At 46.1% G+C, this 232,269-nt stretch overlaps 9 protein-coding genes and 2 long non-coding RNA genes across 26 annotated transcripts; 6 read left to right on the top strand and 5 right to left on the bottom strand.

The window, feature by feature from the left end:
* Window positions 1–8,196: 8,196 nt before the first annotated feature.
* Window positions 8,197–16,829, bottom strand: HAUS8 (HAUS augmin like complex subunit 8). Of its 4 annotated transcripts, XM_074808781.1 has the most exons (12): window positions 15,994–16,031; window positions 15,842–15,912; window positions 15,699–15,754; window positions 15,302–15,398; window positions 14,504–14,617; window positions 13,910–13,992; window positions 13,193–13,270; window positions 11,969–12,127; window positions 10,880–11,021; window positions 9,684–9,825; window positions 8,931–9,038; window positions 8,197–8,573 (listed from the first exon to the last, which is right to left on the bottom strand). In XM_074808781.1, the coding sequence occupies exons 1-12, from the start codon at window positions 16,008–16,010 to the stop codon at window positions 8,561–8,563; spliced, it is 1,080 nt and encodes a 359-aa protein (XP_074664882.1). In that variant the 5' UTR covers window positions 16,011–16,031; the 3' UTR covers window positions 8,197–8,560. The 4 variants fall into 4 exon arrangements, with proteins under 4 accessions (XP_074664882.1, XP_074664886.1, XP_074664885.1 ...); XM_074808785.1 differs by lacking the exon at window positions 15,994–16,031 and adding an exon at window positions 16,813–16,829 and having other exon boundaries at window positions 8,197–9,038; XM_074808784.1 differs by lacking the exon at window positions 15,994–16,031 and adding an exon at window positions 16,528–16,648 and having other exon boundaries at window positions 8,197–9,038.
* Window positions 16,739–61,844, top strand: MYO9B (myosin IXB). Of its 6 annotated transcripts, none has more exons than XM_074808767.1 (41): window positions 16,739–16,820; window positions 26,487–27,380; window positions 35,333–35,427; window positions 37,124–37,186; window positions 37,311–37,410; window positions 37,556–37,656; window positions 37,877–38,006; window positions 38,490–38,579; window positions 38,807–38,923; window positions 39,207–39,341; window positions 41,309–41,430; window positions 42,025–42,166; window positions 42,444–42,639; window positions 43,222–43,297; window positions 44,890–45,000; window positions 46,088–46,127; window positions 46,663–46,785; window positions 47,271–47,351; window positions 47,552–47,662; window positions 48,163–48,285; window positions 48,794–48,943; window positions 49,046–49,212; window positions 50,109–51,056; window positions 51,592–51,658; window positions 52,020–52,150; window positions 52,792–52,949; window positions 53,074–53,264; window positions 53,712–53,810; window positions 54,318–54,494; window positions 54,973–55,014; window positions 55,569–55,680; window positions 55,864–55,934; window positions 56,396–56,588; window positions 56,905–57,033; window positions 57,213–57,318; window positions 58,033–58,164; window positions 59,104–59,227; window positions 59,689–59,736; window positions 60,228–60,367; window positions 60,636–60,763; window positions 60,915–61,844. In XM_074808767.1, the coding sequence occupies exons 2-41, from the start codon at window positions 26,544–26,546 to the stop codon at window positions 61,352–61,354; spliced, it is 6,546 nt and encodes a 2,181-aa protein (XP_074664868.1). In that variant the 5' UTR covers window positions 16,739–16,820; window positions 26,487–26,543; the 3' UTR covers window positions 61,355–61,844. The 6 variants fall into 6 exon arrangements, with proteins under 6 accessions (XP_074664868.1, XP_074664870.1, XP_074664874.1 ...); XM_074808769.1 differs by lacking the exon at window positions 44,890–45,000 and adding an exon at window positions 43,754–43,843; XM_074808773.1 differs by having other exon boundaries at window positions 60,636–60,775; window positions 60,915–61,052.
* A 570-nt stretch (window positions 61,845–62,414) lies between these two features.
* USE1 (unconventional SNARE in the ER 1) lies at window positions 62,415–68,318 on the top strand. The gene is made up of 8 exons (XM_074808463.1): window positions 62,415–62,571; window positions 62,812–62,861; window positions 63,282–63,360; window positions 63,855–64,007; window positions 64,239–64,257; window positions 64,961–64,991; window positions 65,239–65,401; window positions 65,619–68,318. Exons 1-8 carry the CDS (start codon window positions 62,470–62,472, stop codon window positions 65,799–65,801), a joined length of 780 nt encoding a protein of 259 aa, XP_074664564.1. The 5' UTR covers window positions 62,415–62,469; the 3' UTR covers window positions 65,802–68,318.
* A 4,863-nt stretch (window positions 68,319–73,181) lies between these two features.
* On the bottom strand, window positions 73,182–74,946 carry LOC141916207 (uncharacterized). The gene is made up of 2 exons (XR_012621082.1): window positions 74,640–74,946; window positions 73,182–73,639 (listed from the first exon to the last, which is right to left on the bottom strand). It is a non-coding gene; the product is annotated as an uncharacterized LOC141916207 (long non-coding RNA).
* Window positions 74,947–131,439, top strand: INSR (insulin receptor). The gene is made up of 21 exons (XM_074808462.1): window positions 74,947–75,161; window positions 82,624–83,175; window positions 106,797–107,112; window positions 108,663–108,808; window positions 109,105–109,249; window positions 109,494–109,708; window positions 112,060–112,186; window positions 112,819–113,069; window positions 113,592–113,759; window positions 114,453–114,654; window positions 119,307–119,578; window positions 119,791–119,933; window positions 120,579–120,738; window positions 121,060–121,159; window positions 121,422–121,489; window positions 121,707–121,936; window positions 122,274–122,384; window positions 122,467–122,626; window positions 123,482–123,611; window positions 123,853–123,987; window positions 125,628–131,439. Exons 1-21 carry the CDS (start codon window positions 75,083–75,085, stop codon window positions 125,980–125,982), a joined length of 4,065 nt encoding a protein of 1,354 aa, XP_074664563.1. The 5' UTR covers window positions 74,947–75,082; the 3' UTR covers window positions 125,983–131,439.
* Window positions 131,440–135,040: 3,601 nt separating this feature from the next.
* ARHGEF18 (Rho/Rac guanine nucleotide exchange factor 18) lies at window positions 135,041–187,698 on the top strand. 3 transcript variants are annotated; one of them, XM_074808460.1, is made up of 31 exons: window positions 135,041–135,120; window positions 141,899–142,035; window positions 142,705–143,204; window positions 144,843–145,053; window positions 146,777–146,891; window positions 147,840–147,897; window positions 148,112–148,156; window positions 148,441–148,521; window positions 148,891–148,996; window positions 150,056–150,230; window positions 161,525–161,592; window positions 163,063–163,126; window positions 166,192–166,336; window positions 167,160–167,272; window positions 167,432–167,572; window positions 168,039–168,289; window positions 169,011–169,136; window positions 170,403–170,520; window positions 170,934–171,182; window positions 171,973–172,049; window positions 174,261–174,439; window positions 174,845–174,936; window positions 175,240–175,428; window positions 176,076–176,213; window positions 177,240–177,361; window positions 177,804–177,860; window positions 178,523–178,570; window positions 179,172–179,639; window positions 180,334–180,661; window positions 182,382–182,504; window positions 182,595–187,698. In XM_074808460.1, the coding sequence occupies exons 2-31, from the start codon at window positions 142,021–142,023 to the stop codon at window positions 182,753–182,755; spliced, it is 4,563 nt and encodes a 1,520-aa protein (XP_074664561.1). In that variant the 5' UTR covers window positions 135,041–135,120; window positions 141,899–142,020; the 3' UTR covers window positions 182,756–187,698. The 3 variants fall into 3 exon arrangements, with proteins under 3 accessions (XP_074664561.1, XP_074664560.1, XP_074664562.1); XM_074808459.1 differs by lacking the exon at window positions 135,041–135,120 and adding an exon at window positions 136,328–136,677; XM_074808461.1 differs by lacking the exons at window positions 135,041–135,120; window positions 141,899–142,035; window positions 142,705–143,204; ... (5 more) ...; window positions 148,891–148,996; window positions 150,056–150,230 and adding an exon at window positions 160,249–160,448.
* A 5,337-nt stretch (window positions 187,699–193,035) lies between these two features.
* Window positions 193,036–200,451, bottom strand: LOC141916331 (ectoderm-neural cortex protein 1-like). 2 transcript variants are annotated; one of them, XM_074808706.1, is made up of 7 exons: window positions 200,376–200,451; window positions 200,111–200,299; window positions 199,850–200,028; window positions 199,604–199,654; window positions 199,241–199,384; window positions 194,586–196,392; window positions 193,036–193,634 (listed from the first exon to the last, which is right to left on the bottom strand). In XM_074808706.1, the coding sequence occupies exons 1-6, from the start codon at window positions 200,439–200,441 to the stop codon at window positions 194,613–194,615; spliced, it is 2,409 nt and encodes an 802-aa protein (XP_074664807.1). In that variant the 5' UTR covers window positions 200,442–200,451; the 3' UTR covers window positions 193,036–193,634; window positions 194,586–194,612. The 2 variants fall into 2 exon arrangements, with proteins under 2 accessions (XP_074664807.1, XP_074664808.1); XM_074808707.1 differs by lacking the exons at window positions 193,036–193,634; window positions 194,586–196,392; window positions 199,850–200,028 and having other exon boundaries at window positions 199,196–199,384.
* A 59-nt stretch (window positions 200,452–200,510) lies between these two features.
* On the top strand, window positions 200,511–206,775 carry SAXO5 (stabilizer of axonemal microtubules 5; the record flags this gene model as incomplete). Its single annotated transcript, XM_074808978.1, is given in 11 exon segments — window positions 200,511–200,573; window positions 200,575–200,680; window positions 200,683–200,764; window positions 200,766–201,112; window positions 202,223–202,326; window positions 202,512–202,598; window positions 202,649–202,805; window positions 203,154–203,272; window positions 203,492–203,693; window positions 204,643–204,731; window positions 205,254–206,775. Coding segments are annotated over 11 exon segments (1,560 nt in total), but the record flags the coding sequence as incomplete, so codon positions are not given.
* Window positions 206,776–207,004: 229 nt separating this feature from the next.
* ARRDC2 (arrestin domain containing 2) lies at window positions 207,005–216,966 on the top strand. Of its 5 annotated transcripts, none has more exons than XM_074808974.1 (10): window positions 207,309–207,445; window positions 207,606–207,630; window positions 208,311–212,123; window positions 213,182–213,248; window positions 213,397–213,544; window positions 213,892–213,994; window positions 214,280–214,536; window positions 214,845–215,004; window positions 215,300–215,451; window positions 215,542–216,966. In XM_074808974.1, the coding sequence occupies exons 3-10, from the start codon at window positions 211,595–211,597 to the stop codon at window positions 215,593–215,595; spliced, it is 1,470 nt and encodes a 489-aa protein (XP_074665075.1). In that variant the 5' UTR covers window positions 207,309–207,445; window positions 207,606–207,630; window positions 208,311–211,594; the 3' UTR covers window positions 215,596–216,966. The 5 variants fall into 5 exon arrangements, with proteins under 5 accessions (XP_074665077.1, XP_074665075.1, XP_074665076.1 ...); XM_074808975.1 differs by having other exon boundaries at window positions 207,606–208,487; window positions 208,807–212,123; XM_074808973.1 differs by lacking the exon at window positions 207,606–207,630.
* A 5,200-nt stretch (window positions 216,967–222,166) lies between these two features.
* On the bottom strand, window positions 222,167–225,176 carry LOC141916184 (uncharacterized). Its single transcript, XR_012621078.1, has 2 exons — window positions 224,243–225,176; window positions 222,167–224,022 (listed from the first exon to the last, which is right to left on the bottom strand). It is a non-coding gene; the product is annotated as an uncharacterized LOC141916184 (long non-coding RNA).
* A 708-nt stretch (window positions 225,177–225,884) lies between these two features.
* IL12RB1 (interleukin 12 receptor subunit beta 1) lies at window positions 225,885–230,972 on the bottom strand. The gene is made up of 16 exons (XM_074808410.1): window positions 230,711–230,972; window positions 230,255–230,366; window positions 229,961–230,130; window positions 229,737–229,888; window positions 229,195–229,231; window positions 228,911–229,021; window positions 228,745–228,827; window positions 228,447–228,672; window positions 228,187–228,357; window positions 228,006–228,107; window positions 227,754–227,900; window positions 227,528–227,671; window positions 227,291–227,387; window positions 227,139–227,220; window positions 226,638–227,035; window positions 225,885–226,487 (listed from the first exon to the last, which is right to left on the bottom strand). Exons 1-16 carry the CDS (start codon window positions 230,970–230,972, stop codon window positions 226,394–226,396), a joined length of 2,388 nt encoding a protein of 795 aa, XP_074664511.1. The 3' UTR covers window positions 225,885–226,393.
* Between the last annotated feature and the right edge of the window lie 1,297 nt (window positions 230,973–232,269).

Raw genomic sequence — 232,269 nt, 5'->3', positions numbered from 1 at the left:
AAGCTACTGAACTTTTAAAATTTTTTTCACCCTCTTAAAATTATTTCGATCACCACATATTTTAGCAGTATCAGCACTAGCTATCGATTTCCTGCAAGTCAGGCCATTCCCTAAAAACAGTCATCAAAAAGGAGTGAAGTTTCCCTGACTGCTTCAGCAATAGGACTTCAGAGGCTGATCAGTCAGTCCATAGCCTGTTAAATGGTGCCTAAATTTTTACCTTGTTTGAAACTTATACTAATTTTAATATGACTTCTCTTAAAAAAAAAAAATCAAACCATTAACTCAGCAGCTTTTTGGTAAATTCAGATTATCTTCAACAATCACTAACACTGCTAGAGGTGGCTCTTTTCCTACTTAAATCTATCTCAAAACAGCATTGTCTTATTTTTGTGTGGAGGCATAACAAGTCTAGAAGAGGAGGGAACAGATTTTGTCAAATTTTAAAAAAAAGCTAGAACTTTAAAAAGTATATCTCACCTGAAAAATTATATTGGACAACTTAAACAACAGTCTCAAATCAAAAGGACTATTTGCAAAGCTCATTATGGTTTTTAGGACTGGACATGACAGTTAAAGTCATAGCCAAGAGTTGGGAAGGTTTTAAAGAAATCACCTATTTAAACCACTCTTATTACATCAGCAATCCTTGACTAATGTTTGTCTACAGATCCTGTCTTAAGACCTGCCCTAATTGTCAAGACCAGGGCGGAGAATTTAAGGGGTTTTATTCAATACAATCAGAACATCAGAATTATGCTCTCACTACTGAACAAGAAATTTTTAAAGATTGTTCACCACCTTGAAAAAGGTTATTTTTATTTATTTTTAATGGGATTTTTCTGGCTATAGCTCATCTGTGGGAGGAGTTGCAGAATGTTCTGGAGCAGTTTTCAGCTTTTAATATTATGTACGCTGAATCCATTTTGCTTGCTGCTGTGCTATTTAAGCACAACTGCTCCTCTCTTGCTCACTTCATTGCTCATGTATCTTCACATGACAAAACAATGCTATGAGAGCTACCAAGGGACTCTTTTGTTTGCCCAAAATTGAAGACACGTGCAAGAAAGCATGAAGTCAAAAAGAGGCCCTCCTAACACATCTTTTCTCTCCATCTTTAAAGTACATGGAGTTTTTCCTCTGATCTCCCATTCCTCAGAAATGTATAATTGTACTCAAATGGTACTAATCTTGTACTAGGAGTTGACATTAGCACTCTCCACAAACCTTGCACTAGCATTCTTTGGGGTGATGTCAGTTCAATTGACATTACACTGGTTGTACATGGAATTAAATCTAATGCCCACCATTCAGATTTTTTAAGAGCAGTATTTTTCTGCAGATGTTTCGCTAGAACATTAGTTTTATCTTTCTTCATGCTAAATGCAACTATGGCACAGCTGAGGTCAATATTTACTTGCACCAACTCTGCCAAACCTAGGTCATGCTTCAGTTTACAAAACTCTTAATAAAATAACTGTTTATAAAGCAACTTAACTAGAAATGGAAATAGCTGGATTGTCTAAATTTAAGAGAGTGGATTCTTCCTTACTGCTGCATTCTCCTCCATTTATTCAAAGTCATTCAAACTCTAGAACCTTGGAGATTGTTTCCTAAGCAAACCAGGTAGGCTTTACGAGAAGCAACTCATCACAAAGTACATTAAAGTGGGAATGTTTTGGTTTTGTTTGCTTGTTTTGAGACAAACCAAAACCATGCAAAGATAAAGCAAAATCTGGTAATTCCAAATTCTTTTTCAACTTCATCATATTCTCAGATACATCCACAGAACCCTGTATGCCTCAATATTTTCCTGTCCGCAAAGTAGCCATCCTAATGTCAGCCTCCTCCTAAGGGTAACACCTAAGAGCATGTTGGAATCCTTTGATTAAAGACAGTAAGGAGGCAAAATGAAAATGAAGCACCTCTGCTGTTCTCACGGTAGAGCAGCCTATAACTGATGTACAATACCTCACCAATCAAACCCATGGTTTTGATAACAGTCCTGCAGAGATCAGGTATGTTTTGGCTGAAACAGCATCATGCTTTCAAAAAAAATAATTACCTCTACACTTAATCCATACCTGTTTCTTGAGCAGACCCACAAATAGTTCCTCACAGACTCATGCCTGAGATCTATGGGGTACGTCCAAAAAAAAAAAAATCACAAAGTGCCACTAAACAACCATTCTGTAGTCATCCACATTTTATCTTTGAAAAAGCTCTGGGTAAGGACTTTGAAGAAGCAACAGGACTCAGCAATGAACTGCTGAGTGCAGTAGAGTAGACTTCTAAAATGGAGCTCCATCATCTTCAGCATAATGCTATAATATTTTTGAACACAAAACTGGGTATTTCTACATTTCAGCAATCACAGCTAGAAATTATCATTATGTGGAGTATAACCCTTTTAAATCATTGTCAACTTTTTTAAAATGAGAGATTTCTTCCAAAAGGAAGATTTTTCTATTTGATATTTACTGACTACAAGAAATATCAGGCAATTACAGTCTCTGAAGACTGCAAACCATCTTCTAATTACGAAAGTATGTGCAATCCTGTAAATAAAGCTAGAATCAGCTTCGTCTGAAAAAAAAGGCGGCTTTAGATATCATTACAAACTATTTAGTTACTGAAATGGAATTTTCTGTGCCTGCCAAAATGAATCCTATTCAGTGTGATGCAACAGGTGTTGGAATTCCAGCAGCCGCCTGCAACCCACATCTGGTAATGGTTAGGAGTTTAAAGGAAGTTCTGTAAGAACTGCTTATGTATAAAAACTATTCATCAGTCAAATCTATGGGCCATATTCACCCACCCGCTTGCACTGTGCATAGTTCAGATTTTTATTTCGTTTACAAAAAACGTAATTCTGCTCCTCGTGAAATTTTAGGAATCTCAGGCACTTGTCCAGGTTGAAAGCGTGCAGGGGATTGGTATGGCTACACTGGTGTGTCAGAAAGGTGAGGGAGGGGCTGCAGTCTATAGAAGGTGTGAGTACACCTATATTGGTTCTGACTAGTTCTAATTTATATCCTGACCACTTGTACATTCTGATCACTGCAGAAGAAAGAATTCCACCCCCACCCCATGTCCCATCTACTTAGTAAATAAACTATATGCAACGTTAAAATTATCAGACAGGTATTTGTCAAAGAAAACAGAGTTAACACTAAGCTCTAAATACTACTAATTCTTAAGAACTGCTACTCACAGCTGTGCCTCCTTTTGCCTTTTTTTTTCCCCTCAATTGCAAATTCAAATCAGTAAGACTACTCACAAAAATCAAGTGGTAGGATCACACCATTAATAATTAGCCCTTGTTAACTGCCTCAGCCTGAGTGTTATCACTAACTTGTCACAGAGATGGCCGGACCTAAAGGCACAGAAGATAACACTTATTTAAAGATTTTGAGAATACATGTGTAAATTGTGTACATAAGAAAAGATGCTGCAGTAAAAACAAGGCTGTTAATTATTTAGTTTTGCATTAAGACCTGTATGCACTAGATTTCAGTAGAAGGTGGGTGAAAAATAGAAGAAACAAGTGAGAAGTCTGGCTTTAGAGAAGCCAGAATCATTTGTCCCCCCCCTTACCAATGGGAAAACATTCATGTTGGTCATTACGTACTGCCAGACAAGAATAAGGTCTTAGTTAATTTTTACAGCATTGTATTCATGGTAAAAAACCCACACCCATTTCTTTAACTCCCAGTTTTGTTCTCCCTTTGTGTTTCTGTGACAGCCTCCTTTCTGTAACCAAACAGAGATATCTAATGCAGCAACTGATAACTGCAAAGCACGTGTCCTATTGGCTTTGCCATAGTACTGCAGGCTTACCAGCAACGAGGATCATGTCTTTTAACAGAAACTACATCAGTGCAGATACAGAGTGGTAGAAACAAGACTGATCCTGCCTCCTGGGAATACAGGCATCTCTAGAACTAAATTACAAGGAAAGGATAATTAAAGAGCACATTCAAAATAAGAATATAATCTGAGTAGCATATAACAGGATAATGATATTGAGGATATAATTATTAAATAGCTCTGTCAAAAATGTTTATTAATCATCTACAAAACAGGAGAAGCTGATCTTTCAGAGTAGTATAACATTTTAATTGCTGACAGACATTACTGAAATAGTACTAAGAAATCACTGATATGGGCAGATGTTGATTTAGAACAGGAATAGAGCACTGTGCTTAATCAGAAGTGGCTATCATTACGACATTTAGTAAGAAATTATTTCCCAGTTTTCTACTCAGCCTCTACATATGCCTGGTGGAATAGAAGTCTGTGCATAATCTAGTGTTTGGTGGAAGTTTTATACATAAATAAGGGATCTAGAAAGGTTGTGAAGTCTCCACACATTTAAGTTATTAAAAATTCAGCTGGACACCTTCCTAGCTAGAAATGGGTGGAGGTGTCCTTTTATCATAAAAATCATATTAATTTGAGAAATTTGATTTTGCTCAGTTAGGTGAAGACAAATTTCTCATGACAAAAAGATAGCAAGACAGGGTTAAGGGCTCTCAACATCTTTGGGGACTGCCTGTACAGATACTATACTTACCCTGTCCGTAACATGCTAAAGTTTATAAGTGTACCTACACTGCTCTAGAGTCAAGCTCATAAGCTTCATCCTGGTTTAGCTGGGGATCAGTGCTGCACTCCTATAGTTACTTGTTTACCATTTCACTTACTGAAATACTGTCTAAAAAGTTCTGAACAAATACACAACAAAGCCTGACTGCTGAAAGGACAAAGTGTCACAGACAGAGTATCTTTTTGGGTAATAGTCCTGAAAACTCTACTGTTCAATCAGCTGTTTAATTTCCCACCCCCACATGCAGTAGATACTAAACCAAGGAATTAAGTTTTGATATCTTACAGGCCATCTCCAAACACGTATTATCTATATAAACAGAAAATTAGTTATGTCTTGAGGCAAATTGTTTGCTTCTCTGAGAAATTTAAGATCTTGAAATAGCAGGAAACTCAGTAAGTCTTGCATATACATTATCACAGAAATATTTTTAAAGAAACTGATCAGAGGCCTTTGAGACTGCTCCGCAAACCTCGTCCTCCATCCTTGTGCTTGCTTTTCAGACCACACACAAATGCAGCGGAAGAAACAACCTAAAATCATTTCTGTGAGTTGAACAGGAATGCTCACATAATCACTGGAAATGCTCTTAATTGGTGTGGCTCAGTGGTGCATTTCAGAGCTGTTAGATCTTCTGCCGCTGTGGAACTCTTTTCATGTCCTGGCAATCACAGTCCAGCCAGCAGTTTGTTTATCATATTCAGTATGAGTTTCCGGATCTCCAACAAAGTGGTATTTACTCCGAGGCAGGGAAGACTGCAGTAATCCAATAAGTTCTCATTAGCCTAAAATGCAGAAACATCTGCTGGGGTCATGAGCTGCTTACTTGCTGCTGATGAGCAAAGAATCAGTTCCGTTTGAAGCTAGTGTGAACAAAGAATTGCAAGGTTGGGGGGGTGGTGAAGAGATAAACGGGCCTCGATCATCTCTCCTGGGCGCAGCTCCACCATAGTGCACCCCAGGCAAAGGGGGATGCTGCTCCCTCACCTGGAGCCCCGGTGACCCTAGTGCAGAAAACACAGGAATTACAGCAAAAAATGCTTTGACTCAGCCCTCCTGAGCTGGTGGGCAAAACGGTCAGGCAACACCAGCGTACCTGAAGAGAATGTGCTCAGAGCTCCCCAAGAAACACCAGAACCCAGACAGTACAAACCTAGCTTAAAATTATCTTTGCCAATTGCTTTTTAGACAATTAAGATAATTTTGCAAGGGACAGATACTCACATTTCTGTGCTCTCCCCCGCCTTCCCACCCAGGCTCTCAGACCTAGCTTGATCATTTCACAATTCCTTTCAGTTTTTGGCAGGGGAAAAAAAGCCTCCCCCCGCAAAAGAAAAAAGCACCTTAGGACACATGAATGTTACAATTGGTCAATAAGAACTGGCCCAAAAGAGGAATATATAGGTCATAAATACTGCATAAGTTCAGAGAGAACAAAATCTACATTGATACAAGTTCTAGAAGTGAGATTATTAATGTTAGGTAAAATAAAAAGAAGATTGATAACCTGAATAAAAAGACCCCTTAAGTTGTTTAGGGTTCCAACTGATTAAGAGCACGTGACATTGTCAGAAAATAAGTGGAAAATACAAAATAAGTGGTGTCACATCTGTTTAGCTCCTGCTTCAGTGATTCTGCAGTTCTTTGTTGTTGTTGTTTTGTTTGTACAGCGTTAAAATGGCAGCATCTAATTCTGCTGTTATTTCAAGGTGGAAGAGCCTAAAACACTTCTGCAAAGAGCCAGAACAGAACCACTTAGAAAGAATGTTCAGGAAAATCAAGATAGAAAAGTCTCTGTTCACAATAGTTTAAAACCCTTTCCTGGAGAGGCTGAGCTGCTTTTTCTAACACTTGTTCTATCGTTTGTACAAAGAATTACACAAGTGTTCAGTTTAAGGAACAGATCGGCTAGAATGCTCAAATGAATGCCTGTGATTCTTCTGAAACAATGGGCGCACATCCCCAAGCGCTTCATTGTTTTGTACACGCAGTTGGCCTTTAGCTCCAGGACTCCCACTTTGCTTTCGGCTTGTTGTACAGATGACGACTGCCACCTGCAGCAGCAAGGATGAACTGCTTTGCCAGAAGACTGAGCGCCTTTAATTGTGGATCACAGCAAGTGGAACCTTTCTCTGCCACCCTTCTTCAGAGAAGAAAACTAAGAGCATTCCACTTCACTTTACAGTGAAAATTTGTATTGCTGTCTGTTGCTTAAGTAACATTTGGTGTATATATGTAGTGTGTGTGTATATATATACACACACACCCCCCCCCCCACACAACAGTATTTCAATGGTAGGAAGTCACTTGGCAGAAGAGGATGGGTTTAATTTAAAAGCAGTTCTTTAAAAAAAAAAATTTTTTTAGACCAGCAATGAGGTCTACCATCAAGAAATCCTAGGAAAGCCATTCTGACTTATGTCTGTGCAGAGACAGAATTATCAAGACTATAAACTTGACTTTCATTTCATCCCTCCCCATATTAAAGAAAACCCCTCTCCTTTTTCCAAGTTCCAGAATGACACATTTATCATAAACGGGTTAAAGGCATGAGGGCACACATCCTAGCAACTACCCAAACCTTGGAAAAACAGTTCTATGACCACCAGTTTCATCACACAGAAGCCTTTCTACCAAAATCTCTATCCACCAAAAATAAACGACTAGCAATTTGCAGCTAGGCCATGACTTAACTGCTTAGCAAAGTTCTCCATCCAGTGGCCAGCCTCGGAGGTGCAGCTCCTGTTCCTGGCCCAGAGCATGATCCTGCTGCATGCAGCACCTCTGACTCGTGGACCGAACGGCAGCACATGGCACAACTATTAGGTGCAGTTCACCTAACATATTTCAGTAAGAAGAAATAACAGATAAATAACCTAAAATAACTCAGTGCCCTCCTACTGGTTCATGGATAAGTTTCTGTGAAAAAAATGACACTGATATTACATACAAGGAGTCTTATTAGTTCATTATGTATTGATTTCTCATCCAGTGCGCTGCACGTCTTACTGATCCAGTTACTACAGCTTAATTTATTCCTAACTTTTAATAAGAGGAGACAAGAATCTAGTTATACCCTTAGTAATACCAGGAGGAAAGCCTAAATAGCACTTCAAGGAGCGCAAGGAGAATGCTCCAAGTATTTTTTGAGCAGGCCCAAAAGCTTTATAGACACAGCTTAAGCCAGAAATGTAACACTAAACAGACAATACAAAGCAAAGCTTTTGAAAAACCATCACAGAAGGAGGCTCCACAGGTAAAAAAAAATACAGGATAGAACATGTCTTTCATGCATTCCATGTACAAAAATGGGAAGTACATTGAAAAAACCTGTGGCACACATGTTCATAACAGCACACTCACTCTCAGGCACTTACTCAGTAAGTAGGTTTGAGGTTTTTCTCCACATCACAATCTTCTGGCCTCAGCACGTTGGTGCCAGTAGGTCACGGCTTGCCATTGGGACTGGTTAGTGCCTGTAAGTCCATCACTGCGCATACTGTGTAGTATGAGCCCTAAGTAAGCCCAGATGGAAACAAAATCTTCTGTAGATCAGTGAAGATATTCAAACATGAAGGCTATTGATATAGCAGTGGAAAATAGTCTTTATTATTAAAAATAAATAAAGTCCTTAAAGAGAAGGTGTCAGGTTAATACAAAAGCATTTATGATTTTAATAATTTGTTTCCAAGACAATTAGGCAACAAGTTACCAAAACTTTTCACTTGTTACCAGCGACCAGGCTCCTTCCAAGCATCAGCCTCATTATTTGCTATCCACGTAGCTTTTCCTCTCAGCCAATCCAGAAGGGACAATTAAGAGTTCCTCCAGAAGCTGTTCACTGAGTGACCAATGATCACGCTGCACATTCCTACAGATCCTCCCGATGCGACCAGGAAATGCGCAGGACCACATACACAATTCCTCACCTCTGTTAAGATACGCTGCCCTCTAAGGTACACTACTTTGGAAAGAGATTCAAATCAGTGTACTCGAAGCCAGTTTCAAGAGAAAACCAAGAAGTTTAAGAACATAGGTCATATTTGCTAAGAATAACATTTCTTGTTAGTTACCTTTCAGTATTGTCAAGGCAGAAGGTGATGAGAAAGGTATCAAATTCATGTTAAAAAAAGATGACTCCTTATAGGACAACATGCAGAAGAAAACTTCATTTCTTACATTAGTTAGCATACATGCTGCTGGTTTCATATTCTGATATAACTGAAAATTCGGACAAGTTATATGTTCATACAAGAAGTCTGCTGGCACTGATTTAGTATCCACTCTTTAGTAAAACAATACACAAAGTTAGTTGAAGTACCAGTGTTTCACAACATCTAGTCCATGATTCTCTTCACATATTTTTTGGTTATGCAGAGAAACTTCTTTACTAACTTGAAACGACAGGTTCTGCACTTCTGCGAAGCTCCTGGAACAAATGAAACAAGCTAAATCAGTTACTCTGGAGGATAATAACTTCTGCTTAACCCCAAAGGCTATGCGCCTGGACATTTGTGTCATTCTCCCACCATGGAGCCATCAGAAGAAAAAAATGTAAAAAGTCAATTTTCTTCCCAAAGGCTAGTATTTGGAGGAGAGGAAGGGCAGTTTGCAGGACAGGGAGATAATGTGGCTTTATGGTCTATTAATCTTCAAGGATTTTAGCTGTAATCTCTTCTAGGGAAATGAAGAGGGGAAAGGAAATTTATCATGCTTTATCTCTTCCTCACACTCTCAGTGATACTTCATATTTGTTGACACAATACTTGAGGAAAAACAGGGCTGCTATTGCTCCCTGTGATTCTCAGCTAAAGTGTCAGAAAATGGCACACTAAAGCCGTTCACTTTGCATACACAAACTAAAAACTCCAAACATCTTTACTTTGACTGTAGGTAGGGTAGGGACAGAAATACAGAAGTCTGCTATGAATAGGATTAAACTTAGCGCTATAGTGCTACTACCCCCCTCAATTAATCCTCCTCCAATATACATTCTGGATATATTCTGGTGAGACTATAGATTTTCCCCTGAACATACAGCCAATGAGTCTTTTCATCTGGTTGCTGTAAATACCTTTGAAGCTCTTTATCCAGTTTCTGAGAAACTTCTTTAAGGTCTTTCAGTACATTAAATGTTTTTTCACTTTCTTCTAAGTGGCCTGGCATAATTTCTGTCAGAAGTTCCTGTGTGATAGTTAACTGCTTTTGTAGTTCACCTACAGTATGAGATGTTGAAGAAAGTATTCAAAATGCATGCAATGGCACTAGTGAAAACAAGATTACTTAATAGTTGCAGTGACCACAGAAACAGGTGAACTAGATGATGGAAAACTACTGCTTGTTCACCTTTCACACACTATGAGAAAACAGTGAAAGCCAAATTATTTTTAGCTATGAAGACTAACACCAGCAACAGGCTATGAAAATTGCTAATCAAGCTCTCATTTAGAGTATGTCAAAGATTTTTACAAGACAAATTCAAGAGAAAAAACAGGTTTTAAACATCAAAAATTCTTTGGCCAGTTACATATATTGCTATTGACATGCCATCTCAGCACAAAGTTTATCCAGTCCTCTTGCTTTAGCATTCACAAACCAAAAATATGTATTTATTTCCTTGCAAGCCTTCTTACAAGAATTCTAAGCTCTTCAATAAACCTTTTCCATTTGAATTGCAAGCAAGACTATTGTAAATGGTCTAAGAATCTCATTTCTTGCAGACCAGCAGTTTAAAAATGTAACTTTTTGTCCAGACTTCAATACAAAACACAAGTGATAATTTATTAAACAAACATTCTCCGATTCAAGACACAATACAGTACATTTAAGCTCTAGTTCTACAGGAAATGTGAGCATGTCTACCCACGTGACTTTATCCCTCAACACAGAAACAAGAGATCACAGTATTTCTACAACTTGCTCACACATTAGGAACAAGAAAGGAGGAGGAATGCCACGAATGCAGTTAAAAAATATTGAAACTTGCTAAAGAAAGTGTATGTGAATACTGCTCTAGCTTAGAAAGTTGATTTTTTTCCTGCTGCAAGACAAAAAACTTGTTCAAGTGCAGTTTAGTGGTTAAACAGAGACAAGAATTATTCATAGCAAAACATGTGACTAACACTGCAGCCCAGCGTCCATACAAGCTCTAAGAGCACACAAAATTCCTCCAGTGGCCACAGACAGATCCAGCAATAACAATGTAAGAATTTTAGCATACCAAAAAAACACTATTTCTGAAAGTAAATTTGATGAAGCAAATTTTCATACCAAGGTATGTTAGCGTATCTCCTTCTATGTGAATATTCTTTATGGGCAATTCATGTCTAGTGGCATCCAGGGAAGCTGCAAAGCTTTTATATTGATCTTTAAACCGTTCACAAACAGGAACAAGGGGAGAAAGTACTTCCATCTGAAAAAGACACATGATGAACCAACACTTCTTCAAAAGCAGCCATTTTGTTAGTACAGACCTGGCTCAATATAAAAAAAAAAAATTGTCAATAAAAAAACAAGTAGCATCTGAAATGCTCATTGACAGAAGAATTCAAGAAGTTTGTGGTGTGATACTGCTATCACGCTGTTCAATAAGTTTTCCTCTACCCCCCCAAAATACCTAGGTCAACACCAGTTTCCTTGTTACTGTAGCTCAGAGATATTAGTAACATAGCAGGGAAAGTGTTTTATATTTGATACTTTGACTGTAGCTAACAGTGTATTCACCAGAGGACAAAAGTCCCATTTAATTTTTGCAATGCGTATTTGTTAAAAGCAAACATAGGTTCAGTTTTGAAAATTAATTATTCAAAGAGTGCTACCTTTTAATTTGACACAACGGAACTAACAAAATACTGAAAAAGAGGGGAGGGTTTAGCTTCTATGATAACCTGTTAGCAAGAATTTCATACAACCAGGGCAGATCTATTGCTGTCTAACATGTAAGTCAAATAAAGAACAGAAGATGTTCACTTCTTATCTAAGGGTTAGCATCTTGGCTCTAGCCGTAACTGATTGTGTAACTGCAGGATGTTCACGTGGTTTTAAGATACTTGCATCTCCCTTGCATCGACTATAAACTGCTCTGGCAAGCGGTGCACTGCTGCTGCCCCTTGCCCAAGAGCTCCAACTTCTCCTTCCTGCCGATCCACAAGGGACAATGCAAAAGTGACAAAGGCATTTGCTTCAGTTACTAGGGAGCATTACGTGCCACAACAGGAAGTAGATATTTATTTTGTTTAAGATGCATAAAATTGTACCCCAGCAGGCCAGAGCAGCAGAGGAATCTTCTCTGGATAAAGGACTACTTCATAACTGAGCTTCCTTACAATTTATGCTTCTGCTGTATTTAATGAAGCCTACCTGTTTGTCTAAGGCTTCATCAAGTTTCTGCTCTCTCTCTCTGAGTAGAATTTCACGCTTCAACTCACAGAGCTTCTTGTGTTGTCTCTCCTTTTCTTCACACAACATTAACAAGTTCTTTTCTGTTTTTTTCTCCAGCTCAGCAAGATTTTTTCCTGCCTATTACACACAAAAATATTCACAACCAAAGTAATGCTACATCTAAGTAATTAACATTCTGAATAAACAAATGTAAGCCTCAGACCAGGTCAGAGAGCTTCAATTAACCAAATCTGAGAGCTCACACAATAAGCACAGTACATTATAGCTAAAGCCCCCCCCTCCATCTTCTTCCCCTACTCCCCCTAATATTTTTCATAAAGGAAAAATATGCATATACGCTACTGAGTGAACAAAGAACAAAGTCACTGCTACAACCTTGAACTCCAAACACACTCACTCAGGGTTTTCCCAAAATGTCTACACACTCCTGTGCAGTGGGCTGACCTTGGCTGGATGCCAGGTGCCTACCAAAGCTGATCTATCAATCCACTCCTCTGCAGGTCAGGGGAATTAGAATATAACAAAGGACTCAGGGGTCAAGATAAGGACAGTTTAATAAAGCAAAAGAAAACAGAAAATGTTATTCTCTCCTTCCTATCAGCAGGCGATGTCCAGCCACCTCCTGGGAAGCAGGGCTTCGGTACAGGTTGCTCAAAAGACAAATGTAAATAAGTGATGTCCCCCCTTCCTCCTCCTTTTCCCCCACTCTCGCTGCTGAGCAGACACCACACTGTGCGGAAGCTCCCTCTGGTCAGTGAGGTCAGCTGTTCTGGCTGTGGCCCCTCCCAAGATCTTGCCCACCTCCAGGGACTGGGGCAGGGAAGCTGGAGAAGCAGCCCTGATGCTGGGTGAGTGCTGCTCAGCAGCAGCCAAAACACTGGTGTGTTATCAGCCCCTTTCTGGCTACTAATACACAGTGCAGCACTAGGAGGCTGCACAGGGAAAATTAACTCCATCTCAGCCAGACCTGACACACCCTACTTCATGAAGAACCAGCACCAGCTGAATAAACTAGCACAGAATTCTAAGAATTTTCAAAGCAAGTCATACAGTTTTACAACCATAAACATATAAAGTCACAAAAATCTAACTTCTATGGATCAGAAAGCACAGACAAGAAAAGAAACAATTCCTCAATGTCATATTCTTCCACCTGAAACACCAAATACTTGACTGACTCACCTTTATTCTTAGGTAAGTTAAAAGCAGTGTCTGAGATTCCAGCTCTGCTATCAGAGATCTGCCATCAGAACTATTTCCCTTCAGAAAGAAAGAGAACATATGAGATCAATTTTGGTATTTAAACAATTATTTTTTCAATGTTCAAATAAATTGGACTGAGAGTCCAATTTGTGTCCAGAATCATCATCTACAGTCAGCTCAATGAAAAAAGTTTGGGTTTTTAAACAACACCTGTTAAATATACCTCTTTGTTCTTTGTTCCACCATTTTTAATAACATTTTTAGCAGATTTTCTTAATACTGGTAGAGAACACGAAGTTTCAGCACTACATTGAATGAGATCCCTAAATAAGGTACTTCAAATTAGGTTGAATCAATGTTAGTTTTCTGAGCAAAAACATCAGAAAATATTTAAAGATAATGTGATATAATTAAAAAGTATGGACAGGAATACAAAAACAATCCACTTGAGGAGCTGCTACAATTGGGGCCGATTCTTCACCACAGGAAACAGAAGCAAAGCTTTGGTCAGTATTGAGACACCTGATGAACAAACCAAACATTGCTAGCAGTAGAACAGACTTATCCTCTGACTTCTTCCAGGAGGCTTTAGATCATCCCAGGACCTCAAAGTTGTTATCAAGATTAAACAGAAAAATCTTCATTTCATGCATTTCAAAATAAATATATGTAACAAAGGAAAGCAGTGACACCTACTGCTTTTTTTGGTTGTGGACGTGTCCCTGTAGATCCTTTGCCATCAGATTTTGAAGCAGGAGTCTTTTTGTGGACAGTTTTATCTGTATCACAACAGAAAAGTTATTACTCTTTTCTACCAAAGTATATAGGGTGGGACAACATACCATCAGGTTTTCCTGAGGCAAAGATAATTTCAAAATTATTATGTAAACCCATAAAGAAGACTTGTGCTCTGTTTCTGGCTTTGGTGATACTCATGAGATGTGGATCATGAGCATTAAGTGACAGTTACAGATAGATGTGATACATTTTTTCAAAAGGGCTGATAATCTAATATCCATCGTTATAGGAACAAAGACTTGAGAGTACTTTGTTCTTCAATATTTGATCTTAAACAAAAAGAACACAGCACCCAAAGGATACTAAAAATCGAGAGGTTATTTTAAACCCTAAAGGTCTTATTACCTCTGCTTAAAGACACTTGAAATAACATTCACCTTATTTGACAAAAATCCTTTTGTGAGTATAGAAGAATACAAAGGTTACTTATCAAGTTACAGCACATACGTTAAAAACAATAAAACAAAAAACTGAGTAGGAGTGGAATCTTACCACCAATTGCTGAAAAATCAAGCTGTGGTCGTTCAAGTTTATCTTCATCTAGTAAAGTGGACTGCAAGTCACCTTTCTCAAAACTACTCTGACTTAACGACCTAGAGACAACACCTGTAGAAAGAAGCGGTTATCAAACTAAAATTAGAACAGATTCTGTGCAAATTCACAAATATACGCTTTCACTAATATGTGGCAACCTTAAGCAAACTTTTACACGTTTACTTTACATACATTGTTTGTATACTCCCTAATTTACCTAGAGAAAGGTAGTTCGGAATGTTATCCTCTTAAACATTGTTCAACAAGAACACTCGGATGTGAAAAGAGAATGTTATTTCCTCAGGATTTTCAAATCAAGTTAAGGTCTAACCTGAAAATTCTTTTGCAATTCTTGCAAAAGAAACAAAAGTGAACTGTTTTTCAGAGAGGGATTTTCAGTCATTTACACTGGGTTTATTAAAAAGATTAAAATTAAAAAAGCAGGGCAATGGTGAGGGCATAGTAAAAACATTAGCTCAAAGCCTGTGCAGAAGGCAAGAAATAGGCTTATTTTAGACAACCCAATTACTCAATTCCAGATTAGTTTTCTATCAGACCATCCAGACAAGAACTTAATGCATTTACGTTTACACCTTTTAATCCCAAAGTTTCTTAATTCCCTTTGAATGCAAATAACTGGTAGTGATGCAAGTAATACAGAGTATTTTTTAACAGCATTTTAGAGTTGTTAAGAGTTTCACAGACTGGCACTACAAATTCACAAAAGAAAAGCTTTTAAATTCTGGTAAAACCTACCAGCAGAAGTTGTACATTTCTGAGTAAGAACTGATCTTGATTTAGTTGAAGAAGATGGTTTACCAGTAGATGTGGAAAAGGAATTTGATGGAGTATCCTGACAATCAAGAAACAGATTAAGACTGAGCATAAACAGTAACTGTGATCAGCAACACATTTTACCTCCAGCCCGAATGCTGACAATAAACAACGACAACAATCCCAGGGCGTCTTGGTGCTTTTGCAAGTCACCCGAGTTCAGTCCCTAGTTCCCATCCCAGTAAGCATCTAGTAATACACCACGAGTCCCTCATAACCTCAGCAAACTCATTTTCTGCTTTAAGTCTCAGCTGCCCCTCACGCCATTTCTATCCTTTGCTGAGCGACGCCCGAGCTCGGCAGCGAGGCGTCCAAATACCTTCTTGGCGTCTTTCTTATCGTACTGCAGATAGCGAGACTTCACGATTCTTCCTCCTGAAGAAGAAGCAGAGGAGCTCAGCCGGGCCCGCCGCTCGCTTCCCGCCTCAGTCAGAGCGGGCTCCCCCCTCACCCCACGGCTACCTTTCCGCTTAGGCTTCGGCACTTCTCCGCCCGCCACCACAGCGCTGGAGTCGCTCGCAGACGCGGACATCCTGCAAAGAGAGAGCGAGAGATGACAACGGCACCGAGAAAGGACTGAGGAGACGGGCGGCGAGACGCGCCCGCTCCCTCACCCTCCCGCCGCCGCCATCCCGTTCGAACCGCCGCGCAGGCGCAGCACCGCCCCCGCGCTCCAGGGGACGAGGGGGCCGCGCGCCCCCTGGCGGCGTGGAGGTCTGAAACAAGCCGCCCCCGCCGGCCCACCCGGGGCAGGGCCCTTCCCTCCCTCCGGGGGAGGCCTCCCACCCGGGCTACGCTCCCCTCAGCACCGGGGTAAAGCGAGAAGTGAGGGCCTGACAACGCCGCAGCATGACTGACCGCGAGCACTGCTCTTTCCTTGGGCCTTTGGCGAGAGGCGGCTACACTCTAAGGCTTCAGCTGGCGAACCCCAAAAACACTGCGCGGGGGCTCTTCTGCGCTGCCCCTGTGCTCTAACAAACCGCTGGAAAAGGGCGGTGAGCGCCAGCAACGCCGCCGCCTCCGCAGCGGGAGCCCTCACGGCGCCGGGAGGCGACGCTCCCAGCCGAACACAGCGCTGAGGTTCTTTGGTTTTGAGAGGAATCCACCCACTCCCACTTCTCGCCGCAGGGCCCTGCCTCAGAAAGCACCTGGCTGCCAGTGAGCACCCGTTCCCGAGCTGCGCTGGGAGCCGCCGGCGAGGGCGAGGCGGCCGGGCCGAGCCGAGTCGAACCGAGCACCGGCCGCCACAACCCCAGGGCGACACTTCGCGCCTCCCGCCCCGCCGCGGGGTGGAGAAGGGGGGAGCGCGCATGCGCAGTGCGCGCGCGGCGCTGAATGGGCGCCGCCCTGCCTCCCCCTACCCGGAAGTGGCGAGCGGCGCCTCGGCGGGGCCTGTGGCGGGCGGCGGTGCTGGTCGCCAGCGCTTCACCCACCGGCTGAGGTAAGCGGCGGCGAAGCGCGGCCTGGGGCTCCCGATGGGCGCCCGCTCTCCTTCCTTTCTTCTTTTCCTTCTCTTCCTCCTTTACGGGTGGCCGAGCTCTGTGGTGGTGGCGCCTCAGTGACCGGGTCTCACACAGCCCCGGGACGGCGCTGCCCGCCGAGCCCCGGGGCGCTGTGGGGCGGGCAGGGAGCTCTGCGTGTGAGGAAAGGGGTCTGGCGGACGGGAGCCGTGGGGCTCCGCCGCTTCCCTCAGGAGCCTGGGGCCGGCAGCCGTTCCTCGGGGGCGCCCCTTGGGGCGGGGGGTGCCGGAGGGGTGCGCTGCTCGGGGCCGGGGCGAGGCGCAGGCTGAAGCCGCGCTGTGCCTGGCTTCTGGGCGGCTGCGTGGGCTTGTAGCGGCCGGGGGGGCAGATGTGTTGCCGCTGATTCGTTTTACATCTGATGTGCCCCAAGAGCTGGACATGCCCTAAGGGAAGGAACGTGCCTCGCCGCCAGTCCGCACCTCCCGTCTCTCAGGCGATGCGCAGGGGGAAGATCTTGCCGTTGATCAGGGTTAACTTCCATCTCCTGCTTACTGATCTTTCAACCATGCAGCGTTCGGCTTTTTCACATGATGTCTCTAACTCTCGGTATGAACAGCCTGTAAACTTTCGTACAAATATCTCCATATCTTTCAAAAAAAAGCGTTAAAACTCTCTGGGTTCTTTTGTTTCTTTGTTTTATTTTTGGGCAACTCCTGACGGTATCACTGCTGCTGCTGTGTTGAGGTCGTGCTTTATCGTGGTGACCATCATTGCCTAATTGATGCACGCCTCTAGCTGTTTCTATCTTGGTAGTGCTGTGTCTTTTTAGTAAGTTGGGTTTTGCAATCTGGAAAGTAAAACTTTTGCAAGCTGGGAACATCTTTTTGTTACATGTTTGTAGACTAAAAGTAGCAGAGTACTATCCTGATTCATGACTCTTGTGACCGTGCTGTTGGTACAGGTATGTGTGATCCTAACGCAAGATGACTTCCCAGTATAATGTCTAGCCTTGTTGGCTATTACTCCATAAGTATTTTGGCAAAATTCTTCCCCAGCTTTAATTGTAAGTCCTGTTTGTGAAAAGTGAGAAGTACTTTGAATGCAAATTAGTTCAGTATTCTTTGATTTCACCTTCTGGAAATGCGTGGCAATGTAGTAAAGGGCTGGAGATGATCTCAGGCTTCTGGCAAATGCAATTAGCCTTCCAAAGATGTCATCAGCATCCTCCCACATTACTCCTAGAGGTGGATCGGTATCGGTTTGTCTACCTAGCTGTTTGCAAATAAGAGTTTGTCATGGGTAATTAGAAGCTCTCTGATTTCGGGTCTGTTAGCTGGAATACATGACTGAAGTACTTGCCCTAAAGTTACAGTGTGAGGTAACCCTGCATTCCGGTTTAGTATATTGGTGTCACACCCATCAAGTTTTACTAAGCCTTTGGTGTCTTTAACATGGAATTTTGTCAGAAACAAACTCATTTAATGTAGGGGAGGAGGTATGGGAAACTTCTAATGCATATGTAAATTCATGCTAGCTTCAGGATTCGTTGGGGCTCTTTTTAGAAAAGACTTACTCTTGATTATTTTTGTCTTTGAACTAACAATGAGATTTTTTACCTATCTACGTGTAAAGTCCAGTAACATTGTTTCTGCTTTTCAGGATGATGCATCAAAGGCTGTTGTCTTAATCATTAGTGTTTACTTATTAGCATAAAACTTAGGAGTTACTTCACTAATGTGATGGAACTGGTTTTGTAGAACAACATGGGTTGTTTGGGGGTTTGGTTTAGGTTTTTTCTGTCTCTGTGCTTGAACGTTTGTCTCAACAAAAAGCTTTTTAGCAATTGAATGTTGTAGTTTGTGCAGTGACAGGGTAGCTGTCTGTGCAAATGGATAGTCTAATCAGAGTGGGAAGACTCAGGTTTGTGTTTTTCTGTGGAATCTAAAACGTTTATAGAACTGAATAATTTAGGAAGAGTAAATGCAGCTGATAAAAGTTTAAATGAGGTTCGTGCTTTGTACAGACTGAGTTTTCTGACAAATAATGATTCAAACGTTATACCACTTGAATAATCCTGTGTATGAATAACTGTTTGACTCATGAACGTAGTTCAGTATTACTTCGGCTAAATATGGCCTTTCCTTCGCTGGATTGTCAAATACCACATTTTGTGTCTCTTAGGCACTTAAAAAGGAAAAATTCTTAAAAGATGCAACAATATTAGGTATTTCAACAGTCAAGGAAAAGAGTGAAAAAAGTCATGATTCAACAGAAAGTCTGTGGTTCAGTACTTTTTTGTGAATGTGAAGTCTGAAGGTGTTTATTAATCACCTTTCTAAGAAACAAGATCTACTTATTCTAATATCAAGGAGTTATAAAGCCTGAGATGCTGATAAGGATTTGTTTTTTTCAGTAGGTGGCTATTTTAATAGATGATCTGCCTTCTGAAAGGGCTGGGAGTGTCTTTATTTCAGTAAATGAAAATTCAGAGGTTTTTGTTTCTGGTATATCATGTTTTCTTGATGTATCGACTAACTTAAGCATGGCTCACAGAGTTGCTTTTATCTAGGCTTTATTGTGTTGTTTATATCTGGTTACCAAATGAAACTCAATGCAGATCCTAGAAAAACTTGCTCTTCCTTCGAACACCAACAGCGTTTAATAGTAAAAGTGTTTTTAAAGGCATTTTTGACGTGTACAGGTTCTTCTGATGAACCCCCTTTTTTTTCTTATTCACACAAAAGTTCAACCTGAAGTTTCTTAAGAGAATTTCTGATCAGTGTAATTGCAGTGAGATTTTTTTTTTTTTTTTTTTTTACTTCCTTTGTTGACAGCTATAGTGCTATTAAGGATAAAATTAAGAAAACTACAAAAGCTGGTGAGAATAGTCTCCAAGATTCTTTTGACTTACACTCTTTGCCTTCATTCCTTGTTTTCTCAACAAGGCAACATTTTCATTTCCTCTGAATCATACTCAAGTGTCCATCTGTAACTCTGACATCACACTTTTTTGTGAGGTAATAACATGCTGTAGACCTTTAATGTCACTATAGACCTGATAAGATATCCTTGTCTTGAGGTTAAATTGTGCATCTGAGTCATTAAGAGGAAGTAGAGGTCTGCATCTTGGGTGCTTTGAGGGTGTAGATTGGGATCAGGATCTCAAGGGCCATAGGGAGTAGTGAGGAGGTAACTGAGAAGGAACTGCCTGTAATGAAGGTAATTTCTTTGACATTTTCCTGTATTACATTGCATTACTTGCATTGCAGCCCAGCTTCTCCTTTGTTAGGCAGTCTGTGGCAGTAACTTTTCTGGCAGGGTTGATTACAAAGAGTAGTAACAAATGTGTTGTAAATTTGCATGCTCCATTCAGAACTGCTCCTTCTGGAGTAGAAAAAGCCAGGAGCTTTCAGTTAAAGAAAGCCAAGGATCTAAAGTTTAGTCCAACAGAATTTTTGATGACCAAAAAAATATTGAAGTGTTACTAGAATGCTAAGCAATTTTCAGGTAATCTACAAATGTCTGGAAGACTAGGAAAAAAATTAAAATTAATTATGTTCAGCTAACAAGAACTGTATGTGCCTGTGATGTGAGGTAAGACAAGGGTTGAGGCCTTTGCCTTACTTGTAATGCACAGTTAATTCTGGAAACTTAAGGGTGTCTCTGTAGCCTATTTTGCTGGAAATTCCTTGCTTTGGAAATCAAGGGTAAGTAGTACCTGAATGTTTTTGAAATTGCTGAATGTTTTCAATTTGATCAGAGGGGTCTCTTTTGGGGATGGTCATTGGCAATTTTAGTATTCAAGAATATTAGAGGTCAAGTACTCATGATGTGTTTCTGCTTTTGTGTTGAAAATTACTTGATGAACAATGGGAGAAGCTTGAACTTTTCAGTTTGAGGAATGCAGCACTGGAAACGTACATGAAAATGTGAAGAACTGGAATATTATAAAGTTCATCCTCAACAATTTTGCTGTAATGGTAGCTTTCCCCTTTTAGCTTCACTGTGATTCATTGACTAAATATGTGACTTCAAATTATGGCCTTATTTAAACTAAACGGATACCCTGCGCTGATTGGGATGAAGTTCTCTTCTAGAATTTTACTACATTATTAAGTAGACAAAGTTGGCTTTAATACATATTAAAAAATTAATTGGCTTAATGGAGACTTGAAAACACTTAGAAAATACTGTCAAAATTACCATAGAGAATTGGAATTTTTGGTTTTCTATTTCTATTGTTATCTGATCAAAAAGTACAATTACAGATTGATGATAAATTAAGTAGCCTACTACATTTCTTCTACAAAGTATTGAAGAAGTTACCTGAAATGTTGTCCTACTCAGTGATTTAAGTGGGAAGTATAATCAATCCTCCAGTGACGGACTAAATAGTACAGCCCCGTGTTCACTTAGATTATTTTTTGGTAAGCCTAGTGGGTTTTAATTTTTTTATAAGCAAATGAAAGTACTAATTGATAGGTAATATAAAAATAAGTACAGCATTAGACTGTTACCTTATAAGCTTGCTAATGTTAGTGCTATTAACAAATACGTTGTAGAACTTGCAAAGGTGGGGAGTAAGGGAAGTTACAAAATCCTGAAAAGATTGGCTAGACTTGCTTCCATTTTCCTAGACCTGTTGGAATTATCCTTCTAGGATAGTTGAGTGAAGGTGGCCTGTAACTGGTGCCTTATATTTAAATTTGTGTAACACTATTCCAGATTTACTTCTCTTCAATCTCACGTGAAATAAGTAACATTAAATTATATATGCTACACAATGAAACCACTGTTACAAGGGTGCAAATTGTATCTCTATATCCTTTAAAACACTAATCCTGTGCAGCTGTAGCCCCACTCATGCCCACAGAATTAATAGTCTAATGTTTTGAATAAAAGGGTAGAATCAAAAGCTTTGACTTTTTTGTCTTGCCCAGCTTGCCTAACTCTGTTTGCAGCTGTAAAAGAGGAGTATGGTGAAAAATAAGTGCTGTGAAGATGTATACTTGTGCTACAAAGGGCTTGTGAAAAGTAAAACATTTTAAGGAAAACAGGAAGGAGTCTGAATGTGAAGTCTAAAATTAGTTGATGTGCACCTAGTGCCAGCTTCTGCCTCCCACTTACTAAATTCTCTAACACACAGCTTTGTTTTTTCCCGTGCATTGGAAAGGGGCTTCTTATAAGAAGAGGTATTGAAAGAAATTGAGGTAACTTTGCAGTATTTCCACCTACAGGAAGAGCTCAACGGTGGTAGTTAGGCTGCTGTTTTCCCAAGTTTGCTGTTTTGCATGCTGACCAATATGGTTTCATTATTACCTTCTACTCTTGTATTTCCCCTTTTTCTTCCAGTATTCTCTGCACCTGAATTCAGGCTTGTGCTTCCTTGATGAGCCAAATTACATTGAATAAGTATTTCAGTTGCTTAAAAATTTTCTAAATAATTAGAGATCATAAAAGTAGGAGGAGTCATCTGTGCAGACCACTCTTGATGTAAATGAGAGGGTGGTACCTAATTAACTTTTCTAGTTAAGATGCGCACCTGTAACTGGGGACTGGCTGATTTTCGAAAAAGAGCTTTAGCAATCAGACCTCATGGTTAGTGTCAGTTAAGTTTTTGCAGTGCAGGGTAGCCTTCTGGTGACATTTATGTCTTGCGTTAGCCTGACTTTGTCTAGCTTTGAATTCCAGCCACTGGCTTGTGTTACAGCTTTGTCCTCCGAACTGGTGATTGTTACCAAACTCTGTTTCCCTGTGCAAGGACTTAAACTGATATCAGTCTCCTCCCTGTGTTTCTCTTAGACAAAGCTTCTAGAGTGTTTTGCTGTAAGGGGGTATTTTCTAACAGGTTGGGTTTTGTTTTTGGTTGCTGTTCTTATCTCAGCTTCTTAATTGAATTTCGAATATATTCTAGATGCAGTATTGGTCACGTACCTTCCGAGTGCAAGGGCAATATGGCTGCTGAACTAAATATTCATATGATGTTTATCTGGGAATTACATTCACTACCATGCTTGTAGTGTTATATTAGAATACCATGTTTAAATGATTAGTCGCTATGGTTTTCAAGCCTATTTCAGGATAGCTCCCATTCCATCCCTCTGGTATGGATTATTTCTTGGATAAATTTGAAGTTATATATCTGTAAACTGAGCTGAAATTTGTTTCATATTTGTTTTCTTGTTCCTGTACTACTGGACTATATAACTGATCTAGCTTTTTGATTACTTACTGCCTTCTCAATCTTTCTGTGATACATTCTTTATCAGTAACTCTTTTCTTTCTTTTAGACCCATCATGAAAATGTTTAATTTGGTGCCAGGAATCCCAACTTCACTAGAATCTAATTCTCCAGTTGCTTGATGATACCCTGTCCTTAGTTGAATACTGGGAGCCATTAGGTAACCAACCTAGACTCTGTTCAGTGTATGCTCATTTGTTTTTATGTTCTAATTTGTGGCTTGAAATATTGTTTAGTATGAAGTCAGAGGTCTGTCTCTTTTAGAGCAGAATTATCAGCAAATAAATTTTACATCCTTTCTAAGAAAATCATATGTAGTTGGAGACCAGAAAGTTTTCCTTAAACCTCTTTTTGTGATGACTGGATACTCTCACTCCGATTCTTGGATAGAAGAATTTAAGCATCATGTTATTTCTTCTGGGACTCATGTAGTGCATTTTTGGGTGAATAAACTGTAGGTAACAAAAGCAGACTTGGTTAAAAGGAATTACAGTAATTGGATGTTATTCTTCCTTAAGTGACTTTTAGAATTTAATTTTTTTTTTTTTCTTCTTAAAGCCTCATAACCAGTATTAAATGATTCAAAGTAGCATATCTGGTTTGAGTTGTTGAGTGAAAGAGCAGTCTTAAAGCTCAACGCTGTTGAAAACAAGCAAGTAGTGTCTGGATTTCATATCTGGTTAAAAAGGGGTGGTGTTATGCTGACAGTCTTTACTGCTGATGTGACTGTTCACTGAAATCATGTTTCAGCAAGTTCTTTCTACTGTAGATTATCTTCCAAATCATTCCTATAGAGTGATGGATGTCTACTTGAACTTCCATCAAGCTGTATGATGACTGCATAATTTAGAAATCTGTATGTACCATAAATATATTAAGGTTGATGTCTACATGTTGCTTTGTGAGAAATCTGTCATCTTCAGGATGAGAGGTCTTTCTCGTTTTTCAGTCGCACACACCTGAGCAGACACTACCAGCCATCGTGTTGCTGCTTACTGTAATTGGCCTGGGTTTTTCACCGGTAGAGAAGAGGCCATCTGTGTTCCAGTTTCCTCTTTGGAAAGTGTGGTATGGGAGCCTTGAGCAATGTGCCAGATATATCCTGGTAGCTGAGATGAGGTTGGGAAACATATAGGAGTAAAGTCAGAGGTCAGCACTTAGGTTCAGCTCTTCTGTGTGGGCAAAAAGGTGGTACCACATTTCTTAGGGTGCTGTTTTGGTGAAAACACTTACTGAGGGGACTTCCTCTATCATACCAGACTGTGTGTCTGAAACTAATTGCTGGGGGAAAAAAAAGGAAGTCTGCACAAGACTGTGTCCCTTGAACTGCCTGGCTAACTTGAGAGGAAAATGGTGACTGTTGTTCTTTTTTTCTGTCTGTGCTCCAGATTCATGTTCCTCATGAGCAGCAGTCTACTGTTGATTCTACTGTATGTTAAGGTGTTTGAACTTCTATAGATTAAGAATGCTTTACACTTGCATAATTCAAAGTTATTTCAGACCTTATTAGCTACTGGTCAGTGATAATTATAGGAAATGGAGAGGGGACTTTGAGCTCACTGGTCCATCCTTCTGTATGACAAAGTTCTTTCTTGCAATAAGCTCTCCTTAATGAACGAAGAATGAAATTTAACGGGGGGAAAACACCCTTCTCAGAGGGATCATACAGCTTGATCAGAGATGTGCTGTGGTTTGTCTTGCTGTCTGGTTTGTTCAGCCTTCCTTTTGATGAGTAGCCACTAAAATGATCCAGCTTGCATAACAATGTCTTCTGTAAGCTTGCTGTTCAGAGTTCCCTTAAAGCACAGCTCTCTACTCTGAGGCTGTTCATGAGGCAGAACTATGTCATATGTTTCTGTGAAGTGATTCATTACTTGCAGTGGAAGTGGCAGCTAAATGCTTCCAACTCTACTGATCTTAATTTGAAATGATTGCTCTTTGTGGCCTTATGCAAGTTCCTGTGAAGTTGTTTAGTGGCAAAAAGCAACTTCATTGACGTTTCTCTGCTTTTTTTTTTTTTCCTATTTTTTATATATTCAACATGTAAGTGTATAACTAGAACACTGTTCTTAAAACTGGAACTGATATTCTAGGTATGAAGTTTTACAGACTGCTAAAACAAAGGGATACTTTATTATCTGTCTCCTTTTACTACCCATTGATAAGCTAATAAGCTGTTGAACAAAAGCAATGTAAGTAAACCTAGTCCTGGTGATCTGGGTCTACAGAATTGTGGTTGACAGAAAAAATCGGTGGCAAAGGCACAGAATGTTACTAAATCTAGAGGCTTTTAGACTTGGCGGTAAGGAGGAGGTTGGCTTCTGTGAGTTTGATGTTAGGTTGAAGTTAGACTGCTGGCTTGCATCAGGAGTGAAAGGAGGAGAAAGCAATCAGAATGATTGATTTTTGGAGACTCATGCACGTGGTTCCGGAAACCCAGTGAGGAAAGAGTTGATGCGGTAGGTATAAAAGCTTGTGAATGAAGTGGATTATTTGGGATCTTGTTAGCTGAACTGAAAAGTAGTTGCAATAAGACTAATTTTACTTTGTTGCCTAAAATGGAAGATAAAAAGAATGCTCAAACCTTTTTGTAGCAAGGATGTGGTTCAATGAAGTGAAATTAGCAGTCTCTTGCTGGGTAAATTATGCACGTTCAAGAAGTCACTATGGTGTGCAGGGTTAGGAGGAGTTGACAGCAGTATTTGCACTGGTCAGCTATAGGCAGTTTCCTTAAAGTTGAGTGGGGGTGAATACTGTACCAATCTTGTACCTTTCATGAAAAGAGGTCAGTTGGGGGAAACGAGAAAAAAGTGTGGATCTCTGCGTCAGAACCATCTTCTTCCTTGCAGCTATGCACTGCTGCTTCTGCCATGTTCATGGCTGCTCTAAACTGTCGCTGCTGATTTAAGAAGTGATCAAACCCTGTTTCTACCTCAAGCTGCTTGTGCAGCTTTAAGGGAGGTTTCTGTGGGAGGATGAATGAATGTTTGCGTAGCCGTACAGTGAAGCAGATCGGGGAAATTATCTGGGTTAAAACTAACCTGGGGAAACAAGGCAGTTTTAACTTGGATGTTTATCCCAGTTCAGTTTGCTTTGTGGCTGTATGAGTGCTTGTGCTGCCATAACACGGAGGAAGGGATGGCACAGGAATAGAAGGAAAAATGAAAAGAGGATAGATGTTGTGGCAGCTCTCCACTCCAGGCTGGAGACAGGCTAGGCAGGCTTTTTAAAATAGTATCACTGATGTGCATAAATAGTGCGCTTGTTCTTTAATAATTTGAACTTTGTTCTAAATAAGTTTATTCTAGAATAACTTTATTCTAATCCTCCAGAAAATAACATCTTGCCCTAATACCTCTTGTACATGCTTTTTTAACACCTGACTTTTTTCTTTTTTCCTTTTCAGACGATGGGCACTGCGTATTAAGCAGGGGTGGAAGACTGAAGCCCATTTGGGGACAGAATGAGTGTAAAAGATGCTGACAGTGCAGTTTGCCAGGCAAAGGCAGCCTACAGTCTTCATATTTACCCCCAACTCTCAACAGAAAGTGCTCCCTGCTGCAAAGTGACAGCAACCAAGGACAGCACATCTTCAGACGTTATCAAGGATGTGATTAATATCTTAAACTTGGATGTCTCAAAACATTATGTGCTTGTGGAAGTGAAAGAATCGGGTGGTGAAGAATGGGTACTTGATACAAATGATTCTCCTGTTCATAGGGTTTTACTTTGGCCTCGTCGTGCTCAGGATGAGCATCCGCAAAAGGATGGGTACTACTTTCTTTTGCAAGAACGGAACACTGATGGGACCATCAAATATGTCCAGATGCAATTGCTTTCCAAGGAGACAGATGCTCGGCGATTGGTTGAAAGGGGCTTTCTTCCATGGCATCAGGAGGACTTTGATGACTTGTGCAATCTTCCCAACTTAACGGAGACAACGCTCCTAGAGAATCTGAAATGCCGCTTTCTGAAACACAAAATCTATACTTACGCAGGAAGTATTCTGATTGCAATTAACCCCTTCAAGTTCCTGCCCATTTATAATCCTAAATATGTTAAGATGTATGAGAATCATCAGCTTGGGAAGTTGGAGCCTCATATTTTTGCCATTGCTGATGTGGCTTATCACACAATGCTTAAAAAACATGTTAATCAGTGCATAGTTATATCAGGTGAAAGTGGGTCTGGGAAAACTCAAAGCACAAACTTCTTAATTCACTGTCTCACGGCACTGAGCCAGAAAGGGTACGCAAGTGGTGTGGAGAGAACTATTCTAGGAGCTGGACCAGTTCTGGAGGTAAATTTACGCTAAAATTGCCTTCTGTGAAAATTGTTTCTTGAAAACTTCAAATAACTGCAGTTGAATACTACTTTTGAGTCACCTACTTGGTTTAGGCGTTAGATACCACTAATGGTATCAATGGGCTGCATTGGTGTTTGGCTGTGTTGCTCGACTGCTTCTAATTGATTTTCCTTAATTCATCCTTCCGTTCTGCCGACTTCCTGTTGCTTTTAATTTACATCTGACTTAACTTTCCACCACCAAACACTAATATTCTGGGACAGAGGTTACCTGTGTTTTCCATCTTAAAGTTTTGATGGGGTTTGAATCAGATTGTAAGTAAATGTTTTCATAAAAAGGTTGTTCCACTGAAACATTAACTGCTTACTGTAATCATGCCTTTGTGTGTAAGCATGTCCTGCAGCATTTTTATGAACTCACTTTTTGAGGGAGTTATTTCCTTTCGACAATTGTTTGTTTTGAAGAGAGCAACATTGTTAGTTGGGGAGAAAGTGTGAGTTGGCTTTGATTTTTAATTACTGCAGTATTTCCAACAGAAAGCAAAACTAAACACATGAGAAGGAGGGGATACAGCTTGCCTTGCGTTAGGTGACGGCAGGACAGACTTAAACTGATCTTTTAGACTTCAGGCTCTCCCCTTTACTCTCTCATCTGAAAGGAAAACTCTGAAAGCTTGAATGGATGTAATGGTCGCCCATAACAAAATCTTCAGCAGCAAGGACATTCAATGCATCCATTGCAAATTTTAGGTTTAAATATTCTCAAATGTAACAACACTTCTATTTTTTAAAAAAATTAAGGTTTTTTTTTTAAAGCTTTTAAATAAAATGTGGAAAAGCAATGAAGTTAAATGTAACACATTTTAAAGTTCATAAATGTGATTTGAAAGCTTTTCTGTAAAGAATGAGGAATACATGCAAGTTCTTTTTTGCCTTGCTTTCTGCTACTTGAAAGAAGAAGTAAAATTGTTTGAGGTTTGTTGGTTGCTGGAGTTCAAGTTTGCAGTTCTAAACAGAAAACAGGAAGGGGTCACTGTGGAAAGCACTGTTTGATCAGCTGATCTTTCTGCCTTTGATAAAATTAACTGTTTCAGATCCTAGTCTACCGGATGTGATACAGCTGCGTCAAACCAGATAGAGATGTAAAATCTTGTGTTGACGTTTGTCCACTGAATGAGAAATGCACATATCCCTAGATTGAAAATGAAAATTATTAGCTTTGCTGGAGCCACAGGTAGATGTTGTATATGTCTGGGAACGTTCATGAACAGACACTTGTGATTTTCTACTGTAAGACTGGTTGTCATAAGTACTACAACATATTCAGACTTCCACTGAGCACTTAGTAATGCATTTCATGAGAAAATAGCTAGCTTGCTAGCTAGAAATCTGATGACTGATTGAAAGCTTAACTTGCAAACTTGCCATATGGATTCTAAGGTGGCTGTTAGAGTACATCTTGTCTAAAATGTGAGGCTCTTTTCTGCAATTCTCAGAGAAACTTCTTGCCCTGCTTCTTTGAGGTGTCCGTCAAATTAATTCAGTGTAAACTTGTCCTCCCAAATATTGCAAAAGATAAAGGAGTTTGACAACTCAATATAAAAAATGTAGGAATATCTGAATTGTGAAACATCTTTCAGGATTGAATATACATTTTTGTATTAAAAGTATTATTCATTGACTTGAAATTATGGAGAAAGAAACCTTTTTGAAACTTGCAGAGGCTAAGATTTGTCCCGGCCGAAATAATCACTGGGGTACCTGTGATTTCAGCACAACTCTATTTAAGTTGCTGGGAATATACTTCTCTATTCATGTAACTCCAGTGCAGAGCAGAAAGTGATGCTGTGGTAGGTTTAGAACAAAGAGAAGTAAAATGAAGCAGAGTGGATTCAGCTGACGGTGAAGCTTCCATGTTTCTCAATATGGGTGCTCTTGTGCAATTCCGTAACTTTAAAAAACCAAGTCAAACTTTGGTCTCGGAGAGGAATGCACAGAAAGCTTACTTCACTTTGTGGAAGTTAAACTGACGACAAACTCTTCTGTTAGAGTTGGTCACTTCTAAATCCAACTATGGTGACTCATTTGGGTTTTTACTTAAGGGAACTGAAGTGGTAAAAGGGAATTTTTCTCAAATGGATGTTTCAGGGGGTTTTTTGCATGAACAGTTTTGTAGTGTGCCTAAACTATTTGAGAATGTTCTGTTTAATTTTGAAGTTTTATTCTGAGTCCTCATGAAAGATGAAAATATACTCTTTACTGAAGTCTGTTTCCCTGACTTCTGTATCATAAAAGTTGGTTGCATTTTGGCTCAGAACTTCCTCTTTTTAGTGACCTCTTATTTTCATGACACCGAAGTAAAATGTGTCTGTTTATAGGCTGACCTTTTGTAAAAGTTCAAGGAGTTAAAGCAAACATTTCTAGCACAGAGAGGTGAGCGCTATTAGTGTGTTATGGAGGTGGATTTGTAATTTTATCATCACATACTTGGTGAGCTTGAAAACATTTTTCTTACCGAATCCTGTTTCTGTGTTGCCTAACCAATCTGTATTCAAATCTGTGAGGAATTTGCAGATAGACTATTGTTAATGTCTTAGCTTCTTGTTCACAATTTCTAGACTCTGAAGAATGGAGTTAGGGCCGTACCATGAAAGGTGATTTGACCTTAAACATTGCTTGGTATTACCTTCTCAAACATGCAAGAAATTAAATGCATGATACCGAGACAGTGTGGTTAAAAATTAAACATGGTACTCGCACAACTGCTGTCACATGCGCTAGTGAAAGGAAAGCTGGTCATGGGTTCGTCTCTGATCCTCAGATGCTTCTTGCTCAATCTCGGCACCAGTCTGTGCTGTTTATAAGGATCTAATAAGCAGAAGAAACTCACACTGCTTCTGATGTTTGGCACTGCTTGCAGCTTTCTAGAGAAAGAGAAGCTGAAAGACGGGCTGCTTCCATGGGACAGCGATGCTTCAGCACAGCCTAATGCTGGGTGTTGTGCTCCTAAGACATACAGTTGCCCTAGTGGTATAGGAATTGCTCTCCGATTACATTGTTTCTCCAGGCTAACATAGATAGTCTCTAGTGAAGAGCCGTTTCTTTAAAACTGGTGGGAAGATAGGGATAGGCTCTGTTTTAAAATACTCCCTTCTTTTTCATACTCTTCTAAATTTAGTGATTAAAGTATAGTTCTCTGACTTGGAGTTTTGCCTTCTTGTATTGACTGTCAAGGTCAGTTTACTTACGGTTGAAGTCCCAAGAAGGAATTTACATTTGGGAACTATTATTTGTGTCAAAGTGGGAATAGTGAATCAAACCTTTGTTTGTTTTATAGAGTCTCAAACAACAGAATTAAACCTTTCCATACACACTCAAGAAGTTTCCAAGAAATCTGTATTTTCCTTTCATCAGGGAAAAATGTCTTAAAACGCATGTTTCAGATATAAAATGCACAGTGTGCAATCTAAGACTTTGAACTTGTTTTGGAGACCCGTAGTTAACTTATCAGATTCTCCAAGCCAATTAATTTAGTAAAGTGGCAGAAAATTGAGTGAGAGGATGGGAGCATGTGGCAAGGGACATAGAAAGAGAGAATTGGAGCTTCCTCTTCTGGCAGCAAAGCTCCTGTTGGCTTGCTGTCTGCTGTTAAATTGTAACCCTTAGTATCCTGAGTTTATTACAGAAGTTACTTTCTTAGTGTGCTGAAAGTTCATTTCCCTCTGAAAGGGAAGCTGAGGAGATGTGGGACAGATGGAAATACTGGGGTTGTCATAACTTTTTCATGTATTATTTTGAAAAGCATTGCTTATTTCCATTTGGGTATGTTGAAGACTTCTTAATGGCACTGAACTGTTTTTATAAAGAATTAAGACCCAAATAAAATGGAAAGTCCAACAGGAAGCGTTCAGTAAGGGGTCTTCTAAAGAAGGCAGTTGTAAATATGAATTAATTAAGACTGACAGCACAATCGGGGGGGGGGGGGGGATGAGATGAGATTTTCTAGAACTCAGCATATTAAAAGGCTTGTTAAATTTCATTGTAGAAAGTAAACTTTTATGCTTTGCCATTCTATGGAAAACAGAGTAAAGCAATTTGCTGTCAGCTCTGTTTTCTTTATTACAGTCCCATTGTGCTTGTGGTTTTGGTATAAGATGGACTTAAGCCGAGTGGTGCTTCAACTCTGGTTTTCATTTGTATTTGCCATAAAAGTCTGCATATATATTTAGTGGGTGTAGTCTGTTCTATTTAAGGGAAAGTAGTTGTTTTGAGGCTATTATCTGCATGTGTTTGTTTTAAGAATCATAATCAGAGGAGTAATGGAACTTCCTTTTTCCATTTGGTTGGATGTTAGTAGGGGTTTTTTTTTGGTAGAAATGTGTTGCATACTTTTCCCTGCTGCACACATCTCTTGGGGAAAAATCCCCTTGTCCTTTATACAGTCTGATCATGTGGATTGCTTAGGGTTCCCCAGCACATCAGACAGCATGCAGAGTTGCAGAATTACCCTGGACACTGCAACTTCTGTGTTGATGAGTGGATATTTTGCAGCATGTTTCTGAAGACCACTACTAAACTGAGTTCAACTCTGAAGTAGTCATTTCCTCTTCCAGGGTGTGTAACTTGAGTCTTTGATGTCATTTGGCACATTAAAAGATTGGTCTGTGCGGTGGTGATTCTGCCATGGATTAGAGTGGTTTATGTAGAAACTCAAATAGTTTTTTTTCAGATTTTGGCAATTCTTATGAAAGAATTTTGAGTTGTGTTCCTGAGGTAGGTGATAGGAGCATGTTTGGGGTTTTCTTTTTACAGCAAATAAAAGAATTTGGCATGTTTTCCGAATACTTTTAAAGCTGTTACTGTTGCAGGAGTTTTGAGTAGCAGACTCCAGTTTATGCCTCTTGCATTCCAAGGTAAGAGGATGGGTTGAATGACTTCCTGCCTCCCAGAATAGGCTATCCCAGCTCTGATTCCTCTGGCCTTGGTCTGCTATTTTTGACTCGCCCTCTTTTTATATAGCTAGTGTTCTGCATTGGAGAGATTTAGTTTTAGGTTTTAATTTTTATCTGTCTCCTCATGGACTCACAGGGGAAAACAGTAAATGGGTTTGGTTATATGAATGATTATTTCTCTTTAGCCGAAATGGTCTCTGTCTTCTCACATCTTCTGAATTTGTTATGTAAAGGCATAGGTGGTTTGCTGTAAAGGCAAAACAGGGAGATATTTCAGTTGAATTTGACATATGTATAGAGTACCTGGGTAGAATTATCTGTGAAAGATGCTTTTCATGTGGAGCAATGGCTAGGTAATATAGGAGCTTCATTCTTATCTGTAACCCTTCTTTTTGTAGGATAAAGCTACAGTAGGTTAAAGATATCTAACTGCTAAATACTGAAACATTTAACATTTCAGATTTCTGCACCTTTCTGATTTTAGGCAGGAATGTAATTTCTTACCTAGATAACTCATCAAAGTATAGTGCAAAATATGGTAGCAGCGATTAGAGTTTAAAGTTAAATGTTACCAAAAAAAATTCCCCACCCAAAATGTTAAGTGACTTGGAATGTTCTTTAAAAAGTTGTAGATGTTAAAGGCTCTTGTGAGAAAACCATTCAGTACATGAAAACTTTCCTAAAAACTGATAATATTAGATCAGCTTTTAAGAATTTGCTGTATGCTTTGACTAAATACCAGACACATGAGATCATAAGAGCCTTTAGTTTTAAACTGTATTCATTGCTTACATGAGTAATCACTAAGGAAAGTTTTTCAGGAAGCCTGGGTTATGGGATTTCTTAACTCTGTAATGCCAAAATATTTATTATTAAAAAATAACGTAGCAAATTTAGCTATGTGGTGTTTTGTTTCTTGAATATAAGTTAACTGGTGGCTTAAGTTAGAAAACTTTCTTAAAAGAAGTGTTTCAGAATCAATTTGCGAGTCTACTGTTCTGCAGCCTGGCAAAGCTTCGCTACAGCAGATTTCTTAATGCACTGAATGGGAAGTTGGATGATGTTCTTCAGAGAGCCACAGTTGAGCCACTGTCAGTGGGAGAGGAATAGGTTTTTTGATTTGTGAAGCAATTTGCTGTGCTGATGTTACTGGTCTTTCACTTTTGGTTTGGTGTTGTTTGGTAACTGTAAGGAGTTGACCTGGATTATATGCATGTGTATGCAAAATGGGCTCTAAAAAAAAAATCTGGGTGATAACTTGCTCAATGGTAGCTACAAAAAGGTATCAATGACTGTTGTCAATGCTTGCTTTGAAAAATCCAAGTATAGCTGCGGTTTGAATTATAACACATGTAGCATAGGCTCTAGAAATTAGAAGGCTGAGCTTGGCCTCAGTCATCAATAAGCACTGATGGATGCAAACCCTCTCTCCTTGGAAACACACTGAGTTTTCGGGAGTTACAGCAAAATCGCCCTGTGGGTTTTCACCATGCACAGGAAGAGCTCCTTTAGCTTATTCCCTTAGGTCAGAAATAATGGTTGTCTGAAGAATTATGGGCATTCTCCCAGTTCATAAGAAGTTCCTTGCATTCTCTGAACGCTGGGGAGCTGGCAGTAGAATTCTACTTGTAAGAGAGCTTTGAGAACCTGTTTTGGAAATAGTGACGATCCAGGTGTCACACTGCAGTGCAACTGCAACCCTTAAGGTAGCTTGGTAAAAAAAATCAAACACACACACACACACCCCCTGCCACCCAAAAAAAACCCCAAAACCAAAAAAGCCAACAAAAAAAGAGTTGCAATGTACAGACAACATGACTGTCATGAAAACAGTACTCCCCTAGGATTCACCATAATTGAGCAATTTTATGTATAAGCAGTTTAGTGCATAATGTACACAGCATAGAACATGTCCATCATTCTCCGGATGTGTGTGTGTGGAGGAAGAGGGTGGCATTTTCGTGAAATCATTCCACGAATGTTCTATATTAGGGGAGGCGGATTTCCTAATGGAGCCCTTAATTGCTTTGAGCTTTAAGAGGAAATATTTGTGTCAGGAATTGCTGGTGATAGTCTCCACCGAGCAGCGTATATTTCCAAACAATTGCATTTTACACAGGTTTTCTTCTCAATGTGCTGGATTGCCTCCTGCATGTTAGAAGGATAAGTTTCTCTTAACCTAAGAACACACAGTTAAGAGTTGATAAAGTTAAGGACATTCCCAATAACTAATTCTACTGGACTTTTAGATGTAATAAGTTGTCTTTAGAGTTCTTAAGTGTGGCTCATGCAGGGGATATTTTGTGTTATGTATGTACTAGCAACTACCAGAATGCTCATGATACAGGCAGAAGTATTAAAGATGCACAATTAGGATTTATGCCGTACCTGGGTTTTTGCCTTTCCTAACACCTCATAATGAAACTACGTTTTTCAGTGTTGCGTAGCAGAGTTAGTTGGCCAATGAGTGTGACGTGGTTCTGTAAACCAAAGTTTTTCTGTTTGTTTTTTGAATTTACAACTTTGAAAATTCATGGGCTAACTTTATAAATGAGATCTTAATGTTCTGTTCTCGCTTCCAAAAAAAAATTGTGCTTATTGGGAAATTTTTGAGTGGGAGCAATACGTTAGGGAATAGGATGTAGTTTGTGGCTTTTCTATGGGAGAGGCAATTTCATGGTAATTGTTCTGTCATCTTCCTACTGAATATCCTCTTTGAGGTCAATAATTGTTAGTGATGGAGGCTGATTTGCGCTCTCTAGCTGTCATTACCTTTCCTGTACTCTCCCCTCCCTCACTCCCTCAAATATTATTGTATGGTGCAAATAATAAATGTATATAGATCTGTGAGGAACAGTGGAGGCTTCTTGGTTTCTGTATGCTGCCATTTCCATAGTGTTTCAAGTTTATACTGCAATCTGACAGAAGAGCTTGAAAAGCTATGTGTTGGCATATTTAATTTAATTGAAAATTATCTCATTCTACTCTTTTACAGGCATTTGGAAATGCAAAAACAGCACATAACAATAACTCCAGTCGTTTTGGAAAGTTTATTCAAGTCAACTATTTAGAGAATGGTATTGTCCGAGGGTAAGTTCAGTATGAGGTTCTGCTGGGGTTAATCTCTGTGCTTTTAGGAATTGGTGAAGACCAATATATGTATATAAAATGCTGCTTTGTCGAGACTCTTTTCATGTGAGAGTAGCTTGCTGCTGTGGAGTTTTCAAGACTCTCTAACTGAGCTTTGTGGAATAATCAGGTGATGCATAATATTCTTACTTTGCTGTACAACCATGCCAGGTTAAGAATTTGCAGCTGAATCTTTACCTTCATGCTAAATGAAGGCTTTTTTCATAACACCCATTGTCCTCTCCATTTTGCAATTAAATCCAGAACATCTGAATTTATAAAAAGAGTTAGAGAGAAGTGAAATACATTTGAGGAAGCCATTTTAAAGAAACAATTTAAACACCAGTTATAGAGATAAAGAAGACTATAAAATTATTATTTTACTTGTCTGTCTTGAAATTGTGTGCTTCTATCTGAAGGTCAGACATAGAATATTCTATACCTACATTTACTTTTTTAATATGATAGTCACAGCTGAGTCTTAGAATTCTATTTATATTTTTCATGCTGTAGTAGGTGCTATAATGTCATATTACTGTAGTCCCTCAATATTAATCCAAGATTATGCTTTGCTCTTCTTTAGCAGTGAGCACTTTCACTTCAAGTGAAGAATTTTGTCCAAAAAAGTTCAGTGATATGTGTGCAAATATTTGTGTAGTTAGTTGTCTAACATCATGCCATAAAATCATTTCTTTCAGATCTTGCTTTGTAAAACGCATCTTAAATTTTTAACACTTGTATCTGCAAAACTCGCAGCATGTCCACGTGTTGTCAAGACGTACCTGTCCCAGTTTAGGTGCAGTGCCATAATACATAATATTGGTGTGGAATTCTGCCTGAAGCTGAAGCTTGCTGCCCTATGGAGTGTCACTAGCTATCCCTGACTTTTGTGCTCCAGCGTGTCTTTCCTTTGGGTCATCTTTGTGTTTGCGGTTTACAAAATGACAATAACATAAGTGACTGTGAACTCTGTACCAATTTGCTTCAAGTGTTATTCTGAACAAAATTGGCATCTTTTCAGCTGAAGTCGCACTAGCTCAGGAGATTGGTACAATTTGAATACATTTGTTTTGTCTTCAGCCTAAGAAAAAACTGCTCAGCCTTTGGCCTAATTCATTGTATCCCACGTCAAGGAGTTCAGATTATCATTTAGGAGGTTACTTTGTCAAACTGTAAGGGGCTTTTTGTCTGTCTGGCTTCCATTTTAGGCTGACATATACTGTCACAAAAATCTAGCTAATTTGGTAGATTGAGAAGCAGACAGTTATCCAGTATATTTTTGGGTCTTGTAGTCCTTGCATTCCTTGTCAGATAACTGTTAATCTCAGAGTAGATAACATATTGTTAGCATTCTGCATGTCTTGTTTCTGCTTACAGTTCTTCGTCAGCACTTTTCTAGCTTCATCTGCCTCTTTCCAGTTATGTCTACTAAAACCAAGCACTGAAGATAGGTGTTTCTTAGGTATTTCTCTTTGTTCCAATTACAATATAGTGCATACTGAAATTTTTATTTTAGATTTAAGATAGTGACTAAGCTATTCTCTTGTATATTTTAGTGCAGATTTCATTATTTGAACTCTCTTGGCAGTTGCTGTTGGATGTTTTGTGAGGTCTTTTCTTTGCCCTCATGCTTTTTTCATTCTTTGTGGCTCTTTAGGGCTGTTGTTGAAAAATACCTGCTTGAAAAATCTCGTCTGGTTTCTCAAGAAAAAGATGAAAGGTAAGAGATTAATACCGTTTACTAACACTGTTATAATCAGTGGAAGAGTTTGAGCATCTAAAGTATATAGAATAAAAGAAAAATCATTATGTTTTCATGAAAGAGAAATTTATTGACTTTGTAGGAACTACCATGTCTTTTATTATTTGCTACTTGGAGTCAATGAGGAAGAGCGTAAAGAATTTCACCTCAAGCAACCTGAAGATTATTTCTACCTCAATCAGGTAATCTGTGACAGGAATTTACCAGTGCATTGAGAAGTGTTTTTCTATTGTGTTAAAGATGAAAGAAAGCACAACAGATTATCCTTGTTTTCTTGTGATGTCTAGGCTTCATTCGTTGCCTTTAATCATGGATCTCTCTTCACAGCATAACTTGAAAATTGAAGATGGGGAAGATCTCCGACATGACTTTGAAAGATTAAAACAAGCCATGGAGATGGTTGGCTTCCTTTCGGCAACAAAAAAACAGTAAGTGGAATCTTTTAAGCTTTTGTTACTGATAGCTACTTAATGTTCATGAATTGCACTAAACTCTATTTGTGTTGGGATCACATTTAGTCCTGTAGGAAGCAAGGAGAGCTGAGTATTTGAGGCCTTATAGACAGTCTTGAAGTAGAAGTAGGCCTGCTAACCTGTTATAAAGAACTCATGAGAAAAATTCTTATAAAATTCAATTTTTCTTCCTTAGGATTTTTTCAGTACTTTCAGCTATTCTTTATCTGGGCAATGTTACGTACAAGAAGAAAGCTACAGGTCGTGATGAAGGGTTGGAAGTAGGACCTCCTGAAGTGCTGGACATTCTTTCTCAGCTTTTGAAAGTAGAGTATTTCTCTTCAGCTCTAATGTTTCATACACCTTTTTGTCATGCTCTACCTCAGCATTTTACTTGAATGTCTTGTTGCCCAGCTTGCTATATCTAGATCTGATTTATGGTACTTTGACAACATTTATCTTATGGGAGGGGAAGTGGATAAAATTAGTGAAATTATTGGGGTTAGGGATGGAATATATCCCATAGCATGGAAATAGAATTTGTTTACTCACTAATAATATTGCTGAGCAGGAAGAAATTTAGTGGAGATGTGTTCTTTGCCATCATAGGGAAACATCTGAATGAATCTAAGCTGAGAATAATTTAAAGAAGTTGAAGAACCTGTAAAGCTATTGATGAATGCTAGATGTAGCTGTTGTCAAAGAGCTTGGGCTTCTCTGAGGAAATTGTATGTCCACTGTTGCTTTCAAATTATGCTCGTTGGGCAGTTTGAGGGTGACAGTAACTCTTGTTCTTGTTTGCTTTGAAGGTTAAACGAGAAATTCTAGTAGAAGTGCTAACAAAAAGAAAAACTGTGACTGCTAATGATAAGCTTATTTTGCCATATAGTCTCAATGAGGTGAGTAAAAGAACACTAGTAGAATGATTTTAAATAACTGAAACTTATTTTTTGGGCTAATATGGTACACTTTCACATTTAGTGAGGGATGTTTGGAAAGTTAGAAGTTAACAGCAAAGGAAAATTTTGTTTTTATTTTGTCTCTGCTGAGACTAACTTTTGAGTGACACTGGTCTGAAACAGAAAAGCTTTTTTTAATAAAGTTGTGAACATTGTTTCATCTGCAGGCAATAACAGCTCGTGATTCAATGGCAAAGTCCTTATACAGTGCTCTGTTTGATTGGATTGTTCTGCGAATTAATCATGCACTCCTTAATAAGAAGGACATGGAGGAATCTGTTACAGTAAGTTTCTCACAAAACCAAGTCTTTGTGGGCAGTTGTGTAGTTAGAGCTAACAGACAATGCTATGGATGACATGTTCAGATAGCTGGGCTAAATTTTGATTATTCTGAAGTCCATGGTAAATTTCTTTGGTAATATTTAATCATCTGTTTTCACAATAGACATAACTTAAATATTCAAAATCTAGTAACATACACTACTGTGCTTTTTGTACTGGTTAGCTGTTGTGGGTTAAGTCACTGTGTGACAGATTGTTTATCTGGTTTTCCACATCTTCTTTTAGTGTTTGTCCATTGGTGTACTTGATATTTTTGGATTTGAAGACTTTGAAACCAACAGTTTTGAACAGTTCTGTATAAATTATGCAAATGAGCAGCTTCAGTATTATTTCAATCAGCATATATTCAAATTGGAACAGGTAAGAAATTAGAGTTGCTGAAACAAAACCTTTTTTTTATCAAGTGCTCATATACTATGCCAACTTTGCCACTATTCTGCAAAACCCCATGGCATAATTTTAATAATTGCTTAAATATATTTCTGAAAGTCTTTATTTTTTAATTTCATGTTTTACTATTGCTTGTTATTGTTTGAAGGTTGTAGCCTTGTTGTATTTAGTGCTCTACATATACTAATGATAGCGGGGTCTTTCTTCAAGAGCTAGCATTGCATTTCTGCTTGACTGCAAGAAACTAAGACGACATTCAGGCAATCCCAGGCAGAAGTCAGATGAAACTGTAAACTTTGAGATTGGAAGTCTGTAAGTGAGGTGTTTGTTTCAGCGGTGCTTTTTGTTATTTGGGTTTCTTTTTTTAATGGTAGGTGAGGTGTTTGTTTCAGGTTTTTATTTTGTTTTAATGGTTGGGAAACAGTTTCTCTTATTTTTGTCAGTTTGTAAATATTTAATAACCAGTCTTTGTTGCTTCTTCCACCTGACTACATTTAGGGCATACAACTATATGTTGATATTGGCAGTGGTTCTGAAATCCTGATATTGCTGGCATATGTTGATTTACTTGTTTGCAGATGATATCATCTTCTTGCAGAGCGCTTTGAGTGCTGCAGGAGCTAACAGATCCTGTTTCTAGACTGAGGTTTGGGGGGTTTTTTGCTCTAGACTTGGATTTTTTTTTTCTGGTTTGTGCTGAAGTGTTGTTTGCGGGTCACGCTGCTGAAAGAAAGAAGTCATTCTGTATTATGTGGTATTTTGTCAGCAACACATAGATAACTTTAAACAAGCATTTTAAAGAGAAGAAAATTAGCAAACATCCAAACTTCATATGTAAATATGTCGAGGTCCCAGTTTTGTAATTTATGACAGAAGTGGCTATCCAGGCTAACTAGAGTAAATAGTTACATTGTTTCCTTTTTTTAATGCCATTTTTCCAAATAAGCTTAATCCTTGAATGACCCATTTCCTGTATCTCTTGCAGCATGAAGGCCCTCAGGGGGATCTCTATATCTTTTTAAAGAAAGACGTTTTTGTCTGTAGAAAATGGCATTTCAGTTCTGTAATGTGGCGTGCACACTGAGCAGTGTGTCATTAGTCAGACTGAATTCTACCTACTTAAAAATAATCCATTTCTTATCATCATCATATAGAACAGTGAGAGGTGCTCTTTGTCTTTTGTTAAACATAAAACTTAGCTCATTTTCTATACAATATCTTTTATAACATTAGTACCTTATTAGGGTTTTTTTCCTGTGGGCGTTTACAGCATTAAGAAAAACTGATATTTTGGTTCCATGTCTTAATAGGAAGCTTGTCCTGTCAAGCATTGGATGCACTGTCATTTCAGCAGAAGAGCTTTGTATTCTCTTGTCAGAGCGCTCCAAATTTTCTGAACCTAAGCAATATACCTTCCTCGGGGAAGTTCTGGTGCTGATGCTGTGTAGAGCTGAACTGCCTGTTTTGAAACTTCTGTTATCTGGTCTGACAGTGCAATTTGGAAATTCTGGAACTTGATATTAAATATTTGTCATTTCCCGTAATACAAGAACTATGGAAGAGAAAAATGGGCTTAAATTCCTCCAATCTAGGGTTTTAATGTAGTGATGTAGATGTAATGTCTAACTCCAAGTTGGTAGACTGCTGATTGCTGGAAAGGCACAGCAAAACATTCTTTTCACTGTTTTGGTTTTTAAATAGTTTTACCCCAAGCATCTGCTCTTGAGTGACTTGCCTAGGTGGACCTTTGATCTGACCCAGTATGCCTGCTGTTCTGTTCTTATTTATAAATTTTTTTCCTTATTTTTGTTTCTGCTGCCTGAACTAACAAACTCGACTTGCCATAGCTGTTCAAGGATGTCTTTTAAGCACTTAGACCACAGGACATTGAAGGTCAGGGCACTGTACTGATGAGGGAATTTTCTTGAGCTACACAGGAGGAATATAAGAGTGAAGGGATCACTTGGCACAATATTGACTATACTGATAATGTGGCCTGCATTCACTTAATCAGCAAGAAGCCCACTGGCCTCTTCTATCTTCTGGATGAAGAAAGCAAGTAAGCAACAAACATCTTCTGAAAAAAATGTGTGGCAGGGAGGAGGGAAGGACTGTGAAAGGGAACAGAAATACAGCACTTTAAAAAGGAGAGAAATTTTGTGGGAAACAAAGGGTCATCTTACGAGTATGATCTCCACTCTAGTTTGCTTCTGACTCCAATATGGTGGTGATATAAATTGATGCTAAAATTGAACTTTGGCTTAAGCAAATTACAAACTTTCAATTTTGCATTTTACCATGGAATTACAATTGAAGTAAAATGCATGTATGTAAGTCTTTGGAACATTAAGTAGCAAATGTGGTAAATAGTTAATGTGGTGCTAACTAAACTTGCCTGGTGCAGTGGGAGGAAGCACTGATGTACACTTGAAACCTCAGAATACTCTGCTGTGTGTGGAGCTGTTTGGTTTTGGTCCAGAAATTAAGCCCACCTCTAAGAATCAAAGCAGGTGTGTAAGTCTCAATTAAAGTGTAGAAATCTTAGACAATACAATACTTTACACAAGTGCTCTTCGCTCTGGGACCTTGTACCTCAATAAACATACCTGTATTTGAAAAATAGTTGACCTCTTTTTTTATTTTGTATTCCTAGTTTTCCACATGCCACCAACCAAACTCTACTTGCAAAATTCAAACAGCAGCATGAGGAGAACAAGTTTTTTGTTGGAACCCCAGTGATGGAGCCTGCTTTTATTATTCGACACTTTGCCGGGAAAGTTAAATACCAGATAAAAGTAGGTGAAAGATCTGATGGCCACACAAAAAAATTCCTTACCTTTCTGGTAGTTTTTGTCATGGTGTGGAAAATTTCCTGGGAATGAGCTGGATCAGATGCATCCTCAGATGTACTTTAGATTTATTTTTTTTTTTTTGGTGATGATGTAGACTGGAGGATTATGCTTACTATAGTGAGAACTCCTTAGAATAATTAATTATTCTGTACAGTGGTTAATACTGGGGTCAAAACAGAGCTTCCCAGTGAGCTTGTGATTCAATGTGCCTGTTTTGCAGGATTTCAGAGAGAAAAATATGGATTACATGAGACCAGATATTGTTGCTTTACTACGAAGCAGTGACAGTGCTTACGTTCGGGAGCTGATAGGAATGGACCCTGTAGCTGTGTTCCGCTGGGCAGTTCTGCGAGCAGCTATTCGAGCAATGGCTGTCTTTGCAGAAGCTGGACGCCAGAGAGCTCAGAAAACTGCAGGTATGGTATGACAGAATGCTCTGGAAACACCTCCAAATACCGTACACTTGGTTAGTGCTTGCTGACAGAACTAGTTTACAGCAAAACCTTATCACCCAGATGCAGCCTTGATTTGCTACTAAGGTCAAAACTGTCTTGTGAAAATGGCTTAACATTCACACACCAAAGAGATGGTCACTCTTTTATCTGAGATCATTCAGACTTCCTCCTCCAATAAGTGCACCGTTCCCAGCAGGCTGTGCCAAATTTGAAGTCCTATTTGTAAAAGTTGTGGAAGACATTACTGGTTCTAGTGTGCATGCTCGTCTTATCCCTGGTTTTAATCTTCTCAGATCTCCCTGAAGTTTAAAATGAGTATTCAGGGTTAAATACTGATTTTGTAAAGCTTTTCTGAGCAGCTGCAACTTACTTTCTAGTAGTAGAGAGTTTGAGAACCCAAGTGGTCTAGCTTGATAGCTAATGTACTAGCCAGAAACCCTTAGATAGATGTTTTGCTTGTTACAGTTGGTGGGGGTTGGTTTATTTTTGTCTGTTATGCTCATATCTTTGTCAAAATTCAACTTGTTGATTCTTTCATAACAGGAGTGGTACGTCAAGGACCCAGAGTTCCTCTTGGAGAACTCCAGAGATCAAATACACCAGTAGAAAAAGTTTATCGGTGAGAAACACATACTTAACCCGTATCAGGGAAAAGACCCAAATTGCTGAGTTGTATTTTCATATATGAAATGTCAACTAGATCTTTCCACAAGGATAGCAAGTTTTATTTCTTCTGTCTTGTTTTGTTTGGCCTTTTTAATACTATCAAAACAATACTCTAGCTCATTTTACGTAAGACCCAGTGCTACCAAATGTTGGTGACGTGGCCTCTGCTCCATTTACCACTGGGTTTTTGACTTCTTACTCTGTGCTTTGTGTATGTTGCTTTTAGCATTGTGAGGTCCCCTGCAGCCAGTCTGTGTCACTGAAGGATTCCTAGGAGCACTCAATTTTTTTGCAGCCTTATGACATGATTAGGAGGCAGGACAAGTCCTACAGAACTCACACATTGCTCTATATAGGCATATTTGCCTTTCTATGGAGTATTTAGGTTTTATACATGTTCCTTTTGCAGCTGCTCAATGCTTGATTTCTCATTTGATTGTTCTGAGGATTTCGATATAAATGCTTTTGAAGACATCATTTCTTTTTATGAAAATAAGAAGTAAGTAGAAATAGGTCTGCACTTAGAGGCCAGGGAGGCACATTCCTGGACAGACTGACCTTCTGAGCATGCTCTGTGTAAAAGTGAAGCCATGAAGTACACAAAGTAGTGACTTGATGCTGCTTCATAATTACTTCATCCTGGACAGTCTCTCTCACTTGTGGCAACTAAGAACTAAAGATACAATTTGGCTGAAAAGGTTGGTCATAGCATAACATATCTGTTTCCTTGTGATACCTTAAAGCAAAATCTTGGTATTCAAAAATGTTCAGAGGTACGAAGGGAAGCAAGCAGCTGTCTGTAATAATGTTGCTGCCTCAGTGAGCAGCTCAGAATGGTGATAGTGTCTAACAGTCAGAAGTGATTCTTACGCTTCTGTTATTTTTGGTTTGTGCCTCTCTGGAGAGTAAAGAAGGTAAGTTCTCTTCCAAGACACAACACTTCACAAGCACGGTGCATGCTTAAAATAATGGAATCTGCCACGAATTAGGGACCATCCCAGGCTTACTTTGAAAAGCTAAATGTGTGAATAAGTTTGACATGGAAATGAAAAACAAAATTTCATCAAGTATTCCTGTAAGAGCTAGTTTTTAACCTTTCTGATGTAAGTCTGCTTAAGCAGCCTCATTTTAATAGTCAAATCTATATCTAAAAATATTTATTGCTTGATTATAAAGGAGCTTATATCTATCTGAAAAGGCTACTTAGCTTAACAAAAAGGTTCCTTGCCCATTAAGTACATTTTGCTAAATTTCCCTCTGTTCTCTGAATTGGTGGCTCAAGAATTTACATTAAAAGGTAGAATTAGAGAGTAAGTTTAGTATGAGACCCCGGTAATTAAATTTTAGGGCACTGACAGAGTAGAAAGTGCTGACTTGACATCAGAATCATTCATGCTTAGGAAAAAGTAGTCTGGGATTGACCTGCTACTGTTTGGAGCACACTTGGTGATGGGATCTCTTGGGGTTTTAACTCCTTTTTTTTTCCCCTCTCTCATGGCTGTGTATCTTTGTTTGCCATCTTTGTTTTGCTGTGAATCATTTTAGAGACATGCATGAGCAAATCATCGCAAGTATAAAAGGACTTCCATGGCAGGGTGATGATCCCTGTAAGCTGCTTCGGTCACTCAGTCGACTTCAACACCGCTCCCACTTCATGTGAGTTCTGGTGCTCTAGGTATTGCTTTGAAAGTGCAACAGTAACGAAGCAGTTATTCTAGTCCATAAAAAAAGATACTTGTCCCAAGTTTGTCTTCTGCAAAGAAGTAAACAAGACAATTAAGAATAAAATAATTCCTTCTAAAAAATACAAAGGCTATAGAGAATGCTGTGTTGCTTCATTGCATTAGCTGAAAGTTAAACCTACTTTTCACGTGAACTTGCTTTAAAACCCACGTATGTACTACAAGTTTGTTGTTGCAAAACATTCAACAATGAAATCTCTCACAAGTTATAACTAATGGTTTCCTGAAGTTCAGGATGCTAACGCTGTGTATGTTCCTGGGCTAAGATTCTTTACATGTGCACACCTACGCGTGTGTAAGAAAATCAATCTGTGGTCCATTGTATAATAAATAAACGTAAACTGGGTGGCATGGAGTTGGAACATGCCTTACATCACAGAGTTAACATGCTTAGAATTAGGAAGATGTGAACTACAGCCTTGTTTGAGAGCTTTCCCTTCCAGCTCACTGTCTCTGTGTGGAGGAGAGCTATGCCTGAGGTTTGTGTAGTGCCCCAGGAGGTTCGGGGGATGATCTCAGACGAACCAGAATTCCTAAGTGGAGTGCTGGGGCATTTGCTATCCTTCTGTGAGCGGTTGGGTACTTTCACAGGGGTTCTGGTGCAAGCAGCAATAGCTTCTCAATAAAGTATTTTTGTTTTATAGTGCCTTAGTATCATGATGAGAGTTCAATGACTGCACAGTTAGCTAAATAGAAAAACTTGCACAAAAATAGCTATGCAACAGTGGAGTTTTTAATGGCTTTAACTTCAGAGAGAATGTTTCACTTTTGAAAGCTTCCAATACCTACAGAGTTTAAAAAAAAATAATTCTTTTTGCGAAGCAGTTTGCATTTCTTGCATTGATCACTTGTAAGAGACGTGCATGAACACACTCTGATGCTGTTGTGCTAATTTTCTTCTATCTTTCATCTTGCCACAAATTGCACCAACTTATGGCTTGCTGAAATAACCAAAAAATCATGTGTATTTTTTTCTTAAATGATTTTTAATATTTTAACAGGAAAAGTAGAGGTATCAAACAAAAGCAGATCATTCCCAAGGTAAAGTTATTCAGTAAATTTAGATTTCTCTTGTTTTTTGCTGTTTTGGTTTTTTTTTTTCACTGTGAACATTCATTTTGATTAACAGAACTCACTTCAGAAAATCCTGGTTTATAGTGTAGGGAAGTTGTATCATTTATCCTCTAAAACTTCCTTTTTGACAATCTAAAGGATAGGTAAAAGTTCACCTTTATAAGAATTGCTGAACAGGAACAAATTGTGAATTGGCATCTGTTTAATTAGACTAGAGATGGCATAAATACATAAAGCCATTTCTAATCAAGTCATGGAGGCAAACACAGTGATTCTGTAATTCCCCTTGTTCACCTTACACTCTTGGGATGGGGCAATGGAAAAGTTTCACTCTTAAGAAGATGCTTTGGTCCAAAATAGAAATAAGCATGAAGTGTAACATGTCATGTTGAATGTGGAGCTCTAGGTAGTTGGTTTCATTCTTACTCATTTTGATGCAGACAGACTTATTTCCCCTTCAGTTAAGATTTGCACTTTGTTGATTATGAAAACTTTCTTCTAGAACTTGCTGGATTCCAAATCTCTGAAGCTCATAGTAAGCATGACTCTGCATGATCGAACTACAAAATCCCTCTTGCACTTGCACAAAAAGAAGAAACCCCCAAGCATAAGCGCACAGTTCCAGGTAGGTGGCTGATGTGGTGGTACACACCTCTGGGTGCACCCTGACCTCAGGGGAACAGACCTTCCTGGGCTGATCTTGAAAAACAAAGTGGATTTTATTCTTGGCATTTGTCTGAAGTAGGGTTGACTAAACTTGATTAGTCAAGTTAGATTATGTTTAAAGTTAGATTACATTTAAAGACTACCCTTCTGCTGTGAAATGTGTTAGTTCTCTGTACCAATCGGCCTCATACTTGTGTGCAGCTCTAGTGCTACTGTTACACCATATGCAAACTCCATTTTTAATTAGCTTGAGAAAAAGTAAAAACAAATACAGGGATCTGCTGTACAGTATGGGAGAGCCTCCGTATGGGATGAAATAAGATTTTGTATAGCTGTCAGATCTGAAACAACCTTATTTCTGAGGAAGAAACTGTATTGCTGTCAAATGCAACTCAAAATGCTGATATCTGAAGAAGAAAAATGTTTCCGAATATGTCATTTCAGACTTCACTTAATAAATTATTGGAGACACTGGGTAAAGCTGAGCCGTTCTTCATCCGCTGCATCCGCTCCAATGCTGAGAAGGTAGGACTGCCTTGAGAGCTGAGCTGAGCTGACTGAGTGAAGTCTTCTAGCCCTGTAATGTAGCTCTTTCGATTTGTTCAGTGTCATTCTGTATGAAGGTGAAAGGTAACTAAGGTGTAAAAACGGAATGTGCTTTCTCTGCTGGACAGAAATAGGAGTCTTCAGGCATTTACTAGCTGTTGACTGCTGATCTTTTTCAGGAAGAGATGCTTTTTGATGAAAGCTTGGTGCTTCAGCAGTTAAGATACACTGGCATGCTGGAAACTGTGCGAATCAGAAGATCTGGGTACAGTGCTAAATATACATTCCAGGTAGGTGAGGAACTGAAAGTGGATTATTTTTTCAGAAATATCTGCTCTTTTTGGAAAAACAGGCATTGCCTCAGAGTCTTTTGTGTCTTTTTCCATATGAAACTTCTAACCACTTGGGATGACTGTAAAAATTCATTGTAGTTTTGACAGAGCCTGCATGGTAACAAGTTGTAGTCTAAACTAATATGTGAGTCACGTACCAGGAAGTTGTTCTACTTGTTGTATGAACAGTGTCTCCGTATGTGAATTAGTTTTCTGTAAAATACTCTGCGTGTGTAGCTTTATAGATCATGTGTACGTGATCTTCACCATTAACTGGAGGCTGAAGGAAGCCTGCATTTTAGAGAGTGGAAAAAAACAGCTCAATTTGGAGTGAGAAATAAGTACTTTCAAACCTCTATAGCTTAGGCTTCTTAACTAGATTTCTAAAATGAAGCTAAAACTCTAAACTTGTGAATTGCCTTCTAACTTTGATCTCTTGCTGTCTCTGCTTTTTACAGGAATTCATAGACCAGTTTCAGGTGTTATTGCCCAAAAATGCCAAAGCCTCTAAGGAGGACATTTGTGTTTATTTGAATAAACTAAAACTGGATGAAAACTACTATCAAATAGGGAAGACCAAGGTCTGTGAAACTTTCCATAAGCCAATAAGAAATACTGATGTATGCTGCAAAACTTAATGCACTTCATTTACAGGTGTTATTCTTTTCTGCATTTTGTATTTAAATTAGTTATTTTAACTCTTGCAAATATTGACACAGATGCTAGTAGTTGCTTCCTTTTTTTTGATGCCAACCTGTCTTCTTGCAATAGAGTACGATTCTGTATTTTATATGGATAGTACTTTTGGGAGATTGTTGCTATTGGCATTTGTCAAACAGGTCAGTGTTTTCGTTTTAGAAAGGTTCTGTGATTTGAAGGCTGTAAGTACACTTGTATGTTTTTAGAATCCAAACACTGAGATTTGGTAAAACAAAAGGACTCTACTTTTTGGGTGTGCTGTCAGCTGATAAGGTTTGGTTCAGTAATAAGTATTACCATTGTCATTTTTTAGCTTGTGGAGATACCTCCTGTGGGGACTGAAAGGCTCCTATTAATTGTTTATTGATGAACTTTTCTTTAACTGAGCAGGTTTTCATGAAAGAGGCTGAACGGCAGATACTACAGGATACACTACACAAAGAAGTGATCAGGAAAATCATTCTCCTTCAGAGCTGGCTCAGGATGGTTTTAGAAAGGAGACGTTTTCTCAGAACACGGCAGGCAGCCATTGTTTTACAGGTACCTGAGAATTACCAATCTTCTTTTCCTAACAAATAAACCTCTCAAATAACACTCCACCTTCAAGTACCCCTCTCTTACTTTAGAAATCTTTCTCCGTAGGCTTGCTGGCGTTCCCGCTCTGTTAGGATGGCACTGCAGAGGAACAATGCTGCCATTTATATTCAGTCAGCATGGCGAAGATACAGGGAGCGAAAATGCTACCTTCAGCAGAAGAGGAGAATTTGTCTTCTGCAAGCCATGGTCAGAGGGCATCTACAGCGTAAGAGGTAAAGGAAGAGGAGCAATATGATATGAAAACGTGCATTTTAACCTCTTAGCTACTTGGCTTCACCTGCCAAGCTCAGTTTCTGTGTGATATGTTGCTTTAGTAAACAACTTAAAGATAGTTATTACCACAGAATTGCAGAATCATCAAGGTTGGAAAAGACGTTGAAGATCCTCCAGTCCAACCATGAACCTCACACTGACCGTTCCCAACTCCCTCAGCGCTGGGTCAACCCGACTCTTCAACCCCTCCAGGGATGGGGACTCCCCCCCTGCCCTGGGCAGCCCATTCCAACGCCCAACAGCCCCTTCTGCAAAGAAATCCTTCCTAAGAGCCAGTCTGACCCTGCCCTGGCGCAGCTTGAGGCCATTCCCTCTTGTCCTGGCGCTGGGTCCTTGGCTCAAGAGACTCCTCCCCCCTCTCTGCACCCTCCTTTCAGGGAGTTGGAGAGGGCCATGAGGTCTCCCCTCAGCCTCCTCTTCTCCAGACTAAACCCCCCCAGTTCCCTCAGCCGCTCCCCATCAGACCTGTGCCCCAGACCCTGCACCAGCTCCGTTGCCCCTCTCTGGACACGCTCGAGTCATTCAATGGCCTTTTTGGAGTGAGGGACCCAAAACTGAACCCAGTCATTGAGGGGTGGCCATGCAGTCAGTATCAAATGGCTGGTGGTGTGTGGAAACTGGTTAAGCTCTTAGTACTTGAGCATTATTCAGCTGAGCTGCACCAACCCACACCAGTCCTAATAAGCAGACCTCCGTGCAGTCACACTGGGACTGTTGTAAGTGTATTTGTACTTTGTGTCTGTATTGCTCTTTAGGCTGCATTTAAGCAGTTGGGTACTTTTCTTGACCGCTGGGCATTAAATATTTGTGTTTTCATCTTACAAATTCTTAACAGATTTCAGAAAATGGTTATAGAAAAGCAGAAAGCTGAAGAAAAGCTGAGAGAACTGCAGGAAGATCATATCAAGAATGATATAAGCAAGGACGAGCACAGTGAAGCAGCAACGGATCAGTTGCCTGTGAAACCTGAGTCAGAGCTGGATCAAGCTGTTGGGGCTGGAGATCAAACTCCAAACGAGCAAGCTGAAAACCTGAGCTCCTCTGAAAAAGCCACGTTACCCCAGAAGAACTTGACAGAGAGCGCTGAGAAAGTAACAAACAGCCGGGAGAAACGTGAATCTCGCCGGCAGAGGGGGCTGGAACATAACGAGTTACAGAATAAGCATGTCCTGCTTTCCTTCGAAGGACCGTCTTTACCGGGCCATGAGGAACAAACCTCTTCTGAAGAGGCCCTGGAAACTGTTCCAGTGCCAGAGAAATCCACAGCACAAGATACTGTCCTTCAAGGAAGCAGCGAGGGAGAGAAAAGTCCAAGTGAAGAAAAAGCTCTTTCAGATACGCCACCATCAAGTGATTTGAAAGAAAGTAGTTCTATTCCTGAGCAACCACTTGTATCACAAGTAGATGATAAGGCAGTTGATAGAATGAAAACACAAGGGAATCAAAATAGCCAGATAAAAGGCAGCCAAAGCTTTAACTGCCCTGAAAGACCGACAAATCTTGCACTGAATCTTCATAATACGCTCTCTGCTACTGGGAGCTTTCAAACTCCAGCTGAATGCTGGGCGGATAAAAGCAAACGTCTTGTTCAGAAGGCACCCAAAGATCTGGATAGTCCTACTTCTTCCCCAATCCAGAGATATGTGGATGACCCAGGGAAGCTAAAGTACAAGAGAGAGAAGTGGAAAGGAAAGAGAAAATCTGATGCTGGTCAGAATGATATGCTGAGTCAGTCCCTGGATGAAAGAACGCGTGCTGATAAGTCTCCTCAGGATCAGCTAGAGTAAGGACAGCTTCCTAATAATTTTGACTTTTTCAGAAAACAGATATCTTTAAAAATAGATGGAGAACTCCTGAGAGCCTGTACATCTGGCCATGTTATGGGAGAAAATAGAGCTATGAACAACAGCTACTTGTTCTTGGCTCTCAGTCCTGCAGTTGAATGTGTATAGGTAGAATGTTTTCAGAAGCTAACTAAAGATACAAAGCCTGCCTTGCTGTATTAAAATGGAGAGTCAGGGCTTTAGTTGAAGTAGTGTCTGGAGTTTATTTTCATGTGTCTACTGTCCATTGAAAACTAGGTTTTGGTGACCAGCAGTTTGCAAGCATCGTACCTCTGATATGGCAGGAAATCCAACATACCTATTTCTTTTTACTTCTCCAGTACATTTCGCATTTAAAAATGAGTTGCAAGAGTTGATCAGGATTCTCTCTCAGATGTAACATTGATATGTGGGTTATTTAAAAGGTGGTAAATATTAAGAGACTACAGACTTCTATAAAATACATATTCTGAAACTAATCTTGTAACGTTGCAGAAAGAAGGGGAGTTCATCTTCATTAAGTGATCTCTCAACACTGGCCCAGTCTGTTGCCATGAATCAGGTACTGATGCTATTTTACATATTTATACCTAATTATCCTTGTTTATAAATATTAAAGATTTGTGAATAACTGGCTATAGTGTGTTCCGTATGCTTGTGTTCCTTTCAGGTTGATTTTTTGGCTTGATATCAATGTAAAAAAATTTCATTAGCAAATATTATACAACAGTTTGAAAACTTGATTTTTAATAAATTAAAAAGCATTAAATATACTTTGATCTTATATTAGTAAGCTGATATCTATTGGGTAAAGTGTCTTGTCTTGAAGTAAACCTTTTTTCACCGTTCTAGTTTTTTAAAAACCATTTAAATAATCTGTTTCACTCAATATGTAGTTTTTTGACTCATTCTCTCTACTGTAGCAATCACCAGATACAATAGAAGAAGAAAAAGGCAACAAGAAATATCCTGTGCAAAAGAAGCCCAGTGACCTCTTACCTACCTCGGATGCAGTTGTTTCCATGCAGCCAGCAAGTCAGCAAATAGATGCCAAGTATGTATTCTGTGTGTGATGGCCCTGCCTTTAAGAAAATGAAAAAAGGAGATTTTCCCCCGGTACTTGAATTGGGCATCTTGAGACATGTGTTAATGTCAGCTTCATGAGTGGCTGTGTTGCTGCTTCGTGTTGATGTAAAGCATGATATCTGACCCTGTCGAGGAACAGATTCTCTGCTTCTTGCATAACACTTGTCTTTGAACTGGTTCTTTTTAACTCAAGAACCACCATACAGGCTCAGATCAAAGGTTCATCTGGACTGAAAATAAGACACCAAGAGAAAAGTTCAAGAACCTGGCAAGCATGTAATGCTGTTTCCCTGGCCTGCTCCTCCAGCTTCTGGTGTTCTGCAACTCAGGAGCTTCCTCAGCCAGAAATGATGTTTTGATATGTGATGTGTTGTCTCTCTGTATTGAAGGTAGTGCTCTAATCTAGTAAATAGCAGAATGTTTAGATATACTTTGTCTTTCCTTTTTTCTGCTACTCAGCTTTTCTGCAGGTTGGACTTTAGAGGAAATAAGCACAATAGAGGTTAATCCTATTGTGGGTGTTAGCTGTACTGTTAAAAGAGCCTTTTCTTGTAGGAGAGCCAGCTTCCATTACTAATGTGACAAACTTGTTTCTGCTTTTATGTTCAGGTCTGCTTTTAAAAGTCCTTTGCGTAGACTTTTGGGGAAAAAGCCAGACAAGAAAATTTCAAAGGAGAGTCCTGATGTTATTGAGGAAGGAGATGGCCTCTCCCTTGTATCTTGTGTGCTCTTTCCAGAAACAGGGGGAACCCAGAAAGTTTCAGAGGGTGAGTTTCTGTGACTTAATCCTCAGCTTGGTAACATCCATCTTTTCTGTAATGTTTTGCATGGAAACACATACTGCAGAATTCAGTCATCCTGCTTTAATATACAAATTAATTTCTTTCCCAGCTTCTTCTGGACAGCCAAGTCGCCTTCAGGCAGGGGAGCGCCATGTGAAAGAGAGCAGTAAAACAAAGAAGAACCGTACTATAAAGATCAGCAAGATCTCAAGTGTGTCTCAGAATTGGCGAGCTTCCATGGTTCGTGAGATTGCAAATGCCAATGAACTGAAACATCTTGATGAGTTCCTCCTAAACAAGGTAAAAGGCACTCAACTGATAAAATTCAGGTCTGTGTTCACTCTTTGTGTGGTTTTAAAGATTACTTTTCTAGGTCCGAGTTTATATTGTGATTTAAAGCAAAGGGGAATTGATTCGATAGCTTGACCAACTTAGGTCTGTATTAAGGCCCTTCCTATTCCCTTCTTTAAGTCTCTGAATGCTTCGTGTTGCATTAAATACTCGTGGCGTTCATGTTAGTTCTTCGTTTGTTTACAAACAAGTGGGCAGCAAGAGTTGTAAGGAAATGGAGTTCTCTAGAGCCTACCTACCTGACTCTCCTATTTGGTATCATCATCACAGTGCATTAAGAATGTTGCTTTAAACAATTGGAATGGTTGTAGATGACTAAGCCCAGTGACTGAAGCTTAACACTGGTTGAATGTTCTTGTTTTAATGAGACTTGATGTGGATGTATTCGCCTTCTAGATCAATGACTTGCGCTCCCAGAAGTCTGGTGTTGAATGTTTGTTTTTTGAAGCCACAGAGAAGTTTAGAGGAAATATCAAGACCATGTACTCTGCTCCTGTAAGTAGTAAGTCTCAATAAAATGAAAAGTTGGTAGGTAATAAATGAATTGAGTGTGCAGTTTAAATGCTTGACCTACAGCTCTTTAACAAAGCAATTCTTAGCATAGAATTCAAAGCTGAATGTTAGACTTGAAAGAGAACATTTTACAGTTCTGCTGCAATCTTAAGCAGACTGGTTTGTTTTCCTTTTCTCATTCACTCAGACATAACTTATTTTTAGGAATGGATGGATTTTGCTGTCTTCAGCCTCTTAATGTTGCTGTGTTTAAACACTGGAGAGAGATGCCAACAGCTTTTCCAATATTCTTCTGACACGGCCTTGTCTCAGCCAAGTGCCCTTCTACAGTGTAGTGGGGAAGTGAGCTAACTTGTTTCTGTCGTGGGCTGTTATCTTTTACTCTAACCATGAGCATGCTTTCTCACCTCTGAACTTAAACACATAAAAATATGAAACTGTCTCAACAGTATCCAAAAAGACTTGTCTTCTGAATATTTTTTTCTCTAGAATGGGCAAATCCATGTTGGCTACAAAGATCTGGTGGAAAATTACCAGCTTCTAGTTACAAATCTGGCCAAAAAAAGGGAAGAGAAAGAAGTCAAACTGGTTTTAAATCTCTTCCAATCCCTTCTGGATGAATTCATCAGAGGATATACAAAAAAAGAGGAATCTGAGCAGCCCAAGGTATAAAACTTACTCTGTTACTGGCTTACGGGATGATTAAACAATTTCACTCTCCTAGGATAAAACCTGTGTTACCTCAGAAACCTTTTCCATATCATTCTTAATTATTTGGGAAACACCTTCCATACACAAATCATGTGTATAACAGACTCCGAATGCTGATACACCTTTTTGGAGTTGTTCATTATTTAAGTTAATATTTTTCCGAATCTTACAAGTGTTTGCACATTTTCTTCAGTGAAAACTTAGGAGTTCTCTGAAGGTTTTAGAGATGGAATTGCTTTGTCATCAGGCAGTGAGCTCAGTTGATTTTTAGGAAGTTGACAGCATGAGCTCAGACAACTCATACCAAGCTGAAGCTGCAGAATAGTGTCTCAAATGTCTGGAGGTGAAGTAGTCTGGGAAACTGAATAGGAAAAAAAGGGGAATGGAATGTCTGAATTTCAAAGGCTAATGCCAGTTCTGTATTCCACTGCAGCAAACCAAAGCCCAGAAGAAGAAACGAAAACAAGATCGTGCAGTAAGTTTTTTTTTTTGGGTTTGGGTTTTTTTTTTTTTTTCAGTAATCTAAGTCCTCAGCTGCACTCACAGAACACAGAGAAAAACACTCTTGGAAGAGCTGGAGTTTGTACTGAAGTTCTGTTTTGTTTTGCATGCTAAATCACTTCTTTTCTGAAGACTTGACACAATATAAAACTCTTTTCCATAAATGAAAGATCTTGCTTATGCAGTGATAGGTGGTACTCTAGCATTTTCTTGCTTGTCCATAGCATCTTTTAGAACCTAATGGCTTTCTCAATCATGGGACTGTTTCAAGGAAAACTACTACTAAATACTAATAACAAACTGTAGCTAATGTATTGCACTGATGAACTTTAACCAAGGCAGCAAGTCAATTATGAAATGATCCCAGAAACCCAACTGCCTTAACATAGGGTGAAATTAGGTTTCAAGGTCAAAGCTGTCAGCTGTAATTGTAAAATAAAAGTGGAAAATATAAGATATTTTAGTAAAAATAATAATAATATAAAAAAGACAAAAAAATTCCATTAGTTTCTTCCTGTCTCCCACCAGATTGAAGAACACAATGGCCACGTATTCACAAACTACCAAGTGAGCATACGGCAATCGTGCGAGCACTGCTCATCCTACATCTGGCCCATGGAAAAGGCCTGTCTCTGCAGTGGTAAGTGAAAACATCTCACTCTTGCCACTTAGTTTACAATATGTGCAGATTGCTTGTGACTTTGGCTGGTACAGATGGTGCTTAGTGAACACTACACGCAGGTTATATAGTAAGTGAATAGGACAAGATGCTTAGCATTTTCATGTGATTTGGAATGTTTGTAACAATTGCTTTTCTCTCTAGTTTGCAAGTTGACTTGTCACAAGAAGTGCATGTCAAAAATCCAGAGCAGCTGTACATCCTGTGGAAAAAAGGTAAGAACTGTAGATCGGGGATGTGGTACTGTGATACCATAAGTGATGCATGCAAAATGTTGCTGCTTTTTCTCAGCAAATGAACAGTGGATGTCCAGGCGCTGAATAAAAATTGCTTAAACAGTTTGCTTCTCTGTCTGCATATAGTCAGAGTCAGGCCCTGCAGTTGCGGAAACAGAACATTCTTCTAAAAGGTGATACTTGAGCTAATTTGGGAACTCTTCCTTTAGAGCATGTGTGCTGTGTTGGACAAACTGTTAAAGAAATCCTTCAGTGTGTACCATAAAGTTTCTTTATTGCTGCAGCTCAGGAAATCTGTCTTATGATCAAAGGCTTGTAGCAAGCTGGAATAAAACACTCTGCTTTTGTTTCTGGAAGCATAAGCTAACTGTAGCATGAAACAGTGGAATTTTCTAGCTTGGGAACAAGTATTCACAGTGCTTGACCTGTATCAATTCCAGAATGAGCAGGATGCAGAACCACGTCATTTTGGAGTGTGTGTGAGTTCCCTGACCAGTGAGAGAAATTCAGTCCCCATTGTCATGGAGAAGTTGCTAGAGTATGTGGAGATGCACGGCCTCTACACAGAAGGCATTTACAGGAAATCAGGATCAGCAAATCGTATGAAGGAGCTGAAACAGTTGCTGCAAGCAGGTCAGGCAATGTTGTCCACCCTTTTGACTTCCTTGCATAATATCAGTTTTCCCTACAATTCTCTTCTATCTGAAAGTATCTGCTACTTTTAGTGTTTTTAAAAAAAGCTATTTGGTGGACATGCAGGCTATATTATTTTTGTTGGCTGGAAAAAGCTGCTTAGTACTTATAAGTGACTATCAGCAGACTTTTTTTCCTTCTGAATTGCCACCGCTTCTGTGAGCAGGAGATCTGAGTGTTTCTAATCTTACGTCTTTGGGGTCCCATCATGTACATCAAAGGAATGAACTGCTCAAAATAAAACACTTCTTTTCAGATCCAAACTCAGTGAAACTGGAGAATTACCCTATTCACACTATTACGGGCATCCTTAAGCAATGGCTACGGGAATTACCAGATCCACTAATGACATCTGCGCAGTACAATGATTTTCTCCGAGCTGTAGGTAGGTTTTAGAAATGTTCAAACTACGACAAACAGTTGGTAAATGAAATGACGGTTTGCCTTCTAGAAATTTAATCTCTATCTGTTGCAGACAGTTTGAGATAACATCAGTAAGTGCTTGGTGGCTTTCCACAAGCGTTGCACAGAAATTACGATCTTGTGCTTTCTCCCCTTGTGCAGAACTACCAGAAAAACAGGAGCAACTCTGTGCCATTTACAGTGTTCTTGAACAGCTTCCTCAAGCAAATCATAATACCTTGGAGCGACTTATCTTCCATCTGGTCAAGTAATGAGTTTAATTACTTCATTTGGAGACAAACTCCGTGTGACTTTTCTTGAGTCCCTCTTGGAAGTTTTCTGAAATCCTAAACCCCTTGAGTGTCAGTGTAGGGATTGCTGCTGGTTTAGAAATGAAAGAATTGAAGGTGATAGTTGTGCTTAAAGACAGACGCATGCTTACTTCTACCATCTGGTGTGTTTGTATCAAATCAGTAAGAACAGGTAGATGTGAAAGGCTTGGTGAGTCATCTGAACTCCAGGATTTGTACGGCTGGGCACACAGTGAACTGAGCATGGTAGCGCACTCAGTAGGGACTGCATAAGGATTATAAAAGCTTGCACATGTGCTAGTCTTGGGAGCAGGGATAAATGGGGCTGGTAAAGGGGCTGCTCTTATCCAAGGAACTTGTTCAGACGGCCACTTGGAAGATTCTCACAGGGAAAAGGGATTTTTAAAGAGGAAGCACTGAATCACCAGACGTGCTTCGAGAGGCTACCAAACTAGCTTAACCTGGGTGGCTTCCTGTTCCTTTTTCTGATGCATGAAACTTTGTCTACTTAGCACATGTGAAACAATTTTAAAACTTCTTTGAACTGTTGTACATACCTAGTACCCTAGAGGCCTCCTTACATGTTATTTGGAAACTCTGACAAAGTTTAATCAGATTGTAGAAAGGTGAGCTTAAAAAAATCTTTTTTTGTTTTGAACATTGAATTTCAGAGTGGCTTTGATAGAAGATGTCAACCGTATGTCACCCAATGCCTTGGCCATTGTTTTTGCTCCGTGCCTCTTGCGTTGTCCTGATACCTCTGACCCTTTAACCAGCATGAAGGATGTTTCAAAAACAACCATGTAAGTCTTAGTAGTCTGCTGCAATGTAGTACTTTGAAATATGATGGAAGGCCAGTACTACTACCTGCATTTGTTACAACCTTATTCATATCAAGCTGAGAAACTGAGGGTTAAGAGTTGCTCAATTCTGGCTCTGCCAATGCTGCCAGTTTACATGCCCTTCTCTGAGACCTTCCACCTGTCTCAAGTTTACAAAGCATGAAGTAGGATGACTTAAATCTTAAATACCACGTTTGTATTTTACATCAAGATACTATTTTGGTGGGATTGTACACTAATATATATTTTGCTGAGATACAGGCCAAACTAAACAGTAGGATATGGAATTAAACTGTCTCCTGCATACTTGGAAACCCCTGATAATTTCTTCTACATTCTTTCTTGAATTAAAGAAGGTTCTGTCCTTGATCCTCTGTGTTCTCCTGACCCTCCACAGCAGCTCTGACTCTCTGAACGTCCCTCACCATCCTTGCTGCATGGCTGGCCTTGCATCTGCCTCCAATGAAAACAGAGTTTGAAAAATGACAGCTTTTTGTAACTTTTTACTGACCCATGGGGCCGTAGAGGTGAAAAGGGCAGTTGCAGGCTCATTACGTATCTGCCAGCCTGTGCCAGCACAGGGAAGACAGGTAGAAGAAGCCGTTAGTAGTCATGGTAATGTCTGTTTGCTCACTATTGTGTACAGTCAGCGGCTCTGGTGCCGCTAGGAAGATGATGTGCCTCTCACAGCCTGTCCTGTTTGGCTCGCTGTGTTGGACTCTTCACCCCATTACCGTGCAGCATTACCCATTCTGGGGTGTGCACTGGGACACCGCAGCTGCGTGTCAGCCACGTGTGCACGTGGCAAACATCCCCGAGCCAGGGTCTCAGCCCACCATGGTGGTCCCCAGAGCTTTGATAGTATGAGGCTGCTCAATAAACTCTTGCACTTTTGTCCAGGTGTGTAGAGATGCTCATAAAAGAACAGATAAGGAAGTACAAGATAAAAATGGATGAAATAAATCAGCTGGAAGCTGCTGAGAGCATTGCTTTTCGACGACTCTCCTTGCTTCGGCAGAATACGGTAAGTGTTGAGATAAACCACAGAACCACACCATCCAGCACAAAGCATCCACCAATTTCTTGGGAAGGGATGTGCTACTTATTTATCCCATCCAGTAAGTCAAAGATCAATTGCAAGATAAGAAGAAAAGGGATTTGGGCTTGCCCAAAGCTGTAGATAGGAACTAAATATACAGCTGCACTGGAGTCTGTTTGATAAATGAAAGGTGCAGGGGTGGGAATCTGCTCTTGTAGTGGTCAAAATCTATTCCCATATAATTCAATCAGTGGAACTAAGATTGCTGAGTCTCTTACCTGGCAAAGCATTCCTTCACTCCAGAAATGGATGTTGGACAAAAATATACTGCGTTCTATAAGGGCGGATACACTTTTTCTTTTGTTTTTGTTGTACTGATTAAAACAAACCAAACTCTGTCTGATCAGAAGCTGCATATAGTGAATTTGGTCTTCATTTGTCTCTAGCTCTGGCCTGTAAAACTTGGGTTTTCTTCCCCTTATGAGGGGATGCTGGTACGTACACTGCCCGTGTTAAAGAATGCATGTGGTTTTTTTTCTTATGGTACTATTGCATGACTAAAATACTAAATGTATTGTAACTTGGTTTTAAATACTCTTTTGAACAATCAAGACTGCATGTATTGGTGCAACTTTCTCCCCAGACTGCATGCAGGGCTGCTGACCTGTTCTGTCATGACTCTGTTTTATACACATTCTGAATGTAGCTTGTATTGGATGTAGTAATACTTATAAATGACTACTAAAACTAAGGCTGGCAAATCAAATTACTATGCTTCAAAAAAGGTAACAAAACCCCAGAAATCAGGTGAATAGAAACATTTCTATTTTTGAAACATTTGTGTGGATAACTAACAGCTCTTCATCAGTTCCATCAGCTTTTCATTTGGCCTACTCATTTGTCTTCCACCTTGCAACTAGTAGACAGTCAAGACTTGTATAACTGCTTATGACTGAGAAGTGTTACACACAAATTTATCTTGCAGAGTAAAAGCTCACAGGTGAGAGGAAATGACAGTGGCAACTCAGAACTGGACTCACTGCATGAAGAAGAGGAAGTTTCTGAAGCCGACAACCGAGAAAAGGAGATTCTCATTGATCGCATACAGTCAATAAAAGAAGAAAAGTAAGTCACCCTTTATCTCTGTAGGTCATGCCCTTAGCTGTTGGAGGTAATACAGATAGTAGAGCAGTATACCTGTTGTCCACAATGTCTAGTTGATTTTGTTCTGTAGGCCTTTATGAAGGTGAAAAGGAAAATACAAAGGACTAGCTGAGAGAAAATACCATGAGACTACATGCAGGAAGGATTTTATCTGAATATGAGCTGCATAAAGTTGCTCATATTGGAGACATTGTCCTTCTAGAGTGCTACAATCTCTGTTTTGATGTAGGGAAGATATAACTTACCGGTTACCTGAGCTTGATCAGCGAGGCTCTGATGAGGAAAATGTAGACTCTGAGACCTCAGCAAGCACAGAGAGCCTGCTTGAAGATAGAACAGGACGGATGGATACCGAAGGTCAGTATTAAGGTAGTGTGTATTTTTTTTTATTCTACATCTTCCACTGCATACAGCCAGGTGACCAGATGTTATCTCGTCACCAGTTGCTTGTATCAAGTTACATTTTTATGCATGCTTTCAGTATCTAAGTTATCTTGTTTCTTTAAAGCAATTATTGGATTACACTGCCGTGCTCAGAGCTCCAGTATGCCTGCCAAAGACATTTGCAAAGTGCCTTCTCTTTTGCAAACCTCTTCACATTCTTCCTTTGCATCCCTGGCTTCAAGACACAGATCATCTTTAACGCTGCCCAAGATTAAAATGCCCCGTCGAACTCCAGTGATGCCAACAGCAAATATAAAACTTCCTCCTGGGATTTTCAAATGTACAGAATCCCAGGGCAGGATTTCAGCTAACGAAGAGTCACAAATAACGGTGAGACGAAGGGAGCAGCCAGCAAGGCGAACTGATAAAATCCACTCTGTATACGTTGCACAAGGGTCTGCAACGGCCCACGCTCAGGAACTCTTGGATGAATACGAACCAACAGCAAAAGTAAAACGGAGGTTTTCAGACCCTTACTCTCACATTCCCTGTATAGAGAAGTGAAATACTTAAGCTGTCTGGACTTTTTTTGAAGTTGACTGCAGCTTTGGCTTTAACCCTTTAACGTCTGTGAACTCGTTCACGTTCTTTTAAGTGGCTGCTGGGAAGGCAGCCTGCAAATGACAGTACTGTAAGGGTTAAGCAAGGTTGCTTAAAACAAATATTCTTCACTTTAAATTAAAACCCTGCAAAGAAAGTAGAACACAAAACTTACGTTGAGTAAAAGACATGGGTTGAGTGTACAGGATTAAAAAACGTCCCCTGATTCTGCTGCCATGCCTTTTGCCATTTGCCTTAGAATGGACTCTGATGGGACCAACAGTGAGTCTGGGTCAATGTGTGTTGCCTTAAGTTTTTTTATGTTTTTATGACAACTTTGTGTGGTTTACAGAACTGTTAATGTTGTAATAGCCTTAACTGAGACCAAAATATATAAAAACGTTTATTAATACATTGCACTTTTTAAAAATACATGTGTTGGTTTATCAATGTCTGTCTTGTCTAATGAAGAATTTATTCTGAAGAAAGCCTTTAATCGGAATCACCTGTCTTTAGAAGTACTTTATAAAGCTCGGGGAAAGCTCTCTGCACAGAGGAAGCGCTAACCACAAGCCCTGGGCTGTCACCTCGGAGCATTTTTGGTGCTCTTGGGGCAAATGTACAATGCAACACGGAGCCATAGGGCTGGATGCTTGTGCTGTGTGGAGCTGCCTCATCCTCCCCAGGCTTCACATCCGTGCAGAGAAACCCCTGAGGGCGAGGTGCGATCACACGTAAAACATTTTGAGCAGAATTGGTCTGAAACCCCTGGTCTGTCAGCCCTGCTCTATGTTGAAGTGAGGGAAGAGCACAGCTCAGGCGTTCTCAGTCCGCACCCTCCGGGGCTCTGGCGATGCCGCCACAGTCGCCCCCACCAGCAGCCATCTCTGTGGACATGCGTGGGGTTTGTTGGTTTGGGTTTGGGGCGTTGTTTTTACATAAAACGGCGCCCAGAGCGCAGCGCTGTAAAAGCCGCCCGGCCCGCCCAGCGCCTCCCGCCCCTCCCTGCTCCCCGCCCCAAGATGGCGCCCGCCGCCCGGAAGCGGCCCTGAGGCAGCTTCCGCTCTCGACCGTCCGCCATGGCCGCGACGCGCCTGGAGCTGAACCTGATGCGGCTCCTGAGCCGGTGCGAGGCGCTGGCGGCGGAGCGGCGGGACCCCGAGGAGTGGCGGCTGGAGAAGGTGAGGCGCGGCGCGGCCTTGGGGGGACGAGTTCCGCGGGGGGAGGCCGGCCGGGAAAAGCGTGGGAGCCTCCTGCCCCTCAGTCCCCGCAGCAGCGCGGTTCGGCTCCTCGAAATAAACTGAGGCAGTGAGTGCTGTGGAGTGTTAAAACTCCAACCTCCCTCTTAGCCATGCAGCAGCCTCCGCGAGACATAATATTTCTCCTTATATGCTGTAGCTTAAAGGCTTTTTTTCCCTCAGTATGTGGCCGCTCTTGAAGACATGCTCCGAGAGCTGAAGAAGCAGTCCAGGTGAGTGCTCTGAAATCCTGGGGCGGGCAGGTGCCTTCTGTGGTTTCGTTAGCGTCTTACCTGTAAGACAGACAAAACCTCCAAACACCACAGTAATGTTTATACTTCTCTCTGGAAATACCTGTCGGTGAGGCAGAAACTGCCCGCCAAGCAGCTACGACACAGTCCTGCGAGGAGCTGGGCAGCTGTCATGTTCTCGGCCACATTTCCCTGCGTGTCAGCCTTGGCCCTGGGCAGTGCCACTGCCCCAAGCTGTCAGTGCCTTGGAAAAGGCGATTACAGGGGGTGGCAAGCATGAGGCTACTTCTGCTAGATGCTTCTTTGAAGAACCATGTGTTAGGTTTTTTATTCTATTTTATCTGCACACAGAAAATACTGATGACTTCTGGTTTTCATGTTACTGTTTTTCAATTCCAATAGCAAGCCAGCCCCAGAACTGCTGAATGAATACTCTCGGAAAGTGGACTTCCTAAAGGGACTTTTAGAAGCTGAAAAATTGGTAAGATCTACCAGTTCAGCTTGAAAAGACTTAGGAGTTTTCTGCTTATATTCGCCTTATTGCCTGGTTCCTATGTTTGCCTTTATCTGATGTCTCAAAATAACACTTGTTAAATCTTATCAGGTAGTCCTTGTAAAAACATGAATAAATATGTTGGATTTCCACGTTTTGTTGAAAGGGGGTATTTCGTGAGATCTGAAACTTGTTTCCTCCTTTTCAAAAGCAAAGTACATCTTGTCTACATCCTTCTCACTTCTTTGATGTGAGATACAGGGGCGGGTACTGTCCTTTAGGACCATGTGCATCTGGAGAGCTATGAAATGGCAATAAGCTGTACTGCACTACAGTCAGTGTCATTGTTCAGACTGACTTCGCTGTTCGGTGGGAAGCAGCTGGGGAAGTGCTCCCTGCCTTCTTGCTGGTCACACACCCAGGTGGCCTCTCACTGCAGAATGGGACATTCATGACTTTTCATTGCTTCTTCCCACTCACAGTCTTCATCAACTGAAAAGGCTCTGGCAAATCAGTTCTTGGCCCCTGGACGTACCCCTACAACAACCAAAGAGAGAACCCCAGCTACTAAAACAGTTCATCTGCAGACAAAGGCTCGTTGCACAGGCAAGATGAGGAGTGAGCTGCTTGGTACAGTATGTTTTGGTGCTGCTGCTTCTTTACTGCTACTTTATGGGTTGTCTCTTGTTGCATTCAGCTGCCTTATGCAGCTGTGCCTCAGATGTGTCCCAAGCTGGGTGGGAGTCATCTTTTTCTAGTTTGGATAGTCTAAATACTGGGCACAGGCACTCTGCTAGGCCTGGAGGACTGTCTTTTGTCACTGGCCCTTTGTAATCTTCTGTTTTGTTTCTCTTTCCACCTCCCAGGACCCCTTGGCTATCGATGGTAAGTTTAATCTGTTGTTTTCTCTAACTCTAGTTAACCTGAGTCTTGCAGGGAGAGAAAGAGGAAGGTCAGGTGTTTGAGATTGGCCAAAATATACTTTTAATTTAACAGCTCACTTCTTTTCAAGATAGCAGACTTTAGAAACAAACAAAACCAAAAACCCTAACAGATGAAAGCCTAAGTGTGGTTAGCAGTATGGTAGCAGGGACTTGCAGGAACCTCTTTTTCTAGAATTTATACAGAGACATTCTAATTATAGAATTAACAGGGACAATTTACCTTTATTGTTGCTCCTGTTCTCTTCTGCTCTGAGCAAATAATGTGATTTGAGGTGCTTAGAGTAGGCGTTGTTCAATTCCTCTTAAATATACAACTATGTTAGTCATGTAGGGAACTGGTAGGAATTAATCTGTGGTTTCCATAGCTACTGTTGCAGTGGCTGGAGCTAGGCCAATCTAACGTGTCCTGAAAGAGAACACCAAGACACATGGGCTTAAACCATGCCCTCGGGGATATGATTCATCTGTTTTTTTTCTTTCAACCATACTTTGGATGTTGAGTGTTGTCTTTTCCCTGTGGAAAGTGGGTAGGCATTTGAAATCCGTAGTCCTTGGGTAGAGGGCCGAGTAACATTTGGACATCTGAAAAATGATTGTGTGGGACTTTATAACATGCTAAAAGACAAATTTGACTCTTTTTCCAGATTCTGAGGAGTTAAACATAAGGAAGCGGAAGTAAGTAAAAATTTCTTATTGGGATGAATTGGGAACACTTGGGAACTGCTTTCCTAACCACCTTTAAATCACAGATGTGCTTCCATTTGGGTCAAGTGCCTGCTGGTCAAAATCAAAATGTAATGATTTCAGCTGACTGAACTGTTCTTGTTGTCTTGTCAGAGTTGCAGAATATGGGGAAACCTTCGCAGATTGACCCACCAGGAAGTACAAATCCCAATTTTTTTTTTCCCTTATGCTCTTGCAGAGGCCTTGCATCTGATGAGAAGCAGTCAGCAGTCGAGCTGGATGCTGTGTTACAGCACCACCAGGATATGCAGGAGAAGTTAGCTGAAGAAATGCTAAGTTTGGCTCGCAGTCTCAAAAACAACACTCTGGCTGCGCAGAATGTGATAAAACAAGATAACCAGGTAGCGCATGTTAAAGTGCTAACCCCTCAATTTTGCAACCCAGAAGGTCAAAGTGCTAATATGTTAAATACTATGCCTATAACTTGATTCCAGGTCAGATTAGAGTAGGGAGACTTGTCTGCTTCTGTAGTGCAATTGAACCTTTTCTCTGTTGGAGGAAATAGCGGTCAGAACCTTCACATCTGAGTTTGAACCCGTTTGTTCTCTTTGTTCCCAGACGCTCTCGCATTCTCTCAGGATGGCAGACCAGAACTTTGAGAAGCTCAAGGATGAATCTGACCGCCTTGAACAGCATGCAAAGAAATCAGTCAACTGGCTATTATGGATAATGTTAATTGTAGTTTGTTTTATATTCATCAGCATGATTCTCTTTATCAGGATTTTCCCCAAACTAAAATGATTTATTTTATTTAAAACTGCCAGAAGTGCAGCTGGAAAGCTCAGCTGGTATGGTAACTGTCAGCAACCCGTTTCTTTGCCACCTTTCATGTCCTTAAAGAGGCTGTCCAAGGCCTACCCTTGCATCTCTTTCTTGTGCAGTCACTGGATTCAGTGAAGGGTTTCACGGGGAAGGCTTTCTACGCTTGGTTGCTTTTTTTACCTAGTGAATATTGTTGCCTGTTGAGGGAAGAACTGGGATAAAGATGGCAATTTAGGCTGAGCTGCTAACAAGTTCTTTAGTGGACAGATACAGCCCGCTGTGGCAAATGTTATGACTCTTAAAAGGTGTTTACTCAATAGGAATATAAGTAACAGTTGAAGTCTTAAAATTTTTCCTGTCTTTATAGCTTTACTATACTGAACAAGGACCTTGCTGCCAACAGGATATTTAATTACAAAGTTCTCCCCATACAAAGCTGTAGGGTGTAGGAAGAGAACGCTGCCATTGAGTTGCTTGCCTGGCTCAGATTCAGAGTATCAACAGGTAAAACTATTCTCAGACTCAACTTTTTCCCAGATGGGTATTTGGAACTCTGGACTTTGCAGTCGTCTTCAGTTTATAGACTTTCTATAGAACAGCTGAAGTTGTTTGCTGTTGCAATATTTGCTTCCCTTTTTGTATGCGCAAATGTTCTCACTTACTCATTGTCTGTTATGTTGGTGCTGTGGCATCAAGAAAACACTGTGACCCTGGCATGGCAGAACTGTACACACAGTACTCCGCATGGTATAGACCTCACCTGTACAAACATTTTTTTGCTATAAGATGAGGGCAAAGGAAGCTGGTGTCTTCAAGACAGAAATAATAAAAAAAAATCAGCCTTTACCTTTTGAGAGAAGTTATTCTGGTCAAGAGTGTGTCAAAATTGTATTCTTAAGAGGTCACTTAATACAGCAGAGGTGAAAAACTAGAATGAATTCTTTTAAAAGCACTGCTACTGCTAGAAAGAATTAGAGCCTGCAGTAAAGCAAGGTTTGTTGTGACAGTGTAAGAACCGTTTTTAAGTGCTTCTGATAAGCTAAAAGCAAATCATTCCACATCTGTGCTGTTGTTTCTGGAGTCTTACTATGGAAAGGGTTGCTGTTCAGGTGTGTACAGTTTCCCATTGAGGACGGGAGGAGCAGCAGATGACTCCCAAGTGTTCTTTTGCCATTTCTATTCCTGTTCTGAAACACTAGATGGGGTGTTTCAGGCCGGTCTGTCGGGTGATCTCCGCAGCAGCCCCGGGGGAGAGGAAGGTGGGGGGAAGAGCTGTTTGTCACAATTGAGCTCTTATGAATATCCGACTGCTTCTTTGAACGTATCCCAAAGTAGCAGGCTCTGTTTCAGAATTGTTCTTTGTTCTTTACAAAAATAGCTGTGTTAATGAGGACAGTTCACATTTTTACACAAGGTATTTTTGTTCGTTTAACAGGATGTTTGCAATTTAGTACGCCGTTCACTTATGGATTATCAAACGAGTGATTATACTCTAAGTACAGCTTTTTCTTCTCATCTCTATGATAGTGCTTATTCTGTTCTAGCAAACTTGTTACTTACCTTGAACTTTACAGAAATGTAGAGTTGTAGCAATCCATTTATGGACATTTCTACTTTTCCCAGAAGTTTTTCTTCAACTGTAATGTTTGACATTTCTCTGTGCTTCATTAGTGAATGCTGCGTCACCAAATTATTTTTTAATTCTAATTGTTTACTACTTTTCCTGCAGGCATTTCAGTGCTGAGCTCTTCTCTTAGAGCAGAGGTTGAATGTAGTGCTGGAATGGTTTTTTGTGTGTGAGATACTGGAATGATACAACATTAATGCTTCATTGTTTATAACATTTTTCCCCTTTATTACTTGAAATAAATTTTTTTTTTTCTAGCTTGCAAAAGACTTGGTGCATCACTGCAGACAAGTTTAAAGCTGAATTTTGCTATCAGCCATGTGTTGGCTATAACTTTTAGGCACTTATAAGTTAGAAGTTCAACTGGAAAAACCTCAGAGGGAACTATTGATAGCTTGCCTCCAAGAACATATCTACTCCTCCAAGTCAACAGCAATTCCTTTACAAAAGAGCCTGCTAGGAAATCAGTTCAGAAACACGTGCTATTTAACTTTTGACCGTTGACATTTCATGGGTGTTTGTTATTTTGAAGGATGAACTGCCAGAACGGAGATTGAGTCCTGTAACTACCAACACCTTTCGTGCTATCTCTCCTGACCGTTGAGCACAGTGCCTCCAGCGCTGCACTGAGCTGCTGGTTGCCTCTGACCCGGTGGAAGAATGTTACCTTCTGCCCTGGCAAACCGAACAGATTAATTGCCTCAGTGGCCAGCAATCTCTCTGCACACAATGGCTGGTTTGTCAATTGGCAGTTGGAGTCTTAACTTTTCTTGAGTTCATTTAGTAATTACAGTCATTCAAAAACACTTTGAAGATCGGTGCCAGTAGTATTTGGAATAAACAATCACTCACGGCTTCGTGACATTTCATAGATGGAGTGACAGTTTTTATTTCTGACTGAGGTATGGGTGGTGGAGGTTGCACGATCTCCTACTTTAGCCCTCAGCTCCATTTTGTAGCGTGGGGCTCTGATGTGCTTCTCTCTGCAGAATAACGATATATAGAAATAGCTTTCTGTGAGAGTTGCAAACATTGTGAAGTGAGAATTGCTTAACTTTCCCAAAAGCTTGAGAAATCCGGATGGAGAGATGTTTATCAGGCATAGGGCTGGGCCTTGGTTGGCTTCTTGGCAGACTACCTACTTTCAGACAAGGAAAAAAAAAAAAAAACCTCTTGGAGACTTCGGTCATGTCAGGCCGGTGAATGCACCGTTTCTGAGCCTGGCAGCAACAGTAGCTATGGATCAGTCTAAGCTTTTCTGGCAAATATTCTTGGTGACAGAGACTCCTTATATTATAATACTGAATGTTTAAGTGGTGTCCTTAGTCACAGCAAGATTTGTATTTTGGAAGGATTGTTTAGGATGCACGAATGGCAGAGCAGAACGCGGTGTATGATGGCTGGGTAATCTCAGCTTGGGTTGGGTGTATGTTCCCCAGGCTTTACTTTGCAAAGCCTCCGTGGATCAAACTTCTACAGGCTGTGAGCAGCTTTCCAAAACTGTCAGCTATTCTGCCAAAAGCGGGTATCTTGTAAAAGGGTGAAAGCGATGGAGCGGACAGACCAGGGTTCTGCTCCTGTGACTGTTCACAGTGTGATACCAGGCGAGTCACCACTGTTCTGTCTCTGCTGTAAACCTGACATGAAATCTCAGAATCAGTCTTATGATTAATAGTTACAAGCATGAAAAATATTTTAACTATGATGATATAGCAGATAGGAGCAGAAAATAATAATCAAATCTCTTGCTGTACAGCAGAGTGCTGATGCCATTCTGGAGTCGTGCAGCCCAGGGCAGGGCTGGCTGGTAGCTCTTGTCCTGCTCTGCCACATTGCTGAGGCTTGGTGTGCACTCACCGTGTGTTCCCACTGCACAAGAGTGACATTAAACCCGACTTAGCTAAATCAATACCACCTGTCACATGACACTGCTGTGACATTTCTGGCATGAGCGCTACCTCCTAATAGGAGATGGAAGTGGGAAGCGGCAGCGGTTCGTGAATAATGGATCAGATATGCCTGATTTGTAGCATTTACAAGGAAAGGGCGTGTCTCCTAGCTACAGAACAAACTGGTTATCAAAACGGGAACGAGAAGTTCTGTGTCTCCAAAATGTAAAATGTGAGATAAAGCAGCCTGGAGCTTACAGTTTGCTGATGTCCCCTATGCTGCCCAGAGGGCCGTCCCTCCAAATTTGACTCCGGATCAGCAAAACCATGCATTAGTGTACAGAAATAAAAAAGAGCCAGAGAAGAGGGGGGGTTAGGGGTGGTGAGCTGTCGATCAGAACTGGTGCAGCCAGTCGGTTGCCTGCAGCACGACGTGCCCGTCCTATGTGTTAGTGACGCTGCTGCGGCCGCTCGCTCGCACGTGGCTGCTGATAGAGAACAGCATGCCTGGCAGCGGAGGTTGTGCAAACCAGGCGTGGGCTTGGCTTAGGTGTACTGTGAGAAGCTGTAGGAAAAATTGGTGGATGAGGAGGCTGGAGGGAACTGAAGGCCAGATATAGATCTGGCTGTTTCACAGCTGGGCCCCGCTTGCTAGACCCAGGTTGGGAACACTGACTGTTGTGTGGGTTTTGTAGCAATCGAGAAGAATCTAGGTTCTTTCGAGTTGAAAGTTTTGATGTTGAATTAGAACAAAAATGTTCTGACAAGGAGTGGAAAGCAAGTCCAATATTGCCTCTGCCTCCGTGACATCCAAAAACCAAACCAGAAACTGGACAAAAAAAGATAAAACAAGGCAGCGCTGCGGTAGGCCATGGAGAGCTGGGATTTCCTTTGCATCCTTCATCTCCAGTTTCTTTGAACTGCATGTGGCAGAGAGATGCCCTCTGCCATTTTCACCTTGGGCAAAGGTTGCATTTGCTAATGTAACAATAGAATTCGCCAGAAGGATCTGACAGTGTTTCCTGTTTCAACAGTAAAAAAACTGGGATTTCTGTCCTTAGCACGTAAAGTGGCCGGATCTTCATCCTCTGAGCTTTCTCCCATCGAGAAGAGAGCGGTCACTTATCGGATTTGGTGTGGACGGAAGGAAGGGTAAGAAAGGAACTTTGTCAATCCATGACGTGAAATATTTTATATTAAGAGATTTGGCAAATGGTTCTGTGTGACTCCAAACAGGATGAGATAAATTTTCCAAGGTCAGCTCTCCTGTGCTCTCAGCTTTAGGTTTAGTCACCGAGAAGTCAATTCTGTAACCTTTACAGCAACATCCTGCCAGAGATGCAGAGACTTCGCTATTGTTGGCTTCAACAGCAGCTCTTGTGCATCTTCAAAGGACAGGAGGCTGAATAATGTGCGTACCGCCTGGTGAGAAACTTGTGACCAGGAAAGTATGTTGGACAAATCAATAAAAATAGAGTGACCTGAGCAACGGGGTAACTATTCACAGAGGCAGTTACAACCTGTTGTTAGGAAAAGGCCATACTGAATGGTGGATGAAGCAGAAAGTGAGAATTCTGAGTCTCAGCTCGGTCTTCTGGCTTGCTGTGTGGCTTTGGCTCACTGAACTGGTTTTCAGCTGTTTTGTTCTTAAAACAGAATTACTACCAATGTACCTCCTCGGTGAGTCAACTGCTCTAAAGCTGCTTTTGGACACAAAGCTTTGTGTTCCTTCAGTATTTCTGGACTGATTAATTATCATAGAACTTTTATATGGCTAAAAAAAAAAAAACAACCAACAAACCAACAAATCCCACCCATGTGTGTTTGGTTCCGGTGTATATTTCATGAGAAATGTATTTCATTTTCAAGACACGAAGCTTTCAGCAGATGCAGCATCTCGCTGGCCGGGAAGCCGAGCCGTGTCCTCTCCACACGCAGTCGTGTCAACACAAGGCTGTGACTGTGCTCCGAGGAGCGCAGCAAACACGGATGCAGATCACGCGCCCGCACGGCTGCAGGCGACAGGCCCTGGAGATGAGGCTTTGAGGATCCGTATCCTTGGTGCCTAAACACCTCAGTCTGTGTCTTCGTTTGTTAATTTGAGCAGGGGAAAGCTAAATGACAATGATAACCACCTCTGGGGATGGGCTGCCAGGGATGGGCTGCCAGGGACTTCAGTTCCGAGCAGCGTTGATCTGGAGGAGCTGGGAGCTGATCAGGACATCGGGACGCTTAGGTTGGTTTCATGTGGAGGCCTTTGCAGGGCAGAGCACTATGACTCTGTGTTTCCACTCTCAAAAAAAAGGAAGTTTGGGACACAGCCCCTGAAATAATTTTTATTTCTTTTTTTTTTTTCCTCCCTCACCCCTTGTGGGCTACAGCAGATCAGTGCACAGAGTGCAAAAAAAAAACAGTACGAGGTTTGGGCCCCCCAATGGTTTTTTTGACAATATATGTCAAAGTGCTTCTTCAGGACTCGAAGCTGTGCCAGATGTGCCATGGAAAAGGAACATAATCTGAAACAGCGTTGGGCATGATAACAACATGCCCATAGCCCTAGACTCTTTTAACCTTTATGTTTCTGTATATTTACATTAATGAGCAAAGAATAAGGGCCTGCATTTATTTCTGTTTTTTTAAAATGTTTGCTTGATGATGATGAATGCTGCTGTTTGGAGGGCACTGACCCTACAGACAACATGCACCTTTTATAAGGAGACGCTACACGTACAACTTTAAATTGCTATTTCTGTGGCTTTTTTGAACCCTTTTAGTCAGTCCTGTAATTCTTGGCAGCTGTGGTGTGACTGTAAAGCAAAGAGGAATCCATGGGACAGCTCTTTCTTGGGTTTTCAAAAGGAACGAGGCTTTTACGGGGCCTGTAAATTTACTGCGTTATCTTGTGCTGTACTGCTTCCATACTGTATAGTATATAGCACTTCTACTCTGTATTACCTCAGCTGCAATGCAAAAAATGACAAAAAATGAAGTGTGTTTTCACCAAAACCAGAGTGGGGGACCACCGTTTGGGTTCCGGCTCTGAAAGTACAATAAAAATTTTGTCATGCTAATTTTCTAAATAGTTTTAAAAGGAAAAGCTCCCTGTCTTGTAAATGCACTGAGGATTCTCTAGACACAAACAGTAACCTGGCTGATACTTTTTGTACATTTTTATAAATTTGGTCTATGAAGAATATCCTTCAGCAAGTGTATGCTGTTCAGGTATGTAATTATAGATAATTTTATGCATCAAAGAGAAAAAACGCTGGTTAGAAACAACTAGAGTATTATTTCAAAGTTCCATACCCATTTTCCTTGCCTTCCCTTGCAGTTGATACTTCTGAGATTTATTTAAGTCAGGAACGGACCAAAACAAAAAAAAGTATCTGTGGGGTCAAATAGGTAGATACCCTCACTTCAACTCTCTCTGTATTTATTTTCTTAGGAGGATTCAGAAATGAACCCCAGTAGTTTGTGTCACAGTTCACAGCAGACACCACTGCTTAGTTATTTTAACTAAACCATCTGTGGAGGGGAGAAAGAAATGTGAAAGTTGTCAAAGAAAGGAGTCATATTTAATATATCAAACTAGTGATTTTAGTAGTTTCTTGAATCAGAAATTAGAGAAGAGCCTGCAGTGCAGATATTAGGAAAAAAAAAAAAAAAAAGAGGAAGCAGGTGCTGGCTTAGTTTCTTAGCACCCACATTGCTGCTGTTGGTTTATCTGATGGCAAACTTAGTGTACTGTAGCGTGATGACTATGTCGAAGTGAGTGTATGGGAAAGATGCTGGAAAGATTGCACCCTGATGTTCTTAATCAGTAATTAGAAACTAAAAATAGTATTTTAGGGAAAGATAATAAATCTGTAGCCTTTAATCCTCCTGTGCCAATCTGTAAGCTGATACCATTATTACATGAAAGGCAATGAGAACATAAGTGAGTAAGCAAAAGTAGGTTGCTATTACAGTCACATTATAAATTCCACATAGCCCAAGCTGTTTAGATGATGTTTGGCTCTGTTTTATGCAAAGTTTATAGTCATAAAGCAGGTTAATTTGCAAGCAGAGAACACATAGTTTTGTTTATTTCCGTTCCTTGACTGCCCTTAATTCCTGAAGTATTCTGAAAGGAGTTAGGTTCCGAGTCTCTTCTGCACTTGTGAGTTCTCAGTAGTCGTGTACATTTGAGAAAAGGGCAGCAAGAACAGAAACTTGGGGGAACCTTGTTCTGGTGATGACAGTTCTGATGCACCGAGCTCAATGTCCAGCTGCTGTGCTGTGCAGACACGGATCTCCTCGTGCTATAATGACAGAGACAGCATTCCCCCCTAAGCAGGGCCTTTCATCTAAGCATTTAAATAGTTTGCAAAGGCTAAGATGTAGTTATTGTAACCCAGGTACCATCACAACTCCTACTGCTACACTCAGGTGCTTTAGTCGAATCAGGCCCTCAACCCTACCCCATCCAAGTGGGAAACCTCAAAGAGTGAACCACACCAAAACAGATGTGACTTCACAGAGGTCCTTCTCCCCTTCACAACTCTGTACTATCCCTATTACAACTGCAGCAATTCTTTAAATGGAAAAGTAACACAAAGCATTTAAAATGGTGCAAACTCTCTTATTGCAATTCGGGGTCTAGAAAAAGACCCTGCATTGGTCTCTGAGCCGCTGCTCCTGGCCCATTGAGCAAGAAATGTAAGACAAAAGTGAGATCTGTTGTAAGCTGAAAATAGGAAAGAAGAATGTCTATTTACCAAGTACTTTTGAATTAAAAAAGCTTTATTCCAGCAGTTTATAACTCAGTATCTTGCAGAAATGGGTGAAAGCAAGCAGATAAAATGACGGGAAGTTGCCAGGAAACGTACTGTCGTGGCTTAGCATGACTGCAAGGCAGAGATGATTACAAAAGGAGAAAAAGAAAAAAAAAAAAAAAAAGGCACCAAATGCCCAATCCCACGGGAAAAAGACAACCAGAAATTCGAAATGGCTACTTGGCCTGGGCTCTTCGATGCTGAAAAGGGCACCGCTCCCTAGGCAGGACCCTCGCCCCAAGCTCTCTTTAGCGAGTCGCTGGTTCATCCTCCCTGCTTCCCTGGCAGGAGGAGGAGGAGGAGGGATGAGGCGGGAAGAAGCCCCCGCACTCCCGCTGGGCCTCAGGCCCCGGGGGAGGTCGAGCTGCTCCTTCCCCCCCACCTCCGGGAGCAGCTGCCCCACAACTCCCCGTCTCCCTTTTACTCGCCCAAAGCCATTAAGGCCAAAAAAAGCTCCCTGGGGCACCTCTCCCTCCCCGCTCTTTACCTTCAGCGGGTTCTCCATCAGGCCGGAGCTCGCAGGAACCGCCCCGGCCGCCTTCCCACCGCGGCGGGCGGCCGCGCCCGGGCCCGGGGCCGTCCCCGGCAGGTGGATGCTGCCGCCCCTCCCCCGGCCCGGCCCGTCCCGTCCCCGGCTCCGCGCCGCCTCTTGCCGCCGCCCCGCTCCCAGCTGACGGGGGCAGCCCCTTGTTTACTGGCCAGGGAGGCAGCCGCCAGCCCGGCCTGCGCTGGAAGGGGCCGCCGGAGCCGGGGCCGCCGCCGTGGGGCAGGGAGGGGCCGGGCGCTATAAAGGGGGGCCGCCGCGGCCGCCTTTCCTCCGGGTCTCTCACCGACGATGCGAAGCCGGGCCCGGCCCCCGCGCCCGCCCCGCGGCCTCTGATTCGCCCCCGCCGGGACGCGCCGAGCCGCGGCGGCTCCAGCGACGCGGGCATGGGACCGAGAGCGGCGGCGGCGGCGCTGGCCGTGGCCGTGGTGCTGGCGGCCTGGTGCGGCCGGAGCCGCGGGGAGAGTGAGTCGGGGCCGGGGGCGCGGCCTAGGCGGGCGGCGGGGCGCTGGCGCAGGTGGCGGGGCCCGGGCGGCGGCGGCCCCGCGGCGGGAGGGGGCGAGGCGGGCGGCGCGGGGCGGCCTCGCCGCGCTTTTACCCTTTGTACCTGTGAGGGGTGAGGGGGGGGCGGCCGCCGCGCCAGGCCGCACCGCGGGGCCGGCGGCTGGGGCTGCTCGGCCGGGGCCTGCGGCGCCGGGAGCGGGGCCCGCAGCCCTCCCGCGGGGAGCGGCTCGGGTCACCTTCGGCCCCGGGGCCGGCGTGTTCGGCCCCAGGCGGGGCAGAGCGGGCCGGGACGGACGGGCTCGGCGGCGGCCGGGGGGAGCTGGGGCGGGACCGGGCCGGGCTGCAGCTCCCCCCGGCTCGCCTGAGGATTGACCCTGCGGCGCGTCCCGACCCGGCGGGACCGGGGAGGGTCCGGCCGTGCCGCCCGGGGCCGGGGATCAGCGGCGGGGAAGGGCACGGCCCCCCCCCCGGCCCTGCTGCTGGGAAGGGGCTGAGCCGCGGCGCCCGGCCCCGCTCTCCTGGGCCGCTTTCAGACCCGGCTCCAGTTACAGGCGGGTTTAGCGAGGCGTGGGGCTGCGGGTTTGTCTTTATCCGCGGGAACACTTCGCTCAAATCCACGCGTGTTACAGGGGGGTGAAGCTCGGAGGTCGGGATCGGTGTTTGAACGGGGTCTGGTAAGACACAAGACGGGTGTAAAGGTGTTGTACTGGAGGTGCGAGCTTGTGAAATCCAGGCTGACACGAGTTTAAGCCTTACAAGCTGTTTTGATGGGTCACGTCAAAAACACTTGCTTAGGAAACGATTCTAGTTAGAGGTTTTAATTTTGGATGATGTTTACAGATGTTTTTTAATAAAAGGAAAGTATTTAAAGCGAGCTGACTGGATACGTAAATCCCCTGTGCCCCAGACAGCCCCATACCCCCGTCAGCTTTCCCTCCGCAGAGGCAATAGCAGTTCCAGTGCAGACAGTGCAGCGATGGCTGGTTTGAGCAGAGAATAAAGCAGGATGTACCCTTAAGACAGCCCCTTTTTCCCAGCAATCGGACAAGTTACATATTTCAAAAATAGCCCAGTTTCTTCCTCATGTGTGTTTTTACGTTAGAAGCCTTGAGAGAGACCCGTGGTACGGTTTTAACTTGGGCGGGTAAGTTCCAGCTGGCAAAGCGTGTCCAAACCTGCCCCTCGCCAGCAGAGACGTGGAAAAGGTAGTTGACATACAGCACTAATAATAAATACGTATACGACTTCGGTCCTAATTTGAAAACATTATTATTACTACTACAGTGAAGCTTCTTATTTATTTATTTTTCGGCTTTTTGGGTTGCAAGTGTGTTTTCGATCTTAACTCCCCAATCTGTGCTGTATTGCTACGCGGTAGGAAATACGCTCGAGAATTCATGGATGGAGAAACAGCAGCGATGCACAAGATGTCAAAACACAGCCTGGGGTGGAATATTTTTATATCAATCACGCAGTGCAAATACTTTGTAAAGTATTTTGGGGACAATTTGTCCGATAAAGGTCCCTAATTCAGAAGGTTTTCAGCCACTTTGATGTTTGATTTCGTTTTTTGAGCGTGATGAGCTCACACAGCACTATGGTGCAGATGGAGAACATCACGCTAATGCGAAGGCCGGCATCAGCGGGGCTCGAAATGCACATACAATAGTTGCATAAGCAAACAAGTTGTTCCCAGAGCAACGGAACTAATGAAGTCTGCTTTCTTGGAGATTTGTGTCCTGCATTCTCTACAGACATGCCCCACGATAACGCTGCTCTCCAGGGACAATATTCCCGCCATCTCTGAGCCAAACTGTATGTAGTTTTTCTTGTGCCCCGTATCTTTCTCTTCCCTTTAGTTCTTTTAGACAGTATCTGGTAAGAGGCTGGGCAGCATGTAGTGTGTGTGGCTCAGCAGGCAAACTGGGTGCATGGTTTGAGTTCACATTTAAAGCATCCTTTGGCTGGAGACGCTGAGTTTTTCCTCCTTAACCCATCCCCAGTTTTCATACATCTTTGAAGAATACGATGTGTGAGAACTCTTTTCCTCTTTTACATGTGACTGAAGTTAGTTGTGAGTTCAGAAGTTACAGAGAGGAGTAGAAGCAAGGGTTAAGGAAAGGAGACCTGACCTGCACATAAAATGAAGATACATATATCTTGTTTTGTGAAGAAAAACAGGTCTGTGTTTGTTTTCTTTTTTTTTATCACTGTGTAAACATCATGCAACTTCTTGAAATAAATCTCACACATGACTCATGCACGTCAGTTCATCAGCTGTGGTATTTAGGGTGGGATTTACCTCACCTAGTTTTAGGCATCTACCAACTGAGCAACTCTGGGCTCCTTTTGTGATTAGTAGAAAGCTAATGGATACAGTCACTAGAGTTTAGAGTAGGCTTCCCCCCCTTCTAAACTCTTCACCTAAATTTGGGCGCTGCACATGTACTTCACTGCCTGCTGCTGATAGAATTAGAAATCTAGCCGAGATCTCTCTACCGAAATCATCAGGTGGGACAAATTTCACTTTGTATTTCTGCAGTAATGGCCTTTCAAAATAATTTGCTGCTTATATATTAATTCTGCCTCATACAGGGGTTTTTTTTTGTGCTCATAAACTCATTAAGAAACTGGTCCCTTGTTCCACCTCAACCCTGTGTTAATTTTTGGTGTTGAGAGACTCGATCTAGAATGAAATTTTCCTCCCAAAAGTATCAAGTAGAGTAAGTGCAGCAGGGCAGGGCTGTATCAAAACTAGGCAACAACTGCATCTGTCAGCTCTCCGTGTGCCCTCTTGCTATTTTAAAGAGAGGTAGTGCGCTAACTGTCTCTGAACAAGTCTGTGAAACCCATAAGCTTTCTGGAGGTCAATATTGGGGTGACTGTCTTGTGGAATATAAGTTATGTTGATATTGGCAACGTGTAAAACCTGTTCCTGCTCCCTTTGAAGTATCGAGGTCTGTTCGTATCAGCCTCTGTCCGTTACCCCGAGTGACCTCCCGTGGTCCTGGGATGCTGTCGCTTCACTGCCTTTTATCTGCACACAGGAGGCATGGCAGTATGCGTCGTGTTTTCTGTTTATGTTTTGAGCTAATGAGGAGAGCGTGATGATACAGCAAACCAGGGTTTATAGGCCGACTGTGAGGTTAGAGATGCCTTTGGCACTAAGGAAAGCGACCTCTGGGAGAGGTTTGCCCTCGGTTCAGCGGCGCTGTCTGGGGCAGTGAGAGAGAACAGGCAGCGGAGGTGTTCTCAGAGGGGGCTGGAGGTTTATGGGCAGGCTCACTTTTGAATCCATATCTCAGTTTGCTTCATTGCTCAGCTCTATATGGCTGAGGTGGGAGACTGAAGTTTAAAAATTAATATTTCACAATTAGATTTTTTTCAGTGTATATTAAAGTATTGCTCCAGTAGGCTAGAAGCTGTCTTACAGCTTCTACTAACCTGTCACTTAACAGGATGTTTTCCTCTCTCAGCAGTTATCCCAAGAAACACCCCAAAGCCCTTTTTCCAGTTTCCTAATAACACTTCTGAAAGTGAGACTTACATAGAATCGCAAAGCTTTTGACTTGACCAAAGTGAGTGTAATTTTTCTTAAATAATTTGCTTATTCAAGTACACGGCGAACACTATAAAAATGCAGGATTAACTAATATCTTAAATGGTTTGTGAGCTTTCTGTGCAGTGCTGCGTTATTCTGGCCTTTCTTGATGGTTAAAGGGCCAGAGCTCTGACGCAGTGAATCATTAAGGTTTGGTATCCACATAGTTTACTATAAACAAGGCTTAAGTTCCAGCTATTCCCCTGGTTAGACTCAGTCTTGAAAACCAACCTCTGACATCAGATCTAGTTTCTTCATTCAGTACTTCAAGGTTGTTACCAAACTAGTTCGTTCAAGAGGCTTTGGCATCTTGGGATTTGTTTGTTTGTTTGTTTTTAAAAAGCAAGCCTTGCAACTTTTTTTCTTGGGGGTCTGATGAAACGTGTATAATGATGTTTTGGGTTTTTTTAAGTTACTCTGAATCGCTTGGTAACTAGGGCTGGAGGAGTGTTTCCTCTCTGGCAGCGTAATGCTGTGCTGCTGGACATGGAGCCTGTGTCTGCTGAAATTTGGGAATTTATGTTTAGTAGAGATTTTGCCAGTAGTTTGACCAGCAATAGCTTTGGGCCTACTCCTGGAGAATCAATTTGAGATTTTTATTTTTGTGAAAGCTGATTTATGTGTGTTTTTGAGACCAGGTTGTCTGCATTATAATTGACTGCTCAACTTTGCTCTCCTTCTGGGATCAAACCTGCGCAGCCTTCATACTGAATTGCTGATTAATTCCCCTGCCCCTGCAGAAGAAATACTACCAAGAGAAGTTGTGGAAAACCACTTATTGCTTTGCTTAAAACTGCTTCTTGTTGTCTTGGTAACAATAAATTTATGGGGTGACTTAAGCAGCTTCTGCATGAACAGAAGATACAAACTGCTGAACAGAACTCAAAAGCATGAAAAGATTGAGACCCCTCCAACAAAAAAAGCATATTTTCTTTCAGATATTCTTAACTCCTTATTCTTCTCCTTGATCCTTGAGGTGGTTAAAAAAAGAAGCTCAGATACTGTGGTGGTATTCATCACTTAAAAACTAAAAAGTAGAACATGAAAAATAATCTTAAGTGTAATTTTCTCTAACTGTGGAAAAAATCTGTGTAAACCCTTTTAATCTTTGTACATTTACAATTATATTAGCCTTTTATTCAGTTGTTTATTTCAGAAAAAAAAAACCTAATTTGCTTTAAATTTCTCCTGAGTCTCTGTACCAGGCTGACGTTGGCATCTGCCGTTGCCTTCTGTGAAGAGGCCTCGTGCAGGAGCCCCCAGGACTGGGACCCCTTGAGCCCAGCAGACAATGTGCCAGTTTATTACGTTGCTGTTGCTGAGCTTTGAAAGCAGCAGAGTTTGAATAACTCGGGTCACATCCTGGTTTGCCAGGATGTGTAGAACCTCCTGTTTGGTCTGTGCTGGCAGCACTAATGACAAATAATGCATTCTGTATGAGAGCTGGTGAAAAACACAAAAATATTTCTAAAATGCAAACAACTGGTGGACTGTGGATGTGTACTTCCAGCTCTGGTAGATTTATATGATTATTTAATACTTCAAGATGCTTTGCTGTTTACTCCCAAGCTTCACCTGCCTCTTTTTAGCTGTGGTCTTGGAGCAGGGGTAGCTCTGTGGATTAAGGGGTTGTCTGGGGGCCAGCTTGTGGCCAATTTCCAGTGATTTACCTAATTCTAGTCCAAATGATGAAAGACTCAGATAATTATGCTGAGTGTATAGATGCATTTTGTGGCCTTAAGCCACAATAAAAGCCTAGAGCTTTTACTCTCGAAAGTAATTCTTAGTCTGTAGAGTTGAGCTGTATTTTTTGACCTTTCCTTGAGGTCAGCTGTGCCCGTTCAGGTTACTCGAGGTAGTACTTTATCCTGTGATCTGGCCGTTGGCCGTGGGTACCACCTTAGCCTGCTGCGTTTGGCCCGTGTGCTCAGCAAGCAGTAAATAAGCAGGATGTTGGATTTTGCATTTATCAGCTAGCTTTAGCTGCACTGATGTCTTGTACATTGAATTTCAGTGTTTGAGTTTTGCCCTTCTGTTGTTTCTCCTTTCATGAAGAAACCACTAGCCTGCCCTGTCACACACTTGCTTCCTTGGAAATACCTATCTTAATTATTTAAAATTAAATATTTAGAGTACTTAATCTGTTGCTCTCCCAGTTCTTTTAGCACACGGTTGGGATGTGCAGCAGGACAGCTTTCTGCCTTACTTCCAGTTTGGCTGCAGTTTTTCGTGGGGCAAAGAGGTTGCTGCTAGTTGGTCATCAGATTTCCTTTCCCACTTTTTAAAAGTACATCCTTGATCTTTGAGGCACTGTGTGCATTAGCTTTTTCTTCCAGAAAGCAATTTATGAAACGACTTGGATATAGTGCCAAAAAATCCCATTGGGCAATAACATTGCTTCAAATGCTATATTAGCGTTGCCAGATTTATTTTTTTTTATTGCAGTGAAGCAAATTTTTGAATAATCATTAAGACGTTTGCATAGAATTTATTTTTAACCCACACAGCAGTGGTCTGTGTAAAACCATGAGGAGTCAGACAATTGTAACTATTAAACATCTGTCTCTACATCAATTTTGTAAGGCCTGATTATTGCTGGGTGATTTCTTGAAGCTCTGGCGTGGTATTTTTATAGTTGGTGAGCTTTACATACAGTGACAAAAAGAGTAAAGATCCTGTGCTTTTAATTCTTGGGGGGGAGGGGGCTGTCTCAGCTGTAGGCAAAAGAGAGACTCCCTAAAGTGGATGCGGTCTTAAAAAAAATAATCGTTAAAAAAGAATCCCCCTGAACAGGACAGAGGAACGGTTGTTTTGCAGCGTTGTATTGCCAAGCAGGTTTGCCTGTCCACAGGCTTCCCCCCTGAACATCAAGGTCCAGCTGTGTATTTCTATGAAGTTTAGTTTGAAAAGGGTTATCACCGGGGCTTCTGTCGTGCTGTACAGGCATGGTGCGCTGAATTTCCTTCTTGACTTCTTACCTTGCTTAGAGTTAAGAAACCCACCTCCCTATTCAAACGTTTTGCTTTCCATATTTTCCTTTTGCTGGTGCCTGGATTCATATTATTCTGTTTACCTTCTAATTTATGCTTCATGTAATTGTTCACTTTGCCAGGTCTTTGGGTTACTGGTTCTACTAAATAAACTGTCCAGGTAGTCAAGGCAGGGAGATTCGCAACCTTGAGCAAATAATAACAAAAAAGCCCAAACACCTAATCTGAAAAGAATGCTTAGGGCAAAAATTACTGGTGTAGTGAATTACTCCTGTCAGCAAAGTCTGGGCAAGAGTGTGGGCTGTACTCGTGCTTGTGTGTATGTCCAGGTTTTTCTGCTCTCTTCTGAAGCACTACCATTTCCTAGCCATTATTCTTTTCCAATCTTTCCCTCCCCACAACCATTCTAAATTACTTCCTCTAATCCCCTGGCATTAATTGCACAACCTGAGATGAGGTAGGTGTGCCGCTGGCAACTATCTAAAGAAAACAGACTCTGTTGCATGGACATCTCTTACTTTTGTAAACGCCAAATGACGTCTAAGAACTGGTGTTACAACTGCCGTCGTGATAGAGGTAACATCCAGAAACTCAAGATGGCAGAAAAAAATTATGAAATACCCCTTCAGTCGTATTTTGTAATCCTATACCAGGGAATGTTCCCCACAGTATATTTCTTAACACTTGAAGCAGGCTTTGCTGAAAAGGACCTGGTCGTGAATTCTGAGTGTAGCTCTACATTACAGTGCAGTTGGACAAAACTGTGTATTTAGAAAACTAAAACAATTACCTTTTCTTAAATAAACAAATAACATTGTTCTTTGCCTTCCAGTTTGCAGAAGCATGGACATTCGCAACAATCTGACCCGGCTGAACATGCTTGAGAACTGCACTGTGATTGAGGGCCACTTGCAAATATTGCTGATGTTTAAAACCAAGCCTGAAGATTTCCGTGAGCTCAGCTTTCCTAAACTGACGATGATTACAGACTACTTGCTTCTTTTTCGTGTGTATGGCCTGGAGAGTTTAAAGGGACTTTTCCCCAACCTCACTGTGATTCGAGGCACTCACCTGTTTTTTAACTACGCGCTGGTCATTTTTGAGATGGTTCACCTGAAGGAGATCGGCCTCTATAACCTGATGAACATTACTCGAGGCGCTGTGCGGATTGAGAAGAACAATGAATTATGTTACTTGTCCACGATTGACTGGTCAAGGATTTTAGATTCTGTAGAAGATAATTACATCGTGGCCAACAAGGATGACAAAGAAGAGTGTGGAGATGTGTGTCCAGGAACTGTGAAAGGGAAGAGCAACTGCCCACCTACTGTGATAAATGGCATTTTCATTGAACGCTGCTGGACCCACGACCGCTGTCAGAGAGGTGAGTCTGGGGAGTGATACACGTCAACTGTGGTTTTGCTGTCAGTTTTTAACCTGTCAGATCTATTGGAGGGCTAATAGGTGCCAATTAACCTGCTACCTTTAAGCACAGCTTCCTAAAAGCAAGGCTCAAAATTAACGTCAGGTGAAGAGCGGACCTATGGGATGGGGCTGTTTTAGCAGCTCTTTCACCTGTGTGAATAACTTATCCGAGAATGTTGTGTTTTGGTTTCTTTGGAAAGTTGGGGACTGCCTAGAGCTCACAAGTTTAATGGGCTGTGAGTGTATCTGGTATCTTTTATAATATTTAAAGTGGTATTAGTATCTCTTGGTGGGGTTTGGGTAGGGGATTAAAAGTCCAGATTGACTGAAAGGCTGCAGCAGGCAAGAAACAGAACAGGGGAGAAAAGTCTTACGGAATAAATTCAACTCTGTAAAGGTGCAATTACATTTTTACTGAAACATTACTGCTGTAAGAAAGTGTGAGGTCTGTGGATGAGTGAGCAACGTTTGCACAGAGCAAGAAGCTGGAAGCCAAGTCAGACCTGAAGGGAAAAGGAGGAGGAGAAGAGAGGACCTGGGTGGGGGTTGCCCGTAGCAGGAGTCCTGGGGAGGGTGAAATAACTGGGCTTTGAGCCTGGGGTTTGGTTCAGGGGTGATGCTCTGTTCAGAAATTCAGCTGCTGTTGCAACCCCTGAACTCCAGTTGTTAAACTGTATTAGCGTTGCTTTTAATTTTGTACAGATTTGTTTTTTCCAAACTTGGAACTGACCTTTAGTTTTAATTATGTATTTACTTTGATTGATGTTAAATCTGACTGACAGGGAGCAAAGTGAATTGAGGTAAAACTGACACATTTAGAGTCGTCTGTCTTTCTGGAGGTCGTGCATCCAAATGAAGCAGTGTGTCCTAAGATGAAATTAGGAAACTTGCGGGCTGGAGAGAATTTCTTGCCAAGCTTTAAAGGGCAACTCAGAGTGCTAAGTGCCAAATTTGAGGAGGAATTCCTACCAGTATGCATAAACTAATGAAATTAATGTGGTTTCCCCTCTGCTACTCCTCACCCCAAAATCGTCTAGCTTCCTTTTAAAGAAGGTGGTTGTTTTTGTCGCCAGAATAACAGGGTATGAGCAAGAAGATGCAAACGTCTATGTGTGTTCCTTTTTTAAAATGAAAAATAAGGTTATAAGGCATTTTAGTTTGTAAACTCTTCTGATATATGGTTCAGCAGCACTGAAACCTGGCTCCTTATACATTTGAGTTTCATGTTTTCCACTATTTCATCAGGTTAAAGATCTAACTGAAACTTTTTCTGTGGCTAGACCACTCATAATGTCCCTCGTTCCTGTGAATTTTCTGGGGCTGTGCTGCAGCAGGCTGGAATGCATGGTTTCTCTCCTTTATATGACTGCCTATTTCCATGAAACCTGTAGGAATGTAATATTTTTACCACTGGGGAAGAAATCTCAGCTCCTGAGCCTCTCATATAAATTCAGGTAAATTCACTGGAGGGTACCCGTGCAGTATCACACGCTCTCTTAGCTACCTAAGGAAGCCAAGCTTGCAAGTCCATTTGACTTGAAACTGAAATTTGAATTTGAAAATGATTTCTAGAGTAATTATAGATGCTCCCATCTGGTTTTCTGTGTTCCTTGTAGAAGATGTAGAGAAGCAATGCTCCTACATATTTTGGCTGTAATTGGTATGCATTTCCAAAACACTTAACAAGCCACGCTTATCTTTGTTTTGAATGTTAAGATTTGTACTTTTATTTATTGGTAGCTGGTGTTCTCAGCAAGCTGCTATCTGTATTATATTGTGCCTTGTGACACCTGCCTGTATGCCTCTTGAGTTATTGTAACAGCTTGAGAGGTCTTTTAGACCTTTTTGAGTAGTCTTTAGACTTTCAACACAGATGCACACTAGTAACTCTGGTAGAGATTAAGTGACATTTATTTAGTGAACCTGTTCATCTCTTGTTTGCTCTGTTCTCTGTTCTTGCGCCAGCCATAACGTATCCTTAGCATGTGTAATTGTTTTGTCAAGATTATTAAGCGCTTGTGCGAATTGTACTTGGGCTTTCCTCAGCCTGAAGAGCCTCATAGTAACTCCCAGAACCGAGGGTATGAATGTCATGAAACCTTTCCCTCTGCATTTTTGCAGCTTATCTGGGAATCTTCAGCAGCTAATTCTGTGCTGAAGTTTCCCATCTCTCTGGTTTTAAGTGTATTCTCTTTTACATTTGCTCTTTGGCTTTTAAGCAGTGCTGGAATGAAATGTAGCAATTTCAGTATAATTTTTCTGGGGGAGGTTTGGTTTTGTGTGTTGTTCGTTTTAACGCAGGTTAGTTGTACCCCTGGTTTGTTTTACAGAACTTGGTGTAGAATCTCCTGTTTGCTATTTTCTGTTTTGAGTCTCTGGATGGGAAGTTGTTGCTGTCTGATCTGATAGCGCTGCTGCCCTGGGACTGTGGGCCAGGATATATTGTTTGCTGTTTTGTCTACCAAAAAAAAATCCTTAAAGAATATGTAAATAATGATTGTTTTGATGTTACAGAGTGTGTGTCAATTGACAGAGACAAGTCCCAAGCTGTCGGGCTTTTCCAGCCTGCTAAGCTTTGAGTCTCACTGGAGAAAACAGGAGATGGGCAAGAATTTTGAGAAAGCACATGTGGGAAGGCTGAAAGATGTCACAGAAAGGTCTCGTGTGAGTGGGAAGGGAGATGGTAACGGTTGGGGTTGGTGTGGGGTCCCTGGGTGTCCCCCATCTCTTAAACACCAGTCCTTGAGCTTCCCCTGCCTGCTTCCTGCAGTGGCTTCCTTCACGTTATCCCTGCCACGTCTCATATTGATCGTGTGTCTTTGATATTTCTTTATTTTAATCAGCACAGATATCCCAGTTAACTCCAAAACTAACTTTCAGTTACAGCATATAATTATCTCTGAGGCACACATCCAAGTCTCTGAATCATCTTTGCAGCTATAACTCCAGCCCAGAAATTTTTTCAGTTGGTGATAACATGTTCAAGACAACAAAGTAAAGGATCTTTTTACAGACGTTAGAGCTAAGGTTGTGGACGAAACCAGTTGGGAGGAACTGAAATGATTTGTGGGCAGCTGCACGCTTTGAAAAAACAGTTGCAGTATTGAGGAATCTGTGTCTGAGTGCAAAGATGTGTAGGTGGATATAGCATAGATTGAGATGGGTCGGGATGTGTTTCCTGAAAGTTTTCTTGTCTTTTTTCTAAATGACTTGTGTTGGTGTGAAAAGCAAGTCGGTTCAATTAAGGCCAACTCATGTTATATTTTGGGTAGGAAGGGAGGGAAATATGTAGTCTGTTTGGAATTTGGGTCTAGCCTTATGCTGTTTATGGCAGCCAACTGCTGTTCCTGTTCTGGAGGTTTTGTACCTTTTCAGCCCACATTTTTATAAGGCTTTATTTTTTTTACATACATACATAGTTTTATTGCCGTAAAAACGTAGTTCTTGGTTCGGTGCAGCGAGTTCATGCAGAGAGTGTCTTTGCTGAAGAATGCAGACAACAGAAATGCTGGAAATGCCACGTCCTAGACCTCAGTCTAGATCTGCCAAACATGATTTTCATATTTTGCATTTTTTTCCACATGTTTTTTTTTTAATGTAATAAAAATGCTATATGTCTGTCACTCCGCTTGCGGAAGGAACAATTCCCTCTGAAATAGGATTTCCTGCCAATTCTCTTTGCAGTCTTCTCTGTCCATACATAATTTGAAGCAGTCTGATGTTTTTGACAGTCTAATTATAAAGGAGGGTTCAGCCTTTTACTTGCATATTGGGTCATCTGGAGGTGGAGTAAGGTAATAGGAAGGAAAAGTGGAATGGCCAAATAAAAACGACCAGGAAAATGATCTGCAATATCAGACAGTCCCTTGGTGAATACTGAAGGGCTGCATTCCTGGAATATAAAGATGGATATCTGAAATATAGGCTTTGTTCCTTAGAGGATATGATGAAATTCAAGTTCTCCTATTCACCCTGAATGAAACCTTTGTAGGAGTCTGTTATCTTCTTGATCTTGGGACTTGACGCTACCAGGAAATTTGAGTTATTAAGAGTGTGGGCCATTTCAGGTTGGTAGATAGACTCTTAATTCAATCTATTATCTTGCTTTATGTGATAAAAACAAAAGTTGCATCTCTCAATTAGTGCAATCTAGAATTTGTTGCACAATATTAACCTCATGAAAAGTGGAAAGTATATGAAACCACTCGGGCCAATTGAAGAGGAGGTAAAACAGCTGTTAGAAGGGATGACAGTCTGGAGTAACTGATGTGCAAAGGAGCTGCTAAAGAAAGGTCCTTTATGAAAATAATCATGTTTGTCCAGATTTTTTAATTATGTTGGGGAAACAGGTCTGGAGACAAGGGATACAACAGAATCTCTCTTTAATTTTCCCGTGATTTATCCAGGGAAGATTCTGGGACAGGTGAGGAACTCAAGAGTAGCTTTAATAGCTTGCTTTGTTTCCTAGTACCAGCAACACAACAAAGCACTGAGAAAAACATTGCTCAGCCTGAAATGTCTTTCAACTGCTGTGAAATAGCACCGAGGGCTTCTGAAGAGATGGTGCCAAAAGAAATTCTGCAACTATGAACATCTTCAAGGCAGGTTTGAATAACAAAGTTCAGAGGTGTGTGTGGGAAACGTTTTGTGATGTTTACTTAGGTGGAAATATTACTTAGCAACAACTTCCTGTAATTTTTATGTGCTGGGAATTTCTGTAACCATAAGCTTAGTTTTATTACCTTTCTATGGGAAAGGGGTCTCGAAGCACTGAACAGACTTCAAGGGCAAGATATTTTTAAAGCTTCAAACACAAAAGAAATTTTTCCAGTTGCTACCACATGAAGTGGAAGTGCTCCTTTTATTTGGAGATCTGATAAGAACTGCCTTTTTTTTTTTTTCCCCTGGCTCTGACAAATGCCAGATGGAAGTTGACACCCGATAATCTCACTGGGGTGTCTGTTCTGAACCTTGCCAAGCGACAGCTTTATTGAGTGCGTGTAGTGCTTGTGGTTGGGGCTATTGTGATGCTTGCAAACGGCTAGACATCCTAAACTAATTCACTTCAGCTTATTAAGAGTAGTTAAGAGATTTATGGTGCTTGGTGGTGTGATACAGCCCAGAATTGGGGGAAAAGGGGTGGAAACAATCACTCCTTACAAATGGCTATTTAAGAGTCTACTACTTACTTTAAAAACACCAAACAAAACTTGAGGCTGTGAAGAAGCATCTACTTAGGCATTTCTCCACCAACCTGGGGTGACACAAATCTAGGATTTCAATACTTACAGTGTCAACTTGCTGAGCAATCCCCGTGCACACAGCTCCTGTGGTCTCACCACATTTATGTTTACTGCTGCACCTTTACTTAAATGTAGGGGGGTTGAAGATTTTCTTCCCCCGCCCCAGTTCCCGACCAGCACTTCAGGCAGAAGCCACTGTCTGATCTGGAGCATTTGAATAAGAACTAATTCCTGGCTCATCCAACAGTTAATAAGCAGTAAATACAGAGAATTCTCCCCAAAGTTAAGATATCTTAATGGCTAAGATATCTTATCATGGTCTTGTCTAGACCGTGCTTTTGCCAAGAAGGGTTGGACCAGATGATTCTTGAGGCCTCTTCCAACCTGGGATTCTGTGATTCTGTGATATCTATACATACATACAGATAATTTCTGTACAGATGTCAAGGCAAAGTTTTTTGATTAGTTAAAAAGGAGAATGGGGCATTTTGCTGCTGATATGGTGAAAATTGGAAAAGTTTTCATCTTGTTTGGTCTGAGTTTAATTCTTTCAACCTTAGCCCCTTCCCCTAAACACTTGTTATTTAAGTCAGTGTCTGGGCTGTTGAGGAGGCTGAGTGGAGTTTAACACTTCACATGCAGTGGTTCAGCACTAAAGTTACTGGAAGATGTTTTAAAATCTCTTCTTGATTTTCAGTAGTGACGTTGACTGCTTGTGATTTCCAAGGGTGGTGTGCCAAGGGTACTTCAGGTACAATACTTATTTTTCCCACTTCAAGAACAGTTCCAAGTTACCTTATTTGCTTAAACAAGGGAACCTGCACTACCCCTTGTTAGATAAAATATAGAAGACTGACCACACTTGGCAGACACATTTGTTGGAAAATGCTCTTGTCGGGGCATGGATGTAGAAATGGGAAGTCACAGAATGTAAAAAAAAAAAAAAAAAAATGTAAAAAAAAAATATTGAGCAACCTGTGTTAGTAATGCATGAATGGGAGAGCTGCAGATGGTGCACCTGGTGTGATGTGTTTGCTCGGGGAGGAGGAGACTTGTTTCATTCAGAGCGAATCCTGCTGAATGGTGGGGGTGCTTTGATGCCGTAAGTGAAGATAAAGGAACTGGCCAGCTTATATATCCTGTATGTTTTCCTCCCTTCACCCCTCCTTAATGAACGCAGAACAGTGATTCTGTATTTTAAATCTTAAAAATTTCAATTCATTTTAAAAGTATTCTAAATCAAACGCAATTCTGATGTCCCTTCCCAGATCTAGGCAAACAGAGCAAAATAAATGTAAGCTGTGTATGATAGTATAGCATTCTTCCATTTTATGATGAAGGAACTGGAAATCTTTGTTGTGGAAGGCTTTGAAGGGATTGTGAACCATCGAGTCCGTACAAAGACGTGTATTCAGTGTGTGCGAGAAGACCAACTGAAATATGTCACTTGGCAAAACTCTCCGAAACATCTTTCTCTATCAGGAATTGGATTTGACAGGGATTGCCTCGGTAAATAAATTCTGTGGTTAAAAAAAAAAAAAAAAAAAAAAGCACCAGAAAACAAAACACAAAAAAGGTCAAAAAACCCCAGGTGTGACCAGTGCAGAGATTGTTTCTAACTGAAAGGTTGAGGATTTCAGGAGCTTTTGATTAATTACAGAGCTGGTGAATAACCAACTGTGTCCTGGAGGAAGCAACACTAACCCTTCTCTCAGTCTGTAACAATAGCTGGTTAAAAGTTCAATGATCATGCTTCCCAATTATATCCTATAATTGTGTGCTAGTTCCTATTGGAGGGATGTGAATGAACTTGCTGGGATGTTTATGCTGCTTAATTAGGGCTGTTGGTTAGCTGAAAAAAAAAAAAAAATAGGTTGGGTAGGGGGAGGTTGTGGGGGTAGTGACTGGGATGGTCTGGCAGGGGCTGAGCTGCTTGGGACGTGCCTGTAGTGATTTCAGTTGCTGCTTTGATCCAAAGTTTGCGGCTGGCATTGCGTGAGTGTGCGGCTCGCTCACGGAAATACTGGAGATTACAGCTGTGTGCGTTCATCGCCTTCAGCTAGATTTTTTTAGATGAGGGTACCGGGGCAGCACTGTGCTGGCTGGGCTGACATTGTTTGAGGGTCGTCAGCGTTGCTTTTATTTGGGCTCATGACATTTAAAACAAACAGAGAATTCACTTTGGCTCTGTGTAGTGCTTAAAGGTTGGCTATATATAAAAGGTTTATATAGGGTTTATGTATAAGGTTTTCATTTGAGTCTGGCGTCCTTGTGAATCTGTATTTAAATGAACTGAAAAAGCAGGGCAGGACGCTCGGCACCTGTTCATGTCCCAAAAGTTTTCTAATGTGAAATTTCCTTCTCCCTTCTTCAAAATAGGGTCAGAATTGTTATCGAGGAGAAGGACAGAGGCAGGGTGAGAGGATGCTCTGTACTAACAAGGAGCTTCTAGCTCAGTACCCTCAGTGTGAGTTCCTTAATTTGAGAATGCACTTTTTTATTTACCTGACCAGAGGCTGCCCCCTGGACACCTTGAGAGGTTGGAGGCTCTGAGGAAGATGTTTTGAAGGAAATCCCACAAAAGAGTTGGAAAGAAAGTCCAGTTAGAATAGCATTCAGCAGAATACTGGGATTAATTTTCTTCTACATAACTTTAAAGAACTTGGGGTGTATGTGGTTTTGCTGGCATCACTTCGATGCACTCCAGAAAAATAAATGTGATTTTAATCTTGTGTATCAGGTTAGAGGTGCCCTCTTTCAAGGATGTCAAGAAATACTGCTCTGTTGTAATTGTAATCAGGCAGTTTCAGCTTTTGCAGACAGCAGCTCCCGCACTGTAGTCACTGAAGCACTGGCAGGTGCCGGACAGTTGAGCTGTTAAGTGTTGTGACCCTTGTTCATATGCAAGTTTAATGAGGGTGATGGGTATTTAGCAAGATTGGTCTGATGAAGATTGTAAAATTTGCAAGGTCTTTTTAGTTGGGGAAGGGGAATTTCATTAATCTGTTTGTAGAACTACTCCAGTCTTTTGTTTTCTGCGGAATTTGAAGGCTTCTGGAGATGTACAGATCTTATTGCTGGTCGCTTAGAACCATAGACTCCCAGGTGGGAGGGGACCTCAAGGATCATCTGGCTCAACCTTTCTTGGCAAAAGCACGGTCTGGACAAGATGGCCCAGCACCCTGTCCAGCTGAATCTTTAAAGTGTCCAATGTTGGAGAATCCAGCACTTCCCTGGCGAGATTATTCCAGTGGCTGACTGTTCTCATTGTGAAAAATTCTCCTCTTCCGCCCAACTGGAATCTCCCCAGGAGTAACTTGCACCCATTACCCCTCGTTTTTCCCACGTGACTCCTTGTAGAAAGGGAGTCTCCATCTGCTCTGTAGCCACCCTTTAAATATTGGAACTTGGGGCTCCTACAGAACTGCTGCCACTGGTATGTGGCCACGCTGGAATTTCAGGGCCCTGACATGATGAGCTGAGCCTGAGCTCAAGTTACAGGGAAAGACCGATGTTTTTTAAGTCAATGCACAGAGTTGAGGCAACTTAGGTAGCAAGCTTGTCAGAGATCAGAGAAAATACCTGCAGACTGAGCAGCAGGTTGCTGGCTTTCTGGTTCTTTGTGCTTCTCAGTCCACTTTAGCCTGACCCCTAAGCATGATTCCTCACCTAGTGGTTTTTAAAAAAGGAATTGTCTGGGGCAGGGAGGGAGGCAGTTGGTCTCAATTTGTTCATTAAAATAAAGGCTGCTGGATTGTAAGGAAGGGAAGATTTATAGGGCGAGGGAGCAGGCACGGCTCGGAGTTGTGTAGCCATAATTTCCAACTCTTTTTTTTTTTTTTTTTTTTTCTGTTTTCTCTGGTTTTGTGGCTGTGGGGGCTTAATTATATTAACAGCACACGGCATTATTGCAATGTAAGGCTTTAATACCTGTGGGCAGGGGCAGCAGTCACAGCGAAGGAGCCGTGCGTACGGTGAGGGAGAGGTTGGACTCTACGCAGTGTTGCAGAGACGCAGGAACAGATGCACCTTCCCTGCCAAGTGCTGAGATGTAACGTTCTCATGTGGCAAAACTGCAAGGCAGTTTGCATGACACAATCCAGGGTTGGCGGTATGCTGGCTGATTTTTTCCCCTGTTGATGTGAAGAGGACCAAGTCTGATACTGTGTGTTCAAGAGGAGGATGATGTGGTGTCTGTGGGAGAGCTGCTGAACTTGACAGCTTCGCTTTTGATAATGTGAGTAAGGTGCTGTTAGCTTCCGAGCTGTTTGTTCTGAAATATCTGAAAATAGTAGCTGAGATTTTACTAAGCAACCTGCGGCAAAAAAAAAAAAAAATCAAGTTCCAGCTATTGCACTGAGCTGAGCATCTGGAAATCTCTCACACAGAAACTTCAGACATCACACTAAAACTCTGTCATATCGGCAGCTTTTTATGGTTGAGAAAGTACATAAAGAATGCACTTGATGATGGGCTTGAACCCTGCTGCGCTGTTAAAGACACGATTAGAAAATCTTAGGAATGATGCAGGAAAGCTTTACTGGTGTATTGGGTTTCCTCAGCATAAGGCACGTGCAATTCAGCGACATCATGGGATAACTGAGCATTTTTCTGTTACCATTTTAAACTTCATTAGGCATCTATGTTGCATTACAACACTGCAAGGTTTTTAATACTTCATGAGCAATGAAAATATTCATTAAACTTTGAGTAGCGGGCAAATGTTTTTATTTGCTGCAAAGACAAACCAATTAGATTTTATGGGTGGTGAAAACGTAGCAGCGATGATTTAATAAAATGAATAGGACTTGTTTTTTCTGGTCTTCGGTCTTTTCTGAATGTCATCTTTCTGAAGTAAGGCTGATTGCACTGGATGTGTTTACACAGCTTCAGTTCGGCATGAATGAGTCCAAGACTTCCCTTGTAAGTACCCCTCAAAAGCTCCCAAAAGCCAGAGAGGAAATGGAGCTCCTCAGTGTGATGTCTGACTGTCTGAAAGTCTCGCCCAGTGGAGCCTTAACACGGCTTAAAGGAATAAGGCTTTTGTTTTAAAACTGTATTTGAAGCGAAGCCTTTAAAGCTCAATAAACTGTTTCTCTGTTCATTCAATTCTGTGGATTTTAGGCTCGGGAAATCTGTACGCTCTGTGTTTCTGGCAGAAGGGAAAGCATAACGTGCAGTAGCACTCTTACCTGGAGACTTAGTGAAAAAAGCATTTATGTGGAAACTGGTGCTTTATCTGAAACAACTTCTCACCTCATCGGCAGGTTTATACAATTATTAAACGAGCAAAAGAAATGTGGTGTGTAGATTACCTTTTCCATAGGCTTCTCTTCCACACTCCCAATAACCTTATCTCCAGCCCTGCTTAAATAATTTGTGTGGTGTTTGGCTGCTCTTTCAGTGCTTAGGTATCAAGTTTCTAGTCCACAAAACTAGTCTGCAAGTCTGTTAGAACTAGGTATCTGCATCAAGCATCAGTTTTTGTTCCAGGGAATATAAAATATTCTCTTTTTGAGCCTGTATAGTGGGTGAATTTGGTGGGTGTGATAAGAAAAACGTCCTCGTGTTTTGCATGGCTCTGTTGGCGAGAGGAGGAGTTGCTGCATGACGGTTCTTGTTGATCAGCACCGGGGAAGAGCGTGTTGTTTTTCCACATGCTCTAATCTGTGATAACAAAAAGAACTCCAGATTGTGTTTTTCAAACACACTTTAGGTCTCTCGGTGCTCAGATTTGCCAGTGACTAACCACAGCGGTGATACATCCATCCACCCAAGGCCTAATTGGAAGTGGCACGGTTTCAGATACGAGCCTTGCTTTGATACTGAAGGAGGCTGAGCAGGACTCAGCAACAAACGGTCAAGTCTTTCGCTTCCTACTCAGTATTTTGCAGAGGATCGCGTGCTGGGTGTGGGCTTGGATGCCACTGATCTCAGCCCTGCCACTGGCCTCGTGGGTGGTTCTGTGCCCCTCTCTGTGCCTTGGTGGTTGTCTGTAACGTGGAGCTGATCAGAGCGACCTGCTGACGAGCTGGACTTCGATAAACTTCAGATGGTGAACGCAGGAAGCGCCTCGAGGCAGAATTTAACTTTAAGATGGGTTTAGGCAAACAACTGTCAGAAATGTCTCAGGTAAAATATTTGACCTGGCCTTGGACAGGTGAATGGATTGGGCGGCGTCTTGAAAACTTCATCTCCCTTCCAGATGAAGATTGCTTTCAGTAATGGCAGCTCTGTGCTGAGATCCAAAACCTCCATAATTTCCTTAAGAAAAAGACTCTTTGTCTCTGGAGAAACTGATACGGCTTCAGGTTTCACATAGAAGAGAGTCTCATCTCTTTTTCTTTCCGGATAACGCTAGTTTGTGTAAATTCTTTTTTTTGCCAGAGGACTCTTCTCCATTGTAAGGGTATTTCCATAAGTTTCCCCCCCACACAGAATAATCACCCCATTTAGGGATCAGCAGGTGTTGCGGCTCACGCCACGGTATCAGTTAGACCAGCTCTGAATAGTCTTAATTGCTCTGAAATGGACAATGCTGATGGCGACTGGTGATTAGACCGTATCTTGACTCCTGTGCTGATAAACATCCAAGAAGCTGAAGCTTTTTAGCAACCGTGGCGCACGCCTGCACAGTTTGTGTTGTGTAAGCAAATCCTGTTTCTCTCGATGGCCGAGTGTAGTTTAACGGGTGGATAATGAGACTTTTGCTACTACTGTACTTCCTTATTATTGACCAAAGTGACTTCAGTGACGGTCAGTTTTATTTGAAGAGCTTACCACAGCAGAGGCATGAAATAAAACAGAATTTTCACAATTCTGACAATTGACAGTTAAAGCCATTAACTGTTGTGGAAGAAAGATTGAGAATCGAGAGCTCCCCTGAGTTTAATGGAACTTCAGAAGATTCAGTTCCCTTGTTGGCCTGTCCTTGTTGGGATGGCACAACTAGTTTGGGATTAAATTCCTTCAGATTACAACTTTCTCTTGCATAATTTACAGGGAGAAATAGATTAATAGCCTCTAAGGGTGGCTTGTGCAATGTAGTTAATGGGGTTTGTACTAATCTATAGCCATTTGTTTTTCCTTAGGGTTGTATTTGTGTGGCTTTTTGGTCATTTTTATCATTTCCCATTTGGCACTTTGATTAGAGAGGCAGAGTGATGTGGCATGGCACACATCCTATAGTTCAAAAACAATAGGGATCAGTATGTTTGTAATGAGAAGCCATTAAGCAAATATATATCTGACTGGAGCCGAGTTGGATAGTTTATGTGGGGTCACGTGTTATTATACATTGAAGTAGTTGAAAATGGGCGTTGCTGGTATGATGAAGACGACGAGGGCAAGTAGTAAATAAAAATACATTTCATAGAGAGGTCTCAACTGCTTGGCTGTGGGACTGCAAGCAAACAGTATCTATTTCAGTACTGCTAAGTAAATTCTTATACCTGGAAATAAACTGTGGAGGGCATACTTACAGCTTTGGGCAAAGAGAGAAGGGTATATAAATTAGTGGTCGTGAGCTGATGAGGCCAAAATTACTAGAGGAGTTGAGACAATGTGTGTGTGTATATAATCTATACATTTGATACCAGTATGCCTAGTAATGAGATACTGCATGCATTTCTCCTTTCCACAGTTCAAATATGATTTGGAAAAAAATTATTATAGGTTCAGGGAAAACCATGACACGTGTTAAATTACTGGAAGACATGCTTCACGATATTTAGTTTTGGATGTATCTACGTGGGAAATAAATCTGGTAACAGAGGGAGGCATGCGTTAGCCCTTTGGTGAATCCTTTCGTGCGCGGGCTGCTGGCATGGGCTGTAGCTGCTCGGGTGTGATTCCTGCCAGGTTTCCTGCTGCCAGCCTCGGGTTTTGTTGGGGAGCCGGCAGCTGACCAGCAGCACTTCTTCCAAGGGTGCTGCCTGCTTGGAGAAGCTGCTCGAGACCTGGAGTCGCCTTCCCTCTGCTGCTGTCTCCGGCAGTCAGCCTCTCTTGGCACGGAGCGAAACCCTTTACCCTTGGAGTGGCTGCAGTGGGACAGAGACCGGCATTGTGATCAGGTTCCCACCGCAGCCGTTCCGTGTCTGGCGTGGATTTGGGCAGCATGCTAAATGCCCATGCGCTATAAAACAGTTTATGCATCCTGGTAACTTAAGGAAAAAAAAAAAAAATCTGGTTGGTAGAGCCAGTTAGCTCTGCTTCACAGGAAAATTAATCCTCCAGGTATTTCTTTGCGCAGCTGGCCTTCAGGTGATACTTTACCTTTCTCTCCTCATCCTCTCCGGGAGGTGAGGCAGAGGGGAGAATCTGGAAGAAACTATGTTCCTTCTTTCTCTGCTTCTTTTCAGTATCGTCATCCACAAACACAAATTCAATTTCAGTATCTGTGTTTACAATTCATGACTGTGCCGTGAAATCTGTCCAGATTAAAATCTTAACCTCTGTCTGACATTTCTGTGTAGATCGTTAGTTATCAGCTTAATCTCCTTGTGGTTAATCTTATACTTCCGCCCATTTCATTACCTTCCTCAGTTATGGACAGCTCCGCTTTCCTATTTGCTGTAAGCTGCATGTCCTTTTTGGTGTAGATTTGCACTTATTTTGTGTGTCCGGGTTACATTTTACGCTTCTTTCCACATAGCTAAAATGGAATCTTCCTTACCCCCATGTAGCTGAATGTGTCAACTTAGCTTTCATTCTTTTGTGCCTTGTTTACTACAACATCCTTCTCTGTGGCCTTGAGGAAAGCAATCTTACCCCTCTCTTATCTTTGCAGAAAGCAAAGGTTATACGTTTCGCCTCATGCTTTGATCGTGTCGCTCCTCATTTTCAGCACAAGGTTTGTAGGTAAAAGTAATTGCTTGTCTTAGACCTGTGTTTGGAAAAAATTAGATAGACCTTGTTCTTAAACCATCACCATACACTGAAGCGCTTCCCCGTGTGCCCCGGATGGAGCGTATCTCCATTTGTTTCTCAGTAGGGCAGATACCAATTCCTGTCCTTCTCTTCTGGCTTGTCCTGATGCAGCATCTTCTCTCGTTCAGCACTAAGCTGCTGACTTCATGTTTTGGTCAGTCCATGCTGCTGATGAAGAAATAAATTGGTCTGATGAGAAGCCCCCAGCACTGTGCTGATCCGGTCACCTGGCTGAGAGGGAGGTGGGTCACATCCTGCTGGTTCAGAGAGCAGAGACCTGTATTCAAAATACAGTACGGACAGAGACTTCACATGCAATTACACTTGTTTTTAGGACATCTGCAGCTGCCTGGACCACTTCACTGTGATTCTCTTGGGTCTTCTGCGATGTGAGTGGGCAGGTTTGACGGGAGTAGGTTAAAGTGAACAGGGATGTTTGCGAGATGCTGTACATCGGAAAGAGTAATATATAGTTAAATATTAACGTGAAGCTTTCATGAGGCTCCCAGGTGGTGTGTCAACTGTTGAATGATAAAAACAAATCCTTAGGTTGTAATAAGGATTGAAATTTAACAAACCATAACAACAAAAAGGCACCCTCGTAGCTGTGGGTAAAATTATGTGCAAAGCTTTACAGAAAAATTCCCCAAATTAACTTTAAAAATTCTGGTCTTGGCCTAAATGACAAATTCTCTGTTCCAATGTACAGAATCAAGTACAATGTGAGGTGGCTGATGTCCAAATGGCTTTAACTACTCCTTACAAATCTCCATGTTCCCTGGAGGTTAGGTACCCTGAACATTTCTGCTCCTTTTTACAGGGAGACAGATTTCACTGAGTGGCTCTTCAGCAAATTACTGTCAGAAGGGCTGAAGCTCCAAAGCTTCTGGCCTCACAATCCACAGGTACCTGAGGGGTAGGAGTAGGTGTGGTGGCTTCTTAATCTTCTTCAATTACAAGCCGTCCAAGGCCCTGACAGTAGCAAAGCCTGGAGTTAGTATCAATTTGCACGGGGCATTACACTTAGTGATAACTGGCTGAGGACTCCAGGTTTTGCCTGAGGATGTAGTGTCAATTTTGGAGCTTGCATACTAAAGAAAAACAAGCAAGCAAGCAGAGGTTGGTGGTTATTTCTGATCCCTTATGCAGCGCTGAGCTCCCATGTAATTTTGAACACAAAGTACAAGGATGCTCTGCTTGCCAGAGAACGGCACAACAGCGGTGTTGTAGACACTAGGTAAGTATTTACAGCTTCTCGTCGCTCTCCTTGTGTGCACTTTGTGACACTTGTTCCGCCTTGAACAGTGCTGCTGTGTTTTCAAATCAAACTCCATGTTTTGGTATTTGGAGCTTGATTGCCAACAGTTTAGCCAGATTTCTGCAAGTTGTTTTTACCTGCTTGGGGAATCAGCTTGACTGAAAGGAACTAGGACAATGAAAACAGACATAGTTTTGAGGTTTGTTTTTTGTTTGGGTTTTGTTTTTTTTTTTCCCAGCTTTACCCCCTAGCTCTCATCAGAGAGAGATGCTTTGTTCTGTAAGTTCAGTTCATAAGGGACTTGCTGCCGTCGTGTAAACACCATGTGCACTGCTTAAAATGCATGAAAGGAAAATGTTTCTTTGATCTTTATTCTATCTGGACAATATTAGCCATACTCCAGTGGGAAACATCCACTTCTCCGTGTAAGTAGTTGGGGTGACAGAGGAGAGCAGGAGTGCAAACCTTCAAGGGAGAGAAACAGAAAGGTGTTGTTATGTGATTTGTGAATTGAGAGCCTGTCCTGGAGGCTCAATGGTAGAAGGTGAGGGACTTTCAGAGCTGAGGTTTGTAGTCCAAGAAGTCCTATCCCTGAAAATAAGGGGCAATAGTTGGGCTGTCTGGCTAACTCCAGCCACGGAGGTGAGCCACCGAATCTGAAGTTATCCGGCGCTTTGTACACCCAGGCACAGGTAGTGCGCTGTGTCCTTGGTGTGGTGGCTGGAGAACCTCATTTGCAAAGGTTGTAACTTCTTAAGAAGATAAAGAGCGAGTGACCAAAGGCATTGGGGATCCATTGCAGTTGATGACTTCGTCCAGGCTTCATCATATTAAGATGACTTATATAAATATTATATCAATAAAAGTATGTGTGTGTATACATATGTATGCCTGTATGTATGAGTTCCTCTTAGTAAGTTTTCTGTATTCCTCGGCATAATTCACATATGAGTAAATTTCTCTTCTTTCCAGAGAAATCCTTCACCATCAGTTGTAGTGCAGAAGATAATAGATTACTCCACATTCTAAAGAGCAGAAGGTTGGCATGGAAGAGACAGCATTTCTAGAGAGGTCTCCCTTTATCAGCTCTTTTCCTCTATTAGCAACAGAGCTCAACCTTTTCCCTCTATCTCCATTCAACAACTTCTTTCACAGACCTCCATATCCTCCATTATCGTGACTGGACAAGGTGGCACACAGCTCCAAACCCTTTTATCTTTTCTCAACTCGTTTGCTGATCCTAGCAGGTCCGTGCAACACTACCAGCATCTCCGTTGGTTTTAGCTGTGGCGGCTGTTCTTGGCTGGGAGGACGCCTTACGGGAAGCTGCTGAACACACGGGGTCTGCAAATGGCACCAGTCCTGGTCTGGAATATTTGAGACGTTCCCCGTAGCTCCAGATGAGCACGTAACTTATGAAAGGGTTGGGAGGCAAAACAAGTTTTTTCTTATCCTTGCTGATAGGTGAGATAAGATTTGTAATGTTGTCCTGTGAAATGTCAATAGGAAGTTTCCTTTACATTTTAGTAACATTGTGTTGTGTTTGGAAGTCACTGTCTATGGTAAGGGAGGCACGTGCAGTTAATTTTATCTGTTCCTGTGTAAATATGGACCTCCTAATGTTCCCAGCTCACAGTTCAGTGGGGTCATGGCATTATGTACTGTAGTATCTTATTTTATAAATAACACTTTAATTTTAGTGCTGATTGTAAAACCTTGAGTTTATTTGGCATTTGCTCCTTCCCGAGTTGGTGCTAAGAACTGAAATCCTGTGTGTGGATAACAGCATTTGAGCTGATGCGTTCTGGGAGGGTTGTTCCTTGGTGTTGGGGAAGAGAGAGGGATAAATGCTGTTAGACCAGTTGAGCGCTGTGAGTAAGTGACATAAAGTTTGCTTGAACGTCTTGTGATAGTTCCTGAATTTTGCTTGATAACTACAGCCGGTGTCAGGCATTGCTGGCAGTCTTTTTGTAGAAGCATGTTAACCTCTTATTTTCTGTTCTGTTCTAGTTTCTCCATTTATTTTGTAGATTGAAGGTGTGGGAGAGCTACTGTTGTTAGTCACCGAGGCGATCAAAAGTCATCGTGCTCTTAGAGGCCAGTGGACCTCTATAACCTTGTTCTTCCCAGGCACGTTACTGCCGTCACAGTGCCCTGGGAGCAGTTTGCCCTGTGCAGACCAAGAGCTGCCGCTGGTGGGGTTTAGGGTTTATGTTTCTGTCTCTCTGGTCTTGGTGACATGAGGAAATAATTGAAGGACGTAAGCCACAGTGCAGAGGGATTGGCAACACACTGTTTTTCTTGCAGCAACCCTCTGTCAACCCACTCTGCTATGGAGCTTTAGATTTATACCTAGTCTTCACTGGAAACTTTTATGTAATTTTTAATAGCTCTTTTCAACCTTGTGATACATTAATGCACTCTGATTAGTTGTCATCTTGATGTATTCAGATCAAATAAATGCTCAAAATAAAATAGATGATCATGCGTAAAAAAAAAAAAAGAAAATTGTTTTAGGGATAAAAAGTTTGTTACAGAGCTCTGTAACGGCTTACTGAATTTGGAGTCTTCTTGAAAGGAAAAGAATGAGTTAATCTTGAGGAAAAGTGATCAAGTACAAAATGCTGTGTACATATAACATGATTTAATACATAATTTTATAAGGAGGTGAGATTCATACGGATTTCAAAGAGCAGTGATGCCGCTCAGCACTTGCAGAAATTCAGGAAACAAGCACAGACTCTGTAGTGCTAAATTAAGATCACATGCTTGCAACACACACTCAGAGGAGTTACTGCCGTGGGCGATTAGTCCTTGGGTTTCCTTTTTTTTTCCTTGTTGGTTTTGTTTTTGTTTAGAACCGCAAGAACCCATTTCTACGGAGGTCATTATCGCGACTATACAGTGAGGAAATTAAATTACAGTTCCCACTGCAACTGTAACTCGAGTATGATTGTGTGTGTGTGCGCAAGACTATTCAGGGATAAATTTCTATGACAGATATTGCAGCCATTTACAGTAGGAGGAAAAAAAAAAAACACAGGGCAATGCAGAGCTCTCTGATAGTGTTTCTGTGGCACCCTGACTTTGAATTATACGCGTGTGCACGTCATATAACATTACACGAACCTAAGCTCTGGCATTGAGCGATACGGATCGTGGCCAAAACAAGCCATTTGAAGCTGTGTCAATGCCGGGTTCGTACTGGCTTCCTCCTACTTTTTTCTCCTGGATATAAATACGCCTCATGAGTTAAACACTCGCCGTGAGAAAAACCCCGCAATAGCCGGTTAAATTGCGTTAGCCTAATGAGTTTTGCAACTCGTGGGCAGAGAGTGGCGTGGCCGCCCGTGCGAGCGGTGGGAGGCGAGGGCTTGTTTGGGGAGCCCCGTTTCGGGTGGCTGGCAAGGGGTTAAGGCGTGTTTGCCTTGTGCAGATAGCGGAGCGGTTGGATGCCTCCCTGTGCAGGCAGCAAATGCATTGGCTGAGGTTGAGGGCGGTTCTCCTGCCGCAGTTGTTTTCTGTCCTGGACTTCGTTGGATCTGGAGCCTCCTAATTGCCTTGTCTGTAATCAAAATACAGCTTGTGTAATTCATGAAAAAGGACCTGACGGTGCAAAGAGAGTTTGCTCCTTGTCGCTGGCTCGTCTGGTGGCCGGGAGGAGCGGCTTGTATGGGACACGGCTGATGGCCCCGGCTGGCCCAGAGGACCCGTGGTGGCCTGGGCTGCCTCTGCTGACCCACATGGTCACATGGATGGGGCTTGTTATTGCACGGTAGAAAGATCATGTTGATTCATGACAAATTGGTCCCAAAACCATGTGGGAACATCTGTCCCTGTACAGTATATACACAGCATCTTGACGTTCATACAGTGGTTTAGAATTTCCTCCTAATGAGCTGTGTACCTCTTATCATACCCACACGTTTGAATCCTCAATTCAGCTCACCCAGGACATTGCTTTTTAAACCCATCCAGTGGCAGAGGATCCCAAAGGAACAGCAAAACTTACTCTGAGTGATTTTTATCTTTTTTTTTTCCTTTTTTTCTGACAATTCACTGCTATTGTTGTGTTAGCAGAAAGCAAGAAACAAGACCTAACACAAATGTTTTTAATCATACTTCAATATTCAGACAAACTGTGTTTATTAGCTGAACAGCTTAATGTTTAATTGGCTTCCCTGTTAAATATGTATCTCCTGGTTACCTGTTGTTGGCTCAGGAGTGTGTTTACAGTATCAGTGTGTTTTGTTTCCACCTGAAGCACAGGGAAGTGGTGAAACGACGGGAGCGATCCACAGAGGTAGAAATTCCTTTGCGCTGACTCTGCTGCCTTTTGTCCCCCCCAGCTGGGCCTCAGCAGCATGAAGAAATGTCAGTTTGAATCTATAATCAGAAAGGTTTGTAAAATGCATTGTTTCCTAAGTCTTTGGAGCCTCTCTAGCTAGCTAGTTAAATATTTATTCACCCCTGGAACAACAGGTTTGAACCTCTGTGTCGGCTCTGTTTCTCCCCCATCCAGGGCAGATTAGTTAAGCGTTATGCTGTTTGTCATCTCTGGGACAGGGAATTTAAAAGTCCTGTTCTTAAAGATGTGATGAAGAGGTTTCATGGCTGTGATTAGCAGCTTTGCTTTGGTGCTGGTGCTGAAGCACTTTTTCCCGCAGCACCTTTTGTGGTACGATGGGGTGGCTTCTCCCCCTACCCCAAAATAGCTGTTCCCTTGTCTCTAACTAGGATTTTGGAAGTTCCCTTTTGACTTTCTCCTCTTCTCCGAGGAATGAAGAGAATTGAGTTTTTTCCCTGTGCTGAGAGGGAGGCACCACGTTGTCCAGCAGTCCCGCAGCATTACCCAGAGGCTGGGGCTGCGCAGGTGCCGTGTCTAACCATACCCTGTGCCTCCTCGGTTTGTACCTGACCGTGCCACAGCTCCCAAAAGTGCCATCTCATTGCGAAGAGGCAGATCTACATGGGCCAGTGACAATATTGGAGTCTGCAAACCTCGATGACGAAGGGGTAATGAGGTGCACTTGGTCAGCACAAACCTATTCAGTGTTGTCCTGCAGTGAAAGCGTAACGTGGCAGCAAAAAAAACCCAAACAAAAAAACCATCTGACCCATCCGGAGTCACATAACCTGGATACTGTGGTAATAGTTATAAGAAGTGGAAGTGAAGGTATGCTGGAGAGGTTTCTACGTGATTTTTGGGTGCTTTCTAGCATGCATGCTTTGATAATGTCAGGACAGCATCTATTCAGGATCTTGTGTAATGAGGATTTGCACAAAATAGTGATTGACAATTTCTGGTCTTGAATGCTTAATGGAAAAAAAGATGTTGCCTTGGCTGCTTTGCTTCTTCAAGCTGTCTTTTAGACATCAAAAGCTCATAGAACAGGAAAAAGAGAAACGTTAAGAACAGTTTAAAAATAGTTTAATTGTATCTTCTAGAAACCGTTAGAGTTGAGAATTTAAACTGTTTCTGCCCTGTGAATATTTGCAGCTGAGTTCAAAATATGTGAATAAGCTTAGGGCTTTGAAGATTAGTTTCCATAACAAATTAAAAAAAATATATTGTGTGGTATAATGTTAAATAGGTGCCATGTGTCACTGGGTGTTTTGCATGAGGGCAAACTCTTCCAGATTACCTGTCTGCTCCACTTGCTCCTTGAGAAACAAATGTTGTCTTGTGAATATTTTAAACTGAGTAGTTCCTAAGCACGAAACAGCCTCCGGAAAATACCCTTTTGCAGGAAGCACCAGTGATGAACGCTGTGACTTGTGCCGCCAGCACGCACCCTCCAGCTTGCACAAATCCTTCCTGCACGCGTTCGCCGTAGCAGTTACATCCCAGCTGGATGCTCCCCCCGCTTCAGGGAGGTGCGTGCTGCAGCGGGCGCTGGTACTAGCCAGTGTAAAGTCCTTGCAAGACATTGGTGTGGCAGTGCTCACTTAGGAATGTGGGGAGGTGTGTGAGAAATAGCCCACGCTTCCCCGCCCCTCCCTCCCCCCCATAAACCTTGATATTTTAGACTGGAATTAGCTTGGTAGTGTTTTGGACTAAATTCTGGAATTTTCTGTCTTGTGTTTTTCTGTTGCCAGTATTTCTAATAAACTGCACCCATGACATCTGTTGCTAGACTGTGCTCCATCTGTGGCCTCGTAAAGAACGTATGACCACGCTTTGCAAACAAGCTTCTCATTTTATATTTAGTCTAATACAAGGTGTCATCTGCAAGTTGCTTCTATTTGGCTGCTGCGTTTCCATCAGTTACTGTTTGTGACAGGTTCACAAAATAAGACCTGTTGCTGGAAAAGGGCTAAAAGTTGATCAGCATAAAAGAAAATGAATTTGAAATACACTGCTGTGTTTCTTGTTACTGGATGAATCTTGAGGGATGCACAAAAAAAATACCTGCAGTGAATGACTGACGCAGAAGCAGTAAGGTATTTGAGATTAAATTGACCTTGTGATAGAATTATCCATTTAATATTTCTTCAAAGGATTTATCAGGCTGGAACAAACCCGAGGTTGCTCTTCTTTACCATCCTGTCTACTGCAGCTACTGCTGCTTATTCTGAGAGTGGCATTAACTGCTTTAACACACTTAATTCTGCAATCCTTCAACACGGGGCGGAGCGCAGCAGAGGGGGATTTTCTTCCTAGCCACAGCTGGGGATTTGATCATCAAAACATCGGTAGCACGCTGTACTATGGATCCTACATGCTGCTCATTTAGTTGAATAAAACTAGACAACTTTCTGCTGTTGGTCAGCTCATGCACGTTAGCCAGAAATTAAAACTAACATTTTAGCCTCTCAACATCGGTGTGTTTGGGACCTCCCCAAATAAAGCCCCTCCTGCTTCAACACTGAACGTTGGATAGAAAGCTTGGGAGATCTGGAGGCAGATGGGGTTAATTCGGTGTGAAGTTACTTGGCCTGGCCAGCACAGATCACAGGAGGACTTATTTCTGTCTTCCTTCACCCAGGGCGCGTGGGCAGGACAGCAGAAGCTGTTCAGATGTGCCCTCAGAGTTTGGTGAGAAGAAGGTGATGTCTTGAGCCGCATCTTGGCAATTCACAGCTGTCACCCAAAGGTTGTATGTCACCGTGTGGATAAATCCAGGCCCATTTCCCCCATCCCTCATCTAAGTTCTTCCTCCTGCTGTTTAATGGCTGCATCAAGGCTGTACTTGGCTTTGGTGCTTGCTCTTGTAGTGGTGATTTCAGCTTTTTATATCTTTTCTGACTTGAAGTTCTGTGGCATGTTCTGGATTAAGCAGTTGGATTTAATTGGTTCAGCCTCGTTTGGACCGTTAAGACTGAGCGTGGAGGTGCTGAGGGGCAGGACTCTTCTTCCCTTCAGACCTTCTCTGGGTTTGCTCAGCCTCCTCTCCAGCTCCTTGCTCAGCATTAGTCACGGCGTTTGCTCTGAGCTATGCTGCCGCTTGGTTTCTATTTCAAAGCCCAAACCGCTCATTAAAAGTATTGTGAGGCGCTAAGTAATGGGTAATTAAAAAGTAAACCATAAAAACCTCAAGAATAACACTTGTGGGTGCCCTTCTTTTTGGACTTGCTGGGAGAGTCACCGAAGAGCTTGTGTTGGGTGCCAGGGCAGCAGCTTCCTCCAGGGAAGCTTCTGAGAAGTTGATAGACAGATAGGAAGCAAATCCTGATAAAGCTGAAGGGTTTTGTAAAAGTGTTGCTGGACGCAGCATTATTGTGGGAGACTTAGTTTCTTAAGCTAAGAAACTAGAATCTTCTGGCTGAAACCGTCTACCCCAGACTGCGAAGCTCTCGCTGAAGTCTCAATACTTCTGGGCTTCAGAAATAATGTTGGAGACTCCAAAGCTCCCCCGGGAGCCTTGTAGTACTGGACCGAGAGAAGAGGAAAACTCGTTTTTCTCTTTTTGAAGATGAGCATTAATGAATCGTGAGGGTGAATGCTAACCTTCAAAAATGTGGTTAAAATTTGGAATTCACACAGAAAAGCGGAGATGAGACAGATGTCGGCGCTTCATGGGTGCCTCTTTGAAAAGAGAGTTGCCAAGCCAAGCAGGATGAAGTGTCGTTGCTCGTAAGCCTTTCACGGTCATACAACTTCGGGTTGTCCTGTGGTGCTCAGTTGCTTTTTATCTTTTCTCTTCACAGTTTGTCCACCTGCCTGCAAGTCCCAAGGCTGCACCTCTGATGGTCAGTGCTGTCACAGCGAATGTCTTGGAGACTGCACGGAGCCGAACAACCCTGAAAAATGCGTGGCTTGCCGCAACTTCTACCTTGACGGCAAATGTGTGGACACCTGCCCCCCCGGTTACTATCGCTTTGAGGGGTGGCGTTGTGTGACCTTCAGCTTCTGCCAGGAACTGCACAACAAATGCAAAAATGCCAGGGAGTCGGGGTGTCACGTTATCCACAATAACGAATGTGTTCATGAATGCCCGTCAGGGTACATCATGAATTCCAGCAAGTAAGTACTGGTGTCTGCAGGTAAAGAAACCATTTTGTAGTTTTTGTCCTGTGCTTTTCTCTCGCTTGGACAGAGGGTTTGTGTTCTGCAGCAAGACCAAGAAAAGTTTCCAGTGTCTGTGACAATTACCTGGTCTACTTTGATATGATTTGCAAACTAACACCTTGCTATTTCAAGACGTTAAAAGCAGACAGGTCTACCTACCATGTGCCAGTAGTTTATTCTTCCCTTGGCTTCTTGTATTTCCACTCAAGTTTGGAAAAAGTGGGAAAGGGAGAATGAGAGGGAGGACAAGGAAGAGGAGTATCCTCAAGTTGGAGGGGTCTTTCTGTAATCGAGTGGGAAGAGGGAGATGGGCAGTGGAGAGACTTTACTAGCCCTGCTTCCCTTCCCCTCCAAAGCAGACCTCAGACTAGAAAGCCTTGCTATTCAGCAGAATAGGAAAAAAGTCATGTCTAATGAAAAGAGCACAGCGTATTTTGAGTGGATCATTCTCAGAATATCTGTCCCTCGTCCCTGTAATTACTTTCGTTGAGCAGGTTCAAGCTGTGCCAGACATAAATGGACAATGTAACAAACAAGTGTAGCACGAATCAAAGCAGGGAACAGCCATTCTGTCTATTCCCAGGGTTTTTTCACAAAGGAATTAGTTTATGTTGCTGAGCTGTTTATCGCTGAAAACTTTGTTGTTTGTCCCACAGTAACGTTATATATTGTGATGAGTCAGATTTCCTATGAATATTGGTAGCTTTGTGCTCACATGTATTTGCTCCTGCCACAATAATTTCGGGGAATTCACTCTTAACAGGATTTTTTTTATTCCATTTCCTGTTTTGCTTTTCAAAAGAATAAACTAGCAGCCCCCAAAGTAGATATGCTGCTTGTGTAACAGCAGCCATCGCCTCTCTCCTATGCTTGTTCCAGGCTGCTGTCAGTAGGACCTCGCAGCACTAGTCCTTGCTTTTCCTAGAGCATTTATTTCTCTGAACCAGTTGGGAACACATTCTTGTGGTGTTATGACCAGGGCAAGCAATCATCTTGCTGCTGTTTAAGAAGTATTTCCCCAGAGCACAAAGCACGTGCTTGGTTGCCTTTTTTTAAAGCAGCTTTCTGTACAGTCCTTAATCAGAGGATTCTCAGATGAACAGCCAGCTCTCCGCTCATCAATTACATGGTTGGTTAACGATCTTGGGATGGAGGCTGTGCCTGGGTTTCTTGATCTTGAAACCCCTGGTATGTATAGCACTGAGCAGCATCGTGGTGGATGGGCTATTCAAAATAGTCCCAATCGCTTCATTCTGGTTTCTGTTATTTAGGGAGGGACAGAGTGATTAGCGTTCAAAACGTGGAAATGGCAATTTAAAGAATTATCAGCAGTTATCTGGAGTTCCTAAGAGCCATGTGCTGCGCACTGCAAGTGAATCCCGTGACATATTGTCAGGACGCTGTCGCTTTGAACTGATTACTCTGCTTTTGAGAATTGCTGGGACGCCCCAGATGACATTCTGCAAAAGCATCACATCTGCATTCCTGACTCCCTTGTTTTTCAGCTTGCACTGTACACCCTGCGCAGGGCCCTGTCCGAAGGTTTGCGACTATGGGAAAGAGAAGACGATCGATTCGGTGACATCGGCACAGGAGCTCCGGGGCTGCACAGTGGTTAATGGAAGCTTAGTTATAAATATCCGTGGAGGAAGTAAGTTCTGCATGAGTAAGGGGGTAGAGAGCACTGGGTGTTAGCTCAGTGAATATGACACCACCCGTGAGCTGGGGCATTTCTCTTTTGCTTTGACCACTTTGAATCTTAGAGTGATGCAGAAAAAGAACCGCAAAGCAAAGGCTCTTGTGATGCTCATTCAGGGTTTTTGCTAACTGGTTTTTGTGAGGTCTCATGAATTAACATAAAGGAGTTCTATTTAATATGTTGGGGCTTCAATATCAGTGTTTTTCTCTGATACCAGAAACCTAAAACCAATGTTTTCCTCTCCGTAGATAATATAGCAGCTGAACTAGAAGCGAATCTTGGCTTGATAGAAGAAATCTCAGGTTACCTAAAAATTCGCCGGTCTTACGCCTTGGTTTCTCTTTCTTTTTTTCGTAAACTACATCTGATCAGAGGGGAAACCCTAGAAGCTGGGTGAGTTCTTTCAAAAGATACTTTATTTTAATGCTGTGAAGTGTAAGGAGCACCAGTGCTATCAGGGTGATTTGTATTGGTAAACAATTCCCAAGTTATTTTTAAACCTTCCTCTGCAAATGGCTTGTGGCCTACCAGGGAAGATGGTTGCACTCATTTTTCTTTGGTGTCTGGATTAGTGCATGAGGAAAAAAGAGTTTTCAGTGGATCCCCTCCCAATCCACATTTTCATCTCTGCTTTCAGGAATTACTCATTTTATGCCTTGGACAACCAGAATCTTCGCCAACTCTGGGACTGGAGTAAGCACAACCTCACTATTGCACGAGGCAAACTCTTTTTCCATTATAATCCCAAACTGTGTTTGTCAGAAATCCACAAGATGGAGGAGATCTCTGGGACTAAGGGGCGTCAGGAAAGGAACGACATAGCCCTGAAGACGAACGGCGATCAAGCCTCATGTAAGAAAGTCTCAGAATGCAGCAAGACTTACATTGTTTTCCTTTCCCTCTGCCTTGCTCACCTCATACTCGTTTCTCTCAGCCTAGCCTATGATGTTTTTCCAGGGACTGTCCTTGTCCTTTTGGTAAAGCCCCAGACATGTGACTTGCCGCTTGCTTGTGCGCTGCAGCCGCACTGTCAATATGTCATGAGTAAAAGTACTTATGGGTTCGACGTCTGGCCAGGAGCCTACCTTGCCAGCTTTGGTCTTCAAAAGTTTGCTCTCTGTGTGCTCAGCTGTGAGTTTTTCCAGGTTGAGTGTATTGTTGTGACTTTTTGAAGAGTTTAGCACAACATAACCTCAGTCCAGACTGGCACTTTGTGTTACTGCTGAGTACCTGATTAATAGTCATAATCTTCTTTTCCCATGTCATGAGGCGACAGCATGCACACAGAGTAAACATGGTAGAGAAACAGGATTTCCACCCATCTCTGGAGCCACGTGAGGGAATTGCTATGACAACAGTCAGAGAAATTTTTCCAACAATTTTTGTTATGCTTCTCAGAGGGTTTTAAGCTAACAGCTTTCTTCAGGAACAATGATAAGATGATGCCTGTGTCAGCATGGCTGAGGAGCAAACACCCAGTGTTGCTTTATGCTCTTACTAAAGTCATGCTACTGAAGATGTAGTTTTGCAGACACTTATTTTGGCAGCAATACTGCCACAAGCACATCCCTTGGGCACCCCCAACCCTGCTGGGTGTTCCCATTCTGTGCCACACACAATCCCCATTCCCTGTTGGTGCTGGTAAAACTTTTTACAGGGCTGCGTGGTGAACCAGACTGGTGAATATGGGGTAGAAAATAGCAAGCCATTTCTCCTTTGTTCTTCTTGGGTTGTGTCATCTCTCTGCTCTGATTTATTGTCTAGCCCCACAAAGTTTTATGTGCCCACAGGAACAGGAGCACATACGGGTTGACACATTAGGTGCTTAAGCAGGTTTTGCCACCAAAACTCTCAGCATTAATTAAACCATGATTTCAGTCCCTTGCATTTCAGTTCCTTGCTCTTTTCACAGCTTGCAGTGCAGGTTAGATCATCCCACGGCTGCAACTGCATTTGGTGACAGCGCTGCTTCAACAGTCCCTTCCCCAATTCTGCCCTTGTTACGCTGATGTAGCTATTTGTGAACAGACTTAAAAAATGAAGATCTTTCAGCTGAATCAGTTTCCTGATCTGGTTTGCCACGTATCAACACATGCAGCCATGCCAGCACAGTGGGGAGACAGGAACGTAATGACTGCCTACCTAAAAACTGGCAGTACCAGTGAAAAAAAACCTACATGGAGCCGTACCCTCAGGGATATCACAGCTCTAGCCTGCGCAGAGTGAAGGAGGTACAAGGAATTAGCTGCCTGTAAAGGTCATCTCCCATGAGATACTAACAAGCTCTTCCTACATTTGGGGATGAGACTGGATTTGGGGTTCAAACCCAGCTCTGTCATGTGGTTGTGTGCAGCTCCCAGGCTGGCTGGGTTTTTTTTGTTTAAAGGCAGCTGGAGGAGACGGTTGCATTTCTCTTTGTCAGCTTTAACTCTGCTCTGCTGAGCTGTTCTCTGTGCCACCCCCACCTCAAACCACAGGTTGCCAGTGTTTTTGGCTTTTTGTTTGTTTTTAAGTTTCAAGTCTAGTTTTCACATTGGCAGCATCCTGTTTACCAAAAAAAAAAAAAATAGGAAAAAAAAAAAAAGCAGCCTTGTTTGTTCTGGATGTGGTGCCAATGAAATGAATGTTCTTTCTCCCTTGTGCAGCTACTGCAGGAATGGCAAATCCAATCAGAGCTACATGGTTTGTCCTTCTTGGGCTGCTCGGACATACCATATTGTAACGTGTCCCTTGGGCCTCAAAACTCCACCCTCCTGCAACTGTTTGTTGTCCTTCCCCCCTGTTTGCAAAGGGACCACGCTAGTCCCAGGCAAGGCTGGGAATTCACGCGCTTAGTTTTTGTAGCCTCTGCCTTCTGTGCAAACTATACGACTGGGTTCAGCTGTGTAGGTCATTATGAAGTTTAAAATATGTTGCCTTTAGATTTCCCACTTATTAGAATTTAATTCAGCTCTTCTACAGGGTCATTTTCATAACATCATAGAAAAATTTAAGCTGGGAGGTACCTTAGGAGGTCATCTAACCAACCCTTGGCTTAAGGCAGGAATAGCATTGAAGTAAGATAGGGTTTTAATGAGCAGCTCTTCCCACTGCCAACATTCTCATATTTATCTGTGGAGAAAATAAACTTCTAAAATAATTAAAAACAGCAACCTTTATTTTTTAGCATTAACAAAATTATTGTCACTTCTCTTTTGTTACAGGCGAAAATGAATTGCTGAAATTTTCTTCCATTAGAACATCTCATGACAAGATCCTGTTGAAGTGGGAGCCGTACTGGCCTCCCGATTTCCGTGATCTCCTGGGATTTATGCTTTTTTACAAAGAAGCGTAAGTGATCCGCCGTTAGGTTACAAAATAATAGCCATGCTGGGCTTCCACAAATGGCAGTTGGCATTGAAGAGTAGAGATTAAACCTGCTGTAGGCATAACAATTTAGTCTCTGTGATTGGCTGACTCCTACACTTAAGTTTCTGGTGTTACCCTTATATAAAAGTGTTCATTAAGATCCCTGACTTACCTGAGTTGTGTACAGTCAAAATTCCTCATTTAAGAGCAATCCAAACATGAGTTGTTCCAGCTATTCCAAATGTACATACTCTAACCATGGAGTTCATCATCTCCCCACTCTATCCATGGGGTGTTGAGGTTTTTATTCCCTTTGAGGTGGGGAACATTCTTTTAGAATCAAGGTTACCAAGCTGATTTTCATAAAGCTGAAAATAATGACCGTGGATTTAGTTGTTGGGATCATCTGTGGAACAGTACATGATCTGTGATACTGTTAAGGAGACTGGGTTGCAAAGCTCCTATGCTTCATTTTCAGAATAAATACAATGAGATAGTTAAACTTTCTGCAAAGGGTAAAGGTTTATAACTTTCAGTGATGTCTTTAGAAATGTTGTTTTTAAAAGCTTGAATTAGGATTCTGTTAATGTGAGGCTTTTTTATTTTTTCTAAAGTCCATACCAAAATGTGACGGAGTTTGATGGCCAAGACGCTTGTGGGTCAAATAGCTGGACAGTGGTGGATGTTGACCCACCCCCACGGTCAAATGAGCCCAAAGCCCAGGCCCAGCCAGGCTGGCTTCTGAGAGGCTTGAAGCCATGGACACAGTATGCTGTGTTTGTTAAAACTCTGGTCACCTTCTCAGATGAACGAAGAACATACGGCGCAAAGAGTGAAATCATCTACGTCCAGACCAACGCTACTGGTCAGTATCATTAAATTAATGGTGCCTTGCAAGTGAAAAATAGACCTAAACAGTCTTCTGCCTGGTAGTTGTGATAGAATCACAGAATCATCTTGGTTGGAAAGGACCTTGAAGATCATCTAGTCCAACCGTTAACCCAGCACTGACAGATCCCAACTCCACCAGATCCCTAAGTCACATAGACTCATATCCCTGGTAGTCACATGGCCGTGAAACTTTCCACTGCCGTTGCTGCTTTGCCTTGGTAGGAAGGTATTCCTAAACAAATGGAAGAATCTGTGCTTCCCTGCATGGGGAGGTGGTGCCAACACGTGCTTCTTCCATCAGGCTCGTGTGGCCCCGTGTGAGAGCTTGTGTGCACACTGGTGTGTCCTGCCACGGGACTGTTGGGTGTCAGCAGACCTACTCAGAGAGCACTGTTTATTCCCATGGAAATGGAAACTTGCCTGTGTTTTTCCCTTGTTCTGTCAAGCTCTCGCCGAGCAGTGGAAGTGACCTCTGTCTCTTTTCCCACCCCCGCAGTTCCGTCAGTCCCGTTAGATCCGATATCTGTTTCCAACTCTTCATCCCAAATCATTCTGAAGTGGAAGCCACCCTCAGAGCCCAATGGAAACATCACGCACTACCTGGTGTTCTGGCAGCAGCAGGCAGAAGACAGTGAGCTTTATGAACTTGATTACTGCTTAAAAGGTGAGTTCTCTCTCTGTGCCTTTCTTTCAAGCTTTCTCAGAACTGTCTTGAGATTTTTCACCCACTTTGGGGGTGCCCTGGATGCCTAATTTTGCTGGTTTTAAGACTGTTGTTCAAGAAACAGGCTGACATGCAGCTGTGTTCTCCCACTGTTCAGTTACATTATACATGACGTGCTACTGCCAAGTTATGTGCAAAAGCTGTCCAAAAACATATTTTTACAAAGTAATCAGATATTTTTTCCTTTGGGGATCTCCCTTCTGCACTTATTCCTTTTAAACTGAGTAACAAGTTTAGTAACAGCTATGGAGATGGTAAGGGAAAATATCTGTGCTTCTAGAGATCAGTGGCCAAGTTAATTTTTGAAGACATGAAGAAATTCCAATTTGTTTTGGAGTTCTTTTAGAACAGAGTTTCACTGAGGACTCCCAAAATCTCACCTGCTGCCTTGTGTTACCTAAACTGAGATGAACTGGGGAAGAACAGCATCTGAGCTCCATTTCAAAAATAGCACAGTTCTGAATCAAAGGCCTGTCACAAAAGAGGGGAAAGTTGCTCGACCCTGGATGTGAAAGCTCAGGATGCTCAAATGTGCTGTGAATCTTGTGTACACTAGTTTTGGATCTTTGTAGGATCAAACGTCTGCTTCTGCCATGTCAAGCATGAGTGATACTAAAATTGTTTTGTCCACAGGATTAAAACTGCCCTCAAGGACCTGGTCTCCTCCTTTTGAATCCGAAGACCCTCAGAAGTATAATCAAAGTGAAAGTGAGGATGTCAGCGGAGAATGTTGTTCCTGTCCTAAAACAGACTCTCAAATACAGAAGGAGCTGGAAGAATCTGCTTTCCGCAAGACATTTGAGAACTATCTTCACAATGAGGTTTTTGTCCCCAGGTATGAATATCAAACAATATTGCCCAGGTGGTCAGGGGTAGGGAAATGTAATCGATTATTAAACAAAAATACTGGGCTGGACATGGCCGTATTGCCAGTCTCTCTGGGCTTCCATGAGACTGTCTAGTCCAGCTGAACACGTGTGTTGGAGACTGGTGAGAGCTGAGCACCTACACCTGGTGTTGCTACAGATTTGGAAGATCCTGCTCTTATTTCCCGCCTCTGGATTCTCCTCAGCTCGAGAATGAAGTGAGAATCCTTAACAAATAGCTAAATGCCTGCAGCTCGTTTAAACTTGTGTGATGCCAAAAATAGCTTTTTTTTTTCTCTCCTCAAATTTTGTGGTCTAGCTTTTCATCCAGTTGAAAAGAAAGGAAAAGGGAAGTTTACCATGCCACAGCCTTGTCCTTTAGCGTGGTATTTGCGGTCTTCCTTGCACTTAGTCTGGGAAATACCTCCAATACCATGAGGAATGCAACTGCTGTGGGTGGTGAATGTCCTGTTTTGAATGGCACACACAGTGTCACATTAAGTGGTGTTGAATGTCTTCACACTTCATATGCAACTTACAGAGGAAGCTCTGGGAATCAGGTTAGAGTCTGTAATGATTTACCCTCTTCACTGTCACGCGTTTTGTGCTCTAAATTTATTCTCTGCTTACTGCCCCTAGGTAATAAACATTTCTTTTCAGCTGCTTGACAAAAGCTACGTTACTGCACTGAACATTTTTTATTATTGAGTGTGTTACTAGACAGTGTCTCTTCTCTGTGAGCCTGGTTTGATGCCTGCAGTTGCCACCTGGAAGCTTGTGCAGAGTCACTCCTTTTGCTTTTTCTTTGCTGTTAGTGCTGATCAGAACAGGTTTCAAAGTGCACGATGATGCCAGGACACCACATGTTCAAAAGCAGAGGAGAACCAAGCCATGTACAAAAGCCAAACTCCTCTTGATGTAGGCAGACAATTCTGACAATCTGATTTCTTTTTTTTTTTTTCTTTTTTTCTTTTTTCTTTCAATTTTGTTGTGCAGCCAGCCCAGGATGCTTCTCAGGCCAGTTTCTGGGGTATGTATTTTAGGAAGAAACCAGTCACCAAGATGTGCCACCTTGTCAGCCTGCTAAGGAAAAAATCTCCACTTCCCCTAGGCTACTAAGTAATCCTTTTAATACAAGCCCCTTTTGCTGTTATAAGTCAGCAGTAAAGATACCTTCCTGCTGGCATGCGTCCTGCTTGTCTTTTCTGACAGGCTCCAAGCTGTGGCAACATAAATCAGAATTAGTTTTCCTGTGAATACTGTGCCTATTGCCTGCTCATAGGGCAGCCTGGCAACTGAACATGAAGTGTGTTTTACTTCAGGTGCTTTTTGCGTGGCTCCCGGTAGTTTATTGACCTCTCTCCAGGCCCTGTGTGGACTCCCCTCAAGATAAGAAGCTTCTGCCAGTCACAGGGAGGAATCCCACAGATGAGGCCGGCCGGGGATGTGAGATGGCAGGGGAGCAGAAGACAGAGCTGTTGAGAAGTTACTCCCCCGATGTCTTGTCTCCTTGTTTTCCATGTGCAGTTTTTCTCCTCCTGCCCTGTTCCCAGCTGTCGGAGCCCTGGGCAGTGTCTGGTCCGTACGAGGCCCTGCTGCAGATCTGCCATGCTCTGCCTTAGTCCAGGCCTGATCTCGGCTGACTTGCTGAGAAACCCCCCTGGAAATCACAGAAGCTGTTCCCCATGTGCACTGTTGATTAGCTGCTCTAGGAGATACTGTCTCAAGTCCCGTGGGTTAATTTGCTCTGGCACTGGCAAGGCAAACGAGAAGTTTCTAAATGCTTCTTGCCATACCCACCTTCCCACTCAGAGCTAGCAGGTGTCTTTACACCACGTGCTTTGTAACCTCCCTTCGTAGCTGAACAAAGTGGCCATCAGAAGCTGATGCTTTGTTTCTTCTTTCCTGTGTTACTTGCTCTTATATTGGAATGAGTTTTGCACAGATTGGAGCAAATAGGTGATTGCACGCTGGAACAGGTTGCCCAGGGAGGTTGTGGAGTCTCCATCCTCGGAGATACTCAGAACCTGACTGGACGTGGTCCTGAGCAGCCTGCTCTAGCTGCCTCTGCTTTGAGCAGGGGTGTGGATTAGACAATCTCCAGAGGTGCCTTCCAGCCTCAACCGCTCCATGATTCTGTGGAAAGCGTGGAAAATTTTTCAAAAGTAATAAAAGTCCTGAGAGGCAGAGGGGAACTAAATGGCTGCTATGCAGGATGTAATTTCATGTAACTCTCCACTATCAGTACTGCAGAAGAAGCAGTCTCACTCTTCTGTGTCTATCCTCTCTCTTTCTGTGTCACACACACTCCTGCCATTACAAATATTAGTGGGTTACAGAGTGAACAAGATCTAGGAAATGGCTCACATGAAAACTTTTTTTTCTGGGTTTCCCAGTTGAATCCAATTAATTGTACAGACAAAATATATAAATGCTTTTGCCAGCACAAGGGGGAAGACAGGCCAGCTGTTCCTCTGCTAGTTTCAGGTGTGTGGGAAAACTTGGCTTAAGCTAGCTAATGCATTTTTAAAGTCCCCCAACATGGGCCGTGTTGCATGTGATAAGTTGTTACTTCCCTCCTTCCGTGAACCGAGAGCCACCACGCACTGACAGTCTCTGACAGTAGGAGCAGAAGGAGCCTGAATCTGAGTATTTCACAGGGAAGGTCATTGGAGCTATTTGAAATGGCCATAATGAGAATTCCACTAGAACGACTATGGGAAGACACCAGATGTTTGAAAATACAGAGAATTTGGCAAGAAAATTGCTGCAAATCCAGGATAATAAATATGGGAAGATTGGGGTTTACAGCTTCAAATGTTTTTCTTGCTTTCTGTTACTTGAGTAGAAACAAGTTATTCTTGCATTTTACTCTGTGTTGCATCAGTGGTCAAATTACTGTTTTACTTGTGAAAAACAAAATTCTCTTAAACACGAGGAACAGCTGAATCCACACTTTGTAAACAGTGGCATGTGGCTTTACTTTTAAGTCCAAACAAGGTTCTGGTTGACCATAAAGAATCCTTCCAAAGGAGGGAGGTGGTGTGACCCAGACCTGGGTCTCTGAACTCTGCCCCATTGTTAGGGGACACTGTTCAGAACAATGCACAAACTGAGATAACAGCAGCTCCAAAATGAGTTAATTAGTAATTAGAGAAAGAGAAGACTAAAAACTGGAATGTGCTCTGGTGAACCTGCCATTTGCCATCCCATTTTTTCATCAGGTGGATGAATATTCTTATGTTGTTGTGTACAACCCAATGTTTAGTTTCAGGAAATTTTAAAATCAGCATTCCAGCTGGTTGCATTTGCTGTTGGAGGAGAATTCACACCAGACAAAGACCTGATCTGCACGATTCCCCTGTTGTAGTTGGCCAATCATTTGCCTGGTAGGCAGAGGGTGGCAGTGGAAAGTTCAGTTCAGCAGCGAAGATTTGCTTCAACAGCTTGTTACATTTTTAGAGACTGGAGATGCCTCTCAAGTGTGGGTTCAGTTCAGGTCACTCTTTGTACCCTTTAATAGCTGCACACACATGCACACACAAAAAAAGATCATCATCCCCTTAAAATACATGGTCTGGTTTTCAAATGGCATTAATTCCTTTTGTGTAACTAAATACTGTTACTGATTCACCACACTGGTTAGTTCCCAACTTGGAATTCCTTGTGGCAAATGTGTGGCAGGACATAAAGTGTTAGAATGAGGAGTCTTGTTTTGGTTCTTGTTCCTTTTTTTTTTTTTTTTCCCAACAAAATGAAATTTATGAATGGTTCTTAATTCTGTTGATCTACTGACAAAATCTGACATTAAAGTTGGCTAGTAGCACTCACTTGCAAACAGAGGAGTTGACAGGATCACACTGCCAGTTCTGTTTTCACAACTGCAAAAAACTGATTTTCAGACTGAAGGGCAATAATTTGAGAGGCAATATTTGGTTAACAAAACTGCACAACTAATATGTCATCTGAATCTGTGAGTTTTAAATGCGTCCGTTGAAAAGAACGTAATAGATTTGGTCTCTCAGGAAAAGGTTAAAATTATCTATCCATCTAGATTGGGGCATAGGGTTTGGAGTGGCAGATGTCTTCCAGCGAGCTGTGAAACTGGTCTTATGCTTTAGAAATGCAAGTTTATGACACTTGGAATATGTGGCACATCTAAGGTCATCAGGCCGGGGGGCTGTGGTATGACCTCGTTTGCTCGAAGCTCGAATGTGGAGGAGATGAACTCCAAAGCATTGCAACACTGTGCAAGGCATCCGTGAGGCAACCTAGTAAAGTTGTGCTCAGCTGAGAGGATCTAGACGAGCTTGAATTCTCAAACAAACACTTTAGACTTGGATAATTTTTTTTTTTTTCCCTGCATGAAGTTGTGCACAGAGAGAATCTCAGGGATACTGATTTTTAAAAGCTATGTGCATTACAGGGGGTAAAACAGACTGCTTGGGGTTTTTTTAAAAAAAAAAAAAAAAGTCCTGAATTTCTTTGTTGCATTGCAAATATGAGGCTTGAATTTGAGTTTTCAGAGGCACTCTGAGCTCTCCCACTTTAACTCTTCCTTTTCAGATGAATGTGTTTACATTGAATATAACAAATAACTGTAACCTGTGTTATTTATTAGGCCATCAAGAAAACGAAGAGACCTTGGCTCTGTGGCAAATGCCACTGTGGTGATACCCACCATCGCATCCTCTCCAAACAATTCTGCAGCAGCATCTGAGAATGCAGAGGAACAGAAACCTTTTGAAAAAGTTAAGTCTAAGGAGTCTTTGGTTATCTCAGGCCTGCGGCATTTCACCGGGTATCGCATTGAGCTCCACGCTTGTAACCATGATGCTCAGGAGTCCCGATGCAGTGTGGCAGCTTATGTCAGTGCCAGGACCATGCCCGAAGGTAATTATCTTCCTGAGCTTTGCTTTGGGTTGAGGGCTGTTTTCAAAATTCTGCTTTTCCTGTGGGAGCCAGCTGCAGTACAGAAACATCGTGTAGGACTGGTGCTATCTTTGTGTCCTGATAGGAAAGGATGATGGATGAAGTATTGGTAGTTTTGAATTTTGCCAAAGACGTGAAATAAAACGTATTATTAATCATGAACTTGGTTCTAGCTAAGGCTGATGACATCGTCGGTCCAGTTACCCATGAACTGGTTGAAAAAAATACCGTGCATTTGAAGTGGCAAGAACCAAAGGAGCCAAATGGTCTTATTGTGCTGTATGAAGTGAATTACGGACGTCTCGGGGAGACAGAGGTGAGAATTTCTGCTTGTCCCTTAACATGGCACATTTGGAGAAGTAGCTCCGCCTGGGAGTCTGGGACTGCTCAGCCTTTAATAGTCCTCGTGCAGATGGTGTTCTGTCCTCTTTGGTTTCCTTGTGCATGAACCAATGTGACAAAAAACTGGGGCGACATCGAGAAATAAAAATCTGCCTCTAAGGTGCCTGTGTGCCAGATAAGCTTATCTAATTTGCCAGCTTTCTGCATGGGGTTTTTTTAGGAATTCTATTTCACAGAACGATGGAAACCATACGTCTAAATGGATGTTGCTTAGAGAAATTAAGAAAGCATTAAGCAGGCAGAGAGCTTGTGGGCAGCCCTGCTGCCCGTGCCGAATGCCCGTGCCGTGTGGGTAGGAGGGTTTGCCAGCCCCGATCGGATTTCAGGGCTGAGCTCTCGTACAGCAAATGGCATATGCTCTCTGTAATCTGAACTACTAACTGTAAAATGCAAATCCAGGACAAACCACTATATTGGAAAAGACCTGAGTGTGTGAAAGCCCTATTTGTGTACATTTGCCAGACAAGGAGGCGAGGTAGAATTCCTGGTGTGCTGTTGCAGAGCTCTGGGTTGCTGCAGAGGTAGCGTAAGGCAGCCTTCCTCTTCCCTCCTCCTGCAGGAAGCACACTACTGCGTTTCCCGTAAGCATTTTGCCAGCGAGCAGGGCTGTAAACTCCGTGGACTCCAGCCTGGAAACTACAGTGTCCGTATACGAGCTACGTCACTGGCTGGAAATGGCTCATGGACAGAACCTACCTATTTTTACGTGGCCGATTATTGTGAGTTCATTTTATTTTCGACATCTAATTCCTGATAGAACCCAGGTTATTTTTGGAGGATGGGGGTTTAGCAAGCAGTGCACAGAGAACCATAGGGGGTCATAAAATATTTACCAATACATCTACTTTCAAAAAACTGAAATTATTTAGAAATGTGTGGCTTTTCTTCATGAGTTCTCATTCTGACCAGCCTCACGTTCTGTATCTGAAACAGCTTCTAGTTTCATGTTTATTCCGGTTTATTCAAGGGGGAGATTTTATTGAGGAAGGCTTGGATTTAGGACCTGTATAATACCTGCAATTCTCTCTTTTCTCTCTTAGTGAATGCTCAGCCTAATATTGCTGTTATAATTGTTCCAATTATTTTTGCCATAATAATTGCTGGAATTATTGGAGCTGCTTATGTGCTTGTGAAGAAGAGGTGAGTGCACTTTTATGTTGTTTTCACCAGAACAAGCAAAACTTATATCCAACGGGTTTGTTTATTTGTTGGGAGTAAGTCTGTGTTTATTTTCTAATTTAGATAATGATTGCAACATTAATCTAGTTTAGGAAATATTTTGTGCCTTTGGAAATTGGGACAGTTTGTATTTGCTGCATGCTGGGGGAATTAATCAAACTGCCTTCGGTTCTAATGTGTCAGAGCCTGTAAATGTGCTGAAGGATTTGTGTCTCTCTTCCAGACAAACCGAAGGACCAACTGGGCCACTCTACGCATCCTCTAACCCTGAATATCTCAGCGCCAGTGATGGTGAGAGCAGTGAGGGCTTTCTTCCCTGACTTATTTCTTGTGTAGCCATTCAGACAGTGCAGCAGTTTGGGACTGGCATTGTCTTTATGGAGTTTTCTAGTCTTTTCTTTTTAATTCATCCCCATAGCATCCTGTGGCGGTGCTAAACAAGGCTGCTACAGAAGTGTCTTTCGAAGGATACTTGCTCAATTCAGAAATGTTTCCCTCTGCTCAACAGTCTATGTCCCCGACGAATGGGAGGTTCCACGAGACAAGATCACTCTCCTCCGCGAGCTGGGACAGGGCTCCTTCGGCATGGTGTACGAAGGGATCGCCAAGGACATAGTGAAGGGGGAGCCAGAGACTCGAGTAGCTGTGAAAACCGTTAACGAATCAGCCAGCCTCCGCGAGCGCATCGAGTTCTTAAACGAAGCTTCTGTGATGAAAGGGTTCAGCTGCCATCATGTGGTAAGCATCGCTGGGTGCCCTGGGTGATTAGCAAGTCCCATCACATAACTAAGAGTTCTTCAGCGCTTTCAGAGCTTGATGTTCAGCTTGCAAAAGCAGCTCGTCTGCAGAGGCAGTTGATCAAAAAGAGCTGGGATCTTCCGATGGCATATTTCATAAAATGCACCTGCCTGCATCGTTTCACTTTTGCTCTTTCAAAACTCAGCGTGACGAGGCTTTGCGGTGCTGTTCTGAGCTCTTTCTCGGGGCACCTTGCTGCAACCCCCTCTTTTCATAGCTGGGCTCTGCCCAGTGTGTTTGGACACAACCTTGAGGGAATTTCTCACTTACTTTCCAGGTTCGCCTCCTCGGGGTGGTCTCCAAAGGGCAACCTACTCTGGTGGTCATGGAGTTAATGGCACATGGAGATCTGAAAAGTTACCTTCGCTCTTTGAGACCTGATGCTGAGGTAAAGACAGGACAGAGGGAGTCTGTTGTGCAACAGAGTAACTTGATTCGGTTTTTAATACTTCTTTATTTATTTCTTGTAGAATAACCCTGGTCGTCCGCCACCAACGCTGAGAGAAATGATCCAGATGGCTGCAGAGATCGCCGATGGCATGGCCTATCTGAACGCCAAAAAATTTGTTCACAGAGATCTTGCGGCTCGTAACTGTATGGTTGCAGAAGACTTCACCGTAAAAATTGGAGGTACGTAGCGTGTGATGAGAAGATAATTCTGTGAGTTGTATTTGTCGTAAAGGCAAATATGTGAAGCCCCAGACCAATGTGGCAAACGCAGGTGATTTTCACTTTTTTTCACCTTTGGAAATGCCCCAACAAGGAGACGCTGGTGGTGGGGAAGGAGCAAAAAGCTCTTTTTCTTCCCTGTGAAAGAATTGTATGGACTTTAGTAAGAAGCTCATCTCCTTTAGAGCCAGAGCAGCTTTTCTCACCTTCTCTATTCTCAAACCTCTATCCACAAGTTTTATTGCCTTTCCAGCCTAAGGGTTATCTCACTGTTCTTTGCTTTCATGAGAATTATGACAAAGAAAGTGTTCAGTACAACAAACCAAAAGTTGATAATCCTATCATTAGGTCAGGTGCCTTTTAAAATTCAGTTATCTTCCACAAGAACCAGTTTTTAACCCAAACCCTTTTAGAAATAAGTAAATACAACATTTAAAAATAAACCAAAACCCCACAGCGCGGCGGTTTTTCAGACCTCTTTGGACTTAAAGCCAAGGCAGTGGGGTTTCAGGGGAAAGAGAGCTCTGTTTTACTTAAAGAGGATGAATAAAAATAATGTTTAGAATAGAAGCTGTCACTAAAAATTTTAACTCTGGAGTCTCTATCACAGCTCTGTAGAAAAAATGCAGGGAAAAGGCAAATGTTTTGAATGTAAATCACAAGGTGACAAATGACTGCAGGCTGGGCCACAGGAGGCTTACTGGGGGTATGAAAATAGCCTGGCGTCGAAGGAGGGAAACATTCATCTGGAGATGTTGCACAGTAAAAGTAGCATGGAGGGAGAGACATTTAACACATCTCAATTGCTTTTCTCAGACTTCGGCATGACCAGAGATATCTATGAGACGGATTATTACCGTAAAGGAGGCAAGGGACTGCTGCCTGTGCGGTGGATGGCACCCGAATCATTAAAGGATGGTGTTTTCACTGCTTATTCCGATGTGTGGTGAGTTGTATTCTGTAATCCCAGATGGATTCCAGCTCAGGAGCTCACTGTTTTAACACACATAGTTTAAATCGTGAGTCGCTGACTTCTTCGGCGTACAGACAAAACAAACCCATTGTTTTGAAACCCTCCTCTTAAAAATATAGTCATGTTCTTTTAATGTGTTTTCCACAATAGGACTATCACTTGTAGATCTCTGGGATGTTGTTTTTTCTCACCGGGAGTCTTCTCTCTTTCTTAGGTCATTTGGTGTCGTCCTCTGGGAAATCAGCAGTTTAGCAGAGCAGCCGTACCAGGGACTCTCCAACGAGCAGGTGCTAAAGTTTGTAATGGATGGAGGATACCTGGATCAGCCGGACAACTGCCCGGAGAGGCTGTAAGTAGTAAAGCAGGCAGCAGTCAGCCAAGCTGCACTCCTTAGCTAAAGTGTGGCCAACAAAGGTGCCCCCACATGTGGCACCTCTTAACCCCTTCTCTGTTGGGGAGGAACAAAACAGGCTTTAGTGAGCCACCTCTCACAGAAATTCAACCGCTGCGTCCTTAGTGATCCAGGACTTACAGATCTGAGCCAGCCTGTTTCTCTAGGAGGGAAATTAAACCCACCTGGACCTTACATTGTGAGTACAGACTCAAGAGAAGGAAGTACAAGGCACTGGAAAAGCTTAAAATACAAATAAGCACTGTATCAATTGCCCAAACAAAATGTTTTTCCTCCACTCCGGACTAGTGGATGGCAGTTGGCTTATGTCACGTGGCAAAGCCTGGCCACCATCTGCACCCACGTGGTTACAGAATGTTAATCCCAGGACTGCTGAGGTTTTCTGTCATTCATCTCTATACTATATAAATAGTCTTGAGAATTACAAGTTTTTACTACTGATTTTCAGAAATCCAATTTATGGCTAATGAGGAGGGAGAGGCAGGAGAACGCTGCGCTGAGCCAAGAGCTGTTTATCATGTCCGAGGCCTTTTCATTTCTGTTGCAGACTCATTGCCCCACTTAAAGCACAAGGCCAGGCTGCCAGCAGGGTTAGGGAGAGAAGAGGGCTGTGAAAAACACCTCGCAGAGATTCCAAACTGCAGCCAGACGTTCTCCTGCGCTGGGGTTAAGGGTTATTCTCCACAGCTGCTCGTGATGTTTACTGCCTGGAGGTTACTGCGTCCCCAGCTCTGCCAGCACGGCTGCATACCCAGCTGCTCCCTAAGCTGCTTCTGTCAGACTAATTAAAAAAATCCCGATACTAAGTGTTTAACCTGAGCTCGGGCGTTGTGGTGGGTGTCAGGAGCCGCTGCTGAAGCAGCGTGCAGCGGTGAGGGGAAGGAGCCCTGCCTGGAAAAGGGAACACAGATGGTCACTCGCTGGTTCTGGTAACCTCTTACCCCAGCCTGCTTCTGGCCAAAACAGCACTTCCAGAGTCAAAAAATAAACATGTTTTGTGAGTATCCGTATGAAAAAAGCCTGCTGTCCTGGGCATTTGTCTCTCATGGCCAGTTACAAACTCTAGTTTGAAACTTTATTTCTACTTTTAAGTCCTTCCTCCACAGTGTCTGATAACATATGACCTCTTGCCACAGCCTTTCTTTGGGGTGGGATGTTTACAGGACCTCTGTCCTCTGCACAGCCTCCTATTTTCCTTGAAGTTTTAGGACCTTTGTTATCTTTCAGGCTGAGTTAAAATTAAAATTGAATTAATTAAAAAATTGTGACTTGGCTATAAGCGTGTGCAGGCACACACAGAGTATGTGAACTGCAGCCCTGTTTCCTTCGGAAGCCAAGTTAAGAACAATTGAAGGAATTGGAAGGAATTTTTGATCTAGACAGAAATAGAGAAAAAAAAGGAGTGTCAGGATCTACAGGCGAATACAGAGACTGGAAAGAGAACAAACAACTCGGAGTGTCAGAGGAGTAGCGTGGGTGGTGGGTGGTCTGACGTGGATACCAGTCCTGGTCTGTGCCAGCCCAGCCTACGTGAGATTGTTTCTTCCTACCCCTGACCCTTGTTTGTCCTGCTCTAGGCACAGCCTGATGCAGATGTGTTGGCAGTACAACCCTAAAATGCGCCCCACCTTCATCGAGATCATCGAGATGCTGAAGGAGGACTTGCACCCCAGCTTCCACGAGGTCTCGTTCTTCTACAGTGAGGAGAACAAACCTCTGGAAACGGAGGAGTACGAGATGGACTTTGAGAACATGGAGAGCATTCCCCTCGATCCCTCCTCGTACTCGCAGAGGGACAAAGTCCTGGGGCGGGACAACGGACCCTCCATGGCTCTCAAGGGGAACTATGAGGAGCACATACCTTACACTCACATGAACGGTGGCAAGAAAAACGGGCGGATTCTCTCCATGCCCAGGTCAAGTCCTTCCTAACGCTTCCTGTTTGGCCCAAGGGTTGTGTCTGCTTTTTCCCCTCCACAAATCTCAGGACTCTTGTTATTGCTGCCACAGTGTATGACACACATCTACAAACTCTTCAGATTTTTAATCATCTTACGATTAATACTTCTTTTTTTTTTTTTTTTTGCCAAGTTGACTGGTTGTCAGTGGACTTATCTGTGAACATAAATGGAAGAGGTTTCCATGGCTGCTGTCCCTTCTGTAACCATGGTTTCAAAACAGGAAGCGACCGTGTAAGTTGAACTGAAGGAGGAGCATCCACGTTTGCCAACAAAAGACGTGAAATTTGCTGGTATCTGAGCTACAGCGTTAACGGTGTGGAACAAAACTTCTGCAGGACAAAAGCATTTCCAGTAGAATTCCAGGCTTTCAGGCATACTCTTCACTACAGCTGAAGGATTCAACACATCGGTCGGACGCGCCAGATCCTCAGATTGACCAATAGCTGCTGCTTTCATACTTTTCAAATGGGTTAAATCCCAGGGGTGCGTGCGTGTGTGTGTATGTGCGTGTGTGCAGTATATATATGTGGGGTGTATATGTATAGCAAAATATACACTTCTTTTTTTTGTACATAAGTTTTGTATGTTCTCACAGAAGCTTTCCTCTTCTTGGAAGTGTGTACTTATCTTTTTTTCCCATTTCCCTGGAGTGACTGAATCCTAAACAGATTATTTTTATACTAAGGACTCTTGGGAGTAGGTTTTCTCTCATTAACAAATGAGGAAAATGTGCTGGGAGCCAAAGGAGCAGAAATCTGAGATTTGTGGGTACTTTCAAGACCAAACGAAGTCGGAGTCCCCTGACCTGAGATACAGAGTTTTCTGTCCTTACAGCATTGAGTATATATATTGTTTGTTGTAACATATTTAAAAATGTCTTTAGTTTAAATTTTAACTTCATATAAATTATTGACTGTTGATGATCCTTTCGGGGAGGGGAGAATTTGGGGGATTGTTTGGTCTTAAAGTGGTCCAAAGATTTCAGAATGAACTAATTTTAGCCGATTACCCTTTTAGGAGCTATGAAGCACATGTTAAGTTTATACTTGACAAGGCTTTGTAATACACTTTCATGATTTATACAACGCAGTCAGCCGGCTCCAGTCGAAGCCCTGAGATAAAGTAGTTGGGACTTCACTTGGTTTGTGGGGCTGAAGGACGCCAGAACACCCCGGCCCCGAGTCCTGCTACTCCTTGGCCCCCGCGTCCCTTGCTTCGCCTTCTGTGCGTGCTGTGCCGCAGAAGCAGCCGGCAAGGGAGGACGAGCAAGAACTCCAACCGAAAAAAGAGACGCTAAAGCCGATCTAAAGGGGGGAGAGCACAAGGCTCTTGGCTCTGCACGTGAAGCAGAAGCTGAATGTGACTGTGGTTAGCTACCTGCTGCCTGTCTGCTGCTGCTCAGGCGTCCGGCCTCGTGCTGCCTCCAGGCCTTCGATGTTTTCCTGAGATACCCGCGCTGTGTCCCGCAGACTTCCCCGGACGCGTGCGTTAGCCGCTGCTTTCAGCCCTTCGGGATGTCAGCTTTTGTCTTCTGAACTGTGCTTTGTTTCGCTGCTGTTTGCATAAAAGACAGAGCTGATTAGCGTAAGATGTTAGAAAATAATTGTGAAACTAAACGTGTCTCGTAGTGATGAGGGAGTGTGCTGGCAGGGAGAAGTGCTAAAGCAAGAAATGAAGATGATGGATGTTGCAGGCCCTTGTCACACAGGAGGTGGTTTTAAAAGGGGAGAGAGATGCTCAGTCCTCCACTTCTGGAGAAGTCCAAGAGCCAGTTCGTGCTCTGCCGGGAGAAAACGGGGTTCTCCTGACTCAGTGAGAGTGGGGACGCCGAGCTGCTCTGTGGCTTTTTATTCCAGCCAGGGCGGTGCAGCCGATTTCTCCCTGAAACCGAAACAAAAGGGGCCAGAGCCTGTAGGGAGGCGCCTCTCCGAGCCCCCTCCCCTCAGCCACGCTGCAGCTAAACCGGCCGGTGCAGCACCACGGGGGGACGACGGACTCTGTGCCCCAGCACGAGCTGTCGGGCCTTGGCGCTGCTTGGATCCGGTCGGTTCGGACAAAGGGGGAGGGTCCAGGTCGCTCACAAAGTTAGATGGAAAATGTCCAGTCCAGACATGGTAAGAACCTTTGATTTCAAAAGGCCTCGTTTACATTTCTTCTGCTTTACAAAGTAGTAACTGTTTAGCAGCTCTATACTACACTGCAGGAAAGAAGACATATTCTCACACTTTTCTAAGGAAGAGAAGTTTTTCTTATTAGAATTTTTTATTTATTTTAATATATAAAACACTGTAAAAAAAAAACAGCAAACAATTTGTTTTCTTAAACACACAGAACATGTAAATTTGTATCCGTAAAATCTTGGCAGGTGGATGTGGTGGGATTATTTTTGTCCTGTTCTGGTGCAGTCTACCTCAGTGTTTCTTAAGGATATTTTTAATACTACGCACCTCTAAACCTGTTCAAATATTCTGGTCTGGACCTATTGTGGATCAGGGAAAATCAATATCAGCTGATTCCAATACTAGGGACCATTCACCGAAGGGAATGGGTGGGAGAATGGCTCGTCACTGTTTATTGCTGATCTGAGCTGTAGTGACCAAAGGAACCGATTTATGAATTTGGATCTGATATTCTCATATCATCCTCTCAGTTCTGTTGTGATTTTTAAAAAAAAAAAAAAAAAGGAACAAAAGAGCCATTTAAATGTTTGGACTTCAGTGAACTAATGACCTAAAGGAGTAGACTGCTTCCTTCTGGAGCAGCACTTGGTGCGGAGCAGGGACTGTGACCAGCCCTTGTTGTCGGAGTTGGATTTGGGGTATCTTGGTCACTGCCCTTCTCACTGCACACAGGTAACCCAGAGCCCTGCTGGTAGGATGTGACCTCCCGAAATAAACCTTTCCCCGCATGGCCTTGTTTCGATAACACTTTAAATTGCAGTGATCATAACTGTGGGAATGGCAGATCTTTTCTACAAACGAACATTGGAACCTTGTATTGGGTCTGGCTTTTAAACTTGGTTGATATTGGTTGGCCCTGTGAGTACACATGATTTGCAACACTCAGATCACTGAACAAGGGAGAACGTGTTTTGCTTTGGGGACAGGCAGTCTGCTCACATGGCTCGTTGTCATCTTCACTCCGCACCACACGGAGCAGCTGTTCATACCCAGTAGTGTGCGTAAAGATGATTCCAGTCATCCTTCCTACGTTGTGCCAAGGGTGAGGGAAGGCGTTAGGTACTAGTGGCTAGGATATCTTTTTTCCCCTTTTTAAAAAAACAGATAACACTAGCAGTTGCCACTCGTGGCTGTTAAAGATCACACATGCTCGACTATACAATTAGGAAGAAGAAATGAACATCACCCGTAAAGCCCAGCTCTCACTTCTGGAAAACCCTTTACTCCCAGCCCGCAGCTGACACTTTGGTCTCTGGTGTTGGAAGATCCTCGCCCCGGGGATGCCGAAATCCCTCACCTGGATCTCACCAACGCCTGTTCAGAGACACCGGGGTCGCGGATGAGTCGAGATGGCACGTGCGAGACGAAACCTTCTCTGTGCAGGGTGTTGCAAAGGACTCCTGCCCGGGAGGGCGTGTGGCCCTTCGTCGGGGGAGCTGCTGCTGGTTGCTCCAGCATAATCCCCGTCGGGGTGAGGAAACGGCAGCAGGAGCACGAGCACTCGCCGCTGCCGATGAGGAGGAGCCAAGCGGTAGCGCAGGGGAGCAGGTAGCGTGGCTGGAGGAGGGCAGCCATGACCGGGAAGCTCTTCCTTCCTTTTCTTGAGGTAGCAGTTGCTGGAGGGTTGGATCCTGCCCTTAGTGGGCAGAGAACTTCCCGCTCGCAGCCCGGGGCAGCTGGACAGACTCTCCGACCCGTTCAGGAGCTGCTGTAGCCTCCTGTGCGCGGTCTGGGGACAGGGAGGGTACAGCAACAAGCCACAGCTTCACTGTCTCTAAAGCTGGTGGAGCAGGAGGAATACAGAACAGCTGTCTGTGCTCTGCTGTGTTTTCACTGAGCAAATATTTGAAGCGTGAGACTGGAGAGGTTTCTCAGAAACGTTTGCACGTTAAATTCAATTGCCACTTCCTGAACGCCTCTTGCAAATCTGGTACTTCTCTTGCAGTACAGCGCAGCATCGCAAAGCTTGGCTGCTAGGTTAGAAACGTGTCTTGCTTGGCTGCTTGTAAATACTCTTATTGTGTTGTAAAATAGAAGAGCTAATAACATAAACTGTGCCAGCACTGGCTTGGGAATGGTGGTAGGAACTAGACCACGCTGCAAGGAGGATATTTTCTGTTGATCGTGAAGCAGCTGTGTTGGTATGGAAGAGGTTGCTAAAGGGTACTCTTAATTTATGGGTAGTATATCTCTTTTCTCCTAAATTTGTATTATAGTGATGGGACACTCTGCTTAATTTTAGTATGTTGCGTATAATGTTGGTATCTCTTTGGAAAAACCTCAGAGTCTCTTACTGTGTTACTGACCTAACTATGATGAAGGCAAATGGGAAAAAGACAGGAGCAAAAAGGGTGCTGTGTGGGTTATTCGTGAGCCTCTATTTTAGGGGAGGGAGGGAGGCAATCGAGTTCCCTCTTAATGTCGCTGTGACGTGAAGGCAGACCCCGAGGTATTCTGGGCCCTTCACTGCGGGCGGTGATTCCCGATACCAAGACTGGAACCTTGTTTTACAAGTCAGAAAGTAAATTATCTTTGTGCCATAAAAACCTTACTCTCAAGGCTGTGTTAGGTGCTCCCGTGATCCATTGTGAGATCGGTTCAGAGCCTGGAGTGAGCAAGAACCTGCAGATCATCCCTGTGATCCCCTCGCTGTGTCCCAGCCTCCCTCGAAGCTGCCCGCCGCCGTGGGGAGGCTCCCGGGAAGCTCTTCCCCGCCGCGAAACCACCGATGCCCCTCGTAGTTTCCTGTGCATGTGGTCCAGGGAGAGGAGCTGTTGAATTGATTTGGAATCAATAGTTACTTCAGAAATACATGACATTCAAAATAAGATTAGTTTGGTATTCGTATGAGCTTAATTGAATTTGGCCTTTTTATTACCTTCTGCTTGGCTCTGTGTTAACTCTGCTTGGCTTCTGTCTGTGAATGTTGGTGTAAGAGCAGTAACACGTCCAGCCCGTCCTGTCGCGGCTTTGCCTTGTCACGAGCGGCGCAAGAGCGAAGCCAATCGTACAATTGACTTTTGGAGGAACCCGACTCTTCAAAAGCAATTCTAAAGCTACCGTTTTTAGCAAATCTGCTGTCATTAAATGTGTATTTCTTTTTACAATGAAATTGCTTGTCCTTCTCTAAAGTAAGCACTTATTCTTGCAGTTTCAGCAAATTAACTGCAGCACAATGCAAGCTGTAAGGGGACAGGTAGAGAAATGACTTTTTAAATATTGTATAATAAAGTTAGTATTAACTCCTACAGCGTCGTTATTTTTTTGCCAACAGATTTGCAGTCGGTATGAAATTCTCTTTCTGGTAGTTGCTTTGTTCTGAGTCCAGTGTTCCAACTGATGGTACTAAATAGCAGCTTTTTCTCAGTCCAGAATGTCCCTGTGGGAGCAGGGTCTCACCAACTGGGAGGAGCTGGGGTAGTTCTGGCAGCTAAAGAGGAACCATCAGCAGAGTTTAAACATGGGCACAGACGTGCTCGCTTAGCTGAGTCCCAGCATCACCAGTAAAGCTTGAGCTCGGGACTAATTGCCTGAGAGATCCGAGCTGAACTCGATACCAAAGCTCTTCTGCTAATCCAGATTCTCCCAGCAGCATCCAGCAACACGTCCACCGTCTTAGTTTCTGAATACTTCTCCTATAATCAAGTCCCATGAAAACTGAGGGAGAATTTTAGAAAGGCCACTCCTAAATCTGAAAAGACAGAACGCTATTTAAAAAGGAAAAGTACTACCTTTTGCTTCAGTTTGGGCAATGATTTTATTCCTGGAGTATCAACACAGCAGTTTGTGTTTGAGGACCTGCCTGGATGGGGGTACTGGACATCGGCTTTATCAAACACAGCCAAAAGCAAATGCTTTCTGCTTGCTCTTAAATAAACTAGACACTTTCAGTTACATGTTAAGTGATGTTCTGTGAAGTCAGTTGTTTTTTTTTTCCTGTTTAATCTTGCTGCTCCCACCTTTCTCTCTGCATATCTAAGGTTCCAGAATGCAAATAGTATTGCAGATACCTCTTGTTTGAAATAAAGGATCAAATGTGCCATGATTTTTTTTTTAAAAGGAAGGAAAAAAAAACTTTCCCCCTCGATTTATTTTTTCAATGTTTTCATATATAAGAGCCAAGCAGTGACATGTACAGAAAATCTTTGAATATTAAGAAAGAAAAAAATCTTGCTGTGTGTCAGAATATTGAACAATTAACTGTTTATATTAAATTTCTGAATAAATTATCCAAGAATAACTGTTCATTTTGTGTCTGCTGTCTGTGCAGCACTGGATGCTGCTTTACCACAGAGAAAGCACTAAATTCGTATCTTGTAATAAGCAATACTTTCAGTTGCAAAATGAATGGTGTTAAGAAAAAAAAAAAAAATACAGATCTGCCAATTATAGGCTTGTGGTCTGCAGCCAGTTGAACTCCTCTGCCTGATGGCTCGGGCGATCGCACTGGGCTGTGTCCTCACCGTGGGGTTCTCGGCAGCCTGATGCCATCGGGTAAACATTGGTAAAGGGGTTTTTTTTCTTCCTGAAACAGCGAGAGCTGCTTCTCTGTACTGTAATTCTGTTATTGCCACATGCGTGGACCCAGGCTTCCCTCCCTGTAGGCAGTTTTTTAAAAAAATTTAAAAGTCTGAGGATGCGTTTCATCCCCGTCCTGCAGCTGAGCAGCTGTAACCAGGTTTGCGGCGGGAGCCGTCTCGCCGCTCTGGAAGTGTAAAAAATCTTTCTAACTTAAATCTTAGTTTCTTTCACCAGAGGTGAGATTTCCTTCCTCATCAGCTGCACCGGCGAGGTGGGGACTCACTGTTGCTATTTTTCTTCTCGCCGTATTTAGTCGCTCAGTTAAGATATCCTGCTTCCCTTCCAAGTCAGCAAAATCCTTGTGTTGCCTTGTTCCCCGTCGCCTCGGGATCGCCACCGCCCGTGTGAGCCCGAGCTGCTGCCAACACGGGCTCCTCGCGGGGGCTGACAGCGGGGCGGGAGGGTGCAGCTGGGGGAATTAATAACTTTGGCTTAATATTTCCTTCCCCACGGCTCTGTCCAGCCGCAGCACGACTTGCCCAGCCCCGTGGCCGACAGCCCAGCTGTAGCCCTGAGCTCCTCACGCCTCGGCCCTGGCGATGGGCTTTCCTTGCCCGACCTGAACGTGTGGTTTGGGGCTGCCCTGGACCCGCGTGGAGCTCTGCTCTCCGCGCTGCCCCTCACGAGGAGCCAGGGATATCGGCTGACACGCACACAATTAATTATTATAAGAGCAAGTAGCACGATTTTCCTTTTGCAAAAAGCGCCTCTTTCTCAGCGGGGTCGAGGTGAATCCTCAGTGCACTCCTCATCCCGTCCCTGACAAATTCCGTAACTTTCCCCGGCCCAGGGCTGGGCTGGGAGGGAGATGGTGTTGCTGGTTGAACAGAAAGCGTGCGGTGCTGATGCCATCTAGTGCCTCTGAACGTGGGACTGGCCAAGGCGACGGGAGCTGGCCCAGCTCTGCCCACCACCCCACGCCTGGGCTGGGCACCCCGAGGAGCCCCGCTGGACCTCGTCCGTTTTCTGAGCCCAGCTGGAGTTCTCTTACCACGGGAGTGATGAGATACAAACCGGCATTTTAAGATGTTTTGGAGTTGCCTCTTCTGGCACAGGCTCGTTCTCTGGGGATCCTAAAATGTAAAATTAATCAAAGCCACAAACTTGAACTTGCTGTCACGGGAGGTTTGCTGCCTGCTGGGCTCTCTGGGATGCTGCGGAGAGGCTGCGGAGGCTCGGTGCCGTTATCCCTCATCGCTCTCCCAGGCAGCCTGCGCGGCTCCGCTTCGGTGACCCCCAAACCGTGTCAGACACTGGGCAGGAGGAGCAGTTCTCATCCTCATTCAGGCTGGGGACAACTCACCATCCCATCAGCTGGAGCAGCTGCCTGGTATTTAGGAGCAGCCCTGATCTCTGATACTAATCAAGCTCTTGTGGACTTCAGAGAAATTAAACCTTAATTCCTCTTTGCTCTTGTGGTTTCCTGGAGCACGGGGTAATTGCTATTCCAAGTGCTGCCAAAGCTGCGGTCTCTGAGTAATTGGAGTGTGAGCGGATCTTGTTCCGATTAGGGCTTGGCTGGGGCTGGCGTGTGCTCGGGGCAGTGGGATGAGGAGCCTGCGCTGGGGCTTGTTGGGAAGGAGCAAACGGCTGTGCTGAAAAACCTGAGCCCGGGCCGTGCCGGGGGCTCTGCCTGTGAGGGCGGGGCAGGGGCATCACCCCGCTCACCTGCACGGATGACTGTGGCCAGCACAGGCAGTTCTGTGCTTTGCTATCGCTTCACCCCGTGTACGGCTGAGACCTGCTGGGCTTTGGAGGCCTCTGCTGCTGCCCAAGGTCAACCCACGGCAGCAAAGACAAAGGACTCGTTAGCAGGAGCCCTGTGCAAGGCCTCGCTGCCCCTGGCAGGAGGCTGATGGCCGATGGTGCAACGGGCCCGCGGGCTCAGCCCGTGTGTGCCAGGCTCTCACAGCACACACCGAGCGGTTTTTCTCTGAACGGAACAGGAAGCAGTTTGCGGCGGTTGCTGTCCTTGCAGCCATCGCTGGTTCAGTGGCTCTCCGGGCCCCTGCACCGGGCACTTCGGGGTGCAAACCCCGCCCTGGGCGATTCTGCTGGAGCATCCCAGAGCCCCAACCCCCCCCAGGGTGGGAACAAGCATTGGGGCAGCACCGGGGCCGCTGTCGAAGGAACTGCAGCATGGGAGAGGCAGGTTTGTTTGTGCCATCGGAAAGGGGAAGCGGTGAGATGGTTGAGCCAGAGGCCCCCGTGAGCAAATCAGCCACACGGCTGCTGCTTCCCCGATGAGTCTCCGCTTCTCGCTTTGCTCCAGCAGCTGGAGAAGCAGCCGGGGCTGTCAGGTGCGAGTGTGCACGGGGAACCCGCCAGAGATGCCTCCAGCCCTCAGGGTAAGTCGCTCTCCACACAAGCTCCATCCGGTGACAACGGGGTTGTCGCTCATCTTCCTCAGGGCCTTGTGAGGAAGCAGCTTGTCTTGAAGCCAAAAGTCCAAGTACTGGGTTTCGTTCAGCCTCCCCCCTGCACGTGCTTGAAGGCAACACGTGGGCTGGGGACCCTCAGCCCACACGGAGCTTCGCTCTGCTGTGAGTGAAGAGGAGGAGATGAGGTCCCCGTGGCTGGCTCCGGGGCAGTGCTGGGGTGGCTGAACACCCTCTGGGCGCTGCCTCTGGCTCCTGCTGCTGCTGCGCCACAGCTGAAGGTTTGCAAGGACACCTTGGCACTGCCCACAACTGGCTTGGTCCCCCAAATCCCCCCCCAAAGTGCCCACTTCAGGGCTGGGCACCCATGTTATCAGGGAGATCGCAGCAGAGGGGATGTGGGGAGGGTTGTGTTGGGCCAGATGATGCTTTGGGGTTTGCGGCCAGGCGAGGGAAATGTTCTTTGCCATCTGCTGTTGCATAACACCAGCCCAGTGTGTGCTCCATGCCGTGGAGATGCCTGTGGCCATGCCCAAACTGGCTGGGCTCTGCTCAGCAAGACCACAAGTGTGAGCTGAACAGCGGGGACAAGGTTCAGTCTGGCTCAGGAGCCCAGCAGCTGCACAGGGGTAAAACTCAGCTTCTTCAGCCTAATCGAGGGGTTGGGAGCAAAGCGTGGAGCCAGTCTGGTCTGCGGGGCTGGTGCCAGTCAGGAGCAGCGGGCTTGGAGACCTCAGGGTGGGGAGTTTGGTCTCCTGGGGCAGGCTGGAGACAGCTGAGACAGCTCCCACCTGCCTCCCTGCATGGGAGAGCTGAGAAGGGCTTGGAGAAAGGTCCTTGCTGGGGGATGAGACCTGCTGCGAGCTGCACGATGATGCTGATGTTGCAGACAGGGTGTCACGCCTTCCCTTGCGGAGGCTCTGCCATGGCACTTGAAAACGGTGCCAAAGGTGCAAATAACAAGCCTGTGGTCTTAGCTCTTACCCTGCGCTCACGGTGAAGGTGACTCTTACCCAGGTGAAAGTTCTGCCCCTGCAGAACTGCCTTGAAGGTGGCGGTTGTCAGGCTGACAGCTGATAGTCATGAATGGAGCAGGGAGGCTTTGGCAGGGAGGGGAAGGGGGTTATGATGTGTTGCTTTCTGTTTCTATCTGCAAGCCTCCAGCAGCGTTCAGGGGCTGTGTGTGCTGCGGGGCCACTAATCCCTGGGCCCTGCTGTAGGAAGTCACTGACCCGTCACACAGGTGGGAACGCCAGAGACCAGGAATTTCTCTCTGGCTACAACTTCCATCAGCTGATACTTCTGACAAAACACTTGGCTTCTCCACTCCCCCCTTGGCAGCCCCTGGGCTGCAGCCTGCAGTGCTGCCTTAGAGCGCGCTGAGCTCTGCTGTGCTCCAGGCTGTCTCCTGCTTGGGGTTGTACCTCGCACGGGGCTCGCAGAGCTTCCCAATGTCAGACTCGCTGCTCAACCACTCCTGGCCATCGTTTTCGAAGCGCTGGAAGAAGAGATGGTCCTTTAAGCGAGGTAACGAACGGCCTCGCGTGTGGGGTGAGCGGCCGGACCGTGTGTGGGGAGCTGGGCTGCTGCGGGGCGGTCGGGAGAGCCCGTCCCGGACGAGCAGGTAGCGAAGAACATTGGGGTCCCTGGGCAGGGCTTGGTGTTGGGTGCACCCCGCTCCTCTCTGCAGGAACACAGCCTAAGTGTTGGTTAACGCTTTTCCTTCTGTTTCGTCTTCTTTTCAAGGCACATAAATGCTTTTCAGAGCTGGGTAATGGGTTAAATATCAGCCTTCTGGTTTTGTAATAAATTTGTTTCGTTGCTGGCAGTGAGCTGGAGGTCCCGGTGTTTGCAGACAGCTGTCTCTGCGCGGCTGCCCGCCGAGGGCTGAGCCTTATGTCGAGAGTTTGGTGTTTGAGCAGATGCTGGGGAAAAGATTCCTCCAGTCTTTCAGAGAGGGCTGACGAGCAGAGTCCCCATGTTCAGAGCACAGTCGGAGCCGTGGCAGTTTGTGTGGCACCATCTGGGCTTCACGGTGTCCAGCAGCAGGGATGGAAAATGCCAGCAGTTGTGTGAACTGGCCTCATTCCTGCAGGCAGTGCCGTGACTTGGAAGGAGGGAAGTGAGAGCCCTGGGAAGCAGGACATTTGCTTCCCAGAGGAGCCAGACACTGCTGTCCTTGCCTGCAAACACTCTTCAGGCTGTTGCTTTTGGGTACCTTTATCTGTGGCATTAGAGCTCTTGATACTTTTTCTCCCTCATTAATCCCTCACCCACCCAGTTCTCTTGCGATGTGGATGTGCAGGAGACCAAGATCCGAACTGAACAGTCAAAGGAAGGTTAATTCAGAGCAGGAGGCAGGGTCACACAGGCTCTGATCTGTGGTGACCCCCAAGCAGCTTCCCTGAGCCCCAGCTAGGACACCCCACTCCAGCCTCCCCAGTGCCATGCCTGCCGGGGTGGTTATGGGCTCACTGGGAAGGCTCAGGTGGGCTAATTTCTCTAATAAATCAATCAGCCTCACAATGCTCACAAGCACTGACTGCCTTGGAGAGTGTCTTGATGCAGCCCTCTGCCCCCAGCACGTGCTTGCACAGCAGTTTGTCCCGCTGAGGCTTGTGCTGTGGGCACAAAACATTCGGGTCTCGCTCAGCTCCTCTCCTGGCACCGGCGTCCTGCACCGTGGCACTCGCTGGCCCGCGTGGGACCTTCCCTCGGCGCCTGGCAGTCACCAGGGGAAGCTGCACAGTGGCTCCTTCTTGTGACTGGGAGAGTATCAGAGGGCTGCAAATCCCTCTCCGCCCCACCGAGACCCCTCAGCTGAGGGCGAGCTGCGGAGTGTGCTGGCTCCCTACTCCTCTGGCTCTTCATGCCCAAAACCCAGGCCCCAAACGCAGCGATAAGGCAGCAGCTCGCTGTACAGTACGTTACAGTGTTGGACAGCTTATCTTCTCCCCTCCTCCAGCCTGAGCCAATCCCCACCGCTGCCAGCGGCCGACGATGTGGGGCCCAGACCAGGCGAAGGACTGCGCTTCATCCGATTTTAGCACAGCGAGTTTAGCACTTGCTTTACAGAGGTTTTACCCTATAGCTCTGGCCATCCCGCCCGGCGGTATGTAAAGGGCAGCTGGTGCGGAGCCAGGAGGAGATAGAATAATTTTTGTTTCTTGTCCGAGCTGCTCTCTGTGGTTTCCCAACAGTCTCTACCCGTGATTGCTGGGAAATGCCCAGGCACTCTGGTCGTTCCTTCCTCCTGGGATTGTTTCACTTTGCAGAACTGACCGGTGCCTTTGTCCCACCGCGCTTGCTGTGGCCTTTCCCCGGTGGAAATGCAGAGAGTGTTTCGATGCTTGGAGGATGTGATCTGCATGGCGAGAGCTCGCAGCTCTCTGAGGTTTCCCCCGCCAGCACCAGCCCGGTTCCAGGGTCACTCGGGGACCTGCAGCGTCCTGCGCCGAGCAGCGGGGCAGGCTGGCAGAGCTCGCTCCAGCGTTGGCTGCGCGCGTGTTCTCTCCCACTGGGACACTTGCGGGTGCATCTCCAGTGACCGGCCCGTCCGAGGGGAATCAGCAAAGGCAGTTGCAGGAGGGAAGTTTTGACTGTAGGCCTGATTTGGAAGTATTAAAATCTTTGTTGGGCTCCCAGCAGCCTTGCCCGCAGTTACAGCAGCACGGAGTTTTCTTTCGTGAGACAAACCGGCTCCGCTGGCTGATCCCACTGTCCCCATGGCATCAAAACCCCTGAGACTGTCCCAGACTGTCACATGCACTGGACGCCTGTCACTACTTCCTTCCTCCCCACACAGAAGCCTGGAGTCGTCGTGTTTTGCCTGCCAGGAAGCTCTGGCAAAGTGCAGCAGAGCCCCGCTCGTGTGCAGGGACCTGCCCAGTCCAGCCAGCGATGCTTCCTCACCAGCTCTGCCCTGGGAATTCCTCTGATGAGGCTGCTCCCCGCAGCAATAACCTTTTATGGTCCCCGGCCAGAGGCAAATTAAGCAACTGCACGACCTAATCTGCTTAATGTTCTCCTAAAGCAAACAGCGTATGTTCTTGAAAGTGTCATTTTGTCATCCCATTTCCAGCTCCAGCTGAGTAAAGGTGAACGCTGCTGTCTGCCAGCGCCTGGGGAGCCAAGATGCCCCATCCCCTTACACCACACCGCAGCTAGACGGAGCACGGGTCCTTCCAAACAGGCTCAAGCCCAGAGTCCAGGAGCCTCGAGGGGCTCCAGAGTCAGTCGTGTTTGCTGATATCTGGGTGACTACCTCAATTGTGGATATAGGGATGTTCACAGCCCCCCAGAACAGTCTCCCTCCTGTGCATGCTCCCCACTGGTCCTTCCTTGCTCACCACACCAGAATGTGGTGCCTGAAAGCGTTTTTCCCCCCGTAAGCCCCTCCAGCAGCCCCCCCTTGCCCAAGTTATCTGCACAGCTCGGCTCTGTACGTGGTGCCAGCCCAGCATCAGCCGACGGAGGCGTTCGATGCGGGGAGCCCTGAACTGTCGTGCCCGGTGCTCACACATTGCCTAAAATGGTCTCCCCGTCGCCGCAGCCCCTCGTGCGCCATGTGCTGCCACCGAGTTCACCAGAGGCTGGCTGCAAACCTGATTTATCGCGTGTTGAACGGCAGCGTCTGAAGTCTCCGAGGAGGATATAAGTCGTTTGGGTGGGCCTGGAGAGGGTCTGTTGACTGCAGCCTATGTCTTGGCCAAATCCTGAGCCCTGCATGGCACAGGCAGAGCACAGGGAATATTTTCCAGGCCTCCGAGGAGCTGACTCTGTTCCAGGGATCCACTTCAGAGCTGCAGCCTGGAGCCTGGTGCAGGCCCAGAGTAGCCTTGGCAGGACGGCCAGACCCTGCTTGGGAGGAAAAAACCTCTTTGTTTTAGCTAAACCTGCTGGCCAGGGTTCAGCCTCCATCAGGCCACAGCGTTCATCAGCTCCTGCAGCCACATCCCTGCTGCCTCTCAGGGCTTTGCCGCTTTCCCCGAGGGCAGTTCACTGCTGCAAGAGATGGCAAGAGCAGGGAATCTCCTTTTTTCTTCCTTCCTTGGACTTCTATGAGGGGAAGAACCATTTGTCCTGGTCCCCCATGGCCCTTCCCCACAACCTGATTGCTCCCCTTGGGTCTGTTCTACCTTAGCCTTCATCCCAGCCTGTTTTGGAGGTTTAGTGGCTTTTACTGCCCACTGACATCTTTGGTTGCTGTTTCTTACAAACTCACACCAAAACCTGCACTGGTTCTAATGCGTTTTCACTTCAAAAGGCTGATTTTGGATTACAAGCTGAATAGAGGCACTCCAGGTGCATCTGAGGAAAGCAAAAGGTGATGTTCAAGAGCTCACTAAACCTCTGCCAGTTTTACAGGTAGAGCATTATAGATGTGGCTCAAGGACATCCTGGGCAGGAATTTGTCTACTAATTAAAAATATCTTGTGAAGTAAATTCTACAACTTTGCTAGAAGGCCTGTTTCAAATTTTCCCTGCTCTTATAGTTAGAAAACCCTTAATTAAAATAGTGCCTTCACAGAATGCTTTCTTTCCATATTATTTGTAGACCGCCATTTGAAATTACCACACACATTTAAACACACCAAACACTCCTTAAAACAGAAAATCTGGCATTTGCAGTGTGCAGCGGGATCCAAGGAACAAACCTCCAAACTCTCCCTCCCATTCGCTGCCTTTTTCTAGTCGGCATCCCGCAATTTCTGGCTGCATCATGTAGCATTAAAACTCACAGCAGGATGCGAGGTCTCCAAGAGTGTGTTTTTTAACAATATCTTCCTCATATGAATGTTTTTATACTTGGCTCTCCTGGAGTAGGATGGGTTTCTAGCAGTTTCTTGCCATTTTTTCCCATTGGATAGATACGGCCGCTTAGAGTCTCTTGCTATTGTTCTCTTCAGAGATCTTCAGAGATCCACCACGGTGTTTCGGCCAACAGCCTGGCTTTTTTCCATTCTCCTCAGCTGTATGTATCTCAAAGGAATAAAAGACCTCCGTGAGTCATGCGATGGTTTAGAGATCATGGCTAACGTTTACAGTGTGTCTCGTTACATAGGAATGTGCTTCAGTCAGCTGGACGATCTGTTGTACCATGAAGCTCGTCCAGACCGTGTTTTTGTTTCTCAGTGAGTTATTGGATGGTGTACACACACTCAGGTTCACACTCACTTAGCACTTCTGCGTGGGGAAAGTCCACACGAGACACCTGGCACCGGGAGAATTACGTGCTCCCGCTATTGCTCTGCATATTCAGTGTTGTCTGGAGTCACTAACATGCCTCCAATTTGGCCTCCCAGTGGCATCCTTTATTCCTTACGGATGAAAATAAAATCACTGTCAGTATTTTTATTCATGGATTTTTGCTTTAAAGGTCCATAATGTCAATAACAGCCATCAAAATGTGTTTAACTCTTCTGTTTTACTGTGGAAACAGCCTCTGCAGCATAGGGCATCCTACGAGGGTCTGGCTGGGACGGGGCAAGCCTGGTCTCTGCCCTTGCACATGCTGTGGCTCGAGGGATGAGGTTTCTGCTGTTAGGGAATCCCTGCAGCAGGTTCCCACAGGATCAAGGCTGCCGAGGTCCCAAGACTGCCTGGCAGTGCTTGTCTGCAAGGGGTGAGGGAGCAGAGGGCCCCGTGGAGCATTTTGGTGCTGCCTAATGTCACCTGTCTGTGTGTGGCGGATTTTCCATCCCTCCTGGCCATCTGGTTACCTGCTGTGACCTTCTCTGTCTTGCAGGCTCCGACTGCAAGCCCTGCTTACGGGAATTCACTGACCACAGCACCCCTGCTTTGGAGTACCCCGACCCCAAAAGCTTCCTCCCATCCCTGATCGCTGAGGATGACACCTTCTGCACCAGCATGGCTGAAGAAAAGGCAAGTGTCCTCTTTCCTTCTGCCACCACCGTGTGAGGCAGCAGCCAGCATCAGCAAACCGGGTGGTCAGCACCATGTTCAGAGGGTTCTGTGGTGGAATAAGAATGGGGAAAGGGGTATCAATCCAGATTATCAAGGAATACAAGGTTATATTGCTTCTGCTGCTGGGAAAAATCACACCTATGTGTTTGTATTGTTGTTAGGGGGAATAAGGCACGGGGAGGTCTCAGGGACTGGAGACAACCTCCACGGGCCCCTTAGCAAGCCAAGCTTTGGGGCTGGGGCTGGTCTGGCCCCTTAGCAAGCCGAGCTTTGGGGCTGGGGCTGGTCTGGCCCCTTAGCAAGCCGAGCTTTGGGGCTGGGGCTCGTCTGGCCCCTTAGCAAGCCGAGCTTTGGGGCTGGGGCTGGTCTGGCCCCTTACCAAGCCGAGCTTTGGGGCTGGGGCCGGTCTGGCTGCGAGGTGCAGTAAGAGAGCACGACTATTAGAAAGTCTGGTTTGAGAAACCCAGCTGCAGACCTGGCCCTGCTGGATGCAGGTGGGCTGTTTGCCATGAGAAGGGAAAGAACAGCAGCTCCGGCTCTGCACGGGAGGTGTCCCCTTCGCAGGATGGGTGCAAAGCCCTTGGACAGGATTTGTGCGCTCAGGCTAAGCTGTCGCTGCCATTGCAGGAGGACTCATCTTCCACAGAGCTGGATGTCCCCGCGGCGGACTCGCACAGCAGCACGGAGGATCTCCTCTCAGACTCTGCTCTCCACGGCACGGAGTATTACAGGGATCTGGGACTCCTGAGCCCGCCAATTACCAAAGCAGCGCCAGAGACGGCAGCGCGGCCAGAACAAGCAACCCAGGCTGTGTCTGCCGTTCGCTTATTGGAAGAGAGACCGGGGGCTCTGAGCAAAATGTCTGTGGATGTTGCTTTTTCCAATCCTGTTTCCTGCTCGGTACGTTACGGCAAGGCCGACTGCTGTTTTCTGAACAAAGGCCCCATTTGCTCCTGTGCAGCAGTGCCAGAAGGTGGTACCAGCACTTCTGAGTGTCCTGCAGAGGCAGACAAAGAGCTGGACCTGCAGGAAGCCAAGGAGTCCTTCCCCACACTGGTGAGATCTATGTCCACCTCTCGGAGGCACAGCTGGGAGAGCCCTTTATCACCCGTGGACTGCAAGCGCAGGTACAGCAGGACTGTGAGCAATATTTGATATATTCAGTGCAATGATGGTGAGTCTGGAGTGATCACGCTGCCCTGAGCTCTAGCTGCTGCTGGGTGGTCTCCCTCCCGCGTCAGCATCTGCCAAAGCAGCTGGACACCCACTGCTCATGTTGGGTGGGATGTGGAGGAACAGATGCTAGGACAGCAAGAGGCTTTAATGTCTCCTTGGCAGGAGGAAGACCCTCTTCTCCCAATCTTGGAGCCAGGAAGAGGAGCTCTCATCCAGGGAGAGCTCGTTTCTGTCTAGAGAAAACCTTGAAACGTATCAGCTGCCCTAATGGCCTCCACACTCTGGCTCAAAGGGAACTTTGCCCACCCCAGAGGGATTGAGAGAGCTCTGTCAAATCCTTTTTCTTCTTGCCTAAGAGTCGGCTTGGTGAGGCCTGTGTCCTCCAGCCCTCTGTCCTCCCCGTGGCTGCGGAGAGCGTATTTTCTAGCACGATGCTGAGCTCTGGCTGGGAGGGGTTTCCAGGCCTGGAATTCCTGTCCTCCTGTGCTCCTGCCACATGGATGCCTTGGGCTCCAGGTTCCTACACGCATGCTTTTCCTGCTGACAAATGTATTGATCTCCCGGATGACGGGGAGTGAGATGTAAGCCAGCAAGGACTATTTTTGTCTCTCCTCCTTATAAGGTACCCTAAAATTATCTCAGCCTGAAATCTTGGCAGTTCTTTATCAAGCCCAGACTTTGGTTCTCAGACCTATTGTTGTTCCACGGGCCGGGGATCATTCACAGTTTATGCTGTGTAACAGGCACATGAGCAGCAGCGGCGCAGAGCGGCTGTCAGTGGCAGGGGCTCGATCAGTCCCTCGCTGGGTGATTAAACATGTGCGAGCGCGGGGCCAGGGAAGGGGAATACGCCCCGCTGTCCCCTAAGCAAATGCTTCCTGAAGCCTGTCTCTGGCAGCAGGAATGAAGTGACAGTGATCTGTAGACAGAACCCATGCAGAGAGTAAGATTTTCCACTGAGCCCTATCCATCATTTTGCTCCTATGTTGTTGGCACTGCAACAGTACTTGGTGTTCAGGAAACTCTGGGGCACTGGGGGAGCTGGTCAGCACTGGGAGAGCTGGTCCATCCCTCAGTTCTCAGAAGAGGATTTCTTTTTCCTTCCTCGAAGCTGGGGCCCAGTGGGAGCAGGATTTATGACATGATGCCACAGTGATGATTCGATAAATGACAACATCTGCCATTTCTAAATGCCCAGAGGGACCTTCCTGGCACTGCAGCTAACAGGGCAGCAGCTCTCACGCCGGCGAGGCAGGCTGCTGTCTGGGTGGCTGCTCAGTCTCAGGGGTTGCTAAAAGACCAGTGAGAGCCATCTGGCACTAAACACCCCGGGTGACCAAGGAGCTCGTGAACTTGCTGATGGCAGCCAGAGAAGCTGTTTTTAACAAGCTCAGGACTTGGTGTCCAGGCTGATGTTTCCTGGCATTTCCTTTTCCATGTGCCTGCTGTGGTCACCCTCCTTGTCCCAGTTGCATGAGCTCTTTAGGACTGTCCGCCCAAGGCCAGGACATTGCAGGGGCTGTGCCGTGCCTGGCACAATGGGACGGGTCTGCTAAACCAAACCAGCTTGTTCCTCTTCCTTGAATTAGGTTCAGCCTGGATGCCACAGAGATGGGCAGCGACCCAGAGCAGGAGGATGTGGAGAAGGGGAGCCAGGCCTGCCCGCAGCCTCGCGTGGCCCTTCAGCTGCCCAAAGGGGAACTGGAAACCTGGAGCGGCGGTGGGGGTGGCATGGTGATCAAAGTGGAGATAGAGCCGTTGTGCCCGAGCCTCACAGTCAGCCCTGGCTTGGAGGAGGCGGTGAGTGTGCGAGGGCTGCGTGCATATGGGCAGCAGGGCAAGCAGGGGCGCGGGAGGCAGCACTCGTGGTGTCAGCTGCAGGCTGGGCTCCTTCGAGGCCAGCGTTGAACCAGTGTCACGTCCCAGTTTCTCGGGACAATGACTCAGATTCGCCGATTCCCAGGTCAGGATTAAGCTGAAACAACACTAAGGATTCTCCAATTCGCACAACTCAATTTTTATTTGCTCACAACAGATAATTGGCATGAAACTTTGTCAGTAATCTTTGCATCCTCTGCAACAGGCATTAAACTTACACTGACTAGTGGCAGATCGTATACCATACCCCAACAAGCCTTAAACAGGCCCAAACAAGCCTTAAACAGGCCCAAACAAGCCTTGCCTTATATGCGGGCATACAGAATAAGAATGGGAGAGAAAAGGGGAGAGAAGAAAAGAGAGAAAGACAGACAAAAAGGAAGATTTCACCAGTCCTGATTCCATCGTCGGTCCAGCCAGCCCAGGGGTCCAGTTCCGCAGAAGCGCAGCCACCCTGGGCTTTGACTTGTGTCCTTTTATAATTCCTTGCCCCTCCTCCGGGTGGACACTTGGACTCGTTAGGCTAATTAGGCATCACACGCAGTTTATGCTTCTGGAATTCTCCTTGCTTTTGGTACATGCACAGTTTGTACCTTCAGATTCTTCTGGAAAATGAGTCAGTGGGCGCGGGGTCGGTGGGGATTTACTCCCTCCTCCCTGCAGGTGTGACCATTGTTTGACCTTTTATGAAAACACCTTTGCTACGGGCTCTTCACAGAGTCACTCAAGATAGGGAAGTTCAGCCTCCAAAAAGTGTGGTCCCACCTCCGCAGGACCCCCTCCTCTTGCCCCACCTCCCTGCCATTACCTGCACAGCCCTGGTGTTCCCATAAAAACCATTTCCTTTGCCAAAGCTCTTTACCGGATGGTTGAGACATTAACTGTGGTTTCATCAGACCATTGCAACCAGGTACACCAGGAGGTCTGCAGGGATCTCAGCAAGGATGGGCTTTTTCTGCTCCAGGACAGGCCCTGGGAGCTGGCTGATGCACAACCCTCTTTTCCCATACATCTAGCTGGAATTTCCCTTGCTGCAACCTGTGCCTGTTGCCTCTTCTCTTGTCACTGTGCACCTCTGAGAAGAGTCTGGCTCCATCTTCTCTCTACTCCTCTGTCAGGTGGTTGAAGACAGCAGCATCACCCCCCCTTTCACAGTGCTTTCCTTTGGGGAATAACTTTGGATTCAATTAATATTAAAAGAACAATTCCATCACAGTGCTATGCATCCCATAAAAGTGAGAAGTGCCTAAGAAGGTTTCAGCCACAAGTGTCATTTGCTCCCAGCTCCCTGGAGCCTACACCTGAAGCCAACAAACAGCTGGGCCTTATGGTGTCCTGTCATCATAACCCTGACAAAACAAGAGAGGGAAAGGGTGAGGAGTCAGCCTGTTCCCAGTGATATCTTGGGTCTTGATCTAATCCTGTGGTCCAAAATACCACAGGTATCAAACCACGCAGCAAGGGAATGTGCCCTGGGGCTCCCAGGGTGGGCACGCAGGGTAGGTGGCTGCGGGAAGGCAGGGGTGATCACTGGCACTAAAGTGGAAATTCCCTGCCTTACACCTTGCCAGCCACGCTGTGCCCCGACGGAGGCTCCCCTCGGGCACAAAGGACCAAAGATGTCCACGACTTTTTACTTCTCCAGGAATGTGGCAGCAACGGGAAGAGACTGAGGTCAAAGTCTGTCCCATCAACCTGTGAGACGGTTGCCTCCTCTCAGATACCTTTCAGTTTCGACACTTCTCTTCCAGCCATGGAAGGTTGGTATAGACTATATATGGCACTAAACGAGTTCAAGGTCTTTGTGATTAAGAAGAAAAAAAGCTGGAGATGTAGCCTCTGCAAGTCTAGACATCCTCTGCCCTTCCCTTCTACATGGTCCCAGGAGCTCCTAAAATGAAGTCAAGCTGACTTTGAGTCTGGTCCTGGCTAACAGTGTAGTCTAAGCTCAGCCATGCCCATCCCCAGTGACACATTGCCATAGAACCTCTCTGTGACTGGTGCACTAGTCAGTCCCTACTCACAAAAAACAAAGGTGGTTTCACAGGAACAAAGGGCACTGCTTCATCTGACTGGGCAAAAATGTGTCCCTTCTCCTGCACCCCAAAGAATGGGGCAAATATGTGCCTGTGGGCAGGCCCCTTCTGACAGCAATGCCTGTAATAAACCCACCGTGCATACTGGTAAGAGAGCAGGCTCCAGGACAAGGCTATCACGTTCTGGTTTCTGCACTGAAAGCCAAAAAACCTTATAAAAACAGAAGCACCCTAGCTCCTGTAAACTTAATTTTGGCCTTCGCTGTGCTGCTGGAATCCATTAACCTCTCTCACCTGTGAGGACAGCCCCAGAGCAAACTGTAGAGACTTCTTAAGAGCACAGCCTAGGAAGCCAAGAAGAAGCTGGCTGTCATGGGAAGGGTCTCTGGGTTGGTATCAGCTCCTACCCTCTAGCTGCAAGCAGGATCTTCAGAAGTTAATGTAATGCAGACTGGGGAATGGAGGGGTAACACAGAAAAGCGATGGAGCGTCCGCCTCCCTCACAGAAATGCAATGCAGCCTTTCCCTCCCTAACTGCTCCCAGCACTTTTCCCTCCTCACTAAAGGCAGAGTGGGGGCCCAGCAAGATTAATGGGGTCCAGTTGTGTAGTTTGCAAATGGTGCTCTGCAAAGGCAAACCAGGATCCCTGCTGAGAGTGTCTTGTGTTGCAGATGTTGAACCCCCTGCTCTGGAGATGCTGGAGAAGGACCACGTGTCCCCAGACCACGTGTAAGTATTGTCAGTCCTGGCTGGTTTGAGATGCTGGAGATTCTTGAGTGTATCTGAGCTACTAGAGATGCAATAGTAAAGGACATCCCACTCCATGTTGGGGCACAGTTGAGTAGCTGGTCGTAAACCAGTGCCAGATGTTTTGTGGGGTGCAGAATGTCTTTGCAAGGACATTTTCTAATCTCTCACTTTTCTTTTGCCCCATCCCTGGTAGGCTAATTGTCCAGCAGGTACTTCATGAGCTGAAACACTATCATGGGTAAGTGTGTCTGGGAGAGGGATGTGGGTGGGGAGGTCATGGCTCTGCCTAGGACCCACCTGGCAAATGACACTTGGTCCCTGAGGGTCAAAGCCCCAGGCTACCAGAACCACAGTATTCTTCCAGTGAAACTCAGGTAGAATTGCAAGAAGTAGCATTTCATATGCCTCTTCTGTAACCCAAAACCTGTTCCTGCCCTGTCTCCAAAGATGAGCCTTTCTGCTGGCCCAAAAGTTCTGCTCCTGTGTTCTTTGCTGTGTGTCTGATGTCTTCTCCCTGTGCAGGGCAAAGCAGAGAGCTTGTGTGCAAGAAGGCGACGATTCCTCCCAGCAAAACCTCACCTGGTTTGAGTTCCTGTCTAATACGTAAGTGAGACAGAGAGTAACCCACACACTTTGTGTTCCCAGAGCAGATTGATTTCAAGCCCTGCTCCATCTAAGCTGGACACTGGTATCTGCAGTGGTTCAGCCAGGATCGGGGCCTCGTTGTGCATGGAACTGAACAAAACCAGAGACAGTCAGAACTCACACAAATAATTTGAAAATTCAGCCCCTTATTTTGCAAATGTCCCATTAATGAATTACATGACTGATGCTGAGCCAGATCCTCCAGGAGATGGAAAGCTCAGAGATGGGGTTGTAAAGAGCTTCAGAGGAACTTCATCAGTGATCTCCCTGAACTGTGCTTGGCCAGTTAACTTCCCCTTAGTTAAGATGGTTTTGGTCTTGTTTCAGAAATGAGGACAGTGGAAAAAGCGATAAAGCAGAGAAAGGCACAAAAGTGATGCGACGTCTGAGTTCCCTGCGGAGCCGTGTCACCGGGTCCTGGCAGAAGGATAAGGTGAGGGAGAGATGCTGAATTTGTGGAAGGAATTGTTGAATTCTTCAAGAAGAAAAGGGGATCTGACCCCAGTTAGTTGGATTGCTTTTGGGTGGCTGGGGCCTCTATATCGATCAGCAGATGCACTGTGACCTCTAATAGCATGCACTGGGCAGTGACCCCAACTTTCAGCCTGCCTTCAGAATCACAGAATCATCTCGGTTGGAAGCTCCTCCAGTCCAACCATGAACCTCACACTGACCATTCCCAACTCCCTGCCCTGGACAGCCCATTCCAACGCCCAACAACCCCTTCTGGACAGAAATCCTTCCTAAGAGCCAGTCTGACCCTGCCCTGGCGCAGCTTGAGGCCATTCCCTCTTGTCCTGGCGCTGGTTCCTTGGTTCAAGAGACTCATCCCCCCTCTCTGCACCCTCCTTTCAGGGAGTTGTAGAGGGCCATGAGGTCTCCCCTCAGCCTCCTCTTCTCCAGACTAAACCCCCCCAGTTCCCTCAGCCGCTCCCCATCAGACCTGTGCTCCAGACCCTGCACCAGCTCCGTTGCCCTTCTCTGGACACGCTCGAGTCATTCAACGGCCTTTTTGGAGTGAGGGGCCCAAAACTGAACCCACTCATCGAGGGGCGGCCTCACCAGTGCCGAGCACAGCGGTAGGATCCCTTCCCTGTCCCTGCTGGCCATGCTATTTCTGAGCCTCGCTCCAGGGCACGTTCTGGCTGCTCTCATGCTCTCTTGACATGAGTTATGCATGCCCAGAGAGAAGTGCTTTGCCTGGGTGACTGCCTGGATCACCCACAGTGGCACGGAGAGCCGGCAGAGGCACAGACACGTGCTGCAGCGTGGTGTCCTGCCCTTCATCACACACAGATCTAGCCCAGAGGGACTGGGCCAAGCCTTAGGAAGGCATTTGGGGAAAGCCCTACCATCCCAAAGGTTCGGGCACAAAGGTGCCTGCTGGACTTGCTGCGCACCAGCTTTCCACATGCTCGTTTTTACCAGCGGGGAAAGGAATGTGTGGGCAGTGCGAGGCCTGTAACAGAGCTGTGTTTTTCTCTCCTTCCAGGGTAAGAACAAAGAGCAGCCAAAAGAGAAAGAGAAGGAGAAAGAGACAAAGGAGCCAAAAGAGAGGTGGAAAGAGATCAATGGGCACCAGCTTGTGCCAGGGGCTTTCTCCAGTTGCACCAGCTGCTCACTGTGTGCCAAGCCTCTTGGAAATAAAAGCGGTCTGCAGTGCCTGAGTGAGTATGGCTGTCGCTGCCTGGCCCTGACCCAGCCTGGCTGCAACCCGCTCCCCAGCCTCCTCTCCGGCCCCGGAGGCTGTTCCCCTGCTTAAATCAGCCTCATGGATTGCTTCACTTCTCTGCCTGGCTTGACTGTACCCCACTGCCCTGCTTGGCCTGGCTTGGCTGTTTCTCCAGAGAGTCTAAATGATCCCTAAATCCTGCCTGGCAATAGTTCATCCTCATTTTCTTTGGCCACTTGGCCATTTCCTGCCCCTTTCCCTCAAGGAGGGTTCTAGGTCAACTCTTCCTTTAATATTTTTTTTTTCTTCACAAAGTTCTGCTTTGCCCAAGCAAATATCCCTGCTGCCTGAGTGAAGCTGGATCTTTTAGGCTGTTTTTCACAGCTGCAGTGATGTATCAGCCCAGAATCTGCCCTATGCCTGCGCACAGGGATTTCTAGAGCATCCAAAACTTTATTAACTAACACAAATGGTGCGTCCCAGGACCTGCATGGGTGAGATTGTTGCTTTTCAGATGTAAGTAGTGCACAGGAATGGCAAACAGCACGCGTGGGACTCTGTCCTTCTACTGCATTCCCTGTGGCACTGCTGCATGGCTTTGGCTGATGGACAACCCTGTCCCTCCTCTTTGGGGCAGGTACTCAGGGCACTGAAGAACACTTTAATTCCCAAGGGACTGTCTGTGGGCAGAGAAAATCTTCTGGAAATGAGAGAATTGCTCTCTTTCTCTACCCTGTATCCTCAAGCAATGCTCGCTCTCCGGTAAGGGTCTCTCAGAGGCTCTTAAGGTCAGTAAAACCTTCCTGGGGCATAAACAAACTGGCTGCCCTTGGATATGTGCTGTGAGAAGCGTATTTTCCCTTCAGGGCAGCTGAAGGGAAATTGAAAAGGACCACAGGCCCGGCTATTAGTGAACATATTTCAGGTGTCACAGCAAAAAATAGGAAGCAGGGAGCTGAATAAGAGCAAGTGCTTTGTGGGTATTGAGAGAGAACCCAAATGTTACGGGAGGAGGCAGAGTTATGCCTTGTCATTCCTGTCTGAGGAGCCTTCTAGCAGAGGCTCTGTTTGCAGTCCTGCACTCTGCTTTACAAAAAATATCTGAACCTGAGAGGATACAGACAGTCCTTGATCCCCAGTGCACCAAGAGCTTGGAGCCATGCTCTGTAAGGTCTTGGGGACTCTGAGGTCATTGCTGGTGTGAGTGATTCTTCTCCAGACAACGGCTACGGAGATCTGTGATCTGGAGCGCAAGGAGTTGGAGCTAGCTGTTGACATGGGAGTATGTATCGGCCATCATAAACGTGCAGGGATTGGACATGAGTTATAGTAACTTTTACCTTGTTTCTCAGCCCTTTGGTGAGGAATTTGTGTTCCTGAGTCTTGCTAACATTCAGGAGGAAAACTCTGAGGTGGCTGAGGAACTGGTTTGTGTTTGGGACTCTGTGGTTTTCTGGGTTTCTCAGGGATACACTGCCCAGGCTAACGTGCTCATATCTGCGTGTTCTCTTTGCGGTGGCTTGCACTGAGGCTGAACAATCGGGCAGGGTTCTGAGATGTTCACTAAAATTAATGGCCTGTCTGTGGTCAGATCTGGATTGGGACTTGTTTTGTGACAGCTGTTAGTCTGAGAGTGCCTATATTTGGATTATGCTGGGCTGAAACCTTTGCAAACTGCTTCTGGGCGGCAGAGTTGATAGTTGATATCACTAATTCCTGTTATTGCAGCTAGGAGCAGTGTGTGGTCTCCTGACAAGTCACTGATAGGGCTCTTGAAAAGCAAGCTTCGGGCCACGGTGTAGCCAGAGTGGCAAGCCTGCTTTTCAGAAGCGCGAGCTGCTCTGTCAGGGCTCAGTCTGAGCTGTAGCTGCTGCCAGGATCTGAGGATATTTGGCTGCTCCTCTTGTTTTCTCATCATGAACTCACACTTCACCATCTATACGCTTTGGCCCTCGGCCAGCTCTCAGTCCATCTCATGGTCAGGTGCTGCTGTTTGTGTTCTCGCCGTGGTATTTTTAACGGCAGCACCACCACGTGGTAGGAGACAAAACAGGCTCAGAGAAAGAAAAGACAAGAAAAGATGGTGGTTAAAGAAAAGGGTGAGCTGAAGCCGGGGGGAGGAAGGATGGGGAAATGATTAGGCAGCCTGATGTCTTTTCACTGTCCAGTAGACACGAAGTCTGGTGGCTTCCATGGCTGTGATGAAATAGAGGAGTGAGAGCTCTTCTTATTAAAGAAAGTAACAGCAGGAGGAATTCTGCTTTTAATTCAGAACAAGGAATCATCATTCTGCTAGAAACATGCACGTGAAGAGCGTAGGCAGCCCGGCTGGCCCTGCAGATGGTAACTTGTTTCCCTCTCCCGCCTGGTTCCTCCCATCTATCCTGGCACCACGCGGCACAAAGTCTCCCGGGGAAGGAGGCTGTGGTGTGTGTCAGGAGTTACAGATGCAGGAGAGTTGCTGCAGCTCCAGTTTCAGAGTCCCACAGATGTGATGTTAGAAGCCTGGCAGGGATGAAAAACAAAGAGGAACGGTTGCAGTCACTGGGATCTCAACAACAGTGGCCACCCAAACTTCACTGTTACATAAACTTGGAGCTGTGAGTCTCTAGGTTTATTGTTCACCTGGAAATGGAGAAAGCTCCTTTTGAGCCTGTGCTGTCAAGGGTGGAGAAGGTTCTGTGCCTAAATTAATCCTCTCTTATAAACATGCTTCCAGAGTTTATGCAATAAGAGTTAGATGAGTCCCAGGAAAGCCCTGACAGGAGGAGAGCTCTCCAAGCAGGCTGTGCCATGGAGGCGAGCCAAGGATATGCCGTGGAATACGGATGGCAGGAGGACTGCCTCCCTCCTAGCGACTGAGCTTGAGCACTGGGGTAGAGGTGGGTCTTCTACATCTTCTTTAGTTGAGAGTTACATCCCTACTACTTCACGGAAGAGACAGAGCCCTGGCCCCCATAGGCAGGTCAGATCCACCATCCTCTTTGGAAGGAAAAGCTGCAACCAAAGCGTTTGGTAGGCTTCAGGCAAAATCCCCTTCTTTAAGAGAAGGTGCTCAGTTGAATGAATCTTCCTGAATAACACAGGCTGCGCTGGACTCCAGACTGCCCACTTGTCCTAGGCTGCTGTAACATGACGACAATGATAAATGGACTGGGAGTCCCACTTGGAGTAAATGATTACTGACAGGAGTCCAAATAAAACAGGCGAAACCAGAGCGACTGCGATAGGCTGTGGGTTAATGTGGTTATAAACCAATGAAGCAGGATCTAAAGCAAATGTGAAAGTGGTCTGCAGTGCTGGTTTCAGAGGAAACACTGACTGAGCTATGAGTCTGCTGACATAGAGCTGGCTCAGCCAAACTCTAGAGGTTTTAGAAAAGGAAGCTGAAGAATATACTATTCTCAGTGCTTCTCCTTTTCACTTTCTTTTTACGTCTAGGCAATATTGCCTTCATCTGGAACATCTCCAGGGTGCTGCTCCTTGCATTCCCCGATAAGACCTCAGGATCTTGTACACTTGGCCTGACAAGTGCATGACAGTAATCTACCTGCAACTCATTCAATAAGAAATCTTTTGTTATTATAGAATTACACAGGATTAGAAAGTTGGTGCTATTCTCTTCTTCGCAATCCAAACCTTAGCTCTAAGCTACAGAGTCTTTCAGCTGGTTGCTGTGCCAGATTTTGCAGATTTTGTGGAGATGCCCTGAGGCCAGCCGCACAAGCACAGCTCGTTCTCTCCGTGACAGCTGTAGTTGGGCAATCTGCAATGCTTTACTTTTATATTAGAGCAAAGCACAAAGTTTTAAATGTCTAAGGATTAATCTGTCACCAAGTGACAACCAGCTGTTTACCCCCAAACCGCTTTATTTAATGATTATTTCCCTGTAGTGCTGAGAGGCCCCAATAAACAATTGGGACCTTATTGTACTTAGTCTTGTACAGAGGCAGCACAAAAGGGAACATTTCTGAAAAGCTTACAACTATAAGATGAAGAGAAAAATAAAATCGATTAAACAGGTTGCAGTGTGGAAACCAGAGACAATATTGGTCCCGTGGTAGTCTAGAATTTCAGCACATTTCCAGCCCAAACGGTGGCAGGTTCTTTCAAAGCAGCGTGGGAAAGCTGCGGGGTGGATTTTGAGAGGGAAGTTTGTTTTGTAATTGCGTTATGTTGCATTTTCGAGTTCAGCGGGCGACTTGCATGTGCATGATTTAAAGTATGACAAAAACTTGCGACAGAGATCACTATTGTAAATCCTTAAGAGTGAATCATAGATCAGGAGGTAAGGTTAGGTCATGAGCTCTTCTAAGTCTCCCTCCCTGCAGAGTACTTCAGCAGCCCAGTGCTAGTACTAAGTCTGGTACTTACTGATGTCAGGGAAAAGGTGGATTTTCCAGCAGTTTAGTTCTACCAGTCAGTGAAGGTAATTCCCCTTTGCTTTCACTGTGTATGTGCACAGGGGTCATTGCAAAGGCCTGGGCAGGCGCTTGCAGTCCCGGGGCGGGTAAGGAAGCGTCACCCCAGCCTGGCCTTGTCAGGAGCGGCCACAAACACTTCAGCACCTTTTGAACGGCAAACCCCGCCAGGCTTTTAATAACGAATTATATATTTATAGCAAGTCCTGGGCGCTGCGCAAACACACGACCTAGCACGTTAAAGCTGTCACTCGGGATGTTACATTCCATCCGTTAAGGGCCTGTTTGGTCTTTGTTCCCGCCGCAGCCAGGCGCTGATGGAAGGCAGGTCCCCGGCAGCTCCGCGGCGGGGCGGGGGGTTCACATCCGCCGGCTGGGGCTGGGGAGAGGCCGCGGCGGTTCGCAGGGTCGGGGCGGGCGGCCGGGGACCCTCGGCAGAGAGAGGCCTGGTGGCTCTCGGCTCCGGCCGCCTCCCCCGACCGAGAGCGGGCTGAGGGGAAAGAGCGGCCGTGGAGGGTGATCGCGGCCTCCCTGAGGGGAGAACGCGGGCGGGAAAGTGATCGCGGCCTCCCTGAGGGGACAGCGCGGGCCGGGGGGGGGTGATCGCGGCCTCCCTGAGGGGACAGCGCGGGCCGGGGGCGGCCGTGCCCTCCCTGCGGGTCAGGGACCCTCCCCTCGGCCGGGCCATGGCGCGCAGGCGCGTCCCTTCGTCTCCCTTTTGCTTCCGGGACATGGGGGCGTTTCCTGTTGCTGTGGCGGCGGCTCCCGGGACCGAGAGTGCAACCGGCGGTTCCCCGGGGAGTCCGGTAAGAGACCGGGGTGTCAGCGCGCCCGCCGGCGCCCCGAGCCTCGGCCCCCGGCTCCCCGCCGCGCCATCCCCTCCTGGCCTTAGCGAGCCCTCCCGGCCCCGGGACCCCCCTCCCCAGGGCAGCGGGAGGCCGCGGCCCGGTGACCGGCCGCCCCCGGCCCCTGTGGCGGGGCAGCGCGGCGCTGCTGCCGGGGCCTCGCAGTGCGGGCGCTGAGGGGGCTTCAGCGGGGAGCCGGGGGGGAACCTGCCCGCCGGCCGCTGCCGCCCAGCAACGTCCCGCAGCGGGCAGTTACACAAGGCCGGCCTGCGGCACCGCGGAGAGAGCCAGAGTTTGACCGGGGCAGCGGGTTTATTTTCTTTTTCTTGACAAATCCTGCAGCGTTTATAGTCGTCCCGGCGTTAGCAGCTCAAGGCTTAATCTGCGGGACCGAATGTAGCTTGTGAAGATCCAGTCTTTATCGTTTAGAGGCTAAAAAAGGAGCTGAAATATTTCTGTGTGCATTAGGGAGGTGAGCTGATGTAGCCGGTGTGAAACTGGTTCAGTTTATGCCACAGCTTGAGTCTGAGCATCCTTATGATAATGAAATCCCGCGCCTCATCTTCTTGGTTGCTTACACACATAGTACTGGTGCTGCAGCAGTGAGAAAAGCCTGGGATGTAGATAAAAAGACCTTAAATGTGCTAGGGGAAAAAAAAAAAAAAAAGGTGAAAACTTCTTGTCCACGCTTGTGATGACTGACCCATTTTAAATATACCACAGTCCTGGCGTATTACGGAGAAGAGCAGGAGATAACATCGGTTTGTAGGCTTAGCTTGTATGTGCTGGAAGGGAAACCTGGGTAGGAGCTAGGAGCAGTGATGGATTTTGGAGGAGGTGGAGGGAAACAGGGAGTGATTCAAACAAATAACTTCCTGAATGTTTCTGGTACTGTATTTGGTTTTGCTGCTCTAATAAATAAGCAAAACTTCTGAATACTGTTTGAAGATTTTGTGCTGTGGCTTCGTTACTGTAGTATCTTTGTCTTCTGTGTAAAAGCAAGAGAAGAAATGGCTGCTTCTCTGTTCCTTCCCACTCCCCTCTGAAGAGAGTTTTGTAGGTGGCTTTTTTATTTGGCACTTTTTAAAAAATTTTAAGTTACAAGGCTATAGTTTCTCTCTGGTGTGGTTAAAAAAAATAAACCCATGAAATATGGCTGTCAGACAGGAGCCATCAGACATTGTGTGTTGTAGTTCCACCTAATGTTTACCTATGAAATATTTTAAATACCTTTTATGATTGTCATAGTTGCTGCTTTGGTTCCCGTAGAATGGGGGAAGGGTTCGGCGTCAGAGAATTGAAATGGTACTCATATTTCTTTTAGGATAATATGCTAATTTTACTTTGCACTGTTTAAAAACCAGACGCATCAGTTGTTCGTTTGTTCGGTTTGGGTTTCTGTGCTTAAAGAAAACCCTGAGGCCACCAGAACTTGTAGTGCTGGGAATGACATAACCCCACCCCTCCATCTGTCTATCTGATATTTTGGCAATAAAACCAGATACAGTGAGAAAGTTTTGGAGACAAAGAGGAATGCTTTAACAGGGAAGCTGAAACTTGATAATTTAGCATTGGTGCTGTCTCGTGTGGACTGTCTCTCTTTCAGAATGTGAAGTATCTCATCGTGTTTTTGGTTTCTGCCTCTGCGTAATTAGGCAAGTTAGAAAAACAAGTAAACACCTGTCACCAAAGCCACTAGGACAAAGTTAAATCTGCCCTGGGTTCCTGAGGATACCTGACCTGGATTTACCCAATACAGAAACTTCTTCATGTTCCACTGAAACTCCTCCTCTTTCCTGAGGAGATTTATCACAAAGTCACTCTGCTTTTTCTGGAATGCTGTAGTTGCTTTAAATGCTTCTCAGCTGTTGTGTTTTGTGTATCTATGTATAAATTCAGATTTTATATGCTGTATTAATCATTTATATGCAAGTTGTTTCCTTTGTGAGTTCAAGAGAGAGGAATTACCTTGTATGGTGTAAGGGGGAAGAGATTCTCTTTGATCCTTGAAGCATTGGACATTTGTAAACAAAAGTTACTAATTTCCCAAGAAAACTATTCTGTCCATGGCTGTCTTCCACTGGTTGGATTTAAGAGGTGGTGAATATATCCCTAGCATTAAAATAGTGCTTGAACTCCTTGATCATTAGAATCACTGTTAAAAGGTGTCCCTGCCTGAACTTAGCTGTTTTTTTTTTCAATCTGTCATTTAAAAAACAACAAAAAACCATATGCTTAAGGAAAAAAAAAAGTCAGTAGTTCAATTTTAGATTAATCACAGCATGTTAGTTGTAGTTGTTTGCAAATGGCCTTTTAAGAGTTATTTTATTGGGCAGTACCGTTCCAGACCAAAGGTCAGGGTCATAATACTCATAATGTCTGGTGAGTCATAGATTTGTTCTGGAATCCAATTCTGGAAGACATTTATAGGACATTGTCAGTGTCTGACCCACTGGAAGGTACTCCAGCTGGGGAGAAGGGGTGTTCACCTGCCCTTTTTCAGCTGGTTTCATTGCCCTCTTGCACACTGTGAATCAGTGTTAGGCTTTTGGGCATTGTAATGTGTTTACCAATAAAATGCTCTTAAATTGTAAATTGGTTTCTGTGCCTTTGGGAAAGCATCTCATTAATAAGGGAAGGTGTTTTTTTTTATTGTACCAGATGCAATTTCATTACCCTCAGTCGTGAACACGATCTTTTATGATGTTAATGAGCTCTTAAATATTTCTTTGCTGGACGTGGCCCCTGTTTCAGTTAATCAATGAGCAATAGGGCATCGCTGGCACTAGCCCACGCAAAATGCTTCAGCGGCAGTGACAGTCCCTGTAGTAAGCAGATGTAGGATAATGTGATGCGCCCAAAATTCTCAGTCTTAATTCCAAAACTGTTGATTTAAGCCCAGAAACAATCATGGTGGGTTCGCTTATTTCTATGCTGTGTGTGGCATCAATTGCTGTTGTACCTTTAGCTCTAGTGGTGGTGGTCCTGTGCCCCTCCAGTCACGGTGACCCAGATCCTTGGACCTTCTAGGTGTGTTGGCAGTTTAACTGGTATTCTGAGCACCAGCCAGAGCTGCGGCCCTTCTGCGTAGTCAGCGTTGAAATGAAATCCTCTGGAGGATCTGTTTTGCCCTGCCAAATCTTCTTGCAGTTCCAGTGAGTGATTGAGGGAGAAGATGGGGAAGAGGAAGGGAAGAGCCTGGGTGGCAGTCCTCTGAGTTTTTAGCTCTGTCTTTCTCAGGAATACCTTCTGTGCCTCTCCAGTTTGAGAAGAGCCAACATAACTGTCCATTTTGGTTTTGTAGCTTCTCAAATTCTTGATCTGAATAAGACCAAATGCTACCAGTTATTGATGGTACATGCAAAAATACTTCTCTGTCAGTTTTGAGTTTACCAGTGCTCCTTTTCTTTGGCTGGCTGTTTTTTCTAAGGTTAGATTCTATATTACTTCTGTACACCTATAACAACCCTTCATGTGTATCTCTGCTCTTCAATATCAGTCTCAATGTGTGCAGGTTCCTACCACGTCTTCACTGTCCTCTGTCCCTCTTGCTTCTCTTTGCTGTTTTCTTGACCCCTGCAGTTCTCTCTTACCCTATTCTGAGAGGCTGTGCAGAATAATAAAGGCGGCAAACAGATCTTACATGCAGAAAAAGGAAATCGAATTTACTAGTATTCAAATGTTTTGTTCTCGTCCTTAATTGGGGTGTACTTGGTTCAGCACTGTCTGAGCCAAGTTCAGACAGATCTTTCCCTATTGAATAGGGAAAGCTGGAGCATATTTTATAAAGTGAAGTACGCTTATAAACCAGTCTGATTCCTCTGCCAGTTTTCAAAATTCTCTTATGTGGGCAAAAATAATGCCCCTTGGAAATCACTAAGTTAATTGCATTTCAGATAGTCTCCTAGAGAGTCAAATCCTTGGATCCAACTGCAGTTTTCTGAGGCTTTTCTGTAGCATTTTCCTGTTTTCTAGTATGTTCTCTCCTGTTGTATAAAGAATCTTTCAGCAGCATAGGAAACTAATACACAGCACTAATAGATGTGTCAGCTGATTAAGTGAAAAATACCTACTGAGAGTGATATCAGCTGTTATCTTTAACAGAGCAAGTGCATGATTTCAAAATTGAAATACATTTTTAAGTTAATATCCCTTTTACAGTTAGCTTAACAAGGTACCGAGGCTTTTGAAGTAGAATTGATCCTAATAATTAATAGGAAAATAATTATCGAACGTAATCACTGAAGATGCATAAATGTCAGGGAATATGAATGTCTAGTTAAAGTTTAACAAAATGTTTATAGATGACTACATTACACAATTCTAGATGAATGAAGTGGATTTCAAGAGCAGATGGCGCAGGGCTGTGTGGGAGGGCAGTGGCTGCATGAACACATCCCTCCACCAGTGTGCCTGAAGGGAACCTGTCTGGAGGCTAAACTTGAATCCAATCCAGCTTGACATCATGGAGAATTTGTTCTATTTCCTTTGGGGGAGATTTTTGTCCTACAGTTTGCTCCATTGTCTCAGGAGGAAAGGGGTTTCCATTGTCAACTCATTGTTTGTTGTTTTGGCATGTCTTGTTAAAATAAGCTCTTCATTTTCTGATGATAGGTGGACCCTTATCAATGCTGAAATAGCTAATGGTATTGTTATTCTCTACGTAGTTTTAGCAAGAATAATTTTGATACATTTTTATCATACATTCGCAGAGGTACATTTGAAACTAGATACAGGGCCTTTTGTTCTGTTGCATGGGGTGCAGTATTAGTAGAAATAATATCACAAATAAGAGAGAAGTTATGAGAGGTGATTATGGATTTATTTTTTTTCTGTGGCAGGCACTCAAATATGATTGTTTTTGTGGATTTTTTTTTTGTGTGTGTGTGGCAGGCACTCACAGTGCAGTATTCTGCTCTTCCCACACTTGTGGAAGTTGCATAACATGTAAGCATCTTTTGGGTCTGTGCACTCAGTCTTTCTCTCAGTCTTGTTTTTACATCTTTATTAATTTATTTGTGTTTAAGGCCAAGTAAACATTTTGCTCCTGTTCTCAGAGTTTTACTGTAATTATGGAAAACATTTATAAGTGAGCATTTCTCTACGCTAGCGAGGAACCTTAAAGCAGATCACCAGTCTTGGCGCCAGGCGCGGGTGATAGTTCTGTTTGGGTGAAGAGACCTTAAATAGTTTGTCCTCTGAGCTTTGAACATAAACAGGCTTTTCCCTAGCAGATACGGTGTTCATCTTCCCAGTGTTGTTCTATTTGTCTCTTAACAGGCATGCCTGAAATACATGGGAAGAAACAAACCCTGGTTTCCTTTACTGAGTTGCTGGTGTCCTGCTTCTGCTTTTGATAAAGGAACTTATTTTGTAGATGGGCAGAAAGCCTGTAGAAAATATTTGACACTGCCAGTTGTCATCCTGTTTTCTCAAGCAGTAATTATTATAAGGAAAAAAAGAGATTGGATTTTACTATGCTATTAATTTTTATTTTATGCCTTTTGGGTGAGAGAGGGCTGCTGCAGATCCTTTATCTGGAAACAGTTCCTTTGTGAAGGTAGAAAAGTGGTCATGCTCTGCTGGTGGTAACACTCTGATGCTTCTGTGGTGCGATTTGAACTTTCTGTAGTTCCTTCAGCCCCTTCTGATACTCTGTGCAGAAAGGCAGCTGTTCCTCTGGAGCCAATAAATTGCTGCCGCCTTGAATGGTATCAATGTTGAATTGTGAGGCATGGAAATAACCTTTGCAGATATGAGGAAAGCAGCGCTGTGGTTGAGCGGGGATGAGGCAGAACACTGTTAGTGCATTCAGGAGTGTCTGTGTGAATTGCATTATCAGTGATTCTGAGTCTTGTTCAAAACACTTGAGTATTTGGTGTAAAATCAAGAACAGAACATGCACAAGAATGCTCGCTGAAACACCTGAGCTTACTCGGCATCTCTTCCAAAATTAATGTGTCACTCTTTCTTTCCCTAGATATTCCCAAGAATAATTTAAGTTTTTTTGGTGTGTGTTTCAGATTGTGCAGTGAATGTCCATAAGAACTGTAAGAGTTTACTGGCTGAATGCAGCAGCATCAGACCCAAGGTGGGTTTTAAAATTTGTTCTTCTTCTATAACAACAGTGCTTGACATAGTAAGTTTAATTTAGTGTGAGTATTTTAATTTACATCAGTACAGAATCTTGCCCTATGTCTTCAAGACATCAAATAGTTATTAACTTGTCGTTATAGTAATTTATGACAATATATATAGGGAAAATAAAGTGAAATGTTTTATTGCTGTACTGAAATTACCACTGCTTGTGTCTGTCAGAACTGTGACTAACCCTTATAAGAATGCTCAAACCTGACACTTTTTTTTGGGAACGTAATTGAATTATATGGTACCTCTGAATTTTATGCCCCTGTATTTTAATAGGTTGTGCCATCTTAAAGCTGATGGAAGTGTGAGAGAGCTGGAGGGGAATTTGGTTATAACAGTTGCATGTTATTTATAAGCTGAGCAATGCAGAATAAATTCTTTCATTTTTGAACTGTGATGAACTTTATATCTTGCTAAGCTATTCATTTTTTATCTGTGTCATCATGGTGCCTGCAATTTCATGTAAGGTCACAGGTTGGTTTCAGATAGCTGTCTATCTGTCGTTTTTTTCTTTTGGTATTGGTTTTGGAAATCATTTCCTCCTCCTTATAACTAATTATACTTGAGAGAGTTTTAGTTTGTTTTAACCTGCACATGTTGATGATTTCAGAGACTGATAGCAGATTAGGGAGTACTGTGAGGGGGAAAAGAGAGCAAACAGCTCAAAGCTGGGCAATTAGAGGTTAGAGGAAGTGCTTTCAGCCATTGGTGATTTAAAATGTGACTCTTTTGAGGGCAGAAATGTTCTTGTGGGGTTTTTGATATATACTTTTAAACTTCTCCTTTTAAACCAAAACATTCACTTGCTGTGATGCTTTCATTTCTATTCTTTACCATCTCCCAAACTTTCGTGGTTGAATCAGCCCTGACAAACCTCTCCTGCGGAGAGAAAAGAGGGAGCGGTGGCACGAAATAGTATGAGGAGTGAAGTCAGAAATGAGATCCTCAAGGTGAAGCAAGACTCCGAAAAAGCCATTTGTTACAGACTATATTACTTATTTAATTTCTTTGCACCTTCGATAAAGTCTATCTCAATGAATTGTAATATCCTAGCGTTGTAAGAACGCAAAAGTTGTACAGGTTACCAAAGATGCACTTTTAAATAGGCAGTCTAATTTTTTGTTAGCTGGCTAGGTTAGTTTATTATTTATTATCATAGCTTTAATTCAGCTGTAACTTCTGTTCTGGTTCTATTTCAGTCTGATTTATACTTGATAGGATTTTTATACAGAGTGTTGATGTCTATATGCCATTCTGGAATGTGAAAAAATCAAAATCGTTACTATGTGAAATCTTTTATATTTTCAGTGTACAGCTTCACTTACAGTTAGTGCTGTATGATAGGAGAAACATGATTCATTTTGAACTGAAAGTTTGGTCTGTGTGTGTAAGAATATTGTATTTTTTCCTATAGCAGAAAGATTTGCAGCACAGACCTTCTGGATCTCCACAAAGTTCGCCCCAGTGCATTTCCCCAGGTTTGTACTAAAGAATGATTTCTGTGCTCAAGGCTTATCTGTTCGATTGTATTTTTTTCTTTAATATGTTTTAAAGGCTATACACAGTGTGTTATTGAAGTATAGAAAAGGTCTCTTTTAATAAGATGGCTTCATTTTTTTTTCTATTGGGAATGGCTTAGAGGCTCCTAGCAATCTCCTGTGTGTTTTTATCTTTTTATCTTTTTATTTTTCTTTATACCTTCTTGCTGTGTAACCTCAAAATATCATGGTGAAAAGGGATCAATAAGCTAGTTTTTCATTGATTGTCTATTCTCTGGCCTCTGAAAAGACTAGAACTGTGAACTTTGTTTTACATCAGATTTTCATAATTGTCTATTTAAAACTTGCCTGCAGCTAGTGGTTGCTAGAAATCTCTAAGACAAGCTAGCACTAATGGTCTGAACATAAATCTTTTTTGCAACAAAGTGGGAAAAGGGATCTGGGAGGAAAAAAAAAAAAAAACAAGAAGAAAGAAGAGCTCTATTGCAGCATAGGGTTTGAAATAGCCTTTTGCTGCTGGAAAAGACCATCACGGCCACAGGTGTGTAATTTAAATGGCATTTTAATTTGTAGATGCTACAAGGTCTGCATTAACAGAACAGGCTTCTTGGCTCTCAGGTGGCTGATGGTAACTAGAGCAGAATTATCTTCTGCCTTGCAGTTGCTTTGGCTGTAAGAAACACAGCTGACAGGAATGTCCAAGTATTCTGTGTGTATTTCCTATGTTCTTGTATTGTTTGACTTGCATTGCAAGGTGTATTTATTTATGAAACAGTTCTTACCAAGAGGTAGTGCAAAAGGAATAATTGTTTTAAGAAGATAAGTGGCTGTTTGTGTTATCGAGAATGGTTTTGTGCATTTAGGGGAAAGTGCAGAGGCTAAAATAGGAAACAATAAGGGATAATGAAAATAGGAAAAGTTGGCTGTAGGGCTCGTCGTTGAAACAGCTCTGTGGTACACAGTCTGGTCTGGTGTGATAGGTTAACAACGATCGATAGGGACTCTCAGCAGTGTGCAGGCAGTGCTAATTGAACTCAGAAAATGGCTTTTTGTTGGTGCAGACTCTGCTAGGCAGCCAGTACTTATTTTCCATAGTCAAAAGCAGAAGCTGGAAGTTAAAGGAACAGCTAATAGCATGGGCACTGGTTGTCTTTACCCACAGTATGGCACTGCAGGCTGCAGTGCCCAGCAAAAAAAGCCAAGGGTATTGTATCAATGTAAGAGAAATACCTTTTAAGAAAGGTATAAATAGTGGTGTTTGCGTCCCCTCCATCCCTCTCCCCGTGTTTTGCCTCTGGAGATTTTTAGATTTGGCCTAACGTTGTGAACCAGAACTTTGTTCTTGACTTGTGGAGTACAGAAGAACTTCATGGCAGATGATTTCAATACTTCTCCAAATGGAAATGGGAGGACATTTATTATTAAACCTTTGTTTAAGAAATCCACCTTTACAAATCTTGCTAATACCTAATTAGTCTCCTCCTTCAGACCAGTGGGCTTGGAGCTCATCACTTGGAGATGATGGAAGAGGACTCAGTTTACCCAGTTTATTGTAGACTGAGAATGTGTTCCCTGTGTAGCCAGCAGATTTCAAACGCAAACAGGTTTTGGGAAAGGTATTTCCAGCAGGAAAAGATGTGGTGATATAATTTCTGTTAAATGTCATTGATGAAACCTCCCCTGCAGCCCTAATGTGATTCTAGTCAACTGTTTCAAGGAAGATGAAACGAGAGACAAGCAGATGTCTAGAGTATGGGATATTGAGAAATGTGGAAAAACCTGTTTCATAAGAAGGAACATGAATACCTTGATTTAGCTGTTTGGTTGAGAAAGGCAGAAGTGGAGGGAGAGATAATTGTTAGTGGAGGTACGGACTAAGAAAGGGGAACTTTTGGGGATGGGTAGACACCAGTGGTTTTACAAGAAAAGTTGTAAATTAGCAATGCATAAACCTTGGCTGGGAACTGGAGACCCTCTTGAACTGCTGCAACAGCGTGGTCCTGAAGCAGCCTCCCAGACACAGTGCTGGAAGAGGAGTTCGGTCTGGGTGGAAGACAAAGCTTGCGTGCAGTGGAGGGTCCTGGGTTCAAGGATCCATGAGATCTCGTCCACTCCCATGTCCTTAAAAGCACTTTGAAAAAAGGGCAGCTGCAGACCTTGTCAGTGATAAGTTTTAAAGATCGTATGGCTGATTCTTCATCTTTGACTTCCCCCAAGTTCCTTTTTTAAAAGGAATTATTTTGTCTCCTGTTCCTTATCATTCATTACAGACGTTAGTGCTAAATAATTGTATCCATTTTTTATAAGTCTATTACAGGCTTCCATGTATTGTGTAATAGCGATTAAAGTTTTAAATATCTTTCCAGTTCACAGTCTGTCTAGATTTAAAAAGCATTTAAAAGCTGCTGTATTAAAATTAAATTTAGCTCTGGTATCTATTATGTTCAGTGTGTGTGCATGCAGATATAAATCACTGTGTAGCAATAAGCATTGCAAAGAACTTGTGGTTTTTATGTGATCTCAGATTTTTCTTGTTTGCCATGAAATGTTCTGTGCCCTTATACGGTAGGGTGTGAATAATTGTGTGTAGGTTCTGGTGTTTTACTAAAGGAGAAGATACTTTGCAATTTCCACACTAAATGGGCACAGTAGGGACCAATTTCCTGCACTTCAGACCTGCTGATTTAGCCAATACAGTAAGTTAAGTGGCAGCTTTACATTTCTAGAAGGATCACAGGTAGTATAAAAACAGTGCATCTCTGGGGCCACTTTACTGTGCCAAGTCTGAGGGCAGCCAGTAGTGAGCATGGGGAATACAAATTCAAAAAGCAGCGGCAGAAGCAACACAATTCCAGCTCATCCTGAGCTGTCTTTTTGTGGTTCCTTTTCAAGAAAATGGAATGAGAATGTTTTTTTGGACAATGAGCTCTTGACATCCAAGATCCTGTCTGTTCTCCGTCCGCATTCAGAGAGAGGTTTGAGAGCAGGCGATCTGCAGTGTACGCCTCATTTTCTGAGTACCAATTCAATTTTTGCCTCTCTAGCCGCTTCTTTGAAGGAGCAGCCCCAAAGTCTTCTCCTGGGACCGGATGGCACCCCAGTACTATCACGGAATCTCGGTATGACTATCGCCCAAAGAGGAAAATCTCAGTCTTCATTGAATACTCCTGGAGCTGTTAATAAATTTGGGTAAGCAAATTGCTTCTCTTCTAATTCACTAGCTTCTGCTGCCACCCCCCCCCCCCCACCCCTCCAGTGTGAAAAGAAAAACAATTACAGAACTAAAGCAAGAAATCACATTGGTTTTCAAGCTCAAAAGAGATTTATTGAGCTTTTAACGCTGAAATTCATTTCCCTGAACAGTAAGCTTTTTTTTTGTTTAAATCACCTTGTCTTTAGTCCCTCTATACTATGTCACAAAAGATATCCTATGAAATAGGGCAGTACTGGAGTATCTCTGTCTAGGCTGTGCTTTTCGTGGGTATATTTGTCTTCAGACTTGTTGAAATTCAGTAATCTCTTCTGAGTTCAGCTATTCTAGGTTGTGCTAGTTCTGACTAGTGTAGGAGGCAGCAGTGTTTTAAATTGCAGGATACCTTGATTAAAATAGTAGACAAATTCAAAGCTCTCTGCTGTTTGAAGTAGTTGTTTACTTTTTATGTGCTACAGTTATGCTTCCTTCTCGGTGAAAGTGCCCTTTGTACTCTGAACCGGCTGTGGCTTGTCACCAGGCGATGTCTTTTTAAAATGTCATACCAGAAGTTGCATACTTACTCATGCTGCTCTAATTAAAACTGTAATATTTCAGTGATGGAGTTGCTAAATTGGTTTGACTGTTTTAATGTTGGAGTGCAAGGACAGCTTTTATATATTTATTTTAAGTTAATTGCACTAGAGTTTAGGAAAGATGCTTGTTAAAGTAGTTGGATTTTTATTTTTTTTTTGTCAAGCAACTCAAAAAAATGTTAATGTTCTGGTTTGGTCCCTTGGTCTAATTTCTTTGACCATTTAGACTAATTTCAGGAGACATGGATGAAGGGGATTCAGGCTTTATAAAATTTAAGCAGACTTCAGATGACGTTGTCGTGCTTGCGCCTTCAACAGCAGACTCCATTTTTCTGGAAGGTATGGAATTTCTATGCTTTTCAGGATTTTTATGCAATTTCTTACAGTCTTAAAGCAGCACTGAGATGATTTTACTGTTGTTGTTGTTCATTATGGTAATGAGGGATATGATGGGAAACAATTTAACAATAATTGAAATTGAATGTGCTTTTGGTCTAGATGCATATTATGTATCCCTCCGAAGTGAAATAGAAACAGATGCTCATGAGTTTGAGGCAGAGTCTTGGAGTGTTGCAGTGGAACAGTCTTATGCAAAAAGACAAAAGAAAGATGTTATAAAAAGGCAAGATGTCATTTATGGTAAGAATATTTTTTGTTCTTCTATTTCAGCGTCACTGTTTTGAAACAAAGCAGAAATTTTTTTTGGCTCCCATTTTGACTCGTGCTTGAAAACTAAAATTGGGTGATGATTTTCAAGTCTGTTACCTGTCTTAGTGTGCCTAAGTCCTCCTATTAATGATTTTAAGCAACCTGTAGTTTTCAGTATGCCTGTGTTAGCAGCAAAGCCCAGCTATACAATTAGGGAATAGCTCCACTGCAACTGGGAGCTGTCATTAAATAAGTAGGGTCAGTCACTGTTTGGTTGAGAGATAAACAGCGCAGATTTAGGAGCTTCACATCAGTGATGCTAAGATTGTGGTGAAGAAGGTGGTGGCTTTTGGAGCCTGCTCTTTTATATCTCACTAGTCATATAAATTACTTTTGATTTATATCTCACTAGCATATAAATGACTTTTGATTTATTTTTTCATTTCCCTTTGCCCAGAACTAATGCAGACTGAAATGCACCATGTTAGGACACTGAAAATAATGCTGAAGGTATACTCCAAAGCCATGAGAGAGGAACTGCAGTTCCCAAATGCAGTCATCAACAAGCTTTTCCCCTGTGTGGATGAGCTGCTGGTGGTGCACGGGCAATTTCTGCTCCAATTAAAGGAGCGACGAAAGGAATCCTTGGAAGAAGGCAGTGACCGAAATTACATAATCCAGAACATTGGAGACCTCTTGGTAAAACAGGTGTGAATTAAACTCTACCAATATTGTTGACACTGTTAAATTTCTAAAAAGCTAACAGTAAGGTTAAAGTTATGTTACGTAAAGATTGATTTAATACTGGGTTTAAGATTATCTTTCCAGTGTGATGTGTGAGCATGACTCCCAGGAACATATCTGGTCACGAATAATACGAAATGTTCATTGAATGTTCTTTGGGCATGTGTGTACGTATGTTGTGGGCTATGCCACTGCAGATGGTTTGGTTCTGTTTTTTCTCTGTTCCAGAAGTAACATATTCCTGGTGTCCATCCCAAATAAAGCTCTCCTGCATTTAATGCTGAGCTTCTTGGTTCTGACCTTTTAAAAATGCAGTAAAGAGCCTTTGAACTCATTACAGCTTTAGCACCAGTATTGGTATGGAGTGGTGCAACGATTGCTTTCATACATCGTGACCATTTTTTGCCCTTCACCTTTTACAAGTCCTCAGTCTTTTTAAGTGCAGAGGCCCAGAGATCCTTTAAAAAATTCTCGTAATGATAACCATCACTTAATATTTGGTTATCTTGTGGTATTCCAGATGTCACACTGTGTGAATCTCTCATTTGTGGTACAGAAGAAAATGAAATATTGAAGAAATGTCTCAAAAATCAGTTACCATAAACCCATGTTAAACCTGGGTCTTGCAGTGGAGATAGGTTTACTCTTAATGATTCATGTCTTTCATTCTTGTATTTCCAATTAGTTTTCAGGTGAAAATGGAGAGAGAATGAAAGAAAAATACGGTGTGTTCTGCTGTGGACACAATGAAGCTGTTACTCACTATAAAGACCTGCTCCAAAGCAATAAGAAGTTCCAAAACTTAGTAAAGGTAAACAACAACCAGAAGCCTCCCATTCTGACTGTGCAAAATATACTTAACTGCTTTAGGTTTTGTTTTGTACTTGAAGATCTCTTAAATTTGAATGAGCAGGGTCAAAGCCATATTCTCGTTATTTGACAGACTGTTAGCTTCTTGCATTTTAGATGTTTTGGTCATTTGGACACGGAGCCACAATTAGCAGGGGTTAAATTTGAGGCAAGATCTTGAGAGCACATAGGACTGGGGAATAGAGTATTTGTTTTATTCATAGCTCTGTCACTGACTGCCCTGCTGTGTCACCATCTCTGTAAATTGGCTTGATAATAAATTAAATCAATGATAAATGCTGTTGATGAACTACTATAGGAAAGGCAGGTACTCTTAGTCAAGTTTTGTCCACTGCATCATCTTTCCAAAACTAGAAGATTGGCTCCAGGGTGGTTTGTTTATCTGCTGTACACTCTGATGTGCAATTAATAGGAAGGGCTGAAGGGACACAGCCAGAGTGGAAGCCTGTAACCTGAATCTCCGATGGCATTGCACAGTCCTAAGTATTCTCATTTTCCAGTCATCAGTAAGTGATACTGTGTGAACTTTCCAGCATAGCTCTATACTTACAGCTCTTCTCAGCAAAGTGTCTTTAAAAGTGAGAACCTTTTACTTTCAAGGAACTAAATAAGTGACCGGAGTTTGAAAATATATAACCCCAGTCCTTGTAAAGAAGGATCTTGGTGCTGTATTCTGGTGCCAGGATTGTGCTGTACCTGCAGTCAGACTAACCAGTGGGATTCTCATGCCTTACAGTCTTCCCTTCCTAAACAGAAATGTGTTTCTGTAGATGGGCTTACTGGTGAACATAGAGTGGTAAAATAAACACTTAGTTTATTCGTTATTGACCCAATTTGTCTGTTAGGTGGTTGAGTCTGGTTTTAAAAATACAGTACTTTTCTATGTATTTAAGGACTGGTCCTATTATAAAAGGCAACCAGTTAGCAAATAAGCAGACAAACAGTTCAGATTTGGAACTTTCTCTGCTTGGCTCCAGATTTAGTTAGCAGTAGTTGAAAGTAATACCTAAAATATTTTCCAGTAATAAAAGCAATTTTTTCAATGTTACCAGGAGTTTTGCTTTTTACTAAAAGAGCGCAACTAATTTAGTGGGGCTGTCCCTAACTGTAGAAAAATGTTTTGAGACAGAAAATGTGTGAATGGAGAGGCGAGGGAGTTGAAGAGCACTGTGTACAATGGATGCGATGGGGCTGTCTTGTTTTCTAGAAAATCGGCAGCTGTTCCATTGTGAGGAGACTTGGTGTTCAGGAGTGTATCCTCCTAGTCACGCAGCGCATCACCAAATACCCAGTCTTGGTGGAACGCATAGCTCAGAATACAGAAGGTGGGTTGTTTACCCTTTCCTAGAGGCCTCACAGTTGTCTGATCCTTTTTCTCCTGTGTTTTGCATGTTCTTTCTTCAGACAAGGAGGGACAGGCTGGTACTGCCTTACACCTGCTTTCTCGCTTCTTCATTAGCTGAAGATGCCGTTTTAGATGCAGATCCAGATCAGTCTCACCTCATCAGAGGGTCAGGAGCAGCCTTCAGTTTCATGTCTGCAACCACAAAGCCATAGTAGTTAAGCGTGTCAGCTCATGAGAGATTTAGAGCTTTAGGATATTTTATTTTATTTTAAAAATTAAGCTCTTGAGAAATACTGTTAGATGTTCAGTATTGAACCTTCACATCATGTTTGGATGGCTCATATCTTCTAATCCAGAGTTGAAAATGTCTGACTGCTACTCTTTTTCTCTTAGCCGGAACTAGAGATTATGAAGAGCTGACCCAGGCCCTTAGTTTAATTAAGGACACCATCACTCATGTAGATGCCATGGTAAATGAGTATGAGAAGGGACAGCGCCTTAAAGAGATTATGCATAAAATGGAGCTAAAATCATCTGGGAAATGCAAAAATGGGCTTTTCTTCCGGAAGGATGACATGGGACAGAGGCGGCTTCTACTGGATGGGATGCTGTACTGGAAAGCTGCATCAGGGCGACTCAAAGGTAAAAGTACAACTAGGAACAAGATTTATTTTTTTTTTTTAGTAACTGTTTATTACTGATCGATTGAGTATAAAATAAGATGACAATAACCTGCTTGTTTAATAGGATATTGGAGGAAATAGCACTTGTTCTATTCTTGGCTTGTCCAATAAGCATCTCTGTAATGGTGCATGATAAGTTCCTTATGCTGCTTGCTTATTATCTGTCTGATCTGCTTTCCAATTCAAGAGGGAGGTCTTTAGATAGATGACAAAGCTTTGAGTCATACTGACTTAGTCTCCTGTGGAAAGGCATTATCTTGTGCGAGGTCAGGTTCACACTTTAGAAGATCATGTCGTGTTAACCCCATGACACCTTCATTCTACATAATGTCTGTTTTGCCAGAAAATCAAAAGTGTCCATTAGTGAATATTTCAACAGCTTCATTGCTCAAGTGTTCAGAGAAGCTTCAGTGGCCCATAAAATGCAGCCAAGAGTAGGTGGTACTGTGAACAGCTGCAGTTCCAGAAGAATCTGCTGTTGAGGGAGACATGTTCCCTCATGATGTCGATGTGTAGGATGCCTGTGGAGGAGTTTTCAAGTTTTAAATCAGCTCTGTTTGTATTGTGCTGGTTCTGCACGACTCCAAGCTGTCTGTGGACAACCCAAGTGAAGGCAGTAGCAGACCCAATACTGCAAATGTTGACGTGCTATTCCCTGACCCGCAGGAAATTTAAGTCAAGTGATTTTTTTCAGTCTGGACCAGTCTTTCTGCTTTAAATTTTTTTTTTCTTGTCTGTTGTTACTGTAGATATTCTGGCAGTCCTGTTAACTGATGTGCTGTTGCTCTTACAAGAAAAGGACCAAAAATACACATTTGCATCAGTGGTAGGTATTTTTCTCCTTTTTTAATATGTTCACTTAGAGTATTTCTGAAAGTGACAGTAACAACAGAAGAAATACACTTAGAGATGTTAGATACTTGTTATGGTAGGTTCAGAAGGAAAATGAAGTTAATAAACCTATAATAGCTAATAAGCTATTAGAGAGTCACTTTTTCTGAAGCAGTTCTGGTACTTGTTGAATGCCTCCCACTGTCTCTAAGTGCAGAATAGTGTTGCCGTGCCTCAGCCAGTTGAGCTGCCACATCTGTGGTTTTCTGATGCCTTGACTTTGTTCTGACGTTCGCTATTTCTTTTCTTGTGCTGTGACTTTCCCTTTCACTGAACTTTGTTAGGCTGCTGTTTTATACAAGTCGTAGATGTTAAACATGCTAGAACTGTGCTTGGAAAGACACTCACAGGTAAGGTCTGCGGCTGTCTGTTAATGGACAGGGAAAGAATCTTCCATTTCAGTTAGGGACGTGGTAATCGGGTTCATAGTAGTCTTTACTGGGGGCAGAGAACTTTCCTGAAGTAAATGTAATAAGCCCTAAATGCAAATGTAATTACTGCAGCACTCTAGAACACTCAGTGGGTTTGCTTGCTTTTCTAGGGCATTTCCACAGGTGTCCTCAGAGCGGTTAATTGTGTACATTTTGTCCTGATCTAGTTCAGTTATGGCTGTAAGAGAACCCGTAACAGAGAAACTATTTTATGTAATTATTTTCTTGGGTGTATTTTTTTCAAGACATTAACATTAGAGCTGAATTCTAATGGCAAAAGCTATTTTGGTGACCTCAGGGCTGTAAAAGCAACTGCTTTTCAAATTACCCTTCCTCTAATGCACAGAATGGGGATACTTTCACAAATCAGGATGGTTGGAAGTTGTTTCCTCTTGAACAGCATTAGGTGAATCTTTGAACATTAATTTATTTTATGACATTGACTCTGATAGACTAATTCTGCCCTGTTTTCCAAAAATGCATCTGAACTATGAGCAGAAGAGCAAATTCACAGAGGGGAAGAACATACTGTGTGTGTACGGTGTCTAGGCTGTTGTGACAGTTTTCCATATGACTGCCGTTGCTTTGAGAGAAATGTGAGTAGCTCACATCGAGGCTAAAGCATTGTTCCCAAGAAATAAGAGCATGCACGTGTGTTCTTAGTCAGTATAGCTGTTCCACTGCGAGGTGGAACGTATAAGCCCTGGTTTGTATGTCCCCTAGTAACTTTTCTGTGAGCACATACCATACAGTTGCTTATGACAGTCCCTAAAAGCTGATCTGTTTTTTTTTTTCCCCCTCCAGTAAAATGCTCTACAGTTGTAGATTTAGCAATTTTTTGCATCTTTGTATGTATACAGTTTATTTGAAATGTAGATATCACTCTCCATACATAAATCAAGCAATAGGAGCAGATGGATCTTCTCGGTGATTCTGTTTTTCCAGTGACCTCTGTTGATGGCTTAAATTGCAGTACAGTGGCTCAGAGCAGTTGGCATAACCTGGTGTTCCTGATGTTTGTTTCACAGCTTGGTCTTCTTATCATCACTAGATTATGCTGTGAAGGTTCAGCAGTTAAAAAGAGCTTTTTTTTTTTTTTTTCTGGGGAGGATCTTTCTAGGTTGCATATATTGGACCTATGCTATGTGAAGCATAGATAGGTTTTTAGTAAGTAATATCCCTCCTGTAAATTTACTTTCATTGCAAAGACTGACAGCTAATCCAGTTAATCCTTAGTTAGACAATACTATCTGTCACCTTGTTTTATTATTCACAGGGCCTGATGGCACACTGTAACACCTCTCTGTCAAGTTTTTGTTTCTACTTAGAACTTCTAACACTTCCTTCTGTTCTTTTCTTTCACTTGTGTCATTGAGGCTTTTGTTTTCTTTTTCAAATTTTGGTTTTGAGCCTGTTCTTGACTTCTGGGACCTAGTGGGAATCCTCAGGTCCTTAAATTGATAGATGCTTTAATATTCAATCAGGTACTGAGACCTCTTGTTTTTGAAACGTACCTTCTTCATTCCATGTTTTAGCTGTGGTTGATGATGACAGTGTCAAAAGTGTCATGTGAAGAGGCCACAGCAATAGAGTTACAGTGTCGTGATGTTATGGCTCATGGTGGCCTTGTATAAGTAGGAGGACAGGGAGCTAGGGAGCACAAACCCTAAAGAATGTGTATAATGTAGTGCAATAAATTCTGTTTTGTTTTACAGGACTCTAAACCACCAGTTATCTCATTGCAAAAGTTGATTGTAAGAGAAGTAGCTAATGAGGAAAAGGCAATGTTCTTAATTAGCGCTTCCTTAAAAGGACCAGAAATGTATGAAATTCACACAGGTTCAAAAGAGGAGAGGAATTCCTGGATGACACACATCCGCAGAGCTGTAGAAAGGTAAATGATGAGTGAACGTGGGAGGGTTTGATTTCTTGCTCATCTGTGTCTCTTCGTAAGACTCATAGGTGTAAATTTATTGTAAAAATCCATTTGACTATCCCTAAACTTTCTTCATAAGACCAAAGTGTGTGATTCTGTGTTCGTTGGGAAGAAGCCACTCATAAAGATGCAAAAAAAAAAAAAAAAAAAAAGGCAGCCAAAGACTTTATTCTGCTTTATTTTTAAAAATAAACAAAAAAATTGATTCGCTGATGTCAAATGCCATAGGGCTTTGGATAAGGGAGGAAGATTGACACACAAGATAAACCACATCCTAGGCAAAAGCTTCAGGTTGAATCCTGAGATGGTTTTAAGTTCTCTAATGTGCAAATCAAACCTGTATCTGTCTCCCACTTTGCACAGCTGTCCTGATGAAGAAGGAGGAACATTTAATGAACCTGAAGCAGAGAAGAGGCTGGCTGAAGCAAGAGCTGCTAAGTTGAAAGATTTTCAGGGTAATGACTTAGTTATATATTCCCTGAACTGCTCCTCAGCATCATTTGTGATTTATGCCTGTCTTATTCTTTTATCACACGATCAAGTTTCTCCTTCATAAGTCTTTCAAGGTAGTGCAAGATTATAATGAAATAGTTAAGTTAAATAAGTCTAATAAGCTTTGTATGCTCCATGAGTTTTCCCCTTAACTGTTAATTATATCTTTGCATTTGATGCTCTGAAATGAATAATAATCTTCCAAATTGAACATTACACTCTGACAGTGATTAGGAAGGCAGAACTGAGTTTGTTTCTTCCTTTAGAGCGTTTGAACATGAAAGACGACCTGATTATGCAAAGTCTAACTGAAAAGCAACAGATTTATCTAGAAATGTCTGAAATGAATGGGTTTGAAGACCATTCCCAAGGCTCTCGATCTAAGCTACTTCTTCGGGGGGATATCTCAGAAAATCTGCAAGGAGAGGTGATCTTGAAGTCCGCAGTGACAGAAGGTAAATGCACTGTGGGAATGTGTTCCCTCAGGTGCAGGGGTGGGGATAAGCACATAGGATCTAAGTACAGGTCCTGAAAACCATCCTGTAGTAACATAATACTTTTATGTAACACTGTTCAGACTTCCTTATTTTCAGAACCAATCTGCAAGATAGGTAAAGTGTACCGGTGTTTTTAGGTAGAGGACCTTCTCACCTTGGATTTTTATATTTTTAAGGACCAACCGGTGGAGTGTTAGGATGAGTCTATTCAGAGGAGTAACTGAGTGCTCTAATAATACACCAGTCCTGAAATATAATATTGTATGAGGGTTATATATTAAAATAGCCTATCTAAAGATAGTATATTTTAAAAGAAAATAAGCACAAACATAATTTTTATTTTGGAAAAAAACCCCTAAACACTCAAGGCTCAATAATCTAACTTGCAATCAAGGAAGAGGTCATCTTTATATGTGCAATACGCAGAGCCTGTCATAAAGAGCTAGTCATGAAGGGAAATTCACCAGTACTGCAGGAAACCTCTCAAATTGTCCGATCTTTCAATGTACTTGATGGTTGAATTTTTTTTTGAACTTGTTAGCATGATGCACTTGGCTCACTGCACAGACATGGCTGTTTACATGACATGTTCTGCTCTTTTCTAGCTGAAAATCTCCAGAACCTTATCTTCACTCACTTAGGCAGTGGATCCTGTCAGCCTGAGGATTGCTCTGGGTTGGGACTCCCCAGGAGAGCAGAGACCTTTGGAGGATATGACAGCAGTCCCTCAATTTCAAATAAATGTAAGAAAGGGAAGATTCAGCATTTTTCTGAGCTGCTTAGCTCTTCACTGTGTTTCAGAGAATGAGATAAGAACAATGAATTAAGTGAGGCTCTGGTATAAGGAAGCTTCACCAGGCTCTGAAAGGAGGACAAGAGCATATTTCTAGTGTGTATTAGCCTGTTGTATCTTTTGCTTCTGATACCAACACTAGAGAGCAGAGTAGGGCTCTCAGTGTTATGCTAAGAGCATTACATTAACCCATACTTCCTAATTATCACAATTTCACACAGAATTTTAATTTTGTTGAAAAAAATAAGCTTGACCTAAAAACCTAGGAAATTTAAATTCAGCTGCCTGCTTTTATTATTGAATCTTGAAACTTTTTTCCACTTTCTTTTGAATCTGCACAGTCACTAAAGGGTTGCTGAATCCTTAGATAATATAAATTGTCCTTTTGGCACAGATGATTTATCAGTTAATTAATGAAGTGAGTGGAAATACTAGATACTATTTATCTCCATTTTCGCTTTATGCATTTATTGAGAAATGGTCTTTATTTCACTGGTTGTTAATCTCTAGAATACCTTCTGTTGTCTCTGAAAGGCTATATGTCTGTCATACTACAGGCGTGTCATGCGGTATGGTTTCCATCTCTACCTCCTTCCACACTTACAGTGGTGCTGCTTTGAATAGAATTTTTCTACTGACAAGTATTCCATATTACAAGCTTGCAATTCTGGTAGCCACAGACGATCGTTTTCATGCACACATTGTGGTTGCTTCACTTAAAAATAGTATAACGTAATTTGAACTTACTCTCCCTGTTTATCTTAACCCACTCTCCTCAAGTTTTTATACTTTTTTGAGCAGTGCTACTCGTCAGTGTTGTCTGCTCTTCCACTTGGAATCAGCATGGAGAAGCCATGCAGTTGCATATTGGTTCTAACTTCAAAGTCGCAATTTTTTTCTGTTTGCTCTGTTAATACAATGAGTTTTCACAGGCCTGGTGCCGGTGTGAGCTACTCATACTTCACTCCTCTTTCAGCTGGTAGCTTTAGGAAGAACAGTGGTGGTGACCAGAGACAGTGGGACTGGAGAGGCCCTGCAGTAAGTTCAGATGTGCAACTCCACGACCTCCCTTCTGATGCAGAAGAAGGATCTCAAACCGTATGTTTGCCTTATGCGTGATATAAATGCATTTCCTCATGTTCCTCTTCATACTAATGTTGACAGAACAAATCTCACAAAGTTAAAGTCATAATAGCTGGTAGGGCTAGGCTGTAACAGAGGTCTGTCAAATTACTCCACTCAGTTGAGGATGTTTTATGGGGCAAGCTGATAGCTTAGCACTTGAGATGCATGATAATTTGGTTTTATATCTGTTCATTTGCTGCTGTACCATTAACACTAGCTTTATCACCATGCATCTGTATCAGCCTGGCCTCTGATTTAACTATTTTTGATACGTGTCCTTCAGTGTATGGGAGCAATCTCTGCTCCAGCCGTAAACGCTGTTCCCTGATGAGATGAACCTTCCCACCTTGTTCTGGCAGCACTTCCAATGCCCAACAAGTGTCTCTAGCGCAGGTGTTGGTTTTGTCTTTTTTAGTGTGATGTGACAAGGCCGGATGACAGCAGTGGTCTTCAGCTCACCATAGAGTCTCAGGTATGTTATTTCTGCTGGTAGGAAATCTAATGGCAAATAGCTATATTATAATAATAACATGCAAAACCAAAATGAACAAACCCACCGAAAAGCTCAGTATTTTTGTCTGTGGAACCACAAGCACATTAACAGCCTGTACCTTATGACTCAAACACATTACGAATGCAGAGATAAAAGTGCCATTAGAAAACAAAGATGGGTTCTGGGTATGTAGATACACGTGTCAAAGCTGGTTGACTGCTTCCCCTGCATCTTTGGAGGGATCGTGTGGTCTCAGCTCACTGACAGAACCGGCCTCTGAATCTTCCGTGAGTGCTGTACCTGTGTAGTGGTTCAGTGCTGGAGCATGGGAAGAAGTGATCATGTGAAGAAAACATGATGAAGATTGCTCCCTGGCATCCCACTGAGATTTGCTGGGCGCTGATTTACATCACTGCAAGGACTAATATACCAAAATTCATCATGCTAGCCTATTGCTTTATTGGCTGTTACTGCGTTAGAGTACTCTTGTAGCCGTGCTTCCGTTGTGTGTGTTTTTGTATAGATACCATTGATTATGTTCACTGTTTAAAAAGAAAAAAAGAGTCTTAATGCATCAAAACAGAGCTCTGTTCAAGTGTCTAATGTCTTTTTTCTCTCCCTCTGCCTCCCCTCCTCTTCAGCTTGTCCAAAGGATACAAACGCTGTTACAGTTGCTCTCCAGTCTTCAGGTAAACCACTATTTACATCCAAGCGGTTTGTTAGGCGTTAAACGTAATAAAATTTATGCAAGTGTGGAGATGAGCTACCTTGAAAATATCCCCTAAAGCTAGAGTGAAGTGCAGAATTTAAGACCTGAGACTCCAGGAAACAAACACTGTGTCTGGTATTTTGAAGGAAGTGTTAGATCTCTTGTCTTAAGTAATTGTTTCCTTTTTCCTGCTCACTTAAATGCAATTCTTCTGCTACTTTGAGCTCTGTCTGCTCTCCATGCTCACTTCCTCTTAAAACTGTTGTTGACATACACGTGTGTGTATGTATTACTTGTTTTTACTGTAACCTTGCAATTGGCAATATTTGGACTGATTGGATTCAGAGTAATAATTCTAGGTGCAAGAAATGTTAATTTTGCCATATGGAAGCATAATTTATTTGCTCAGCCATCTTCAGTATCGTGTCGGTCGTGATGGGCGGTACAAGCTGGCAGTTAGATCTACTCTTGAAGGTAGAAGTCTCTGCGATTTAATCTGGTAGATGCTGTTGTCTTTTGTTTAACTGTGCATGTTTTTTGAACCCATGTGTTTCATGCTGAAATTCTTACCTCCCCTCCAGGCAGTGATATCTCAGCAGGACAGCTACATCGAGATGCAACGAGCCACCATGGTAGACCGAGAGAAGCAATACCGGCTGCAGTCTACCCGAGGCAATCTGCTGCTAGAGCAGGAGAAACAGCGGAACTTCGAAAAACAGAGAGAAGAACTGATGAATGTACAGAAACTCCAGAGCCAGCTGAAGCTGGAGCAGCAACACCTGGAACGGGAGAGGAGTCGGCAGCAGAGGGAATTTGAAAGCACGGAAGCTCAACTGCAGGAACGTGAAGAGGAGACTCGGCAGCTGAGAGAGAAGTTGAATCAGGAGAGGGAAGAGCTCGAGAGGCAGCGAGAGGCCTATCAGCATGACCTAGAGAGGCTGCGGGAAGCTCAGAGAGCAGTTGAGAGAGAGAAGGAGCGTCTAGATCAGCTCAGGAAGCTGAAGAAGCAGAACACAGTGTCAGGCACATTCTCCCCGGAAATGGGACAGGTGAGGAATTCACTTTCTTGGAGTTTTATTTCTGTTAACCTGCTTGCCCCTTTCTGCAGCACTAACCCATGTTTGCTTTTCACTGGGCTCCTTGAACTGTCATCTGAAATAGCTGGTGACAGCTACTGTCAGAGCCCAGAGCTTGGCAGTTCCCCACTCTCTGTGAAATTCCACCCAGACGTTTGGTAATGAGAAAATTTTTTTAGAAAGATAGCAACAGAGAATAAGTTATTTTTGAACGTGACTGGCTGAGGATTTTTTTAAGTACAGGAACTGCCCTATGGCAGGCAGGTGATTGCAGGGGTGCTGCCTTGATAGAATTTTGTACAGTTGATTCTAAAAACGTTTCTTGTGTTTTAAAATGTGAAGGTTGGGGTCTGAATAAACGGGCTCATTTGTTACTGTCTTAAAGTCCTGCTTTCTGTCCGTCCTGCCATCACCTAATGCAGTGTGCTTCTGCGTTCCTGTGCTGGGTGCAATATTAAGCAGTCTGGAGCGGCTGAGGCTCTTTTCAGTGTTCAAGGGCTTGTAATCTTGCTCTTCCATTTGCCAGCACGCTTTGGGCTTCGTCTAACCTGTTGCATTTTCCACTAGAAAGTGCTTTATGTTTTCAGAGCTGAGGGTGGTCTCTCCTCATTTTATCCGAGAGAGTAAAAATACCCGTTTGACTTAGAATGCCTTTTTCCTCACGTAGAACCAGATGCTAAGTCATTCTGTTAGCTTCAATGGAGAAGGGGTGGAACCATCTGTACCCGTCCTGAAAGCCTCTGTGCGAGTGAGCGTCTCCGGGATGGATTACCTGGAACGGCCGGACTTGGTTCGCAGGGACAGCACCACCCTGGAGAATCGCCCCGTTCTTGCGCTGAAGAATGAAGTGCCAATACATCTCCTGAGTGCAACTAATCAAATACAGAAGCCAGCTGCAGTTCAGCAGCAGATTCCTACTAAATTGGCCACTTTTACAAAAGGAAGCAAAGAGAAAGGTGGGAAGAACAAAGCATCTCATAGGACAGACAGTTCAGGTAAGTGTATTTAAATGCATTTCTGATCTCTGCCAGCATCACAGGGAGGCAGAACACTGCAGCTTAAACCTCTGGCTACCCACATGGAACCCAGAAATGAATATGCTCCAAATTGTTAGTGTGCTTACTGCAGTTAGTAGGCTCTTAAAATCCTAAGTTAGGAGTTACATGTGTCTACTATTTAACTTGAAAATACAGCCCAAAGGCATAATGTTGAAAATGGAGTTCTGTAATCCAGCGGGACAGAATGATGGTGAGAGGTTGTAAACCTGGATGTAAAATCTTCTCACCTAAGTGTAGTGTTAAGGGAAAATAGAGGGAAAAAAAAAAAAGGCTTGTTCTGCATGGGTGAAATGTTTTGAGGCTGGCTTAACCTTTTCTCACTCTCTGTCCAGAGTTATAGCGACATTGAATGCTCTATCTTTCTTAGCACGAGTCAGTCATTAAATACAGATTTCCTGGCCAGAATTGAGATGCTGTGTGTGTTGTAGAATTGAAAGGGCCTAATTTTGTCAGAAATAGAAGCAAGCAAAAATAAAGTCACCCTGTCATAGTGTAATTTCTGCTGCTAACTGCTGAGTACTAAAGTAGTGATGTTTGCCCATGACAGACACAGGAAAAACCACTTTTTCTCTACCGCTTAAAATAGCCTTACTGCCAGCTTAGGAGAATGACCTATAATTTTAAGTTACAAAATGATCTTTTTTAGCTTTGTGTAGGATTCAGACTTGGCAAGCTTACCCATCACTTGGGCCTGTGCTCCTATAGTGGACTCGGGGCCAAACCTGTCTAGGGAGGGGAAGGGGAAAGTCTTTTGCTCACTGTAGAAAAGTCTGTCTCTGTGTCTAAAGTTTAGTACAATTGCAAACTTGCTTATGTTTTTGCACATAAATGAAGCCTAATATCCTCTTACCCTGAATACCAAATGCTGGTAAATGGGAAAATAAAGCTCTAATACCACATCTCCCCAAGTTTCTTTTTAATAGCTCTTACATAATGCTCTCTGCCGTGGAAATGTACTTAATGGTGTTTTATACCTTTCATATAAATTCCAGAAAAAACACAAATATATTGGTCTCTATTCTCTCATGAGCATTAGTGGGATGCATGCTTGTTATGCCCACATGTAGATCTTGGAATAAAATGGAACAAGACTTTCTGTACCAGAGGCAAAATACTGTGTATTGAATTTGGGTTTTGTGACGTGTAAGGAATGTGCACTGAGAGTAGTTCTTTGGATCCAGAGTAACCGTTTCATGAATTGCTTTTATTGTTGAAATTAAGCAACTGACGGGCTGTAACACCAGAATCAACGGACTCTGCTGCTGAGCAGCTGCGAGACAGATGGAGAGCAGAGACAAAAGTTCATCACGGTTCTGCGTGTTAAAAGTAGCACAAATAGCCATTGCTATTTGAATGCAAAGGACAAAGATTTTTTTCTTCTCTGCTGGGCTGTATAATACTAGATTTTAAGTCTGTGGTTGTCAGGGGCTGCTAGTAACTGAATTAAAGTCCTCAAGGAAGAGGAGAGAGAAAGTATTTGTGGTCTAAACAGCTGAAGAGAAGATTTAAGTAACTTGCGACAGAAGCGCCGGCTCTTTGTGGTACAGTAGCTTCCTTGGATAGGCAAAGGTGTCAGTACTGGGGGCCCAGCGTGAAACAGTGAAATCTGTGAAGCACTGCTAGCCTCAAATACTAATTTGTAAAATATTTTCTTTAGCATCTGTTGATCAGAAGCAGCTGCTACCCCCCAGGCTTGTTGGACGAGAGGAGGGTGTCCTGAGGGGCAGACGATCAGCAAGTCCAGTCCTTCCCAGCAGCCAGACCGCTGTGTTCCAGCCAGGTATGTCTTCACCAACTTGCATGTCCATGGAAATGCATCAGGCTCTCTGTGCTGTGTCATGAATATGTTGTCTTCCATTTTTTTCTGTAGAATTGTATGGCCCTACAGATGCTCAGCCGGAAGCACTTTCCTCTGCCTCAGTGAACCTATTCAAGCCCAATAATGGTCACGTTCAGACCCCGGTGACCTCTCAGCCGAGTCTGCTAAATGTGCAAGATGATACCAGCAAAGAAGATGTCATTTTCTTCTAATTGTTTCCATTTAAAGATTAATCTTCTAACATACTGTTTTAAGAACTCAGGCTTCAGTATTCAACGTGACAGAAACATGACATGGATGTCTCTTCATCTCCACCCCATTCCTACTAGCAAGTACCAGACCAGGATTACTGTTCTACTTTGTTGGCTTCTCTGCCAGCAGCTCAGAATGAGGGCGTAGTAGTAATATTTTGCTTTTAAATTCTCCAAACATGGAAATGTATTGACATATGGCATAGATACATAAATTCAGAGCATATTAAAATGTTGCCATTTGTTGTAATGTGTTCTTTTTGGAGAATGTACACTCTTTGTGGGCACCATCTTGTAAATTGTTATGGTTGATGTTGAACCGCCTGGATTTTTATGTAAAAAGTTTTAGTAGTGTGCCTCAAAATGGCTGCGAATTTTTAAATCCTTTTTCACAGGTACATGGTCAGGAATGGATTATGCTAACAGTGTGTTGATAACTAGTTGACTAGGAAGCCGGTCTCCTTACAGCCAGGCGTGACAGACATTGTGATACCTGCTCAGAGGAGCCAGAGCAGCGTCTCTGTTTTAGTGAATTCAGTGGAGCACGTGCTCAGTGCCAGGTACGGTGGAAGAGAAGGTAAGCTGCTCAAGGGAGTCTTCAGGGGGTCAGGAGCTCCACCTGCTTGGGCATGAGAAGGGTTGGACATGTCAGGATGTACAATGGTAATGAAGAGCTGGACTAAATGCACATTTCACTGGCCGTCAGCTTGCAGCAGGATACCTGTCTCCTTGGACACGTTGGGTAGCTCTCCATGCTAGTGAGAGCAGCGCAGGTTCCTGAGCAAAACTCATGAGTTGGTTCAGAATGAACTTAGAGACTTGGATTTTGTTCTTTGCTGAAGACGTGTATAAGAAGCGTTTGAATGCAGTAATTTATTGTCTTGTTTAATCCTAAATTTTCTGCATCTTTTGTTTGTCTGTTAACTTGTTGGGACTTTACTCCAAGTACCAGAAGATATCAAAGCTGCTGTTACTGCAGAGGCTTCTCTGCAGCACTGTGTCAGGAATGAAGGGAATAAGAACTGTTTGGTTTTAAAATTAAAAAAAAAAAATTAGCTAAACCTGTGTTGGTTAGCTGCTTACAGCTAAACCAGCTTTGATACCTCTTGTTAAATGGGTCAGTTCTTAATCATGAAATGGTGGTGACATGTTAAGTGTTCTGCTCAAAAGGCATTATTTCCCTTTGTAGTAATTTGCACAGTCATTTTGTTGTATTGTATTACTTCACTCTGTGTCTCTGTTCTTCGTTACACACATCCCCTATGGATGTGTATTCCAGTGTATGCTGAATGTGAGCAGTCAGATATATTGTGCAGCGGAGAGATTGTTTAGAGGGTATTACAGAATTAAAGAAATCAGTATCTCAGAGCTTAAAAACTTGGGTTAATACCTTTCAGAACATGAATGATAATAGTTTTTTCATACGTTTAACTCTGGCTTAAAGTGATTTTTAGCACCAGTGGATGGAATGCCTGGTCAGTTCTCCATCCGGCCGTCTGGCAACGGCATCGAATGGCAATTTCTCAGTCTCCTCAAGTCCTGCTGTCTCAGTGGTTAGGCCCTATGCGATGTTAGTAATGTTCTCTAAGACTGTAACTTCGCTTTGCTTGAAAGTTCTAAAATTATTTCAGTAGTTACAGTGCAAGCAACGTTATAAATTTTCAGCAGAAGATACAGTGATGATAATCTGGGTTATTGTCTTCAGACAAGAAACTGAAAAATCCAAATTTACTGGTCAGTGTGAGAGGGGAAAGATACGCTACAAAATACTGAATTGGTCTTAGGGAGCAAGCACTCCTTGCTGCAATGCTTCTTGGATTTAAGGGTCTTTTCTTTGCTAAATGATAGTGGTATAAACCTGAAGCAATGGCACTGAGTTCGGTGAGAGGAAACGCCAAACCGTCTGGCTTGTTACCAGACTGGCGATGCTCCCCCAGCCCCAAGAGATTATTACTGTGAAATTGGACACACTTCACTAATACCAAAGGGCTGCTTGGTAAATCATCAGCATTGCAGAACTGACAGAGATTATCAGTGGTGAGATTGGCAGAAAACAGAATGGGGAACGTAGTGATTTTTGCATTGTTGTGATACGGTGTTGATGGTTAGAACCTAGTTCTACATTATACTCATTTTGTGCATTCCTAAAAGCTAGGTTGGAATGGAGGAGAATTCTTCTTAAAATCAAAGGAACTTCTGATCAAGCCAGCGTGTGAGATCCAGCAGCTCTTTAGGACGGATTTTTCAGTCGGCTGATGTGGAGACTCCAGTCATCTCTGATGGCCGTGTAATTTCTCCTGTAAACATACAGTGAAGCAGCAAGAATGCACAGTATGGTCACTCCTTCGTGCTGTGCTTTGGGCCACTCCTAGTGAAAACTCTATGCCCCCATTGCCTTAAAGTACCAGGTTTTTAGGAGTTTTAGCCTAAAGTGAGGTTACATCAGTGGAATAAACCACCTCAACCAAAGAGGGGTGTCTCTGGGTATTTGAAAACAACTTCTGGAAACATTTATTTGGTTTAATTTTGTGCCTGCCCTAAAGTACGGGACAGTGTTCTATGGACTGAAGGTGTTCATTTGACTACTTTCTTCTTCTGTGCAATGAAGGAACTCAGATATAGAACAGTGACAGCTAGAAAATAAAGTCTGCAGTGAGGTCTCATTTCTTTGAATGTCTTAACTTAAACGTACCTGTTTTCATACTCGTTGCCAGCAGTGCTTTGGATAAGTTCTGGCTGTTAGCAAATGGACCCAGGACTGTTACAAGCTAGGCTGTTGGTTCAGCACCCCAGAAGCTCTGTGGAATATGGGTCTTCAATCTGTAACTGAGAAATTACCTTAAAAGTCATTATCTGTCCTCAGTACACGTGTCTAGCTGCAGCTAGCTTTATGAAAACTGTTTTCGCCCTGAATAGGGACTGCAGCTCCTTTCCCTTGGGTCAGAATTTAAGTGCCATACCAGGTATTCATGTGGCTTCCTGTTAGTTCCATACCCAGCTTGGAGAAGGTTTCAGAATTAGCAAATGCTTGATCGTGTCCTTGCTAGCGCAGAGTTTACCGTACCAGAGTATGATAAAATTATCTGTAGAAGGCTGAGGGAAGCAAGTGAAAGATTTCCTTTAAATGGATAATGGGTCATCCTTTCACTTCCGCAAAACTGAATCTGTGAAATTGTTATCAAATCACTCCAGTTGAGTGAACTAGTTTTGGACTCTTTACTCAAGTCTCGTTTCTAGAAAAGTAACTTTTCTGGGCAAATTAGATTGCAAAATACTGCTGTGTCCTGGGCTAAGTAACCTGCTGTTGATTCTGAGTAATATCCTTTCCATTTGACTTTTTGATTACTTCAGATAAATGTTTCCTTTTAAGTGGTATCTGAGGACTAGACAGTTCAAAATTCTGTGCCTCCCAGGTGCCTTTTGGCTTCTTTCTGAGCTGGGGTGTGGAGGAAATTACAGCACGAGCTTTGAACTGCCTTCTTTGCTCTGTGTCTCAGCCTTAAAATGATTGTCATGTTTGTCCTTTAATATTGTGATGTTGCAATGTAGAGGCTGTTTCTATGGTTCTGATTTTCAATTTTAACTCTGGTGTACAGGATGCTTCCTCTTTCCCTTCCCATCTGGAATACGGTCGTTTTGTGTTCCAGACTGAGGATCCCTCCACGTTCACTAGCGCTGAGCACATCTGCCCTGTGTGTGCTGTAAATGCTTTCCTAGTTTTGAGCTGTGCTGTCTGTGGATTGTAGTTGTGGCATGTCCCACAAATTGAGATCGCTAATCATTTCTCAATGTGAGGCAGAAGAATTGGTATTTCTAGAGATGCTTGCTCATCAAGGTAATAGCATTCCTGCAAAGGTAGGAGTAATTCTAAATAATTTGCGGACAGCTTTGTCTTTCTGAGTAATAGTCAGATGATCCTGCATACATGGAACTTGGTGTTTGTCATTTGCATTTCCAATGGAAGTTGAAACTTAAACTAGGAAAGGGTTAAAAATACATATTTCGTTTCACTTCTACGTTCAACTCAGCAGAATAGGAGCTGAGGCTCCGCGGTGCTGCTCGGTGGAGTCCCTGTGTGTTGTGCCCCTGTGCAAGGGAATAGGGAGCGTTTTGTTGTCTTCCCCAGCAGTTCTCGCATTTACAAGAAGAAAAAAGTCTTCTTAACGCCAGGTTACGCATGTGCTATCCTTGCCTGACCCTCTTGCTGAATAGGTAAAAGAAAACCCTTTTCCCCTGCTCTCTTTCGAGGCCAGACCCAACATCTTTGTAACCACTGGCGGCTCTTTATCATTTACCATCTGCATGTTATTCATCAGATACCATTTGTGTGAGCTCTGGTTCATACCATTTGTGCCATGTTTATAAATCAGTTTTTTATATTTTTGTACTGAAAGAAATTGGAGCACTTTAGAAAAGTTTATTTCAAATTCCATTTCTGTTTGTACCTTGGAAGGAAATCTCTCATGAAAGTAGATCCTGTTGGCATAACTGCGTGCATCTCACTCAGAGCTGTGAACTCTCTTGATGCTCTTTAGTCTTAGGTCTGGTTTCTAGGCCCACCTTGCACTGTAAAGATTTAATAAATAATCATGGTCCATGGTTAAATTGACCATTTTGTTGGGGAAGCATTTGGTTTTGTTTTTTGTTAGGCTGTAAACATTGTAAATAATTCCTTTACTGTTGATACTGCAGTAGCAGCATCTTTGTAGTCTATTTTATTTGTAAAGTTGATGGTTAAATGTTAATATTCTGTTGAATTGTGCACTCTTGATTAATTGTAAACTTGATCTTAGCACACCAAATGATTTTTACAATGATTGCAATGTTTCTCCACTGAAGGATTTCAGAGCTGCAATAGGACTGAAACCGACTTCTAGCAATAAAAAAAAACATTTAAAAACTGACTGCCTTTATATATATATATATATATATATAATTATTTATTATTTTCTATTTGAACTGAAGATCAAAGCAGCAGCCACTTCCCACGTGCTTCTCATTTTCTACCCTGGACAGAAATAACGTGCCGTAGGAACAAAACTCTGCCCGTTTTCCAGAGGAGGGACCGGAGCACAGGAGGTGTTGGCTGGAGGACACCAGTAGCTGCAGACCTTGCCCGTGAGGTGAGCGCCCGAGGAACAAACCAGCAGGTCTCAAAATGTCTGAACTCAGCACACTACTGAGAGAGGGAGCTTAAAGTTGCTTCTGTTAGCCTGTAGGTACTTTGCACGGTGCCAGTCTGAGACATGCCTGGCTCTGTCCCAGACAGTATCGGTTCCCATTTGGAACAAGTATAACAAAAATAGAAACTTTCTCCCTAGTGCTTGTGCCAATTTGGCAGCCCTTGCTCCCAGCACCATCCCATAGCCTCTGGCTGGTGCAGTGCTTCCCAGCTCCGCAGTCAGCAACTTGTGTTTCCTGGTGAAATCCCCACTTGTGGCACACTGGCAAGCTAGCCCAAAAGCTGTAGCCTCGAATAATTTCTAGAGATTAGAACAGATGCAAAACTGGGGGGAGAGTGGGAGAACTGGGACTTGGATCGGTGCTCTCGGAGGAAGACGTATGATTTTTATCATCGGAATCCTGCGCTGTAGCCAGCGTTGAGGAAAACCCTCGGCCAGTTCTGGGTGTGACAGCACCAGTGGTGCAGTCTGGGAATCGCTTTGCGCCGCGCTACGTCTTTGTGTCCATCAAAGCACCTCTGGAGCACCCAGGCTCTTTCTGTCCAGGAGTCGGTAGAATGCAGTCTGCGTTTTTCAGTCTCTGAAGTGCGGTTGACATCTGGGTTGCGGCACAAACTGGAACTCAATTGGAAAAACACAAGTTTTTCTACTTTTTTCCAACATATGTAAATAATCAAAAACCTCTACGCACACCAGTGTTTAAAATACTTGATCTTTATGGGAAGTTACGAACTGACGTGTTAGCAGATGAAGTTTTAAAGTGTGTGTGTGTGTATAAGCTTTTGCTTGTACTTCCTTTAAGAGAGTATTTCTTGCATCTGCTTCTGCTCTGCTCAGCTCCCAGGGAGCGGAGCCGCAGTGGCCGCTGGAGGTCACTGCCTCTGTGCGCTTTCCAACCTCACCGGCTTTGTCACAGGGCGAGTAACTTCACGTCCATTTCTAAATACTTCTCAGCAGCAAGAGGTGGAATCAAAGTGATTTCATGGGGGACAACTGAGAGGGACAGTCTAGGACCGAAGTTACAAGGAGCTGCTTCCACAGCAGTGGGTGTAATTTTTATTTTCTAATTGCACTGTACTTTCCTGCAGCCGTAACACGTGTCAGACCCGTAGGAATTGTTTCTACAGGGACAGAAGAGCCAGGATCAGGGAGATCCCAGGTTAACGTGGCCAAGAGGGATTCCTGCAGCACAGATTCCCACCGGCTGCAGCAGCCCAGAGCTCAGCGGGGGCAAGTTTAAATCTTGGGCAGAATTTGCATCTGTTGGAAGTTGAGTGCTGCTGCTGCCATCGGTGTTCAAAGGAGCGGGGGTGTTTCTGTGTTACGCTCCGGTTCTTGCCGCAGCAGCAGGGCAGACGTTCCTTCGGTGATGGCAAACACCTTGACTGACAGCGTCACTGATAACGCTCCTCTGTGAGACACGTTCTCCTCCCTTCACAAGAAGGGTGTGATTTCAGGAGAGGGTGTGATTTCAGGACGGGTGGCGGTGCCTTCAGAGCTGTTAACTTGCTCATACCAGTATTCCAGCAGCTCCGCCCTGCCTTGTCTCTCTTTAAAATCTGTAGCTAATTAACCCGAAACCCAAACCACATTCTTTCTATTTGGATGAATCACTCGGAGGCCATAGGCAATGACCAGCTTTATGCTAAACCTTCCTCTTTCATGTGGGTGAGACAGGACTGATGGTTCCCATACATGCATCTGAGATTCATCGGCAAACCAGATGCTTGAGGACAAACATGCACAAAGGATATTGGCTCCGCAGCGTGCTCCGACAGTGGGAATGTGCTGGTTTCTGCCTCTCCCTTTCCTCACCCCTGTGACTCGAATCCGGTTTAATTTCTCATCCCAGCGATGGGGCCAGCCCAAGGCTCCACAGACAGGGGCTGTGGGGCCTGGCCTTGTTTGCTGCTTCTGGGCCCGTGGGATCTGGCAGAGGATAAAAGCCAAACCCTCTCGGAGCTGGCAGTGCTGCAGTGTGCGACGCACGGTCCCTGGCTCTGCGATGGTGTCACACGCACAGGAGAGGCTCAAACAGGGCCGGGATCACTTCGTTACGGAGCTCCAGTACACGGGGGCACGAGAAATCCTCACTGCAACGTGACTGTGCCTCACCCATGGCAGAGCAGCAGTCGGTGCCTTTTCACTGTATGGGGCACAGCGTTGCCAGACCTGAAGCCATCCCAGAGGACTGATTAATTGTTATAAGATAGTTACTAATTTAATCAGCAAGGACAGTTTGCGCCATTTCAGCGAAGCAGCCGTATCTTGGAAGGTACTTAAGAAAACTCTCAGAACTAGATGAGTAATCAAGAACTGTAACACACAGAACTAACGACCGCCAAAGACCCCATGGAAGCCCCTTGGAGACCCAAGTGTAATGACTATGTAGATATGATAATTAGTTCTGGGAAATTTAATGCATACGTATGTTAACAGAGTGATCCAAGCTTCGGCTGAGGCAACAGACGGTGGACAGGTTAGGTGGAACAATTCCCTCATGTCCCTGGCTGAATAAAGTAATGCCTGCTCGTTACTGCGAAACCCAGCGTTGAGGAGTTTTATTCCCGATTTCAGTGACACGATATGCAGCTCTTTCAGGGGATTTCAGACAGCTGGATGTGTAACGTCCTTTTTCCCCTTCTAGAACACCTGAAGTCACGGACAAAAATCACACCGTGTGTCGTTAGTGCTTTGTTTTTCCTGGGCTGCCATGTAACGGCAGCGTGGACTCCAGTTCCTCGCTAGATGTGTGCTGGGGGCACTGCAGAACATTTGAATGGTCAGTATCGATCTCAGCCAGAAAAGGGAATTTCTCAGTTAATGCTGTGCTGGTTTTTTGTGATTGACAATCACTGGCCATCCACAGGGGCTGCTGAGCACCTACGAACGCAAGAAGCGGTATCGCTCGCTTAAAATCAACGCTGGCTGGCTGTCCTGTGGCCAGGGGGGAGGGGGGGTCAGGCTGAGGTTGTATTTCTCTGGCTGTGGTGGCTTGTGGGCTTTGTGTGAGAAGAGGAGCATCGCCTGGGAGAGCGACGGCGCACAGATTGTTTTGGCTTCGAGCCTAACGATGCCCGTATGTGGTGCTTCTTCCAGCTGTGGGCTGGGGTCCAGCTCCTGCAGCTGGAGGGGTGCAGCCACAAAGTGGGGTTCTGGGCTAGGAGGAGAGGCCTAGGTTTGAGCTGGGTCAAGATTCTAAGTGAATTCTATTAATTCAGGAGGATTTCTCTCCTGGTAACCAAATTAACACCTAAAGCAACTTCACCTGCAGCCCAGTTGGACTAAATCTTCTGGCCCGGGTGCTGAAGCAGCGAGTGGATCGATGCGTGGAAATGTCAAACTGGGAAAACAGGTCTGTTGGGACGAAGTCAAGCACGCAAGAGTAAAAGGTGTCTAACTTTGCCCAGGGGTGCTCCCCGCTGTGCCGGGAGCTGGTTCCTGCCAGGAGGAGGTGGAGCTGGAGGGACAGCACGGGGCTTTCTGCCAGATGAAGGAGGATGAAGGCGATGAAATGCAGCTCTGGCTGTCTTTGTTGCCAGCAGTGGGGAGCCACCGTGGAGCAGCCAAGCCCAGGTGTGCTTGAAGTGCTGGTTTTCCCTGAGAGCTCTAAGCGGAGTTTGAAATGAGGAAACAATTCACAGACGCTCACAAAGGCTTCAGCAGCAGGGCCACTCGCTCCCCGGGCTGAAAAGGCCGTGAGCGTGGCTCAGATAACATCCCAGCGCCGGGAGCAGGGGGCAGACAGAGACCCACGTTGCTAGAAGCAACTTTGTCCCTGGTGCAAAAGGCGGATGTGGCTGGGAGCCAACCTCGATTGCTTGGCAGCATAAATAAAACAGCTGTTGCTCAAACGGCCATGAATGAAACCTCCGCTCCTCGGACTTGCTGAGCAAAGCTGGACTTTGTCCGACCCTCAGGAATAGCTGTAGCTATGATAAAGGTGAAGCAGCTCCGTGCTCGCTGTCGGGGATGGAGATGCTTCCTGCTGGCTTCTAGTCCCGGCTGTGTCCTGTGCTGTGACTTTCCCCTGGGCTGCAGACTCACCTGCCTGCCTGCACTCGCGTGTGCGAGTGTGGCCAACCTGGGAGCTGACCCACGCTCCAGATGCTGCTGCCCATGGTGCTCCGGGCCGGCTTTGCAGGGCCCTGTGGTGCTCCGGGCCGGCTTTGCAGGGCCCTGTGGTGCTCCGGGCCGGCTTTGCAGGGCCCTGTGGTGCTCCGGGCCGGCTTTGCAGGGCCCTGTGGTGCTCTGTGTTGGCTTTGCAGGGCCCCGTGGTGCTCTGGGTTGGCTTTGGGCTCGTGTCCCTGCACCCTGGTGCACAAGCCTCCCCTTGGGCTCAGCAAGCGATGGAGAGTCAGCACAAGGGTAAATGAAAAAAGGCCCAGCCTGGGGGCTGAAAATGGCAAAGGATCAGAAAACAGGATGGAAATGAAGTCAGTTTATCTGCTTCAGCCACCAGCAGCAGGGCAGCTTGCTTCCTTCCAGTCTTGCCAGTTCTTGCCTATACTAGCAGCTAGGAAGGGTTGTGACATTGATTTATTTAATTCTGAAACTGAATAATGGATCACACCCAAACCATGCTTCTGTGGTGAGACAGTTGGTTGCACCTTCGATGCCTGTTTCCTCTGACCATGCCTATTCCTGTCTCGCACCTCCCACCCCCAACACCTTTTCCTTCCCAACTGCTGCCCCCACCACCACCTGCAGCAGGGCCCAGAGCACACAGCCCTCGGGGAGAGATGTGGCAGCGCTTTCCTCCATTCTTTTCTGCAGTGAGGAAACCCAGCTCTGCAAAAATGACCAGGGTAAGGGCAGAGAATAGCTTAATTTTGGAGTTTTAAATAGATTTGCGTGTCCTTCAAAGCTGGAAGGCAGTACAGGACCTGAGCTTTCCTAAGTCCCGTGTTACAAAGCTATGGGAAGATCTGAGCCCTCTCCAGCTGATGAAGGTTTGGACTCATAAAATTGCTCTTTGCTGTTTTGCTAAATATTAGTCCAGGTGTGGGCTGGGAAAACTTGCAGCTTAAGCACACAGAACAGGCAAGGGACACGGTGGATTTTATTCAGATTTATTGAAGCAGCTCCAGGCTGAGTAATAAACACACACAACTCCTGTATTAAAAAAAAATAATAATAATAATATACAGAACCAGCCCATGGGCAAAGTACTGTCACGTGTTAAGGCATTTCAGGCAACTGCCTCTGGTGCTGCCGGCATTCCAAGTCACAGCAGACAGCAGCACAGTCCAGAGCCTGCTGCTGGTTACTTAGGAGCTTCCTTTGTCCTTTCTAGTAAATATCACTTAAAACAAAATATTCAATCAAAGAAGTAAAAAATATTCCTCTGGTTCCTGCTCTGAGATCACACGAGTTAGGAGAAAACAGGGAAACCTTTTACCATCTCAAGGGACAGCACAAGCTGCCAGCCCAAGGAGGTCCCTCCGCGCCCGTCCCCGCCCTGGTCTGAATGAAGGGGATTTACAGAAGCAGTTTGAAGCCAAAGCCGTGGTGCCGTGGGCCCTGCTGATGCTAACGAGCACCAGGGCTGGCACCCAGTTCACAGGCTCCCGCGGTGGGAGGAGGCTCTCCTTCTGCCCGTGTCTTCGGTCGGGGTCCTCAGTGAGGTGAGACACTGGCAAGATCAGGTGTGCAGCCTGTAATGCAGAAGGAGGTACTGTGAGATCAGGGCTCAGCAAACCCGAGAACACTCCCCAGGCCTCGAAACCCCCAACGCTCTTATCATGGAGTGACTGCTGCGTGTTTTCCCCTACAGCAGGAATTTTCTATAGGTATTGCAGGATATTTTATTACATTAAACAAGCCCATTTGGGTAGTGTATCTCTTGTAAGGGGAAAAGAAAAAACCTGCAGGGATCTGTGATTCAGTGGCATCTTTTCTGCCAAAAGCCTTTAAAAAGGTTTAATTCCAGCTGCAAATTTTTAAAAAGTTAATTGCTGTGTAGCAGGAAAGAAATGGCATGAAAGGGACACCAGAGAATAGTTAGAAGCGGAGAAACCCTGTGTTTATATGTAGACAGGGCTTGTCTTACAAATGCAATTACCAACCATTCTAGGACTAAATCCCAGCTGTAATCCTGTCCTGGCACCAGCTCACATCCCTCACATCCCACAAGACATTTGGGTGCCACAAGCAGATTAGTGGTGGCACCAGGAGGAGGCGGCTGCGCTAAAAGCAGCAGCCAGTCCCCCATGGCACGGCGGGGTCTCCCCCAGCTCCTGCAGCCAGTCTCCCTCTTAACATAATGACCGACTCCACGCTCTTTCTGTACCAGGGACGACACCCAATCCCCCTCGCAGAAAGCATTCCCCAAAATCTTTGCATAGGCCGAGGCTCAGTGGAAGGGCTCGGATGCCACGTTAAGTGTCTCGTTATTTATACTAATCTTCTCCCCGCAGCATTTCAGCACCTAAGGAGTCGATCCCTCTCTCCTGCAGGGTTTTAGCTCCCAAACTACCAGCCTGGAAGCACATTTCTGGACCTGGTGCTCACTAGGACAACTCCAGATCCACGCGCCCCTCGGGGTTTAACCCTTGTGCAGCGCAAAGTTACGTAGAGGAGCTCTGGGTTGATCCGCAACTATTTACCTTCCAGTTTCTTCACCACACCGTGACTCAGGCAGAGAGGTACTTCCAGGTGCTGACGAAGGCGGTGGGGATGAGGGAATAAGGCACCGTCGTGACGCTGCTCCAGGTATCGGATGATGGGTCGTAACAGTCCAGCGTTTTGCAGCGCTGAGCCCCGCAGTAGCCCCCCACCACGTACAGTCTGTTACCCGACGTAACAGCGCGGCAGCTGATGCGTTTCGCGGTGACGTCCCCAAATTTGGACCACTGGAAGGTGTCACTGTGGAAGCGGTAAGCGGAGCTGGCGGAGAACTCCGTGTCCCCGCCGATGACAATGATGTGGCTGCCCACCACGGCGGCGGCCGTGTATCGCCAGGGCTGGGGGCAGCTGGCAGGCACCGTCCAGCGGTTCTGGCAGGGGTCGAAGCACTGCACCTTGGGCAGCTTCTCCTGGTTGGCGCTGGTGCCACCGAAAACAAAGAGCTTCATCTTGGCTCCCACCACGGCGGCGTTGCTTACGCCTTCTCGGAGAGGAGCCACCAAGGACCATTTGTCCAGCTGCGGGTCGTAGTGTTCGACTTGCTTCAGAGAGACGGAGGGAGAGGCCGGGAAGGCGCCGCTCATGGCGGTGTGACCCCCCACCACGTACAGACAGTGGTCCAGCTCAGCGGAGCCGTGGCCAAACCGCGCCACCAGCATGGGAGCAGCTTTTGCCCACTCGTCGTGGAGGGTGTCGTAAACCCAGACGTCTTTGGAAGCGCCGTTCTCGGAGCCTTTGCCGCCGGTGATGTACACTTTGCACCCGATGGCGCAGGCGCTGCACTCTTTACGAGGGCTCGGGATGTCGGCACGAGGGATGATCTCGCTGGTTTTGTGATCCAGCATGTAAATCTTGTCACACATGAAGGTCTGGCCACCGAGCAGCAGCAGGGCCTGGCTGACCTTGCGGGGTCGGGCACAGCACCCCGTCACCAGGCCATCGTTTTGCAGGATCTTCATTTTGCATCGTACGGCGTCGGCCACGATCTCCTCCCCCAGCTTGTGGCTGGTCACCAGCTTCTCGCAGGCCACTTGCTTCCGCAGGTAGGACTCGGGCAGAAGGGCCAGGCGGACGGAGCGCAGCAGCTCGGGCAGAACTTCGTGGCGTCGGGGCAAATCGTATCGGATCCAACCTATAACAGCTTCGTAGACCAACGTCTCATCCTCTACCTCCAGCTCTTCGCTCTCCACCAGCTCCAGCAGCTTGTCTTTGGGCAGGCGGAGGAAATCTTCGGTCTTGCAGAGCGAAGTGAAGTTGGCCAACGCCATCCTCCAGGACAGCTCCAGCAGCCGCTCGCAGCAGTGGGCATCGGACAGCAGCAGCATGTTCAAACAATTCCCAGGGTAGAGATTCTTCTCCAGAAAGTCGGCCGAAGCGTCCCGAATGTCCTGAAACTGCAGCATGTCCCCAGCCTCCAGCAAAGACTCCGCGTTCTCCTCGTTAATCAGCACCCGGGCCGAGTAGGCGTAATCCAGCAGCAGCTCCAGCACCTCGGGGTGGAGGGAGTCGTGGAAGTTGACTTCGGCGTCTCTGCTCTCCTTCAGGCCCCCGCTGAACATGGCGTCGAAGTACCGGCTGCAGGAGGCCAGGACGGCGCGGTGGCAGTGGAAGGTCTGGTTCCCCGCCCGCAGCACGGCGTCGGTGAAGAGGTGCCGCTTGCGGAGCAGGTTGAGGTGGGTGAGGAGGCTGTCGGCGTGGCCCGGTTTGTGAAAAAGGTGGATGTTCATGGAGCCGGAGCTCGAGCGAGATTTCCGGTTCTCGTGGCTGCTGACCGACATGGTGCTGAGCCTGCTCGCCAAGGGAAAAGCAGCACGGAGAGCCCGGCAGCGCGCTCACCGGGGACCGGGACGGGCGGGGGTGCGCTGGGAGCACGGTGCCCGACCGACGGCGAAGGGAAGCTCGGAGGGGGCGTCCCGCAGCGGCGGGGCTCGCCCAGCGAACACCGAAACGGGGCTGCGGGCGGTCCCGGCCCAAACGCCGGTGCGAGGGCAGAGCGCGGCCCCGCCGGGCCCCGGTCAGGACCGGGGGAAGGGTGCGGGGGGGTCGCTGTGCGCTGCCGGCGCTGCCCGCGCTGCCCCGCTCCGCCGCCGCGCCCCGCCGCGTGGCCCCCGCGCCGCCGGCCCCGCCCCCCCGCGGCCGAGCAGCCAATCAGCGCGCTCCTCCCGGCTTTGTGAATGGGAGCCGCGGCCCGGCAGCGCGCGTGCGCCGCCGCTTAACCCCTTCCTGCCCGGCGGCAGCGGGGCCCTGTGCCCCCCCTCCCCTCCCTGAGGCAGCTCCCGGGGCTGGAACCGCGTTCCCTCCCGCAGCGAGGCCTCGGCAGCCGAAAAGAGGACGGCAAAGTCATAAAGCCCGGCTGGAGCTTTGGCCGTGGAGCTGCCCCGCCATAAAGGGGCCGTAAAAGCAGGAACGGGGGGTCTGGGCTGGAATCAGCAGCTCAGCTGATCCCGGCTTGCTGACAAAGGGAGGTCACGGCCCCAACAAACCATCCCTGCTCAGCAAATGTTTCCTGCGTGGGGTAAAGCAGGAGCTGAGTTAGCCTGATGGCCGCAGCAGAAAAGAGAAAAAAAAAAACAACAACAACCAAAAAAAAGGAGGTTTTGGGAGGATGGGGTCTGCCTGCGCAGGGTGTTGCGCTAAAAAAGAGCGAGTGCTGCCCTGGAGGGTCAGCAGCCACCATCGGTGTGTCAGCAGGGACCAAAACGACTCCACAGAAAAATTTCGGAAATTCTGAATTACCAGATTTTGCTTTATCTTTGTGCGTCTCAGTTTGTGCTGAGCTTCGCTGGCTGTGATTTAAATTAAATCGCTCGATGAGGAAAGGCAGGAAGTGGACGCGCTTAGATCAGTTTACAGCGTCCTTTCTCTACGTTAAAAGTGTGGGTTAGAGATTTAATAATTTGGCAGCACAGCTGCGTGTATTTGCTTTTTAAAATATATATATATATTTTTAAATATATATAGTTACACCTTGTCCCACGCTGTGCAGGAGAGAGTGATCTGAAGGAATGGTTTAACGAGGTTAAGAATACAAAGAGATAAATCCGATTTCTTCTTAAAAACCACTAAATTGCAGTGATAGGGCTGGGCAGTGGCGACAGTTCAGGCACAAGACCTGCGGCAGGAGGAAAAACAAGAGCCTCTTCCAGATAACACCTGCCTACGCTCCGAGTTGTACCAAAACCTGTAAATCTGACACCAAATTCTGAGCGCAGTCAGGGAGGCGTCTTCTGGGGCCCTTTGTGGGGTGAAGGTCCAGATAAACAGCAAGGACAGGGCGAAGGATAAAGAGTATCAAGACCTCGCGCTGCTCTTTGACCACAGGCAGGAGATAGTTTCCCCTGTCAGCACCAAAAACAACAACAAAAAAAAAAGGTCAAACCTCCCGGAAAGGCGGCGTGCGGCGTACTGCGCTGCAGGGAGCACGAGCACCGCGCAGACTAAGCAGAACCGTTTTCAAAAGAAGCATTTCCATGACAGTTAGTCAGGTGCTCTGAATTATTTCAGGAGAAGGAAGGCTGGTAACAGATGGGGAGCTGCAGCTAACGCAGCACAAAGGTTTTCTGTCGCCTCTGCGCTGTTTGGAGCTTTCTGGAAGCAGATAAAGAACGTTTGCCCAGTGATCAGAAGGAATGATTGCTCAAGGCCACCTTTGAAGCATTCACCTCGTTTATTCTTGGCTCTGCCTAGAAATACAACCATAAAACTCATCATGGCATTGGTTTGATTGCTCCTTTGAAAAGTGATTAATAAATTTGCTGCTATTTTAAAAAAAAAAAAAAAAAAGTGCGTTGGCTGCTGCCAGAGCCTGGTGGAAGAGCTCCACCCGGTGGCTTTCTGTAAAGGCACAGCTGGAGGCTCAGTGCTGCTTCTCATTTACCCGGGAAGTCTCAAATTTCGAGTATTTCTCCTTAAAACGAGCAACACAGACTAGAAGAGAGCCTCGCGAGGCACTGCTGACAGTTGCTATTTCCTCCCCCTCTCGCCTCCAAAAGAAACACAACCATCACAAACAAAATAACCGTTTGCTCCTCTTCGCACTTGGGTATCTGCTCCGGGCTCAAACACCAAAATATCTGATGGAGAAGTTTCCACGATACCGGTCACCTCCCTGGTTCAGGTGAGGCACGAAGAGTGGAGCCCGGAGCTCAGAGTCACAGGATCCATCCCTCGGGAGTTTTGTGTGACAGAACTGTGGCCGTTTCTCCACCCAATGCTGACTTTGTGCTCTTTTAAGTAACAGTGAACACCGGTGGATTGTGTTTGTCTTTTGGGACAGCAGAAGGAAGGATGGAAGTGACTTTTTTCCCCTCTATTTTACCAATCCTAGAAGATTTCTTGATTTTCAGAGGATTCGCCTGAAAGATTTCTCTGATGAAGAGTGATAAAAATTGTTAACTCAAACAATCCTCTCTGTAATAGACATCTTGACTACAGTCCCAATTACAGGATGCGTGAAATTACAACCATCGACACCCAGGAAAGTTAAAATACACCCTGCCTCACTAAAGGTATTTTTGCCATGTAAAAATTTGGCTCTTGAAGCTTAATTATGTTTTATACAGCTTCAGAATTTCCTCTTCTAGATGCTTGGTAGATACCAATCAGGGAAGATATGGTCCCCAGGAGACCTACTAACCATGGAGGAAAGCGGCCAGCCCAAAGAAATCCCGGAGGCAGCCAGTGGATTGCGTTGGCGAGATCTGCCGCGTCTGTGAGGACGCTCAAGACTTCAGCCTTCACTTGGGCTTTCATTTCCTGTTGACTCTGAGGAGATGATGTACTGTTGGAAGCAAAAATAACATTAGCAATAGCCCATAATGGAATAATAATCAGCGATAGCTCACAAATGAGAACAGATATATTTGGGTTAAATTAGCTGTATAGCCAAGGAGGGAAGTCACAGAATCATTCAGGTTGGAAAAGACCCTTGGGATCATCGAGTTCAACCATCAGCCCGACTCTACAAAGTTCTCCCCTACACCACATCCCCCAGTCATACCGCTTGTGCTGCCTCAGCTTTCTTCTTAACTGGAACAAGATTCTCAGGGATCTGAAAACAAGACAACAGAGTTATTTCTCCTGTAGCATCAAGGGGGAGGTTTTTTATCTCTAGCATTAACTGCATCCATGAGGAAAAGCACCCTTCTGCAGCTGAGAGGATCCTTCATTTTAGCCCGATTACAGGGAATTCCTTCCCTGCCCATCTCCTTCCCACCGCAGATTGCGGCACCCCGGCCAGCCTTACCGCAGGATGCCCAGGAGCAGGGACATGGCCCAGAGCGCTGTGCTCAGAGTCCACCACTTCCGAGAGCCGACAGGGATGATGCCGGCGTCAGCCGCCCACGCGACATGCTCGCAGGGGTAGTAGAGCTGGCTGGCCAGGTTGCAGAGCACCGACAGCCCCCGCACCAGGCTGTCCTCGTCCTGCGGGGAGCACGGGGGACACGCCTTGGCGCCTGCGGCGTGGCCGGGGAGGCTGCCAGTGCTCCCCATGCCCCACGCTCACCTTGGGGCCCAGCCCGTAGCCGCAGCTGTAGCTGAGCATGGCGAAGTCGTCGAAGAGCCGCAGGGCCGTGCGGCAGGCGCTCAGCTGGGCCGACACAGCCAGGAGGCTCCCGGGCAGCCCGGATGGCGGGGCCTGCGGCCCGGCCAGCGCCCCGCCCGCCAGCTGACAGCCATAGCAGAGCGCACGGACCTGCGGAGGCACAGCCCGGTGAGGGCCCGGCCGTACCGGCAGGACAGGGCCCCGCCGGGCCGCTCCCGCCACTCACCACCCGGTCGCGGCCGCGGTAGGTCTCCAGCACCGCGACCAGGCCGCTGAGGGCGCCCGCCGCCATGGCAACGCTTCCCGGATGTGACGTCACGTGGAGGGGAGGGGCTCGCGGCTCGCCTGGAGCGGGCGCGGGGCTCGCCGGGAAGGTGGCGGAGCCGTCGCCATGGCGACGCGGCCCGGTGGCTGCCGAAGCCTGGCCGCGGCCTCCCGCCGCCTCGGCGATGGCGACCAGCGCGGTGCCGGCGATCCCGGCCCCCCTGACGGGCCTTCCCTTCCTAAAGGCCTCCCACTTCCAGCTGGGGGCTGCGCGCCGGGAAGCGCCCGTCAGCCATTTTCTCACACCCAGTTCTCCCCTTTCTGGGGGGTTTACAGGTCGGCGCCGGCCCCGCCACGGGCAGGGGCTGGGCTCGGCTGGGGGTGATGGTGGGGACACCTCCTCGGAAACTCGCCTGGTGTTTCCAGAGAGGCCTCTGCAACCGGTGGCCCCAGTTGTTCCCCCAGAGTCGCATGTCCACGTGTGCACAGACCCCTGCATCCGTGTCCTCAGCGACGCGGGAGAGCTTCCCCTGTCCCCACACCCCCCTTCAGAGACCCCCCTGACCACAGCCAAGAAATGGAAGGATAACATTCCATGTGGCGACAGAGAGAAAATAAGGCTCCCTCCATCCGTCTACACCTTCTTGTACCTGACACGGGAGACCCAGCCTGCTACCAGGCCACGGCACTCGCACAGGGGTGAGCTGTTTTACAGACCCGCCCGTCCCAACAGACCTTCCCCACAGTCCAGGGGGTTCAGTGGCTTGGCTCAGAGTCATGATGCGAGCAATTAAAGCTGTTAGAACTATTTGGATATTTTGCTTTCCCTTTTTATAGCTGAGTCAGTCAATCTGATGCTCACAGAACAGGTTAATAGCACTAAGAAGAGCCACTCGCTAGCCAAGCTTTTGCTGCGCACCCTTTCCAGCTGCCTTTACACTTGCTGTATCCCCAGATGCTGCTGTTTTCACGCTTCTGATGCACCTCATCCGTGTTCTGCAGTGTTGCAGCTCACCTTATCGCAATCTGGTGTAAACTGCTTTGCCATTTCATTACATGAAATGTATCAGAACATACATGTATCAGCAATAGCGTGGCCAGCAGGGACAGGGAAGGGATCTTACCCCTGTGCTCGGCACTGGTGAGGCCGCCCCTCGATGAGTGGGTTCAGTTTTGGGCCCCTCACTCCAAAAAGGTCATTGAATGACTCGAGCGTGTCCAGAGAAGGGCAACGGAGCTGGTGCAGGGTCTGGAGCACAGGTCTGATGGGGAGCGGCTGAGAGAACTAGGGGGGTTTAGTCTGGAGAAGAGGAGGCTGAGGGGAGACCTCCTGGCCCTCTCCAACTCCCTGAAAGGAGGGTGCAGAGAGGGGGGATGAGTCTCTTGAGCCAAGTAATAAGTGATAGGACAAGAGGGAATGGCCTCAAGCTGCGCCAGGGAAGGTTTAGACTGGCTCTTAGGAAGGATTTCTTTGCAGAAGGGATTGTTGGGCGTTGGAATGGGCTGCCCAGGGAGGTGGTGGAGTCCCCATCCCTGGAGGTGTTTAAGAGTCGGGTTGACCCAGCGCTGAGGGATCTGGTGTAGTTGGGATCTGTCAGTGCTGGGTTAACGTTGGACTAGATGATCTTCAAGGTCCCTTCCTACCTAGATGATTCTGTGATTCTATGAAATAGATTCAGTAGTACTAAAATGCTAAAAGAGCAGCTGCCTCAAGATTGCAGCTTCAATATCATTAATATTTCCTTTCAAGGGTAAATAGAGCGTTTTTAGAAATAACACCATTCACTTCCCCTTCTGGCTGTTTGGCAGGATGTCTTCCTACTATTAAAGGGGATGGACAGTCCTATTACCACACTTCTTATCAAGCGCAGTTTAAGGGTGAACGGAGTGCACCCGCAAAGCCAAGTGAAAAGGTAACAGCATGATTTTGGGGAGGACCAAGACACAGTTAAAGGGCAGCACGTTCTCATGTTGAATTTTGTCCTGAAAAGGGCGGGATCTGTGCCAGTGAAAACCAGATGGATGGAAAGACACAGAGGGGAAACAAAGGGATTATGCTTTAAGTGCCTGTTCTGTAGCTCTCCTGGCTTCCCTTCAGCACACGTCTACTATTAAATTTGGGGATCCTAGAAGCAGTGGATCTTTGTGCGAGCAGAAACGTGCCTACAGTGCGCCAGGACACCAGGTATCAGCAGGAGACCCTGATGGGCATCCCCAGGAACTGCTCTTTCTGAGGAACACTGCTAGTTCAGCAGCTCCTACCTGGTATCTTGCAGAGTCTATGACAAGGAACGTGCTGCCTCCCAGATCCACCGAACGAACATGCAGCTGGGGGATGGTTGCACCAGATTCTCCACCTCGACATCAGAGCTCTTCCCAGGGCATGATCTGGGTAGGGGAAGTCTGTGACACAGAGGCAACGTGTACACACCACTACTGAGGTTTATAACAAGCTGAGCAGTAGGTTTTATTACTTGGTTTTAGTGATGTAATTATAGATAAAGATATAACGCATTCATATGATATGTATATAATTTTATATTTTGAATGTTTTATAGTTTTTACATACTCAGCATCAGTGTCATCACCGTGAGGCCCAGTTTCATCCTCGCTCCCCTTCCCTGGCAGGATAAATCGCTGTATTCATTCCTGTGCTCTACTGCAGGAGGAGAAGCTGCTGTAGCTATAGGTTGTTCAGAGACCGGAGTGCTCTGACATCCTTCACTTTTGCTTTCACCAGAGCCTGTAACTATTGTTCATCCCAACAAATATGCCTCATCCATGCCCAGAGGCAATGAAGACCCTGAGAGAAATCAAGCGTTGGTAAGAACCACGACTACACAGCTCTCCTACCCAGAGGTCTGTTCCCAGCTTTGCTGTGCGGATGTTTCTCTGGTGGGGACCCTCTTTTCTTTTACTTATGCTGCTCTGGCACCTACAGCCGATGTTGTTGTCCCTTCTCCCCTCCCCACAGCATGTGGCAGTGCTGGACTCGGGGCTGTGCAGGGTGTGATGTGCAGTAGGGCGCCTTTCCCAGCTACCGCCTGTTTCTGTTACAGCAGCTCTCCTGTTCTCCAGACTGACAGGTGGAACCTCACACCGAAGCCTGACTTGCTACTTCAGAAACATCAAAGCAACGTCTGCCTGGGAGATGAGTGTTCAGGCTCCCATTTCTTCAGCGCAACGCAGCAGGCAGCCTATCAGCCGCCCTGCCAGAGCCAGAGGGTGATGGCAGACAGCAGGAGCCACCGCGAGAGCCACATCCCCTTCCACTACCACAGTAAGGCCGCGTTGCTCAGGCCCTTGGGGTGCCCGCCGAGGTTCTCCTGGCTCTGGGTGAGGGGCAGCAGTGCCCAGGGCTCTGGGAAAGGAGGCAGCGCAGACATCACAGTTTGGAGATGGCAGGAAGGCACCGGCGCAGCATCAGGTCTCCAGTAAATGGTGACTGTTACCCCAAAACCAGGCAGGACAGCTGTGCTCAGCCCCATGCCTGCTGCTGCTGGTTCCCACAGCAGCTCCTAATCTCAGGAGAGATTTCACCTCCCCAAATGCCATCTCACCCGCCACATCGATGCCTGTGCCAGCTATACACACTCACTGCCATCACGCAGCAATGTTCAGCATGTTCAGGCAACGTGAAAGATTTCTGGGATGTGAACCAGTGGCTCAATCTTCCTCCCTTGCTACATTTGTTTTTAGAAGTTGTTTTGCATTTGTATTTGGGAGGAAGGAGAGGATTTCGATCAAAAGCTGTGCTTATGCAACCTCAGGAAGGGATGTGGTTAGAGCTGGTCATGGAAGGCATTAAGAAAATCCTCCTCTGACGTTGCCTCCTGTTTCTGATGGCCAGTACTCTGCAGCTCAGAGAGAGGTCCCTTCATGCCATGTATCTGTTTCTAAGCCATTTGTTTTACTAAATGTGGAACAGATCATAGCTGAATCGATCCTTTCCTTGGCCCCAAACTTCTGGACCAGCTCCAGAACTAGCATATGGAGTGATATTCCTGTAACTGCCATGTGAGTTTCTTCATTTGCCTCCTCACCCTGAGAATTGTTTTCTGTCTGGGCAAAGGTTTTCAGCAAAGTGCTGACGGCAAAGCCTGTCTTTTCCTCTCGTTAATGGAAATGCATGCAGCTCTGTGACTGCAAGTCAAACTGCAAAGCTTTTCTGATGTTGCCTCCTAATTTGCTGACTTGAATTTAATTTTTATTTCAATTCCACCTGTCAGCAGATGAAAGTTCTGTCACAACCACGCAGGCCATGCTGGTCCCACACAGACAGCAGAAACAACTACTCTCTGAAGACATGCTACAGCAGGTGCAGCCTTAATAGGCTTGGATTTACCATGGGGCGGCTTGGGGAAGCAGGATTATACCAAGCGAAGCTGTAGCCTCCCCATTAACATCATCAGTTTTAGTGTGTGCTCTTGAGCTACTTGAGACAAGACAGCCATGCGTCAGATCCTGTCTGCCTCCAGTCTCAAGTAAATGCTCTGTGGGGAGCAGAGTCGTAGCTGAGAAAAATCTTTGAAGGGAGAGGAAGGACAGGGAACCAAATCCCTAAGCCAAGGAACATTGCAGGGAGCGGGAAGGTGATTCTGGTGCCTCACAGAGGGTCAAAGAGGAAGACTGGCGTGACTAGAGGTGTCCAGCCAGGGTAAACATCTCTTTGCACCACCAGCGGAGAAGGCTGCACATCTGCCAGAGAGAGAGGATGCAGGCTGGCACAGACTGCACCTGCCCAGGGGGGTGACCCCTCAGATGTAGGGGCTGCCAGGTTCCACATTACCACCTGCCTCTTCCCTGGCTCCATGTGCTGAAAGCTTTTCTCTGTCCTCAGATCAAATGCTCACACCTGGGGCTACCCTGGAGGGCGCAGAACCTCTTCAGGACCCAGCAGAAAGAGGAGTTCACGCCCAAGTCCAGAGGCCCAGCGGAAATCCAAACGGCAAACTCCCCAGTGAGCCGTATCCCCCTGGGGACCCTGAAAAGATACTGTCCCCAGAGGAAGGTGAGAAAAGATACTGTCCCCAGAGGAAGGTGACCTTCACACCGTGATGTTCTCCCTTCTTTGGTGACCGCCCAGACCTTGCTACCCAACCTACGCCTCGTGTTACCTGTTAGCAGTCCTGGTGCCCTGCTCTTGGCCCAACTGTGTGTTATTACAGGGAACGTTTCTTTCTCAGATTGAATGAGGACACAAGAAGGTGTTGTGACAGCAAGAATAAACACTGGGAGATTAGCCTGGAGACGTGGGTGACACATCTCTCCGGATTGTGAGACCCACTGAGTGCTTCTAGGCAGGTGCTGGGGCAGGAGGAAGCAGATGGGGTAGGGGGAAGCTCAGAGAAAGGGCAAGAGATCAGAAGCAAAGTGAGAGGCACTGTCAGGGCTGTGTGTGGGCTGGAATATTCCCTTATTATCTGTTTGGATTTTGGTGTCAAGGCCTGAAAGCAAAGGTCAGTGAACAGTAGGGCAGAGAGGTAGCTCTCCCCAGCTTATGATGAGTGGGCTGTTTTCCTAGAGGTGAGCTGTGTATTTTTGTTGAGTTGATAACACATGTGGGTTTCCAGAATGCTGAGCTTGCACTATCTCTGTTTGGGAAGTAGGTATTTTAAAGAGTGATCAGTGCGGGCTGGGCTGCCCCGTCACCTTGGGAGGCCGAGTGAGCAGGGTCAGCTGCCACCTTGTCACAGCTGCCACTTCACAAGCTCTTCTCAGCCTTTCGATGCAGATGGGCTTGATTCACATGTGCCCTGAGCCAGCACCAGAGCATCTGAGCACAGGTTACTAAACCATTTCCAATTGCCGCAGTTTGTGTGTGAGCTGGGCCCACGAGCCCTCGTGCTCTCTTCTTGGGATTGGACTCTATGTCTCTTGGGAAAGGGACAGTCTTCGCTCCAGCCACATACTCACGTCTTGCAAATGCGGTATCTTCCGCCGGCGCGTTGCAAACACCTCGATTCAAACACCTAGATTGCATCATTTGGTGTAGTAACAGGGTCTTGCATCTGCTACAAGTCTGTCCCATCACTTTGACATGACCCTGAGGTGGCATTGCCACCTGTGTGACCGCAGAAACAGCCACGGTTCACTGGGAATAAGTGATGGACGTCACCCTTTTGGTGGAACCAGCTGGTTGGGGAGCTGTTGCTGGGAGGACCCTGTGGTTATTCACTTTCTTTTTCATGTGGATTTTGGTGCAACTTCAGACACAGAAAGTAAACTGGCTTCTGAAAGCAAGGGTCTTTGCTTTCTAAACTCGTCTCCCACCCCTTCCAGCAATGCCCCAGGAATGCCTGAACTGGGAAGGCCAAACAACCTTTCTTCGTTCCCCCAGCTTTGTGAAATCTGCCAGCACGGTTGGTGGTGTGTGACACCCCTCCCTGCCGACGGAGCCACCAGCACGTACCAGTTGCACGTCGACAGTGTCTGCGACTCAGAGATAAGATGAAGTCACGTTATTTCTCGATTGGTTTAAAAACACGTCGCTCGTCTCTGCAGCCCCAGCCTTGGCACGGCATCAACCTCACGCACGTGAGGTCAACGCCAAAACATCGCTGCAAAACAGGGTCTCAGTCCAACCCTGGGGAAGATTAAGTCTGCAGGGTTGGGCCAGTTAGGGGCAGGGATAAATTAGGGACTTTCGGTGTAGCCTTTGCTCTTTCCTCCCCTCCCTGGAGGGCTGCGCAGCCGCCTGTCCCGCTCACCTCAGCCCAGGCAGCGACCAGCCTCCTAGAGCTGCCGGAGTGCCGGGGCCACCAGCGATGCAGCCCCTGGGGCGTGTGCGGAGCTTGGCGGTGGAGCTGGAGGGTGGGCAAGTGTGCGGCGCCTACGGCAGCGGGGAGCTGCTGCACGGCCGGGTGCGGCTGGAGCTACGCGGGGCGCTGCGCCTGCGGGCGCTGGAGGTCTACGCTCGCGGACGCGCCCTCGCGCACTGGCTGGAGAACCACAGCGTGGGGCTCAACGTCGTCTACCATGACTACACGGCCTCCCAGACCTTCCTGAACCGCCGCTGCCAGCTCATCCCTGGTAAGGCTGGGGCATGGGGCTGGTTCTCTGCTCCAGGGCGTGGGGTTGGGACCCCCCTTAGGCTGCAGGTACCCCCACGTGGGTGCTTGTCAACCCAAGCAGGGTTGTCCCTCTTGGACACCCTCTTCTCACCTTTGGTTTCTCTGCTGCTGGTTTCTAGGAGGCTGCCTGCAAACTCGGGCCGGGTGAGCATGGAAGTTGTGGCTTTTGGTCTGTTTGTGCAGGGAAGTGCAAATAGAAGTGTCTGTTCGCAAGTGTGGAAAGAGCACTTAGTAGTTCAGTAAATATTTATTTTCAGTTTCCTGATGCTGGGACTGCATGCCCAGCTGGCACGTTGCTTAGATCTAGTGCAAGAGGACATGTCACTCGAATTCTTTGTGTGGTTGGGGTGAAATGATCCAGAGCCAAGGGGTATGGGACATCTCAGCTGTCCATCCTCTCACTAACTCTGTCTTTTCTTAGGAAAGTGCATGTCTTTTATCCTCCCCTCCAGTGATAGCGTTATAGTCATGGCTCTGTGGCTTTTTTCCCCCCTTTCCCTGCTTCTGATGGCCTTAGTGTTGCCTGGGACACGGTGCTATGTGCTGCCCAGCCCTGGAGATGGCCGTAGGACTTCTGACTCCTGCTGAGGGCATTTAATTGTGTCAGTGGCCAAGTGCAACAGAAAACGGTGCCAGCCCTAGCTGGCAAATGTGGAGGTTGCAGGAAGAAGCTGGAATGATGGAAAGAGGATGTGAGCTGCCTTCCTGGAGGTGTTCTTGTCCCTGGACCACAGTGGGAGGTCATACTCTCTATTTCTGGATGTCTGTCCCTTGCCATCTGCTCCAAACACCTGCATTACTCCGGAGTTTGTGTCTTTTGGCAGTGGCTCTGCCGTGCTGCGCCTAAAGATGGCCCCTCTGCAGCTGCAACTGTGCTAAGTGCTCCAATTACAATTAAGGACATGGGAGAAGCCCTTGCCCTGAACTCCAGCAGAGAAGGAGCTGAGCACTTGGTCGCCGCAGTGTTTGGATGGTGGCCGCGTTAGCTGTGAGGTTACAGGGTGAGTTTTATTCCCCGTGATCCCCGCAGTGAATGTCTGTAGGGAAGCCACGAGCTGCTGCGAGCATGTTTGGATTTTTCTGCTGGGATTGTGTACAATAGAAGCCCCTGGAGCCACCTGGAGAAGGGCTCTTGGCCAGGGGCTGGAGGAATTGCACGAGCTGCTCGGCCTCGCCAGCACCCTGCACTCCTGTAGCTCAGAGCTGATGGTTTCTGGCCCTCGCCTGCTGCACGGGGAGAGTTGAACTGGGCTCCTTGGGGAGCAGAGAGCCTCGCCAGAACTTGTGGGCTGGGATTTTATTGTCTCTGTCTATATGCAGATTCCTTTCTGCTTTGTGAGAGGGACACGGGCATGTGATCACACGAGGTGGAAGCTGCGGGCTGGGGAGAAGTGCTGTTCTGCAGCCAAAATCGCTTCCTTTGGATCCTGCTGGGTCCCGCTCTGTCCCGCTGTCCCCAACGGCAGCGTCAGGACCTTCCTGATGTCAGCTGGCGAGAAGCTGCTGAAAACGTGCCATCATCTGAAGGTCCCTGTGACTGCTCCCTTCTTGTTGCTTCTCGGTGAGATCAAATGTGTCTGCGTGGTGTTTAAAAAATGCAGGTTTTGTCATGGTAACAAGGCAGTGCAGAGGAGGGAAGCTAGGCAGAGATAAGAGCCCTCCCTTCTGCTCTCTCCTGAGGTGTGAGTTTATCTGCAGTTTCCTGGCAGGGTGGTGAGCGCTGGCACTGGGGTGCTGTGCTTTGAGACAAGAAAAAGGGTGAAAGAAGGATGTTCAGACAGTGTGGCAGGGCCATTAAATGTATATTGTGTAATCCATTTAGATCAGGAGCAGGAAGAGAGGAAAAGATAGGGGTTTAATGGGCAAAGACAAGGCAAGGAAGGCCCTGGACTCTTCTGCATGAGGTGATGTGAGAGCCCTAGGAAACAGAACTGCTTTTTGTGCAGTGATCCCTTCTGTCCGAGGGTCCCGCAGCACTTCCCAGAGGTGTAGGTCCTGCCCTGGTGAGAGGCAAACATCTAGAAGCCATTTTATTTTCATGGAGACATCCAGGAGAGTTATGGCACATGGGTTCAGAGCACGTCAGGCTCCTGTTCCATTGTGGGGTGGCCCTCGATCAGCACCTGAATCCTCGTACATACGCAACACTCGCAAATCCGGCAGGGACGGAGCTTATTCCTCAAGCCGGGAGCATGCACTTGTGCAAGGCCCCGTGTTGTCCCATCTTGTCCCCATATTAGGTCGGGGTAGAGCTGCTGACTCGATTTTTTTACCTGCTGCATCCCCCTCTCTCTGGCTTTCCAGGGACCCTTGTGCTGCTCCAGGGTCAGTGGGAGAAGCCACCAGGTCCCAGCAGCGGGTCAGGGAAGGAGAAGCCCCTTCTGAGCTGGGCAAGGTGTCAGCTCCTGTTGGGACCAGCTTAAGCCTGGCCAGACTCTAGGTGGGGCTGAAGGGTTGGAGATCTCTCCTGCACCGAGCCTGGCCTGGGTTTCAGTTGGGTTTGGGCGCCCAGGAGCATTCTTGAGTGGAAAGCCCTTGGCTGTGGCCACACAGCCCCTGCACCTGGAAACCCAGGAGAGAGGAGAGACCCTCTCCCAGCGCTGGGGTCCCAAAGAGGTCAGAGAGGGGCTTCCCACCCCCCGTGGAGGCACCGAGGGGTAGCTGTGGACATCTCGTGCAGCTGACATGGGAGGGAGGTTTGCAGAGATTCTCATCCCGTGGGTGAAGGCTGAGTCACGGGCTGAGGGGTGTGTGCTGACAGGCGGGAGGAGGGAGATGCCAAGCGCAGGATGAAGCTGCCTCAGCCCAGCTGAGGCTCCGGCCCCTCTCGAGAGCCCCACCACCTCTAATGTCACCGTGCATGGCCACGGGGACACCAGGCACCTTCCCGGAGCTGGCGTCACCCGTTAACTCATGCTGTGACATGCCTCCCTTCCTTCTTTCCCTCTCCCATTGCTGCTGAGCTCCCTTTACAGCCTTTGCTATGATTCATGTTTGCTTGTGGCAGCAAATGGTCGTGCCCATAAAATAAAACACGGTCCCCTTCCCTTGGGGAGGGAGAGAGACAATTCCAGTTAGCCTTTGGAGACAGCTAAAGCTTTGCAAGGCTTCAGCCCAGCTCATTTTCGGTGGCTGAGATCAACCCAATTCAGCACAGCAGGTCCTGCCCAGCACAGCTGGGAGCAACTCAAAAATCCTCAAAACTTTGGTGGCCAAGTGCTGAGTAACATTTTTAAGGCCTGTTTTGTCTTATCCCCAGCCCGTACCCAGGGTGGAGAGCTCTGGTGCTCTGCAAATGTGACAATCGTGATTAGAGTGGAAATTTCTAAAGCTGTGTTAACCCTTTTGGGGGGGGCGTAGACCCCTCTCTCCTCCCTTTTACAACATTTCGGGGTGCTGCTAATGGTGATGTCTGCCCTGAGAATCACCAATTCCCAGTTTTCATGCTTTTACCCCAGCTGGGCACCGGCAGCAGCAGATGCTGCCGACAGAGCGAGTCCCCACGCCGTGCCTGCCCACGCAGGTGTCATTTATCGCTGGGTTTTGAAGCAGCACCCCGCAAACCCCACCACGAGCTGGTAGCAAAGCAGCGCTCGCCTGGTTAAAAAGCGCAGGGAGGATGTATTGCTCCCGCTGTAATTGCACAAGCTGAACGGGAGCCAGTTCTTGATTTCTTAGAAATAAGTGAAGCGATGTCCCAGACCAGTTTTCCCTTCGTCGCCAGCTGGCCCGGCCGCGCCGCGTGAGGAGCCCAAATCCAGTCGCAGCCTGTTCCGACCCCTGGGAATGGCTCTTGGGAAAGGCGGGATGTGGATCCACACGCGGCCTTCGGCCTGCGGGAGCTGGAAGGGGAAGGGGCTGCTGCTCCCAGGGACAAGTCGGCCGCTGGCGGGGACCCTGGGAACGCAGATTTTGGCCGGTGCCGAGTCCAGGCCGTTGATGGGACGGGACCGCGGGGTGGGAGCCGGAGAGGGGTTTTGGGGGGCACTGAGCAACACCGTAACAGAGCGGGGGTTACCCACGGTGGGGCTGGCAGCACACAGCCCCGGGAACCGACCCACTCCCGGCCACGTTCCCGTGGGCCGCCACGGTCCTGACACCCATCGGGATGTCGCGGGGCTGCCCGAGGAGCTGGGGAGCCACGGGCCGATCCCCCCCAACCCCAGGGAGCCGGGAAGAGAAGGGGTGGGGGGGTGGGGGGCCGGCCTGCACATGCTCGCTGCCTTGTTTTGCAGCGCCCGGCGGGGCCGCCCCGTCCCGTCCCGTCCCGCCCCACCGGGGCCGCCCCCGGGCGCGCCGGGCACTTAAAGCGCGGCGGGCGGCGGCGGGGCCGGGCTGTGCCGCGCGCCGCGCTCTCGCCATGATCTTCGATCGCCTCAAACGGTTCTTGATCGTGCTGGAAGGGACGGAGCGGGACTCCCCGGCCGCCTTCAGCCCCGGGCAGGCGGTGTCGGGCCGGGTGGTGCTGGAGCTGGCGGCGGCGGCGCGGCTCGGAGCCCTGAGGCTGCGGGCGATGGGCGCTGCCCGCGTTCACTGGACCGAGTCCCGCAGCGCCGGCTCCAGCACCGCCTACACGCAGAGCTACAGCGACCAGGTGGAGTTTCTCAGCCACCGCGACACGCTGTTGGCACCCCCAGGTAGGGCACCCCAATACCCGCCCCCCCCCCCCAACACCCCCCCACCCCAGTGCAGCATCCCCGGGGTGCTCTGAGAGTGGGGGTGAGGGTGTCCTGGGAGACCCCAGGGGCCCAAATAGTGCATGTGTGGGGCAGCCAAGGGGCACCCTGGCTGCTAGGTGTGTGACACCCCAACCACCTGAAATCTGGGTGCATGGGGCAGCCTGGGACACTCCGGCTGCTGGGTGCTCCAGACCCCCCAACCAGCTGGAATCTGGGTGCCTGGGATACCCCTGCTGCTGGGTGCATGACACCCCAACTGGCTGGAATCTGGGTGCATGGGGGATTCCCTGCATGCTGGGTGCATGACACTCCAACTGGCTAAAATCTGGGTGCATGAGGTGCCTTAAGGTCTGGGGACTGGGTGCACAGGCCCCCCTCGACACCTCAAATGCTTGAGTGCACCCTGAGGGTCCTGGGGTGTGCAGCTGGACTCCGCTGCTGTGCAGGACACCCTGGTTGGGGACTGGTCCCACACAAGGCTCCCCTTTTGCTGTGGGTGCTCCCTGGCAGGGACGCAGTGCTGGAAAACTCCTGAGGAGGTTCAGGAGCTTTTTTTGAACAGGGGGGTTGGACCAGATGATCCCCAGATGTCCCCTCCAACTCCAGTCGCTCTGTGTAATGCGGGCAGGATGGGGGTGCACACCCAGGGGGAACTTGGCTGGCCACCTTCCCAGAGCTGCTTTGGGCTTGGCCGGGCATCTCCAAGCTCCTTCTCCCGAGCCACAGTGCAGGGTGGCTGCAGGAGGAAGCAGAGCCCCCCCCCGCCGGGGAAGCTGCCCCCGGGTCCTGCGTGCCTGGAGACATGTGGAAAGCAGAAAGTGCCCGTCGCCCACGGGACGTGCCCAGCTCTCTTGTCACAGCTGCGTGATGGCTGCTGCAGTTTAACCCTGGCAAAAATATTCCCCCTGCCATCATGCTGCTCTTTTGCCATCTATTGTACATCTCCGCCACCAGTTTGCCCAGAGAGGAAGTTCTGCAGGAGAGAGATAATAGTCTTAAATCTGTTTCGCCCGCAGACAATGGTGAGGTCACCGTCCTGCAGGCAGGAAGGCACGAGTTCCCCTTCACCTTCCAGCTCCCCGAGTAAGTTGACGTTTTTTTGTTGGCTTAATGCAAAGTGGGAGAGGAGCCGCTTGGTGTGTGACATAGATCCTGGGAGGGGGGACAGGGCACCTCGAAAATGAGATTCTTCCAGCAAATCCTTTCTAAACTGCTCGTTGCTTATACGCAGGACTCTGGCTACCTCCTTCGAGGGAAAGCACGGCAGCGTGCGCTACTGGGTGAAGGCCAAACTGCACAGACCCTGGTCGACAGTGAAGAAAGTGAAGAAGGAGTTCACAGTGATTGAACCCATCGACATCAACACGCCTGCGCTGCTGGTGAGCTGCCCCCTGCTCCACCTCGGGGAAGCGGCACCCAAAACTTCCCCGGGAAGCCCCTGGGGAAGGTCTCTGCCTCCCCTCTGGCATTACAAAGCAGGCCTGATTTCCAGAGGGAATATTTGTCCCCCCCCCTGTAACTTGTGCCCTCCAGCATTACCTGGACCGGGCAGAGGTCATCTGTGCCTGTTTAGTTTTTGAAAACTTTAACACATTGCGACAGCATCTTGCATCAGGTACCGAAGAAGTTGCTGATGCTACCTGACGGGTTCTCAGTGCCAGGGAGGTGCTTGCTTTGAGTTTGATCCTTTCTTTACTAAACAGCTTAAATATTTCCCTTTCTCCAGGCTCCCCAGGCAGGTGCTAAGGAGAAACTTGCTCGTGCCTGGTACTGCAATCGTGGCCAGGTTTCTGTGACCGCCAAGATTGACCGAAAAGGTTACACCCCAGGTGAGACAACGTGCCGGTGCCCTTGAACCTCTGCGGGCCCTGGGGTAGACCCCAACGGGAGGGGATTTGGAGTCACTGGGAGCTGGGCTCTTGATTTCTGTCAGGAAATCAGTCAGAGAGCTTTAGTGAGTGCACCTGATGTGTGCAGACTCTTCAGGACGAGTTTAAACCTTGTGTCTGCAGTGCCAGACAGCCTGAGCAACCCTCGGTGATCCTATGCAGAATTTCTTGAGGCAGGACCGGGCTCCATCTCCCTTCCTCCGACATGTGCGTCTGTTTTGGTAGGTGAGGTCATCCCTATCTTTGCTGAGATCGACAACTGCACAACCCGAGCGGTGGTGCCCAAGGCGGCCATCATCCAGACTCAGACCTTCATCGCTCGGGGCACTAAGAAGCAGAAGAAATCGGTAGTGACCAGCATCGTCGGTGACTCCATTGCAGCAGGGAAGCGGGAAGTGTGGCACGGGCGGGCACTGAAGATCCCACCAGTGGGTCCGTCCATCCTCCAGTGCCGCATCATCCAGGTGGAATACTCCCTGAAGGTGAGGGACCCCCCAGGTGGCCCAGCTTGGTGCTGAGTGTTCTCCTTCTCACCAGAGCTGTGCTCATCGTGCTTTGGGCTAGTGCAGGGATTTTGGGGGCTGGTGATTTGTATGAGGCCTTGGGTTCTCCCTGTTGCCCCTCATGCACAGCACAAGGGCTCGTGCAGGAATGTTCTCATCCCCCTTTGCACCCCGCTGCAAGAATTCCCTCCTGGCCAGCTTGAGCCAGTGCTCTGGGGAGATATCTGCCCCTCTGGACTGGGAAAACACCAACAGCTGAGCTTCCCTGCTGTCTCCTGTCTCTGAAGGTTTGTGTGGATATTCCTGGGACGTCCAAGCTGCTCCTTGAACTGCCGCTTGTCATCGGAACCATCCCGCTGCATCCCTTCGGGAGCCGCACGTCCAGCGTCAGCAGCCAGTACAGCGTCAACCTGGACTGGCTGAGCACCATCCCGGAGCAGCCGGAGGGTGAGCGTCTCCCCGGGGCCTGTCTGGGTGCTGCAAAACCCCCTGCTCAACGCGCTCTGGATAGCAAGGCTCAGAGCAAGTTCTTAACTGTGCCTTTTACTCCAGGACCAGCTTTTGGTGCTTTACTTAATTTTTTAAATTTTTTTTTTCTGGTTGTGGTGTTGCATCTCTTGGGTTCCTTCCCCAGGGAACTGGGAGGGTTTGGGAAATAGTGGATTTGAAGCCCTTTTACCTGCGTGTCTCCTGTTAATGGAGAGTGTTTCCTATTCCTTGATGAATCTCTTCTTCTCTTCAGCTCCCCCTGAATACTCAGCAGTTGTGTCCAGCCCAGAGGCCGAGCAGAGCCTGGCTCCGCCGTGCCGCAGCGAACTCGGCGGCATCCTGGAAGGTCCCTTCTTCGCCTACATCCAGGAGTTTCGCTTCCGACCACCTCCGCTCTACTCGGAGGTAACAAATCCCCCTGGGCTGGGAGGGCTGGTGGAGATGGCCGCGCTGTACCCACTGCTGAGGTTTTTGACTCTAAACTTGACTTTGCAGATTGATCCGAACCCCCCTTCAGACAACATCCGTCCACGCTGCATGACCTGTTGAGAGAAGCGCATCGGACGCGGTTGGCAGCGTGGCGATCCCTTGGGATGAAAGCTTGTACCCTCGCAGCACTGGGGTCTGGAAACAGAGACGTGGCGGCCGTGAGACCAGAGCTCCTGCAGCGCCGAGACCCCGGCTCCGCTCACTGCCCTCAACTACTCCTGTCGTGACTGTCCTACGGACCGACACCGAGCGCCGTGTCGCGGGCTCGCGCGTGGGAGGAGAACACGTGAGACCCTGCGCTGTGGAGCGGCTCCACGTGTGCTTGGGCAGGACGCCGAGGGTTAATAACTGCCCCAGGATTTTGGGGTTCAAAGTGGGGGGATATTTTCTCTCCCCTTGCCTGCAGTGGTCGTGCTCTGACAACTCCTGTTGTGGAAAACAGGAGCTTGGAGGTATTTCTCAGGATTACTAGAGAATATTTTATTGTTGCTGGGGTTTGAGTCCTATGGCGATGCAGGCACAGCCCTTCTCCTGCAGTAGCTCACCACGATTGCAGTTCCTGGTGAAAGTTAAAGGCCTTTTTCTGGCCGTATGAAGCGGAGACTTCATCCACTGCTGATAATCTTTGCCACAGCCTGGTGATGCCTGCAGGGAGAATGGTTTGAGCTAAATACTGAAGCTGGAAAAGCTTCCATGGGCTGTTACCAGGGCAGAGGACTCAGGGGCCGATTCTGTGATCTGTGGCAGTGTTTTGGTGCCCTTTACCAAGAACAGGAAAGCTGCTTCTTGTGTGTCAGAGCCAAACCTGCACCGTATGCTGATGCCTCCCCTGTGATGGGGCTGAAACCAACCCCCAAACTGCCGTACTGCCACGGGGGTGCTCGAGCCGTGGCTCTGGCATCTCCTGGGAGGCCGAGGAGAGGAGAAGGAAGCCCGGTCCAAGGCTGGTGACAGCCACAAATGCTGATGGAGTTGAAATGAGTCCCTCAGGGCCACGGGTCCTGCTCAGGATGGGCTCAATCCTGCACCCGTAGAGGGGTCGGTGGCCCCGGCGCGGTGAGGACGCAGCAGCGACCTGCGCTCGCCGGTGTGGGAACCGGAGAGCCGGGTGTTGTAGCGGGAACCGCTTGAGCGCACACGTCGGGGGCTGACCCCGCTCGCTCTGGCGTGACCTGAGCAGAGTTTGGGTGCTGAGGACCTTTGCATTCCCTCGCTGAGACAATCCTGCCCGCGGGGCTGCTCGCTTCCCCGCGCACAGCCAGGGCCGAGCGTGCCTCAGCCTCCGCGCTGCGGCCGCGCTCCGCTCGCTCGGGATTGCTCAGGCGACTTTTTGTATCTGTGAACACTTTTGTAATGACCACCCTTGTCTCTATTCTTTTTGTACAACTTTTTGTTGGGGAATTTTTGTTTGAAATAAATTCTTTAAACCCAGATGTTGCCTGGATTTTATTTTTTTTAATTTTCTTTCTGCTTCCCATTGCCCCGAGCTGTGCAGTCACGTGGCTGTTGGGATTTGGGAGTGCTCCCTCCCCTCGCCTCATCACCCTACAGGCACCCAGCTCCACCCTGTACCCAATCCCACTCTGCACTGGGATTAACTGGGTCGCTCAGCCAGTGCTGCTCCCCAGCAGGATTGGCCCCCCTGTGCTCTGCTCCCCCCTGCTCTGCCTGGATGTCGGGCAGTGTTGAGCGCGATGCTCCGGGCCGTGCCCTCAGCTCCTCCACCTCGGTGCAGGTTTGACCCTTTTCCCATCACCAATTTAGCAGGGCCACGAGCCATCCTGGTGTATTTTTCCACACCCCTACTTGTGTCCGGGCTGTTGGAGGACGGACACACGCTCTCAGCCTGGCAGGGAGCAGCAGGTCCAGCTGGGAGCTGGGACAGTGCCGCAGTGGCTCAGCCATTCCCGAGGAGGGTTGGGCTCAGCACCACGCTGTGCTGGCTGGGAATGGAGCAGGAAAGCTCCTTCACCTGCTTCCGTGGCCTGGGATTTGGTTTTTAACGGCATTTCAGTGCTCCACATCTCTGCTGAGCGCAGCAAATCTGGCAGGGCTTGAGTCGGGGCTTTAGTTATGTCTTCCATAGATTGTGCTAGTTAAAAATATTGCCGCTGGAATGTGATTATTTTTTTTTTTGGCCCCCCCTTTTTTTTTTTTTTTTTTCCCTGTTGTTTGCTGAGTTGCTCAGGGTCGCGGCTGTGCCGGAGCACGTGCTCCCATGGTGGGCCAGGCCCTTGGCAGCAGCCCAGCGAGATGACTCGTCCCCATGTTTGCCTGCAAGAGCCTGGTGCTCATACAGCCTTTATTCAAATCTGATTTTTATTTGGCATCCCTGGCTACACCAAGTAACCTTCCTCGGAAGAGGATTAAGTTGCCTCGCAGTGAATTTGTTTGTGTCCTTGTTCGGGGAGATGCGTGCCCAGATCTGCCGCTCGTGGTAGCAGCGACTGGTGCTGCGTGGCCTCGCGGTTTGGCCACGCTGGGGCTTTTTGGTGACATCAAAGAGGACACGAACCGCAGCGCTGCAACCCCCCCTGCTTAAAGATGCCTCTGAAGGAAACCCTGTGATCAGCCCCCCCCAGCCACCCCCTGCCACGCTGCGACAGGGCACAAGGGAGCCATTCTGTGCCGGCAAACGCCGCGTGGCAGAGATGGCCGGGGGCTGCGGATCAGACCCCGATCATCTGCCCCGGCCGCACAAGGGGATGCTTATTCCCACGGCCAGAGGCAGGGGAGAGCCGCTGAGCACCCCGTCCGTCTGACTGCACCTTTCTGGGAAAGCACGTCACACCATGACGGGGACAGCCACGGGGACAGGCCATGCCAGGCTGGGGAACCCAACGCCGGCGGGCACCGCTCCCGGTCCCCACGTGGGAGGGATCTTTCCAGCAGGAATTCTTGTAAATGCCTCCAGGTTTTTCTTGTAAAGCCAGACAGTAGCTCAGCAAGGCGGGGGGAGGCACGGCCGGGGGAGGCACGGCCGGTCTGGGTCTCTTGCCAGCAAAAGGCTGCGCTCCTGAGTCCCAGAGGGACTAAAAATACCTCGTCTGGATATTGGGAGCTGAGGCGAGGCACGGACCCCCCCAGGCAGCACTTTCACAACCGCTGGCAGTGCCGCCGGTGCTCCCTCCAACCTTCTGCTGTTTATCTTCCCCAGCTCCAAAGTCCTTATTGAGCAGCCCAGGGCTGTTCTCCTCTTTATTGGCATGGGGGGGGGGTTGGGACATGAGGGGGCTTCCTGGGGGTCTGCTGAGCCAGGACGGCCCCGTGGCCTGTGCAGCGCTGCTGGTTGCGGCACAGAGACCCGATGCTGGGCAGGAGGTGTGTTACACAATTACAGTGCCGGGAGTATTTATAGCTCTTGGCCCCGCGCGTTGGAAAATGCTTCCCAGACCACCCAGCAAAATCCGCTCCTCGCGAGGGGCACGGAAACTCACCCCCACCCCCCCCCCCGCCTCTGCTCCTCTCTCTTTTCCTTTTTGCCCTTCAGTCCCAAAAATGTGGGAGCCCTCTGCCCAAGGCACTGTGGGGCCAGGACCCCCCCACTGCACCTCACGGCTCTGCGGGGTGCTGGGACTCCCACTCTGCAGCTCAGGGCCCTGCAGCCCCTTTCTGCAGCGTGTCAGGGACTGCTCCTTCCCCCTGGCTCTCCCTGTCCCCGGAGGATGCTCAGTCCCCGCACAGTGGCCGTGGCCTTCACTTGAGGCTGTTGTCCTCTGGCAGACGGTCAGTGGCCGGGGCCCAGCACGGCCATGCTGTGGGGTGGGTGACATGCGAATCTCGCGGCCGTCCCGGTGCTGGCAGGGACAGAATGTGCCGGCGCCGGCGCAGCCTTGCGAGGGCCGGGGATTAGCTGCGCGGCTGCCACCTCCCTGCCCGGGCACCCGTCCAGCTCCCAAAACAAGCGCTGCCTTCCCCCATCCCAGCTGGGCTGAGCCTCACGGGGTGCAGCTCACCCCAAAACACCCACCCCAGGGGCACCAGGGACTGGTCTGCTTGCAGGTGGGGGGTGGTCAGTGATGATAAATCTGAGTTTTGCCCGAATGGGTGTTCCCCATTCTGTCCCCGTGATGGGGACGGGGTCGATGCGCTGCCCAAATTCAGCATCTTTGTGGCTGGTGGGACGCTGGGCTCGTCCCCCGGGGAGCAGCGAGTCGGCGCTGATGGGTGCTCAGGAGCACGGGGACCTGCTCATCCCTGGATTATGGGATGTGCTGTGCCAGCGAGTCCCTGAGCACCTTGGGGACACACACACGGTCCCCAGCAGCCCTGGGCCTTGCTTTGGTTTTGCTCCAACCCCCAGTGCTGCAAACAGCACAGCCTGGCCGCGGCAGCATCTCCGGGGGACCCCCTTTGCACAGCGCTGGCAGAGCTCTCCCGGGGTGCCGGGAAGCAGCCGTGCACCCCGACATGTCGGGGCGGCATCGCGGCCGTCCTCCGCTCGCTGACTCAGCCGCCTCTTTGCAGGAGCCGCTCCCACCCACAAAAACCACAGGCAAAGTCCCCGCATCCTGCGCTGGGGCTTTCCCCGCCAGCTCGACAGGAATCGCAGCTTTTTTTCCTGGAGCAGCGGCTGGGCCGGTGCAGGCAGCAAACGCCTCTGGGCGCAGGGGAAAAATCTGGAGAAAGCGGGGTTGGTTTATGCCAAAAACCGGGGTCTGAAGATGTTGCACGTGCCACATGTCCCATCCCCTCGGAGCATCGTGCCAGTGCTCACCAAGACACCCCACAAGCCCTGATGGCGGCGGGTGCTACCGGTGCTGGGTTTGCCGCAGGCTGCCGGGAGCAAACCGCTGCCTTTACTCACTATATCAAACCCAACCCCTTGTTTTTCGGGGGCCAAACCCCCCCATTTGGGGTCCCTTGCTGTGCGGCTGCCCGGCTCCTCACGTGGTCACTGCTCCCTCCCTTGGGCAATGGAAAATTTTTATGACTTTTTGACTTTTATTCTGTTGTTTGGGAGCGAGGAAGGGGCTGGGCACCGCGCACAAACATGTCTATGTATAAACAGAGGGGACTGTGCGGGGGGATGGAGCCGCCGGCGCCAGGTGCCAGCGAGGACCATCCCCACCGAGCCGGGTGTCCCCTCTCCCGCCAGGATCCCAGTGCAGCATCCCAGGCTCAGCGACCCAGAGCTGTCCCCACGGGGACGCAAATATTTTGGCTTTGTTCAAAAAAACAACAACACTAAAAAAACCTCCCCCCTCCCGAGCCGTCCGACGGCGGCGCGTGATGTGTTGGCACACAAACAGGGCGCGTGGGGCCGGCGCTCGCCCAGCCGGGGCCGTGGCACGGCTCCCACGCCGTGGGATCTGCGGTGACACGGCCGTGCCCCGTGCCAGGGACGTGGCACGATGGGACTTTGCTCCTCACCCCGGCCATGTTTGCCATCACTCCCGGGTGCTGCTTCACAAGTTGTGCCAAAACCCCCGTCCGGAACGGGGTGCTCGTCCTGTGCCACATCTCAGGTGACGTGGCACGGTGGCATCTCCCTGACCACTGCATCTCCCCGCAGCTAAAACCTTGCTCGCGCAGGACATTCGGCACCGGGGAGGACGTGAGCGGTGCCGCTGGCCTTGCCGGTGGGGACGCAGCCATCCCCAGCTGAGAGGTGAGGAGTGGGGGGCTGTCACCCCTGCTGCTCCCTGTCCCCTGCCATCTCGGCCCCGCTCCCAGGGCAGCTCCTGCGACGGGTCACCCTTGGCAAACCCCACGGGTCCAATCCCTCCTCTCACTCCCCAATCTCAAACTCTCAAAACCAGGGTTGTGCACCATTTTTTCTTCCCCTTTCCCTCCCACCTATCTGTCAAGAAGCAGCAATTTTGAGCTGGTTTCAGCAAAAAACCTTGGGCCAAGCCCAGTTTGGGGAAGAAAAATGATCTGAGCCAACTTGCAGGGATGCTCCTGCATCACCAAGGCGCTTGCAATTAACCCCCCCTCCCCGGGCCAGGGATGCTGCACCCTCCTCCCCATTTACTGACCTCATTAGCAAGCCTGCACCCAATTACTTTTAAATGCAAGGGTTTATGTGGAGCAGGGAGAGGGCTTTTCATGCTGAGCAGCTGTGTAAATGCCACCATATCCCGGCCCAGCGATGCCGGCAGCGATAGCCGGGGGGGCCCAGCTGGTTGGAGGTGGCTGTGTCGGGCAGCGCCGGCGGGGAGGGCGGCTGCGACACGGTCGGACAGTCCCGGGGGGGCCCCGAGCCGGTTTGCTCCGCTTTCCCCATGGTTTTGTGTGTGAAAAAATGAGGGAGAGTCAATCTGCTTGCAAGGGGCTGGTAAACACTGGGAGAGCAGATCCGGGGAGGGGGGGGGTTTGCTCTTGGTCCTGTATTTATTGCTGCAAAGCTCAGCTGGTTGTTTGCTCCAGGATCAGCCCTTTCCCTGCATGCACGGATGGGGTTTTGCTGCAAAAATGAACTTTTGGGGGGGTTCTCTGGTTCCTCCCCAGCCGGCTATCCTTAGCTCAACCCCAGCCGCCCACTTGAGCAAAATATGTTTACGCCGCAAACCTCCGGACGGCTCCACTGCCAAGCGGGCAGGGGAATGTGTGTGCCGATAAGGGCGCCGCGTCCTTTCCTTCCAGATCACCCGATAGCCGGGGAAGCACATGGAGGCAGCCGCCTGGCTCTCACCGTCCTTGTTTTATGATTTCTTTTATTATTATTATAAAGTTTCGGTTGAAAAAAAAAAAATATTCAATAGCTGTGGCTTTGACCCACCAGGCTGCTGCCAAAGCCTGGAAAGCTTCAGCTGTGCCAGAGGCTGAGCTGCCCCGGGGCTGCTGGCCCTGAGAGCAGCCATCTGAAAACATTAAAACTGCAGAAAGAAAATATTTCCTGCCATCGCCCGGGCGTTTCTCACGTGGCAGAGGGAGAAGATGGTTTCTAACCGCTTCTCCCAGCTCGCATGCTGGAGCACGCAGCATCCCGGTGGGATTTTACATCCAGTGCAGCCCCGCAGGGGATGGGGCAGCTCCGAGCCGCTCTCAGTGGAGAAAAAAACGTTAAATATTCAGTTTTGCTGCTGCTTCAAGTCATTTTCCATTCTTGGGTTTGGAAATAACTCTCGCCCTGGTGAAGCTGTTGCAGCAGGCGAGCTCAGCCTGACGTGAGCAGGAAAGAGCCGGGGGTGCTGGGCGGCCACGGGCCCTGTTTGCAAAGTAAAACTGCAGTTGTTGTTGTTGTTGTGATACTGTACGGTTGCGAAACGCCGGCGCTGAAATACCCGTGACTTTCAAAACAAGCTGAGCCCAGCTGTGGCCGGCGTCCCTCTGTCCAGCTGTGGCCGTCTGTCCAGCTGTGGCCCCTGCAGCCCCTTTCCCACTGCACGGGCATAGCTGGGATGCCTGTGCCAGCAATGCCTGGGGGGTTTTTTGGGGGGGAAAGAAGCCCAAAAGCTTTTCTCAGGGAGGAAAAGCAAAAATTCCTCACTTGCAGAGGTTTTTTTACCCCGAAGATCTGTTGTTTGCAGTGCCAGCGGGGGTGGTGGATGAGCCATCTGCCCCTGGGTAAGATGCAGCCCTTGAATTCTGCTTAAAGACTAATAAAAAAAAAAATCCTAGGGATCAGTTTGTTTGCTTAGAGATTAAGTCAAAGCAGCTCCTGAATGGTCACCTAATCCCCCCGGGAGCGGGTGGCATTGTGTAGGTGGTGGCAGCGGTGGCTTTTTGCCCGGCAAATAATCCACCTCCCCGCCACGGCTCGTGGTCAGGCTGGGCTCGAGCACCTCGCTGGCGTCGGCTTTTCTCTGGGCTGGGGCTCAGGGAGGGAGAAAGGGTGCTGGGGGAGGGAGAAAGGGTGCTGGGTGCAAGGAAAGGGCTGGGGGGGGGACACACGGACAAGGGGCTGCAAGAAGGGCAGACGAGGGAAGGGCTTGTAGGGTCGCAGCCTTCGCTGCCGCCCAGTCTGAAACCAGGCTGGTGCTCCCCAAGGCTGGGAAACAGGTTAAACTCCTCAATCTGGGAGCAAAATCCCAGCCCAGACCCTGCGGGTTGGGCCTCGCCTTCCCCAGGGCCTCAGAGGACCCCCCAGGAGCTGATGTTTGTGGGGCCGTAGCAAATCCCTCCAGTTATTTCATGGTTTTCCTCTGGTGCCAGCCTGAGCTTGCCCCCCCCCAAAATCAGGGAGCCCAAAGCGAACCCCCAGGCTCCCAACATCTTCCCGCAGCTCCACCGGCTGCACCAGGATGCGGCGCTGAATTTTTCCGCTGAGCAGGAGCAGCGGAGGCGGCGCGGGCTCAATCCACCCCTGCGTGGCCCCGGTGCCATTTTGGGGACACATCGCTGGGACCCTGTGGGAATAGGGAGGGAAGAGGGGGAGGTTTTTCCCCCTTCAGGACAGGGATGCTCAGCCCTGGCAAACGGCACCTTCACCCCCGGCGTTCGGGCAGCGCTGGCGCCGGCGGGTGTAAACAGCCGTACAGAAATAGTCGGCATATCAGGCAATATCAAACGGCATCACAGGACATAATCAGATGTTCTCCTCTAAAAATAAAAGGCAGCACGGTCTTAAATTAGCAGCTTGTAAAGGTGTCGGGGTACGGGTGTGCAAATGGCTGGGGCTGCCCTGGGAAGACCCCAAAGTCAGAGGGACCCCACGGCTCGGGGGTCAGTGCCGATCCGGCCGCGCTCCCGCCATCCCCCTGCGCTGGGCCGAGCGTTTTTCGCCCCCCCCCCGCCGTTGCGATGGCATTTTGCTGCTTACCCCTGAGCTGTCCTAGAAGGAGTCCCCCCGGTCAGTGTAACGAGTTGTCTGTTCTCAGGCTGCGGCTCTCACCGGGCGTCACCGATGCCCTGAGGCGCGTCCGGGTCCCGCGCGGGGTCGGGTGCGGCCGGAGGAGCGGGAAGGTCACGTCCTGGCTGCAGAAACCGGCCCGGAGGCCGTCCCCAGGTCGCTGCGCTCAGAGTGGCTCCGGGAGACTCATTTGGAAAAGAGTCCTGTGAAATTTAAACTAATTAGAAAGTCCTGAGCTGCTCGCTCGCACTAATTGGCACGGCCGGATTAATTAGTTTTCCCCGGCACGTTGCCCGTGGGCTCTGTGTTCCCAGCAGAGCACCAGCCAACTCGGGACACGTGTGGAAAAGGATGCGTGGGGCTGTTGGTGGGGACAACGGGACTGTCCTCGAAGGCATCGGGGGGGGACATGAGTGGCATCGCAGGTGGGATGGATCCCGGGAGGGTGACCCCGCGGGGGCGATGGGGGGGTCTCCCGTCCCCCCTCTCTCCCCAGAGTGTTTTTTAATGTATCACTAAGGACTGACTGTCCCGGCACGAACTTGTTCCGTGAACAGGAATGATTAACCGGCCGCGGCGCTGGCCCCGAGCCGGGCAGTGTGTTTACCAGCGCCGCCCAACCGTGCCGAGCCGTGACCCCGGCGCCGCTTCCTCCGCTGCTCCGGCCCCAAAAACGGGCTGTAAACAGGGGCTGGGGCTGAAACCCGAGTGCGCGCTCGCGCCGCGCCGGTAACCGAATACTTCCTCCGCACGTGGCTGGCCCAGTGCGCTCCGGCGAGCCCGGCATTGCCCAAATCCCAATAAAATCCCTAAATCTGATCTCTCTGGCTGGGTTTCTGGGGCCGGGAGGATGCCAGATCCCCGGCCTCCAGCCGATCCGCAGGGATTTGGGGTGCTGGGGAGGCAGGGGGGAGGCTGTCTGCCACGCAGGGGCCTGCGGGGTGATGCGTGGCGGGGAGGGAAGGATGGATTTGTTCTGCTGGGAGGTGGGGAAGCACCGCGGGGACGCGGGGCTGGTGCCACCTCGTGGCTTCGCCAGCAGCGGAGACGCCCTGGATGTGCGGTGCCGGACACGGGTGGGCACGGTGGCTGTTGGGCACGGCGGTGGTGGGGGGGGGTCCAGCATCCAGCCAGGCAGCCGGGACCCCCCGCCATGGGAATGACGCCATCGCCGCCATCCCCATCCCTGGCGCGCTGGGAAGAGCCATAAATCCCGACCCACCCCCGGCTGGTGGAGGTCACGCAGGGGAGGGGGACAACGGGACACGGGCCGAAACGCAGCCACGTGCTCCCCAGGGCGTTATCTCCGGTCGGCATCCGCGCGGTTTCCGCCCGCGCGTGCCGGTGCTGCGAGTGTATTTTTGGTGAAATCCCTCACAAAACACAACCGGGGCTAAAAGCAGCAGCGAGGAGGCCGAGCCGTACGCCGGCAACTGTAGCAGAGGCACCGCGGCTGTGCTGGCGCTGCCTTTCCCTGGACTTCCCCGTGCTACTAACCCCATTTTTTTTTCCCTTTTTATTTTCGCACTCTCAGCAAGTAAACGCTGACTCCTCTGGCCCCTGTGCGCAGGGCAGACGAAACCACAAACCGCTCTTCATCTTCAGCAGCATCTCCAGTTCTGCCCCAGATAAGGCCCGAGGCGGTGGCACGGCCCCATGTGGGGGTGCTGGGGGGGGGGGGACTCTGCCTGCCCTGGGTCACCCCCAGTCCCGGCCTCGCTGCCTGGCTGCGTCCTCCGCAGCGCCAGGGATTGCCCTCGGCTCTAAATCCTTGCTGCTGTCTGCCCACATCAGGCAGGGGAAGCCATCTCAGCCCTGCTGCTTCGTGCATTTATTTTAATTTTATTTAATTTTTTTAAATTTTTGCATTTCTGTATTTTTGCACTTTTTTATTTTTTGCGTATTTTTAAATTTTGGCGCTTTTTAAATTTTTTTCATATTTTTTTATTTGTTGCCAGTAGCCAGTGTTTGGGGCTGGGGCTGTTTGTGCCCCCATCCCGCCGGGGCGATGCCAGCAGGAGGGCAGGAGGCAGCCGGCCGGGGTGAAGCGCTGCCTCTCCCCCTGATCTGGCCAAGGAAACACCCTCAGCCCCAGCCAGACTCTGCCACCACCTTCCCTTGTTATTTATCACCCACGAAAAGTTGAGGCTGGGAAGTGCGTGGCCCAATCCTGGCCCCGTGCAACGCTGCATCTGGAGGCATCTCCTTCTGTCTCCTGGAAACCAGAAAACCCCCTGAAAGTGCTGATGTGGCCATGGACCCATGGGTGGGTGCTCAGCATCCTGCGTGGGTGCTCAGCATCCCATGGGACCCCCTGCCTTGTCCATCCCCGCTGCCCCAGCCTGGTGATGGCTACAGCACCAACTTCTCCGGCGATGGGTCCCATCCTTCCTCATCCCTGATGATGACGGGTTTGTCGGAGATGAGCAGGGCAATGGGGACCAGCGGCTGGCACAGCCCCTGCCGTCCCCCCTCTTTGTCTTCCTCTTTTTCCTCCTCCTTCTCCTCCTCCTCCTCCTCCTCGCCAGGCAGTGGAAATCCCACCGGGCTCAGCACCTCCTGCCTGCGGTAGGTGAACGGCAGCTCCTTCTCGCAGCCCGGCGGGCACATCACCACCAGTTCTTTGGCCACGGGGCCGGGCTGCGGCGTGCCGGGCCATGTGCCAGCCTCGGTCATCTCCTTGCTGGGATTCGGCTCCAGCAGCAGCAGCTCGGCCGGGCTGAACCTCTCCGAGGGCTCCAGGAATCCTGGCCGGGGCTGGCCCTGAGGGTCAGATGTGTTTGGGGTGGGAGCATCCCATGGCACGGCCGTGAGCAGGACCCTGCCGGGGCGCAGGATCTGGCCCCTCCTGCACTTTGCATCTCACCTGGGTCATTTCGCCGGTGGAGAACTGGATGGCTTTGCTGCCCACGGGCCTGGGCAGGGGTGGGAAGAGGAGGCGGCGAGCCCTGGGGAAGGGGGTGCCTGGTGAGGGGGTGGGTAATGAAGGGGAGGTGAGGAGGAAGGTGCCATTGTCACCTCTTTTTGCTCATCTGGTAGACGGCGGCCACAGCGGGGAGAGCGAGCGAGATGCCCAAGTACTTCAGGTTGGATTTCCACACTGCTCCCTGAGGACCTGGGGACAGGCACAGCTGGGTGGTGGCATTTCTGCCCCCACACCCCGCGTGGGACACGGGAGCCGTTTCAGGGTGAGGGTGAGCACCCCACGGAGAGCACCCCACAGGAACTGGGGAGGGGACAGTCTCCAGCCATTACCCAGCGCCTTGGTCTGGAAATGCCACGAAGTGCCACAGGTCCCCCTGCTCTCTGCTGTCACCTCCCAAATGCCCACCCTGTAGGCTGTGCCGGGCCGTAGGTTCTGGAGGGTGTAGTGCGATGCCGCAGCATCCACTTCAGCATCTGGGCAAACGATAACGAGCAGGCGGTAGCCTGGCAGTTGCCCTCCTCCTGCCCCATGGGGATGGGGTGGGGGCCCACTCACAAGTCATGTTGTCCCCCTCGGCCACGTGGCAGATGAGATACTTGCTCAGCACCCCTGGACAGGCGGCACGGGGGGACGGGCTCCACCAGAGGACAACGGCAGCATCCCCGACGCTGGCGTTGGTGTGGATGGGCACGGCCAGCGAGGCTGCATGTGTTGGTGATGGGGCGCAAAAAAAATGGGGGAGCGTTTCAGGAGCCCCCTCTTTTTGTGGATAAAGTGGGCACGGATGCTCTGTGTTCCCACACGTACCGTTGCTGGCGTAGTGGTGCCGCAGGGCGAAGGTGGACCAGCCCCGCGCCGGGGCCCAGCCGTGCACGGCGAGGCGGTAACATGCCGGCGCTTCCAGTGCTCCTGGGGCAGGAACCGGGGATGCTGGTTAAACCCCTGCCAGGATCCGGGGACAGGCGGGGGGCTCGGGGCGCTCCCTTGCCTCTCTCCACATGGATGCTCTTGGCAGGGAAATCACGTCGGATGCAAATGCCCCGTTTCGGGGCTCCTGGCAGCGGCTGCTGCTCGAAGCAGTAAACAAAGCCAGGGCTCGGTGCTTCCCACCGCGCCGTCACGGTGCCACCGGCCACGCTGACGTCTTTGAAGCCAAAATCTGGGATGAAACAGGGGGTGAGAGGGACGGCTGGGAAAATAACTCCCTCAAGGCTGCCTGGGAGCTCGGGCCTTCCATGGGGCAGGTACCTGCGCGCTGCTCTGCCGGCACACGGAGCTGCTGTGCCGGCCCCGTCCCGGCGGTGTTGGCCGCCGTCAGCAGGATTTCGTACTCAGCCCCAGAAAGGGTGAGGTTGTGCCCTGTCACGTCCCTCCCCAGCACCACCGTGTCCTCCTCGGCCGGCTCGGCACAGCGGCACGCCAGCATGTGGGTGCGCAGCATGTAGGTGACGTCCCCTTGCTCCTCGGGGGCTCGCTGCGGGAGGGAGAGGAGGATGAAATGGGGGGGACACACACACCCAGGAGGGTCCCGGGGATGCCGCCGTACCTGCCAGCCCAGCCTCAGCACCCGCTGCCCGTCTCGCCCCAGTTTTCCCAGCTGGTAGCTCAGCGCCGGGCTCACCAGGATTTCTGCAAGAGGAACGAGCCCGGCTGGGCTGTCAGTGTTTTCGGGAGCCATTAGGATCCCACCTGCCTCCTCTCCTCTTCCTCACCCTCGGGAACGAAGATGGAGCTGCTCCAGTCGCTCCAGTAGCTGCTCCAGTGGGGGGGCTTGTGCCGGAGCTGGACCTCGAAGGCGCCGTGTCCCCCCAGGGCACAGGTCACTAGAGGAGGGTGGCAGGGTCAGGCGAGAGGTGACTCCCCCTTTTTCCCCAGCTTTTTGGCCATCACAGGGTGCTGGGGGGCCAGGGGGGAGCGCAGGGCAGAGCCCCCTGCAGGGACCTGGGGGCACCCCTGGGAGATGTTTGTCCCCCACGTCCCCACAGGCTAAACCGACCTGAGTCATCCTCATCCGTCACCGTCTCGCACATCACCTGCAGAGACAATCAGGAACGGAGGCACCCGCCCAGTAAAACCAGTTTGTTACTGGGACATGAAAGAAGATGCTGCCCTGTGTCCCCTGAACATCCCAGGGGCTGGGACAACCAAACGGGGTGCAGGGGATGTGGTGGCCAGGAGGGTCCCCTTGGCCCTGGGACCCCTCGGCAGCAATCGAGAGGGGTGGGGTGTCCCTGGCTGCGGGGGTTTCGCTGGGGACAAGCATCTGGATTTCATCCGTCATCATCAATAGTATAATCCGGGGTTTTGCCTGTGTAATCCCTGCAAATCGTGGCCTGATCCTGCTACGGACGGCAGCGGGATCCTGTGGCCGGGAGGATGGGGCAGAGCCGATAACGCCAGAAACCAGGTGGGACATGGATGGGTTTGGGGGGGACAGTGGCGTCGTCGAGCCCCCACACTCCCCGGGCTGCCTGGGCTGCCACGATGCTACTGACTGTCCCATCGGTCACCGCCAGCCCAGAAAAATGACATTTTTACCTGCGTCCAGCCGTGGTTGCCCATCCTCCGGAAGCGAGCCTCCCGCTGCGGTGGCTGGCCCCCACGGTGGCACGGTAGCCACGGCACCTGCAGCTGCAGCCGGCCACCGCTCTTGGTGAAGGGCATCCCGGCGGGGGGTGGATCCGGCTTGACTGTAAAGATGGGGTGGTCTCGGGGTTACCGGCACCGATGCTGGTGCCCAGCCCGGCCCTGCCGGCGCTTACCGGCCTCGTTGAGGTAGAGCGTAATGTTGGGGGTCCTGTGGACGTGGTCCCCCCATCGTGCCTCCACCCAGGCCGTGGTGTTGGTGAGGACGTAGACGTTGTGATGCTTCAGGGTGTACGTGGTCCTGGCGCCCGCCTCGAACCGCCGGCACAGCCGGGGTGTCGTGTAGCTGCGGGGGGAGCGGGCACGAGGTCGGATCCGGATGGGGCGACGCTCGCCCTCCGGGTGGGTTTGGGATGCAGCAGGCACACGTCCCCCTGTGCCCCCGCGTGTCCCCGTGTGTCCCGACTCACCAGAGCGTCAGGAGGTAGGAGGTGTTGCCAGGGGGGCCGCGGGGTGGCCAGGAGCAGAGGAACCAGCGGGACCCACAGTGTTTCCAGCACGAGAGGCCGGGCGAGGTGGTGCCTGCGGGAGAGGGCAGCGGCTGGGGGGTTCCCGCACCCCAAACCCCGGCATGTTGGGCGAGGCCAGCACGTGGCGGAGCAGCGGCGGAGCTGGAGTCACCATGTTGCTCAGCCGGGAGATTGGAGCAGCTGCACTGGTGATTCTCACCCAAAAAACACCATTTCCCCCCTCCCTGGCTAGATGCCGCTCGCCGGCGGGGATTCACCCAATTTTTCTCTGTCCCTGTGGTTTCAGGCGAGCGTCTCCATCGCGGCGACAGCTCTCCGGGCCTTATCGCCCCCAAATCGTTCATTGAAAGTTTTCTGAAGTTATCTCTCATCTCCCGGCGCCGCAGGAGCACTTACCACCCCGCGCCAGCGCCGCCAGCGCCGCCAGCAGCCACCCCACCACCATCAGCCACCCGGGATGTCCCACGCCGGATCCGTGACTCCGCTGCCCTTCCTGGCTGCCCAATCCCCCAGCACCCAGTGGGTGCCCCCCCTCCCCAGCTCGGCGGCAGCCCCGGCACTTGGCGCAGCTCCCCGCACCCGGTGTTTCCTCTTCTGCTAAAAATTTGCCGAAGGGTGGACGGTCCCAGGCAGGGCAGAGCATGCGGCGTGATTGCATGCCTCACTTTTGGTAAAAACAAAAGAGAAAGCAACCAAAATATCCCCCTTTTTGTGCCGGTGCGCCTGGTGGGACTCGGCCAAACCCTGCCCCGGCTGCGCCGCGTGCTCGGGCCCGACGAGAAGCGCAAGGTAAGCAAAAGCGGTGTCTTGGGGTTTTTGGGGTTTGGGGCTTTTTTTCTTTTTTTTTTTTTCGCAAACATCACAGTGTGTTTTTGAGCCCGTAGCTGGGTGAATCTCAAGCGGCTGCTCCAAGGTTTGAGGGGGGGGGCGGTGTGGGGGGTGTGCACATGCGTGTGAGTGCGGCCGTCCCCAAAACCGGGCTCCTTGTGCCCACCCCCGGCACGACTTGTCCCCCGACGGTGGCGAACAAAGCCCCAGTGAGGCGGGAGAGCGCGGTGGCACCGGGACACGCCGGCAGCCGCGTGATGTGGTGGGGGGGTGACCCCGGGATGGCGGAGCCGGGTGGCACCCAGGGCTGTGCACAGAGTCCCCTTGTTCCCGCAGAAAGTGTCCCCTTGTGTGGCTTTTCCTCGGGGCCAGAGGGCAGCGGTGGCGGCAGCGTCCCTGTGCCAGGACGGTGCTGCCGGGACCCCTCCATCCCGCTGCTGTGGGCATGGCCGGGGTTGGGGCACTGAGGGTCCCCTGGCACCTCCTGCCTCCCTGTGTGCCCCCTCCTGCCCGCCCGGGTCAGGGTACATGCCAAGTTGTGCTGGGCCAGGCCAAACTGGGCCATGCCGGGCTCCCACAGCAGAACTGGGCTGGACTGGGCTGTGCCGTGCCGTGCTAAACCAGGCCAGGCCATGCTGGACCATGCCACGCCAGGCTGGGCCGTGCCGTGCCATGCTGGGCTGTACTGGGCAGTGCTGGGCTGTGCCAGGCTATGTGGACTGGGCTGTGCCAGGCTGTGCCGTGCCAGCTGCGGGACAGACCCGGGCTGGATCACAGTGAACTGGGGGGGCTGTTCCCACCCTATGTCCTGCCGTGCCAGCCCCAGGCCGTGCTGTGCTGGGCTGTACCGAGCCAGGCAGACTGTGCCTATCCTGGGCTGTCCCGTTCTGTGCTGTGCCAGCCCCATGTCGTGCCATCCTGTGCTTGTGCCATGCTGTGCCGTGCCATGCTGTGCTGTGCCGTGCCAGACCCTGCAATGCTGGGCTGTGCCGAGCCAGGCAGATCGTGCCAGCCCTGCGCCAGCCCCGTGCCATGCCGTGCTGTGCCAGCCCCGTGCTGTGCCGTGCCGTGCCAGACCCTGCCATGCTGGGCTGTTCCAAGACAGGCAGATCGTGCCATCCCCATGA

This window comes from Strix aluco, chromosome 29, assembly GCF_031877795.1.
Source record: "Strix aluco isolate bStrAlu1 chromosome 29, bStrAlu1.hap1, whole genome shotgun sequence".
Taxonomy (NCBI): domain Eukaryota; kingdom Metazoa; phylum Chordata; class Aves; order Strigiformes; family Strigidae; genus Strix; species Strix aluco.
This window is presented reverse-complemented; position numbering and strand designations above follow the sequence as displayed.

Bases quoted from the DNA above. Each gene is read 5' to 3' on its own strand.
- USE1 (XM_074808463.1), top strand. From the start codon at position 62,470: ATGGCCGCGACGCGCCTGGAGCTGAACCTGATGCGGCTCCTGAGCCGG. The intron at 62,572-62,811 runs GTGAGGCGCGGC...TTTTTCCCTCAG, and splicing joins AGGAGTGGCGGCTGGAGAAG to TATGTGGCCGCTCTTGAAGA. The intron at 62,862-63,281 runs GTGAGTGCTCTG...CAATTCCAATAG, and splicing joins GAGCTGAAGAAGCAGTCCAG to CAAGCCAGCCCCAGAACTGC.
- INSR (XM_074808462.1), top strand. From the start codon at position 75,083: ATGGGACCGAGAGCGGCGGCGGCGGCGCTGGCCGTGGCCGTGGTGCTG. The intron at 113,760-114,452 runs GTGAGTTCTCTC...TTTTGTCCACAG, and splicing joins ACTTGATTACTGCTTAAAAG to GATTAAAACTGCCCTCAAGG. The intron at 121,160-121,421 runs GTGAGTGCACTT...TCTCTCTTCCAG, and splicing joins TATGTGCTTGTGAAGAAGAG to ACAAACCGAAGGACCAACTG.
- LOC141916331 (XM_074808706.1), bottom strand. From the start codon at position 200,441: ATGGCGGCGGGCGCCCTCAGCGGCCTGGTCGCGGTGCTGGAGACCTAC. The intron at 199,385-199,603 runs GTATGACTGGGG...TGCTTCCAACAG, and splicing joins AAGCTGAGGCAGCACAAGCG to TACATCATCTCCTCAGAGTC. The intron at 196,393-199,240 runs GTTAGTAGGTCT...CTTGGCGAGCAG, and splicing joins GCTGGCCGCTTTCCTCCATG to GCTCAGCACCATGTCGGTCA.
- MYO9B (XM_074808767.1), top strand. From the start codon at position 26,544: ATGAGTGTAAAAGATGCTGACAGTGCAGTTTGCCAGGCAAAGGCAGCC. The intron at 37,187-37,310 runs GTAAGAGATTAA...TTGACTTTGTAG, and splicing joins TCTCAAGAAAAAGATGAAAG to GAACTACCATGTCTTTTATT. The intron at 58,165-59,103 runs GTAAGTCTTAGT...ACTTTTGTCCAG, and splicing joins GATGTTTCAAAAACAACCAT to GTGTGTAGAGATGCTCATAA.
- IL12RB1 (XM_074808410.1), bottom strand. From the start codon at position 230,972: ATGCAATCACGCCGCATGCTCTGCCCTGCCTGGGACCGTCCACCCTTC. The intron at 228,108-228,186 runs GCAAGGGAGCGC...TTCCTGCCCCAG, and splicing joins GAGCATCCATGTGGAGAGAG to GAGCACTGGAAGCGCCGGCA. The intron at 227,221-227,290 runs GTGACAATGGCA...CCCCTTCCCCAG, and splicing joins TACCAGATGAGCAAAAAGAG to GGCTCGCCGCCTCCTCTTCC.
- ARHGEF18 (XM_074808459.1), top strand. From the start codon at position 136,602: ATGTCAGACTCGCTGCTCAACCACTCCTGGCCATCGTTTTCGAAGCGC. The intron at 148,157-148,440 runs GTAAGTGTGTCT...CTCCCTGTGCAG, and splicing joins GAGCTGAAACACTATCATGG to GGCAAAGCAGAGAGCTTGTG. The intron at 177,861-178,522 runs GTATGTTATTTC...CCTCCTCTTCAG, and splicing joins AGCTCACCATAGAGTCTCAG to CTTGTCCAAAGGATACAAAC.
- HAUS8 (XM_074808781.1), bottom strand. The intron at 14,618-15,301 runs GTAGGTTTTACC...TTCTTTCTACAG, and splicing joins GAAATGTACAACTTCTGCTG to GTGTTGTCTCTAGGTCGTTA. The intron at 13,993-14,503 runs GTAAGATTCCAC...GTTGTGATACAG, and splicing joins TGATTTTTCAGCAATTGGTG to ATAAAACTGTCCACAAAAAG.
- ARRDC2 (XM_074808973.1), top strand. From the start codon at position 211,595: ATGTCGCGGGGCTGCCCGAGGAGCTGGGGAGCCACGGGCCGATCCCCC. The intron at 213,545-213,891 runs GTGAGCTGCCCC...CCCTTTCTCCAG, and splicing joins TCAACACGCCTGCGCTGCTG to GCTCCCCAGGCAGGTGCTAA. The intron at 215,005-215,299 runs GTGAGCGTCTCC...TCTTCTCTTCAG, and splicing joins CATCCCGGAGCAGCCGGAGG to CTCCCCCTGAATACTCAGCA.